The following is a 233,426-nucleotide window of genomic DNA, read 5'->3' as shown; positions in this document are numbered from 1 at the left end:
TTTTTTTTTTTTTTTTTTTTTTTTTTAGTAGAGACGGGGTCTCACTCTTGCTCAGGCTGTTTTTTTTTTTTTTTTTTTTTTTGCGACAGAGTCTCACTTTGTTGTCCAGGCTAGAGTGAGTGCCGTGGCGTCAGCCTAGCTCACAGCAACCTCAAACTCCTGGGCTTGAGTGATCCTTCTGCCTCAGCCTCCCGAGTAGCTGGGACTACAGGCATGCGCCACCATGCCCGGCTAATTTTTTATATATATATCAGTTGGCCAATTAATTTCTTTCTATTTATAGTAGAGACGGGGTCTCGCTCTTGCTCAGGCTGGTTTTGAACTCCTGACCTTGAGCAATCCGCCCGCCTCGGCCTCCCAAGAGCTAGGATTACAGGCGTGAGCCACAGCGCCCGGCCCTCAGGCTGGTTTTGAACTCCTGCCTGACCTTAAGTGATCCGCCTGCCTTGGCCTCCCAGAGTGCTAGGATTACAGGTGTGAGACACTGGGCCCGGCCAGCTCTATATCTTCTAGATGTTGTTAACATATGCTGCTAGTATCTTCATCTACTTTGTGATTTGTCTTTTCCCTTTTTTATTTTTTTGAGACAGGGTCTTGCTATGTTGCCCAGGCTGGTCTTAAACTTCTGACCTCAAGCGATCCTCTCTTCTCGGCCTCCCTAAGTGCTGGGATTATAGGCGTGAGCCCCATGCTCAGCCCCTTTTCTCTTTCTTTATGATGTGTTTATTGAATGAAAATTTTAATTTTAATGAAGCCACATTTGTCTATCTTTTATGGAGGTTTTTGTCTTTCATATTTATATCTTTAATCAATATTCTGCTGGGTAATTGAGGGGCCCCGCTACAGTGCTCTGGAGTTCATGTTCTCTGTTGCTCTCTGCTTTCTGGTATTCTGTCCTGCAACCGTTAGCTGCTTTGGTCTCCCTAAACTCACCCCATATTTTATTTATTTATTTATTTTTTGAGGCTAGGTCTCACTATGTTGCCCAGGCTGGTCTCGAATTCCGGGGCTCAAGTGATCCTCTGTCCTCAGCCTCCAGAGTAGCTGGGATTACAGGCGCACACCACCACACATGGCTTCAGCTCATCTTTTTTTGTTGTTGTTGAGATGGGGTCTTGCTATGTGGCCACCCAGCAGTCAGTTCATCTTTACAACTCAGGGAATCCTCTGGGCTCCAAGTGGTTCCCTGCTCCATGGTCTGGAAACTCTCAAGGCAGTAATCTGGGCAAGAGAGAACTCGTCTCAATTTGTTCCTTGTTTCTCAGGGATTACTCTTTCATTTCCTCATGCCCATTGTCTTGAAAACTTGTTTCTTATATTTTGTCCAGGGTTCCTTTTTGTTGTTTCAGGCAGGAGGCTAGATTTAATAGTCTCTATTATTCTGTCCTGCCAGAAGCAGAAGCCTTTCCACATCTTTTTTATTTATTCCTAGATATTTTATATATTTTGTTGCTATAGGTAATATTTTTGAAATTATGTTTTATAACTTTCTGGCCTATGAAAGTCCAATTTGTTTTTGTTAATCTTATATTCATTTACTTTGCTATATACTTTGTGTTATTCTAATAACTTATCTGTAGATTCTTCTGAGTTTTCTCTGTAGGCAATCACATCATTTGCAAATAATGACAGTGTTGTTTCTTCCTAATTCTTAGATGGTTATCCTATTGCATTGTGTAGATCCCCTGATGAAGTGTTGGACAATGGCAGCCTGAGCAAGAGCGAGACCTCTCTACTATAAATAGAAAAAAATTAATTGGCCAACTAATATATATAGAAAAAATTAGCCAGGCATGGTGGTGCATGCCTGTAGTTCCAGCTACTCAGGAGGCTGAGGCAGGAGGATCGCTTGAGCCCAGGAGTTTGAGGTTGCTGTGAGCTAGGCTGACGCCACGGCACTCATTCTAGCCTGGGCAACAAAGCGAGACTCTGTCTCAAAAATAAAAAGAAAACCCGAATTTGTTCCAACATCATTACTGTATAAAGGAATGGTTAGAGCATAATGTGAATTTCCTGTAACTTATACACCAGTTGTGTCCTTAAGAAACAGTAGGGGGGGTGGGCAAAGTAGCTCTGCCTATAATCCTAATGCTTTGGGAGGCAGAGGCAGAATGATCACTTGAGGCCAGGAGTTCAAGGTTGCAGTGACCTATGTTTGTGCCACTGCATTCTAGCCTGGGCAACAAAGTGAGACTCTAACTCATAAAAAAAAAAAAAAAAAGGCCTGGTGCGGGGTGGCTCACACCTGTAATCCTAGCACTTAAAGCAGAAGGATCTCTTGAGGTCAGGAATTCAACACCAACCTGTGCAATACAGCGAGACCCCATTTCTACAAAAAATTTTTCTATAGAAAAATTGCCTGGGTGTGGTGCTGTGTACTTGTAGTCCCAGTTACTGAGGAGGCTGAGGCAGGAGAGTCACTTGAGCACAGGAGTTTGAGGTTGCAGTGAGCTATGACCATGCCTCTGGACTCTAGCTGAAGCAACAGAGCAAGACTCTTTCAAAAAAGAAAAAAAAAAAGGAAAAGAAAAACAATAGGTGAACACAGAAAACTGTACCCAGCTGAACTGAGTCCTGTAGGAATACACAGATGTACACACAGACTCATCTCAGACATATAGCAGGCAGCTCTGTCAATTTACCATGTGTTATGAGCCAAGCCTGCCCATATCTGGGGTTACAACTTTCTGTCCAGTTTCAAATAACTTCCACCATTTTTGATATCCACACACTACAAACTCTTGTTTTCCCTTGCTCAGCCCACACCTGGTGGATATGGGGATGGGGTGGTGGAGTAAATGGGGATGAAAGGAATCTAAGAAGACACGAAGATTTTTGTTTTGGGTGACTGGATAGATGCTTATGTAACTTATCAAAAATGCACCTTGCTGGGTGCGGTGGCTCACACCTGTAATCCTAGCACTCTGGGAGGCCGAGGCGGGCGGATTGCTCGAGGTCAGGGGTTTGAAACCAGCCTGAGCAAGAGCGAGACCCCGTCTCTACTATAAATAGAAAGAAATTAATTGGCCAACTAATATATATAGAAAAAATTAGCCGGGCATGATGGCGCATGCTTGTAGTCCCAGCTACTCAGGAGGCTGAGGCAGCAGGATTGCTTGAGCCCAGGAGTTTGAGGTTGCTGTGAGCTAGGCTGACGCCATGGCATTCACTCTAGCCTGGGCAGCAAACAAGACTCTGTCTCAAAAAAAAAAAAAAAAAAATGCAGAAAGCAGTGGCTCACACCTTTAATCCCAGCACTTTGGGAGGTTGAGGCAGAAGGATCACTTGAGGCCAGGAGTTTAAGACCAGTCTGTGCAACATAGCAAGACCCCATCTCTACACAAAATTTAAAAATTAGCTGGATGTGGTGGCACGTGCCCGTAGTCCAGCATTACTCGGGAGGCTGAGATGGGAGGATCTCTTGAGCCCTGGAGGTTGCAGTGAAATATGATGATGCCACTTCATTCTAGCCTGGGCAAGAGCGACACCATCTCAAAAAAAAAAAAATCGAGGAAGCCAAACAAGGAGAGAAGGTGATGTGTCTGCTTTGGATGCAAATACTCAGATAGGCAGCTGGATCTGGGGATCCGAGGCTCAGCAGAGAGCTCAGAGTTAGAAACAGTCTCCAGTAGTGTGTGGGTGGTGGCAGTGAATGAGCTCACACTGACCCGGGAAGCCCAACATGATCAAGGAACATCAAAGGAGAAAGAAGCAAAGGAAAAGACAGCGAGTAGTCAGAGGTAGTGGAGGAGAGCCACGAGGGCCGTGTTGTGCAAGCAAAGGGAAGACAGAGTTTTGAAAAGGAGTGGTCAGCATTACTTGACCAGTCATTAGGGGTTTCCTTTGGAACTTGGTCGGGTATTATCTCATTTAATCCTCATAGCCATCCTGAGGTGTACGCATAGTATACACGTGTTCAAAAAAGAAACTGAGGCCGGGCACAGTGGCTCGCGCCTGTAATCCTAGCACTCTGGGAGGCCGAGGCAGGTGGATTGCTCGAGGTCAGGAGTTTGAAACCAGCCTGAGCAAGAACGAGACCCTGTCTCTACTATAAATAGAAAGAAATTAATTGGCCAACTAATATATATAGAAAAAATTAGCCGGGCATGGTAGCACATGCTTGTAGTCCCAGCTACTCGGGAGGCTGAGGCAGCAGGATTGCTTTAGCCCAGGAGTTTGAGATGGTTGTGAGCTAGGCTAATGCCACGGCACTCAATCTAGCCTGAGCAACAAAGCGAGACTCTGTCTCAAAAAAAAAAGAAAAAAAGAAACTGAGGCTCAGATTTGTTAAGTTGTCCAGTTGCACATGGTAAAAGATGGAAGCAACATACAAAGCCCTGTCCCCCCTCTCTATGCTGGGGTTCCTCTTGTCAGGCGTGCTGTCTCCTCCATGGAGGAGGCTGAGGCCAAGTTTAATGGGTTAAGGAGTGAATAGTAGGGTTGGGGGAGAATATTAAGAAATAAAGCAGATTACTTGGAGAGGAGAAAGCTAAAGGAAGCAGTGAAGGCTTTTTTATTTTAGGATGAGGGTGATATGACAGTTGGCTCATTCATTTCGGCAAGCATTCATTCATACAGAACACTTACTTCTAGGCACTGAGGATTTAGCAATAAATAAGCCAAAGTTCCCGCGCTTGTGAAGTTCACATTTTAATGGGGGTATCAAGCAAATAAGCAAACCATCACTAAATATATCATTGTACATGGAGGTAGGTACTACTAAGTACAAGCAAAGCAGGGAGAAGCTCAGTGTGCTGGGGTTGGGGAGGGCCATGGTGGGTGGGCAGGGAGCAGGAAAGGCTTCTGAAGAGGTGACATGGGACTGAGAGGGTCTTGAGCAAGGGAATGGCTCGATCTCCTGGGTTTAAGTGGAGATGGAGAAGGCAGTGGGCAGGGAAGGGGCAAGGGGAGGTGCCTGTTCTTTGCCAGGGACAGACTCTTGGTGGCAAGGAGCGATCCCTCCTCTTGAGGCAGTGTGGAAATGTGGGAGGCTCCGAGGGCACGCAAACTGGAGGCAAGAAAGTAGGAAGGAGCAACGGGAATTACAGAGGGGTCACAGCATGCCATCAGGGAGGGATGCTGGCATTGGCCTCAGAGGAACAGCCCTGGTGATACCAAAGCCTGGGGCATGGCCTCTACTCCAATAAAATTCTTAAAGCACTGCCTGTCTCCACAAGCTTTGGAGATCGCCCTCACCACCAGCTGACCTTGGGCAAGTAGCTTAATCTCTCTAAGCCTGTTTCCTCATCTGAGAATAATAATAATATTAATAATACCCACATCCTAGGGCTGCTATGAGGAAGAAACAGAATAAATGTGGGGCATATACCCAGCCCATGAGCAAACTCTGTCTCTGAGATCTAACCGCTGACCCCTGGAGGGCCTCCTGCTGCTGTCTTTGTACTGTATGACTGCTTCCTGCAGCTGCACTCCCAGGAAATGCAGGGAACAGAGAATTCGCCATAAGCTTCTGATCCTGCCTGCATTGCCTTGGTTTCCAAAGCATGACATTTCGTGATAACATGGTAGAAACTATCTGGCTTTCTGTCTCACCAGGTACGGTCTCCATGCGGCCAGTGATATCCCAGTGGCAAGAAAATGTTCTCTCCTGTTTCCAGGAGCATGTGTGTGAGAGAGAGAGTATGTGTGCATGTGTGTCTTCTTGTGCACTTAGTGGGGTGGGCAGAGCTTCCTGTCAGTCGCTTCCTGAATCAGACAGGCAATTCCAAGAAGCTGAGCCTATGGTCAGGCGTGGTGGCTCACGCCTGTAACCCTAGCACTCTGGGAGACCGAAGCAGGTGGATCATTCAAGGTCAGGAGTTCAAGACCATCCAGGTCTCAAGAGTGAGACCCTGTCTCTACTAAAAATAGAAATTAATTGGCCAACTAAAAATATATAGAAAAAATTAACTGGGCCTGGTGGCACATGCCTGTAGTCCCAGCTACTTGGGAGGCTGAGGCAGAAGGACTGCTTGAGCCCAGAAGTTTGAGGTTGCTGTGAGTTAGGCTGATGCCATGGCACTCTAGCCTGGGCAACAGAGTGAGACTCTGTTTCAAAAAAAAAAGAAACTGAGTCCAGCTGTTTGTCTGGTGCCCTATGACCTGGAGCAGATCCTCATGTCAGCATCACAAGGGCCAGAGTTGAGGCAGCAGGCAGCCCAGGCCAGGCCCCGCTGGGTTCCTTCTCCTGCTGCAGTGTTCGTGGGGAAATCCAGACGCTTTGAGCTCTGAGGAGTACATCATGTCTGAGTGTGAGTCTGAGCTCTGGGCCTCGGGGGTCTTGGCCCTAAGGGCCAGCTAAAGGCTAAAGAGGATGGGTGGGGGCCTATGGAGAGCTGAACCCAAGGAGGGGGCAGAGCTGGGGGCTGGGGACAAATGTAGGGGCAAGTCTGGACCTCAGGCCCTGTGTAGGTGTGGGCTTCTCTAGGCAGGAGTTTCTGGGGCATCAGGGTTCCCCCACAGGTTCCCCAACCCCTCCCCAGACCCCAAGCCACATGACCCACGACAGCCTGCTGCCTTGGGCCACTCTGGAGTCTCAACTTTGTGTCTCTTCCAAAGGGAAGAAGGAACCTGCCTCCCACACCGTGTCCTGGTCTAAGGAAATGCATGCTAGGGGCATATGGCTGGGGGGCATGGTCAGCTCCAGTGACATTGGGCTCCCTCCCCTTTCCCTCCCGAGGGGATTCCAGGAGTTGGGATGAGAGTGCTGTCCACGGTCACATTTCACAGACTAATAACCTTCAGTGGATCTTCCTTCCCTAAAAATATGGCCTCTAGAAAACTGTAGTTCCTGTGTGCTTTCATAAGATGAAATCTAAGAAAAGTATTTCCACACAAATAATTATTTGCAAAAGTGATTGACCCTGGGTGGCCCAATCTCAGTCTCTGTCCACTGACAGAAGCTGAGTGGCATCACCGAGCATGAACGGGGCCCGGCTCTGCTCAGTCCTCCTTCTCCCTGGGTGTGTTGGCCTCACGGTTCTGCCTGTGTCTTTCTAACTGTACATCCCGGCATGTCCCTGTGTCCTCACTCTGCCCATTCGTGTGGGGTCTCTCAGCCTCTCTGTCTTCAGCAGATGTCCACGAGGCCTCAGGACAAACAAGGGGCCTGTGTGTCTGTCCTTATGTCAGGAGAGCTTTGCTATCTACACAGGTTATGGGGTCTGGGGCTCCCACAGGGGTCTGAGAGCCAGGCTGGGGAGGGGCTGCCTTTTTCCAGAAGGAGGTGCTGCTGGGCTAGTCAGGGGCACGGGCCTATCCGAGCTGGCCTGAGGTCAACAGGCAAGGGATGCGGGATGGGGGTCCCGGGGCACAGGCCAGTCCCTTCAGGAGGCATCACTGAAGACCCCACACCCCAGGAGAAAAGGCCGTGTGTGAAACTGCCGTGGCGGGTGCTCAGGTGCTGAGAGGAAGCGACTGACGACTGACGTCAGGCCCAGAGGACGCTGGCTCCTGCTGCTTCCGCTCACAGCAGCCTTCTCAGACTTCAGGCGAGGCTGTAGCTGGTCCTCCTGCAGGAAGGGAAAGAAGCAGGGTCTGTCCTGCCACAGAGCCCCATGGAAGGTTCTGTGGCTTCTCCTCATCTTCCCAGCAACTCCCCTTCGACGCCTCCCTTCGCAAGCCCGTTCCTCCAAGTGCCGTCAAGCAGCTCCCCACCCGCTTGCCACGCCCCGATGGGAAAGCACAATCTCCGGCATTATGCAGAGAAGAGTCTGAGCCATCGCCATGGAGCAGGGGGGCTGGCGATGCCTCCCTGCCTGTCCTCGCGGGCCTGTGCGTGAGCACGTGTCCACGGCTCTGTAAGTGTGTGCACGCAGCGTGCTCATGAATGCAACAGGCCAGGGGAGCCGACACTGCAGCAGGCCTCAGCTCTGCCTTGATACGAGGATCTGGAACTTAAAGGGCGTCCAGGGCAGAGGGGCAGCTTTAGGAGTCACCAGGCCCAAGAGGTGCTTGAGGTCAGGCAAGTAGATGAGGTCCCCAGGGGACTGCAGAGAGCAAAAGGAACAGGGCAGCAAGGAGGGGCCCATTGCCTGGTAGAGGGATTATCCACCAGGTAATCCAAGGAAGAAGACTGAGAAGGGGTGGCCAGAGTAGCAGAAGAACATCCAGGAGAAAAGGGAGTCACCGAGCTAAGGACAGAATGTCCCAAAGGCAGGAGTGTTCAGCTATCTGTGTGATACCGCAGGGCGATCTGCTGGCCGGCATTAGTCCCATGTCAGTGCACGTCCCTGTGCCCGCCTGTGTGTGCCCGTGTGTGCGGGGGCCCACCTCCTAAGGCTCGGCTGGCGGGAGGTGTCCTGGCTTGGTCCCTTTGGAGTGGGGCCGGCCATGAGGATGCACAGCCCGGCGAGGATCATGCAGGTGGGCACAGCACCGATGAGGACCTTGAGGGTAACCACCACCTCCTCCGCCTGCTGGCAGGCTCCTGCCTTATACCCCGCGAACCTGGAGAAACACGCCGCACCCAGCCCGTCACGTCCTGCAAGCTGGGATCCCTGGCTGGTGGGATCCCCGACACCCCACCCCACCCCACCCTCGCCTGAAGCTCGTACTTCATTTCCTGCTCAGATCAGCCCAGTTACAGTGCAGGGGAGTGTCGAGGGTGTGGGCTGGCCAGGGAATTCAGGGAGAATCTCTAATGTGGAGAGCTGGGGCTTCGGCCCCCAAGAAAGCCCCTCTTGGCCGGTCACAGGCACAGAGGAGCTGGGGGAGGAGGCGCCCCACACTCTCCACAGGGCACAGCTGAGGTCCTGGCTCATGGGTGGCCCCTAGCTGGGCAGGGTGAGACCTTGCCCTCTTCTTCCCTCCCCATTGGTCCTTTGTGCCTCTGGCACCTGCCCACCCTGCGACTCACTCCAGACTGAGGGTGGAGATGCCCAGGGCGCCTGCGCCTGACAGCTTCGTGAAGAAGACGTAGGAGGAATAGAAGATGGTCTCCACGCCTGGCCCGTGCTGGTGCTGCAGCTGAAAGTCATCCACCACGTCGGGCAGCATGGACCTGTGGGCAAGGAGGCGCAGAGTTGTCCCTTTTATACCCTGGACAGTCAGCAGCCTGTGAGTCCTCCTGCTGTCCAGGACCAGCCTGGTCCCAGAGAGCCAGGCAGTATGCGTGCCTGCACCCCACCCCCACCCCCAAATTCCTGCTGCTTGGTGCCCTAATAGGAGGGCCCCATCGTCTGCACAGGCTGGGCACAGGGGACCTATGGCTACAGCAGGGTGACGTGAAGGAGGAAACACCCTCATGAAAGTATATGAGGCTCCCACACCCCTGTACCCCCCCCCAGCCTACCAGGGTAGCAGCAAGGACACAGCAATGCTCACGCCAGATACAAAGGCCACGACATATGCCACAGGGGCTGTGGGCACAGCAGCCAGCAAGATTGCAAAAGGCACCATCATCTGGGGAGACAGACACACCAGCTGGCCCCCACCTGCTCCCGGGGCTTTCTCATTCACACACAGCTCTTTACCATGACCCCCGCGCCTGGCCCCATGCCAGGCTCTGAATACCCAAAGGGACGCAGATCCAGCCCTGCTGACCCCAGAAGGCTCATCACCACGGTCACCTCCCCTGCCTTGTCCCCCAATCGCCACCCCCCACCTTGCTCCCTGCCTCACGCACACAGATCCCGAAGGCCGTGGTCCTCTTCCCAAACCGTTGGAGCACCCACTCCCACAGCGGGGTGCTCAGCACGGCCGAGACCTGTGAGAGAGCAGCGTTTCTGCCCGGGCTCTAGCGCCCTGGCTTGCGGATGGGAGCCCGGGCTCAACTGTGTCCCTGGTTTGAACCAGTGGCTATTAACTTCGTGACCCTGGCCCCAGTCCCACCCTCTGCTGGAATGCATGTGACCAAGATCAAAGCAACATCCAAAATGTTGACCACCTGAACTCCAGACACGCGTGTCACATGAAGGAACACACACATCCCCAACTTAGGCCCCCAAGGGTCCCGGCCTCTGCCACCCCAAGTCCCCTCACCAGGATGGTGAGCACCAGGCTCTGGACGTGGTCATGCAGCCGGGAGGCGTGCGTACAGAAGAGGACCAGGTAGTTCTGCTCCACCTGAGGGGGTGGATAGGAATGCGTGTGTGCTGGGAATAGCAGAAGCCCAGAAGGTGAGGGCAGGGACAGGGCCTCTCCTTTGGGACTTTGAACTTGCCTAGCTGCCACCATCATGCAGTCCCTTCCCCCACAAAGAACACTTATCCCCAACACAGGGGGTCCCTGGGCCACCCTCACCACTCGCACAGCTAAGATCAGGTGGACTTCACTACATTTTAGGTAACATGCAAGGAAGCCACTCCAGACACTGTCAACCTCCTAGTACCTAAGCCCTGTCCTCAGTCCCACATGCCCTACCCAGGTCTCCATCCTAGCACCAGCCTCTCTGGGCCACGTGCCAGCTGCAGATTTCTCCCTATGAAACTCAAGCCCTGCTCTAATGCGGGGGGCCGAGACACTGAACCCTGAACCTACACAAGGTCAGCACGGCTGGAGCCGAGGGAGTGGGGACCAGCTAGCCAGAGGTACCTGAACGGCAGCTGAGATGAACAGGAAGGAGAGCACCAGCTTCAGGAAGGGTGGGTGGCAGGCGGTGAGCCCCAGCCCAGCCAGGAAGCTCAGGCCTTGGCCTGAGGCTGGGTCAGCAGCGTCTATACAGGAAGGTGACACTTGAGTTTGGCAGAGCTCAAAAACAACATAGACCCCCAAGAGGAGCCCTATCCCCAGCTTCTGCTCCCCCAGCCCTCACTGCACTCCATACCTGGCCGCTCCTTCACCCCTAGGCAGAGCAGACCACTGCACACGGGGTAAATCACGACCACCACGGCGGCTGCAATGGAGTAGAGACAAGCCTGTGGGACAGGACAGAGCTGGGGTGGGGGCAATGTCTCCCGCTCTCGGAGGTAGTAACACCCAGGGCCAGGGCAGGAGTACCTCCAGATAGGAGCAGAGGGACCCCAGGCCCAAGCCCAAGGTTGCCAGGTCCCCCTCCCACCAATCACCCCAGCAGGAGAGAGACCTAAGGGCCAGGATGGTCCTTCCATACGTCCCCTCTGCTGACCTGCGCCTCCCCCATGGGAAGGAGGCCTCGATGCCACCAGGGGTCAGCACGCTCTCTCTCATTTTGTGAAGCAAACGTTTATTGTAGCTGACATCTGCATGCCAGGCCCCCAGGTTACAGTGATGAGTGAGTGACCCATCGACCCCTGATAACGGGCTTGTGGTTGGAGAGGGTGACAGATCACAAGCAGGCAATTACAGCACCGTGAGATGCACAATGACCCCGACAACATAGAAAACAGGACAGTGCTACCTGCCACTCAGCGAAGAATATGCATGTAATAAAATGCATATAAAGACATGCAAGTGAGCGACAGTCAGTCAAATCAGGACAGAGGCTGCCTCTGGGGAGGGGAAGAAAGAGAGGGCAGGATGGGGCACTGCGCTTGGGGTTTAATGCTCTGCTGTTGCTGTCTTGAAATTCTTGATAATGTTATCCGTGAATTTGTATTTTGTAAGTGGAGTCCAGTGGTGGCACGGGCTGCCCAGGGCCTCCAGTGTCAGTTCACATGTGGCTCTGTACCAAGGGAGGGATTCTCAGCCTCTTGCTCCCCACTCCTTGGCACCTTCCCCTCCCCAACCCTTAGCTACTGGCACCCTCGTTCTACCCACAGCCTGTCAGCGACTGGGCAGCACTGGGGAGGGGCATGGAGAGGTCTGAGTGGTGGCCTGTGTGTGGTGCAGGGAGGGCTGGCCCAGGAGGGGCAAGGCCACAGCCCTAGGCTGGTAGTGCCAGGGCAGAGTTGGAGAGCCAGGGGCTCTCACCCATCCCAACCCAGGCGCCTAGCAGACACCTAGCGGGCCCAGCGCTGGAGGCTGCAATCCCTTGGAGCAGTGGGCCGAGTGGGAGAGGGAGACTGGTTTCCCACACTCCCTGAGGCCCCCACACTTTCATTTTGACTGTATACAGGCCAGGTGTGTAGCTGGCCCGCAGACAGGCTTGGGGACAGGTGTACAAGGGCTCCATTGTAATGTTTTCTTTTTCTGTGAAACAGAGTCTCACTTTGTTGCCCAGACTAGAGTGCCATGGCGTCAGCCTAGCTCACAGCAACCTCAAACTCCTGAGCTCAAGCAATCCTCCTGCCTCAGCCTCCTGCGTAGCCGGGATACAGGCATGCGCCACCATGCCCAGCTAATATTTTCTATATATATTAGTCAGCCACTTAATTTCTTTCTGTTTATAGTAGCGACGGGGGTCTTGCTCTTGCTCGGGCTGGTTTCGAACTCTTGACCTCGAGCAATTCGCCCGCCAAACCTGGGGAGGGCCGGCCCGGGCCAAGTCCCGAAGTCCAGGGCGCGCTTGCCCAGACTGCTTTCAGAGGCCACCTGCCGTGCTGGGGGAGTGGCTGGAGGGGGCTGCTGCGGTGGGCGGCGACGCGGGCCGGGGCCAGCAGTGGGGCGCAGAGTAGCTGAGCACATCCAGAAGATGTTGTTCTAGAAAACGGGCATGCCTCGGGAATAGGCTGGAGGGTGAGCGGGAGGAGGCAAGGGGGATGCCCGGGGTTCTGGACACCGGTGCCACCGGCTGAAGGAGAAAGGGCGAACGGAGAAGCGGAAGACAAGCTCGGGGTGGAGAGGGCGCGTATCCGCTGCTCGCTGCCCGCGGCAGTGGGCTGCTCGGCTTCCCCCTTCCACCTCACCACGTCCCGGGGGGCGGCGGTCGCCCGGCAGGAGGGCTTTACCCAGAGCCAGGGACACCGAGCCCTTCCGCCGCCCTGGCAGTCCCCGCCTGCGCCTGCCGCCCCGTCTCGCCGGCCCCGCCCCTCCGGCCGCCGCGCGCATGCGCAGGAAGGAGCCGCGAGGGGCAGAATTGGCGAGGCTTGCGGGGCTTGGGGGACCGGACTCAGCTGGGGGGCGGGAAGGAAGGAGAGGGCAGGGAGCCCAGCAGACAGGGGGAGCAGCGGACCTAGAGGAAGCGGGCGGCGCGAGCGTCCCGCCCGCGTCGGGCACTCACGGCGTCAGGGGAGACGGCGGCCGGCCCGGGGAGCACAGCGTCCTCGCAGCTGTGGGGCCCGTGGGCCCCCGACACGATGAGCCCGTGCACGGTGGCCCCCATCAGCGTCCCCGCCATCTCCAGGGTCATCCCTGAAGACAGGGCGCAGCCAGGTGACTGGACGGCCCGGCGCGGGGTCGGGGCGCCCGCCCGCGCTCCCCACGCCCGCGCTCCCCACGCCCGCACTCACGGTAGGCGGTGGCCGAGTCCCGCTCCCTCGGGCTGGACGTCAGGAGCATGGTGAGCGCCGTGTAGGGCACCTGGAAGAACTGGGGCGCCGGCAGGGCTTAGGATGGCCCCCGCTTTGCCAGGCTAAGGCCGGCACCCGCCCCGTCGCACCCTGGCCCCCCCCCGGGCTGGAATGACACATCCCAACTGCTCCCCGGGAGCCGGAGCCCGAGCTGGAGTTAGGGGCTCAAAGGCAGGAGGGGACTTCCAGCGCAGCTAATGGTAGATTTCCAGGCACAGAGGGGAAGGTGAGGGCAGTGAGTCCCCCAGAACACTTCAGCGTGGCCACTGGCCAGCATTGGGGTTCCCCAGAGTCCAGGCCCAGGGAAGGGGGCCCTGCTTACCGTGGCCAGGGCCTGGAACAGGCAGTAGAAGATTGTGTACCAGAGCCCGCGCAGGCTGGTGAACGGGGGCAGGAACCACAGGAAGAAGTAGGCCAAGGCGACAAAGGGGGTGCAGCCCAGCACCCTGCAGAAGCACAGCTGAAGTGGAGCGGCCCCCAGCACCAGGACAGGAAGATGTGAAGGGCCCACCCAGCCCGGAACAACCTTGCCCCTTCTCTGCCCCTTGAGAAGCCCTGGGCTTGGGCTCTCAGGAGAAGCCGTTGAGAGGGGAGGAGTGGCCAACGGGATGTGGGGGCGCTTGGGGGTTGCGCGGTGCCATTCCCTGTATTAAGGACACTGGTGCACAGGAAAGGTGTGCTTCCTCCGTGAGACTCGCGTGGCCTCCAGCCCAGCCTGACTACACGTAGAGCCACAGGCCAAGCCTGGGAGTCTTGGAGGCTTTCTCTATCCTTGTGCCATCTGGTGAGGCAGGGTCCCCCAAAATGTCGCTCAGCTACTGCATGACTCACAGTGTGACCCAGTCCAGTCCCCAGTGCACCTACTACACTGTTCGGTCTTGTTCTCTAGCTGTCCAGAGGGTTTCCACTAAGAAACAGGCTGTGACAAACACAGTGAGCTCAGGGCCAGGGGTGGGCGCCTGGATCCTGGGAAGGGGCTGCTCACCAGGGCATGAGTCGTCCTGACATGGACCTCCTGCTCCTGTTGATGAGGAACCCAGCCACTGGGTCGGCAGCTGCCCCAGACACTTTCCCTCCAAACAGGACAAATGACACCTGGGCAGCAGGGATCTGAAATGGACAGGGGAGGGATAGACAGCCAAGGCCCGGCAGAGTCAGAGGATACCCAGGCCCACCCAGCCTCCCCCACAAGGACACCGATGACAAGGGTTGGGGGTGAGTCTGCGCTAGAGAAGAAAGGGGCCCCAGAGGGAGCTGACAGTACCATTATTACTCATGTCAGCCACTGCTAGAGAGGACTCCAGGGGCTCTCATGTAGGGGTGGCTCAGAGCAAGGAGGGCACACCTGAGCTGACAGTCAGAGGTAGACATTGTGTTTCACAAGGAAAATGGTTTATTGGTTTTTCTGACTACATAAATGATACACTCAGTAGAAAAACATTCAAACAATACAGGAAAACATTAAGTGAAGCTCATCTGCAATCCCACCATGCTGAGACAACTGCCAGAACAATTCTGATGATCATCCTTTCATGCATTTTTGTTTGAAATTTATAATTTTACATAAAGGGGGTCAGAGTGTTATTTTAAAAATCATGGATACTTTATTTTAGAAATTTGATTTTACTTACCCTCTATCCTACACCATTCCTTCCTATAACTAACATTAACAACTTGGTGTATATCCTTTTAGAATTTTCTCCATACTCAATTTTAATCATGTATAGATGCATACATACATATGCCCATATAAATACACGTATGGAACATGTTTTTGTTTTGCTAAAACGGGATCATTTTATATACTCTTCTCTAAAACTAGCTTTTCTTTTTTTTTTTTTTTTATTTTTTTATTTATTTTTTTTTTTTTATTTTTTTTTTATTAATGGACGAGGTTCTGGGGCCCCAAGAGAGGGGGGCCCCCAGAAGTCGCCTAAAACTAGCTTTTCTTATCTGACAGATCATGGATATCCTTCCAAAAGAATGGTACAGATCATTCTTTTGAATGGTTGTCCAAGAGTCCATCATGTGGACTACCTTACTTACTCAACTGCTTCTATAATGTTGGGTTATCACATTGTTTCTCATTTTCCTACTATGAATAGGCTGCAGTAGACATCCTCCAGGAGACTGCCCTTGGTAGCTTCAGGCTGGGGTCAGAAGTGCTATCTACTGAGGATGGCGGGAGTGGAAGAACAGGTGCGGGTGGGAGGCCCCGAAACCAAGGAAGATGCCATTGGGAGACCCTGGGTGGCTGCCCACACTCACCTGTGCCACATCAAGCAGGAAGAGCTGTAGGTAAAAGGCTGTGGCACTGGAAGCCACCTGGTTGGGGACCCCACCAATGCCATAGCACACCTTCGTACAGAAAGAGAGGCGACCAGCTCTGCTGTCCTGGAGGAGACAGAGGTATTAAGCCCCTACCCCCACAGACACAAAACAGCTCCCCACACTGCTTTCAGAAGCATCCTGAGGTCCCTATGATGTCTTGAAGGCTTTTACAGCAACCCTTCAGCACCATTTTGCCCCGAAATCATCCTAAGGGGAAGTGAGACAGAAAAAAAAAAAAAAAAAAGAATCCCAAACCATGACCTCTAAACATTTCCAGGGGGAAGTTCTTCCTTACATTTCCCCCTATGCTTCCTGCTGTGGGCAGCTTTAACCTGCTGAGTCAGCAGGCCAGAGCTGGGAGACCTGGGCTTGAGCCCTTTCTTTGCCACCTACTCCCTGTGTGACCTTTCTTTCTCTAAGTCTAAGCCTTGTTTTCCTTATCTGTCAAATGCAGTGGATATCCCTGTCAACCTCACAAGGTTGTTTTGATGAGTAAATGAGGCAATGGCTCTGAGAGCAGTTGTTAAATGTTCAAGACCTTTGTGAGTTTGTGAGCCAACTGTTGAACCACTGGCAGCCTGAAATCAGTTATAGTGAGTATTTAAAACACAGAAAGCCAGTACACATAACAAATCAGAACTTCCTCCCTCACCACTGTTTATCAGCTTACTACTGAAAGAAAGTAATGTTTATGAGCCATATATATATGGCATATATATATATATATATATATATATATCACGAGCCCTAACCATCCTGCGCACTCCACACTATGAACTCCAGACTTGAATATTTGAATATTCAACTGCCTACTTACAGCCCCACATGGATGCCTGACAGGCATCAGCTTAGCATAGTCAAAGCACAGATTCTGATTTCCATCCAGTTTTCTAAACCAGCTCCTAACCCTGTAGTCCCCATCGCATCAATGACACCAATGTCCGCATAGTGGCTCAGGCCACAAACCTAGGATTCATCCTCACTTCCTCTTCCCAATTCCCCATCTCTTCTGTCAGCACCTCCTAAGTGGATTCTCTGCTTCTGCTCTTGTTCCCTGTGATCCACTCTCAACCCAGCAGCCAGTGATCCTGTAATGATATAAATCAAACCCTGTCTCCTTGCTGCTTGAAACCTTCTAACAGCTTGCCATTACAGTTTGAATAAAACTCCAAGTCCTCACCATAGCCTAATGAGCCCACCCCATCGGCTCTCACTGCCTTGCCCACCTCACTTCAAATAGCTCTCCTTCAGCCATGGTGGCTTCCTTCCTAATGCCCACGCCTGTTGCTGCCTCAGGGCCTTTGCACTGCCTGTGAGGCTCCTCTGTCTTCAAAAAGCTGACTCATTGTCATTCAGGCCTGAGCCTAAATGTCACCTCACACTCCCTGACCACCTAAGTCTCTCTCTCAATTGTATTTTACTGCCTGGTACACTATTAATATTTCCTGCCTCTCCCCACTGAGAGCAAGAACTATAACTTTTATTTGCTATGGTATCTCCAGTACCTGGAACAATGCTTGGTATACAGTAAGTGCTCAATATATATTCACTGAAGCAATAAATGGCCACAGAAACACTGTGTAAACTGACATTTCTTCAAAAGACGATGAGGACGCTTCTTTCTTATTTTATGAGGGTGTGGGGAGGACTCCGGCTTCACCCATTTCGGTATCTAACAGGACACCACAAGCAGGCTCTTCTGAAGGCAGGTCTGCCCAGATAAGGGCTTATCGCATCCTTTGCACCCTCTTCCTACCCACAGGAGAAAACCACACTCAAGGCAGGATGTCTTCTCCTTTTCTGATAATTGTGTGAACATTATTTCAACTTCCAGAAAACTTAAAAAATAGGCAGAATCCACATGACAGTCTTCCCCTCGCCCACAATGGGACTCCTGTTTCCCCCTAAATGGGCCTAGCAAGTTCGTAGAACACAGAAGGCACTCAAAAGAAACCCCAGCTGAAACTAGGGACACGGTAAGGCCTTGGAGTCTTGAGGACGACAGTTTTGCCTACTTACGTCATAGCCCCTCACAGTTTTATAGTCGGAGAAACTCGGATTCAAATTCTGGGGTCTGCCGTTTCTCGCTGTGTGACCTAAAGAAGGTACTGCACCTTGCAGAGCTTCAGTGTCCTCCCAGGTAAAATGGGACAGTACACCTCCCAGGGTCGTAAGGAGAACTGAATGCTGGCACTTCACTGCCAATGGCAGTTTTCCCTCTTGCTGTTGTTAGTCTCACCCTGAATTTCGTCCCCAGAGAGCCTCCTTATCTCACTTTCTTTCTTGGGGGACCCAGTCCCTTGCTCTGAAGCGCCTGGGAGGAAGCGCTGAGCCACGACGGCGGGCTGCGGTGGTCCGGCGAGGCCACAGATGCCGCGACCACAGACGCCGCGACCGTGGAGCGGGGCGTGGGTGTCGGGTCAGCCGGGCCCGCGAGCCCAGGGGCCCTGAGTCCGCTCCGGCACAGCCGCCCTGGCCGCCCGCGCCCAGCCCGTCGCGAGGGCGTGCGGAGGCACTGAGGACACCTCCGGCTGCCACCTGCCAGGAAGGCCGTGCCTGGGGTCGGTCCCCGCCAGGAGGGCCTGGTGCCTGGGCGACGCCAGGCTTCAGAGGTGACGGGGAAGGGAGGCAGCCTCCTCCACGCGCAGCTGAAACCCCACCTGCCCAGGGCTGAGGACCCCGGAGAGGACCTGCAGGGGGTGGCCTGGCCAGGAGCCCTCGTCTGGGAATCAGGAGACCAGAGAGTTACCTCGCTTGTCCAGGACCCACTGTATTCTCTGTGGGGCGCCCCAACATCCTCAGCCTCTTTGCTACCAACTGCCGAAGCCCGCAATGGGCGGCCAGTCCCGCAGCGCCGCCCTCCAGCCCCTGGGGACGCCGGCCGCGGGGTCTCCGCTCGCACCGCCCCTACCCCGCGCCCTCCCAGCCCGGCGCCCTCGCGTTGCTCTCACCGGGCCGGGCTCCGAGGTGAGCGCTTCCCGCTGGGGCGGCGGCGCCTCCGCGGTCGGGGCCGGTCCAGGCGGCTCGGCCATCGCGCACTGCTGCTCCGACCGGCGTCGCCTCGCTGCTACCGCCCCGCGGAGGGCGGCTCCGCGCCAAGTGGGCGCGGCGAGGGGCGGCCTGGCCCAGCCGCCAGCCACGCGCGGGAAACCCGGGAACTGCGAAGTGCAGGGCTCAGTTTCCCCGAACACTCCATGGGCCAAAATCGCGGGGTCCGGGAGACGCCAGCACGTCCGCCAGGATTGCTTTTCCTGGGCGCAGGTCCCCGAGGGAGTAAGCGCCTGCACACCCAGGCGGGGGTAGCTCGCGAGGGATCGCGCTAAACCCTCCTGCTAAATTCCCATGGGTAAAAGTCAGCAAAAAGTTTAAAGATGAAGCAATAGGCCAAGCGCGATGCTCACGCCTGCTAGCACTCTGGGAGGCCGAGGTGGGTAGATCGCTTAAGGTCAAGAGTTTGAGACCAGCCTGAGCAAGAGTGAGACCCTTGTCTCTACTAAAAATAGAAATAAATTAATTGGTCAACTAAAAATATATAGAAAAAATTAGTCGGGCATGGTGGCGCATGCCTGTAGTCCCAGCTGCTCGGGAGGCTGAGGCAGGAGGATTGCTTGAGCCCAGGAGTTTGAGGTTGCTGTGAGCTAGGCTGACGCCATGGCACTCACTCTAGCCTGGGCAACAGAGTGAGACTCTGTCTCAAAAAAAAAAAAAAAAAAAAAAAGCAAAAAAAGCAATAAATTATTGCTAACTTGTTCAAACTTATATTATGGCTGAACAGTCTTTCAACCTGCTAAACTTGATATTGGATGCACAAAATACACATTTTCCAACTTCTCATACAGAAGATGGGATTGTCCACCTAACTAAGTTATTGCTTCAATCAAGGAAACAAAAGGTATCCAGTGTGTAGACTAAGGAATTGAAACATAAAATGCAATGACTTGCTATAAACTGGGTAGTGTATCCTTTAGGATTAGATTTAGCCATGACAAAAAATCCAAAGTAATAGTTGCTTACAAGATCAAATTTTGTTTCCTATGTAAACGTCTAGAGGGAAGAAGTTCAGGGTTGGTAAATCAACTTCATTGAAACCATCAGATTCCTGTATATTTGATCTACCAATCCTAGCACTCAGGGTCTCAAGATAGCTGCACTAGTACCAGGCATCACATTTGCATTTCAATCAATAGGAAGAAACACAGACCCCAATGGCTTTATCAGGTTGTAATTCACATACCATGCAATTTATTCATTTAAAGTTTATAATTCAGTAGGTTTTTGTATGTTCACTGGGTTGTGCAACTATGACAATCTAACTTTAGAAAATTTTCATCCCCTCTAAAAGACACCCCCTCCCCAATAGCAGTCACTCCCTACCGCCAGACTTAGACTACAAATCTACATTCTGTCTCTGTATGTTTGCCAATTCTGGACATTTCATATAAACGGAATTATACAATGTTTTTTGTGTGTCTGACTGGCTTCTTTTACTTAGCATAATGTCTTCTATGTTGTGTTCATTCACTTATTGCCCAATAGTCCATTATATTTATCCATATTATGTCCACATTACATTCATCCATTCTTAACCTGTTGAACATTTGGTTTGTTTCCACTTTTTGGCTCTTATAGATAATTAATAATGCTAATGAATGTTTGTGTTCAAGTTTTCATGTGAACATGTTTTCATTTCTCTAGGGTGTGAAATACTTAGGAGTGAAATAGCTGGGTCATGTGGTAATTCCGTGTTTAACTTTTTGAGGAACTGCCAAACTTTTTTCTAAGAGGCCTGCCTTCACTAGTTTCCATTCCTATCTGCAATGTATGTGTTCTGATTTCTTCACATCTTCCCCCACATTTGTCTGTTTTTTTCATCATAGCCATCCTAAGAGATAGTATCTCTTTATAGTTTTGTATTACCGTGTGCTTATTGTTCGTTTGCATATCTTTAGAGAAATATCTACTCAAATCCTTTAGCCATTTTAAAATTGGGTTGTCTTTTAATTGTTGAGTTGTGAGAGTTCTTTATCAATATAAATCCCTATGTTTTGCAACTATTTTCTCCCATTCTATGGGTTGTCTTTTCACCTACTCATTTATAGCACATAGTTTTTCTTAGTTTTTAATTTTGATGTGGTCCACCTTGTACTTGCCATACCCTCAGAAACAATGGTCTAACCCAATATTATGAAGATTCGCCCGTTTGCTTATGAGTTTCGTAGTTTCAGCCTTTATATTTTAGGTCTGTGATGCATTTTCAGTTAATGTTTACCTTCTCTTCTAAGGTCCTTTCTGGGATATTGCATACACCACTCTGCCTAAACCACGCCTGTAATCCTAGTACTCTAGGAGGCCGAGGCGGGTGGATTGCTCAAGGTTGGGAGTTCAAAACCAGCCTGAGCGAGACCCCGTCTCTACTAAAAATAGAAAGAAATTAATTGACCAACTAAACATATATATATATATATATATACAAAAAAAAATTAGCCGGGCAGGGTGGCGCATGCCTGTAGTCCCAGCTACTCGGGAGGCTGAGGCAGTAGGATTGCTTGAGCCCAGGAGATTAGGTTGCTGTGAGCTAGGATGCCACGGCACTCACTCTAGCCTGAGCAACAAAGTGAGACTCTGTCTCAAAAAAAAAACCAAAAAAAAACCCTTAGCCAGGCATGGTGGCACATGCCTATAGTCCCAGATACTCGGGAGGCTGAGGCAATCGGATTGCTTGAGCCCAGGAGATTGAGGTTGCTGTGAGGTAGGCTGATGCCATGGCACTCACTCTACCCTGGTCAACAAAGCGAGACTCTGTCTCAAAAAAAAAAAAAAAAAAAAAAACAGCCAGGCATGGTGGCGCATGCCTATAGTCCCAGATACTCGGGAGGCTGAGGCAGCAGGATTGCTTGAGCCCAGGAGATTGAGGTTGCTGTGAGGTAGGCTGATGCCAAGGCACTCACTCTACCCTGGGCAACAAAGTGAGATTCTGTCTCAAAATAAATAAATAAAAATAAAGTAAAACAAATGACAAAGAGCTAAATACTAGTCTAAGAAATAAACCACTTCTGGCTGGGCGTGGTGGCTCACGCCTGTAATCCTAGCACTTTGGGAGGCCGAGGCGGGCGGATTGCTCAAGGTCAGGAGTTCAAAACCAGCCTGAGCGAGACCCCGTCTCCACCAAAAATAGAAATAAAATTAATTGATCAACTAAAAAATATATATACAAAAAATTAGCTGGGCATGGTGGCGCATGCCTGTAGTCCCAGCTACTTGGGAGGCTGAGGCAGTAGGATCGCTGAGCCCCGGAGATTGAGGTTGCTGTGAGCCAGGCTGACGCCACGGCACTCACTCTAGCCTGGGCAACAAAGTGAGACTCTGTCTCAAAAAAAAAAAAAAAGAAATAAACCACTTCTATTTGAGGATTTAGTGTGATTAGTAATTTTTTAATTAGATGGTTTGTACTTAGGAAGATAAAGAACAAAGGAATAAACCCTAAAGAGTCTTCATGCTAGTTCACTTCATGACACACAAAATGGTAAAAAAAAAACCATAATCATTGAGTTAGTATTTTAAATATCACATTTTTACATTTCTGAGTATTAAATGAAAGTAATGCTGGTTGAAGTGAAGGCACCTAATAAATGTTTGTTGATTCTCAAACTGAAAGACTTTGACAAAAATAACAAATGCATCCACATGTAACTATTTTATAACAAGTGTAAATTATTTCACAGATCCTTTTAACAAACAGTATTTCATCCTTCAGAGAACAGTTCTTTAACCATTAGCAAAAGATTGCCTTCCATAAAGAGTTTAAGGCACTGAAATAGATGCATACATATTATCAACACAATGAAACACAATGAAGTTATACTGAATGAGAGAAGTATTTAAGAGTATTTTTTAACCTGGAAAACACATAGTAATTTCATCAATACATCAGAATCTGTAAAATTAGAAACATATTTCCATATGTCAGCTCTAGCAATTATTTTCAAGAAACTGACTGAAGACAGTTTTGGAACAACTGCTCAGGTCAAATTGCATTCCATACCTAACATGCTTATTTTTTCTAGCTTTCCTTCCCTTAGCAATTCGTTTTCCAAAGTCAACCTGTTTTGAGAATTTCACACATTTAACTAACAACTTTACAACTTTTAAACTTTCAGGTAAAAAAGCTTTATCAATGATTCTCATTTAGAAAACCTTTGAGAATATTATTCACATTAACAAAAATTTTCAGAGTTACAAAAATGAAGGCTATTGCTGCTGACAGGCCTGTCTCTATAGGAACCTGTCACTGGGGTGCGTTTTACATGTATGCACAGGAGATCCTCCAACGGTTAAATAATAAAAACTGGAAAATCTATCAAGGAGGCTTTTGTTTTCCTTTTTTTTTTTTTGATACACGGTCTCCCTCTGTTGCCCAGATGGAGTGCAACCTCTGGAGTAGCTGGGACTACAGGTGCATGCCACCACACTCAGTTGATTAAAAAAATTTTTTTGTAGAGATCTCACTATGTTGCCTAAGCTGGTCTCAAACTCATGGCCTCAAGTGATCCTCTGGCTTTGTCCTCCCCAAATGCTGGAATTACAAGTATTAGCTACTGCACTCGGGGTGGAGGTTTCTCTGTAGGTATACAAGAAACATTCCCAGTGAGAGGTCCCTTATTGAAATACATAGAAAATCATGTATTGATTATAATTATGTAAATGAAAATGCTACATGAAAATCATATATTGATTATAATTATGTAAATGAAAATGCCTATATGAAACATTTTCTTAAAGATTCTTGAACATATTAACAATGATAAGTTACTTTTTATATCTGAAAGGTAAGTTCATTGATTTTACCATCTTATTTGTAAACATTACCGACAATAAATATTTATTTTCAAATTATATACCTGTTTATTTTTGAGAAAGAACAAAAGGAAAAGGCTCCCCTGTGTCTTGCCTCTGTAATAAAAACACAGACCTCTGCTGCATGGATGGCTGGGAGCTAGGAAAATAGACCACCAACAAAAGATAGGTCATCTAGTTACGTGCATATTTCCCTTGTTATTCCTGAGCCTTTAATAAAAACCTTAATTAAATGTTCCAGCCTTGTCTCAGCTGTGCTATAAAGTATAGGTTTGTCACATTAGTTCAGCATTAATAGGCAGAAGCCTCTCTAGGAGCAAACTGGGGGGGACATGGATAAGAGCTTCAGGATTTCCTGAAGAATGGTACTTCTACCCCATTCATAAGAATCACGCAAGATTACAAATGCAGATCCAGCACCCATCCCAGATACAATGAATGTTTGTGGTAGGTGGCAGGAATAGGCATTTATTTAAAGCTTCCCAAGTGATTCTTACACTAAGGCTTGAGAAACATTGTGAACCATTGTTTTTTGTTTTTTTTTTGAGACAGAGTCTCACTCTTTGCCCAGGATAGTGTCATGGCGTCAGCCTAGCTCACAGCAACCTCAAACTCCTGGGCTCAAGCAATCCTCCTGCCTCAGCCTCCCAAGTAGCTGGGACTACAGGCATGCGCCACCACGCCCAGCTACTTTTTGTATATATTTTTAGTTGGCCAATTAATTTCTTTCTATTTATAGTAGAGATGGGGTCTCGCTCTTGCTCAGGCTGGTTTTGAATTCCTGACCTTGAGCAATCCTCTGGCCTCGGCCTCCCAGAGTGCTACGATTATAGGCATGAGCCACCATGCCCAGTCTGCTTTTTAAGACTGGTTATCAAAGTGTGGGCAAGAGACCCCTGGGGCTGGGTTCCTAACATCCCTTCAGGGAATCTTAAAAGTCAAACCTTTTCTCATAATCACACTAAGGTGTTATTTGCTTCTTTTTCATTCTCTCATGAGTATACAGTAGTATTTTCCAGAGGCTACATGATGTATAAATTGTAATAGTAAATGTAGAAGCAGACATGAGAATCCATCTGTTTTCAAGTCAGAAAGTAAGATATTAAAAAAAATGGAAAACAATGCCATTCTTCTCACTAAATCGGTTTTGGAAGTTATATTTAAATAAATATTTTAAACTTTAATATATATTGAAGTATATATATATACATCCCACATAAACAAAAGGTCTTGAGACCAAAAAGTTTGAGAACTGCTGCTTTATAGCATATAACTAGCACCCTATGAACATTACTGCTGTTGTGGGACTTGGCACACTCAATGTACACTTTACTTTAAATCTGATTGAATAGATCCTTTACAAAAAAGCTTCTTAAACTTATTTTCAGATAAGGAGATTTACTTTGACAGTGAAATATTAAAGTCTAACTTGTTTTAGTTAGAAGTCTAAGATACAAAGCATGTTTTCCTTGATGACAACAAAATGTAATAAATAATCCTTTAATGCAGTGGTCCCCAACCCCTGGGCTATGGCTCATTAGGAAACAGGCTACACATCACTGCCTGAGGCCACACCCCATTCTACCCATTCCTGTCCATGGAGAAACTGTCTTCCATGAAACCTTCCCATGAAACCCTTCCTGGTGCCAAAAAGGCTTCCGATAGCTGCTCTAATGTATACACAGGTTGACTGATGTTTTAAATACAAAACCATACTTCATGTGATGCATTTAAAAAAATATTTGTTAATTAGTAATGTAAAGAACAGGCAATAGATTCTAAGTAAGTGGTAGCAAATGAATGGCTAATCCCAAATGTTAGCTAAAGACAAATCCCCAACTTTTCAAAGAAAATAAAAGGGAATGGACTAGGGTTTGTAGTAGAGAAAATGTAATTTTTAAAAAATTTACATTTTTAGGAAGTATAGAAATTTGAGTAGGCAGATTAATATTGCCATTGTACTAAACACACAATTTTATTCTTAAATGAAAATACATCTTAGATACTGTTGCCAAATTAATATTTGGGTGTATCTTGCCAATACAGAATGAAAACCAAGAACACTGTGAAAATTAGGCATAGATGTGGTAAAACCAGGTCTCTCTAAACTTTTGATCATATCTGAGTTTTAAAATAATTACATTGATGTTTTTTAACCTGCCACTTATAATTTTTTAATGTACTGTGTTATTTAAAAATGCTGAGGCAGCAAACATTTAAATAAATCCCTGCTGTTTGGGAATGATGTTTGAATGACAGATGCTGTGAACATATTTGCTAATTTATATGATATTTAGATTCTAAATGATACAGCTATTTAATATATCTTATGTTGATTACTTGGTATTTGAAAATAAGTATATTTTTCTTTTGAGTAGCCTTTGGAAAAAGTACACTGAATATATTTTCCAGTCATATGTTACTTTCTTAACCTGTACTTACTTAAAAATCTTCTTATCTGGAAAGTTAAACAGTAGGCAAACCAAAAGTCCAGCAAATTTGACTTTTCCTGTCCCCCCATTTTGGTTTGCCCACTTACAACCATCATTTCTCTGCAAATTTTCCAATTAATCTATCAAAAATCAATGCTCTGAAAGTTTGCTAAAAGGTTCAGCAGTCTTTTGGAGTCTCTGGATGATTACAGCATTCTGTAAATCTGCTTCTTCCAGTGTGAGTGTTTCATCTAGCAATTTGAGGAAAGGAAGAGCTGTTGCCAGGGAAAAGGGAGGACTTCTTTGAGATCCTTGGTATTGTTCAATGAAGTCTTTGATGTGGCTTACCCTGTAAAACAGCAGAAACTATTAATATAATTTTATGGAAAAATGAATTAGCCAATTTAAGGTAGTAAGAACATGTGAAGGTATCTGGATATGTTAATACACAGAATAAACAAATTATGATATAACTGATCATTTGGGCTATCTTTTGAAGACTGACCCCTAGATATTTGATGATAGTAAGGAATTACTGTTAATTATTGTAGGTATGACGAAGGTATCATGCTGTTTTTAAAGAATTCTCATTCATATATATATATTTGTTTGTTTGAGACAGAGTCTCACTCTATTGCCTGGGCTAGAGTGCCATGGCATCAGCCTAGCTCACAGCAACTTCCCTGGGCTCAAGCGATCCTCCTGCCTCAGCCTCCCAAGTAGCTGGGATTACAAGCATGCACGACCGTGCCATGCCTGGCTAATTTTTTCTATGTTTAGATGTTTGGCTAATTTTCTTTCTATTTTTAGAAGAGATGGGGTCTCACTCTTACTCAGGATGGTCTCAAACTCCTGAGCTCAAGTAATCCTCCCACCTCGACCTCCCAGAGTGCTAGGATTACAGGTGTGAGCCACCTCACCCAGCCTCATCTTTTATATTTTAAAGAGATGAAGTTTCATTATGTTACTTGGATTGCAATGCAGTGGCTACACAGGCGCAATCATGGTTTACTACAGTCTAATATTCCTGGGCTCAAGTGATCCTCCTGCCTCAGCCTCTCAAATAGCTAGGACTATAGGCACAAGCTGCCTTGTCTAGCCTGTTCTCATCTTTTAGAGACATATTCTGAAATATTAACATATGAAAATATATGAAGTCTAGGATTTGCATAAAGATAGTTCAGTGGAAGCTGATCATTATATCCTGTTTGCTTTTGCTGTATCTGAAATTTTCTATAATATGAAGTTTATAAATCTATATAACTAGCTCTGAATAGAACAGAAATGGCCCAACCAATGATCCTACACAGACACAGATTTTACCACTTAAATATCAGGTCAAGATGTGCTTCAAAAATCCAATTAGGAAAAATTTAACTCAGTGCAGGTGGGATTTCAGCTAGTATAATGAAAATAGTGCTGTTACTCACTATATTATAATCATTATCATCTTGAATGTAGCTCAAACTTATGCTTACCTGTGTGTGCATGCACATGTATATAAAGAGAGAGTGCACATACAGTTGATCACAACTAAGATGCCACTGATTTTAAAATACATCACTATTTTGTTTTACTAAAATTTTTTAAAATTGACTATGACAAACCATTTTCTTAAAACTTCCAATTTTATTTTATGTTCACTGTTAGAGCACTTTTAGACTTTAATTTCATGTAAACACTTAACAAATCATTCATGTGCTTCCATAAAATGGAAAATGTAAGTAAAATAAAATATTAAGTGGACTATTCCAAACACCTGAATATTATTCAGACTTGGATCCTCTGAATCATTTTTGATTCAGTCATCAAGGTACATGTTTTTCCACATAATACCTACCCTCTGTATCAACAGATATGTTGGTGATATAGAAATTCTTTTAAAAGTGCTCCATTACTGTCTCTGGAATGGTCTTTCGTTCAGCTGACACTGGTTCTGCATAGTTTGAGGCAGATACTAAGGCAAAGACAATTGTGTCATGATTGCCACATGGCCAACCATGGATTATTGGATGCATCCCCATTGCAGAGATGCTAAAATGTGAAAAAAGGTGGAACTCAGAATTAATGAAATACAGCATAGCATTTAAGACAGAATTCTCCCAATCCAATGAATTCACTCATATTCACCATGGCCACTCACTGACAGGACATGATAATGTATAAGTATTTCGATAACAAAAATTGGATAATTAAAGGCTAAAGCTTATATCAATGAATATAAATACAAAAAGCAAGAAAACAAAGATTATAGGAATTAGAGAAATATTTCTGGAGGTAGAAAGATTTGAGTGTGATCTTAAAAGACAGGTAAGATGTGGAAACGTTAGACAAATGAAGCTCTTATAGGTGACAAAGAATGATGGGGGCCGGGCACGGTGGCTCATGCCTGTAATCCTAGCAACGCTGGGAGGCCGAGGCTGGTGGATCGCTCAAGGTCGGGAGTTCGAAACCAGCCTGAGCAAGAGTGAGACCCCATCTCTACTAAAAATAGAAAGAAAATTAATTAGCCAACTAAAAATATATCTAGAAAAAATTAGCTGGGCATGGTGATGCATGCCTGTAGTGCCAGCTACTCGAGAGGCTGAGGCAGGAGGATTGCTTGAGCTCAGGAGTTGGAGGTTGCTGTGAGGTAGGCTGAAGCCATGACTCTAGCCTGGACAACAGAGTGAGACTCTATCTCAAAAAAAAAAAAAAAAAAAACTTAAGTCTTGAAGATATACTATTAAAAAACAAAGTCTGATTGATCATCACTCAATAAATACTGTCGGGCAGCTTCAATCATATAGGAGAAAAAAGCCCAAGTGATTCACCGTTATTGAAAACGTTATAAGTACAAAAAATACTTAGATAAAGAAGCTGAGATTAAAATGTATTTCCCTAAAAAGAAATAAATAAGCTTAGGCTAGAAAAATAAATCCCCACTCCCATTTTTTTTATAACTTTAGTTTGCCCTTCTTTTCATTTGAAAGGAATCTAGGTCACAGAAAAACATTCCAGGACACCAATTCAAACATATGCTGCTTCTATTGTTATGATAATCACTTCCCTGATTCTAGTTGTCTAAAGTGGTTTTGACATTTATAAATAATGTAAGTGAAATGCCTTCATGAGAGTCAAGCACATAGAAAGTGTTCAGAAAATAGTAGCTAGGCCGGGCCCAGTGGCTCACGCCTGTAATCCTAGCACTCTGGGGAGGCCGAGGTGGGCGGATTGCTCGAGGTCAGGAGTTCGAAACCAGCCTGAGCAAGAGCGAGACCCCGTCTCTACTATATAAAAATAGAAAGAAATTAATTGGCCAACTAATATATATAGAAAAAAAAAATTAGCCGGGCATGGTGGTGCATGCCTGTAGCCCCAGCTACTTGGGAGGCTGAGGCAGGAGGATTGCCTGAGCCCAGGAGTTTGAGGTTGCTGTGAGCTAGGCTGATGCCATGGCACTCACTCTAGCCTGGGCAACAAAGCAAGACTCTGTCTCAAAAAAAAAAAAAAAGAAAAAAAAAAAAAAGAAAATAGTACCTAAAAACCAAACCAAACCATAATAAGATAAATATAAAAACAAAACTCAAGTATAAGGGATACCTTTAAATATACAGAGAAATAAACAGATAAACTCAAATTAAAAGGAAGGAGAAAGATATACCATGCATACACTAAGGAAGGTGGTGTAGCTATACTAGTATCAAACAAAGTAAATTTCAACACAAAAAGCATTATCAGTGATTAAGAGGGACATGTCATTGTGCTAAAATGGTTGATGAGGTTAGGACATGCTACGATATAATATGGCACCTTGACATTTGAGCAAACACTAGAAGCAGGAAAGTTACTCTCACCTTCCCCCCTGAAAGTAGGCCATAAAATAATTCTGTCCTTCCTTTTAAAGTAGGTCATAAAACCTTCATTCTAGAGATACAGAGATACAGAGGTGCCCAAAGGAATCTGAACACACAAGACTTGCTAAGTATGCCCCAGATCATAGCCCCTTTACCCTCCAATCATACTTCTCCAAAACTATCGATTTCTTCATCAAACATAATATAAAATACACAGGTCTCCCTGTTTCTTTGGGTCTTCATTTTTGAAGGCACCTGTGTCATGTAAAATGTATATTAAATAGGCTGGGCACGGTGGCTCATGCCTGTAATCCTAGCACTCTGGGAGGCCGAGGCAGGCGGATTGTTTGAGCTCAGGAGTTCAAGACCAGCCTGAGCAAGAGTGAGACCCCATCTCTACTAAAAAATATAGAAAGAAATTAATTGGCCAAATAAAATATACAGAAAAAATGAGCTGGGCATGGTGGTGCATGCCTGTAGTCCCAGCTTCTTGGGAGGCTGAGGCAGGAGGATCGCTTGAGCCCAGGAGTTTGAGGTTGCTGTGAGCTAGGCTGGCGCCATGGCACTCTAGCCGGGGCAACAAGAGTGAGACTCTGTCTCAAAAAAATAAATAAATAAAAAAGTAAAAGTATGTTAAATAAATTTATATACTTTTCTTTTGTTAATCTGTCTTTTGTTATAAGGAGTCTCCTCAGCCATGAACCTAGTAATAGGTGAGGAAAGAATTCTTTTCTCCCCTAGAACTTCAATTAATCAGAAAAATACAATTTTATCTCTGCTGGACCTAACTAATTATATAGTTTTAAAATATATAAAGCAAATGTTAACAGAATAGAAGAAATAGACAAATCCATAATCATAGTTGGAGTTTTTAGCACACTTTTTTTGGTAACAAATACAATAAGCAGAAAAAAACCAATAAATTATAAAGCAATAATTATTAAGACAGTGTAGCCTGGCACAATGACTCATGCCTGTAATCCCAGCACTTTGGGAGGGCAAGGCTAGAGGATCACTTGAGGCCAGGAGTTTGAGACTAGCTTGGGCAACATAACAAGACTCTGTCTCCTCAATAGAAAAACTAGCCAGGTGTAGTGGCTTGCAACTGTAGTCCCAGCTACTTGGGAGGCTGAGGCTGGAGGATAGCTTGAGACCAGGAGTTTGATGTTGCAGTGAGCTATTATGATGTCACCGCACTCTAGCCTGGGAAAGACAGCCAGACCCTGTCTCAAACAAACAAACCCCCCCACCCCCGCAAAAATAAACATACAAAAAATAAAAACAAAAATAACTTGAGCCAGGCATTTTACTGCGGGAGAAGTTAGTTACAGATATGCAAAGGAGAAAACTAGAACAAACCCTGTGGACTGAAACTGGAGGTATCTATGTGAACTCATGGTTTTCCATACATAAAGATACAGAGTTAGATGTAAATGTATGTACATATGTATGTCTGTATGTGCATATGCATATGCGTATGTACAATTTCCTTTATGTTGTGTCTTTGGTTTTGGTATCAGGGTAATGCTGGCCTTACAGAATGAGTCTGGAAGTATTCCCTCCTTTTCAATTTCTTAAAATAGTTTAAATAGGGTTTTCTTTTCTGCGTGTTATGTGTGTACATACAATGGTACCACTATCCACACAAAGGGTCTAGGAATAGTGGTACCCTGATAAGCAAAAAGTATTTAACATATCTACTTCTGAGATCCTGGCTTCTCAATACCACTGTCCAGTAAAAAGAACCAGGGCTTTTGGAAAAGTATAGAAAGAACCTGAAAATTTTTTTGTGCCAGAAAAGAAGAAAATGCTCAAAGAATTACATGAACATATCAAAAGAAAATAGGAATTAGTTTAAAGGAGGTCTCACTAACTGTACCTGAGACAATCTGAGTACCAAAATAATGAAGTGTACATACAAGTAAACTGCACTAGACTGTAAATTTGGAACAGACCTCTTTCTTAATGTCTAATTCCTTTGTCTTAAGATTTGGTATAGGCTGGGCGCGGCGGCTCACGCCTGTAATCCTAGCACTCTGGGAGGCCGAGGTCAGGAGTTCGAACCAGCCTGAGCAAAAGTGAGACCCCGTCTTTACTATAAATAGAAAAAAATTAATTGGCCAACTAATAATTAGCCGGGCATGGTGGCACATGCCTGTAGTCCCAGCTATTCGGGAGGCTGAGGCAGAAGGATTACTTGAGCCCAGGAGTTTGAGGTTGCTTCTATTGTTATGATAATCACTTCCCTGATTCTAGTTGTCTAAAGTGATTTCGACATTTATAAATAATGTAAGTGAAATGCCTTCATGAGAGTCAAGCACATAGAAAGTGTTCAGAAAATAGTAGCTAGGCTGATGCCACAGCACTCACTCTAGCCTGGGCAATAAAGCGAGACTCTGTCTCAAAAAAAAAAAAAAAAAAAAAAAAAAAAGATTTGGTGTAATATATCTTTAGAAAAATAAAAAATAAATAAATAATGATGGCAAGGGCTCATAATCTATTAATTTTTTTCTTATAGAGATTGGAGTCTTGCTATTTTGCCCAGGCTGGTCTCTAACTCTTGTGCTTAAGCAATCATCCCACCTCAGTCTCCCAAAGTGCTGAGATTACAGGCATGAGCCACCATTCCTGGCAGATAACCTATTGAATAAACTTGGAAACTATGAGTAGATACAGATGTAAATAAATAAATAAATGTGAGGTCTTGTGAGAACATGATATTATGCAATTTCAAAGTTCTTCTCCATAAAATATATCTTACTTACAAAAGGAAAAAGAATAACTTTACTAAAAAAGAGCCTGGTAGATACTGCTTTTTCCTCCTACAGCCTGGGTCTTGCTCTGTTGCCCAGGCTGGAAGGCAGTGGTGCAATCATAGCTCATTATAACCTCAAACTCCTGGGCTCAAGTGATCCTTCCTTCTCAACTTCCCTAGTTGCTGGGACTACAGGTGGGTGCCACCATGCCTGGCTAATTTTTTTTTCCCCCCCGAGTTAGGGTCTCATTATATTGCCCCAGCTGGTCTTGAATTCCTGGCTTTAAGCAAGATCCTCCCACCTCATCCTGGGAAAGCACTGGGATTATAGGCAGAAGACACCATGTCTGGCCAGGAAAAACTTTTATGAATAAAAGACTGGACTAATGTATCAAACTGATGATATTGATTATGTCTAAGGCTGGAATTTACATTAAACTTTAACTTCAATTTCTTTCAATATGTTTCTGTATTTTCATTTATTTTTCACCTTTGGAGACAGAGTCTCCTGGGCTAGAGTACTATGGCATCAGCCTAGCTCAGAGCAACCTCCAACTTCTGGGCTCAAGTGATCCTCCTGCCTCAGCCTCCCAAGTAGCTGGGACTACAGGCGCATGCTACCAGGCTAATTTTTTCTATTTTTAGTAGAGACAGGGTCTTGCTCTTGTTCAGGCTGGTTGCTGGTCTCAAACTTCTGACCTCAAGCGATCCTCCCGCCTGAGCCTCTCAGAGTGCTAGGATTACAGGCATGGCCACTGTGCTGGGCCTATATTTTCATTCTTTTGCTATACTTAACAGATGCATATGACAATGACTAATTTTAAAACATATTTTAAATAATTCTTTTAATATTGTATATCTAGTTGAACAGGAAGATGAATCAAATGACCAGAATGAAAACCTCTAAAACAGACTGAAAATACTACATTAATGTCCAAGAATTTCCATTGTCTTGACATATTATGTTTAGAGAATTATTAATTAAATTCCTTGGGGCCGGGCACGGTGGCTCACGCCTGTAATCCTAGCACTCTGGGAGGCCAAGGTGGGAGGATTGCTCGAGGTCAGGAGTTCAAAACCAGCCTGAGCAAGAGTGAGACCCCGTCTCTACTATAAATAAAGAAATTAATTGGCTAATATATATAGAAAAAAATTAGCCGGGCATGGTGGTGCATGCCTGTAGTCCCAGCTACTCGGGAGGCTGAGGCAGGAGGATTGCTTGAGCCCAGGAGTTTGAGGTTGCTGTGAGCTAGGCTGATGCTACGGCACTCACTCTAGCCTGTGCAACAAAGCGAGACTCTGTCTGAAAAAAAAAAAATTCCTTGGTTAGCGCTTTTTTTTACTTTTTCCCAACCCCAGTAGAAGAGCACTTGGTTAGTTCTTAAAAATAGTTCTGCTGACTGAACTGAAAAAAGAAATGAAATTTAAACTAGAAAAAAAAAAAATCAGACAAATACTGAAATGAAGACTCACCTATGAGAAACGTTAAATTTCTGGACAATCCTTTTGCCATTGGCTAACCAGATCTGTATATTAGTTATGGGTTCCAAGTTATTCAGTGGAACAGCAGACAAATTATTTTTATTGTCAACTTCAGTACTCTTTGCTTTAGAAACAATTTTTGGTGTAGCACTAAGAAAATTCAGACAACAAGGTTAGATACTTGTTTTTCCACTGTGCAGAACTTTATTATTAAATAATTACTATTAAAAAACTTATATTAAAAATAGCCTTTATGAAGATTTTTGTAAGTCACAGCTGTTTCTTCAATAGCATAAAGATATTATATATTAGTTATATCCACAATAAATGATGGTTCTAAGAATCTAATGAAATTTACATATCCAAATAATTTTTAAGTTAGCATAGTGCTGCATAAATATGTTATTACTTGTATTATTTGAGTAGTGCTTTATACAATAGATTATTTTAGATGATTCATGGATCTATGGACTTTAGACTGCTCAGGTTAAATTTCTGAAGAAATTATAAGTTCTCTATAGAGAGCAGTCCTTGGGCTATGAAGGAAAAGAAATGAAGTATTTCCTGATCATTCTGGAAAGACACATCCAGATATTTTTGTATATGTGGATGAATATATATTATCAATATTATCTTGATAATTAAACTATGAGAATTTATAAAAATCAAAGTTTTCCCATATCTAATTTCTGTCATAAGGCATGGTTAGAGATGATAAAAACTGCAAAACTTGGCCGAGTGTGGTGGTTCATGCCTGTAATCCTAGCACTCTGGGAGGCTGAGGCCAGAGGATTGCTCAAGGTCAGGAGTTTGAGACCCCCTGAGCAAGAATGACACCCCCCGGTCTCTACTAAAAATAGAAAGAAATTATCTGGACAAATAAAAAATATATAGAAAAAATGGTGGCGCATGCCTGTAGTGTCAGCTATTTAGGAGCCTGAGGCAGGAGGATTGCTTGAGCCCAGGAGTTTGAGGTTGCTGTGAGCTAGGCTGATGCCACAGCAGTCTAGCCTAGGCAACAGAGCGAGATTCTGTCTCAAAAAAAAAAAACAAACAAAAAAAAACCAACAACCGCAAAACATGAAAATAACTAAAGGCTTTGATATTGGGGTTTTTTTGTTTTATTTTGTTTTGTTTTGTTTTTTGAGACAGAGTCTCACTCTGGTGCCCGGGCTAAAGTGCCATGGCATCAGCCTAGCTCACAGCATCTCCAGCTCTTGGGCTCAAGCAATCCTTCTGCCTCAGCCTCCCAAGTAGCTGGGACTATAGGTGCTCACCACCATGCCTGGATAATTTTTTCTTTTCTATTTTTAGTAGAGATGGGGGTCTCACTCTTGCTCAGGCTGGTCTCGAATTCCTGAGCTCAAGCAATCCTTTTGCCTCACCGTCTCAGAGTACTGGGATTACAGGGTGAGCTACCATGCTCAACCCAAGGCTTTGATATTGCTAATTGTATCAGGCATATTTTCATTTTCATTACCTCAAAATTCATATACTGATCACAGAACACAAAGAGTTGCAGGTACTGGTAACTATAAAATGAACCATGATATTCAAAAGCTATAAAAACCATAAATAATTTTAAAAAGCTAGCATATATACTTTGTAGCATCATGGCAAAGCTCAAGTGGTGGGCACAAGGGAGGGAAGAGGATTTATTCACTGAATTCTGTCCTTAATAAGCCAGGCCCCTCCTTTTTTTGAGACAGAGTCTTACTTTGTTGCCCAGGCTAGAGTGAATGCTGTAGCATCAGCCTACCTCACAGCAACCTTAAACTCCTGGGCTTAAGCACTCCTTCTGCCTCAGCCTCCCGAGTAGCTGGGACTACAAGCATGCGCCACCATGCCTGGCTAATTTTTTCTATGTATATATTAGTTGGCCAATTAATTTCTTTCTATTTTTAGTAGAGACGGGGTCTCGCTCTTGCTCAGGCTGGTTTTGAACTTCTGACCTCGAGCAATCCTCCTGCCTTGGCCTCCCATAGAGCTAGGAGTACAGGCATGAGTCACCGTGGCTGGCCAGCCAGGCCCTTTTGATTTGATAAAGCTAAAAAGCCTCCATGATTTTTCAGTGTAACACCAAAGAGATGTTAATATACACTAGGGTAAATATGACTTAGAAGTCCTCATAAAAATTAACATTGAAAAATCTCATTTCCAGTGGGAAAAATAAAGCTCCATACATGTGGTCTACATGTGTAGAATAACACACTGAATTAATATTCAGCCTCTGCTCATGGAAAATACAGATAATAAGCACACTCACCTTCCCAGTCTGTGACCTTGTCCCGAAAAGGGCTGAAACACAGGCTTTGTAGAGACACACACTTCATTTTTCTTATCTTCAACTTTAACATCCACCTCCTCTTTATTAAAAATTCCCTGTAATTCTGAAGGTAATTCCCTTAAAAGCAAAGAAACAAAATGATAAAGCTCCCAAAACATATTTCTCTGAAAAACATATTTTATATGCAAAAAGAACTGGATTATAAGGCCGGGCGCGGTGGCTCTTGACTGTAATCCTAGCTCTCTGGGAGGCCGAGGCGGGCGGATTGCTCGAGGTCAGGAATTCGAAACCAGCCTGAGCAAGAGCGAGACCCCATCTCTACTATAAATAGAAAGAAATTAATTGGCCAACTAATATATACAAAAAAATTAGCCGGGCATGGTGGCGAATGCCTGTAGTCCCAGCTACTTGGGAGGCTGAGGCAGGAGGATTGCTTGAGCCCAGGAGCTTGAGGTTGCTGTGAGCTAGGCTGACGCCACGGCACTCACTCTAGCCTGGGCAACAAAGCGAGACTCTTGTCTCAAAAAAAAAAAAAAAAAAAAAGAACTGGATTATAAAATATAAAAATAAGCAAATAAGGCCAGGCGCGGTGGCTCACGCCTGTAATCCTAGCACTCTGGGAGGCTGAGGCGGGCGGATTGCTCGAGGTCAGGAGTTCGAAACCAGCCTGAGCAAGAGCGGGACCCCGTCTCTACTATAAATAGAAAGAAATTAATTGGCCAACTAATATATATATATAAAAATTAGTCGGGCATGGTGGCACATGCCTGTAGTCCCAGCTACTCGGGAGGTTGAGGCAGAAGGATCGCTGGAGCCCAGGAGTCTGAGGTTGCTGTGAGCTAGGCTGACGCCATGGCACTCACTCTAGCCTGGGCAACAAAGTGAGACTCTGTCTCAAAAAAAATAAATAAATAAAAAAAGTAAATAGCATAGTTACATCTTGAATAGTTCCTGATACACAGCAGGACTTGGATAAATATTTATTGAATGTTATGATCTTTTAAAGGTCTTTTCTGAGGAGCATATGAAAGTTTCAGTGTTATAGAATATACTCAATATATTGGCAATGAACTTCCACAGGGAAGTTTTATCAGTGAACAAATTTTAATAAATTCTTATACATAATTTTATCTGATAACACTAATAGAAATTCATTTACTATTTACTCATAAAAAATTATCTGTAAACTTTTCTATATATATCGTACTTCAATAACAAAGTTTAAAACTTTTTTTATTGAATAAAGGATGCTCTTTCTGAAAAACTAAGAATTTAAAAAATGTAAACACATGTGAACTTAGAAGTTGACAGTCCTTGTAATTCCACTCTCACTTTACAAACTTTGGTGTAGCCTCTTCTAGATTTTCTCTATACATATATAGTAACCCACTATGATTATTATTATTTTTTTGCCATTTGGGTTGAAAGGCACTCAAAGAATGGGAGATAATATTTGCAAATCATATATCTGATAAGGAATTTGTATTCAGAGTATGTAAAGAACTCTTATAACTGAACAAAAATGCCTCTGACAACACTCAATAAACAGCACTAACAAAGCAAAAAAAAGTGAACAAAAAGGCAACTACCCCAATTTAAGAAAAAGGAAGGAAAAAAATGGATAAAGGATTTGAACATACATTTATTTCTCCAAAGAAGATATGCAACTGGCCAATAAGCACATGAAAAGACACTCGATATCATTGGTCATCAGAGAAATTCAAATCAAAACCATAATGACATATCCCTTCACACCCACTAAGATGACTATAATAATAATAATAATTAAAAAAACCCCTAACATGTTTTAGTGAGGATACAGAAAAACTGGAACCCTCATACACTGCCGGTGGGAATGTTAAACGGTGCAGCCACTTTGGTATATGGCTTGGTAATTCTTCATAAAGGTAAACATAGAGTTAACCATTCCGCTGCTAGATATATACTTGAGAAAACTAAAAACATATGACCATACAAAAACTTACACGTTTTTCACAGTAGTATTACTCATTAATAGCCCCAAATGTGGAAATGATCCAAATGTCTATCGACTGACAAATGCATAAATAAAATGTGGCGTCCAATGGAATACTATTTGGCAATAAAAAGGAATGAAGAACTAATACAACCTATAACATGATTGAACCCTGAAAATATGCTAAATCAAAGAGGTCAGACACAAAGGCTATACAGTATTAGGTTATTAAGAACAAAATATTCGATTTCCTTAAGTACTAAGTTTGGTTTGACAGTAGGTACCTCTGACACTTCGCTTTGACACCGCTTGTTTTATTTTTATTGTGAAGGTACCTCTTTAACCTTTCAAATGCATGCTTTGGCTTATGATGTATCTTTCAAATATTTTTTAGAGCAATTTTTGTGAAACTGTGGATGAGTCATAAATTCATGTTATTTTGAGACAGAGTCTCACTTTGTTGCCCAGGCTAGAGTGAGTGCCGTGGCGTCAGCCTAGCTCACAGCAACCTCACACTCCTGGGCTCAAGCGATCCTCCTGCTTCAGCCTCCCGAGTAGCTGGGACTACAGGCATGCACCACCATGCCCAGCTAATTTTTTTTTTGTATATATTTTTAGTTGGCCAATTAATTTCTTTCCAATTGTAGTAGAGACAGGGTCTCGCTCTTGCTCAGGCTGGTTTTGAACTCCTGAACTCTAGCAATCCGCCCACCTCGGCCTCCCAGAGTGCTAGGATTACAGGCGTGAGCCACCGTGCCCGGCCTCATGTTATTTTTGAACATGAGTTCTGTCGTGGAACCAACACAGCACAGACAGCTTGAAGGATCAACCAAGTTGGGAAGGACGTGGTTAATGAATGCACCGTACACGGATGGTTTAAGAAGTTCTGTTCTGCTGATTTTAATACTGAAAACGAGACATGGGGATGATCTGAGACCAAGGCAGATAATGATGAGCTGAAAGCTGTAGTGGAAGCAAATCCATCTCAACCTGCACATTAATTAGCAGCAAGGTTTGCTGTTACTACTCCAACAATATTGGATCATTTGAAACAAAGCAGCAAGGTAAAGAAGCTGGATAGATGGGTTCTGTATGAATTAAGCGAGCATCAGAAATCATCTTGAAGCTTGCCTTTGTTTTCATGACATAAAGGTGAACTATTTCTACACCATGTTGTTACATGTGATGAAAAATGGTTTCTTTTTGACAATTGCAAGAGTTCGGGCCGGGCGCGGTGGCTCACGCCTGTAATCCTAGCACTTTGGGAGGCCGAGGCGGGCGGATCGCTCAAGGTCAGGAGTTCGAAACCAGCCTGAGCGAGACCCAGTCTCTACCAAAAATAGAAAGAAATTAATTGACCAACTAAAAATATATATACAAAAAATTAGCCGGGCATGGTGGTACATGCCTGTAGTCCCAGCTACTCGGGAGGCTGAGGCAGTAGGATCGCTGAGCCCAGGAGATTGAGGTTGCTGTGAGCCAGGCTGACGCCACGGCACTCACTCTAGCCTGGGCAACAAAGTGAGACTCTGTCTCCAAAAAAAAAAAAAAAAAAAAAAAAAAAAGAGTTCGGCACAATGACTGGATAAAGATGAAGTGCCAAAACATAGTCCAAAACCAAATATTCATCAATAAAAGCTAATGGTGTCTGTTTGGTGGCCCAGGACTGGTATTATCCACTACAGCTTCATGAAACCTGGTCATTTGATCACAGCAGATGTCTACTGCAACCAACCTGGATGATATGACAAGGATGCTTGCAATTAAGGAGCTGAGATTGGTCATTAGACACAGGTCAATCCTCTTGCAAGACAATGTTTGACCACATGTCGTAGAAACAATGCTGCTCAAACTATAGAGGCTGGACTTGGAAACCCTCTGTCAGTCCACTGTATTCACCAGAACTTGCACCAACTGACTACCACTTTTTCTAGGCTTTGGACCACTTCTTGCAAGGAAAAATATTCAATTCTAAACAAGTTGTGGAAAATACTTTTCATGATTTCATTACCACTTGCTCTCTAGACTTCTTCAGTGCTGGCATAAACAAGGTATCGTTAAGATGGCTAAACTGTGTTGATAGTTTATTAATACTTTGATTAATTGTACTGCTTCTTGTTTGAGATATAATAAACTGCCCTTCTGACTCGAACTCAGACATTTCACATTTAATGACCTAATATATTTCCATTTGTATGCCTAAATTCCATTTGTCTAGAACAGGCAAATGCACAGAGATAGAAAGTAGATTAGTGGTTATGTAGGGATGTAGGAAGGGGAAATGGAGAGTCATTGCCAGTATCAAATTTCATTTAAGGGTGTTGAAGATGTTCTGAAATTAGTGCTGATGGCTGTACAACTCTGTGAATACACTAAAAAATACTGAATTTGTACCCTTTAAAGGGATGAATTTTATAGATTCATTATATCTCAACAAAGCTGCCATATCAAAAAATACTTAAATACAAGAATAGTCATATTTTTTATAGTGGTAAAATTAAAATAACCAAAATTACCAAGAACTATGAACTATATATATTAACATAAAAATTATGGGTCATCACTGTAATAAAATAGGCAGATATATTCTAATATTTCATAATGAAAAAATTCAAAATTGTTTTAAAAATATACATGAGCAAATTATATATGAATCTATGCACAGAAAATGCCAGAATGAGCTAGTGTGGTACTACATGCTGTAGTCTTGGCTCCTCAGGAGGCTGAGATGGGAGGATAACTTGAGTCCAGAAGTTCGAGGCCAGCCTGAGTAATATAGTGAGAGATGGTCTCTTAAAAAAAAAAAAAAGCCAGAATAAAATTTAACAAAAATGTTAATAGTAGTTACTTCCACATGGTTAAATTATAAGTGACTTTTAAGTTCTTTTTTTTTTTTTTTTCATTTTAAACAAGAAGTTTATTTAAATAACAAGACGCTTGACTTGAAGAGAAAACTATCTAGGATTCATTTTCTTTTTAGAGTAATTTATCCCTACTTAAAGACAGATTGCCCTACATGTAACAGCTATGTACAAAAAAGTTATAAAATTGTCCTTGGTTTTACAATGATAAATGAAAAACATTAAAATTCTCCAATTGAACAAGGCATGCAAGGATTTTTTGGTTTTTTTTTTTTTTTTTTTTTTTGAGACAGAGTCTCACTTTGTTGTCCAGGCTAGAGTGAGTGCCGTGGCGTCAGCCTAGCTCACAGCAACCTCAATCTCCTGGGCTCAAGCGATCCTCCTGCCTCAGCCTCCCGAGTAGCTGGGACTACAGGCATGCGCCACCATGCCCGGCTAATTTTTTATATATATATCAGTTGGCCAATTAATTTCTTTCTATTTATAGTAGAGACGGGGTCTCGCTCTTGCTCAGGCTGGTATTGAACTCCTGACCTTGAGCAATCCGCCCGCCTCGGCCTCCCAAGAGCTAGGATTACAGGCGTGAGCCACAGCGCCCGGCCGCAAGGATTTTTATGTTGTTGTTTTTTGTTAAAACAATGAGAGCAAAATAACTTACTGGAATATAAAGATAAGAGCTGAATGAGCATGCCACTAATGGAGAAAGGGGGTATTTTCACAGAACCAGTATTTTTCCCCATCCCATCTCCACTTGATGTCAATCAAAACATACCATTGGCTATTTAGTTAAAAATAAAATGCAACATGCTTGTGCACATACACCAGTTACTTTATGTACAATAAAGGAATGGGGAAGGGGAAAATGAAAGAATAGAGAAAACTATACTGTAGTAGTCAGGATGTGGTGGAACCAAATTGCAGTTTTCTAATTGAGAATGTAATCTTGGTCTGTAACAACAGAGTTCTGGAGTATAGTAGCAGGTTCCCTTTTTAGTAGACACCTCCTGTCTGCTGTTGGAACAGATCAATTGTATCTTTGTCCTCCATTTCCAACTGTGCAGGTGTGTCTGTTTCATTGATTGGCTGCTCATCAAATCAGAATCTGATCTGCCTCATTGACAAACCCTGTCATTCACAATAAGCTTTCATTAGTTTACTAAGTGGTGTATGCCTCTTAATCTTAAACTGCACCACAGAGCCATCCTGTCCCGCCATCTTCAAATTAATGTGATCGTTGTTCTCAGTCCTGACTCCTTCCTTAGGCTTTTCGTTGGCCATGCCGAGTGCCGGAGTCTCCTCAGCTGCCGCTTCAAAAAAGAGGTACCAGGTCCGCACCAAACGAGCACACAAGCACCACCAGGAGCGGCAGAAGAAGGACTTTTAAATTCTTCTTAATATTTAAAAACATTTTCTAGACCAAGTATGTATAATATTTAGAATCATAAATATAATAAATATCACAACTTTAAAGATATATTATAAACATCTAAACATAAATATTAAATAAGAAAGATGTGCTACAAGGGAATTCTTGGCAAAGCGAATTAGTTTGAGATTTTGGTTTATCAGAATTCATGTTATGCCAGGCATGGTGGCTCACGCCTGTAATCCTAGCACTCTGGGAGGCTGAGGTGGGAGGATCACTCAAGGTCAGGACTTCGAAACCAGCCTGAGCAACAGTGAGACCCCATCTCTACTAAAAAAAATAGAAAGAAATTAATTGGTCAACTAAAAATATATAGAAAAAATTAGGTGGGCATGGTGGCGCATGCCTGTAGTTCCAGTTACTCGAGAGGCTGAGGCAGTAGGATCGCCTGAGCCCAGGAGTTTGAGTCTGCCGTGCCTAGGCTGACGCCAAGGCACTCTAGCCTGGGCAACAGAGTGAGACTCTGTCTCAAAAAAAAAAAAAAAAAAAAAAAATAGAATTCAAGTTCCTAAACTTTCTTCAAAATTACTGTTGTGATTATCTTAAGAAAACCCATCTTATGAAAATGTGAATTTACAAAAGAAAAAGTATATCTGTGAATGTGTAAGGGTGTGAAAACATTAAAATGGGTTCTTTCATATGAAACATGCCTAAAATACCCTTGTATTACAAAGACTCCTTACCCCTTTTCTTTTAATTTTTATTTTTTGTTTATATAAAAATATTTTTTATAATTAAAAAAAAATTTTTTTTAAGTTTTTTCCCCAGCAGAGGTGACTTTGAAATCCTTACCCCTTTTTGATAGAGTTCAGGAACTGCTGACTTGCGCCATCAGAATAACTTCTGAAATCATCATTGACTGTGAATCCATTTTTCCATAATTTTATACTTACATCTACCTGCAACACAGTAACAAAATGTATCATGTTAATAAGATAAGTCCTTTGAAAATTTCTTCTATCACTATATATTTTATGTATCCTTACAAGCAAACTTCAAATGTAAAATATTTTTTAAAGTACATATATTATGATTCATTATGGGTAATATTTTAAAATAAATCTTTAATAATTTTAAGAGAACCCATTTGGAGAAATGCTCTGTATCCTGTCTGTCTCAGAGGTCAACTGAGGTAGAGCCTTCTGTCTATAACAGACTTCTCAACAGTTGGGGAAGGACTTTATTTGAAATGACTTTGAATACTAAACAATAATGTACAGAGGAGAAAAAAACTATGACCAATTAATGGTTATACCTTCAAATATAAAATATCAGTGTTAGGCTGTTATTATCAATATCTCATCCTTCAATGCTTTCAGCTTATAAGGATATTTATTCACTCATTCAATCAAAGAAACAAGGTAAGTCACTATAGAAATCTTCAAAGGTTCAGAAATACAGCAGAATGCAGGGATGCTTCAGACTGAACATAAGAGGACTGAGTGAAAAACTGTTTAAGAAGTTATGACTCTGGGAGGCCCAAGCGAGCGGATCATTTGAGCTCAGAAGTTCGAAACCAGCCTGAGCAAGAGCAAGACCCTGTCTCTACTAAAAAAAAAAATAGAAAGAAATTAATTGGCCAACTAGAAATATATAGAAAAAATCAGCCAGGCATGGTGGCACATGCCTGTAGTGCCAGCTACTCAGGAGGCTGAGGCGAAGGATTGCTTGAGCCCAGGAGTTTGAGGTTGCTGTGAGCTAGGCTGACGTCATAGCACTCTGGCTCTGGCAACAGAGTGAGACTCTGTCTCAAAAAAATAAATAAAGCACTTTCCCTACATAAACTTATTCACTCCTCCCAACATCTCCATAAGGTAGGCATTATCATTTTTACAGATGGTGAGACAGAAACACAGAAGATTACTTATATCACCCAAAGTCACATAGTAAGGGGTGGAGCTGAAGCTTGAAACCAAGGAGTCTGCATCCAGAACCCATACTCTTAACCACTATACTGTACTGTCCCTTTTATATCTATAACCAAATTGCCAAGTCTCTCTCTGTTCTTATGGTATTCACACAAAAGACAACGAACAAAACAAATAGAAAAAGAGCGTATTAAAAATGATACTGAGGAAGAGAAGAAACTTAAAAACAACATCCTGCTGTTTTCCAACTTGGGCCCAACAGGATGGCTACTGCAAAGAAGGATGGCGAGAATGGAGATTGTGCTATCAATGAGGTAGTGACCCCAGGATACACCATCAACATTCACAAGCACATCATGGCATGTGCTTTAAGATGCCCACCCCTTGAACACTCAAAGAGATCCTCGGACACTCAAAGGTATCCAGAAATTTGCCATTCATGGAGATGGGAACTCCAGATGTGCACATTGATAACAATGCCGGAAAAAGCCACAGTGGTGGTCTGCCCTTTCCCTTCTCATTTGCCCGAATCTCAGGAATGAGGCTGGGTAAAAGCCCAGGGGGGAACTGAACTGCCATTTCCAATAAAGGAGTACAAGGTGAGCACTGGGGTAAGGGCCTAAAAATTCTGTGAAGGCACTGGCCTAGCTAAAAATAATGATGATAATTATTCAGTGTCCCCTTGTTTGCTTCTCTGTAATTGCTACTCTGGAGACACATAGTGTCTGGTGGCCATGAAGATTCTTTGATCCTCCTGCCTCAGCCTCCTGAGTAGCTGGGATTACAGGCAATGTGCCATCATGCCCGGCTCATTTTTTCTCTATATATTTTTAGTTGTCCCTCTAATTTCTTTCTATTTTTAGTACAGACGGGGTCTTATTCTTGTTCAGGCTGGTTTCGAACTCCTGACCTTGAGCAATCAACCTGCCTCAGCCTTCCAGAGTGCTAGGATTACAGGCATGAGCAACCAACCATCCTGGCCTAAATCCCCATTTTCTATAATAAAAAGTCAACGTGTTATTTGGACATCTGAAAAATCAAGAGCTATCATTCCCTTCTCATTATTGCACTTTGACGAGTCAAAAAAAAAAGAGCTGTCATTATTAGTATATTATCAGAAACACAAAACTCATACCAGAAGAAATAGCTAGGTGGTTGTCTTTTGGAAGTTAGACATCAGGGCCAAGGACAAATACCGTTCCTGTTTTTCAACATAAGCTTTTCCAAACTATTAGGCTTCAAATTTTTATAACTAAAACTTGGGAAAATTTTAAACTAATTTAAAAACCAAATCACAGTGAAGGGATTTTTCACAAACCCTTTTTTTTTTTTTTAGACAGAGTCTCGCTTTGTTGCCCAGGCTAGAGTGAGTGCCGTGGCATCAGCCTAGCTCACAGCAACCTCAAACTCCTGGGCTCAAGCAATCCTTTCTGCCTCAGCCTCCCGGGTAGCTGGGACTACAGGCATGCGCCACCATGCCCGGCTAATTTTTTTTTTTATATATATATCAGTTGGCCAATTAATTTCTTTCTATTTATAGTAGAGACGGGGTCTCGCTCAGGCTGGTTTTGAACTCCTGACCTTGAGCAATCCGCCCGCCTCGGCCTCCCAAGAGCTAGGATTACAGGCGTGAGCCACAGCGCCCGGCCTCACAAACCCTTTTGACATCTGACTTCAAAATGTCAGCTGGATTCTCATAATGGTTACTACTTTCAGTCTGCTATGGTATGTAATTTTGATTATATATATTTTTAAATCAACTCTCATACAGATATATAGTTAGAAAAAATATTTATTATTAACTAGCTTTCCCAGGATATTCTTCTTTGACATGTCATCAAATTTTAATAAGTAGTATCTCAAAAGTTAGTTCAGACCCAAATTTGGAATCTGAAACTTAAAGTTTTGTTTCATATACTTTTTACATTAAAATCCTTTAGTGTATGTGACACTTTGGCTCTTTTATTTATGCATCATTTTATAACATCATATATTTGTTACTGAAATCTTGGCCACTTGTCCACAAGGCCAAAATAGAAGAACAAAGACAAGTAGTTTAAGGAGGAAGGAAAAATGGTAAATATCTCGTCAAAATCCAAATTTCCTGATTGTTCTCAGAGACAGAACTTTTTTTTTTTGAGACAGAGTATCACTCTGCCCAGGCTAGAGTGCCATGGCATCAGCCTAGCTCACAGCAACCTCAAACTCCTAGGCTCAAGCAATCCTTCTGCCTCAGCCTCCCGAGTAGCTGGGCCTACAGGCATGCCCCACCATACCCAGCTCATTTTCTTTTCTATATATTTTTAGTTGGTGAATTAATTTCTTTCAATTTATAGTAGAGACGGGATCTCACACTTGCTCAGGCTGGTTTTGAACTCCTGACCTGGAGGGATGCTCCCACTTAGACCTCCCAGAGTGCTAGGATTATAGGCGTTAGCCAGAGACAGCACTTTTTTTTTTTAGACAGAGTCTCGCTTTGTTGCCCAGGCTAGAGTGAGTGCCCTGGCGTCAGCCTAGACAAGAGATCCTCCTGCCTCAGGCTCCTGAGTAGCTGGGACTACAGGCATGTGCCACCATGCCCGGCTATTTTTTCTATATATGTATTAGTTGGCCAATTAATTTCTTTCTATTTATAGTGGAGACGGGGTCTCACTCTTGCTCAGGCTGGTTTCAAACTCCTGACCTTGAGCTATCCGGCCGTTCGGCCTCCCAGAGTGCTAGGATTACAGGCGTGAGTCACCGTGCCAGGCCCAGAGACAGCACTTTAAGGATGGGTTCTCAGCTTCAGGCAATTACTGTTCAACTACAGTTGAGGACTCTGGTCCCATCTTCTCCCAGAAGACAATCTCATAACCACCGCCCAGGACCTCCCCCTACAAGGTCCCGAATGAGCCATATCCTGTTGCACAAAGAAACAAAAGACTTACCCTGCCCCTCCCAACCACTGGCCTGAGGCAGGGAGACAGGCGTTAGTTCACAAAAAGGAGTGGAGGATTTTTAAGGAGAAAGAAACTATTTTTGCCATTTTTTCCAGGCCATTCCCTCTGTTACATATTGGTCATTTGGAAAAAACTGGTTCTCTGCATTGTGCAAATCTTCCAACTGCTAATATACCTCATTATATGATAAAAAAAATTATACTCATTAAAATGACACTGATCTTATCTGGAAATTCTCTAAGTTTTGAGAAGCTGATAAGTCCATGGTTGCAGTTTTCCAAAATTCTTATTTTTAGTAAAAAAGTTGGTTAAATAAAAGTTCTCTCGTTTGCAACAAATACAATAACTTGTTTTCCTTGCAGCACCAGGTTCACTTCATTCATGATTAGAAAATGGTGCCGGGCGCTGTGGCTCACGCCTGTAATTCTAGCTCTTGGGAGGCCGAGGCGGGCGGATTGCTCAAGGTCGGGAGTTCAAAACCAGCCTGAGCAAGAGCGAGACCCCGTCTCTACTATAAACAGAAAGAAATTAATTGGCCAACTGATATATATATATAAAAAATTAGCCAGGCATAGTGGCACATGCCTGTGGTCCCAGCTACTCGGGAGGCTGAGGCAGAAGGATCACTCGAGCCCAGGAGTTTGAGGTTGCTGTGAGCTGGGCTGATGCCACGGCACTCACTCTAGCCTGGACAACAAAGTGAGACTCTGTCTCAAAAAAAAAAAAAAAAAAAAAAAGAAAATGGTGACTATCCAAGTAGGAATAACCATAGTCTATGTGTAATTCATGTTTTCATACAAGAACAATATGCCATGAAAAAGCAAACAGTTCAGCTTACATCTCAAACAATTGCAGTTTTCCTCAAGACACTTCTGTATGTTGTGGAAATGCTTTATGGGTGTGGTGGCTCACGCCTGTAATCCTAGCACTCGGGAGGCCGAGGCAGGTGTATTGCATGAGGTCAGGAGTTCCAAACCAGCCTGAGCATGAGCAAGACCCCGTCTCTACTATAAATAGAAAGAAATTAATTGGCCAACTAAAAACACATAGAAAAAATTAGCTGGGTATGGTGGCACATGACTATGGAGGCTGAGGCAGAAGGATCGCTTGAGCCCAGGAGTTTGAGGTTGCTATGATCTAGGCTGACGCCATGGTACTCTAGCCAGGGCAACAAGACTCTGCCTCAAAAAAAAAAAAAAAGTTTTATATTTTGGAGCATTTTAGGGTTTGAGATGCTCAACCTATAATCATCCTGTAACTAGTATTATTGCCACTGCCTTGATTCCTATAAGGTGTCATTCCTACTGAAGTTTTATCCACCACTGGTTTTGCAATATTGGTGCAAAGTGAATACAGTGAAAAAAGTTAATAATATCTTACTATTATGAAAATAGTTTTCATCTTAGGGACCTTCTTAAAGTCCTATATATTTTGAGAAATTCTGGAAGAGAAAAAATGTAATGGACAAATATTTACCTGTTTCTTCTGTTCAGTGGGGGACAAACACTTGGCACCAACCTTCTGAGCTTCCTCAAAAAGGCTGTCAACAAAATATTCACAGTTTGTTTGATTATCACTAAGAGGTTGATTGTCAGATCCTGTTTCACAAGCCCTAAACAAAAAAAAGAAAAATAAGCAACATTGACTATCAGTTCTCTAAAAATTTTCATAAGTTGTTCTAGTTAAAGGATGCTGAACTGAGATGCTACCTCCATGACTATAGCTCAGGCATTTTTTTTTTTTTTTGAGACAAGGTCTTGCTCTGTTTTCCTGGTTAGAGTGCTGTGGGGTCAGTCCAGCTCATAGCAATCTCAAACTCCTGGGTTCAAGCAATCCTTCTGCCTCAGCCTCCCGAGTAGCTGGGACTACAGGCATGCGCCACGATGCCCGGCTAATTTTTTCTATATATATTTTTAGTTGTCTGGCTAATTTCTTTCTATTTTTAGTAGAGATCGGGGTGGGGGGGTGGGTCTCATTCTTCCTCAGGCTGGTCTCGAACTCCTGACCTCAAGCGATCCTCCTGCCTCAGCCTCCCAGAGTGCTAGGATTACAGGCATGAGCCACCGCATGTGGTCCAGGCCCTTTTTAAGTTAATATAATAGATATATGATCTTGGGGAAGTCATAAACCCCTTTTTAGTCCACAGCAGTGTTTTCTCAACCTCCGGTCTATTGACATTTAAAGAGGGATAATGCTTTGTGTGTGAGCTTTCCTATGCAGAATATTTATACAGGATAGCCTTTACCCACTAGATGCCAGCAGTATGCACATCCTATCCTCTCCATCCCCTCTCTCCAGTGTTATAACAACCAAAAATGTCTCTACACATTGCCAAATTGTCCGGGGGCAAAATCTCTCCAGGTCAAGAACCATTGGTACAGGGTAAATAATGTATTCTTTTTCTTTTTGAGGCAGAGTCTCACTTTGTTGCCCAGGCTAGAGTGAGTGCCGTGGCATCAGCCTAGCTCACAGCAACCTCAAACTCCTGGGCTCAAGCAATCCTTCTGCCTCAGCCTCCCAAGTAGCTGGGACTACAGGCTTGAGCCACCATGCCCGGCTAATTGTTTCTATATTTATTAGTTGGCCAATTAATTTCTTTATATTTATAGTAGAGACGGGGTCTTGCTCTTGCTCAGGCTGGTTTCGAACTCCTGACCTCGAGCAATCCACCTGCCTCAGCCTCCAAGAGTGCTAGGATTACACCTCACCCGGCCAATAATGTATTCTTTTCAAAGAGCTCAAAATCACCTTAAAAGAGGTTACTATGTGTTTTTTGGTAAAAGAAAATACACCTTGAAACTAAAGGTGACAATGCATCAGGAAAAACCATAATTTTGCTCCTGTGCACACTTCGGAATGAGATTTCCCACTCAAGACTTTATTTATAGTAGTTCAATACTGGTATATATATATATATATACACACATTAGTGCACACATACATACATACATATTTATTTATTTAGACTGGGTCTTGCCCTGTTGCCTAGGCTGGAGCAGAGTGGCACGATCATAGCTCCCCGCAGCCTTTAATGCTTGGGCTCAAGTGATCTTCCTGCCTTAGCTTCCCACGTTTGCTGGGAGTATAGGCAAGAGCTACCACACATTTTTTATTTACATTTCATCATACAAGAAATACCACCTATGATGTTGTATGCTACAAAAAGAAGGGTCTGGCTAAGACTGAGACTGTGCAAGAAATTTTAAAAAGTATTGAAATATACTTTCTCAGATTCTATAAATAAAAACTACTACTGATACTTTTATAGCTCTTATATTGTGCCACGAACTACAATGTAAATAAATACTCCACACAAACCCTGCTGCTAATCTGTCTCCCAAGACTATGCTACTAACCTTGATATTCTACTGTTAGGGTGGAAAGGCATAGCAGGTGCTCAGCATGTGGGTGGAGAAAGATTTCTCATCAGGAATTAAGATATAAAAGTAAAATTTATTTTATCTTTTAGAAAGACAGAATGAGAAAGAGAGAGATAGAGGAAAAGGGGAGGGGACAACAGAGAGATGGCCTTGTATCCTAAAGAAAGAAAAGGGAGATGCCAGCAGCTAGCCAAGTGGCTAACAGTTTTTCTGGGGACAGAAAGAAAAAATAGTTAATTGTTGTGAATTGCTGAATCCCCTCCTTCCCTTCTTCTTAACTCCAAGCAGATAATGGAATCTGTTGTGTGCAACTACTGCATTCCTTCCCTTTGTTTAAGGGATAAAAGGACCATGCCCTCAAGATATGATTTTTGTGTTGGGTTTGAAGCCTGGAGATTGTCCCCCATGCAGTCATCCAAGAACTTTTCAGGAACTGCTCCAGGTGTAGAAACAGATGCTAAAAGGCAGTGTTAGTCAATAGGTCTAGCACAGAAAAAAAAAGAAAAAAAAAAAAAATTACATTTCCCTTTGTGTGGCAGGGCTCCTTTGAGATGGTCAGAGTTCAGCAGGGCACCAGTTACCTAGGTGGAGAAGGAGCAAAGCTGATTTGTTTTGCTCACAAGACCCACTGTCCTTTCATCTATAAAGAACTATTCTAAGGGCCTGCACAGTGGCTCATGCCTGTAATAGCGCGCCAGGAGGCTGAGGCAGGAGGTTCACTTGAGGTCGGGAGTTGAAGAACAGCCTGAACAAGAGCAAGACCTGGTCTCTACTAAAAATAGAAAAAATTAGCCGGGCAACTAAAAAAATAGAAACAAAAAATTAGCCAGACATGGTGGTGAGTACTAGCTACATGGGAAACTGAGGCAGGAAGATCGCTTGAGCCTAGGAGTTTGAGGTTGCTGTGACCTAGGCTGATGCCAGAGCACTCTAGCCCAGGCAACAGAGCAAGACTCTCTAAAAAACAAAAACAAAAATTAAAAAACGATTCTAAGTACCTTACATGTGTCAACTCATTCAATCCTTACAATAGCCCTAAAAGGCAAGTATTATTTTTATCCCCATTTAACAGACAAAGTTTTAATGTAATTCGCCAAAGATCAAAAAGCTATTTAGGAGGCAGAGCTAGGAAACTGAACCCAAGCTACCAATGCTTGTGCACTTAATCATTATGCTAGACTGTCTCTCAAAATAGCCATCAGTGAGCTGGGTGTGGTGACATGAGCACATACACCGAGCTACCCAGCAGCATCACTTGAGGCCAGGAGTCGGAGGCTGTAGTGTACTATTATTGTACCTTGGAATAGCCAGCTTCTACCTGAGTAAAATAGGGAAACTCCACCTCAAAAAAAAATAACATAAATAAAAATTTTAAAAAACAGCCATCACTATATTGTTATTAAAATGCTGGTACTTGGGGCAATGTTTCAGTTCTCTTTATACTTTTAAAACAATCCATATTACTACAAAGTATTAATTATGCTGTTTCTAAAGCAATGACATGATACCTCTTATACAGAAACAGTCACACACTAAGATGATTTCTTACAATACTAATGATTTTTCCCTTCACTTTAACTGGTATAATGGTGTAGCAGTATAGCATATTGTCTAAAAGTCCAGGTTTTGGTGTTTGTGTTTAGCTATCTTCACTTACCACACCAACTCTGGACAAGAAACTTAACTTCTATGTGATTTGGTTTCCTCACCTATCAAATGCAGATACCACCACTTATCTCACATGCTTGTTGTGAAGATTAAACAAAAATACATATATAAAAGTCTACACATGGTATATAGTAAGCACCAGTACATATACTGGTATGCAGTAAGTTCTCAAATATTAGATAATAATATCATTATAACCATTTTATGCTTTCTGGTATTTGTTTCTTCTGTTCAGAAAGCAGTTGGTGTTTAATTATTAATTACTAAGTACAAAGCCAATAAAGCTGAGCAACCAGAGCAGCTGATTTTATTCCTTTGTATTATCTATTTGGTGTATACAGTCTATTAAATTTCACCATGTGAATTCGAGTCATTTAAACATTTATTATCTGCTATGTGCTAGGTGGTAAGGAAATATAAAGAAAGAATGCCCTACATTTCCATATCTTAAAAAAATATATATAAGTAAGAAATAGTTGCAATAGAAAATATAACTGCGGCCGGGCGCGGTGGCTCACCCCTGTAATCCTAGCTCTCTGGGAGGCCGAGGCGGGCGGATTGCTCGAGGTCAGAAGTTTGAAACCAGCCTGAGCAAGAGCGGGACCCCGTCTCTACTATAAATAGAAATAAACTAATTAGCCAACTAATATATATAGAAAAAATTAGCCGGGCATGGTGGCACATGCCTGTAGTCCCAGCTACTTGGGAGGCTGAGACAGAAGGATCGCTTGAGCCCAGGAGTTTGAGGTTGCTGTGAGCTAGGCTGACGCCACGGCACTCACTCTAGCCTGGGCAACAAAGCGAGACTCTGTCTCAGAAAAAAAAAAAAAAAAAAAGAAAATATAACTGGGTCAGGCACAGTGGCTCACACCCATAATCCTAGCACTTGGGGAGGCTGAGATGGGAGGTCAGGAGTTTCTACTAAAAATAGCAAAAAATAGCCGGGCATGGTAGCATAAGCCTGTAGTCCCAGCAACTTGGGAGGCTGAGGTAGGAGGACTGCTTGAGTCCAGGAGTTTGAGGTTGCTGTGAGCTGGACTGAGGCATCAAGATGCTCTAGCCCGGGTGAGAGAATGAGACTCAGCCTCAAAAAAAAGAGAAAGGAAATAACCATACTGAGACACTTATAAAACATAGTTCAGAAAACTAGAACTCTGGCTTCATTGAATAGGTGAAAATCAGTTTCACTTTTGATGAGTGTAGAGGAGTCTCTAGCAGTACACACACAAAAAAAAGAGTAGGAAAGGCATTAAAAACAGCTCTATGCCCCTAAAATTGACAGGTAAAATGGACCAATTCTTTGAAAAGTATAATAATCTATCAAAACTCACACAAGTAGGAACAGATAATCTGAATAGGACTACAACTGTTAAGGAAATTATATCAATAGTAAATAAATTTTAAAAACAGAAGCACCAGGCATAGATAATTTCACTGGTGAATTCTACCAAACATTTAAGGAAGAAGTGGTAACAATTCTCTGCAATCTCTTCCAGAAAAGAGAAGGAAAGGCAACATTTCGAACAGCATTACCCTAACACTAAAACTATACAAAGACATTACCAGATGGGGAAACTACAGAAAATATTTCTCTGGAACATAAATGCACAAAATCCTCAACAAAATATTAGCAAGTCAAATCCAGCAAAGTGTAAAAAGAATTGTACACCACGACCAAGTAGGATTCATTCTAGGTATGCAAGGCTGGTTTAACATTCAAAGATCAATTAATGTAATTCATCACATCAACAGGCTAAAGAAAAAAATAATGTGCTCTCATCAACATATGGAGAAAAAGCATTTGACAATATCCAACAATCATTCATGATAAAAACCTCTATAAACTAGGCCGGGCATGGTGGCTCACGCCTATAATCCTAGCACTCTGGGAGGACAAGGCGGGAGGGGCGGGAGGATCACTCAAGGTCAGTAGTTAGAAACCAGCCTGAGCAAGAGTGAAACCGTCTCTACTAAAAATAGACAGAAATTAATTGGCCAACTAATATATATAGAAAAAATTAGCCAGGTATGGTGGTGCATGCCTGTAGTACCAGCTATTTGGGAGGCTGAAGCAGGAGGATTGCTTGAGCCCAGGAGTTTGAGGTTGCTGTGAGCTAGGCTGACACTACGGTTCTCTAGCTGGGGCAAAAGAGTGAGACTCTGTCTCAAGAAAAAAAAAAGAAAGAAAGAAACAGAGAGGGAACTTCCTCAATAAAAAATGTCTACAAAAAACCTATAACTAACATGGTATTTAATAGTGAGAAACTAGGTGCTTTCCCACTAAGATCAGAAACAAGACCAGGATGTCCCCTCTCACTACTCCTTGTCAATATTGTACTGGAAGTCCTAGTTAATACAGTAAGATAAGAAAAGGATGTAAAAAGTATGCAGATTGCCTGACTTGTAGAATTGCTCTTAAAGTTTATTAATAAAATAAGGAGGAAGGCTAGGTGGGGTGGTTCATGCCTCTAATCCTAGTGCTCTAGGAGGCCAGGGTGAGAGGATTGCTTGAGGCCAGGAGTTTCAGACCAGCTTAGGCAACACAGTGAGATTCTGTCTCTATAAAAATAAAAACTAAAAAGTTAGCCAGGCATGGTGATGTGTGCCTGTAGTTCCAGCTACTGGAGAAGCTGAGGCAGGAGGATCACTTAAGTCCACTAGTTTGAGCCTGTAGTGACTATATGATGAAGCCACTGCATTCCAGCCCAAGCAATAGAGCAAGAAGACTCTGTTTCAAAACAAACAAACAAACAAACAAACAAACAAAAAAGAATGAGAAAGACATTCCTAGAAAGACAGGACAAGACTGGGAAAGTATACCGTATTTAACTTTATTTCTTGATAATTCAGAGAATCCCCTTTTTAAAAATTTTATTTATTTATTTTTGAGACAAAGTCTCACTCTGTTGCCCAGGCTAGAGTGCCATGGCATCAGCCTAGCTCATAGCAACCTCAAACTCCTAGGCTGAAGCAATCTGCCTGCCTCAGCATCCCGGGTAGCTGAGACTACAGGTATGTGCCACCATGCCCGGCTAATTTTTTCTATATATTTTTAGTTGGCCAATTAATTTCTTACTACTTTTAGTTGCGATGGGGTCTTGCTCTTGCTCAGGCTGATTTCCAACTCTTGACCTTGAGCAATCCGTCTGCCTCGTGAGCCACCATGCCTGGCCCAGAGAATCCCTTAATCTTTTACCGTATTAAGGTATGATATAGGCCGGGCGCGGTGGCTCACGCCTGTAATCTTAGCACTCTGGGAGGCCGAGGTGGCCGGATTGTCTGAGCTCAGGAGTTCGAGACCAGTCTGAGCAAGAGCGAGACCCTGTCTCTACCATAAATAGAAGGAAACTAATTGGCCAACTAATACATATAGAAAAAAATTAGCCGGGCATGGTGGCGCATGCTTGCAGTCCCAGCTACTTGGGAGGCCAAGGCAGGAGGATCGCTTAAGCCCAGGAGTCTGAGGTTGCTATGAGCTAGGCTGACGCCACGGCACTCACTCTAGCCTGGGCAACAAGTGAGACTCTGTCTCAAAAAAAAAAAAGGTATAGCAAAATCTTAGGGGTTTTCTGAAGTTATAAAGACTTATTTTAACATGAGATCTAACTTCTTATCAAATTTTTAAGTTAATCATTAATATAACGTTGTTCAGCACATCTCTAGAATTTATTCATCTTGCTTAACTGTAATATTATGCCCACTGATTAGCACTACTCATTTTCACTTTCTCCCAGCCCCCGGCAAGCACTAGTCCACTCTTTAATTTTATGAACATGCCTATTTTAAATACCTCACATAAGTGGAATCGTGCAGTATTTGTCCTTCTGAGACTGGCTTATTTGACTTAGCGTTACATCCTTGAGGTCTATGCTGTGTGCATACTACAGACATTCCTTCTTTTTCCAGACTGAATAATATTCCATTGTATATAAACATCATGTATTCTTTACCCATTTATGTGTCAATAGACATTTAGGTTGTTTCCACATATTGGCTATTGGTGAACATGAGAGTGCTAATACCTCTTCAAGATTATGATTTCAATTCCTTTGAATACCCAGAAGTGGGACTGCTGATTCTATTCAGCAATCCATTCACTGATCTATTCAATGGTAGCTCTATTTTTAAATTTTTTTTTTTTTGAGACAGAGTCTCGCTTTGTTGCCCAGGCTAGAGTGAGTGCTGTGGTGTCAGCCTAGCTCATAGCAACCTCAATCTCCTGGGCTCAAGCAGTCCTCCTGCCTCAGCCTCCTGAGTAGCTGGGACTATAGGCATGCACCACCATGCCCGGATAATTTTTTCTGTATGTATTAGTTGGCCAATTAATTTCTTTCTGTTTATAGTAGAACTGGGGTCTCGCTCTTGCTCAGGCTGGTTTTGAACTCCTGACCTTGAGCTATCCGCTCGCCTTAGCCTCCCAGAGTTCTAGGATTACAGGCATGAGCCACCACGCCAGGCCTATTTTTAAAGGAATGCTTATACTATTTTTCCATAGCAGCTGAACCATTTTGCATTCCCACCAACAGTGTATAAAGGTTCCCTTTTCTCCACATCCTCACTAACACTTGTCTTTTGTTTTACTGATAATAGCCGTTCTGATAGGTGTGAGGTGATTATCCTAGTTTTGATTTGCATTTCCCTGATGATTAGTGACACTGAGCATTTTTTCATATACCAGCTGGCCTTGATATACCTTCCTTGAAAAAATACCTATTCAAGTCTTCAGTCCATTTTTCAATCAGGTTATTAGTTTCGTTTGTTTGTTTTTGCTATTAAATTATAGGATTACCTTATATATTCTAGAAATTGACACCCTGTAAGATATATGGTTTGCAAATATTTTTTCCCTTTCTGTAGGCTGTCTTTTCATTCTGTTGCTTCCTTTGATTCAGGTAAGGGACTTTGAAACAACTGTTTTGGCTGCAGAACAACTCTTTTGCTTACTTTCTCATCCTCTACTGTGTTCTGCATAAATAAGGTTATCTATCAGTTACCTGCTGTCCAAATACGTGAAGGATTTGCATGTGTGTATGCTTTAGTAGCACATATGGTTAACATGGAACTTCAACATTTATGATCTTTGAATAACTGATACACTTAGGAAATCAATCTTCATTTTTTACTGGGCAACTTTGTTTGACAAAACATTTTCATAAAAAAATTATAAACTGTATTACCAACATTTTCGTATTTTCTGATTTTCAAATCAGTCATTGAATCTATCTCTGTACAGAAAAGAATTAACATAGCAGGCCTGACTGCTATCCTTTTTTTTTTTTGAGACAGAGTCTTACTCGGTTGCCCGGGCTAGAGTGAGTGCTGTGGCGTCAGCCTAGCTCATAGCAACCTCAAACTCCTGGGCTCAAGCAAACCTTCTACCTCAGCCTCCTGAATAGCTGGGATTACAGGCACGTGCCACCATGCCCAGCTAATTTTTTCTATATATATATTTTTTTAGTTGGCCAATTAATTTGTTTCTATTTTTAGTAGAGATGGGGTCTAGGTCCTGCTCTGGCTGGTTTCCAACTCCTGACCTTGAGTGATCCACTTGCCTTGGCCTCCAAGAGTGCTAGGATTACAGGTGTGAGCCACTGCGCCTGTCCCTGACTGCTATCCTTTGAAAGACTTGCTTACAAGGTTGGCCCTGGGCTTCCATCTTGGATTTTGGAAAGGTTTCTACCATGCTAATTTATAAGAATGGCTCACTGTACATAAACTGCTCATATAAACAACGTGGTTTGTATTGAACTCCAACTTTCCTTACGAAAATTTGAAATTTTTGTAGGCGACGAATTCCCAATAAACTCTAGGTTCATCTCCAATGAGCTTCCCTGGTAGAAAACACTTCACATGTATTGTGACAACTTTTTACTGGGGAAATTAAGTACATCCTGGGCGAGTACACTGGGTGAAGACCCTTGAAAGCTTGTGTCTGGTTTCCCTTAGGCTATGCCCTATGCACTTTTTCCGTGTTGATTTTGCTTTGTAACTCATTGCTATGATAAATTATAGCTATGGGTATGACTATATGCTAAATCCTGTGAATCTTCCTAGCAAACCATCAAACCTGGGAGGGGTCTTGGAGACTTTTGACATAATCCCACAAATATATAATTAGTGTTAAATTCTTATATAAAACAAAAAATGCCTGAGGAAAAAAATAACAAATAATATTTGTTTGGTATAGAAGTAGGGGAGGAGGAGGAAAAGAAAAAAGAACTGTTTATAAGGCATCTGTAAGTATGAAGTATATACTCCTCTGTCTCCTTAAATGGGATATGAATGAAAGAAACTGACCTCTGGAAGTAGTTAAAACAATGAGTACAATATAAAAATATTTCATCTCACATAAATGAGAATAAAATATATGGATAAGAATCATAGACTTTGTATCTAACACTTATTTTTTTTGGGGGGGGGGAAGAGAAGTTCTATTACTTTGCCAGCAAAGGTAGAAAAATGGTAGACCTTCTTGTCTTAATATCCAGATTTCCCTGAACATTTGCAGAAATACAGAGCTTTAAAAGGATGGGTTCTTAGGCCAGGTGCAGTGGCTCATGCCTGTAATCCTAGCACTCTGGGAAGCCAAGGCAGGTGGATGGCTTGAGGTCAGGAGTTTGAAACCAGCCTGAGTGAGACCCTGTCTCTACCAAAAATAGAAAGAAATTAATCAACCAACTAAAAGTATATATACAAAAAAAAAAAAAGGATGAGTTCTTGGCCGGGCGCGGTGGCGCATGCCTATAGTCCTAGCTACTCAGAAGGCTGAGGCAGTAGGATAGCTTGAGCTCAGGAGTTTGAGGTTGCCGTGAGCTAGGCTGACGCCACTACACTCACTTTAGCCTGGGCAACAAAGTGAGACTCTGTCTCAAAAAAAAAAAAAAAAAAAAAAAAAAAAAAAGGATGGGTTCTTGGCTTCAGACAATTATTGTTCAACTGACCCAACACTTACTGAGTGCCCAATATGTACTAATACTATGCTAAGTGCTTTCTGTTTGCTATGCAATTCTCACAAAAATCTTTCGTGCAGGGGTATTTATATCCCCATTTTATAGATGACATATTCAAGCTCAAAGAATCTACCTAAGTTGCTCAAAGGCCAGAGAGAATACAAGGCATACATGGGATTCAAGCCTATATATATATATATATATGTACATTTTTTTTTTTTTTTGAGACAGAGTCTCACTTGTTGCCCAGGCTAGAGTGAGTGCCATGGCGTCAGCCTAGTTCACAGCAACCTCAAACTCCTGGGCTCAAGTAATCCTTCTGCCTCAGCCTCCCGAGTAGCTGGGACTACAGGCATGTGCCACCATGCCCGGCTAATTTTATATATATGTATTAGTTGGCCAATTAATTTCTTTCTATTTATAGTAGAGATGGGGTCTCGCTCTTGTTCAGGCTGGTTTCAAACTCCTGATCTCGAGCAATCCGCCCGCCTCGGCCTCCCAGGGTGCTAGGATTACAGGCGAGCCACCACGCCAGGCCATCAAGCTTATATTTATCTGACTCCAAAGGCATTATACTTCTACGACGACTCCAAAATAGTACAAAATAAGAAGACAGAGAGGTAGTGACATAAAGTTCTCACTTAAATAACAGAAGTAATGTATTAACAGAGAGAAATTTAACATTGCATTTTTGGTTTATGTTTTGGAGTTTTGTGTGTGTGTGGTCTTTTTTGTTTTTAAGAGACAGGGTTCTTGCTACATTGCCTAGGCCTGGCTTGAACTCTTGGGCTTAAGTGATCTTCCTACCTCAGATTCCTGAGTAGCTAGGTCTACAGGCATGCACCATTGTACTTTGTAAGCACCGTTTTTTATTAATAACCAAAAAGATTCATTACTTCACTAAAATCTGTTCAATGCAACTATGGTGAGGAAAAAAAACTCGACATATATTACTACCAGGTATTTACTGAGTTTATAGTAAACTTACTTTACTATAGAGAAAGATACTAACAAAGAAATGCAGAGTTTGAATTAACTTACCATTCTTCTTTTATACTTTCAAGATTATCTACTTCTTTCATTCTCTTTTGCCTTCCTGTAAAAGGAAACAAAAGCTAAAGTTCTCAATTTAGTATTTTAAACAAATTCCTATGTATGAATATTTTTTAATATATAAATGTTTCCCTAAAGTAGCACTAAAAGGGTCTTAGAAACAAGTGACCAAACTCAAAGCTGTCATTTTCATCTATAAAATAAAGCAATAATAAAAATAAGTTGTGTCGCCCCATAATCTAACAAAACAAAGTTCTTTAAAAACTTATGATGAAAATAATCATAATGTACCCTATGATTTAATAGCAAACAAAACTGAATGAAATAGTCCATTCAATCTCCAACAAGTAACAATATATCAACTGAATATATGCAACATTCTTTTGATTCCTTTGGAAAGCAAACTGCCAAGAAGTATCTACATACTGTAGAGTTAATTCGCATCTTTGACCCTGACTTCTCACCTTTCTGGGAATTTAAAAGAAAAACAAAGAGAGATACATACACAAAATTTGTCCACTACAGCTATTATTTGTTAGGAAAAACTGAAAGTAAACTAAATGCCCAATAAGTAGCTGCTTGATGAAAGAAAATGTATGCCTTAAAAATAATTATGAAGCAATTTATACGGCCAAATGTAAAATGATATCACATAAATGAAAAACAAAGAAAACAAAAACCATTCATATACTAGCATTGCAACTGAATGCATATGAATAGTAGGGAGGAAGAAGAAAAAATGAAAATAGTTACAGTTGGGGCAATAAAATTATGGATTATTTTCGCTTTCTCTAAAACTTCCTGTAATACCATTTTGTCTTTATAACAAAGATACCAACAGAAACAAGTAAATCACTGTTTAAAAAACACAGCCAAGGCCAGGCCGGTGGCTCACGCCTGTAATCCTAGCTCTCTGAGAGGCTGAGGTGGGAGGATTGCTCAAGGTCAGGAGTTCAAAACCAGCTGAGCAAGAGCAAGACCCCCGTCTCTACTATAAATAGAAAGAAATTAATTGGCCAACTAATAGATATAGAAAAAATTAGCCAGGCATGGTGGCGCATGCCTGTAGTCCCGGCTACTCGGGAGGGTGAGGCAGTAGGATTGCTTGAGCCCAGGAGTTTGAGGTTGCTGTGAACTAGGCTGACGCCATGGCACTTACTCTAGCTTGGGCAACAAAGTGAGACTCTGACTCAAAAAATAAAATAAAATAAAATAAAATAAAATAAAATAAAATAAAATAAAATAAAAAACACAGCCAGCCCTCTGCATCTGCATATTTAACCCAATCACAGATTGAAAATATTTGGAAAATAATAATTAAAAATAACAAAAGTAATATAAATAAAAAACTGTATAACAACTATTTACATGGCATTTATATAGTATTATGTATTATAAGTACTCTAGAGATGAATTAAAGTATACAGGAAAAAGTACATAGGTTATCTGTAAATACTACATCATTTTATAAAAAGGACTTCAGCATCCTTAGATTTTGGTATCTGATAGGGTTATGGAACCTATTTCTTGGGGATACCAAGGGACAGCTATAGTTCAAACCATCTGTCCACTGAGAAGGCCTGGAAGCAGTGACACACCAAAAGCAACAAGCACATCAAGTGCCCACATGTTGGTTTCTAAATATCAATTCCTATAAAAGGAGAATGGTTTTCCTAAATGGCTCCTTAGAGAAAAGGCTGATTCCAGCGCTAGAATAGAGAAACAAGATGAGCCTGAAACACCCTCTTGCTCCAGAGAGTCAGAAGGTGTTCAACGAATGATGAGGATATGGCAAAAGAACTCCAAAGCCACCCTGAAAGGGTACTGGGAAATTGAACATCCAAATAAGTAATGATACTAGTGGATTACAATCCACTGGATAAAACAAAAAACCATGAGTCCATACTGTTTTTTTTTTAATGGGGAAAGACAAACCATTCAGTAAACTCAATATTCACAAAACAAATTCCAAATACAATAATGTACTGGATAATGATGGTTTTGTGTACAATGAACTGCATATACAACAGTGGTCCTGTAAGATTCTAATACTGAATTTTTGGTTTCGCTTTGTTGCCCAGGCTACGGTTCAGTGGCACTATCACAACTCACTAAAACCTTAAACTCCTGGGAGCTCAAGTTATCCTCCTGCCTCAGGCTCCAGGGTAGCTGTGACTACAGGTGTGCACCACCATGTCTGGCTAATTTTTCTATTTACTTATTTATTTTTTGGAGCTGGAGTCTCATTCTGTCACTTGGGGTAGAGTGCTATAGCAACCTCCAACTCCTGGGCTCAAGCAATTCTCCTGCCTCAGCCTCCCAAATAGCTGGGATTACATGCACACACCACAATGCCAGGCTAATTTTTCTGTTTTTAGTAGAGACGGAGTCTCACTCTTGCTCAGGCTGGTCTTAAACTCCTGACCTCAAGTGATCCTCCAGCCTCAGCCTCCCAGAGTGCTAGAATTACAGGCATTAGCCACAGTGCTCGGCCTATAATTTTTATAATATCAAAAAAGTAGTAAAAGGATTATGATTAACTGAACTATATTTTTTAAATGCAGCCATTAAAAAAGATCATTAGATACAAGATTCAACACTTTCAATGTTCTTTTGAGTTTGCAAGTGCTTATTACATTTATTAAATAAATATAATTATACCATCCCTGGACCAAGGATGAACCTGAGGTCCAAAGGGGTTAAAAAATGGTGGTGTATACTTTTACTATTATGGGAAAAGCAAAAACAAAAACCTAAATCCATTAAAAGGGTTTGAGAAGCAAAAGAATAAGAAAGCTAAAAGCCTTATCTATTCTAACACCAATATAAAAGGCACTGTCCAAAATTAGACACTAACAATATATACAATGCTTAGAAATATGGCAGTAAATAATGGAAGAGGCAGTCATGAGTTCCAAGTAATTGTATCCAGAGAACGAGAGTGGGAGGATTTTTTAATTTTAAGACTTCTAACACTATTTGCCCTTTAAACTGTGTATATGTATTATTTTCATTAAAAAACTTTTTAAAACCACAAAAGAATTTAAAAATATATTCAGAGGCCAGGTGCAGTGGCTCACGCCTGTAATCTTAGCTCTCTGGGAGGCCAAGGCGGGCGGATTGCTTGAGGTCAGGAGTTCAAAACCAGCCTGAGCAAGAACAAGACCCCGTCTCTATTATAAATAGAAAGAAATTAATTGGCCAACTAATAGATATAGAAAAAATTAGCCGGGCATAGTGGCATATGCCTGTAGTCCCAGCTACTTGGGAGGCTGAGGCAGAAGGTTTGCTTGAGCCCAGGAGTTTGAGGTTGCTGTGAGCTAGGCTGACGCCACAGCACTCACTCTAGCCTGGGCAACAAAGCGAGACTCTGTCTCAAAAACAAAAAAAAAACATAAAAATATATTCAGAAAACCAGAATTCCATCCCCACTAATGTTTTCTCCTAAGACTCCTTCATTCAAGCCTCATATTTCTAAAACTATTGCTCCCCTTTAAAAATGTCTAAGCATTTCAAACACATATAAAGCATAGGGAAATATATAAACACCCCAACCATTCAGATTTTTTTTTTTTTTTTTGGAGACAGAGTCTTGCTTTGTTGCCCAGGCTAGAGTCAGTGCCATGGTGACAGCCTAGCTCATAGCAACCTCAAACTCCTGGACTCAAGCAATCCTGCTGCCTCAGCCTCCCAAGTAGCTGGGACTACAGGCATGTGGCACCATGCCCGGCTAATTTTTTCTATATATATATTAGTTGGCCAATTAATTTCTGTCTATTTTTAGTAGAGACGGGGTCTCACTCTTGCTCAGGTTGGTTTTGAACTCCTGAACTCGAGCAATCCGCCCACCCAGAGTGCTAGGATTACAAGCCTGAGCCACCGGCCCAGCCCCAACCATTCAGATTTAAGAAATGTTTAGATTTTTGACTCACTTGCTTCTTTTTTGTTTATTTAAGAAATAAAGCATTACAGATACAGTTGAATACTATCTCATTTAAAAATATTCAATGGCTGGGTCTAGTGGTGCATGCCTGTAGTCCCAACTATTTGGAAGGCTGAGGCAGGAGTATTTCTTAAGCCCAGGAGTTGAAGTCCAGCCTGGGCAACATAGCAAGGCCCTATTTCCAAAAAAATAAAGAATAAAAATTAAAATGTTAAATGGCATGCTTTAAATATGTACCTCTTATTATATAACAATTATACCTAAATAAGTTTAAAATATTTAAAAAGTAGGCTGGGCACAGTGGCTCATGCCTGTAATCCTAGCATTCTGGGAGGCCAAGGTGGGAGGATTGCTGGAACTCAGGAGTTCGAGACCAGCCTGAGCGAGAGTGAGACCCTGTCTCTGCCAAAAATAGAAAAAATTAGCTGGGCGTGGTGGAGTGTACAGGTAGTCCCAGCTACTTAGGAGGCTGAAGGAGGAGGATGGCTTAAGCCTAGGAATTTGAGGTTGTAGTGAGGTATGACGACACCACTACACTTTAGCTGGGGAAACAGAGCAAGACTCTGTATGAAAACCAAAAAATTATTTAAAGTGTACATTTATTCAGTATCTACCATATATCAAGCATGAATGATTCTAGATACTTTGGATATATACTCAGCAAAATGGACAAAGATTCCAGCCCTTGTGGATATTATAATCTGGTGGGGCTGTTTGTTTCTCACTTGACACTTTTGCAACATTATTTCCGACTAATTCAAAATAACCTCCTATAGGTAATAGTAATGTATATTTCAAAATAACAAAAAGAATGGATTTTAAATGTTCTTACCCACCACAAATAAATTATATTTGAGGTGATGGATATGTTAATTGGCATGATTTGATGGTTCTACAATGTATACAAGTATGGAAACATCACAATGTACCCTATAAATATATATATAATTATTGTCAATTAAAAATAAAATAATCCCACAGTTTAGATATGATCTTTATTATCTCACAAACAGAAGTTTATTCTACTTCTTTGTTCACACTGTAACCATTCTTCTAGGCACTCAAATCCTAACTATCTTTCAAGTCCTAGCTGAAGATCTTTTTCTACTATATTTTCACCTTTATAAGGTGAAATATTAAATCCTTAGTATTAATATTCTTCTCCTAAGGCCGGGCGTGGTGGCTCAGCCTGTAATCCTAGCACTCTGGAAGGCAGAGGTGGGTGGATTGCTGGAGGTCACAAATTTGAAACCAGCCTGAGCAAGAGTGAGACCCCGTCTCTACTATAAATAGAAAGAAATTAATTGGCCAACTAATATATATATACAAAAAATTAGCCGGGCATGGTGGCATGCCTGTAGTCCCAGCCACTTGGGAGGCTGAGGCAGACGGATTGCTTGAGCCCAGGAGTTTGAGGTTGCTGTGAGCTAGTCTGACACCACAGCACTCATTCTAGCCTAGGCAACAAAGGGAGACTCTGTCTCAAAAAAAAAAAAAAGATTCTAAGTTTCCCATTATTGGTCATTAGGAAATTACTAACAGTTTTTTTCCCGATCATTTTAATAATTATAAGCTATTGATAAATTGCTTTTACCTGTTTCATGACAGCCAAAGAGAATAAAGATAAAATGGACTCTGAATTCAAATAGACTTGTACTAGAATACTGGTTACACCATTGGAGCTGGGTGACTTTATACAAATGATTTAACTTCTGAGTCCCAGCTGCGCAACATGTAACATGGAGATAATTATCCTTCTCACAAGGTTGTTTTGAGGACTAAAGGAGATACTGAGAATACAAGTGTTTTATGCTCCTTTGTCATTTCTCATCCCTCCATCATAATCTGTTACATTGATCAGTAAGAAACATCTTCAGACTTAATCTCAAAAATTGTGATTTTGGCCGGGCGTGGTGGCTCACGCCTGTAATCCTAGCACTTTGGGAGGCCGAGGCGGGTGGACTGCTTGAGGCCAGGAGTTCGAAACCAGCCTGAACAAGATCGAGACCCCCCTCTCTACTGTAAATACAAAGAAATTAATTGGCCAAGTAATATAAATTAGCTGGGCATGGTGGCACATGCCTGTAGTCCCAGCTACTCAGGAGGCTGAGGCAGGAGCATTGCTTGAGCCCAGGAGTTTGAGGTTGCTGTGAGCTAGACTGATGCCACGGCACTCACTCTAGCCTGGGCAACAAAGTGAGACTCTGTCTCAAAAAAATGAAAAAAAAAAAACATTGCATATTACCAATTTTATTTATGTTTATAAACATATACTCTAGGCCAGCAGTTCCCAACTATTTTGGCTTGAGGGACCCGTTTCACGGAAGATAATTTTTCCATGGAAGGTGGGGGGAGATGGTTTCGGGATCATTCAAGGGCATTACAATTATTGTGCAGTCAAATCTCTCTGCTGATGATAATTTGTATTTGCAGCCACTCCCCAGCACTAGCATCACCTCCTCAGCCCCACCTCAGTTCATCAGGCCGTGGATTCTTATAAGGAGCGTACAACCTATCCCTTACATGCACAGTTTACAGTAGGGTTCACTCCTATGAGAAACTAATGCTGCTGCAGATCTGACAGGAGGTGTGTGGTGATGTGATGGGGATCCCCTGTAATACAGATGAAGCTTTGCTTACTCACCTGCCAGTCACCTCCTGCTGTGCTGCCTGGTTCCTAACAGGCCAGGGACCACAGCTCCAGGTGACTTTTTTTAAGATTATGAATTTGCATCAAGACATTATACAACTGGGCATGCTATCGTTACACAGAAACTAAAGTTTCTCTCTAAAGATAAAGCCATTTCTAGTATTAAACATGAGGGAAAAGAAACCAATGGCTGGCCAGGCCAGGTGGTTCACACCTTTAATCCTAGCATTCTGGGAGGCTGAGACAGAAGGATCGCTCAAGGTCAGGAGTTCCAAACCAGCCTGAGCAAGAGTGAGACCCTGTCTCTACTAAAAATAGAAAGAAATTAATTGGCCAATTAAAAGTATACAAAAAAAAAAAAAATTAGCCGGGCATGGTGGCACTTACCTGTAGTCCCAGCTACTCACTCAGGAGGCTGAGGCAGGAGGATCGCCTGAGCCCAGGAGTTTGAGGTTGCTGTGAGCTAGGCTGACGCATGGCACTCTAGCCCTGGCAACAGAGTGAGAGAAAGAGAAGAGGAAGAGGAAGAGGAAAAGAGAAGAGAGAAGAGAAGAGAAGAGAAGAGAAGAGAAGAGAAGAGAAGAGAAGAGAAGAGAAGAGAAGAGAAGAGAAGAGAAGAGAAGAGAAGAGGAGAGGAGAGGAGAGACCAATGGTTCACATTTCCAAGTGGGGTTCCTTTTACTTAGATCTTCCACGGAATGTGATTAAGCCTCTAAGAGCAACCTAATCATGACAGCATCAGAATGAAATAATTAATTCATTAATTTTAAGAAGCAGGGTCTCATTCTGTCACCAAGGCTAGAGTACAGTGCCTTGATCACAGCCCACTGCAATCTCCAACTCCTGGGATCAAGCAATCCTCCTATCTCAGCCTCCCAAGTTGCTAGAACTACAGGCGCATACCAGCATTCCCAGCTAGTTTTTAAAAATTTTTTGTAGAAAAAAAAAAAAAAAAGAAAAATTTTTTGTAGAGATGGAGTCTCGCTATACTGCCCAGAATGGTCTACAACTCCTGACCTAAAGTGATCCTTCTGCCTCAGCATCCCAAAGTACCATGATTACAAGCATAAGTTGCCATGACCAGCGGAAGCAAACACTTTAAAAGACAGTTTATTTACATATTTTATGAATTCCAGTTTACCAAATACTAAGTTATAGAAAATGAAATCTTTTTTTTTTTTTTTTTCCATTTGGTTTGGTTTTTTTTGAGACAGAGTCTCACTTTTTTTTTTTTTTTTTTTTGAGACAGAGTCTCGCTTTGTTGCCCAGGCTAGAGTGAGTGCCATGGCATCAGCCTAGCTCACAGCAACCTCAAACTCCTGGGCTCAAGCAATCTTTCTGCCTCAGCCTCCCAAGTAGCTGGGACTACAGGCATGTGGCACCATGCCCGGCTAATTTTTTCTATATATATATTAGTTGGCCAATTAATTTCTTTCTATTTATAGTAGAGACAGGGTCTTGCTCTTGGTTAGGCTGGTTTCGAACTCCTGACCTTGAGCAATCTGCCCGCCTCGGCCTCCCAGAGTGCTAAGATTACATGCGTGAGCCACTCCACCTCGCCTGGCCAGAAAATGAAATCTTTTGGAAAGTTTTGGCTTATCTTAGCTATAATCACAGTAATCAAGAAAATATATTTTTGTCCTTTCATAAAAAAAATTGTTAATGGTAGAGTTATTTTTGTCCAAGAACCAAAGTGATAGTGATAACAGTAATTTAAATGAGAAAATTAGGGAAAAGGTGAAATTTATGCAGATTGGCAAGGTCACTGAATCATCCTTTTTTTTTTTTTTTTTTGAGACAGAGTCTCACTTTGTTGCCCAGGCTAGAGTTGAGTGCCATGGTGTCAGTGTAGCTCACAGCAACCTCAAACTCCTGGGCTCAAGCGATCCTCCTGCCTCAGCCTACTGAGTAGCTGGGACTAAAGGCATGCACCACCATGCCCGGCTAATTTTTTCTATGTATATTAGTTGGCCAATTAATTTCTTTTTTATATATAGTAGAGACGGGGTTTCGAACTCCTGACCTTAAGCAATCCGCCCGCCTCAGCCTCCCAGAGTGCTAGGATTACAGGCGTGAGCCACCACGCCCGGCCACTGAATCATCCTTTGACATCAAGACATTCTCATTCCAGGGGTAATACAGAAACGTTATCCTACCTTGCAAAGTCCATCTCAAATACAATCTCCTTTAGAAAACTTTCCATGAGGCCAGGTGCAGTGGCTCTCACCTGTAATCTTAGCACTCTGGGAGGCCGAGGCAGGTGGATGCTTTGAGCTCAGGAGTTTGAGAGCAGCCTGAGCAACAGCGAGACCATGTCTCTACTAAAATAATCTAAAGAAATTAGCTGGACAATTAAAAATATATAGAGAAAATTAGCCGGGCATGGTGGTACATGCCTATAGTCTCAGCTATTTGGGAGGCTGAGGCAGGAGGATCGCCTAAGCCCAGGAGTCTGAGGTTGCTGTGTGCTAGGCTGAAGCCACAGTACTCTAGTCCAGGAAACAGAGTGAGACTCTGTTTTGAAAAAAAAAAAGAAAAAAAGAAAAGAAAAGAAAACTTTACATGATTACTCCAATAGATGTGAATACAGAATCACTAATGTGAGAGGAGATCAGTTAGGTATTCATAAATTTGCCTCATTTTCACTGAGACAACTCCAGTCCCAACCACCATCACCTCCAGGTGGTTTCCTCACATCCATTCTTATCCCTATCCAATCCAGTTTCTACACAGCAGTCAGGATGACCTTGTTAGCAAACCCAAAATGAGTCTACCATAAGTCTGGTTACTTGCTGCACAGAAATCCAATTATTGGGACAAGGATTGCCAAGGAAGAAAGGAACTTTTAACATGAAAAAGTAAGGAGAATGGGGAAGCAGCGTCAAATCCATCTTCCCAACTGAGAGTAAAGGCTTTTTAACAAGGGGCTTCATGCACCAGGGCATGTTATGAGGGATGGGGAATATTGCCTTAGGAAGTCTGCGGGAGGGGCCTTCAGAATCTCAACACCTTTCTCTTGCAGAAATTCTATCATTTCTGGGAAACAACTCAAAAGGTCAAGTAGTTGAAGTTCCAGGGTTCTGGTCACCAACCCCTAATGGCATGAGAATCTAAAACATGAGAGGGAGAGGATTATAAAAAAACATAAGGGTTGGCCGGGCGTGGTGGCTCACGCCTGTAATCCTAGCTCTCTGGGAGGCCGAGACGGGCGGATTGCTCAAGGTCAGGAGTTCGAAACCAGCCTGAGCAAGAGCGAGACCTCGTCTCTACTATAAATAGAAAGAAATTAATTGGCCAACTAATATATATAGAAAAAAATTAGCCGGGCATGGTGGCGCATGCCTGTAGTCCCAGCTACTCGGGAGGCTGAGGCAGGAGGATCGCTTGAGCCCAGGAGTTTGAGGTTGCTGTGAGCTAGGCTGACGCCATGGCACTCACTCTAGCCTGGGCAACAAGTGAGACTCTGTCTCAAAAAAAAAAAACAAAAACAAAAACATAAGGGTCATTGAAATTTGTTCATAGAGCCAGTTACAACCTTTTTTTTTTTTTTTTAGACAGAGTCTTGCTTTGTTGCCCAGGCTAGAGTGAGTGCCATGGTGTCAGCCTAACTCACAAGAACCTCAAACTCCTGGGCTCAAGGGATCCTTGCTGCCTCAGCCTCCCCGAGTAGCTGGGACTACAGGCATGCGCCCCCATGCCCGGCTAATCTTTTATCTGTATATATTAGTTGGCCAATTAATTTCTTTCTATTTTTAGTAGAGATGGGGTTGGGGTCTCACTCAGGCTGGTTTTGAACTGAACTCCTGACCTCGCGCAATCCTCCCGCCTCGGCCTCCCAGAGTGCTAGGATTATAGGCGTGAGCCACCTGTGCCGGCCATACAACCTTTTTGAAATACAAATCTGATGGCAGGACTTCCCTTCTTAAAACCTTTCAATGGCATGGGGGAGTAGGGATGGGTATGTTCACACCTAATGGGTGCAGTGTGCACTATTGGGGGGATGGATATGCTTGAAGCTCTGACTCAGGTGGGGCAAAAGCAATATATGTAAACATTAGTACCTAAACATTTGTACCCCCAGAATATGCTGAAATTAAAAAAAAACAAAAACCTTTCAATGACTTCCCATTGTTCTTAGAATAAAGTACAAATCCTTTGGGGACTATTACTGGAGAGTTCATTGTACTGTTCTCTCTATTTGAGTGGGTTTTAAGAGTTTAAAAAAAAAAAAGATTAAGGCCAGGCAAGGTGGCTCCTGCCTGTAATCCTAGCACTCTCAGACGCCTAGGTGGGAGGATGGCTTGAGGTCAGGTGTTTGAGGTTGCTGTGAGCTAGGCTGATGACATCCATGGCACTCTAGCCGGGGCAACAGAGCAAGACTTGGTCTCAAAAAAAGAAAAAAGGATTAAAAAAGAAAAAGCTGATTCCAAATCCTTGACATTGCTTAAAAGACACCGCATTATCTCTCTGGCCCTAACCTACTTTACCACAGCTCCTTTTTGTTTTCCACACTCCAACTGCTGAAATGACCATCTTCCCTAGCCTCCGTGCAATCTATTGTCTTTGCCTGGGCCTTTCTCCTCTCCTTTGGGAGTCAACTTCACCTAATTCCTCCTTACCCATAATGTCTCAGAGCTCCAAGACTTCCTACAAAAACCTTACCTAATTTCCCTAGCTGGGATAAGTCCCCATGTTACATTCTCTCCCAAACACTGTACATTCTTTCTTCTAAGTGTCTGTCTTGGTTTACTGGCATTTATTTGTGTGATTATTTGTTTAATGTGTTTTGCCCAATCACACCATATAATCTAATTGTTACCATATCCTTAGCACGCAGGACATAGTAAGTACTAAAAAAGTTTGAATGATAAAATATTAAATAATTAAAGTGTATATTAAGTATGCAAATACCTAACAGCGCCCATCTGAGAATAAGTGCTCAATGAGTAGCAGCTCTGTTAAGACTGTACTGTATTCTATCTTGTATCATTAGTGGGTGCTTTACCACTCCACTCTTTCCTTCCTGCACACAATTCTTACTCATTTTTGGATTTCACCAGTGCCTATTATCAACATTAGTATTATATATAAAGATGCTCAATATTCATTGCATTTAACTGTCTTTTAAATAAATACGACTTTCAGAATATTTAGAGAAAACACATCATTAACTTTTAAAATTTTCCCCCTAAAACCAAACTACAGTCACATTTTATAGTACCACATCGTTCTTTTCTGCATTAACATCAACACAAATCGGCAGTTTTCTGTTTTATTTTTAATTACCTCAAATTACGTACAAAGCAACCAACGCTGGACACCACATTAACGTCCATCACTGCTGACAAGCAAACGGTTTTATTACTGGGAGTGAAAAGAAAAAAGGACGCAAAAAAGAAAGGAAATATGAAAACAGCGAACATTAGACCTTCAAAACATCAAAGGATGTTGTGAGACACTGAAGAACTCAACTTCGAAATGTCCACCTAAAACAGACACACTTTGTGTTTCTAGATAGTGCGTTTGCAGCGTTCGTCCTTGGAAATGGAAACATTTTGGTAGCAGGTAGGTGCAAGTTTCCGAACGCCCGAGAGGATCACCAAACGACGTGCTTTCACTGAGTACTCGAGTAAAGCTGCGAGCCGAGTCAGGAGCCAAGACCTGCGGCTCACCTAGGCTGGCCAGGAGCCCCGCCGCCAGCGCCCTTTCCCGGGTCGCAGACGCACGGTCCGAAACCCTCCGGATCCGGGATTCACCGGACACAGACGGGCCGTGACAGCTCGGCCCGAGACAACGAGCCCTCGGCCCCGCCGGGGAAGCGCCGGCCCAAGCCCGGCGGCGAGCGGACGCCCAGTCCCTCAGCCGGGCGAACGCGGCGCGGCCGCAGGAAACTCACCTCCGGGCGCGGCCTCGCGGCCTCGCGGCTTCGGCCTCACTTCGCTCAGGGACCGCGGGCACAGCCGCAGCCGCTTGGCTAGAGCCCCTCAGACTCCAAGCGCCGCCACCCCTAGAGCCGTCTAGGCTCCGCAGCCGCGCCGCTGGTACCCAGCCCGCCTTGTTCGGTCTCCGCTGGGCGCCGGCGTCGGGCGCCCAGCGCGCCGAGGCCGGCTCCGCGCAGACCTGGAGAGCGCGCGCGCCCGCGAGGGAGCGCGCAGAGGGGCGGGGCTTGCCGCCGCAGCTCCCTCAGACCCCGGCGTTACCCGAACTAATGGCGGCTTCCTACTCCCTAACGACCGCGCCGCAGCCTGTTGCCTCTCCACTGGGCGCGGAAAATGCCAGGAGCTAGATGTGGGCTCACCTGAAAACCAAGCGCTTCAGCCTCTGAGTAAATTTGTGGAGAGATTGTTCTGCGTTCTGACAATGTTGAACTTTACCTGAGCCCAGAGATCCTGGAAAGCCAGCGACGCTTCAAGACATTCCCCCACCCTTTTGTGTTCCTGAAAGGGCCTACTACCTGGAGTCACCCTTCCCCATAGGATTTAGACACGACATACGGATGCTCCCTTGTTTATAACAAGGTCAGACGCGAAACCCTCCAAATTCCAATTCGTTGCCACATGAATGATTAGCTGAAATGCTTGTACTCACTCACTGACTATTCTGGACGAAATACTGCCTGCGTTGATTTAACCAAACTTTAGCTAAGCATTTTTCCTCCAAACCTCTAAACTTTCATTTTGTTTTTTGAATACATTTCCACTGTGTTGCCCATCCCCTAACAGGACCCTCTCAGCCCTCCCACTCTCAGTAGCTGAGATTACATTGCCCCAGGCCCAGGCCTCTAAACTTTGACCCACACTCAGACTGAACCAGCAAACCACCCCTCCTTGCCACCACTCCCTGGAAAACAGGCCGACCTCTGTAATACATTCTTTGACACTCTGATTTCTGCCATCTCCACCTTTTTTCCTCTGCTTCCCCACACCCAGGTTTTTCTAGCTTTTATTCACTCCTCCCTATAAAAGAAAAGCCCTTTTCAGTCTGACTTAGGAGATAGTTGCAGATCTCATGGTCGGAGAGTTCTCCCTGTTGCCGTGGTCTCCCCTGCTCAACTGTCCATTGCAATAGTCTCTTTCTCTCTCCTTGGAATAATCTCTTCCACTAAAGTCTCCTTACTTAAATCCAAATTTGTTTTTTAATCTTATACTCCAGCATCCTCCCTGTTGCAATTGTCCTCCTCCCTTTATCACCTGTTGCAATAATCCTTTCAAATAAAGTCTTGATTTGCCTAAATTGAGATTTGTTTTTTACTTGACAGTTTTTAGTGCCTGCCAGGACTCAGTGTGAGTTTGGGCTTCACCTACAGACCCCTGCCATACCTACCAAGGAGAAAGCAACTTGTGAGTCTTTTGAAACTCGTCTCCTGTTCATTGATTCAGGGATGCCATGGTAAGTTCAACTCTCAAATCAGGGCTCCTGACATCTTGTCTGTTGAAGCATAGTAAAGAGTTACTTTTATTCCTTTGGGCAAGGAGACTTTTCTTTGACCCTTCAGTGAGAGCTCTTCTGGTTTTTTTGTCCTCCCACTATTTGATGAAGAGAGGATTCTTTCTCTTGTTGAAAATCAATTGACCATTGATGTATAGCTTTGTTTCTGTGCTCTCAATTCGATTCCATTGATTATTTGGCTATCATTAGGCCAGTACCATACTGTTTTGACTACTATAGCTTTGTAGTAGGTTTTGAAATTAGGAAGTGTGAGTCCTTCAACTTTGTTCCTCTTTTTCAAGATTGTTTAGGCTAGTCAGGGTCCCTTGCAATTCTGTATGAATTTTATGATCAGCTTTTTCATTTCTGTAAGAAAAAAAAGCCATTGGGCCAGGCAAAGTGACTGATACCTGTAGTCCCAGCTACTCCAGAGGATGAGGCCAGAGGATTGCTTGAGGCCAGGAGTTGGAGGCCGCTGTGAGCTGTGAGCTGTGAGCTGCTGCACTTGAGCCTGGGCTACAGAATGAGACCTCTCTCTCTAAAAAAAAAAAAAAGAAGAAGAAGAAGCAGCCACTGGGATTTCGATAGGGATTTATTGAATTGGTAGATCAATTTGAGGAATATTGACATCTTAACAAAATTGTCTTCCAATTCATAAACATCAATGTCTTTCCATTTAGAGTCACATGCTACATAAGGATATTTTGGTCAATGACTTACAGCATATATTAATTTTATACAATGATGGTCCCATAAAATTATAAAACCTTATTTTTACTGTACTTTTCTATGTTTAGATACACAAATAATTATTGTGTTACAATTGCCTATAATATTCAGTTATAGTAACATGCTGTCCTGGTTTGTAACCTGTATACCATATAGCCTAGGTATGCAGTAGGCTATACCAGTGGTCCCCAACATTTTTGGCACCAGGGATCGATTTCATAGAAGACAATTTTTCCATGGATGACAGGCAGGGGGGATGGTTTTGGGATCAGTCAAGCACTGAATTTCTTTAATTTCCTTTTTGGATTTTTTATTGCCAGTATTTAGAAATACCACTGATTTTTGTGTGTTGATCTTGTATCCAACAATTTTACTGAGTTCATTTATAAGTTCTAATCACTTATTATTATTATTTAATTCTTTTTCATTTTTTCTCTTTTTTTTGTCCTCATAACAAGTAGAAATACAGAGAGTTCTAATCACTTTTTAAATAGATTCTATAGGATTTTGTACACATGAGATCATGTCATCTGCTAATATAGTTTTAAATTCTTTCTGATTTGCATGCCTTTTATTTCTTTTTCTTGCGTACTTGCTTTACATAGACCTTCCAGCCAAAGGTGAATAGAAATGGTGAAAGTGGGCTTCCTTGTCTTGTTCCTAATTTTAGGGGAAAAGCTTTCAGTTTTTCACCATTGAGTATAATATTACTCGTGTGTTTTTCATAAATGCTCTTTATCATGTTGAGGAAACTCCCATCTATTCCTAGTTTGCTGAGTGTTTTATTTTATTTTAGTTTTTTATTTCAGCATATTATGGGAGTACAAATGTTAGGGTTACATACATTGCCTTTGCCCCACCCAAGTCAGAGCTTCAAGCACGTCCATCTCCCAGACGGTGCACACCACACCCATTAAGTGTGTTTATACCCATCCCTTCCTCCTCTCTCCCATCTGCCGACATCTGATGAATGTTATTACTATATGCACACTTAAGTGTTGATCTGTTAATACCAGTTTGATGGTGAGTACATGTAGTGCTTCTTTTTCCATTCTTGGGATATTTCACTTAGTAGAATGGGTTCCAGCTCTATCCAGGATAATACAAGAGGTACTATAGCACCATTGCTTGTTGAATGTTTTTTATCATGAAAGGGTGTTGGATTTTGTCAAATGCTTTTTTTGTTTCAATTGAGATGCTCATGTGATCTTTTCTCTTCATTCTATTAATGTGATGTATTGATTGATTATTCTGTAAAAATGCAAATACTATTTATTGGTTTCCTAGTGATCTTTTTTTTTGAGACAGAGTCTCGCTTTGTTGCCCAGGCTAGAGTGAGTGCCATGGCATCAGCCTAGCTCACAGCAACCTCAAACTCCTGGGCTCAAGCAATCCTTCTGCCTCAGCCTCCCAAGTAGCTGGGACTACAGGCATGTACCACCATGCCCGGCTAATTTTTTCTATATATTTTTATTTGGCCAATTAATTTCTTTCTATTTTTAGGAGAGACGGGGTCTCGCTCTTGGTCGGGCTGGTTTCGAACTCCTGACCTCCAGCAATCTGCCCGCCTTGGCCTCCCAGAGTGCTAGGATTACAGGCGTGACCTGGCCTGGTTTCCTAGTGATCTTTTAACTGAGGATCTGGGAAGGAGGCAGCAGTACATTTATATTAAACCTTCCATCTTAACCTGCCCAGCTATATTTGGAGAATGATCTATTTTAATACCTTCACTCTTGCTTAATGAGAAAAACAAATTGACATCTTGGATTTAGATCTAGGTATATTTATATAGTATAATATCTAACAGATAAAGCCAGTGGTTCCAATGCCATTTATTGAACAGTACATTTTTCTTACAGATTTGTAATGATACCTCATATATCAAATCCTCATCAATGCTGAGGTCTGTTTTCTGTGCCCTGTATTCTGTTCTGCTGATCTATTTGTTTATATAAAATTTTAAAAAATATTCATTTGTTCTTATTTATCTTTTTTATACACTTTAAAAAAAACATTTTAACCATTTTTAAGAGTGCAATTCAGTGGCATTAAGTACATTCACAATGTTGTATAGTTGGCAGGGTGTGGTGGCTCACACCTGTAATCCTAGCATTCTGAGAGGCCAAGAACGGAAGATCTTTTGAGCTCAGGAATTCAAGACAAGCCTGAGCAAGAGTGAGACCCCGTCTCTATTTAAAAAATAGAAATATTTCCTGCATTTGCAAGGATGAAAAAAAAAAAAAAAGAAATAAATTAGCTGGAAAACTAAATATATATATATATATATATATATATATATATATATATATATATATAAATTAGCTGGACATGGTGGCCATGCCTGTAGTCGCAGCTACTCAGGAGGCTGAAGCAGGAGGATTGCTGGAGCCCAGGAGTTTGAGGTTGCTATGAGCTAGGCTGATGCCATGGCATTCTAGCCCGGACAACAGAGTGAGACTCTGTCTCAAAAAAAAAAAAAAAGTTGCACAGCCATCAGCATTATCTATTTACAGAACTTTTATCATCCCAAACAGAAAGTCTGTACCTATTAAACAATAACTCCCCTGCCCTCCCTCCCTTCAGTCCCTGGCAACCTCTATTCTGCTTTTATTATGAATTTGCCTATTCTAGTAGCCTCAAATAATTGGAATCCTACAATATTTGTCCTTTTGTGTCTTGCTTATTTCACTCAGCATAATTGTTTTGAAGGTTCATCTATTTTGTATTAATAGTATGTATCAATTAGTATTTCATTTCTTAACTATGGTTGAATAATATTCCATTGTATGTGCATACTACATTTTGTTATTTATTTCTTGATGGCCATTTGAGTTGCTTCCACCTTCTGGTTATCATGAATATTGCTGCTATGAACATTGGTGTGCAAGTATTTGATTGAGTCCCTACTTTCAATTCTTTTGAGTATATACTTGGAAGTAGAATATGGTATTTCTACATTTAACTTTTTGAGGAATATCCAAACTGTTTTCCAAATGTCTGCACCTCTTTACCTTCCCACCAACAATGTAGCAGGGTTTCAATTTCTCCACATTCTCCCAACATTTGTTATTTTCTCTGTGCGTGTGTGCATGTTCGCATTTATACTAGCCATCCTAACTGGTATTATGTGGTATCTCATTGTGGTTTTGATTTGTATTCCCTAATGACTAGTGATGTTGAGCATCTTTACATATGTCTATTAACTATTTGTATATCTTCTTTGGAGAAATGTCTATTTAAGTTCTTTGTAAATTTTCAAATAGTTTTATTTTTTGTTCTTGAGTTATAGGAGTTTTGGAGTTTTTTGTATATATTACGGACATTAATCCTTTACCAGATATGTGATTTGCAAATCTTTTCTCTCATTCTGTAGATTGTCTTTTCACTCTGTTGATAGTATCCTTTGATACATAACAATTAAAAATTTAAACAAATGTTTTTAATTCAGAGATAGGGTCTCCCTCTGTCATCCATATTGGTCTCAGACTCCTGGCCTCAAGTGATCCTCCCATCTCAGCCTCCCAAACTGTTGGGATTATAGGCGTGAGCCACTGTGTCCAGTCAAAAGTTTTAAATTTCAATCCAATTTGTTTTGGCTATACTTTTGATGTCATATTCAAGAAACCATTGCCAAACCCAATGTCATGAAGAACTCCCCCTGTGTTTTCTTTTTTTGAGACAGAGTCTCACTTTGTTGCCCAGGCTAGAGTGAGTGCCGCGGCATCTGCCTAGTTCACAGCAACCTCAAACTCCTGGGCTCAAGCGATCCTTCTGCCTCAGCCTCCCGAGTGGCTGGGACTACAGGCAAGTGCCACCATGCCTGGCTAATTTTTTCTCTATATATATTAGTTGGCCAATTAATTTCTTTCTATTTTTAGTAGAGATGGGGTCTTGCTCTTGCCCAGGCTGGTTTCAAACTCCTGACCTTGAGTGATCCACTGGCCTCTGCATCCCAGAGTGCTAGGCATGAGCCACCTCGCCCGGCCCTCCCCCTGTGTTTTCTTCTAAGCATTTTATAGTCTTTGCTCTGACATTTAGGTATTTGATCCATTTTGATTTGTTTTTGTATATAGTGTAAGATAAGGGTCCAACTTTATCCTTTTGCATATGAGTTTCCAGTTTTCCCAGCACCATTTGCTAAAGAGACTGTCCTTTCCCCAATAAATGGTATTGGGATAAATCCCACTTGGTCATGATATATAATCCTTTCATTATGCTGGTGGATTTAGTTTGTTAGTATGTTGTTGAGGATTTTTGCATTTATATTCACAAGGGACATTGTCCTATAGTTTTCTTGGGATGTTTTTGGTTGGCTTTGGGATCAAGGTAATGTTAGCCTTATAGAATGAGTTAGAAAATGTTTCTCCCTCTTCTACTTTTCAGAAGATTTTAAGAATTGGTGTTAATTCTTCTTTAAATGAATCAGTAAAGTCATCTGGTCTGGGGCTTTTCTTTGTTGGAGGGGTTTGAATATTGATTGTATCTCTTGTTATAGATCTGTTCAGAATTTTTGTTATTTCTTTCTTTTTCCCCAAAATATTAAGGGGATGCTTTTCTATTCTCTATTTTATTTTCACTCTCATCTTTATTTCCTTCCTTCTGCTAGCTTTGTGTTTAAGTTTGCCCTTTTTCTAATTCCTTTCTCTGTTGGTTTTTCAGTTACAAGTCTAAAGACTCAAACAGGATTTTAAATTTCTTAAGGGTGTAGACTGAATTATATATTTATTAGATATTTTCCAGAGTTCTTTACAAAGTAGCTATTGCACAAGTACACAATAGGGGTCAAACTCTCAGGCAATCTCCCTCCCTCAGCCACCTGAGTAGCTGGGACTACAGGCACTCACGGCCATGTCGGCTAATTTTTTCTATTTTTAGTTGTTTGGCTAATTTCTTTCTGTTTATAGTAGAGACGGGGTCTCACTCTTGCTTATGCTGGTCTCAAACTCCTGAGCTCAAGCAATCCTCCTGCCTCGGCCTCCCGGAGTGCTAGGATTACAAGCGTGAGCCACCATGCCTGGCCAAGATTCAGTTTCTTTTTTTTTTGAGACAAGAGTCTCACTTTGTTGCCCTGGCTAGAGTGCCCTGGCGTCAGCCTAGTTCACAGCAACCTCTAACTCCTGGGCTTAAGCAATCCTTCTGCCTCAGCCTCCTGAGTAGCTGGGACTACAGGCACGTGCCACCATGCCCGGCTAATGTTTTCTATTTTTGTAGAGACAGGGTCTCACTCTTTCTCAGGATGGTCTAGAATTCCTGAGCTCAAACATCCGCCTGCCTCAGCCTCCCAGAGTGCTCGGATTACAGGCGTAAACCACCACGCTTGGCTAAAATTTAGTTTCTTAATCTCTACAAAATGTCTGTTGGGATTTTGGCTGGGATTGGCCTGAATCTACTGGTCAATTTCAGAATACTTTTCATCTAATAGTATTAAGTTATCTGGTCATCTCTCTGCTTATTTAGGTGTTCCTTCTTTTTTCTCGGCAATATATTTTTTTAATTTCTTAAATCATTTTCTTAATCTATTTTTTTTTTTTTTGAGACACAGCCTCACTTTGTTGCCCAGGCTAGAGTGAGTGCCGCGGCATCTGCCTAGTTCACAGCAACCTCAAACTCCAGGGCTCAAGCCATCCTGCTGTCTCAGCCTCTCAAGTAGCTGGGACTACAGGCATGTGCCACCATGCCTGGCTAATTTTTTCTATGTATATTGAGGACTGAACTCTGATTTTTTTCTTTTGCTAAAAACTCCTTCCTAAGGAGGCCAGCTGGGTCAGGCTGACAAAAGGTAAATTCCCACTAAGCGGCTTTTGTTAACCAAATGAAGCAGTGGCTTACTTCCCGACCTGATTCTGGTATGGCATTAACATCGCCTAAAAGATAAGAAGCCCCAGTCTTAATTCAAGCATCCTAGCAGATGCCTATCATAAATTTAAAATGTCTTAACTCAAGCATCCTAGCAGATGCCTATTCTTAAATTTAAAGCATCTTAAAACATCCTAGCAGGCGCCTATTGTAAATTTAAAATGTCCTCCTGTCTGGACTTCCCAGAGCCCACAACCTTATCTTAAAATAAGCATGTCCTTTCTGGTCTTCTGGATAAAGTCTAACTCTCTCAGCCAATAACCTGTAAGCCCCCTCTTCGAGATGTCTCACCTTTTTGGGCCAAACCAATGTATGCCTCTCATGTACTGAGTTGTGACTTTGCCTGTAACCCTTGTCTCTCTGAAAATGTATAAAACTGAACTGTAACTCAGCCACAGTGAGCCCATTTGCTCAAGGCTTCTTGAGAGTGGCTCTGGGTCATGGTCCTCAAATTTGGCTCAGAATAAACTTCTTTCAAATATTTCAGGGCTTGGATTTTTTCCATCCACAATATTAGTTGGCCAATTAATTTCTATTTATAGTAGAGATGGGGTCTCGTTCTTGCTCAGGCTGGTTTTGAACTCCTGACCTCAAGCAATCCACCCACCTTGGCCTCCCAGAGTGCTAGTATTACAGGCGTGAGCCACTGCGCCGGACCTTAATCTATTTTTTAAAAATAAAAATCTTAACTTTCTCTTGTTTTGCTTTTTCCTCTTAGAAGAGCATCTCGGCAATATTTTTTTTTTATCAGTGTATAGGTTTTCCATATATTTCATTAAATTTATCACTGTGGATTTCAATCAATGTCCTCTTGTTTGTTGCTATTATATAGAAATAAATTGGTTCTAGTTTTGTCCCCCCTTAGAGTTAAGATTTTCTCTAAGACTATCATGTTGTTTGCTAATAAAGACAGTTCCTTCTTCTCCAAACTATAACTTTTAGTTATTTTTCCTTCCTATTTATTTTCCTATACTACCTAGGAGTTCAGAATAATGTTGAATAGAAATGATTAGAGCAGACATCCTTGCCTTGTTCCTGAAATTAGGGGGAAAGAATTTGGCTTTCATCATTTATTATGATGTTAGCTATAGGCGTTTTTTGTTTTTTTTGTTTTTTTTGAGACAGAGTCTCGCTTTCTTGCCTAGGCTAGAGTGAGTGCCGTGGCGTCAGCCTAGCTCACAGCAACCTCAAACTCCTGGGCTCAAGCGATCCTCCTGCCTCAGCCTCCCAGGTAGCTGGGACTACAGGCATGAGCCACCATGCCCGGCTAATTTTTTTATATATATATATTAGTTGGCCAATTAATTTCTTTCTATTTTTATAGTAGAGACGGGGTCTCGCTCAGGCTGGTTTTGAACTCCTGACCTTGAGCAATCCGCCCGCCTCGGCCTCCCAGAGTGCTAGGATTACAGGCGTGAGCCACCGCGCCCGGCCTATAGGCGTTTTCTTAGGTGCTCTTTATAAGTTACCTTCTAGTCCTACTTTATGGAGATTTTAAAAATCATAAATGCTGAATTTGTCAAATGCTTTTTCTGAATCTACTGAGATGGCTTTTCTCCTTTATTATGTTTTTCTTTTTCCTTTTCTTTGAGACAGAGTCTCACTCTGTTGCCCAGGCTAGCGTCCCAGGGCGTCAGCCTAGCTTACAGCAACCTCAAACTCCTGGGCTCAAGCAATCCTTTTACCTTCAGCCTCCCGAGTAGCTGGGACTATAGGCATGCGCCACCATGCCCGCCTAATTTTTTTCTCTATTTTTAGTTGGGCAGTTAATTTTTTCTATTTTTTAGTAGAGATGGGGGTCTCGCTCTTGCTCAGGCTGGTTTCAAACTCCTGACCTTGAGTGATCTGCCTCTTTCTTTCTTATCACCTTGCAATTGCAGCTTACTGGTTTCTTGCCTATGTTTTTCATTGCCTCCCAGGCTGTGAGCTCTTTGAGGGCCAGAACTATCTTTTTTTTTTAAACATCTATCTATTCCCTGGGCTGGCAGAGTGCCTAACACCAGTTGGACTTAGGTAAACATTTATTGATAGTAAATGGTATGGGATACGGTAACCCAATTGGTAACCTGGCCTTCACAATTTAGGACTACAGAAACAAACGAGGAAGGCACGCACAAATCCTTTATATGCTAATTTGCATACCACACACCTTCCCTGGACACTTCATAGACTATTTAACATTAGCCTCTTTCTGCAGGAAATGAAAGTGGTTATTCCGTTCAATGATGTCATAGCTAAGTGACCCAGGAAAATCCAGGTCTTGTTCCTTGATGAGGTATCCACACCCATTACGAAGCAGCAGTAAGTGGTGAATGTCAAGGGTTGGGTGTGGTATGCAAATTAGTGTAAGAAGGATTTGTTTCCTTCTCTGGAACCCATAATGCTTCTGAAATAGAGAAACTGTTCTTATTACCAGCGTTATAGGAAGTTTTCTTGAATGATGAGTTTGGATGGTTAGAATACTCTAATTTTGATGCCAGTTGATTTTTATAGGGCTTGTCTAGAGTTTTCAATATTTCTTAGTTTAATAAACAGGGAGAACTTCTGCCCAATAAATAGGCTATCTTTAATGTACGGTGAATTTTTAAAAAGAACATAATTTTTGCTTAACAGCGGAGCCTTTCATATATTGTGTAGCTTAATTTTTTTCTTTTGGAGTTAAATTACAAATTTTAAATCTTGGAGTTCAGCGTTTTGCATTCTTAATTTTTCCGCGGGGGTGGTGGTGGTGGTGGGTGGGGCTGAAGGGGAAGGGACCGTGATAAACTAGACTCTGAAGGAATTCATTGTGACTCCGCCTTACATCTGGCTAAAGCCATAGGAAACGACCCTGGCTCGCTTTGTTTAAAGACGTAGGGTTCTAGCTGGCTTTTTCTTTTTTTCTTAAGCTTACTGTGTTCCAGACACTGCACAGATCTATTTTATCACACTTGTCATTCTCCTTTTTACAGCTATGCAAAGTGCGACTCAACTTCAGTGCCTCGCCTTGGGTATTCGACTCAGCTCACCGCGCCCTCAACAGCCTTCCCAGTCCCCGCCGCGCCTTTGCCGGCGGGCTCGCTACTTCCAGGCCAACTGGGGTGATGCTGGGGGTGTCTGCGGTATTCCAGCCCGGCTGGGAGTCAGGGCCCCAGAACCAAGTCCCACGCCCGAACTCGTCCAGTTCCGGGTCTGGTTTTTCCCATCTCTCCAGCCTAACCGGTTGGGCAACCGAGAAACCATAGAGCTGACACAGCCCAGAGCGTCACTCCCCTGGCCGCCAAGCGCTGACGCCGCGCCCGGGGCGGGGCCACTGGAGGCCGTGGGGGAGGAGGGAGAAGCCGGGAAGGGGAGGGCTTGTCGGCCCTGCAGCGCCCCGCCGCGGCCGCGGCTGGAAGCGGTCTCGTCGGCCCTGCGGCGCTGGAACCCTGACGCACGGAGCGAGAGCGAGAACGAGAGAGAAAGGGGTAGAAATGGCGGCTCCGCTCGGCTCCCGCTGAGGAGGGCGAAGCCGGCGGAGGGTCTGTGCTGTCAGCTTGCAGTATTGCTCCCGCCTCTCGCTGCCTGCCTTCTCGCGCCGACTTCCCTTCCTCTGCCCTGCTCTCCGCTGTCCCTGTCTGCGCTCCGCGGAGTCTGAGCCGGCTCGTCTCTCTCCGCCGGGCTCGGCTCCCCTGGCCCTGACTGCCCGGCCGGCGGGCCGGCCTTACTCGGCTCTCCCGGGAGCGGCGGGCGCGGCGTGGCCCCCGTCCTCCTGGCTGGACCATGGTGAACACCCGGAAGAGCTCTCTGCGCCTTCTCGGGTCCAAGTCTCCTGGGCCCGGGCCTGGGCCTGGGGCCGGAGCTGAGCCTGGGGCGACTGGAGGCAGCAGCCATTTCATCTCCTCTCGGACCCGCTCCTCCAAGACCCGCGCTGCCAGCTGCCCCGCCGCCAAGGCCGGGGGAAGCGGTGGCACCGGCGTCGCTCTGGATGAGGCCCGGGTAAGAGCGCGGCGGCCCGAGTCCAGAGGCTTGGAAGTGCCGGCCCGGCCGCTGGGGCTTTGTCTGGCCGGGTTGAGGGCAGGAAGCCTCTAGTGGAGACCGCTTGGGCGGCTGGAGACAGGGTCTGCGGGTGCGGTGGAGGGTGGCACTCCGTTGAAGGGCTTCCATTCTAACCCTTTTGCTTTTCTGGCCTGGCTCTTTTGTGTAAATAACAGCACTTGAGTCCAGAGGAGAGGAATTTGGGGTCCCTTTCGGGGGCATTCGAACGATCTGCTTTCCGTGTCCTTGTCCTGTTTCAGAGGGGAATTCTAGGGGAAGCAAGAGCTAGGGTCCCAGGGTGGAAGGGTTGGAGAAGTGAAAGTTTTCGGAGGTGTCAAACCCTTCTTGAAAGTGTGTCAGTTCCTGCCGCTGTCTAACTCTGGCTTACTCTCAGTTTGGGGGTGGTTCAAGTTCGTGAGGAAGTGAACAGAGAGCTCCAGTTGGCAGTCAGGCAGGGATGCTGCAAAAAGTTTGTAGCTGCTCTGACACCAACTTTAAAAACAAAATCAACGCTATCGCCTCTCTAGGCAGAAGAGATCAAACATAATGTTGTAGCTGAAGAACCGGCCAGCCCGCTAACCAAGGTTCTAGCAAGGTCCAGAGCTTACAGGTCACAAAAGGAACATGTTCAAAGAAACAAGTTGAATGTTTTGGATAGTTGACACTTACGTCTCAAAATTGTGTGGTTTCTTGGATGATTCCGTTTTTGTTATGGTAATATCACAGAAGACGAATTAACACTGTTGGTGTCATACAATTGTAAATGTGACATTTGAAGAAGCCGGTGATTAGTTTTTTTACAAAAGTGGTTGAAAGATCTTGAAATTCTATTTTCTACTTGGTAAAACTAAGCTAGCGCAGGTATTTATGGCTTTAAAGGAATTGACACATTTGTGCTATTATGAGATTGCTTGTGAATGCAGAGAAGAGTGTTTGCTTCTGTCTAGAAAGAGGTTAACTTGCTAAGTAACTTGGCTAAAAAATGCTGTTCATTTAAAATGCTCCTTTAAATTTACACCGTTTTGTTTTTATGGGAGAGAAAGCAGTATTTTAAGTTCTATAGGGGTCTACAAGATTGCGGTTTGTGTGTGCTTTCTCTGTGTTTCGTACTGTTTTGACACAAATCAAAATGGATCTAGGCAAATACAACAGAAAAACTTTATTACGCTGAAATATATGTATTATGTCTTTGAAAATTTTTTGTCTTTTATATGCTAAAAATCTGGAGGTTGTGTTCAGAACTGTCCTATTTAATAGACTATTTGGGGGGCTTACAGACCTCTAAATCTGAAAGTTGAGCCAAACTATTTGGTATAAGTATTCTGAAGTCTAGGCCTTTTGTACAAACTATTCCAAGCATGTACAAGCTTCTTGACTTACTGATGCTATCATATATTTTAGAATAAAAGCAAATTTAAGAAAAAGATCTGTCCTCTACACTTAAGGACAAATAAAATATTTAGAGTGTAAGCATTTAATTGTGTCATGCTATGAATGCCTACTCTATTAGAGCAGTGTCTAACTCATCTGAAGCAATTAGCTCATGTATCAATGATCAGTTTATGGTCCCATTTTTGAATTCATGGCTAGCACACTGTCCTTACCCCCAGAGGAATAAGGTGAGGTAATTTGTCAAGCAGCTGTTATGGAGATGTTGAAAGGCAAGGAATCAATAAGCTAATGCAGAAATGAACATTTAGTAGCTTTTAAATTGCTAGAAGAATAAAAGATACTAGAGCTCTTTCTAGAAGGATACTAATGAAACTTTGTTTTAAGGACCCTTAAATGTTTTAAAGACAATAAATAACAGGCTACTGATGACTTACTTTGAAATGTTTTTCAGTTTTAAAAAGATTTATGGTTTTAGTAACTGATAGTTATCTGATTGCTTTTCCTGATAGATTTTAGAGACATCTTATATAGTGATTAGACCTTTAGAAGATGTTATAATTCTGAATTTACTAAGTTTATGGATTATATATTTATGAAGCAGGTTGTATATTTCTTTGCTGTATATTTCTGAAGTGGATTGATTTGAGTCTGGTTAACTCTTCCTCTCCAGTTGGTTTTATAGAAACTTAGCACTCCTGTTTCATCCTTTCTGTTGTACTTAAAGGCATGGTCTTTGTCTGTGGGGTCTGTAATAGACATTTGTTAGTGTCTGTAAAGTCTTATTTGATGGAAAATGGGGTTACCCATATTGTTGCTTTAGAATACTCTTATTTTTGTGGGAAGAAGTGTATTTATCTTCGTAAGATAGGTAATTGAAGAGTTTCCCCTTTTTCTGTTTTTGTGCTATGTTCTTCACTTAACTATGCTTGATGCTGATTTTTCCCTCTTTCCTCTATGTTTTTAGATTATTTCATTCATTGTGTTTAGAGAGATTTCATTTGCTTTAGAAAGTCAGAGCACCAAAGAGCTTTTCCTATGGTTTGCCTTTTTGACAAGAGGTGTATCTGTAGAATAGGGGAATAAGTATAGGATACGTTCTGTGGGCTACTGGAATGATTTTTTTTTCCAGTGTTAAGGCTTATATCTTTATTTTAGTTAGTTAGTTTTTTTTTTTTTTGAGACAGAGTCTCACTTTGTTGCCACGCTAGAGTGAGTGCCGTGGCATCAGCGTAGCTCACAGCAACCTCAAACTCCTGGGCTCAAGTGATCCTCCTGCCTCAGCCTCCCAAGTAGCTGGGACTAAAGGCATGCACCACCATGCCCGGCTAATTTTTTCTATGTATAGTAGTTGGCCAATTAATTTCTTTATATTTATAGTAGAGACGGGGTCTTGCTCTTGCTCAGGCTGGTTTCGAACTCCTGACCTCGAGCAATCCGCCCGCCTGGGCCTCCCAGAGTGCTAGGATTACAGGCGTGAGCCACCACACCCGGCCAGTTTGTTTATTTTTGAGACAGAGTCTCACTCTGTTGCCTGGGCTAGAGTGCTGTGGCGTCAGCCTAGCTCACAGCAACCTCAAACTCCTGGGCTCAAGCAATCTTTCTTCCTCAGCCTCCTGAGTAGCTGAGACAACAGGCATGTGCCATCATGCCTGGCTAATTTTTTCTATATATTTTTAGTTTGCCAATTAATTTGTTTTTATTTTTAGTAGAGATGGGTCTTGCTGTTGCTCAGGTTGGTCTCGAACTCCTGAGCTCAAGCTATCCTCCCGCCTTGGCCTCCCAGAGTGCTAGGATTACAGGCGTGAGCCACCGTGCCTGGCCGGATTATACAGTATTTATCTTTCTGTGACTGGCTTATTTCACCCAGCATAATGTCCTTCAGATCTACCCATGTTATCACAAATGGCAGGATTTCCTGCTTTTTTAAGGCTGAATAATATTCCGCTGCACATACACACATGTAAAAATATATTCACCTATCAGACATTTAGATTGTCTCCATATCTTGGCTATTATGAACAGTGCTACAGTGAACATAGGAGTGCAGAAGTCTCCTTGAAATTCTGTTTTCAATTTGTTTGGGTAAATACCAAGAAGCAGGATTGCTGGATCATATGCCAGTTCTATTTTTAATTTTTTTGAGGAACCTTCATACGATTTTCCATAGTGATTGTACCATTTTACTTTTCCACTGACATGTACCAGGGTTCCCTTTTCTCCACATCCCCCCAGCATTTATTGTCTTTTGTCTTGGTAAGAGCCATCCTGACATGTGTGAGGTGATAGCTCCTTATGGTTTTGATTTGCATTCCCCTGATTAGTCATGTTGAGCGCCTTTTCATATCCCTGTTGATCATTTATATTTCTCCTTTGGAGAAATGTCTATTCAGGACTCATTGCCTATTTTTTAATTTTGATTTTATTTTTTTGCTATGGAGTTACCTTATATATTTTGGAATTTAACTTATATATTTTGGAGTATTTTATATATTTGGGAATTTAACTCATTATTAGATATATGATTTGCAAGTATTTTCTCCCAGTCCGTAGTTTGCCTTTGTGTCCACACATTTATTTTTTTTTTTTGAGATGGGGCCTTGCTCTGTCACCCAGGCTGGAGTACAATGGCACCATCATATCTCACTGCAACCTTGAACTCTGTGGTTCAACGATCCTTCTGCCTCACCCTCCCCAGTAGCTGGGACTCCAGGCATGCCACCACACCCAGCTAATGTGCCCATACTTATTAAATGTCAAGTTGACTTTTAGTGCTATGTAGTTAGGGATCATTACTCCTGTATATGGTGGCTTTTTTTTTTAAGCATGCATAAAGCTTGACTTCTTTAGGTCAGCTAATCTGGCTATCAGTTATTAGCATTTATTTGTTCCACCTAAGTATCATTTCCAGCAAACAGTCTAATACTGTATTCACAGAACTGGATAGCAGTCTTTGAAAGGTATTTTAAGTCTTTTTCTACCTCTTTGTTAGGCTTGTTTGTTGGTACTTCTGGCTTTGCACTAGCTGTTTGGGCTTTTTGAGTTGGTCATTGATTCTGAGTCCCCATCTTGTAAGGATCAAAATATATTTATTTTGAGTGATTTTTATAGGTAAAATGCTATGTTACTTTTATTTAATTTTTAAAAAATCCCTGGGGTCCTTCTTTAATATGCTCTTTTGTTACCCTAAACTATTTTTTTTATTTTTTATTTTAATTTTTTGATCACTCTGTACTTCTTTTCCAACACTCATACATTTGCTAACATAACAAAGTGGAGTAGTCAAAGTTGAGGGTTAAAAATATGGAAAGCTGTGTGAGAGGGGATTGTAATAATGTATATAACTCTCAGGTGAGTAGGGAAAAATACAAGTTCCTCAGAGTTAGAACAAGTTTACTCTTACACTGTATCAAATTCAGGAGGAGCACAATTTAGGTGATATTGAGCAACTTGACAATGTCTCCTGCTACAATTTTGAACTAAACCAGCAGTGAAGTTCATAGGATTATCTCTGGTAGCCAACTGAAAATACGACTTTAAAGAATTCATTTACTGGCTATTTCTGTAGTTCAGTAGTTGTTTGGGTCATGGATGAAACTTATAACACTTATGGAAGTGAATACATATTAATTTCTTAAATCATTTCCCAGCAAGTAGTCTTTTTTTTTTTTTTTTTTTTTTTGCAAATAGTCTTTTAACCATTCTTTGATAGGCCATTTATTGCATATTGCCTAAATACCTAATTATAGATAAACCTGTATCCTTTGGAAACCAGCTGGACAGGTGATAAGGTGATAGAAATATCACTTGTGAGTACTAAGGAGGCCAACTAGTGTTTGCACCTGAATGGAGAGTAATCCTATCTGTTGAAGGATCTAAATGCTATATTACTTTGGATTGTATGTCTGGCATTTCTTTAGAACATACATAATGAAGTTTTATTTGTGTGCATTATCAATTTCATTTGTGTACATAATCGACTTGAATTAATTTCTTGATATTTAGGTTTTTGGTCTTTGTACTACTTTTTTTGTCTCCCAGTGGGGGAGGATTTTGTGAAAAATGACTTACTGAGTAAAAAGCATTTGGGATTTTTGGACAAAATATTATATAGAAATAAAAAGGAGGAAAATCATATATGATATGTGTTAACTTTAATTAAATATAAGCGAGATATTTTTGGGGAAGTAAGCATATTATGTGGTTTACATCGAATGATAGAAAAGACATGTACATTACAGTTAAAAGGCTATAATTTGTATGAGCTTTTAGATACTTTAAGTATATGTTGCTGTCAGATGCTAAACTTCAGATGCTTTTGAATTATAACTATTTGGTATTAGATAATCTTTTTTTTTTTTTTTTTTTTGAGACAGAGTCTCGCTTTCTTGCCTAGGCTAGAGTGAGTGCCGTGGCGTCAGCCTAGCTCACAGCAACCTCAAACTCCTGGGCTCAAGCTATCCTCCTGCCTCAGCCTCCCGAGTAGCTGGGACTACAGGCACAAGCCACCATGCCCGGCTGATTTTATATATATATTAGTTGGCCAATTAATTTCTTTCTATTTTTATGGTAGAGACGGGGTCTCACTCAGGCTGGTTTTGAACTCCTGACCTTGAGCAATCCGCCCGCCTCGGCCTCCCAGAGTGCTAGGATTACAGGCGTGAGCCACAGCGCCCGGCCTGGTATTAGATAATCTTTTGAAAAAATTTTTCAGGTTATTGTAGTTTTATGTGGAGGTAGGATATATATCTTTGGTTAAAGTCTTTCTCTCCTAGACTCCTCCATTAGCTCCATAAGAGTATACACTATATCCTATTTTCTCCCTAACTGCTGTATTCCCAGGGCCTAGCCCAGCATCTGACACAATGAAGATGCTCAGTAAATACCTGTTAAATGAATGAATGAACAACATATTGTTGGGGAGCTGACCCATTTTGAGAAAATCATGATGGTAGGGCTTTGAGAAGAGAGGATAAATAAAACACATTCTCTACCTTTAGTACTGTAACTGTGCATGTGGTATGCATATGAGAAATTATTAACGATGTAAATTTGTTCATGGTAGGTGCCAGATGAATAATGTGGATAGTGTGTTAAGAATTCTAGTCCTTTACTCACTGAATATTTTGCTGAAACTCTTTTTTTCCATGTTCTTTAAGGACAGAGACTATTACGTTGACAGCTGTATCCTGAGTGCCTACAACAGTGCCTGCCAGATATAGTGTTCAATACTTTTTTTTCTTTTCTTTTCTTTTTTTTTTTTTTAGAGACAGGGTCTTCCTATGATGCCCAGGTTGGACTAAAACTCCTGGGCCCAAGATATCCTTCTACCTCAGCCTCTTGAGTAGCTGGCATTACAGACATGAGCTACCATGCCCAGCTAATTAATATTTTTTGAATGAATGAATGGAAAGTATGCCTCATTTTAAATTATTTTCACATTGGAAATCTTTCTTTTTTGCTATATTTACTTGTTGCATTTTGCCCTTCTGCCTTTTTGGTGGTAGCCTAATAAGAAGAGGAAGGACTAAACTAAGGTTTATTTAGCATCTCATACATGCTAGGTGTTGTTTAATGTTCTCTTATTTAATCCTTATAACAACCCTATAAAGCAAGTGATGGTATCCCCATTTTATATCTGAGGAAATTGAGTTGCCTAAGAGGTTAAATGGCCTGTGGAAGGCTAAAAATAGGTGGTAAGTAGTAGTAATATTTTAAACCTAGTGCTTTCATGTCCGCTAGTATATCTTGTCTTATCTGTATTTCTTTACCTCTTCTATCACTACTCTTTAATGCTGTTCATTTAGTAGTTTCTACCAACATCTGAAAAAGTGAAGAAGGTAGCTGTTACACAGCCAGAGAATGCCACAACTATACATACCATGTATCTTCCTACGTTACGGAGAATAGTGGTTAATAGGTAGGGTGCCCACATATCCCAGTTAGCCCTGTATGGTTCTGATTTGCCTGGAAGAATCAGAATTTATACTTGTCCCAGAAGAATTAAGAATGCCCCCAACACTCTGTTTAACATGTTTGGATGATAGATTACCTGGCCACTATATTGGTTTATGTACTCTCAGCTGACAGGTACCTAGATTGCTCCCTACTCCCTGCAGCTGCAAATACTGCTGCAGTTAATACCCTGATACAATGTTCCTTGTGGACCTGATGTGGGAATTTCTTTGAGATAGTTACCTAGCAGTGAAATAGAGTACATGTGTACTTCAAATAAATATTACTTCCAAATTTGCTGCTCTAGTCTCTTCTCCTTGGAGTAGTGTTATGAAAGTTCTTTTTTTTTTTTTGAGACAGAGTCTCACTCTGTTGCCCAGGCTAGAGTGAGTGCCTTGGCGTCAGTGTAGCTCACAGCAACTTCAAACTCCTGGGCTCAGGCAATCCTACTGCCTCAGCTTCCCGAGTAGCTGGGACTACAGGCATGCACCACCATGCCTGGCTAATTTTTTCTATATATATTAGTTGGCCAATTAATTTCTTTCTATTTATAGTAGAGACGGGGTCTTGTTCTTGCTCAGGCTGGTTTCAAACTCCTGACCTCGAGCAATCTGCCTGCCTCGGCCTCCCAGAGTGCTAGGATTACAGGCATGAGCCACTGTGCCCGGCCTGGCTAATTTCATATATATATATATATATATATATATATTTTTAGTTGTCCAGCTAATTTTTTTAGTATAGATGGGGTCTTGCTCTTGCTCAGGCTGGTCTCGAACTCCTGAGCTCAAGTGATCCTCCTGCCTTGGCCTCCCAGAGTGCTAGGATTACAGGTGTGAGCCACCGGGCCCGGCCTACATTGTTTTTTGATTGTGGTAAATTTATCTTCATTATTTCTTCAAGTATACTTCTCTATTTCATTCCTTCTACAATTATTATTATTTAGACGTTGGCACTTAAAAAATTTCCCCCCTAAACTGATAATTAAGCAAACTGTTTTTAGCACCTTTGATGGCATACTGGAGAAATATACTCACAGTTACTGGAGTAAACTAAGACTTGGTGCTTCTAGCAGACTTCTGTTAACCCTTTTGGTGCCCATATGCTAAGTGGCCCACTTTTCAGGGGCTAAAATCTTGAAGTTGCTTGATACAAAGTTCATTTCCTTTTGCAACTTACTGAATACTCTAGCCAGTGGTCCCCAACGTTTTTGGCACCAGGAACTGGTTTCATGGAAGACATTTTTCCATGGGGAGGGGGGTGGAAGTGGAGCTCAGGTGGTGATGCCAGCAATGGGGAGCATCTGTAAATATGCACCTTACCTGCACTCCCTTGCCCCACCTGCCACTCACCTTCTGATGCATGCCTCCCCCCCAAAACAGTTTTTCCACAAATGGGAGGAGGTGGGGGGCCCTGCAGCTGGGGATTGGGGACCGCAGCTAGAGCCTACTTTATTGCTCACACTTAGGGTGACTGAGTGTTATAGTTGTGAACTTGATTGTGCAAGTTAAAAGTTAAGGGAATCTGCTTTTAAAAAACAAAACCAAATCCTAGTATACCTTTCTTAATCAATGACACAACCCATTTATAAGAAGTCTAAATGTATGCAAAGAAACAGTAAGAGAAACTTCATTAAGACATTTATTGATATTTGCACAAATGAGAGAAACTGGCAGTACAAATTCATGAGCTGGTGGGTGTTTTTTATGTGAAAATTTTTATTTTAAATTTTTGGTTTTCAATATCCCAATTCAATCTCTAAATTTATTGCTGGGAGAAATGAGAGGAAGTGGTATTTGCCCAAGGCTATTCAGTTATTTAGAAGTTAACAGTTCATTTGGAAGTCAGGCATGGTGGCCCCTGTCCAGATTCCCAGCTCCTGGGGAGGGAGTAGAGGGGAGGATTGCTTGAGCCCAAGAGTTTGAGTCCAGCCTGGGCAATTTAGTGAGACCCCTGTCTGTTAAAAAAAAAAAATAGTAGTTATCAGTTCAACTGGAAATGGAAGTGTCTTTCTTAATTGCTGTAATTGAATGACCATTATGTATCAGACACTGAAGAGTATGCAAGATTATTAACTTCAGCTCTTTGGAAAATATTTTATTTTTATTTAAAAATTATAAAAAAAGTATTTCAAACAATATGGAAGTACACAGGAAAAAAAGGCCTTTCTTTGCTCCCTTAATTTCTTTCTCTCATTTGTTCTTCCTAGGGATGATCACTTTTAAAGATGGTTTGTATCTTTCCAGACCATTGCACATGTACTATAGGTTGTTTATATATATATATATATATATTTTTTTTTTTTTATTTTTATTTTTTTGAGACAGAGTCTCACTCTATTGCCCAGGCTAGAGTGAATGCCATGGAGTCAGCCTAGCTCACAGCAACCTCAAACTCCTGGGCTCCAGCAATCCTACTGCCTCAGCCTCCTGAGTAGCTGGGACTACAGGGATGCCCCACCCTGCCTGGCTAATTTTTTTTTTTTTTTTTTTTTTTTTTTTGAGACAGAGTCTCGCTTTGTTGCCCAGGCTAGAGTGAGTGCCGTGGCGTCAGCCTAGCTCACAGCAACCTCAAACTCCTGGGCTTGAGTGATCCTTCTGCCTCAGCCTCCCGAGTAGCTGGGACTACAGGCATGCGCCACCATGCCCGGCTAATTTTTTATATATATATCAGTTGGCCAATTAATTTCTTTCTATTTTTATAGTAGAGACGGGGTCTCGCTCAGGCTGGTTTTGAACTCCTGACCTTGAGCAATCCGCCCGCCTCGGCCTCCCAAGAGCTAGGATTACAGGCGTGAGCCACAGCACCCGGCCTAATTTTTTCTATATATATTAGTTGGCCAGTTAATTTCTTTCTATTTATAGTAGAGATGGGGTCTCCCTCTTGCTCAGGCTGAATTCCTGACCTCGAGCAATCCACCCACCTTGGCCTCAGTGTATATATATATTTTTTGTTTGTTTCAACTTTTATTAAAAAGTTTGTCCCTCTCTTGGCCGGGCGCGGTGGCTCACGCCTGTAATCCTAGCACTCTGGGAGGCCGAGGCGGGCGGATTACTCAATGTCAGGAGTTCAAAACCAGCCTGAGCAAGAGCGAGACCCCGTCTCTACTATAAATAGAAATTAATTGGCCAACTAATATCTATAGAAAAAATCAGCTGAGCATGGTGGTGCATGCCTGTAGTCCCAGCTACTAGGGAGGCTGAGGCAGCAGGATCACTTGAGCCCAGGAGTTTGAGGTTGCTGTGAGCTAAGCTGATGCCACGGCACTCATTCTAGCCTGGGCAACAAAGCGAGACTCTGACTCAAAACAAAACAAAACAAAAACAAAAACAAAACAAAAATGTTTGTCCCTCTCTTAACATAAACATTTTACTCTATTATTCAAATAGTTTATTTCGACTTTTATTAAAAACAACCAAATCCAGTAATGTTTCCAATGCCTTACTAGAGGGTTGCCTCACAACTGAACCATTGTTTCTAGAGGGGTATAGGTGTATATTTTTAAACAGATGTAGAATCATACTATACTATATACTATTTATGGTAGTTGATTTTCTTTCTTTTTGTTTTTTTTTGTTTCTTTTCTTTCTTTCTTTCTGACAGGGTCTTGCCATATTGCCCAGACTGGAGTACAGTGACTATATATAGGCACTATCATAGTGTGCTGCAGCCTCAAAGTCTGGCCTCAAGTGATCCTCCTGCCTCAGCTGCCTGAATAGTTGCTTTTCTACTTATGTATCATGTATATTCTTTCATATAATTCTTCTTGATGATTTTCTAGTATTTCTTTGTATCATTATATATCACTTATTTAACCTTTCCTTATTGGTATACAGGTTGTCTCCATGTTTTTAACATTATAAATAGGTGAAATGGAATTACTGGGTCAAATGGTTATGTGTATTTTAAATTTTAAAAATTTCTCTACAAAGACGCTAAATCAATTTGTATCTCACTCCCCTTTGTACCTAATGCTCTCAGCACTTTTTTTTTCCAGCACTTTATATACATTTACCAGCTGATTTAAGGAGTTAGGTTTTAACTTCCATGAAGGGCAGGGGCTGCCTTATCACTAATTATCTTCAGTATCTAACACAAAAATGGGGCTTAATAAATTTTGTTTGTGGAGGGAATGAATCACGGAAGATAATAAATTAGCTTATGAAGTTATGTTAATCCTACAAAGCCAAACAAGTGTTCTTACTTGAAATTATGTCCACTGTCAGACTAGGTATAATATTTGTTACTTATACTACCTCATCTGATTCTTCTGAAAATCTTATGAGGTAAATAGTAGTTTCTGAGTTACAGTGGTAGTGCTGCAACATAATATTGGTTTTGTCTATACAACTTCTATGTCTGTGGCATTCATTTTTCAGTACCTACATTGTATCTTTCTAATTTTGAGTAGTGTAATATTAGCACATGAAAAATTACCTTCAAGAAATTTTTATCTGGAAGAAAAGTGCATTTTAAATTATTATAGAGTGTGAATCTGTAGTCAACTGCTCAATTTTTTTTCACTTTTTTCCTCTTTCTATATTCTTTCATGGTGATTGTTTAGAAATACTAAACTATTAAGCCATTGCTCTTGGGACATTTGAGGAGAATTTAGGACACTTTGTGTGCCTGGAGTTTCAGAACTTTGTAGAATGGTGTTGGCCCTAAGTAAGTAAATAGCAGTGCAGAGTTTTGTTTTTTGCAGTCATGGTAACCACTGCCTCTGTGCATTTTTTTTAACAAATGAAAAAAAAAAATCTGCACTTCTAAGCTTTCTCATGAAAACAGGAGTACTTGTTTTTTTTTTTTAAAAAAAAGGTATACAAAAGGCTGTTCTACAAAGGAAATTGGAAAAGATTGATTGTACCCATACACTTTCTTATCCTAACTTCAGGGAAAATGTTCTCATTCTGTTTTCTTTTTCTTGTCTCTTTGAGACTCTATCATCACTTACCTTAATCTTTAAAAAGTTTATTTTATTATCTTTTATAGTTCCTTTTCTTTTATTTTAAGAAACCAAGTTGACTTATCTTTTTAAAAAAGAAAATTCTTTCCTCACTTCCCTGATTTTGTAACTTCTTAAAACTATTGTTTTATTTTTTTTGAGACAGAGTCTCGCTTTTTTGCCCAGGCTAGAGTGAGTGCCGTGGCGTCAGCCTAGCTCACAGCAACCTCAAACTCCTGGGCTCAAGCAATCCTCCTGCCTCAGCCTCCCGAGTAGCTGGGACTACAGGCATGTGCCACCATGCCCGGCTAATTTTTTCTATATATATTAGTTGGCCAATTAATTTCTATTTATAGTAGAGACGGCGTCTTGCTCTTGCTCAGGCTGGTTTCGAACTCCTGACCTCGAGCAATCCGCCCGCCTCGGCCTCCCAGAGTGCTAGGATTACAGGCGTGAGCCACCGCGCCCAGCCTGTTTTATTTCTTAATTCTCACACTTTTTATAAGACTAGCTCTATAGTCATTGCCTGTACTTTCTCATTAATCAGCTATTCACCTAGTGATTTCCACCCAATGGTTTACAGAACTTGACCTCTAAGATGTTATAAGGACCTCCTAATTACAAATCCTCAGGCTTATCAGCTTTCCTCTGGTAAGTCTTTTTGGAACAAAGTTCAGCCCCCTGCCTTGTTTTAACAGGACACTATTTTTTCTCTTTTTTCTATGGCATCCCTTTTTTTCATCCCTTTAATGTAGGCAGTTTTTAAGGTATTGATTTCTGCTATCTTGTTTTTTTATTCTGTATAATAATTTTCTTTTATTACTGTTTCATATCTATCTCTACTCTCTACCTCATTTTATCTCAGAGCTACATTTCCCACAGCCTGATAGACATCTCTCTTTCTGGCTAGAATTCCAAACCTAACTTTCCAATTATAATTCAGCATTATACTTCTCCCTTTAACACCTGTTCCCCAGCTTCCCTCACCACGACCACCACCAACCAACTCTTTTTATCAACTGCCTTTATTATATTTATTTTGAATACAGTACTGGTATGTATATCACTGATTGCCTAGTTATTTTGCTTTCTGGACTTGATTTCTTAATTTTTATTTTTCCAATTCTAGATGAAGCCATCATCTGTTAATAGTTTTGAGTTAATCTAGTGGTCTGCTAATTCACTTATTTCTATGAATCTCTCATTTTTAAATGCTATACTTGAATCAGTTCTCTCTTTAGATTAAAATCCAGGTTCTAGATTTTTGACAAATTTGGGTCTGGACATGAAGGCTTCTGCAAAAACCATAGCAGCATAAATTCATCTCTTTCATTATCCTCAAGTTTTTTTTTTTTTTTGCCTAGTTTTACAAGATTTATGGCAGAATAGTGGTCATTATTTGTGGTAGCTGATGGGTATGGTTTAAGAGACTCTTAAGACTCAAAGAGAAAATGATTTTTGCAAATTGAGAAAAAATTATCTATTTCGGAAGGTTGGAGTTTAGAGAAAAAAGTCACATAAGTGGGGATGACTGTGTTTTCATTGTACTTTTACGTTCTAAAGCGTTTGACATTATTACTATTATACTTCTCTTGGAAGTTATCTCATCCTTGAATTATGTTTCTCTATTTTTGTGCTCCACTATTAAGTTGCAAAATATCTTTCCATTTCTATAGAAAACTTCATCCTTTAAAGTCCATATCATTTATATCTTCCTTCACCTGTAGTAGCAGTTGCCATTTTTTGTTTTTTGCTTTCAGACAATTGTACATTATCATAGTACTTAAACATATGACATGCGTCATTATTGTGACTGGTTTTCAACCCAGTAGATTGTGTGTTGAGTTCAAGTAGTTCTTACCTAGTAGGTCCTCAATAAATGTTTGTTAAATGAAATTATTTCCTTAGTCTGAGATACTTTTTCTACTCAGGGATTGTAATCATTGTGACACAGATTGCTAAATGGCTGTGGGTAGATTGCATAATCTCCCTTAAGTATCTTTGTCATGAAACTGGTAACGCCTTCCCTCTAAGGGTTAGGTTATAATTAGCTAGTAAAGTGCTTTGAAGATGAAAAAGTAAAGGTTGAGTATTATGATTATCCTATTAAAGGTGAATTGTTGGTATCAGGTTTGTAGGTAAAAGCTTTCCCAAAGCTTGAAGTTAATTAAATGGTGCCAAAGTAATTATTTTGTATCTATTTATAAATCTGAGTTGTTTGATTTACTTCAATTCCTAGATTTCTTTGGAGGGAAGGAATCTTTTGTAATGCTATTTATTCTGAGGTCTCTGTCATAGAGCCAAGTTGAGTTTGAAATCCTCCCATGACAAGAGAATTAACTCCAAGTACACTGCAGCATTTAGGATGATGTGCCTCATATCATACTTGAACTATGTTAAATGCCAGAGGTCCTGAAACTTTGTGTATTAAGAATCATTTGGAGGCTCTCCTTAAAAATGTTCCTCCTCCAGAGATTCCAGTCTAGTCCAGCAGGTTATATTTTTGTAATGAGTAATCCAGGTGATTTCCAATTTAGGCAGTATGTGGACCCTGGTTTGAGAGATACTTTTGAGTGGAACTGAAGAAACCCAGTAGAATATGAGAATGGCCAACGAATAGATATACAAATTTACTTAACTTGATTGATATTCAAAGAATTAGATACTCAGATTATTATTATTATTTTTTGAGACACAGTTTCCCCATGTTGCCCAGGCTGGTCTCTAACTCGTGGGCTGAAGTGATCCTTCCACCTCAGCCTCCTGAGTTGCTGGGATTGCGGGAATGAACCACCACTCCTGGTTTCAGATTATTTTAAAAGTTGCTAGATTTCAAATACTTTACTGTTTTTTTCTTCAGTTCAGTAGTACATAGTACTTTTTTCCAGAGTATGTTTGGGAAACTTTAGTACTTGCAGATCTCCATAGAAAAAAAGAGAGCTTGATCAAATAAGTCTGTGAAATGCTATAGACTATATTCCATACTTAGAAATTTATACTGCATATTATCTTAATAAAGTCTATTAGAAGGTTTGTAGTTAAAAACCTTGGATTTCATTGTTTCCCAAACTTTATATTCATGTGTCCTCCTTTATTCTCCCTAATAATTCCTACTAATAATTTATGAACAAACTTGGGACAATCTTGTTATTGTGTGGAATTAAAAAGAAATAGGGGTTGGGCATGGTGGCTTACACTCGCATTTGTAATCTCAGTGCTTTAGGAGGCTGCAATGGGAGGATCACTTGAAGCCAGGAGTTTAAGACCAGGCTGGACAACATAGTGAGACCCTCTTCTACAAAAAATATTTAAAAAATTAACTGAGTGTGGTGGTGTGTGTGCCTGTAGTCCCAGCTACTGGAGAGGTTGAGGTAGGAGGACTGCTTAAGCCCAGGAGTTGGAGGTTGCAGTGAGCTGTGATTGTGCCATTGTATTCCAGTCTGGTGGACAGAGTGAGACCCTGTCTCTAAAACAACAACAACAACAACAACAACAAACCCCAAACAGAAATAGGGTACGCTTTTGTAATTCAGGAGCTTAAAATCTTGCTAGAATTTCAAGATTTGTACATGATACTTTAAAGATGGTAAATGTATAATGCTAAGTTGAGTATAATTAAGAGCCAAAAATGTACTTTAGTGTTACAGCTAGGAGGGGGAAAGTGTTCATTTAGGTTAGATTCTTTAGGAAGATTTCATAGCAAAAATGTGTCTTGAGAGAGGTCTTGAAGGGTGAGTGATCAGATTTGAAGGAGTAATACTGGCTTGGGCTATCTAAATTGCTGAAGTAGTTTATAGGTATCACTTTCTATATTCACAAATACACCTTAGTTTAGAACACATGATATTGCTTCCTCAGTAACTAGTTCTTGAATATATTATATAATAATGCTTTTCAAATTTTAATGTGCATGAATCACCTGGTGCTCTTTTTAAAAATGGTTGCTGAGGCCTGGCACGGTGGCTCACGCCTGTAATCCCAGCACTCTGGGAGGCCAATGCGGGAGGATTGCTTGAGCTCAGGAGTTCCAGACCAGCCTGAGCAAGAGTGAGACTCCCGTCTCTTATAAAAATAGAAATAAATTAATTGGCCAACTTAAAAAAAATATATATATATATAAATAAAATTAGCCAGGCATGGTGGCGCATGCCTGTAGTCCCAGCTACTTGGGAGGCTGAGGCAGTTAGAAAGATTGCTTGAGCTCAGGAGTTTGAGGTTGCTGTGAGCTAGGCTGACGCCAGGGCACTCACTCTAACCTGGGCAACAAAGTGAGACTCTGTCTCAAAAAAATAACAAAACAAAAAACAGTTTTAGGGTGGATATCTGAGATAGTACAAAGAAAACTATATTATAAATGAAAGGACCAAAATTCTAGGTTTTTTTTTTTTTTTTTGGCTCTAATTCTGTCATTCATTTGTTAGCCATGTAATCTTGGGCTAGTTAGGTAGTTTATCGTTTAGAGCTTTAGTATTAATATTTACTCTGTTAAAAAGCAGGATTCCAGACCAGGCGAGGTGATTCTCGACTGTAATAGTAGCACTCTGGGAGGCAGAGACGGACAGATCATTTGAGTTCAGGAGTTCAAGACCAGCCTGAGCAAGGAGACCCTGTCTCTACTATAAACATAGAAATTAGCTGGACAACTAAAAAAAAAAAAAAAAAAAAAAAATATATATATATATATATATATATATGCCAGGCATGGTGGCGCAAGCCTATAGTCCCAGCTACTCAGGAGGCTGAGACAGGAGGATCGCTTGAGCCCAGGAGTTTGAGGTTGCTGTGAGCTAGGCTGACGCCACGGCACTCTATCCTGGGCAACCGAGTGAGACTGTCTCAAAAAAAAAAAAAAAAGCGGGATTTGAGAAGGCAAGGACTTAGGGAATTGAAATGATACAATTTTTAAAAACACTCATTTGTTTAAGTATAGTAAGTATGTTTATTGATAAAGGATTATTACATGATTGAATGGCATCTTAAATGGTTTCCCGCCCTCTACTCAGTTTGGAAGTAGCTAACCAGCTTTTCTTAGGAACTTAACCTAACAAGTGCTTGTGTGTGTTACTAACATGTTTGTTATCCTTAATTATAGACACTCTCATGTTTTAATTTCTTTATTTTTTATTTAAAAATTTTTTTTTGCATCTTCTGGCATCATGTTTTAATTTCTAATTTTTTTACCTGTTGTGTCCTTTAGTAACAGTGTGGTCTTGTGGCTTTAAAACTAGTTCATGGTAAATTATAGTACAGAACAAAATTAGAAATTGTTGTTCTTGGGAAAAAATTTTTAGTGAGTGCTGTTTCTATAGAATATACTTGGACACCTTTAATCATTATAAATATTTCTTATGCTTGCTTGCTAGTAGTTAACATTTTGACTAATTACTTGTGTAATATAGTTGTCTTGCTTTGAAAGCATAGAAATGTGTAGTTATGAAATGGATAGTTTTCATATATTTTTCTTAAAAGAAATTTAAAAGAAAGAAATCTTAAAAAGAAATTTGTAGCATAAAAGGAAACTAGATTGTCTCAAATATTTTTACATGGTAGCGCACTGAAGATAATCCTATATACCTTTGAAATTCTGATCTAGAATGTCAGGTGATACTTTATAAAGCATTAGCATATGAATTAAATAATCTGTAAAGAAAAGGTTAATCTTTCCTTACCTCTCTTCCCCATCCCTCCTAGCATCCAAGGAATTGGGAGGTGGAAAGGAGGGTGCTGTGCAGAGTCAGTGACCTTCCTATAGTCTGAGGACATGGGGCTGGGGAGGGGGCATGATAAAAGTATGATGGTGGAAGAGGACTCTGGTTGAGAGTTGGTTACATTGAATAAATAAATTAATTGAAAGAGCAAATGAATGTACTGAAGATGATGGAAGCTGGGTTTCTCACCTAAAAGGTTTTATAGACATAGAAGGGGAAAGGATAGAAATTAAAGATGTGGGATTGGAATTAGAAGTATTGGTGTAAGCCTTTTTCTTTTTCATTATTTATGCTCATATACAGGAATAGGTATAGATGTGTATCTTTACATGTATATGTATGTATGTATGTGTGTGTGTGTATATATATATATATATATATATATATATATATATATATATATATTTCTTAGCTCTGTCTGCTTAGAGGGCTTAATAGCAGTGAAACCTCAGTAACAGTGAACACACCTGGTAGTGCCCATAACCAGGGCTCCTTGGAGAAATGGCTAATCCTAGGTCCAGAGAGGGAAAAGTACAAAATGAGCCTAGGGAATTCTGTTGTTCCAGAATGTAAGGAAGTACTCAGAATGATGGGGATGTGTCAGAAGATACAACAATCACCTTGAAGGGTCTCCCACTAGCCAAATCTCACGGGATTTGAGTGACAAAATAAATAAGGAGAGTAAGGGATAATAACCTATGGAGTAAAATAAGAATCCATGAGTCCATACTGATACAAATATAAATGAATACATGAGTTGGGGGGACAGGGAAAGCTCTTCTTTAAAGTAAAAAATATAAAAAGGACAGATGGACTTAGATAATCACCATCATAGTGATATATTTTTATTTATTTATTTATTTATTTATTTATTTATTTATTTTTAAATTTTTTTAAAGGGCTGGAGAGCGCCCGCGGGTGGGTATCGAACCGCTCTGACTACACAGAGAAGTTGTTGAAATGCGATCGAAGGAACCGCTGAGCTAAGGCCAGCCCCATCATAGTGATATTTGATTATGGTGAGAGTAGTCAATGAATGCTAAGGCTGGTGGGTGGAGATTTGATGAGGAACAGGATATTGGTGAATTATCAGAATAATTCCTGACAATATATAATCAGATACAAAGGGAAAAATAATGACTTTATAGTGGAGAAACCTGGCAGACATCAACTTGACCAGTTGATCAGTGTTAACATCTCCAGGGATGGGAAGGATAGGTGTAGTGTGTACATAGCATCATTTTTCTATATTCCTTCCAGGAATGTATGGCCTGAATCTTATTATGAGAAACATCAACTAGACCCAGATTGAGAAGTCATCCTAGAGAATGAAAGGCCTATACACTTTATAACCAATGGCATGAAAGAAAGATAGGGAAAAGACTGAAGTACTGTTTTAGATTGAATGATACTGAGGAGGTCTGATAACTAAAAGCAATATGTATTCATGGATAAGATCCTGGACCTGAAAGAGAGACATTGTTGGGACATTTGGTAAAATTTGAATGTGTTTGTGGATTGGCTTTGTGTTATACCAATGTTGATTTCCTGATTGGGAGGATTGTATGGCGGTAATGTAGCAAAGTGTCCTTGTTTTGGGAGGTACATGTACTGGAGTATTTAGGAGGAGATCTTGAGGCATCATGTCTTAGAAAGATATATATATATATATATATATATATATATACACATATATATATATGTGTGTGTGTGTGTGTGTGTGTGTACCTACACATACACCAAATTACCCACCTTTTCAAAGTAAAAACAAGAAACTAAACATACTTTTCTGATTATAAATTTAATATTTCTAACTTTCTTATTTCTATATTCACAGATTATTACATTTTACTATATTTGTAGTGTGATTTATTCAGTAAATATTTATTGCTTGAAAAAATACTGTGCTTGATTAGTTAAGAATATTAGGAATTCTATTTGTCTTAATAGGAATAATAAATACATTTTTAATGTTGTCTTTCAGAAAGCTGAAGTTGATGGTAGTTTAAGTGATAGCCACGTATCTCCTCCAGCCAAACGCACTTTGAAACAACCTGATTCTGTTTGCAAAGACAAATCAAAATCACGAAGTACTGGTCAGCGAGAGGAATGGAACATATCAGCTGGACAGGCCAGGTGAGAAAGGAGAACTTGTTGATTGTTTTTTCATAAATTATTTGATGTGATTCAGGGCTGATATTAGTGTTAATTTTCTAACTGGTAAAATAACTAGTTGTATAAATACTTATAAATAAATTGTATTAAACTTTATAATTTTTGTATGTAATTTTATATTCTCCAAATATGCTATATTTTTGTTTTATAAAGATATATGGTATGTAATAGAAAATATGATTATTAAAATAAGGATTTTGATAGGTCTTGAATGTGCATACAAATTTATAGTCATGAAAGTTTAAATAAAACAGAATTATAGTTTTTATTTGAAAATAAAATCTCTCTCTAAGGTATTGAATATTTCACTTGAATTGATATACTAATGAAATAATGAAATTTTGATTACTTTTTAAAGAAATCTTTTAATCTGTTTTCAACTTAAATTTGCTTTTTGTTTGGTTCAATGTGTAAAACTTAATTTTAGTCAGTTTCAAAGTAAATGGCAATAATTTAATGTAGCTAGGATAGGCACACACAAACATAGAAAAGATTTAAACATTGAAATCAGAATGTTTAGCTTCTGTTTTCTTTAAAGTCTTTGATATAGAAGTACTGATGATGGATGACTGCAAACAGAAGTAAGAAGGTGGTCTTTTGTTTTCTTCCCTTCTTTAAGTATGTAAAATGTTTTGATTTTTTATGTGTTGGTAAATTCTGGATACTGTTACTCTTTTTTTTTTTTTTTTTTTTTGAGACAGAGTCTCTCTGTTGCCCTAGGTAGAGTACAGTGGTGTCATTACAGGTCACCCAACCTCAAACTCCTGGGCTTAAGCCATCCTCCTGTCTCAGCCTCCTGAGTAGCTGGGACTACAGGCTTGTGCCACCATACCTGGCTAATTTTTTCTATTTTTGGTAGAAACAGTGTCTTGTTCTTGCTTAGGCTGTTCTGGAAGTCTTGACCTCAAGTGATCCTCTTACCTCAGCCTCCCAGTGCTAAGATTACAGGCATGAGCCATGGCCTGCCGGCCTGGATACTGTTACTCTTTTTTTTTTTTTTTTTTTGAGACAGAGTCTCCTTTTGTTGCCCAGGTTAGAGTGAGTGCCATGGCGTCAGCCTAGCTCACAGCAACCTCAAACTCCTGGGCTCAAGTGATCCTCTTGCCTCATCCTCCCAAGTAGCGGGGACTACAGGCATGTGCCACTATGCCCAGCTAATTTTTTTTCTCTATATATTAGTTGGCCAATTAATTTCTTTCTATTTATAGTAGAGACAGGGTCTCGCTCTTGCTCAGGCTGGTTTCGAACTCCTGACCTCAAGCAATCCGCCGCCTTGGCCTCCCAGAGTGCTAGGATTACAGGCGTGAGCCACCACGCCCGGCTACTGTTACTCTTTAATGAAAAAAAATCTTTGGAGTACTAGCTGTACAGCTTCATACATTTACTTAAGGAGTCTGTACTTATTAAGAATATGTTCCATAAGAGGTACCACTTCCTTTTACATTTTTTTTAATGTTTTTTATTTTGCATTGTCTGGGAGCTAAGTAGCAAAATACATGAATGCATATATACTATGAGATAGTCTGTTGATTTTTTTTTTTTCTCCTTTCCACACTCATACATCTGTGAGATGAAACAGGTCTGGATCATTATAATGACATTACTTAAAATAAGTGCTATCATTTAATTACACTTTTAAACTTGATCTACCTGTTGTAATCTGTATCTTGCATTTATTAAATGAGTAAATCAGACTTCTTTTTCTGTATAAATGTTCCTGAAAAAATATTTGTTAAAATTTGACCTTTAAGGTGATTAGAATAGTTTATTCAAGTGTGAATATGTCATACACTAGATTGCCCATATCTTATCCACCCAGAAGGCCTTTATGTAAATTGATATATATATATTTTTTTAAAGAGTCTCACTCTGTTGCCTGGGCTAGAGTGCCGTGGGGTCAGCCTAGCTCACAACAACCTCAAACTCCTGAGCTCAAGCAATTCTTCTGTCTCAGCCTCCTGACTAGCTGGGACTACAGGCATGCGCCACCATGCCCGGCTAATTTTTTCTATGTAATTTTAGTTGTCCAGCTAATTTCTTTCTATTTATAGTAGTGATGGGGTCTTGCTCTTGCTCAGGTTGGTCTTGAACTCCTGAGCTCAAACAATCTGCCCGCCTCAGCCTCCCAGAGTGCTAGGATAACAGGCGTGAGCCGCCACTGCTCCCGGCTCCAGGGTGTTGTTCTATTGCCTGGGCTAGAGTGCAGTGGCATCTTTGTAGCTCACTGCGGCTTCAAACTCCTGGGCTCAAGTGATCCTCCTGTTTCATCCTCTCGAGTAGCAGGGACTATAGGTGTGTGCCACCACACTTGGCTAACTTTTTAAAAATTTTTTGTAGAGATAGGGTCTCACTATGTTATGCAGGCTGGTCTGGAACTTTTGACCTCAAGTGATCCTTCTCCCGCAGCCTCCCAAAGTGCTAGGATTTCAGGCATGATCCACTGCTTCTGGACTGAAAAAGTAGTGAAAATTGTAAAGAACTTTGCGAAGACCCTTAATGTTTTAAAGAAATTGCTGTTGATTGGTGAAATACTTTTTCATTTTAGAGACAGGTATTTGGATGAAGATAGAGGTAAAAGTGGACCTAGAACTTCTGAGTCTTCATAAGTAATTGGAGATTATGAGTTATTTTTTGAGGAGAAATCTAGGTTTATATCTTTGAATGCCTGCGTTTATCAACATTTTTATGATTGATATTGTTTGTCAGATGAGGATTTTTTTGATCAAAAACCTTTTAAAATATATTCTTGTTTATCTTTTAGGTAGGAATTCACAAATACGCATCCTGACATCCTTTGAGTATAGAATCCCATTTCATTGACTTTTGTCAGCTGAAACTTATTTAGCCACTAGACTGTAGTCTGTTTAGTCATTTATTTCACCTGGGTGCTGTGTGTGGGCGTGGATGTGAGTGTGATTTTGAGGGAGGCGGCCTGGACAATGTGGCATGATTTGATGTCTCTAGAATAATAGACAGGCATTCTCTAAGATACAGATAAATTAAATCTTTGATATGACTAATTTTACACTAAAATATAGCATGCTTGAAAATTTCCTTTTGTGGTCAGGTGATGAGGAAGCAGTGAGGTAAGGCAGAAGTATAACCACCTGTGTCAAACTGCTGAGGCACATTAGAATTGCTGGGTGGTAGTGGTTGCGTAAGGTCTGTCAGAATGGGGCTTTTTCTGAATTGGGATTTAGAACCCGAATAAATCACTAAATGCCTTGGATTTATATGGGAAATGGAGAATAAGTAATGAATTTTAAATCTGGTATTGTATTGGTGTGTGCCCCAGATAATTAAAGCTGTAGAAAATTCTAATATAATAATCATCTAATGCAAGTGAAACTGTCTCCATTTAAAAAATTCAGGAAACAAAAATACAGAGAGAAATCCCCCAACCACCTCCTTTTTAAAAAATAAATAAAGGAGCTTTCTTTTCATAAGGGATTTATTGGAGGATTCCCTTAAGCAGTGAACATTTTAAGGGATTAACTTTTGGGAACAATGATACACAGGAACTTTTTTTTTTTTAAACTCAGGAAGTAAAGGCCTGGCGCAGTGGCTCACGCGTGTAATCCTAGCACTCTGGGAGGCCGAGGTGGGCGGATTGCTCCACGTCAGGAGTTCAAAACAGCTTGAGCAAGAGCAACACCCTGTCTCTACTAATAAATAGAAAGAAATTAATTGGACAACTAAATATATATATATATAAAAATTAGCCGGGCATGGTGGTACATGCCTGTAGTCCCAGCTACTCGGGAGGCTGAGGCAGGAGGATCACTTGAGCCCAGGAGTTTGAGGTTGCTGTGAACTAGGCTGACACCACAGCACTCTAGCCTGGGCAACAGAGTAAAACTCTTGTCTCAAAAAATAAATAAATAAATAAATACAAAAATATAAGAAACTCATGAAGTAAAAATAGCAGGGACTTTTAGGCTCCTATGTTACAGTTTAGGTTGGCCAACCTTTAAAATCTCCTTTTTTTAAAATTTAAATATTTATTCATTCATTCATTCATTCATTCATTCATTCATTCATTCATTCGAGACAGTGTCTCATTCTGTTCCCCAGGCTAGAGTGCCGTGGTGTCAGCCTAGCTCACAGCAACCTCCCAACTCCTGGGCTCAAGCAATCCTCCTGCCTCAGCCTCCTGAGTAGCTGGGACTATAGGCATGCACCACCATGCCCGGCTAATTTTCTTTTTTTTTTTTTGAGACAGAGTCTTGCTTTGTTGCCCAGGCTAGAGTGAGTGCCATGGCGTCAGCCTAGCTCACAGCAACCTCAAACTCCTGGGCTCAAGCAATCGTCCTGCCTCAGCCTCCCGAGTAGCTAGGACTACAGGCATGCACAACCATGCCCGGCTAATTTTTTCTATATATATTAGTTGGCCAATTAATTTGTTTCTATTTATAGTAGAGACGGGGTCTCACTCTTGCTCAGGGTGGTTTCGAACTCCTGACCTTGAGCAATCCGCCCGCTTCGGCCTCCCAGAGTGCTTTACAGGCGTGAGCCACTGCGCCCGGCCTAATTTTCTTTTAATATATATTTTTTAGTTGTTCAGCTAATTTCTATTTTTTAGTAGAGATGAGGTCTCACTCTTGCTCAGGCTGGTCTTGAACTCCTGAGCTCAAATGATCTTCCCACCTCGGCCTCCCAGAGTGCTTGGGATTATAGGTGTGAGCCACCACACCCGGCCTAAAATCTCAATATTCTCTCCTTATATATGAAAATATTTCATGTTCTGTCTCCTTTTCATAAAGAGAAGTGATAATGGTGAAAGGTGACAGTGATCTATGACTGTAAGGTAATTGGAACAATTGAACAAGTTTTTTTTCCCTTAGAACAGATCTTCCATTAGCAACAAAGTATAATAAAAGCTAAGTAAACATTATCTTCATCAGAGCACACAAAAAGCTTACTGTGCTTGATGTTCCCACTGTTCAGAAAAGTTGTCTTGTTTTCTTTTTTTAAGAGACAAAGTCTTGCTCTGTTGCCCAGGCTGGAGTGCAGTGGCACAATCACAGCTCACTGTAACCTCCAACTCCTAAACTCAAGTGATCCTCCTGCCTCAGCCTCCCAAATAACTGGAACTACAGGCATGCACCACCATGCCTGGCTAATTTTTTTGTAGAGATGGGGTCTCACTGTATTGTCCAGGCTGATCAGGAACTCCTGTCCTCAAGGAGTCCTCCCACCTTGGCCTCCCAAAATGCTGGGTTTGCAGGTGTGAGCAACTGCACCCAGACCATTGTGGAATGATTTTAGGGTCCACATCTTATTCCTTTGAATAGTTTAAGTGATGATATAAAATTTCAACCATTTGACTTTGTGTACAGCCAGAATTCATTTTGCATCAGGACTTGCGAATAAACTGATCAAACCCAGTTAATGCTATTTTGGATCCTAGGCCAAAGTATATTTATGAAGTAATAAAACTGATTTTTGTAAGTGATTTTTTTTTCTTTTTTTTTTTTGAGACAGAGTCTCACTCTGTTGCCCAGGCTGGAGTGCCGTGTGGTGTCAGCCTAGCTCACAGCAACCTCAAACTCCTGGGCTCAAACAATCTTTCTGCCTCAGCCTCCTGAGTAGCTGGGACTACAGGCATGTGGCACCATGCCTGTCTAATTTATATATATGTGTGTGTGTGTGTGTGTGTGTGTGTGTATTTATTTTAGTTGTCCAGCTAATTTCTTTCTATTTTTATAGTAGAGACGAGGTCTCGCTCTTGCTCAGGCTGGTCTGGAACTCCTGACCTCGAGTGATCCTCCCGCCTCCACCTCCAGAGTGCTAGGATTGCAGGCGTGAGCCACCGCACCCAGCCTCTATGTGGTTTTAAACAGATTTTGAGAGTTATTCTAGAGACTTTCAGAAATGCATTGTACAGTGAGAACATTGTTAGAATAAATGTATTACATCAATTTTGTTACTTTATAATCACACTCATATGCCTGAAGAATCATGCACATTGTATACAAAGGCACTAAAAATGAAATGTTCTCCAAGAGAGTAAATTAGGATAAGATTTTTTTTTTTGTTTTCTGTGGGAAAGGAGGACTGGAATTTTTTGTTTTTTGACAGTCAGAAGATACATAATAGTTTGAATTTTTTGTTCATATCTTTTAGTCATCCTTAACTGTGACCTTTACTGGGTATGGGCATTGTGATATACAGTATATTATAATTTAACATGAAGAGTGCTGTAATAGCCAAAAATGTTAGAGTATTTTAATTAAAAATTTATGTAAACCACATAGATAGAAGACAATCATATATATTTGCTGTCTTTGGAATGTCCTTTCCCTAGTTTTTTTTTAATCTTTGAAAATAATTGTTTGGTATTTCAAAAATAGTTTATGTTGACAGCTCTTTTATTAGGTAGCAATTTAGTTTTGTTTTTGAACTTTCTGATTATATTAAGAAGTACTATGACTTTTTCTTAAGTTCTCATTTTTTTTTTTTCTTTTTTTTGAGACAGAGTCTCACTTTGTTGCCCAGGCTAGAGTGAGTGCCGTGGCATTAGCCTGGCTCACAGCAACCTCAAACTCCGGGGCTCAGCGATCCTCCTGCCTCAGCCTCCCGAGTAGCTGGGACTACAGGCATGCGCCACCATGCCCGGCTAATTTTTTGTATATATATTTTTAGTTGGTCAATTAATTTATTTCTATTTTTGGTAGAGATGGGGTCTCGCTCAGGCTGGTTTCGAACTCCTGACCTTGAGCAATCTGCCCACCTCGGCCTCCCAAAGTGCTAGGATTACAGGCGTGAGCCACCACGCCCGGCCCTCAAGTTCTCATTTTTGATGACCTTTTTAGTATCTCTCTAGTGGCTTACATTTCTTTTTCTCCACTCAAAAGGGAAAATTGTAAATTGACTATTTTGAGAAATTAGCTAAGTTTTTAATTTGTCAGTTTAAGTATAATAAAATATTTTGAAGAAATTATTAATGATATTGGTGTTCAAGTACAATTTATTGTGTTAATAAATTTGTCATTGTTTGAATTTTGTTTTATCAACCAAAACCAGTAGTTAATGTCTCCTATTTAAGGCCTCAGTTAATTTTATGTACATGTTAAGCTTAATCTTTTCATTGGGATTTTCATTTATAGAGTTGGGGATAGAGTAAGTTCACTTTGCAATCTTAATATTATTAAAACTTTTCTTGAAGTAAAGAAATGACTCTTAACTAGCTAGTATATTTTATTAATTGATATGTTACCAATCTTAGGAAAAAAATGTTATCTGTACTCTTAAGAAAGTAGTATTACATTTTAAAGATTAAAATAATTCCAGCAGTATTGCATTTATTGCTTATCTAAACAAATGTTGATGTGTTTGCATATTAAATATAATTGTGTTCTAGGTTAACTTCTCAGCCTGGTGCTACATTACCAAACGGACATAGTAGCTTATGTGAGTATTCTATTATGAAACTGGTTAGTACTGAAATTCTTTTAATGGTGTTGGAAAAAGCATTAAAGTGGGGAAAAATAGTGTGGTTTAATAGCATACTCAGCATGCAGTCGGAAATGGCTGAATTTCAGCCACTGTAAAAGTGTATGTAATCATTAACCTCTGAGAAATCAGTATAACTGAAATAATTGAAATTATTATGACAGACTATAAAACAGTTACAGAAATTTTAAAATATTGAATGTTAAAGCCATTTAAGATGTTATATTCAACTTTTTGTAGTCTTTTAGAAAAGTAAACTTTTAATTTTTTTTCTTTTCTTTCTTTTTGTACTCCAAAATGTAAAATAATCTCTGTTCTTTTAGCCCTTCGAAATCATCCCCTTCGAGGGGAAAAGAAGGGAGATGGGGACCTTTCTTGTATGAATGGTGACATGGAAGTCAGAAAAAGTTGTCGATCCAGGAAAAACAGATTTGAAAGTGTGAACCAGAGTTTGTTATTTGATCAACTAGTAAATAGGTATGAATGCTTATGCATTAAGCAGTTTCATTTAATTATTTGAGTTTTAAGCCATGTTTTAAAAATTAATGTGAGAACTGACTTAGCAATATAGTTCTTTTAAAACTTAATTTGAATTAAGAATGGTTAGTAGTGGTTGTCAGTTTTTCAGTCATTGTGATAGATTTAATATAATTTGTATAATAGCTAATTTTCTTATGTCTTTTAAGCTTTTCTTTTTTGAGATGGAGTCTCACTCTGTTGCCCAGGGAAGAGTGCCATGGCATCAGCCATCAGCTTAGCTAACAGCAACCTCAAACTCCTGGGCTCATGCAATCCTCCTGCCTCAGTCTCCCAGTAGCTGGGACTACAGGCATGCGCCACCATGCCCGGCTAATTTTTTTTTATATATATATTTTTAGTTGGCCAATTAATTTCTTTCTATTTTTAGTAGAGATGGGATCTTGCTCTTGCTCAGGCTGATTTTGAACTCCTGAGCTCAAACGATCCCCCTGCCTCGGCCTCCCAGAGTGCTAGGATTACAGGCGTGAGCCACCACGCCTGGCCTGAGCTCTTCTTCATAGTCAGACAACATAAAAAGTAATTTTTTTGTGTCTTCACAACTATAGTCCTTTGATATTTGCTCATTTAAGTTGCATTTTTGACAATTGTCAAACATTATATCCCATTATCGAAACATAGTAAATAATAGTTTTGCTTAGTTAAGAGTTTGAATTGAAGGTATTTTGATACCGGATATGTGGGAGTAAGTCTCTTAGCTAGTGAGTGAAACTAACGGACTATCAGGTCAACATCTACATTCATAAAACTTCATCTTCTCAAATAGTACATCATCCCACTTAGTCTTTAAAATGGCCTGGTCAGTATAATCCCTATTTGACAGGAGAGGAAATTATATCCTCTAGCAGTTACATCAAATTTGGTCTGTTATTTGTTAAATATTTAGATCAGTATCTGGATACATAGTACATGTTATATAAATGTTTATTAAAAAGATAAAATAAAAATTGCTAAGATATTAGAATATATGGTTTGAATGTCAAATATTCTCTAACTTCTAAAAATGTCTGTACGTTAACCTTATATTGGCTTTAAGCTTTATAAATTCTTTTATTTAAACAATATTATTTTTAACATCATCTTCAAATAAAAATATTGAATTAGTTTTTTTTTCAGTGTCATAGATCTGGTAATCAGTTATTTGTAGTGGCATTATGTATTTTGCCTTATATTTCTAAAGCTTTATCTAAATATATTAAGGTAGAAGATGTTCTGGTTTCATTTTTTTATTGGGCCTTGTTTTCTGATGGATGCTGGTTATGATAGATATTTAATTGAAATAAGATGTAAAAGATATGTAACTGTACATATCAGAGATGATTTAATTGTGCTTTTATGAAAAGCTCTTTTACATTTATGACACAGTGTGTGGTCTTACCATTGTCTAAACCCTGCTTGTATTATATGATTGTAGTACTGCTGAAGCTGTATTACAGGAAATGGACAACATTAACATCCGGCGGAATCGTCGATCAGGAGAAGTAGAACGACTTCGAATGTGGACAGATACAGAATTTGTGAGTATATTAACTAATAGCAGTTTTAGCAAATATTTTTTAATTTGATTAAGGAATTTAAAGGGAGAATGAGCAACAGTTGGATTTTTTTGAATTAGCACAATTGTTCTTTCCTCTTCATTTCCAACTTTGGGATTTTATTTTATATATATTTTATTCATATATATATATAAATACACACATATATATATATATGTGAATGAGAATCTAGCTCAGAGTAGAGTGCAGTGGCATGATCATAGCTCACTGCAGCAGTGTTGAACTCCTGGACTTAAACAATCTTCATGCCTCAGCCTCCTAAGTAGCTAGGACTACAGGTGTGTGCCACCACACCCTGCTAATAAAGAAAAATATTTTTTTGTATGTTTCTATGAGAACATAGAAAATGTCTCGCTATGTTGTCCAGGCGGGTCTTGAACTGCTGTTCTCAAGATTTCTTCCCTCAGCCTCCTAAAGCACTGAGATTTAAGTGTGAGCCACCAAACCTAGCCTAGTTTGGGATTTTATTGCTTGCTTGCTTGCTTTTTTTTTTTTTTTTGTAATTATCAACACCTTGACCTTTATGATCTGGGTTTAACTTTATCTTTTCACACACCATTGCCCAAATATAAACAAATCATTCATGTTCCCATACCTTTTACTGCTGTTAATACTTCTGGTTAGCAGCTGCTATAATCTTACCTTTGTTTCAAGGTTCATTTCAAATGCTTTCTCCTTTCCCCTCACTCTATAATAAGAGGGGGGTCTTCTCTTTGAATTCTAGAGTACTTTGTACCTCTTTTTGTGGCATTTAACTTCTTTTCTTTTATAATTACCTGTGACTTGTCTATATTCCTCCTACTAGGCTGTAATTTGCTTGAGGGAGAAAGTATGTTGATGGCATTATATGCTTTTTTTTTTTTTTTTTTTTTTTTGAGACAGAGTCTTGCTTTGTTGCCCAGGCTAGAGTGAGTGCCATGGCGTCAGCCTAGCTCACAGCAACCTCAAACTCCTGGGCTCAAGCAATCCTCCTGCCTCAGCCTCCCACGTAGCTGGGACTACAGGCATGGGCCACCATGCCCAGCTAATTTTTTTCTATATATATTAGTTGGCCAATTAATTTCTTTCTACGGGGTCTCACTCTTGCTCAGGCTGGTTTTGAACGCCTGACCTTGAGCAATCTGCCTGCCTCGGCCTCCTAGAGTGCTAGGATTACAGGCGTGAGCCACCGCACCCGGCCTATTATATGCTTTTAATTATTGAATATTTTATAAGTTTTATTTTTTTTGTTTTGTTCTTTACATTTATTGAATTCAGGATGATCCATTTTCATGAATCTGTGATCATAAATTTTATTGAGCAGTCATGTGCCATTGTGCTAACATTATTTATAGTGGAGAGTGAATACCATGTTAGTATTTTGACGGATTTCTCTCTTTAAAAGGAAAACATGGATATGTATTCAAGAGTGAAAAGACGAAGAAAGTCACTGAGAAGAAATAGTTATGGGATACAAAATCATCATGAAGTTTCTACTGAGGGTGAAGAAGAAGGTTTGTAAAGCACTTTATAAAATAAATACTACAAAGTTCAGGTGGGAGGGAAGAAAAATAATATATACAAGTAATAATATGTATAATAATTGCCAAGTGAGTTATTTTTGGATTTTGAGGACTATAATGTATATTTGAAATAATTTAAATTCAGTTGGCATTCTGAGTTTTTATTTCCTTCATTTGGAAAATGCTTATAACTGTTCATTATACATTTTGTAATGTATTTCATGAATAGCCATTGATAATCCTTAAGTGATCTGGTGTGGCATTTGTCATGGGCTTCTTTGCTTGTTAAGTGAGGCCTCTCTTGTACTGAGGCACCATCTAACTGGAAGATTATTTTGTTATCCATAGCTAAATCTCTGATTATTTGGATCTCAAATTTAGCTATGGACTGAGGAATAAATGGTAAAGTTTAGTGAAAGGACTGTTAGTACTAGTGGAGGAGATTGTACTGTTCTTTTTTGAGGCTTGAGTTCTGAACTGAAAAGCCCAGACTGAATTTGTAGGGCTTAAGCCAGGAACATGATGAACGCACATCGGCCCCATGGATTATAAATTGATGACCAGTACACCTAAAGGATTTAAATGTGTAGGCATTAATCTTTATTGAGATGGATTTTCAGATGATTGGTATATTATAAATGCAGATTAGTAGTGCTTTACAAGGGAATCTTACTACTTCCCACCCCTGTGTAACTTAAATGAAGAGTGCATTTATTTCTCAGATTCTCTGGTTAGTATTTTATTAGCCAGATTTGAAGAGCTGATATTTCTAATGAAGGTATTTTATTGAGCAAATATTATTATTGTTACAGCTAGAACCTCTATATTGCTTCCTTTGGAGAAAATCAGTATAGGTGAGACAGATTTATAATGTGATTTTTGCCTTTTCATTAACTGAACACTTTTGTAGAGATTCCAAAGTAGATATGCTATATATAGAATTTTTGTTCATAATAAACTATGATTGTACATTTTTCAAAAATTAATATTTTGAAGGTTTAGAAAACTTATTTGAAGGTACAAGAATTTTATGGTATTATTTAGATAAATAATATCATATTTGTTGATTTTTCAAAAGTTAAAATAAGCTTTCATATGTCATGAGTAAAATGTAAACTCCTTTGCAGTCTTACATCTTCTACTTTCCCAAGCATCACTGGCAACTTTAAATTTTTCCTATGCCTTAATATGATTATGTTATATTGACAATTCTTGTAGTTAAAAGTTATATTCGTAAAAAGTATATTGCATTTGAAGATCATATGCCTATAAATTTTCATCAGACTTTTAACTATAAATAGATAGCACATCATAGCTATAGCCAATCTATTAACAAAATCTTTTAGGATTTATGTACATTATAACTTCTTAAGTGTATAGCTAGATGAATTATCATAAAGTGATCACTCATGTTAAGAAATAAACTACCAGCACCCCAAAAGTCTGTTTCATGATCCCTCCCAATTCCTATCTGCATTTTCCTACCAAAATGTAACTATCTATGCTTCACTGTAACAAATCATAATGCCAACAAAAATTGCTCTTGTAACATTAGTAATTATGCCTATAAGCATATTTTTTTGAATTACCAAGTTGTATTTGAATTCTACCCTCATTTAGTGGTTAATTGAGCATTGATTGAGGTCTGCTGTAGTTTGGTAAACTTTTTTTTTTTTTTGAGACAGGGTCTCGCTTTGTTGCTCAGGCTAGAGTGAGTGCCATGGCGTCAGTCTAGCTCACAGCAACCTCAATCTCCTGGGCTCAAGCAATCCTCCTGCCTCAGCCTCCCAAGTAGCTGGGACTACAGGCATGTGCCACCATGCCCAGCTAATTTTTTCTATATATATTAGTTGGCCAATTAATTTCTTTCTATTTATTTCTATATATAGGTCTCGCTCTTGCTCAGGCTGGTTTCGAACTCCTGACCTCGAGCAATCCGCCCACCACGGCCTCCCAGAGTGCTAGGATTATAGGCGTGAGCCACTGTGCCCGGCCAGTAAACTTTTAAGTCTATCTTGATTATTGCTTTGTATCACCAAAGAGATTACAAATTCCTAAGTAAATCAAGAGACCAAATAGGATCACATTGATTTATTTAGCAGAGTATTGGTCATTGGTAGGAGAAGCATTTTATTTTATATTTATCTAGGTTAATTTTTACTAAAATGTTGACACTTAAATGTCACTTGTGCAGAAAGAGTAATGAGTAAAATGTAAATATTCAGTTCTAGAGTAGACCCCTCCTTTTGGACTAAAAAAATGCTTGCTTTTTTCTTTTTGTATGTGGCAAACTAGAATCTCAAGAGGAGGATGGAGATATAGAAGTTGAAGAGGCAGAAGGAGAAGAAAATGATAGACCATATAATTTGAGACAGAGGAAAACAGTGGATCGATATCAAGCTCCTCCAATAGGTGGGTGACTCCAAATAACTTTTTTCCTTTTTGTAGTTATGTAGATCTGTTCCTTTTAAAACATTAAGATGCTGAGTTCAACAGAATGAAGTCTCTTATAGGTTCCATATACTGTTATCTTTTCCTATGTATATACTTATGTGAATACACACAATTAAAAGAATTTTAAAGGCCATAGCAACATTGTTTTACATAGAGCATGTACATTTTATTTATAGAAGTTTATATTTAAATAATACTGTTTATATTTTTATTGAGCACTTTCATTTACAGCAGTTCTTTAGGGCAAGGGGTGGGGAACCTACAGCTTTCTATTTTAATAAAATCCTTTTATTTATATTTTATTTTAGCGTATTATGGGGGTACATGTGTTAAGGTTACGTATATTGCCCATGCCCCCCCCAGTCAGAGCTTCAAGCGTGTCCATCCCCCAAACATTGCACATCTCACTCATTGTGTTTGTATATACCCATTCCTCCTTCCCCCTCCCACCTGCCTGACATCCGATAAATGTTATTCGTATATGTCCACTGAGGTGTTGATCCATTAATACCAATTTGCTGGTGAGTACATGTGGTACTTGTTTTTCCATTCTTGTTTTTCTTTTTTCTTTTGAGACAGAGTCTCACTTTGTTGCCCAGGCTAGAGTGAGTGCCATGGCGTCAGCCTGGCTCACAGCAACCTTACACTCCTGGGCTCCCCGCTGCCTCAGCCTCGTGAGTAGCTGGGATTACAGGCATGCACCACCATGCCCGGCTAATTTTTTCTATATATATTAGTTGGCCAATTAATTTCTTTCTATTTATAGTAGAGACGGGGTCTCGCTCTTGCTCAGGCTGGTTTTGAACTCCTGACCTTGAGCAATCCGCCCGCCTCAGCCTCCCAGAGTGCTAGGATTACTGGCGTGAGCCACCGCGCCCGGCCTCCATTCTTGAGATACTTCACTTAGTAGAATGGATTCCAGCTCTATCCAGGAAAATATAAGAGGTACTGTATCACCATTGTTTCTTAAAACTGAGTAGTGCTCCATGGTATACATATACCACATTTTATTAATCCACTCATGAATTGATGGGCATTTGAGTTTTAATTAATACATTTTTGTTCATATTTTATATTTTTATTTTATTTTTAAAACAAATCTAGGATTTGTTCTATAAAATTTGGGTTCAGTCAAAAAGGCCACACTTAAGGACCTAGAAATCCACATGTGGCCTTAAGGCCACAGCATCCCCACCTCTTCAAAAGTGGTACATGGCTGCAGTTTGGCCAGTAACTTAGTTTTTTGGGGCCCGTCAGGGAAAAAGGAAAAAGTTAAAAGTTTATCTTTTTTTCTTAGACAGAGTTTTCCTATGTTGCCCAGCCTGGAATGCAGTGGCTATTCACAAGTGTGATGATAGCTTGCTACAGGCTTGAACTCCTGGCCTCAAGCAGTCCTTTGTCAGCCTCCCTAGTAGCTGGGATTACAGGTGCCCATCCTACCCACCCAGCTCATAGTTTATCTTAAGGCTGCCAAATTTAATGACAATTAACTAGTTGCTCAGGCAGTGCTTTTGGTGACCTTCTTCCAGCTTTTGGAAAATTCCATCATTATTGACCTCCTCTAACTTTTTAAACTGAGGTATAACTCACATACCATGAAATTCATGATATTAATATGTACTATTCAGTGGTTTTTAGGGTATTTACCATGTTGTGCCATCATCACCACTATCTAATTCCGAAACATTTATAACTGTCCCTGGTATACTCTGGGTAGACCTCTCACGTATATGTGTCAAAATCCACACATGCTCAGGTCCCACATTTGGTCCTTTGGAATCCCATGTATACAAAGAGTCAACCCTCCATAATCATGGATTTTGCCTCCTGTGAATACTGATCTGTGTTTGATTGAAAAAAAGCCATGTATGAGTGGACCCATGTGGTTCAAACTTATATTGTTCAAGGTTCAACTGTAATTACTTACACTCCCTCCTCCTAGCCCTGGCACCACTGATCTACTTTCTGTCTCTCTAGATTTGCCTGTCTGTGACTTTTTGTCTGGCTTCTTTCACTTAGCATAATATTTTCAAGTAAAAACCTAGGCCCTACTCAAAACCTAAACTTTAGAACTCAAAATTGTTCTAAAGCAGTGATTAATTCTCTGGAAGAGGTGTATCAGAACTATCTATCTAGAAGCTTGCCCAAGTATGCAGACATTCTTCTACTCCAATTAGGAGTCTGTTACAAATAGACCTGTGACAAATGGAGGAGGTGTGTTAAGGCAGAAAAAAGATTGAGAACGATTGTTCTAGATTTTTTTTCTTAAGAAAGCTCTTTTAAGGTATAATTGAAAGAGTCCATTGTACTTATTTATGTATTTCAAATATCTGAGAAGAGATTTTATTTCTCTCTGTACATATTTATAGTCTACAATTTGGCAAGTTTTGAAATATACCTTTGAAACTATCACCACAATTAAGATAAACATATTCATCAATCCTCCCCCAGATTTCCCTGTGCCTGTTTGTAATCTACTCCCACGCCTTCTTGTACCTACTCCCTTCCAATCTCCAGACAGCCACTAGTCTGATTTGCTTCCTGTTACCATAAATTAGTTTATATTTTCTTTGTATTTCTATAAATGGAATCAGATAGCAAATATTCCTTTTTTTTGTCTGACTCTTTGGCTCAGTATTATTATTGTAAGACTCATCTATGTTGTTGCATATAACAATAGTGTGTTCCTTTTTATTGCTGAGTAGCATTTCCATGGATATATCACAATTTTGTATCCATTCATTTGTTGATGGACATTAGGAGTGTTTCCAGTTTTTGGCTATTAACAAAATTGTTATGAACATTCATGTGCAGGTCTTTGTATGCACATATGTTTTCATATTTCTACTAAATACCTGGGTTTCGAATGGCTGAGTGCTATGAGGAGGTATATGTTTAACTTTTTAAGAAGTTGCCAAACTCTTTTCTAAACATTTTCAGATGTTGTTATAACATTTTGTTATAACCATTCAATGTGGTTTTAACATTTTCACTAAGAGTGGATGAGAGTTCCAGTCACTACATATGCTTGCCAACACTTGATATGGTCAGTCCATTAATTTTAATAGGTATTGTAATTTTAGTTTGCATTTCCTTAATGGTGTTGAGCAACTTTTCATGTGGTTATTTGCCAACAGTATATCTTTGGTAAAGTATCTGTTCAAATCTCTAGCCCATTTTTTCAGTTGGGTTGTTTGTTTTCTTGCTGAGTTTTGAGATTTCTCATATATTCTGGATTTCAGACCTTTAACAGATATATGATTTGCAAATATTTTCTCCCGATGTGTGGCTTGTTTTTTTTTTATTCTATTAAAAGTATATTTTGAAGAGCAGAAGATTGTAGTTTGATGAACTACATTTATAAAAAAATTTTTAATTGTATTGTGCTTTTAGTATTGTATCTAAGAAATCTTTGTCTAACCCATAGTCACAAAGATTTAAGTTAATATCTGTTTAGGGTGTTTATTTGCAACTTCATAGTATTACAAAACTTTTATTTTTGTTGTGCTTTTAGATAGCATTTAGAACTTGAAGACATGTGATTATTTTTTATTCAGAGAGTTAACAGAAGCAAATTCTCTCCTTTAATACATTAATTATTTCTCTGTCATTCTTTTTTTTTCCTTTTAGTACCAGCTCATCAAAAAAAGAGGGAAAACACATTGTTTGATATTCATAGATCTCCAGCAAGAAGAAGCCATATTAGGTAAGTTTTGTTTGCTTTTGAAAGGAGGACATATTTGCATTTATCAGTGAGAGATTAATTGCATCTTTCTTTCTTTAATTAGTGACTAATAGTTATTATCCTACATGTGACTGTTATCTTACTGGAATATTTATAGTTGTAACAGTTATGTTCCCTAAACCTACATAGCTTTCCGATCTTGTAGTAGAGTTGAATCTAAGTGACCCATATTGCTTTGATTTGAGGCATTGATTCAGTTAGTCTTGATATTTTTCCCCCCCAATTGTCCTTTCTTTTACATAAATACAAAGGAAGTTTTAAAACTTTATCTTATTTTATTTCCTTAAAAGGTAATTCTGAGAAACAACTTTTTCTACTCATGTAACATTCTGACTCTAAATGTGTGGGATTTTCCCATGCCAGGCAATTCTTCAATTCTTCTGGACACCAGCTACGTGTCCAGTGATTTAACTCAATTTAATTATGACACTTTTTAACTGAAGTTGCATCAGATCCTACGAATTAAGGGCTCAGTCACATAAGGCTGCCCTCAATTCTGATGCCAATTACAAGTCTGGGCTTTCTGTACTACTGATGTACTTATAAATCGGGGGTTCTTACAACCCCCTCTTCAGGTGTGATATTTGCTAGAATGGCTCACAAAACTCTGGGAGACACTATGCTGTTTTACTTTACTGGTTTATTTATTATAAAGGCTACAACTCAGGAATAGCGAGATGGGAGAGCATAAGGCAAGATAATCAGGGAGAGACTGAGGGTGTGCAGAGCTTCCATACCCTTTCTGGGCATTCTCCCTTCCAGCATCTCAGGATGTTCACCAACCCAGAAGTTTAACATATTTCATTGTTCTAGATCTTTTATAGAGCTTAATCTCTAGCTCAGGCTCCCTCAAACCCTCCATCCCCCTTGATGAGTGTAGCTGAAAGTTCCAACCCTCTAATCACTTGGTCTTTCTGGTGACTGGTCTAATTCTGAGGCTATCCTAAATCATCTCATTAGCATAAACTCTGGTGTGATCAAAAGGGGTTCCTTATCACCAACAACAGCCACTATGGCTCAGGAAATTTCAAGGATTTTAAGAGCTCTGTGCCAAGAATAGGGGACAAAACCCACATATATTTCTTATTATACCATGGCTCTAAAACAAAAATTAAAAAATGAACATGAAAAGCTTTGTTCTACACTTAGTAGTCTCTCACTCTCACAGTAACGTTCTTAGTTTGTGTAACTTCAAAGAATGCGTGGGCATATGTGCACATGTAAATGCATATGCAAATACGAATTTGTGTTAGTACCCCTTCTTTTTACACAAAATATACCATATACATTGTTCACGTTTTTTCCACTTAATTCATTTCAACTATTTTTTCAGCTTGTAAATTTCACTTGTGTGTTTAACTTGCATAATAAATACTACATTTATGGATATGCTATAATTTTTTTAACTAAGACTTTATTTGCAGAAGTTCTTTATATAATAGATTAGTTCTTTGTTGTATAATTTGCCAGTCCCCTCCCTTCTCCCAGTTTGTATTTTGTCTTTATATTTGATTGTCTTTATTTTTTTGAGACAAGAGTCTTGCTGTTGTCAGGTCTAGAGTGCTGTGGTGTCAGCTTAGTTTACATCAACCTAAAACTCCTGGGCTCAAGTGATCATCCTGCCTCAGCCTCCCAAATAGTTGGAACTACAGGCGTGCCCCACAACACCTGGCTAATTTTTTCTATTTTTAGTTTGCCGGCTAATTTCTTTCTATTTTTAGTAGAGATGGGGTCTCGCTCTTGCTCAGGCTGGTCTCGAGCTCCTGAGCTCAAGTGATCCTCTCGCCTCAGCCTCCCAGAGTGCTAGGATTACAGGCGTGAGCCACCATGCCCCTGCCATGGTTGTCTTTATTATACAAAAAAATTTTTTTTATGTAGTCAAATTTATCAGCCTTGTCTTTTCTGGCTTTTAGATTTAGATTTTAGATTTTAGCTTTTAGCTTTTAGAGTCTTAGTTAGATAAACCTTCCCCAAACCAATGCTTTAAAGGAGTCTACCCTTGTTTATTTCTGTACTTTTATTATTTTATTTTATTTTTATTTATTTATTTATTTTTTTGAGACAGAGTCTCGCTTTGTTGTCCAGGCTAGAGTGAGTGCCGTGGCGTCAGCCTAGCTCACAGCAACCTCAAACTCCTGGGCTCAAGCAATCCTTCTGCCTCAGCCTCCCGAGTAGCTGGGACTACAGGCATGCACCACCATGCCTGGCTAATATTTTTTTTTATATATATATATCTTAGTTGGCCAATTAATTTCTTTCTATTTATAGTAGAGACGGGGTCTTGCTCTTGCTCAGGCTGGTTTCGAACTCCTGACCTCGAGCAATCCGCCCGCCTCGGCCTCCCAGAGTGCTAGGATTACAGGCTTGAGCCACCACGCCTGGCCTACAATGTTTTTTTAAAAGCCGTTTGCTACTATAATAGTTTTAAGTATTTTATTCTCTTTAAATAGGAGAAAGAAGCATGCTATTCACAGTAGTGACACAACTTCTTCTGATGAAGAACGCTTTGAAAGAAGGAAATCAAAGAGCATGGCAAGAGCAAGAAATAGGTTAGTAAATGTTTTATTATTATTTCCATGATAGAAAAAAGGAAGAATAATTTTTGTTTTTGTATGAGTTTCTTATCTCTACTGGCACTTTGCTAACATTAGTATTCAACATACATTTTAGACTAAAGTAATGCAGAATAGACTTTTTTTTTTGAGACAGTCTCACTTTGTTGCCCAGGCTAGAGTGAGTGCCGTGGCGTCAGCCTAGCTCACAGCAACTTCAAACTCCTGGGCTCAAGTGATCCTGCTGCCTCAGCCTCCTGAGTAGTTGGAACTACAGGCATGTGCCACCATGCCCGGCTAATTTTTTCTATATATATATTTATTAGTTGGCCAATTAATTTCTTTCTATTTTTATACTAGAGATGGGGTCTTGCTCTTGCTCAGGCTGGTTTCGAACTCCTGACCTCGAGCAATCGGCCTGCCTCGGCCTCCTAGAGTGCTAGGATTACAGGCGTGAGCCACCACGCCTGGCCATACTTAGTAATTCTTAAAATAGAAATCTAACCTTGGCCAGTGCGGTGGCTCATGCCTGTAATCCTAGCACTCTGGGAGGCCGAGGCAGGCCGATTGCTCGAGGTCAGAAGTTCAAAACCAGCCTGAGCAAGAGCAAGACCCCATCTCTAGTATAAAAATAGAAAGAAATTAATTGGCCAACTAAAATATATAGAAAAAATTAGCCGGGCATGGTGGCACATGCCTGTAGTCCCAGCTACTTGGGAGGCTGAGGCAGGAGGATTGATTTAGCCCAGGAGTTTGAGGTTGCTGTGAGCTAGGCTGACACCATGGCACTCACCTTAGCTTGGGCAACAAAAGCGAGACTCTGTCTCAAAAAAAAAAGAAATCTAACCTTGGGAAATTTTACCAAAATTACTTATTCTGTAAGTACTTATAATAAAATAACGTGGAGAGGTAAAAAGAGCCAAGGGGAAGAGAGAGGCTAACCTATATGGGAGCATCTGTCTTTTCTTCCGTATTTCCTCTGTAATCCAAATTCATGTAATGAGGCTGATTTTAGATATTTATGATGATTACAATATAGCACTCAGAGTAACATATGATTTTTTTTTTTTTTTTTTTTTTTTTGAGACAGAGTCTCATTCTGTTGTCTGGGCTAGAGTGCCGTGGCATCAGCCTAGCTCATAGCAACCTCAAACTCCTGGGCTCAAGTGATCCTCCTGCCTTGGCCTCCCGAGTAGCTGGGACTACAGGCATGCACTACCATGCCCGGCTAATTTTATATATGTATATATATATATATATATATATATATATATATATATATATATATATTATTTTTTTTTTTTTTGTCCAGCTAATTTCTATTTTTTTTTTTTTTTTATTAGAGACTGGGTCTCACTCATGCTCAGGCTGGTCTGGAACTTCTGAGCACAAATGATCCATCCTCCGCCTGCCTTGACCTCCCAGAGTGCTAGGATTATAGGCATGAGCCACCACATCTGGCCAAGATATAGTTTCTAATAGAATTATCTCAAGAGCTCTTGGATTTTTGTTGGAAAAATTTGTTTTAATATTGGTTAAATGAATGCCTCTGGTAATCTTTGCCTAACTAGAGTTAATGACTGGTTACTATGTGGCTCACTAAAACCTCCAAGAATTTTCACCAGAGGAGAGATTCTGTATTTGTCTAGTAAATAATCGGTGTTGAATATATCTGTTGTAGAAATACTAAGTTTTCAGTTAGCAAGTCTTGGAAATAAGTTTGGATTGGTGTATACTATATGCTAAAAAGGAATTCCTTTGGCCAGGTATGATGGCTCACACCTGTAATCCTAGCTCTTTGGGAGGTTGAGGCAGGAGCATTGCTTGAAGCCACAAGTTGAGACCAGCCAGAGCAAGAGCAATACCTCATCTCTACAAAAATAGAAAAATGAGCTGGGCATGGTGGCATGCACCTATAGTTCCAGCCACTTGGGAGGCTGAGGCAGCCCAGGAGTTTAAGATTGCAGTGAGCTCTGATAGTGCCACTGCACTCTAGTCCAGGCAGCAGATCTAGACCCAGTCTCAAAAAAAAAGAAAGAAAGAATTCCTCTTGTGAATTATGGAAAGAAAATGTAAGAGAAAAATCTAAGTTTAAATAAAATAATTTAATGCATGTTTAATCTGAACTATTTTGGTAACCTACTTTGGTGATATATATACATCTTTTTTTTTTTTTGAGACAGAGTCTCTCTCTGTTGCCCGGGCTAGAGTGCCGTGGCATCAGGTTAGCTCACAGCAGCCTCACACTCCTGGGCTCAAGCAATCCTTCTGCCTCAGCCTTCCAAGTAGGTGGGACTGCAGGCACACGCCACCATGCCTGGCTAATTTTTTTCTATATATTTTTAGTTGGCCAATTAATTTGTTTCTATTTATGGTAGAGATGGGGTCTTGCTCTTGCTCAGGGGGTCTCGCTCTTGCTCAGGCTGGTTTCGAACTCCTGACCTTTAGCAATCTACCTGCCTCGGCCCTCAGAGTGCTAGAATTACAGGCGTGAGCCACTGCGCCCGGCCTTTGGCGATATATTTTTAAGGTAAGTTAAGATTCAGGAATGTCAGCGAAGTTACAGTCTATCCTGGTGACAGAGCAAGACTCTCTCAAAAAGAATAAAAGAGGAAGTAGATTATATTTACTTAGGGGATAATAAAATTAAGTAATGTAGTATATAGTATTTTAGGTAGCTGGAGATCTCTCTTGAGGTAATTACACAAAAGATAAAGCTTAATTCTCAAAATGTGATCTAAAATTGGTTTCCTTTGATCAAAAGGGAGAGAAGGCCGGGCGCTGTGGCTCACGCCTGTAATCCTAGCTCTTGGGAGGCCGAGGCAGGCGGATTGCTCAAGGTCAGGAGTTCAAAACCAGCCTGAGCAAGAGCGAGACCCCGTCTCTACTATAAATAGAAAGAAATTAATTGGCCAACTGATATATATATAAAAAAAAAAATTAGCCGGGCATAGTGGCGCATGCCTGTAGTCCCAGCTACTCGGGAGGCTGAGGCAGAAGGATCACTGGAGCCCAGGAGTTTGAGGTTGCTGTGAGCTAGGCTGACGCCACGACATTCACTCTAGCCTGGACAACAAAACGAGACTCTGTCTCAAAAAAAAAAAAAAAAAAGGGAGAGAAAATTTTTTTCAGTCATATAAACTGCCTAGATATATTCATGTAATGAAATTAAATTTAAGTAAAATGAAGCTTGATTTTATTGTAATGCCATTATTATAGTATCTGTATATCTATTTTTATTTTATAGTTGTATAATGTAGGATATCAGGTATAAGATTTCCTAAATTGGAATAGATTGGGCTGTTTGGACAAACATATTAATGATCTTGTTTGTTTTATTTAGTGAATAACTTTAGTTTTGGTCAGTTGAAAACAATTTAGGAAAAATAGTTTAAAATATGAAATCCGTTGATGTTATTTTCTGGGTTATGAGAAAAATAAAAAGATTAAAATGTGTCTAAGATTTAAACTTATTTTGACTTTAAAAATGTGAAAGTTTTAATGCTCTTTTACTTGCATTTTTTATATATTTCAGATGTTTGCCTATGAACTTAAGAGCAGAAGACTTAGCTAGTGGTATTCTCCGAGAACGGGTGAAAGTGGGTGCAAGCTTGGCCGATGTTGATCCGATGAACATTGATAAATCAGTAAGTTTATTTTTTTCTTTTCTTTTTTTTTTCTTCACAAACCTTGAGGTGCATCTTAAATCAGTAAGTTTAGTAAATGTTTTAAGTTTTTCCTTGTTTCTTTTTATTTTCTTTTTTTCTTTATGTTTTTTATTTTTACTTCTTCATTTTTTCTTTCATACTTCACTGGAATTTTATCATGAAGATTTCCTTGTTTCTAAAGCAGCCCATGGTAAAAGAATAAAATTCAGATATGAACAGTATGAATGTTTTGATGTATATATTTTGGAACCTAAGAACCCTGGTTACACATGGTTCTTAGGTTTTTTTCATTTCAGTGTTACAGGAATATGTAACAGTTAGGAAATGAAGCTTATAAGATTATGAAGGACAAGGCCTTATAAACCATGATACGTAAGGGGCTACTGTTGAAACTTCTTATTTAATAGTTTCATGATCAGATTTGTATTTGGTATAGATCACTCAGGCTATAATGTAGTTAATGAATTTGGGATAAGCAAGGCTAGCATTAGGGAGACTGGTTTAGATGTCATTGCAATCTAATTATCTGGAACAGTGGTCATGAGAGAAAGTAGGATAATGATGAAAAGAAGTAGATGAATTTGAGAGAATTGAGGATTGAATTCAGATGTGACAGAATTTGGTGAATTAATTGATTTTGGGGAATGAGAGTGAAAACTTTGAGGGTATGACCCAAGTTTCTAGCTTAAATGATTAGGTAGATAATGGATGAAGTAGATGGAAAATGGATGGCCCTATTCTCTGAGTAGGGAACATAAGAAGAGTATAAGTGTTTGAGGTGGGAAGATAATTTACTTAGTTGTAGACATGTTTTATGTGTCTGTGGTATATCACACATGTAAGTAACTTGTAGGCAGTTGTTTAGGCTAGGCATTAAGGAGAATATCAGATGTGGTCATCAAGATAAAGATTGTTGTCACTACAGAAAATGAATAATCATATCCAGGGAAGGTATCTATTAAATAGCATGAAAAGAGACATAGGATTCAGCAGACATGGTAGACTCTTTTTCACTGTTTAGTATCTTAATGATACTTTGGAATAAGGTTACTGTAAAACCAAGAACTTATTTGATATATTTTTTCTTTGTTCCCATAAATCTCTCAATACTACATAATTTAACTAATCCTCATATGATGTTTAAAGGAAGTTGTTGTTATTATTATTTTTTGAGACAGAGTCTCGCTTTGTTGTTTAGGCTAGAGTGAGTGCCGTGGCGTCAGCCTAGCTCACAGCAACCTCAAACTCCTGGGCTCGAGTGATCCTTCTGCCTCAGCCTCCCGAGTAGCTGGAACTACAGGCATGTGCCACCATGCCCGGCTAATTTTTTTTATATATATATCAGTTGGCCAATTAATTTCTTTCTATTTATGGTAGAGACGGGGTCTAGCTCTTGCTCAGGCTGGTTTTGAACTCCTGACCTTGAGCAATCCGCCCGCCTCGGCCTCCCAGAGAGCTAGGATTACAGGCGTGAGCCACTGCACTCGGCCAGGAAGTTATTATTAATAAACAGAGTTACATACATATTTGAAGATGAAATTTTAACTATCTCTAATCTGAAGTAATAGAGGAAATTATCTTATTAAGGAAAGAAATGTCAAAGCATTGAATATGCCCAGAATCCCATTTCTAATAGTACATTTTTTCTCAGAGGACCTTGCCCAATGATCATTGCTTATTTGTCTTACCAGCACTTTATTCAATCTAGTTAACATTAGACATCTTAGCTTAGTCAATTAGAGTAACTTATTTATTTAAAAATTGATATAATATATAAGAAAATTTAGCTTTTCTTAGAATGTTTCTGTTATTTAACCTGTGTTATTTTTCTAGTTTACTTAAGCTTTTCCTGGTATGTTGACATACTTCACTGTAAAACATTTTCAAGTACCATAGCAGAGTGAAGAAGCAGGAAAAGAGATCCCCTATAAACCAGTAATAGAGACAATCATGTTAACATTTTGGCAAAATTTCTTTCAAGCAGTTTTTACTTTACACTTTTTTTCTTTACAAAATGTTTTAGCTATTTAAATTATTATGGGTAGAAGAAACAATCTTTGTTGCCTCTTGTGATAGATCAGTGTTTCTTAAACCATTTTTTCATTGCTGTCTTGTAAGAAGAAAGATTAAAATTCTCGCTAATTAGAGAAATAAATACTAAAAATGAAATTTCATCAGGTAAGGTTGAGCTTCGGAGGGCCACAAACCATTATAATAGCTAAGATTTTCTTACCCTACCCCTGAATCAAATTTTGCCTCGTGGGGATGATACTGCCTGTTCTGAGAATCCATATACAAAAAAGTATATATTTTGAAAATCATTTAAACTGTTAAGAGTATGAATATAATATAACATCTCCTGTAGATACCGATTAAAGTTTTAGTTTGGGCATTGATGCTGGTCCTGAGTTACTGTATTAAAGAATGATAGCTTAATTAGGCCGAACTGAAATGTAAACTTGAATTTTACTGTTGACTTTATTGTTTTATATTTATTTGTAGTTCAGAAGCTCCTGCTGAAGGCATGTGTTTCTTCTAAATCATAAGACTATTTCATAAATACTTTAAAACTCTATAAAACATATAAAATTATTTTGTTTATTTATTTTTGTGTTCTACAGCTGAGGATCTCTAATAAACAATAAAATTATTTTAAATGAAACTTTCCTGCTTCTTTCCAAGGTGCGGTTTGATAGCATAGGTGGATTGAGTCATCATATTCATGCACTAAAGGAAATGGTAGTATTCCCACTTTTATACCCAGAAATTTTTGAAAAATTTAAAATTCAGCCTCCAAGGTAAGTAATGTCTCAGTTATTTATTATTACTATTTATCAAATTTTAATTGAGTAAATTATTACACATATAAATATTTCATATGTATTTATTTGATGTGTCCTAGCAATGACAATTAGGAATGAAATTTTTTTTTTTTTTTTTTGAATATGTCTATAATACCAGTAAGGAATGAAATTTTATTATTTAGGGCTCAGAGGCTTTGGAACCAAGTGTACTCTAGAAGTTTACATTTTAGGATATAGGAGTCAGGCATAAGATGAGATTCTTTATGTAGTCCCTGAATGTACAACTGGATTGCCAAAATGGATTTTCCTGAGTTAGGCTTCCTAATAGTATGGAGTTTGATGCTATATGTTGTTTAGTTTTAGAAGCACAATTTCATTGGAGTGTTTGTTTGACTTGATGATGGGTATTTTTGAAATAGGGTGAGCATGATAATTTTATTTTTATGAATATGTCTGATCATGAGGTGGCTAGCCATTGAACTGTTAGAAAAGGCTAAGAAATTATGTTAAAGGAGATTGGGCAGAATAAAATATTCTGAAGGTATACCTGATAAATGTCTGTATTCATTGAGGAGGCACTTTTTTTTTCTTACCTTTTTTTAAAATTCATCCCTAGAAGCAAGAGGAGGCACTTTTTATTTAGATTTGGTTCTAATTTATTTTCCATGTGCTTAAGGATATGGAAAAATCTTATCTTTATACATTTTTGTTTCTTTCTTTCTTTTCCTTTTTTTTTTTTTTTTAAGAGACAGGGTGTTGCTCTGTCACCCAGGCTGGAGTGCAGTGGTGCTCAATGTAACCCCAAACTCCTAGGTTCAAGCCATCCTTCTGCCTCAGCCTACCAAATAGCTAGGACTACAGGCACGTACCACAATGCCCAGCTAATTTTTTAAATTTTTTGTAGAGATAGGATGTTTTTGTTTGTTTTGTTTTTGAGACAGAGTCTTGCTCTGTTCCCTGGGCTAGAGTGCCTTGGCATCAGGCTAGCTCACAGCAACCTCAAACTCCTGGGCTCAAGGAATCCTTCTCCCTCAGCCACCTGAGTAGCTGGGACTACAGGCATGTGCCACCATGCCTGGCTAATTTTTTCTATATATTTTTAGTTGTGCTAATTTCTATTTTTAGTAGAGATGGGGGTCTCACTCTTGCTCAGGCTGGTCTTGAACTCCTGACCTTGAGTGATCCTCCCGCCTTGACCTAGAGTGCTATGCTAGGAGTACAGGTGTGAGCAACCACACCGGGCCTAGAGACAGGATCTTATTGTGTTGCCCAGGCCGGTCATAACTCTTGGCCTCAAGTGATCTTTCCGCCTTGATCTCTCGAAGCACTGGTGTTACAGGCGTGAGCCAACATGCCTGACTCTCTTTATATATTCTTTTAATTATTTCTATATGGTATATTCTAAGATGTGACATTTTTGGGTCATAGGGAAACACCTTTAAAATTTTGGTATATCTTGCCAAATTACTGTGTATTTTAACTATTTCTTGTCTACCAAAGCTTGATGCTTTGAGGACTTAGCAAGTGACACTTTGTCTATATGCTGGAAAAAGCTTTATCTCAGTGTCTAAGAATATAGTAAGACAAAATTATGTGGGAAGGAGGGATATCCTTTTAAATTAGTTATCAGTGGTGGTGATAACATTAATTTACTTCACTTTTTTGATTCTTTATTCCTCTAGGGGCTGTTTGTTTTATGGCCCTCCTGGCACTGGTAAAACCTTGGTTGCCAGAGCATTAGCTAATGAATGCAGTCAAGGAGACAAAAAAGTGGCTTTTTTTATGCGAAAAGGAGCAGATTGTTTGAGCAAATGGGTTGGTGAATCTGAAAGGCAACTGAGGCTTCTTTTTGACCAGGTAAGAATAATCAGCTAATTGGAGAATATCTTCTTTACCATATTTAATATGTTTAATCTGAAAGTACAAATTGTTTTTGAGGAGGCATATTGTCCAATCAGTATATTAAATTTAGGCTCAGTAATCTGAAATTGTATGCCTTATAGTTGTTTAATAGCAGTTTTACTAGTACTTTTGAATATTTATGATCATTCATAAAACATTTATTGAGATGCCTACCAGGGGTATAATGCTGTTAGGTGCTTTTGAGAACCCCAGATACTGCACATATATTGTTAGATTGTAATTCAGTTGAAGAGCAGAACTTGCTTAAATATGTTATATATCTGTGCCAGAAATCTCACAAAGCAATGTTATTCATTTTCACAAGTTGTAAATACAGTACAAGAATTCAGAAATAAGTGAATGCTTTTAAAAGGCAGAGTGAATATCATGTAGGCTATGTCTATTATTTATATGTAATAGTAACTTTAAAGATATTATTTCAGTGGCTGGGTGTGGCTTATACCTGTAATCCCAGCACTTTGGGAGGGTGAGGCAAGAGGATTGCTTGAGGCCAGTTGAGACCAGCCTGGACAACACAGTGAAACCCTGTCTCTATCAAAAAAATATATTTCCTATGTCTTATATTTTTTCTGATATAAATTCACTTTTGATTGAGCTAGTAAAGGAAGCTATTCATATTTGGCAATGTAATTTTTATTTGATTATGTCTGAGGAAATTCACATGAAATAGAAAATGCTTTCAACAAGCATTTATTGAACACCCATTACTGAGTTGGTGTGTAGGAAAGTCCTTTGCAATTGGTGAAGCACATCAATTAATATTTTAAAGTTATTATTAGTATCAAAAACTGCTTTGTTCTAGATAATGCATTTAGAGGAATAGATAAGAATTTTATCTTGAAGTTCAATGTCTAATGGCAAGTCAAAGATAATGCATTTAGAGGAATAGATAAGAATTTTATCTTGAAGTTCAATGTCTAATGGCAAGTCAAACATACGCAGTCTGAGTGCTTCAAGAGAATTTAAAAACAATTCAAAAATATAAATATAAAATAACATTGGTAGATGAGGGAAGAATTGGCTTGGGAATGCTGGCGTGTTGTTCAGTGACTTTGTTTTACATTTTTTAAACAATTTTTAGCCAATTCATACTGGGGTTAGGCATGTCTCTTGGTTTCATTTAAAACCATGGCGTAAACTATATTGTTTCTTTTATCTAAATTTATTTCTCTTTCATAGTTTTTTTGGTGAGTAGGAATAGTTAAAATGTATGCTTTCTTTTTTGAAAAAATTGCTGATGGTCATGATTTTTTATTTTTTATTTTTTTGAGACAGAGTCTCACTTTGTTGTCCAGGCTAGAGTGCCGTGGCGTCAGCCTAGCTCACAGCAACCTCAAACTCCTGGGCTTGAGTGATCCTTCTGCCTCAGCCTCCCGAGTAGCTGGGACTACAGGCATGCGCCACCATGCCCGGCTAATTTTTTATATATATATCAGTTGGCCAATTAATTTCTTTCTATTTATAGTAGAGACAGGGTCTCGCTCTTGCTCAGGCTGGTTTTGAACTCCTGACCTTGAGCAATCCGCCCGCCTCGGCCTCCCAAGAGCTAGGATTACAGGCGTGAGCCACAGCGCCCGGCCCATGATTTTTTAAATGAAAGATTCTACATTCCTAAATTAAAGACATGGCCTGTGCACTAAATGAAATGAAGATGATACAATGTATTTGCTAAGAGTGTGGGCTTTCGTGTCAGGAAAATGTTTGTTTATATCTGGCTTTAACATTAAGTATGTAACTTTAAGTAAATCAAAGTCTTTTTAGGAGCCTCTTCTGTGTAGTGGGGAAAATAATACCTGTCTCACTAAACTATTGTGAGATTTCACTGAGAGGAAATAAATAAAGTGCTTATCACAGTGACTGGCACATAATAAACTCTACTTCCTTTTTGCTGTTCTATGAGGTCATAGTTGTAAAAGATAGCTATTTGTTTAATGTATATAAAAATAATTATCAAATCTAATCTCTAATTTTGCAATTCTAGTTCTTTTATTTTTTTTTTCTAAGTCCACATTTTGTAGTGGCTCAGGCCTGTAATCCTAGCACCCTGGGAGGCCGAGGCGGGCAGATCGTTTGAGCTCAGGAGTTTGAGACCAGCCTGAGCAAGAGTGAGACCCTGTCTTTACTAAAAAAATAGAAAGAAATTAGCTGGACAGCTAAAAATATATAGAAAAAATTAGCCAGGCATGGTGGTTCATGCGTTGTAGTCCCAGCTACTCAGGAGGCTAAGGCAGGAGTATTGCTTCAGCTTAGGAGTTTGAGGTTGCTGTGAGCGAGGCTGATGCCATGGCATTCTAGCCTGGACAATGGAGTGTGACTCTGTTTCAAAAAAAAAGAAAACACTGGAAGTTTAATACGTATTGTATCAGGGAGAAATGGAAAATTCATATCTATTCCTTAGCAAGCTGACCTTCCTGTAAACCAAGAATTTGCTTTATAGTAATTTTGAACATAAATTATGTTAATTTGAGTAAATTATATGATAAAAAACTTTTCATTTATAATCTAATAGTCATTCACTTTAAATTGTTCCTGCTAGATTTAATATATACACGAGAAAAATGACTCTCTGAAAGTACGAGAAGAAAACGGGAGAATTTTGTTTATAACCACACAGTAGAAAGGGTCTAACTGGGAAAGATAAGAGGTGGTACATGTTTTTTTTTTTTTTTTTTTTGGTTTTTTTTTTTTAAAGAGACAAGGTCTCACTCTGTCGACCAGGGTAGAGTACAGTGGTGTCATCATAGCTCATGACATCCATGAATTCCTGGGCTCAAGCAATCCTCCTGTCTTAGTCTCTTGAGTAGCTGGGACTACAGCCACATGGCACCATGGCTGGCTAATTTTTTCATTTTTGTTAGAGACAGGATCTTGCTATTTTGCCCAGGCTGGTTTGAGATCCTGGCCTCAAGTGATACTCCTGTCTTGGTCCCACAGAACTAGGATTATAGGGGCGGGCCACTATGCCTGGCCAAATTTTTTTTTTAAGATTCTACATGGCAACAACATACCATGTTTCCCTGAAAATAAGACAGGGTTTTATATTTATTTTTCTTCAAGAAGACACCCTAGGGCTTATTTTCAGGGGATGTGTTATTTTCCCCTCAGAGCCTCAGCTTGCAGCATGCACAGGATGGCCGGGACCTGACAGAGGGAGCTGACCTTGTTGGTGGGGCTGCTCGCACCTTTCGGGTCACCTTTGGGATAGTACCTGTCACAATGGGGCAGATGAGAAGGGCTGCTCGTCGTCTTTACCGCTCTGCAATGAAATGCATGGGTTGTGTAGATATGCTGTGTAGGCACGCCCATCACTAGGTCTTATTTTGGGGGTAGGGCTTATATTGCGCAAATGCTTAGAAATCCTGCTAGGGCTTATTTTATGTGTAGGTCTTATTTTCAGGGAAACATGGTATCTATCTTAGTCTATTTTGTGCTGTAATAATAGACTACCACAGTCTGGGTAATTTATGATGAACAGAAATTTATTGGCTCACAGTTCTGGAGGCTAAGAAGTCCAGTATCAAGGTGCTGGCATCTGGTTAGTGTCTTCTTGCTCTGTCATAACATAATAAACACATCACATAACCAAAGGGCAGAGAGAGACAGGGAGAGAATGCACGAAATGGAGGTTAACCTACTAGCCACAATAAAGAATTTACCCCCTTGATAACAGCATCAGTCCTTTAATGAGGGTGGAGCCTTCATGACCTAAACACCTCTTAAAGGTCCCACCTCCCAATGTCATCTCAATGGCAATTAAATTTCAACATTTCAGTGTGAGTTTTAGAGGGGACAGACATTCAAACCATAGCAACACCAAGCCAAATGATAAGGGATACTCCTTGAGAAAAATATTTGCGTTTCCTTTCACTTACAAAGGGCTAATCTATGAAATAAATAGCTCCCAGAACTCAGTAAGCAAAAGACCAGTGACATAGTGAAGTATTAGGCAAATTATATGAATAGAAAGAACTTTCATGGAAAAAGCAATATAAATGATTCTTAAACATGTAAAACATGCTTGTCTTCACTGGTAAGAGAAATAAGAATTAACACTAAAATGAGATAATATTCTTCATTGAAAAAATTTAGCAAAGACCAATCAGTTTGATAATACATTGTTGATGAGCACCCTTAAATATTGCTGGTTGGAGGGTAAATTGGTACATCAGTGGAAGGTAGTTTGCAAATATCTAACTAGATCAGAAATGACACGTGCCTTTTGAACCAGTAGTTTAACTTTTAGAATTTACTATATTGATATGTTTATACTCATATGAAATGATAAATACAATTATCTATAATTATTTATTATAGCATTGTTGGTAATAGGAAAATATTGAAAACAGCCTAAATATCCGTAAAAAGGTGACTGGTTTAATTATGGCATGTCTGTATCATAGGACATGATATAGCTGTTAAAAAACAATGAGGCAGATCTTTATGTCCTTATGTGGAAGCTAATTAAGATATTGTGTTATGTAAAAAAGACTGTTATATGGTGAAAAGAATGTGTATAATGTGCTATCATTTGTGTTTAAAACACACTTTGCTTTGTGTGTGTAAATATATTTGGAAGAATAAACAGTTGCTTAATGGGTGAAGACCTTGTTGGAGACTGGGGTTATGGGATTTCCTTTTTATAATACTACGTGCTCTTTCATACCTGCTGCATGTTGTCTGATTTACTTGTATATACTATTAAGAAAATACAATACATTTTAAAAATGAAAACTAATATCATAACATTTGTTTTCTTTTTACTAGGCATATTTGATGAGACCTTCTATAATATTTTTTGATGAAATAGATGGATTAGCTCCAGTTCGCTCTAGCAGACAAGATCAGATCCATAGGTAATTTTTCCTAATCTGATTATGTTGGGTTCTTTTTACTCATTGACATAGTATTTAGCCTTATCCCTTGGCTAAGTGTTAAGAGGCTTACAAAGAATTTTAAAATGCAATCTGTGCCTGTGAGGAATATTTCTTTCACTTAGCACAGGGGTCAGCAAACCATAGCATGTGGGTCAAATCTCAGCCTATGCTTGTTTTTTTTTTTGAGACAGAGTCTCACTTTGTTGCCCAGGCTAGAGTGAGTGCCGTGGCGTCAGCCTAGTTCACAGCAACCTCAAACTCCTGGGCTTAAGCGATCCTCCTGCCTCAGCCTCCCGAGTAGCTGGGACTACAGGCATGCACCACCATGCCCGGCTAATTTTTGTATATATTTTTAGTTGGCCAATTAATTTCTTTCTATTTATAGTAGAGACGGGGTCTTGCTCTTGCTCAGGCTGGTTTCGAACTCCTGGCCTCGAGCAATCCGCCCGCCTCGGCCTCCCAGAGTGCTAGGATTATAGGCGTGAGCCACAGCGCCCGGCCCTCTGCCTGTTTTTATAAGAAGTTATATTGGACCACAGACATGTTCATTCTTTAAGCATTGTCTGTGGTTGCTTTTGTGCTACAAGAGCTGAGTTGAGTAGTTGTGACAGAGTGCTAGGATTACAGGTGTGAGCCACCACTCCTGACCTGCTAAAATTTCTAGATGATATAATTATGTATATGGAAATTCCAAAGCAATCTGTAGGTAGATGCTAGCAAGTTTGGACCAATCAGTATAAATCTAAATTTTGTGTTTCTTTGTACCAGTAATTGTGTAAAAATGGAAGTTAACCATTTATAATTTCATTCAAAAAGAGAAGTTACCAAGAGTAAGGGTAACAAAAGTCCCACATTACATCTATGGTAGAAAATAATAAAGTGTATTGAAAAACATTAATGAAAGATTAAATAAATGAGAAATACCAGTTCTTGATTTGGAAGACTATTTTTAAATTGTCTTTTCTCCCACATTAATGAATAGATTCAGCATAATCCCATTCAGAATCACAACTTTTTTGGGGGTGAACTTGACAAAATGACTCTGAAATTTATATAGAAATACAGAGGGTTAAGAATAGTGAAGACTCTGTTCTGTTGTGGGCTTTTAAAATAAAAAAAGGAAAAGAGAAGAGTAGTGAAGACTTTTGTGGAAAGAACAAGGTAGGAGGACTTGCTTTATTGGATATTAAGGCCTCTTAGAGTTAAGAACATTTTTTTTTTTTTTTTTTTTGTTTTTTTTTTTTTGAGACAGAGTCTCGCTTTGTTGCCCAGGCTAGAGTGAGTGCCGTGGCGTCAGCCTAGCTCACAGCAACCTCAAACTCCTGGGCTCCAGCGATCCTTCTGCCTCAGCCTCCCAAGTAGCTGGGACTACAGGCATGTGCCACCATGCCCGGCTAATTTTTTATATATATATCAGTTGGCCAATTAATTTCTTTCTCTTTATAGTAGAGACGGGGTCTCGCTCTTGCTCAGGCTGGTTTTGAACTCCTGACCTTGAGCAATCCGCCCGCCTCGGCCTCCCAGAGAGCTAGGATTACAGGCGTGAGCCACCGCGCCCGGCCAAGTTAAGAACATTTGATATTGGTGGAATAGTAGACTAATGGAACAAAGCCTAGAGCCATAAATAAATCCACACATATATAGATTCTTGATTTATGATAAAAGATGCTGTTGGGAAAGGATGACCTTTTCTATAAATAATGCTAGAAAAATTGGATATCTTTTTGGTGAAAAAAAAAAAGAAAAACCAGACCTCTTTTTATACTATATAAAACAATTTCATTTGGATTTTAGCTTTTTATTTGAAAGGTAAAACAACACTTTTAGAAGATAATGTTAGGAGAGTGAGTTTGGGCAAGTAGGCCTTGAATATCATGTCAAGTAGTTTGGGCTTTATTTTTAGCATAGTAGGGGTTACTAAAGGATTTTGATTCAGGGGCTGGTCATTCAGATTTTTTTTAAAGACAACTTTCAGTAGAATTTAAGTTAGATTGTAATTGTGTTTATGGTCATGTTTGAAACTATCATCTGAAAACTCTTCTACTGCAAAACCCTTAAATATGCTGATAAATTCCAACAAACACTTGAAATGTCTATTTGTGATTAGAAGATACTAAGGAAAATTTTGAGATTAAATATGAACTTCTACTTAAGGATTCTTATTCTCCCCACGCCCTTTATATCTTTTTTTTTTTTGAGACACAGTCTCTCTCTGTTACCTGGGCTAGAGTGCTGTGGCATCGGCCTCGCTCACAGCAACCTCAAGCTCCTGGGCTCAGGTGATCCTCCTGCCTCAGCCTCCCAAGTAGCTGGGACTACAGGCATGCGCCACTGTGCCCAGCTAATTTTTTTTTTCTATTTTTAGTTGTTTGGTCAATTTCTTTCTATTTATAGTAGAGATGGGGTGTCGCTCTTGCTCAGGCTGGTCTCGAACTCCTGAGCTTAAGCAATCCTCCCAGAGTGCTCCCTCCTACTCTGCCTCCCAGAGTGCTAGGATTACAGGTGTGAGCCACTGTGCCCAGCCCCTTTATATCTCGAGTGAGATACTTAGGTCATTAATTTTCAATTTAGAAAAGAAGAATTAGAAATCTTCCCTTCACACATATATTGGGTATCTAGCATTTTGGTTCCATTTATAGATTTTGGAAACATAGCTAGAATAGTGTGTTTGGGAGGAAGAATGATTTCTTTAACATGTTGAGCATATTGGAGAAGTTATTTCAGGCAGGTGTTAGCAGTAAGAGTAAAGGAATAGAAATGAGAGCAGTTGGAAAACACTAGAAGGGACATTGTTACTAGAACTGTGGTTTCTGTTATAATTAGATATGAAACATTTTAATTCAGAAATGTTTAAGTTATATTTTTAGAAACCCACTCTAAAATATGCACACACAATAATTTTGAGTTGAACCTAAAAGGTAGCCATTCTAAAGAAATTGTCTAAAAGTATAACAATAATGCAAATGTGATAGAGTAGAAATTAAAGATCATATAAATTTCCAGACATAAAACAACTCCCAACATTGCTATCTATTAAAAAGATTATTATAGTTTTTCTTTGATAAAAAACATCTTTATTGAGATACATCTCACAGCTGTACAGTTCACTCATTTAAACTCTATAGTTCAGTGACTTTCAGTTTATTCACAGAATTGTGTTACCATCACTCTAGTTAATTTTAAAATATTTTCATCACCCCAAAAACCTTGTACCCTTTCTTTAGCTGCTACTCCCAACATTCTCCTCGTATTCCCAAGCTTTATGCAACCTTTTATCTCCTTTCTGTTTCTGCAGATTTGCCTATTGTGGTATCTCATTTGGTTTGATTTGCATATGCCTAATGACTATTAATATGGTTTTTGGAGAAATGGCTATATACAGTTTTTGCATATTTTAAAATTTGATTATTTGTGTAGTTTAGTTGTAATAGTTTATTATATATTCTGGACCCTTAGACCCTTATCAAATATATGATTTATAAATATTTTGTCCTTTTTTAGGTTCTCTTTTTCCTTTTTTATGAGACAGAGTCTCACTTTGTTGCCTAGGCTAGAGTGAGTGCCGTGGCATCAGCCTAGCTCATAGCAACCTCAAACTCCTGGGCTCAAGCGATCCTCTGCCTCAGCCTCCCAAGTAGCTGGGACACAGGCATGTGCTACCATGCCTGGCTAATTTTTTCTATATATATTAGTTGGCCAATTAATTTCTTTATATTTATAGTAGAGACGGGGTCTTGCTCAGGCTGGTTTCGAACTCCTGACCTCGAGCAATCCGCCCGCCTGGGCCTCTCAGAGTGCTAGGATTACAGGCGTGAGCCACCGCGCCCGGCCCTTTTTTTTTTTTTTTTTTTTTTTTTTTTAAAAGAAGTGAGGTCTTGCTCTTTCACCCAGGCTGGAATGTAGTGGCACGATCTCAACTTACTACAGCCTTGAAATCCTGGGCTCAAGCCATCCTGCTGCCCTCAGCCTCCTCAATAGCTGGGATTATAGGTGCAAGCCACCCTTGCCTACCTGTCTTTTTACTTTTTTAATAGTGCTCTTTTGAAACAGGAAAGTTTTTGATTTTGATGGCCTATTTTGTCATTTATTTATTTATTTATTGGTTGTTATGCTAGTATATTTTTTTGGTACTTTTGAAAATAATTTTTGTAAATCACTTGATCTTGCATTAAGATGTAATCATGCTATAATTTATTAGCATTTAAGACTGATAAAAAGCTATTATAAGCAGCAATGTTTACAATGTTTTCTTTCTTTTTTCAACTTTTAATTTTTCCTAAAAATTTTTTTTACAGTTCTATAGTATCAACCCTTCTTGCTCTTATGGATGGATTAGATAATAGGGGTGAAATAGTTGTTATTGGTGCTACAAATAGACTTGATTCTATAGATCCTGCACTCAGGAGACCTGGTCGTTTTGACAGAGAATTCCTTTTCAACCTGCCTGATCAAAAGGTAAGAGTTGTTGTTTTCAATAATACTAAATTTATATGTAATTCAATTTTAAGGCTTATATACTCCGAGCATGATATTTTATGAATTTTCATTGTTCTAATTTTGTGCTTATGGAATATCTTAGTTAATTCTTAAAAAACTTTATGTAATGAATACTTTTTTTCTATTAACAATGATAAGAAAGTTTATGATTGTTAGCAAGTAAAAGGAAAGTTCTTGATTAGGTTACTATAGATGTTTACTTGCTTCAATTCTCCACATGTGGTAATTACCTTGTATCACCAGTTATGTGCTCTAATTACCCAAAGTAGCTTTGTTCCCATAAACATAATATTTTTGTTGACTATTGGTGGGTTTATGAAGAAAGACTCAGTACCTACATTTTCATATAAATAACTATAATATCATATTTAATTAAAAGTAGCAAACGTTATTCAGTATGGTATAAAGTTTTAAAAAGAATGTATTATTCCAGCCTAAGCAAGAATAAGACCCTGTCCCTATAGAAAATAGGAAAATTAGCTGGGCATGGTGGCACGTACCTATAATCCCAGCTATACTCAGGAGGCTGGGGCAGGAAGATTGATGAGCCCAGGAGTTTGAGGTTGCCGTGAGCCATGATGAGGCTACTGCACTCCAGCCTGGGCCACAGAGTAAGACTCTGATTCCAAAAAAATATATGTATATTATTAAGATAGGGCAAAGTATAGTTATTGATTGTGTAAAATGTTATTTAATATGATATACAAAGTCCTTTTATCCTAATTCTGCTTGATATTTTTATTGTTTTTCTTGGTTTGACCCAGGAGTTTGAGGTTGAGCCCAGGAGTTTGAGGTTGAGCCCTTGGTTTGAGCCCAGGAGTTTGAGGATGCAGTGAGCCATGATGAGGCCACTGCACTCTAGCCTGGGCCATAGAGTAAGACCCTGATTCAAAAAAAAAAAAAAAAAAAATATATATATATATATATATATATATATATATTATTAAGACAGGGTAAAATGTAGTTATTGATTGTGTAAAATGTTATTTAATATGCTATACAAAGTCCTTTTATCCTAATTCTGCTTGATATTTTTATTGTTTTTCTTGGTTTGACCAGTTTAATTTTTGGTTCTTCATTGGAAACTCAAGTTTAAGAGGTAGAGAAGTGTGCAGAAGAGATACTGTGTATGAGTATATATTGTTATATGGCTTTGATCTTAGATCTCTATGTGAAATGCCTGGTTTATATGCACAGATGTGAAAAGGCTTAGCGATTAGGACCAAAGGGAATGGCTCCTCTGTGTAGAACAATTAATACTTCAATTTGACGTCAGTCTGCATAGCCACCAGTAGTTGACTCAAATGTGACAATCCAGTGTATAGGCTTTAAATTGGCACTAGGTTTACATAGCTTTGTCAGGACAGGAGACATAACACATACACCACCATTTGCACTGCCCACATGCAGCTTCCAGGAATGTATCATTGCATAGAGGTGTGTTTAGTTGTAGGAGACAGGGCTGAAGTGTACAGTCTCATTCAGCATGGAGAAGCATCAGCTTTCTTGTTTAGAACATCTAACAATGGTTCACAGCTTTTAGACTCTTTCAGTACACGAGGGGTGGTGGAGAATGTGCTTAGTTCTAAGCACAGGAAAGCCATTTCCTTGATTTCCCAATTGTCTTCTGTATTGTCCTAGTCAAGTATGCCTCAGGGTCTGTATGCCACCTAGAGCCTTCACAGTCCAGGCTCAGTCCACATAAATCAGGGGTTTAACATTAAACAAGGTTCAGAACAGCACCGTTTAATAGAATTTTCTGTGATGATGGAAATGTTCTCCATTTGCATTATCCACTGAGCAATGACTAGTATGATAACCACTAGCCACAGGTGGCTCTCGAGCACTTAAAATGTGGCTAGTACAACTAAGGAACTGCATTTAAAATTTTATTTTGCCTTAGTTAATTTAAAATGAAATAAAATGGAATTATGTGACTAGTGGCTTACTATGTTGTATAGTGTGGATCTGAAACATAGTTTTCCACATGAATTTTACCTTTACTGTATGTATATATGTATGTATGGATGGACAGAGTCTCACTCTGTTGCCCGGGCTAGAGTACCTTGGCGTCAGCCTAGCTCGCAGCAACTTCAAACTCCTGTGCTTAAGTGATCCTCCTGCCTCAGCTTCCCGAGTATCTAGGACTATAGGCATGCACCACCATGCCTGGCTAATCTATCTATCTATCTGTCTGTCTGTCTGTCTATCTATCTATCTTTCTTAGTTGTCCAGCTAATTTCTTTCTATTTTTTTTCTTTAGTAGAGATGGGGTCTCCCTCTTGCTCAGGCAGGTCTCGGACTTCTGAGTTCAAATGATCCTCTCGCCTCGGCCTCCCAGAGTGCTAGGATTATAGGCATGAGCCACCATGGCTGAAATTTATCTTTCTAACATTTCAAGGAAACTGTGCTGTGAGATTGAAATGTAAGATCATTTTTTCAGGCCTGGGCTTCTGTAAAAAGACCTATGCTGGCAGACTGCTTTCCCTTTAATTAGTATTTAAGGTCATGAGACTAAATGAGATTACTAAGCCTTCTGTTTTACAGAGTACTCACTAAGGTAAAAGGAGAAAACTAAGAGAGTAGGGTGTTTTGGAAGCCAAGTAAAGAAAGTGTATCAGTGAAGAGTGTGATTAACTATATCACATGTTGCTAAGTCATGCCAGATAAGGACAGAAAATTGGCCATTATATTTAGCATTACATAGGTCATCAGTAAACTTGATGAGAACAGTTTCAGTTAGTGGTGGGTACAAAAGCTTGACTGGAGTAGGGTTAGTTCGAGAAAGAGGCCGAACGTGATGGCTCACAAGAGCGAGACCCCATCTCTACTATAAAGAGAAAGAAATTAATTGGCCAACTAATATATGTAGAAAAAATTAGCCGAGCATGGTGGCACATGCCTGTAGTCCCAGCTACTCGGGAGGCTGAGGCAGCGGGATTGCTTGAGCTCCCCAGGAGTTTGAGGTTGCTGTGAGCTAGGCTGATGCCACGGCATTCACTCTGTTGCCTGGGCAACAAAGCGAGACTCTGTCTCAAAAAAACCACAAAAAACAAAAAACCTTGCTGCTAATTCACATGTAGGTTGAGATGGATTCGCTTCCACTATAGCTTTCAGTTCCTCATTATCCATCCACTTGGTCTCTGGTCACCCACGTAGCTCATTTTCAAGATTACAGTCACCAGAACAGAACTTTCAAACCATTGACTTACTGAGCCTTCATTGGCCACATCCTTCCCAAACACTTCACTGATATTTCAGACTGTCTGTGCTATACTGGTTCTACGACAGAGCTCATACTCAAAAATAACATGAATTTATGATTTATCCATGGTTTCATAAACATTTCTGTAAAAAAAATTTGAAAGATAATCACAAGCCAAACCATGTGTTTGAAAGACTGAGGATGTACCTTCACAATAAAAAGAAAACAAGAAGTGTCAGAGATATCAACTGTCAAACTTAATGCTTAAGGAAATCAAACATTTCATATGACCTAATGTTTCTTTTGGAAACTAACTTCATACTTTTTAAGAATCTGTTCAGGCAGATACTTCTCGTTAGAAGAAAATAAATATCTTATCATTGCTTTGATTTTTGCAGCTAAAAGCCTGAGAACTTTCAATTGAAATTCTAGGTATTAATTCCATATTTTGTCAACTTTGAACAAAAATTATCTTGAAGACTTTGAAAATTTTTTTGTTGTGTTGTTATTGGACCCCAAATTTCTTATCAAACCAGTAAGATATTACTATCTTGGTTATAATTTGCTTTTTCATGGTTTAAGAAGCTCAGGTAGCTTGTTTTGGGGGGAACAAACCATATTCGGTTTTTTAAAAGTCTTGCATTTTCCCTCAAAAGAAGGTAAATGTGAAAAAAAATTCCAATCTGTCTCTGTGGTGATAACAACAGCTGATTATGTATTCTTATACCTCAGTGCTTTTTTTTTTTTTTTTTTTTTAAATACTGTTTTAGAAAAAGAATTTGTTTGTTTTAGAACCAAGATGTTAAAATTTTGATTATGCTGTCTAGTCAGCTTTAAGCTAGAGAATGGTATTGTGAAAAAAAGTCAATGTAAAAAAAATTGTTTAAACCTTTGATTTTTCAATGAATTTGATTAATATTTATTCTTATATATTAATATTATAGATTAATAATTTGTTATATATTAAATGCAAAAGCATCAGTAACTTACAAGGTAATAATGTGCATGGTATTTCTCAATTGAAATTCAAACAATTTTTTCAAGTTTAAATTACTTGTCATTTTGCTCATTGTCAATAATAATACCGTATACATCTGAAACAACTAAAAATTCTAGGAAATTTAAATATAAATTTGTTTAAAAGTTATAACATATTAAGGTTTTTTGTTCATATGTCTGCAAACGGTAAGAATGATATGGTGGAAAAGTGAAACTTAGTTTTGAATTCTAGTCCCAGATAAGTGCTACTATTCAGGTTCCTTCATCTCTTAGAACATTAAATGTCTTAGCTGTGTAACAGAGAGAAGATGACTACTGGGTATCTCCAGGCTTATTGTTGGAATCAGAGTTGATGTAGATACTAAGATGTTTACATTTCATTTAAATAATTGTTTTTCTGGGATATGGTTAGTTAAAATTTGTTCCAGCTAATACATTTGAGGCATTGATAATATTTATCTGTACTTTTCTTCTTAAGCAAGATTTTGTATATATCTGTATTTTTCTTTTTAGGCAAGAAAACACATCTTACAGATCCATACCAGGGACTGGAATCCAAAATTGTCAGATGCTTTTTTAGGTGAATTGGCTGAAAAATGTGTTGGTAAGTACTACTCATTGAATTCTTTGATTGTTGTTGTTTGTTCTGCTCAGCCTCCCTTTTCCCTTATGTGTGGAATGTGAATGAATATAGTTATGTCTTTGTATGATAGATGACTCTCCCTTTATTTTTAAAATTTGTTTTTAATATTTCACTTAAAGTTTGAACACTTAAATTAGAATTTTAACTGCCATTAGGTGTTTGATTAACAAAGCTTAGTGGTAATACGCCTTTCATTAAGTGTTGGATATCTATGATATTAATACAGTATCTCCTTTTAGGAATCGTTCCCTCTTAGAAATTTTGCTAAGAAAAATAAGCTTAAACTTGAGAAAGAAAGGTCCACATCAAATGTAAGACTGCAGTCTTTTACTTTGCAGATCACACAGTGGGCTCATCTTCATTCCTTTTTTAGACCTAAAAAAGATTGAGTGGGAGGGGTCTTGAAAGAAAATACTTGCATGATATTTAGTAATATTTCCCAAAATATAAAACTTTCCAATTTAATTTTAAATTCTTCACAGAGTGGAAGATCTCCTCGCGGAGTTAATGACCACTACTGTCCTAAAAAGATGTGGTGAGAACAATTAGATACACAGATGATCACACATGGAAGATAGAATTCAGGGTTTTGGTTCTAAATTAGGTCTGAAATAAAAAGGGATACAATATGAAGTAACTAAATATATATACAAGTATTTTTCCTTCAGTCTTTTTCCCTTTTTTGTCTCTTTTCCTCTCATTCTCTCAAAAATACAAATAAAAAAACCCTATCTTCATGAACCTTTTTAGGCATTATGAAGAAATCCCCCAAGTAAGTCGACACACAGCAGCCCTCTTGGGAAAACTTTAAAGTTACCAAAACCAAAAACAACATCTTAGTTAAAAAATAATCATTGTGATCCACCATCCAATAATTAAAACTTAAATAGAACATTAGTCCATTCAGTTAGCTACATCCGAATTATCCTCTTCATCCACAGGGACCTCCATCTCTGAAGCAGCATCCCTCAGCTTTTGAACCACAAAGACCTCGACATCTTCTGGTGAGGAGAAAACGTAAATCTCTCTAGCACTATTCCAGTTTAAGCTTTGCCTGGTATAAGAGAGCATGCGCCAAACACATTTCATGTAAATTTGGCTTGACCTTTGCAAAGCCCTGTGCTGCTTTATGGGAGAGGGTGGTATTTGGTATAAAATCTAATCTTTTCCCTTTTTGAAATTTGACCCCTTTTATTTTTGATAATGTATTAGAGTTCAGATTAGACTGGAAAATCTTTGTAGATTCTTCTGTGAGCTTGTCACAGAACAATCCTTAGCTGAAATAAGCAGAAGTCTTCAAATAATTTTGGAAATTCCCTAACAGATAGGTATTTTAAATTACTCTATATTACCCTAGCTGTCATCTGAAATATTATACACTCCAGTTTAATTCTTTATCCCAAATATTATAATCTTAGTTTTCTTTTGCATTTCCAAAGGTCAGTACTTTCATTTTTCTACATGATACATATTAGTTTTTAGGTAATTTCTTAAGTTTTAAAATTTTAGTGATATAATTTTTTACAGGCCTGAACAATTTCTCTTGCCTCTTTTTCCCTGGTGGGGTAGCAGTTATGTGTGTAGAATCTGCTTATATACCATTTTCTTCCTGGATAATGACATAAAAAGCCATTATAATTAAATGTCTTCTATTTTTGGTTGTGACATTTATTCCATCTGAGAAACTAGTAACGTAAACTAGAAACGTAGCTTACGTTTACGTTTAAGGAAAAATCAAATGCAGGTCTTCAAACAGGAATGAAATAGTAAAAAATTTTAAATCCATTATGAACTCACCAATTTATGTATCCCAAACATGTTTTAACATGTATGGGTTCATTTCAGTGAAATGTATGCCTAATTCTACAGTATCAAGTCTTGAACAACTGCAAAGATAGCTGACCTTTTGTTAGAGGTTATGGATTTGGTAACTTTCACCTTGAAATAAATTCCCAAGCACTTGGAGGTTTTTGCATGCATACGGGGTGTGATTTTTAAGTAATGAAAAACTCAGCATACATTGGTATTAAGAACATTTGCACAAATGGTAAGAACTTATGATTAATGAAGAGCTCAACCCTAATAGTATTTCTCTATTCCATTTTCAATGAGAGGGCTAGAACAATGAAAGTGTATCAATGAAATGTCTATCTTTTAGGACTTCATGATATTTGATGCTGTACTTTAAAAATTAATTTCATAAAGTTTTGTTATGACATCGTTTCTAGTCTAACCTCTATAATAGCTGTATTTTCAGTCAGAAAAACTTCTCTTAACAATATTCAAGAATGCTCTTTCTTTGATATCAAGATATTTGTGTTCAGCAGTTATTAAAATTGTAATGATAGAATTAGTGTCATTATAAAAGGGATGTTTATAATTTCTTTAATATTAACTTTTAACTCTTAAAAGGATATTTTAATATTACTAGAATGATCATATTTATTTTCAAAACCAGGACCCTTTTGAGAATGAAAAGGTATGCTATCAATTATGACAGGAATAGAAACCTAACTAGGACATGTGGTCTCCCTAAGTATAACCCATTTAGCCATGGTTATGGGACACTTTTAGTTCCTTCTTAGAGTCTAGTAAAGGAAGTATATTAAGTTTGTAGTTCTCAATATTTTTTGTGTATCAAAATACCTTCTAAAGCTTTTTCAAATTTAAAATCCCCAGAAATTATGATTCTCTAAGTTTGTTGTGGGTCTTAGGAATTTTTTTTTTTGTTTCGGTTTCATGGTTTATTCAGATGGATGTTCAAGTTGAGAACCATAGTAATTCTTAGTTTCAAGCCAATGTAAAGAATATATTTCCTTTCTTTTATAGTCTGTTGGTTATGATAATTCATGTGAAAATCTTCATTAAATGGGGTATATTGTTGATAAACTAAAGTAAATGAGGAAAAAATGAATAATACATTGCTGTTATGTATGTAGCATGTTATCATGCTATTTATCAGGCAAATAGAAATGTTGTAACATTTACTATAATACCTAAAATGTCTTTTATTGGCTATTAATTTTTGTTTTGCCTTAATTGGTTCTGAGCTTTCTTTTGTTTTTTTAAACGTAGGCGTTTGTGTTTAATAGGACCGTATTAGTATGTTCATTAACTGTATATATACTTTTATAAAAAGGAAAGGTGGTTATTTTGTTTGAAGATGGTAGTTTATTCTGTATTTCTTCTGATATGGAGGGCAGAATTCACATGCTTTTTAATCATATCTTCAGATTATTTTGTTAACTATAATGTGGAGCTTGTGTTCTATACAATGTTGAACTAAGGTAACAAACAGATCTCTATGCTAAAGGAAAAGATTCTTTTTCAGGTTTATTCTTTGAGAAATAGAAAATAAAACGAAGGATTAGTGATAAATCTGGTTATTCTGAAGAATTATTTGGCAGATAGATTCTTGTCATGGGATGGTGTTATTGCTTAATCTGTTTATAGTTTTCTGAATTAAGTTCTTCCAGGTCATATTAAGTTTTTTCCTGACTTTGAATAAATTCTCCTTTGTAATCATTTTTATTTCAGTATTTAACTGTTCCATAAGGTGGTTGTGAGGTATAAAAAGATAAATAAGCCTAATATTGTTCCTTGAGGGGCTTAGGGTCTAATGTTCTATAAGTAGTTCAAATGGTTCCCCCTGCTTGCATAACTAATAAAGATGGCCAAATATAAGTTTAATTGCTGATATAAGAGATAGCATATGGCTGTTTTGAGTTTTTCTTCCTTTTTGTGACAGAGACCCAATAATTCATACATTTTTCTATGTACTTGATACTCAGATGAATGAAATGACTTAAAAGCACTGGGGGATTGATCTGTTGTTTAACTGCATAATCCATTAAATGTGGGTAATGGATAATATGCCATGTTGGTATAACCCTTGCAACTAGATTATCAGTCATTTAAAGTTAGACAAAGAACATTAGTGTGGAAAACCAATGGAAATATTTTTTAACATTCTTATTTCCTTTAATACCTTTAGAACTATCAGAAATGAATTAAAATTTTAAATTTTGGAGGTAATTGGATATTAATTTGGTAGTGGATTACTCTCAGAGTTGGTAGAATAGCTCTCTTTTTGAAGTTTCTGCTTCTGCCGACTTGGTACTATTTTATATGTGTTTAGAAGTTAATAATAGTGGAAACAATAATTTATAGTTGAGTGTAATGTCATGAGGACTAACCTAATAATTGGGAATATTGATGAAGTATTGAAACAAAACTATTGTTTTAAAATCTTTTCTGCCGGGTGTGGTGGCTCATGCCTGTAATCCTAGCACTTTGGGAGGAGTCTGAGGAGGGAGGATTGCTTGCTGGCCTGGAGTTTGAGACCAGCCTGAGCAACATAGTGAGAACCCCATCTCTATAAAAAAAAGAAAAATTAGCTGGGCATGATAGCACGTGTCTATAGTCACAGCTACTCAGGAGGCTGAGGCAGAAGGATTGCTTGAGCCCAGGAGTTTGAGGTTGCATGCAGTGAGCTGTGATGGTGCTACTTCACTCTAGCCTGGGCAACAGAGTGAGACCCTGTCTCAGGGATTAAAACAAAAAACAAACAAACAAAAAAGTCTCCTGAAGAAAGTTGCACATTGTAATCAGTGATTTTGACACATAAAACTTGGCTTGTTTTGTTTTAATATTGTTAGTTCATATTTTATTAATTTAAAATACTCAAAACATTTTTAATTTTAATAAGTATTTAGCCCTTAATTCAACCATTTTGTTAGGTTATTTTAAATTGTCACTTTTCATTTTGCTGATAAAATTACACATAATTACTGCGTTAGTATTGATTATTACTTTGAATAAATATGTTTATATTCACAAACGTAGTTGGTACATGGAAAAATGCACTCACATCTGTTATTCTTCTCCTTTTTTGTATTAGGCTACTGTGGAGCTGACATCAAGGCCCTGTGCACTGAAGCTGCCCTGATTGCCCTGCGGAGGCGTTATCCCCAGATCTATGCGAGTAGTCACAAATTGCAGCTGGATGTTTCCTCAATAGTGCTCAGTGCCCAGGATTTTTACCATGCAATGCAGAATATTGTCCCTGCTTCCCAACGTGCTGTGATGTCTTCAGGACATGCACTATCCCCCATCATAAGGCCACTGCTGGAAAGAAGCTTCAACAACATCCTAGCCGTCTTGCAAAAAGTGTTTCCTCATGCTGAAATTAGTCAGAGTGACAAGAAAGAAGGTACTACTATAAACTACTTTTTCATATTGTTAAAATGAAACAAATACAGGCATAATCTTCCTTTTAATGTTATTTGTATTTGCCACAAATATATAAAATATATCTATTTCACTTACTACTATATATTCCAGGCTTGGCATTTTGCCTGGCATATGGTAATTGCCTGGTGAATGTTTATAAAATGAATGAATGTTTGTTTACTCTTGGGACATTCGGACTATCTTAATGTAAGGCCATTATTATTTTTAGAATGTTGACTATAATAATAATAGCTTACATTTACTATTATAAAGCCCTTCCATAAATTGTCATTTATTAATCCTCATAACAGTACCTGTGGGTAGGTACTCTAATTATATAAAAGAGGAGACTGGAAGACATAGGCTGTTAATTTAGTTTATATTAATACAAAGTTACTCAGTAAGTTCTGGGGCTTGCCCCAACCCAGGGAGTCTGACTCCAGAACTCATGCTCTTACCTGTGTTGCTATATTGGTTTTCTGGATTCAACTCATCAGATATTTTGTTGTTAATGACAGGGCACTCTGTAGTGTGCTGTGCTGATTGGAGTATAAGCTGTTGGTAGGGGAGTGAATACGAACCTAGTGTAGAGGGTCTTAAATTATGTTAGGCCTCAAGATTGTACTTTGGACCAGAACTAAAAGCAGAAAACTGCCTTTAAAAACATTACTTACAGGAAAAACTTTAAGGTGACATGCTAATCAAACTAAAGCCTATGAACTTTGAAGGGAAAGTAATGTTTTTTTTTTGTTTTTTTTTTCTGAGACAGGGTCTCTGTCACCTGGGCTAGAGTGCAGTGGCGTCATTATAGTTCACTGCAACCCAAAACTACTGGGCCCATGCGATCCTCCTATCTCACCCTCCTGAGTAATTGACACTACAGGCGTGTGCCACCACACCCAGCCAATTTTTCTCCTTTTTGTAGAGATGGGATCTCACTCTTGCTCAGGCTGGTCTCAGACTCCTGACCTCAAGCAATCCTGCCTTGGTCTCCGAAAGTGCTGGGATTACAGGCATGAGCCACCATGCCTGGCCAGTGTCTTTTGATTATTTTAATTTGCCTAGTACCTCGTTTGTATGTAGTTTATACCAAATAGAAAACTATTCAGAGAATTATACTAACATTAAAAATATTTATAGTAAAAATCATGAATATTGTTTATGAATTTTGCTGTCATTATAAATATATTTTTCAGAAACTTTAATTTTTTAGTGACAGACTCACATGACAATACTACTTAATTTCTTAAATTTGACAGATAAGGGAAAGAAACAAATATTTCACTGAGTATGAGCCAGGCATTATGCTGTGAATGGTATACTTCTTTTTTTTTTTTTTTTTTTTTTTTGGAGACAGAGTCTCACTTGTTGCCCAGGCTAGAGTGAGTGCCGTGGCGTCATCCTAGCTCACAGCAACCTCAAACTCCTGGGCTCAAGCGATCCTCCTGCCTCAGCCTCCCGAGTAGCTGGGACTACAGGCATGCGCCACCATGCCCGGCTAATTTTTTCTATATATATTAGTTGGCCAATTAATTTCTTTCTATTTATAGTAGAGACGGGGTCTTGCTCTTGCTCAGGCTGGTTTCGAACTCCTGACCTTGAGCAATCCGCCCGTCTCGGCCTCCCAGAGAGCTAGGATTACAGGCCTGAATGGTATACTTCTTATTCCTGATTTTCATAACTAGGAAATGTATCTTTTCCCAAAATTTCCCCCCAAATTTACTTTAGAAAATCATAAAAGCCTCATCTTCTCTTCTGGGACATTATAATAGCCCTTTATCTCCATTTGTGAATCACAATTTTATGTCATTGTTATTAATATCTATGTTGTCTTATAACTTTATTCCATAAGTATAAAGTATGGTTTAGTTCCAAGTAGTGGAACTAGATAAGAACAAGTGTGAGAAGAGGAACCGAATTTAATTTGATTATTAATAATTGCTTTTTAGTTATTTAGTCATTCTGGCTTATTTTGGTCTGTAATATTTTTCTTAGACAACTATCCTTGTATATGAAATTATCACTCAAAAAGTCCTCAGTTATTTTCCAGGTTAACTATTTTATTTCATTTTATTTTTATTTCATAGATTTCGGGGGTAAGAGTGTTTTTTGTTACATGGATGAATTGTATAATGCTGAAATGTCAGGGCTTTTAGTGTACCTGTCATCAGAATAGCATACATTGTACCTTCTAGCAGGTTAATTTTTTTTTTTTTTTTTTTTTTTGAGACTGAGTCTCACTCTGTTGCCCCAGCTAGAGTACTGTGGCATTAGCCTAGCCCACAGCAACCTCAAACTCCTGGGCTCAAGGAATCCTTCTACCTCAGCCTCTGGAGTAGCTGGGACTCCAGGCATGCACCACTATGCCTGGCTAATTTTTTCTATTTTTGGTAGAGAGTGGGAGTCTCACTCTTGCTCGGGCTGGTCTCGAACTCCTGAGCTCAAGTTCCAGCCGCCTGCATCGGCCTCCCAGAGTGCTAGGATTATAGGCGTGAGCCACCACGCCCGGCCTAGCAGGTTAAGTTTTAAACTATTAGTTGTATAAAATATTTGACTTTTAAAAGCTACTGAGATCTTTGTCTGCTAGCACAATTCAGTGTCTCATTTTAGAAAGCATCCCTCTATTTTTTCTCATGGTTTGTTTTGGAAGATTTCTGTTAATCTTAATACTCTTCTGTGGTCCCTAAAACTTATAGCATTGCTTTTTATCAAATGGATTGTCACTTTTAATAGACATGTGTGAAGTTTAGTTGTTTATACTTCAGGTAAGGTTTTAAGTGTTGTACTCTCAAGTAGGTATTTTAGTTCCAGTTAGTCCACTGAGGCTCATAGAACAATGCTACTTGAGTGACTGAGTTTTTAAGGTGAGCTATGACTCAATTCCTGACTCCATCTTAACTAGACTAAGTTTTCTTTGAAAAGGTGTATGTCATTTAAAATATAAGGGTCAGTTTGTTCCTTGTTGCTTTTGTAAGAACTGGTCTTGGACTCAGCTACTCTATAAATTAAACCAAATATGAATTGGATAGGTTTTGGTCAAAGGGTTTTGGTCAGAGATTTTTAGCGAGTAGAGATTTAATGAGAGTGCCTCTTCTTTTCCAGACTTATGTTGGTTAGTTAGTAAAGTCTTCTAAATTATATCTCATAACACTTAGCAGAAATGGTCTGTAAAGGTGAGAAAATTGTATTAATTTCTTTCTTTTTTGGGGGGACAAGATCTCACTTTGTTGCCCAGGCTGGAGTGCAGTAGTGTAATCACAGCTCACTGCAACCTCCAACTCCTGGGCTCAGGTGATTCTCCTGGCTCAGCACACATCCCCCTTCCCACCCTCTGTCAGTAGCTGGGACTACAGGTGTGCACCATTGCACCCAACTAATTTTTTTTAAGAGATAGGGTCTCACTCTGCTGCCCATTCTGGTCTTGAACCCCTGGCGTGAAGTGATTCTCCCACCTTGGCCTCCCAAATGTGAGCCACCACACCTTGCCTAATTTTATTTATAAATTATTCAAAGTGCTATAGTTTGTCAGCTTACCTGGTCAATCTATATTATTTGATAGATAACTTAATAGTTAATGTCACTTGATTTTTAACCCAATTTTCCTTCACTTGGTAGGAAACTAATATTAAATGACTTTATAAGCCTCATAACCTTTGTGATTTTTTTTTTGAACAGACATAGAAACTCTAATTTTAGATGATAGTGAAGATGAAAATGCTTTATCAATTTTTGAAACCAGTTGTCACTCAGGATCACCAAAGAAACAGTCATCAGCTGCTGCTATACATAAACCTTACCTTCATTTTACAATGTGAGTAATTTATCTTGAATTTCTTTCAATTTAGTGTGATTATTTGATGCTTTTTAGTTAGAATTATAGTATATTTTTACTTATGGTTATAATCTTGAGGACTTTGTTTTTCTGTTTAAACACAACCCTGGAAAACTTTTACTGTGTATACATTTTTGTGTGGTAATTTGGTCAACTAATTAAGTTCCGTTTCCCCAAGTGAAGAATCTTGTCTACTTACTTACTTTTTAAAAAGTGATTGTGTGAGTGTGTGTGTTTGTGTGTGTAAGCAGGGAAAGGATTACCTTTAGAAAGTCAACCAATGGGCCCTAAGTTCATTGCTTTTTATTTAAAGTAAAATGGACAGAGATGAATATTTAATGTGATCTCGAGTACTTTAATGTATAATAATTTTCAGATGATAATTTATGAGTAGTCTTTAGGACTACTAAAGAGATTGAATTAGAAATTGTTCAGTAATTGAACAAATAACTTTTTTTTTTTTTATTTTGGAGACAAGAGTCTCGCTTTGTTGCCCAGGCTAGAGTGAGTGCTGTGGTGTCAACCTAGCTCACAGCAACCTCACACTCCTGGGCTCAAGCTATCCTTCTGCCTCACCCTCCCGAGTAGCTGGGACTATAGGCATGCGCCACCATGCCTGGCTAATTTTATATATATATATAGTAGTTGGCCAATTAATTTCTTTTCTTTTCTTTCTTTCTTTTTTTTTTTTTTTGAGGCAGAGTCTCACTTTGTTGTCCAGGCTAGAGTGAGTGCCGTGGCGTCAGCCTAGCTCACAGCAACCTCAAACTCCTGGACTCAAGTAATCCTCCTGCCTCAGCCTCCCAAGTAGCTGGGACTACAGGCATGCACCACCATGCCCGGCTGATTTTTTTCTATATGTATTAGTTGGCCTATTAATTTATTTCTATTTATAGTAGAGACGGGGTCTCGCTCTTGCTCAGGCTGGTTTCGAACTCCTGACCTCCAGCAATCCGCCTGCCTCGGCCTCCCAGAGTGCTAGGATTACAGGGGTGAGCCCCCTCGCCTGGCCACAAAAAAATTTTTGATTCTCTAAAACCTCATTAGTGGCCGGGCGCGGTGGCTTACACCAGTAATACTAGCACTCTGGGAGGCCGAGGTGGGTGGATTGCTCGAGGTCAGGAGTTCGAAACTAGCCTGAGCAAGAGCTAGACCCCGTCTCTACTATAAATACCAAGAAATTAATTGGCCAACTAATATATATAGAAAAAAATTAGCCGGGCATGGTGGCACATGCCTGTAGTCCCAGCTACTTGGGAGGCTGAGGCAGCAGGATTGCTTAAGCCCAGGAGTTTGAGGTTGCTGTGAGCTAGGCTGACACCACAGCACTCACTCTAGCCTGGGGAACAAAGCAAGACTCTGTCTCAAAAAAAAAAAAAACTTCATTAGTTTACACTTTTGCAATTTGGATTTTTATGATTTTTCTATTTACATTTACCTTTTAGTAAAAAGGTAAATGTAAATAGTTATCTGTTAAAGCAGTTTTTTCTGCGTACTATAATGGGTAAAAACTTTTAGTGTAAATGTAATTTTAAATTAAGAGACCAAATAGTTTTCAAATACTAATAGCATCTTTACTTGCATTTACATAATTAGCACCATAGTTGAAGGACCATAAAGTTCCAGTTAGGTAGGTCTAATAACATTTCTATTAGAAGTACTATATTATATGCACTTTTTTTTTTTTTTTTTTTTTTTTGAGACAGAGTCTCACTTTGTTGTCCAGGCTAGAGTGAGTGCCGTGGCGTCAGCCTAGCTCACAGCAACCTCAAACTCCTGGGCTCGAGTGATCCTTCTGCCTCAGCCTCCCGAGTAGCTGGGACTACAGGCATGCGCCACTATGCCCGGCTAATTTTTTTTATACATATATATCAGTTGGCCAATTAATTTCTTTCTGTTTATAGTAGAGACGGGGTCTCGCTCTTGCTCAGGCTGGTTTTGAACTCCTGACCTTGAGCAATCCGCCCGCCTCGGCCTCCCAAGAGCTAGGATTACAGGCGTGAGCCACAGCGCCCGGCCTTTATATGCACTTTTAAGTAATTTTTTAAAGAGGTATTTTGAGAAATTTAAATCATCAACTTGAAGTCTTCCCATGTAGATTTTGGTGAAATGTTGGCTTGATTATTTGCATTGATAGCCCTTTCTTGTTTTTCATTTTTTACAAATGAGGTTACATTACTTTCTTCTTTTTTCTTCATGTGTTTTTTAACAGCAAGCTTTTCTGTTAGGAAGGTTTTTCTTCTTCTCCAGATCCTTTCTTTTATGCTCTGAGGGAAGTGTTTTATAGACTGTCCTAGCATTTTACAGATCTGTTTTATTGATAGTTATGAGAAAGCCAATTTTTTTTTTTTTTTTTTTTTTTTTACCTTTCACCTGGCTAGCTTGTCTGTGTATGTAGTAATATGTTTGTGTGTATGTGTGTGTTGTTGGACATTTTTAGTTATTTTGATTGGAATTATGTAATTGTTTTTATTGAGAACATTCCCTGCCATTCTCTTTAATGTGTGAGACTGGTCTGGCTCATTTTGTTTTAGCTCTTCTGAAAGCATTGGTTTAATTTTAGCTTCCTTTATGTAAGCTTTTCTAGTTCATTGATTTCACTTTGACTTAATAGTGAGGCACCTATAATTTAGAATAATCTGTTTTTCTTTTTGAATGCTTCAATAATATTCATTTATCTCTTTGTTCACTCCCACTCATTTATCTGATTTTTGTTTACTGTATGCCAGGCATTGTAGTAGGTGCTGAAAACACAACCACGAATAAGATATAACAGTTCTTTCTTTGGAGAAGTTCTTGTTATTGGGGATAACAAACATTGTTATATATCTAAAGTTCTATAAAAGCAGAACTAATTCTGTTGAAAAGTCAGGAAGTATTCACAGAAGAAATAATGAAATTTGCTATCCTTTTGAGTATGAAGGTATTAGAGTTAGCATCTGAGTGTTTATTACAAAGTAGATGTGTGCTATATATGTATAGATCCATGCTTCATATACAGTAATATGTATAGGTCACTCAATAATCATATAGCATTTGTGGTATCATCATTTTGTAGATGAGGAAACTAAAGCACACAGAAATTAAGTAGGTTCCCCTGATCATGAACTAACAGGTGGCAGAACAGGCTCTCTGCTGTTTGTTTCTTGGGATTATATTTTTTCCCAATTGATTTCTGAGCTTTAATAGGTAGATAAGGAATTATATTGCTTCTTTAGGTAAGTCAGACAATGATTTTTCACATTCTTTAAGAAGCATACACTTTAGGTCAGGCGCAGTGGCTCACGCCTGTGATCCTAGCACTCTGGGAGGCCGAGGTGGGCGGATTGCTCAAGGTCAGGAGTTTGAAACCAGCCTGAGCAAGAGTGAGACCCTGTCTCTACTAAAAAAATAGAAAGAAATTAATTGGCCAACTAAAAATATATAGAAAAAATTAGCCGAGCATGGTGGCACATGCCTGTAGTCCCAGCTACTCGGGAGGCTGAGGCAGGATTGCTTGAGCCCAGGAGTTTGAGATTGCTGTGAGCTAGGCTGGCACCAGGGCACTCTAGCCTGGGCATCAGAGTGAGACTCTGTCTCAAAAAAAAAAAAAAAAAAGCATACACTTTAAACAATTTCAGTGAGGGCTGCACATAGTCTTTTTTGTTTGGTTGGTTTAGTTTCTGCCTATGCAACATGTGTTAACATGCCAGTTCAATGCAGAAAAAGGTACTAGGCAAGAAGAAATCATGACTTTAGTGTTGGTCATGCTAGCCTGGGCATTGCTGGTAGGTTTCTGGGAATTGTCTGCTGAAATGACATTGAAACGATTTTTTTTTTTAAAGATTTAAGATAAAGTAGAAATCAAGATAGTTAAGTTCTGCCAATCTGGTAGAGAAGTCTTATGATGGAAAATAAGTTTTCTTTCTTAATTTATATTACCATAAAGAGATTAGAAACAGAGCTTTCTGAGGTTTTTCCAAATGAAAATAGCTTTGTTTTTTCTGAATAGAAAGGTGGTATACTCTGTAGAAAATTCAAGTAATAAAGAAGAACATAAGAAAGTAAAAATTAAAGCCTCAGAACCTGAAGGTAATATTTGTTAAAGTTTTGGTGACCACACTTCCATGTTCTCTTTATGCATATAGGTAGACTCACACATTATTTTATATACATTATATCTTCCTATAAGTTGTTAATGTAATTTGCTTTTTTATCTGATATTTTAGGAATGTTATTTCATGTTAGCATATGTTTAATATCATTCTTTTAAGATAGCTGCATAGTTTCTCATATTTTGGATGTTCCATACTTTATAGAATCTTACTGATAAAAATTGAAGTTTTTAAGTTTCCTCTTTTATAAACAGTGCGGTGATAGACATCTTTCTAAATATACATTTTTATACTATTACCTGATCTAGAACTTAAGGTAAATTTTCACAACTGTGGTTGTGGTGTCAAGGGTATATACGTTTAAAACCTTGATACTGGTTGTTAAGTTGCCTTCCAAAAGGCTTGTGCCAGTTTATATTTCCAACTCTAATGTATGAGAGTGCTATTTTTTCTATACCTTTGTCAATTCTGAGCACTGTTTGTCTTTTTAAATCTTTACCAACCAGATAGAAGAAAATAATATCTTCTTGTTTGTTAAAATCATTTATTTGTTCTTTCATATATTTATTTACTCATTCAGATACTTTGTGAAAGTGCCCAGCATGCTCTAGACATCATCCTAGGTTGTTGAGACATGTCAGTGAACAAAATGGACTAAGATCCTAGCTCTCATTGAACTTACATTTTAGACAGAAGAGAAAAGACAATAAAATAATTATTGTAGTAGCTAGTTAGCTACATAAAGTGTCAGAAGGTAAGTACTATAGAAGAAAATGTAGAGAATGGTAAGAGGTCAGGGAATCCTTAGGAGTGAGGTAACTTATAAGAGTATATTTTTGAGCATATATTTGGCATATTTAGATCTACCAAATACAATTTCAGAAAAGTTGTGCTTTTTTCCCCCACTTCCACTAGTTGTGAGAATACCAATTTTCCAACCCTTTCATTAATAGCGGGTATTAAAATTAATTTTAAGTTTATAAGTCTAACAGATAAAAGATATTTGTCATTATTTTAATTTATATTTTCTTGGCCGGGCGTGGTGGCTCACGCCTGTAATCCTAACACTCTGGGAGGCTGAGGCGGGTGGATTGCTTGAGGTCAGGAGTTTGAAACCAGCCTGAGCAAGAGCGAGACCCCGTCTCTACTATATAAATAGAAAGAAATTAATTGGCCAACTAATATATATAGAAAAAAATTAGCTGGGCATGGTGGCACATGCCTGTAGTCCCAGCTACTCGGGAGGCTGAGGCAGGAGGATTGCCTGAGCCCAGGAGTTTGAGGTTGCTGTGAGCTAGGCTGATGCCACGGCACTCACTCTAGCCTGGGCAACAAAGTGAGACTCTGTCTCAAAATAATTAATTAATTAATTAATTTATATTTTCTTAATTTTTCATCTCTGTGTTAATGACCACTGTATTATTCTCAAGTCCAGATCACTCTTGAGCTTCAGGCCCTGTCCGGCTGCCCATCTCCGCTGTGTTGTGCCACAGATCTTTCTGTATATAACTGGACTATCTCCCCTTCTCTTCCTGTGAGCCACCATCCTTTCAGTTGTCCCAGCTAGAATTTGACATTATTCTCAACTCCTTTCTTTTTCTTCCTTTCTGTGTCTAGTTAATGACTAAGTCCTGTTGATTTTTCTTACTAAATAAGTCTCATTTTAGGTTATTCCTTCTTATTTGCTCTGACACTATTCTTATTTAGATTATCATTAACATCTCATGCCTAGGATGGTATAGCAGACCCCTAATTGGTCATCTTTCCTCCTGTTTCACCTTCTTTCAAACCCTTTCCTATAACTGACATACTGAGACAGAGTTGTCTTCCCAAAGCATTCGTATGATTATGTTGTTCCTCTGAAGTATCTTAATGTTTCCCCATTGTCTTCAATACACATTCCAAACTTTTAATATGGCTTACAAAACCCTTCATACCCCATTCATAGTTTAACTGTCCTTCCTCTTTGTCTCCCTAAACCCTACTATCTTTACCCCTACATTGTCCCAATACTTAAAAAAGAAAAAGCTGGCATATGAGCTATATCAGTTACCCAAAAAAGCCATGTTCTTTTTAGCCTCCGGTCGTTTGCACATCTGTTATGCTTTCTTGGAATTCTTCCCTTCTACCTCCAATCTCTTTGGTTTCTGCTTTTGGATCATTTTTTTCTGGGAAGCCTTTTATAAGTTTCTAATCAGGGTCCCCCATAGCACTGTGTACTTTTAAATACAGTACCGCTTATTAATCACACTGAATTATAGTAATTTGAATATTAACTGTTCCACTAAATACCACTCAGGGATAAACTCTATGATAATACTGGTATTGTTGGGCAAAAGCATTGAGAATAGGAAGCATTCTACAATTATTAAATGAAAAACATTAAAAAATGTCATCTCTTTCTGTTTTCCCTTTGAATTGTCTATTTTACATCCTTTCTTCATGGAGGTGGTTTTTAGAAAAAAAAAAACTATGCACATAAGCTTTAAGAAAGATTTTATTTTTAGAGACAGAGTCTTGCTGTGTTACCCAGGCTAGTCTCAAACCCTGGCCTCAAGTATCCTCCCCATCAGCTTCTTGAGTCACTGAGATTACACATAGGAGCCCAACAGTGCTACTCATGGAACACCATAATAAAAACTCACGAATATAAAAACAACTAAAACCCAAAGGCCAGATTATTACAATGGCTCAAGAGAGAAATCAAAGCAACAACATACAACCCAACAGAATGAACAGTAATCTACCTTGCCTATCAGTTCTCTCAATAAATGTGAATGGCTTAAACTCTCCACTCAAGAGACATAGGCTGGCTGAATGGATAAGAAAATACAGGCCAAGTATATGCTGTCTTCAGGAAACACATCTAACCTGCAAGGATGCATATAGACTAAAAGTAAAAGGGTGGAGATCAGTATTCCAAGCAAGTGGAAGCCAAAAGAAGGCTGGCGTGGCTGTTCTAATTTCAGATGATTTAGTTTTTAAACCAATAAGAGTAGTGAAAGACAAAGAGGGTCATTATATAATGGTGAAGGGCACAGTTCAACAAGAAGAGATAACATTTTATATATATATGCACCCAACTTAGGGGCACCCAGATTCATAAAGCAAACCTTACTGGATCTAAGCAAATTGATTAATAGCAACTCCATAATCACCGGAGATTTCAACACCTCACTGACGGCACAAGACAGATCCTCCAAACAGAAAATTAATAAAGAAATAATGGACTTAAACAAAACTCTAGAACAATTGGGTCTGACTGACATTTACAGGACATTCTACCCCAAATCCACTGAATATACGTTCTTCTCATCAGCTCACGGGACATTCTCTAAGATTGACCATATCCTAGGACACAAAGTAAATCTCAAGAAATTAAAAAAAATAGAAATCATACCATGTATCTTCTCAGATCACAGTGGAATAAAAGTAGAAATCAACCCTAACAGAAACTCACATTTCTACACAAAAACATGGAAATTAAACAACCTCCTACTAAATGATTACTTCATAAATGAAGAAATCAAGATGGAAATAAAATTCTATGAACAAAATGACAATGGAGAGACAAGTTATCAAATCCTCTGGGACACAGCTAAAGCAGTTCTGAGAGGAAAGTTTATCTCCATAAATGCCTATAACCAAAAGTCAAAAAGATCACAAATAGACAATCTATCAAAACGACTCAAAGAGCTGGAAAAAGAAGAACAGACCAACCCCAAACCCAGCAGAAGAAGTGAAATCAACAAGATCAAACCAGAACTAAACGAAATTGAGAACAGGGAAGCTATTTAGGAGATTAATAAAACAAAATGTTGGTTGGTTCCTTGAGAAAATAAGCAAAATTGACATGCCATTGGGTAAGCTAACGAAAAGCAGAAAAGAGAAATCTCTAATAAGCTCCATCAGGAACAAAAAAGGAGATATCACAACTGATCCCAAAGAGATACAAGATATAATTTATGAATACTACAAAAATCTTTATGCACACAAACTGGAAAATGTGGAGGAAATGGACAAATTTCTGGAAACACACAGCCTCCCTAGGCTCAACCAGGAAGAAATAGATTTCCTGAACAGACCAATCTCAAGAGCTGAAATAGAAACAGCAATTAAAAATCTCCCTAAAAAGAAAAGTCCCAGTCCAGATGGTTTCACACCCGAATTTTACCACACATACAAAGAAGAACTAGTACCTGTCTTGCAGAAACTATTCCACAACATCGAGAGGAACGGAAACCTCCCCGACACCTTTTATGAAGCGAATATTACTCTGATACCAAAACCAGGAAAGGATGCAACAAAAAAAGAAAACTACAGACCAATATCCCTAATGAACATAGATGCAAAAATTTTCAACAGAATCTTAGCTAACCAAATCCAGACGCTTATCAAAAATTAATCCATCACAACCAAGTGGACTTCATCCCAGGGATGCAGGGATGATTCAACATACGTAAATCTATAAATGCAATTCACCACATAAACAGAAGCAAAACCAAAGACCACATGATTCTTTCAATAGATGCAGAAAAAGCTTTTGACAAAATTCAACATAAACTATTTGTATGTTAAGATCTGTTCTTGTTTATGGCAAAGTCTTTATCCCATTTGGTTGTTTGCCATTTGGCTCAATTATAATTTTTGAGTTACAAAAGTTTTTAGATTTTTATGGATTAAAAATATATGAATCTTTTGTCTTTTCTTTGTTTCTGTGTTAGAATTCATTTTGGTTATGCTGTGAAATGAGGGTCTGAATCCCCCTTATTTTTAAACAGTATTTATTTTATCATCCATTTGTGTTCCATTCCTTCTTATATGAAATTCTTTCAATTACTATGATTTGTTCCCTAGGGTGCGTATTATGGTTCATTGTTCTGTGTTTCTTTTCTTTGGTGTATTCTACATTCTATTAATTGTTATTCTGTAATATGTTTTAAAATAAAATAGGGCACATCTTAATATAGTGGTTCAGAACCTGGGCTTTGCAATTATATGGGCCTCAATGAGATTTTGAACTCTATTACCAGTTGTACAATGTTATACCTAACTTCCCTTAGCCTTGGTTTCCTCATCTGTTTTATAAAATGAAACTATGTATTATACAGAATTGTTAAGAAAATTGAATAAGAAATCTGTATGAAGTATTTGTTAATAAAACATGTTTATTCTAAAATTGGTAGCATATTTTTCCAAAATATTCTTGATGTTCTTACTTGATTAATCTTTCAGATAAAGTTGAGAATAAGTTTAAACTCCTCTCCCCTGAAAAATTCTTTTTGAATTGAAAATTTTAATGTATAAAATAAAATATAAATGGGTTAGGAAGAATTGACACTTTTTTTTTTTTTGACACAGAGTCTTGTTTTGTTGCCCAGGCTAGAGTGAGTGCCATGGCATCAGCCTAGCTCACGGCAACCTCAAACTCTCGGGCTGAAGCAATCCTGCTGCCTCAGCCTCCCGAGTAGCTGGGACTACAAGCATGCACCACCATGTCCGGCTAATTTTTTCCATATATATTAGTTGGCCAATTAATTTCTTTCTATTTATAATAGAGACGGGGTCTGCTCTTGCTCAGGCTGGTTTTGAACTCCTGACCTCGAGCTATCCACCTGCCTTGGCCTCCCAGAGTGCTAGGATTATAGGTGTGAGGCACCACGCCTGGCCAAGAATTGACATCTTTATATATTAATATTTAGTCTTTGTGTTCAAGCTCAGTTTTATACTTTTCTTGCTGAGATGATTATTTGATATTTGCTTTACCTTTTGTATTATTTTTGCAGTTATGAATGGGACTTCCTTTTCTTTTTTAGATTGGGTTTTTTTTTTTTAGAGACAGGGTCTCGCTATTGCCCAGGTTGGTTTTGAATTCCTTCACAAGGCTCAGGAGGCTCAAGTGATCCTCTTTCCTCAGCCTCCCAAAGTGTTAGGATTACAGGCGTGAACCACTGTGCCCAGCCCACATTGGTTATTGATAATGTTTAAGAAATCTATTAAATACTCTGGGTTTTTTCCTCATCCGACTTGCTATTACTTTGCTGGTAGTTATTAGTTGATACTTTTGAATTTTCTAATGCATAATTCTATCCTTTACAAGTATCAGTTTTTCCTTTTTTCTATTAGTTCCATTTTTAATTTGCTTTATTCTTATTGCATTGCCTTAGAATTTCTAGCATTACCTACAGTGAGAGTATATGAACTTATTTCATTTATTTTAATGGTGCTGTATAATCTTGAGAATACAAGTTAAGTTTGGTTTAATAATATTTTCCATCTCTGGGTTTAGGGCTTTAGAGATCTTATGTTAGGGTAAGAACAATTAGTTTTTATTGTTACAGAAATAAAATTTGTCTCTGAAAAAGTTCTAATTTTCTTTTTCTATTTTAAAAATTGTGATCATCTGTGTCTATTCCTGTTACTATAATGATATACCTTAGACTGGATAATCTCTGAACAGCATAAATTTATTGCTCACAGTTATGGAGCTGGGAAGTCCAAGATCAAGGTGCTCGCAGGTTTGGTATCTGGTTAGGGCTCTGTTTCTGCTTCCATGATAGCACCTTGACTGCTGCTTTCTCTGAAGGGGATGAATATTTTATCCTCACATGGTGGAAAAGACTGAAGGGACTAGCTAGTTCCCTCAACCCCTTTTATAAGGTCAATAATTTATTCATGAGGGCAGAGCCCACATGACTTATTAAATAATTACTTCCTGAAATCCTCACCTATAAGTCCTCACTTTGGAATAAGCTCCAGAACCACCTCTTCATTGGAGAAGTGGGATTCTTAACATTTGATTTTGGATAATTTAAAACTAAATGACACTTAGAGTTTTATTCATTCTCTAAGGTAATATATGTGGTATGATAGGTTGAATGCCGAGGTAATTTTCTTTTCTTTTAGGATGGATTTTAATAGTTTTATATCTTGGTTATTAATATGGTCAGACTTATCAACATTTTAAAACCACGATTAATGAAAAAATAAATCACTGTATTTTGAAAATAAGAAAGTTTTATTAATTTGGAAGTACATTCTTTTAATATAAATATTTTGCCTTATATTTCATAGTGATCTTCAGAATGTATAGTTTTCAAGTCATTATGTCTTAACATGTATTACAGGTCACCATATCATCAGCCAACCTCATACAGGCCTCGATTATTGCTGTCTGGAGAACGAGGCTCAGGTCAGACTTCTCACCTTGCTCCAGCAGTTTTGCACACTCTTGAGAGATTCTCTGTGCATAGACTAGATCTCCCAGCACTTTATTCAGTTAGTGCCAAAACACCTGAAGAATCATGTGCACAGGTAGGTTTATACTATATCAGTATCAGAGTACTTCCAACTTTCTTAACTGCTTATACCTTGGTAGTGTTTATAGTGATTTGTGTTTATAGATAAGATTTTTTCAAGGAACAATAACATAAATATTTATCTTTTGTTGGTTACTCATTAGCATTCTAATATTAGTACAAAATAACCTTTTGATGTGTAATATTTGTTAAAATGAGATCATTGTTTTTGTTGTGATCCTTCCTTACTGAAATTTTAATACCCTGTTTTGTTAAACATTGAAGAAAAGAGGTTTCTTTTGCCTTTTCCTGACCCTCTTTTCAAAGTGTTCTAGATGTCTCAGAGCAGTTCTAGAGTTCTCTTTACTTACAGCCTTATCATAGAAAGGAAGATAAATCTAATTTGAGATGTCAGGATTTAGTATTAATATAGAATAGTGATAACAATTTAAAAATTATGGATATTTGTATTAATAGTTTTGTGTTTGATTTTCAACTCTTTTGTATTTGCTGGTTTGTGAAGCAAAGTTCTAGTGGGGATGTTTGTATTTCTTCAAGTTTGTGTATATAACCATTATAAGTGTGTCATGTTGGAAATAGGGATGAGGGGAATAAGGTTTTTGAGCCAAGGGACCATGTCTGAACCATTTCTGTAATTGACACAGTGTCTGGCTCATAGTGCTTATTAAATGTTTGAATAATAATGTTTCTAATAAATAAATTAGATGAATACCACTTTGTACTTCAGTATTTACTTGTAGTTTAGATAACTGGAGTAGATAACTGGAGTATAAAGACATTTTATACAATTTTGTTGTTTTATTTTCAGTTACATTTTTAAAATAATACATATACTGCAATTATCTAATTGAAAACCATTTTCTATCATGTAGCAAGAAATATGTTATTTCTGAACAGTTCATAGTAGCATCTATTTAATTTCTCTCTTATAGTTCTCTGGATACGAATATCCTACCAGCATTTCAATACTTTTTTTTTTTTTTTTTTTTTTGAGACAGAGTCTCGCTTTCTTGCCCAGGCTAGAGTGAGTGCCATGGCGTCAGCCTCGCTCACAGCAACCTCAGACTCCTGGGCTCAAGCAATCCTCCTGCCTCAGCCTCCCGAGTAGCTGGGACTACAGGCACGAGCCACCATGCCCGGCTGATTTTATATTATATATATTAGTTGGCCAATTAATTTCTTTCTATTTTTATGGTAGAGACGGGGTCTCACTCAGGCTGGTTTTGAACTCCTGACCTTGAGCAATCCGCCTGCCTCGGCCTCCCAGAGTGCTAGGATTACAGGCGTGAGCCACCGCGCCCGGCCCATTTCAATACTTTTAAAGCCCTATTTAAAGGTTTCTTTCTAAAATCCTTGAACAAAAAGCAGTATACCAGTATTTTGTCCCTAGTTCGATACATTTAACTTATCCTGTCTATGTTTTCAATAATGTTGATTTATATGTTTGCTCATATTTTTCCTTTGTAGTGAGATGAAATTATTGCAGGTTGTATGCAGGTGAGAGAATTATGTAGTATCACTTAAAATAAATCCAAATAATTTACTAGGAAAATATAAATTAACAAAATTGCCTCAGAGAAGAGAGAATCCAAACAGACACTAACCGTGAAAGAAGAAATTGAGCAAGTATCTTAAAAGCACTAAACATAGATGGTTTCACAGGTGAATTATTTCAGTCTTAAAAGATAAGATCATTTTGATGGTAGTGAAACCGTTTCAAAGCATAGGAAAGGATAAAAAGCTGCAGAATTGGCAAAAATAGCGATATCAAACCTTTCAAAGAGATACAAAGCAAATTATAGATTAATCTCACTTAGGCAGTGATCATAAAGAAAATATTACAAATGGAATCTAGCAACACATCAAAAGAGTAATATAACATTATTAAGGCATGCAAGATTGATTTGGTTAGACATTGAGAAGTATAAATATTGGAAAGGATGTATTTAAGTTATGAGTATTTGCCTATGATATGATTGATTATGTAGAAAACTTACAATGTCAATTAGAAAATTATTAGAGACAGTAAAAGAATTCCTTAAGGTAGACATTTTCAAAGTTAATCTTCTAAAGTCTAAAGTCAATAGTTTTCTTTTATACAAAATATAACAATTTAGAAATAAATGTAATGGAAGAGGTCCTATTTAAAATAGCTAAGTTTACCCAGGAATTAAATGAAAAAATTATATGTAGGGCTTATAAGAAGAAAACTAAAATTCATGTGGGAGGAATAGTTGAATAAATGAAAGACATTCCTTGTTTGTTTGTTTCCCAGCTAAGAGCCAGTGAGGTCTCCCACCAGGAATGATCCTTGTCGAAGCCTGGACCCAAGGCCCTCTACCTTTTGTAATATCCCAATCTTCTCCCTAGGAGGAAGAAGGCATCTTTATTATAGGAAGGCAGAATGGGACTGTTCCTCCCATAGTCCCAATGTAAATATATCTTTAGGAATTTGGCATTTGTGTCTCAAACTGAGCTTGTAGACTTGAAAACTGTTGTTTCAAATTAAAACCTCTGCCTTAAGATCTCAGAAGCCTATTTCATAAACCAAAAGCCCAAGAATCTTGTTATCTTCAGTCTTCTCATCAGCCCTCTTTGAGGCAGGAGGGTTAGAATGTTCTACATAGATGAATTCCAAATGTGATTAAGCAGATAAAAATCTGTTCCCTGTATGTGAATGTACTTCGTGTGTGTGTTTGTGTACATATATATACACATACACACTACTGTTAATCTATGTATGAATAGATGGCAAAGCTTGGGTGGTTTCTCTGCCTTAGGTATCAGTTAAATTTAATATGTCAACATTCTCATCACCTCTTCCTCTCAATTCACATGATTTAGAAATGATTACTGCAGATCCCTGGGTTGGGAGTGAACTACTGCAGGAACAAGGAAGTTTAGGGATTCAGAATGGGAATACATCAGTTAATACTTTATAGTGCCATCTGCATAGAGGGAGGAGCCTTGCCTTGCTGTAGTACTTGTGGCAACTATGTACTAATGATTATGTTGTGTTAACTAGAGGTGGAGCCTTAGAGGAAGAAGCATACCTTGTTTTTAGTATTGTGCCCCAACTTCTTCAATTCAGAGTATATGGTCAAGTCAAATTACACAGATTAAAATCTCAGCTACTTTGCTTTTTAGCTGTCATCTTGGACAAGTTGCTTAACTTCTTTGAGCCTTGATTTCCTCATCTATGAAATGGAGACAATAGCACCATGAGGTTGTTATGTGTATTAAAATAAGCTCATCAAATAGACTTGACATACAGTGCTCACCAAATACTTGGTCTTAAGCAGTCTTCTGCCTCAGCCTTTCAAAAGTGCTGGGATCACAGGTGTGAGCCATCACATGCAGCCTTGGACCCAGGAATTCTAGGTTTAGGAATTCTTCCTAAAGATATGTTAGATACAAATATTCAATACTAAATGTACAAAGATATTTATTATAGCATTTATATAATTGACAAAACATGAAAACAAAAAGACTGAGTGTCCTTTAATGTGGGACTGGCTAAAATAAATTATGGCATATCTTGACATACAAAAGAATACTATGAAGCCACTAATAAGAATGGGGTAGATTTGCATGGGCTGATAGGGAAAGATGAAGGAAATATTAGTAAAAGAAGCAAGTATCCCAAAAAACTTTTAATAATGGTTGCTTTGGCATGGGGCAAAGGAATTTGGAGGATTGGGGAATGTGTAAATTTTGTCTTTAGTTTACACTCTACTGTACTGTCTGGAATTTTTTATCTTCTTTTTACAACATGTATGTTTGATTATATCAAGCACACCAAAGATCACTTTGAAAAGGAAACATTTTAAAAGTGAGAAGGGTCTTACTGTCTATTGTTCCTTATTTATTGCTAATATGTGTATATATTCACAAACATGTTACTGGTTTAATGTTAGTCCAATATAGGTAAAGAAACACTTAGATAGCATTACAGTGAATATATGTTGATGTTAGAATTCTAGGCTTTTTTTCTGATTTTTGCTTGGCATGATTCTGAATCCTCCTTGGCTACATTTGAATTCCAGCTTCATACTCGAATCTTTTTTACACTTCTTGGCTTTTACTACTTTTTTGTCTTGGTGGGGAGAATGGAGAGAGATGTTGGCTCAGTAGTGGAAAACAACAAAATCACTATTTATTGTTTTGATTATATTCTGCTTTCTGTAATACATTAAGACATCTTATTTTCTCAGTTCATGCCTAAGAGCTTCTGGGCTAGAAGTAGAGCTTATTCTTGAGTGACCACCACTTAGATTTCCAATCTGCCAGGACCCGAGTGAGGATCATGCATCAATGATAGTTGAAACCCACACTCCTGTCAACATTGACTGGAGACCAGATAAACTGTCTTGGTTAATCCCTGATTATTTGTATTTTAAGTGCATATTTTAAATTATTTTAAATCCATAAGTATAACACTATCTTTTCCAATAAATTTTCCAAAAAGAGGCTGTTGTATAAGGAAACTGAGGTATTTTTAAATAATCAGTAGAGTGTGGCAAGCCTGGTTATAAGTAGGTATGAAAGTCTTAGGGAAGAAAGTGCATAAGTCAGGTGCTATAATGCTGGAAAAGCTTAAAAAGCCCTTCTCTCTTTTCTTCTATATTCCCTTACTTTTCTTCCCCTTTGTCTTAACCTGACTTGGGAGCTAGTCCTCCTATAGTGTGGGTTATCTCTAAATAGATGTGAAATATAAGTGTTCATTCTGTGGCAAGTTTTTCTTGCATGCTTTTCTCTTTTCTCCAGGCTGTAAGATACTTAATACAAATTAAGTTGGGTATTTAATAGTGTAACATGAACACAAAAGGCAGTCTTAAAGGGAAAAAGTCTTAAGTCACTTTAAAAGGGCTGTATTGATATGTGTGATAAGGTGGAAAAGGGGAAGAGCCCTACTTGATATTCTTTATACCATGGGGATCATGTCTAAATTTATGTCTATCCTGTAAAACATATACATGCACAAAAATGTGTGTGACAGAACTTCCTTTTCTCCTTCTGACTGCCTCAGTTATTGATTAATATTACCAGTTGGAGTGAAAAATAGCAGAGGAGTTGGTGTTTACTATAGTGTGTTCTTGTTGTTTCTTAAAATTTAGCATGCATGAGAATCATCTGGGGGTGCTTATTGAAATTTCTGATTCCCTGACTCCACACCCAGAGATTCTGATTCATTAAATTGGAGATGAGCCCCAGGAATCTGTACTTTAACCATGCATCCCAGGTATTACTGCACTAGGTCTTTAATAGATCACACTTTGAGATAACAGAACAGGCATTCCCCCGGTTATGGATGACTCAACTTATGGCATTCAGTATTAACTAACAGGCTCCCACGGCTCCCCATAAGAATAATTTATAATTAAATAAATTAATAATTGGAAACTAGTTTCTTCCGCACATGTAAACAAATCTGCACGGTGTAAGCAGTTTGTAGTCACAGTGTCTTTATGCTAGCGGCTAGTCTCATTGTTTATATGATCACTTATGCACACAATTGCTTTTGTGTTAACTTTTTAATTCAATTTTGTGAAACTGTGTTTATTCTTATGACCATGCCTCCAAAGTGAAAGTCCATTGCAAGTCCTGGTGAGCCTGCAGCAAAGAGAAAGGTGATTACAATGGAAACAAAAGTAGAGATAATAAAGAGAAAGGCCAGACACCATCATTCATTGAGAAAGCATTAGGCTTCCATTAGTCAACTATCAAAACAATTATTAGGTGATTAAGTATGAAATGTCTGATTTCCTTAAGTACTAAGTTTGGCAGTTGATATCTCTGACATTTCACTCGGACATTTCTTGTTTTATTTTTATTGTGAAAGGTATTTCCTTGGTCTTTCAGACACATGGTTTGGCTTATGATTATCTTTCAAAGTTTTTTTAGAGCAATTTTTGTGAAACCATCGATAAGTAAAAAATTCATGTTATTTTCAAATATAAGTTCTGTCATGGAACCAATGCTGCACAGACAGCTTGAATATCAATGAAGTGTTTGGGAAGGATGTGGCTAATGAAGGCTCAGTAAGTCGATGGTTTGAGAAGTTCTGTTCTGGTGATTGTAATCTTGAAAATGAGCTATGTGGGTGACCAGAGACCAGGTGGATGGATAATGATGATCTGAAAGCTATAGTGGAAGTGAATCCATCTCAACCTACATGTGAATTAGCAAGGTTTGACGTTACTATTCCAACAATATTGGACCATTTGAAACAAATCGGCAAGGTAAAGAAGCTGGGCATTATATGGGTTCCGCACGAATTAAATGAGCCTCAGAAAAGAAATCATTTTGAAGCTTGCCTTTCTTTGCTGTCATAACATAAAGGTGAACCATTTCAATACTGTACTGTTATATGTGACAAAAAATGGATTCTTTTTGACAATTGTAAACATTCGGCACAATGGTTGTATAAAGATGAAGTGTCCACAACACAGTCCAAAATCAAATATTCATCAAGAAAAGCTGATGGTGTCTGTTTGGTGATCCAACACTGGTATTACCCACTACGGCCTCATGAAACCTGGTCCAAAGATTACAGTGGATGTCTACAGCAACCAATTGTAGGAAATGATGAGGATGCTTGGAATTAAGGAGCCGAGATTGGTCAACAGAGACAGGCCAATCCTCTTGCAAGACAATGCTCGACCAAATGTCTCACTAACAACCCTGCTCAAATTATAGAGGCTGGACTTGGAAATTCTCTGTCATCCACGGAATTCTCTGTATTTACCAGACCTTGTACCAACTGACTACCACTTCTTCTTGCAAGGAAAAATGTTCAATTCTCCTCAAGCTGTGGAAAAAGCCTTTCGTGATTTCATAGCCACTCACTCTCCAGGCTTCGATGCTGGTGTGATCAAGTTACCGTTAAGATGGCAAAACTGTATCAATAGTTTAGGTGCATACTTTAATTGTACTGCTTTTTTGAAATAAAATAAACTACACTTTTGATTTGAAATAAGATATTTCATATTTAATGACCTAAATATAAAGGTTAAAGAGAGAATAATGGAACATGTGAAAGACAGTGCTCCAGTGAAAGTGTCAGTTATTACTTAAGCAGTATAGTGGATTAATTATTTAAATGAAAGGTTATTATTGATTTGGTTAGAAGATCAAAATAAGTGTAACATTCCTATTAGCCTAGCATTGATGCAGCATTAGGTGAGTCTTAAAATTCTGTTATCTCCTATCTAAACTTTTTGTATGAATTTACTTTTATTTTCTGTTTCTTTGAATTAAAGAGCACAATGTTCTCTGTAACTTATTATTACATTACAGGGGTGGTGTTATTATTATAGTATTATACCATATTGTTATTACCACATATGTACCATTATAGTATTGTTGTTATTACTACCACTGTATATACACTATTCATCAGGCATCTAAGTTACATATAAATCCAACGTACAGATATTCTCAGGAATATATCTCATCTGTAACCCGGGGAATGCCTGTACGTTAGCTGGTCACTACACAGTATTTGGATATTTATTACTGAAACAAATGCCAGGGTTTATAACATAGCTGTGTGTGTGTATGTATATACATGTATGTTACTTAGTATTTCATTGTCTTCCAAAAGCTCTGGGAGGAGAATGGAAAACCTTGACATAGCCTGGAAGATTTATGGCTGCCCCTTAAGTTCTAGTAGTTATTAAGCCTCATAACAAGGCAGGAGATATTAATATCTATAGTAAAAGACTTACTGGTGTTAACACTCTTAAAAAAAGCAACAACTATGATTATTCTGACATCCTGACAAAAATGTTTTCACCTCTTACATTATTTCTACTGTTAATTTAGAAAAAAGGGACTGATAAGTGCTCCCTTTTATATATATATATATAAATATATATATATATATATTTTTTTGAGACAGAGTCTCGCATTGTTCAGGCTAGAGTGAGTGCTGTGGCGTCAGCCTAGCTCACAGGAACCTCAAACTCCTGGGCTCAAGCAATCCTGCTGCCTCAGCCTCCCGAGTAGCTGGGACTACAGGCATGTGCCACCATGCCCAGCTAATTTTTTCTATATATATTAGTTGGCCAATTAATTTCTTGGTATTTTATAGTAGAGACGGGGTCTCGCTCTTGCTCGGGCTGGTTTTGAACTCCTGACCTCCAGCAATCTGCCTGCCTCGACCTCCCAGAGTGCTAGGATTACAGGCGTGAGCCACCACGCCCGGCCTGAATTTTATATTTTTAATAGAAAGTCATGATTGAATTAACTTATACATGGTCTGTCGAAAGCTTTGGAGTATAGGTATCTAGGCGGTGGTATGAATAATTTCAAAAGGTGAATAAGGTCTTTTTTTGGTAAAAGTTTTAATATTTTTCTTTCCATAGAAAGAAATTTTATCTGAAAATTCTCGGGAAATTTTTTGGTTGAGTAGCATTAGGGATTTAATATACTCACCTATATGTATACTTTAGTTGCTCTTGTATTGGTGCTTATGGGCTTCTGGGTTTCTCTGTAGCAGTCAGAGTATACTTTGGATGCTTTTATGTTTGCTTACATGACTGGGTTTTTCCATAGCAACACCTTTTTTGTTTTTTGAGTGGTAAGCAAATTAAATTAATCCGATCTAGAGTATATAACTCTTACTGCAACTCTTAAAGTCCTAGGGAATGAAAATATCAAGAAAAGAATTTGAGTGATTTAGTTTTCATAAAATATTAATTTGTGTTACTGCCATAGTTCAGAAACTAGTATAGATGTGTTTTATGACAGGCTGATATTCTATGCATGTAAAGAAATTTGCACCTTATTTCTTGATTACTGAATTTTTAGAATCTAGACAGTGCCTTCTTTTCACAGAAAATGCTCAGTAAATCTTAGGTAAATGGAATAAAGTGATATAAATGGAATAAAGTAATCAGTAATACAGTTATTATTTATTTTAATAATTAGGTTATTTTAATAGATAGGTTAACACAAGGATTTAAAGTTATTAGTGCTTTTTATTTTTTTATTTAGAAAAATTTTTTTAGAGACAGGGTCTTGCTCTGTTGTCCAGGCTGGAGTGCAGTGGCACAATCACAGCTCACTACAACCTTGAACTCCTGGGCTTAAGTGATCCTCCCACCTCATCTCCCTAGAGTGCTGGGATGATAGGTGTTAGCCATCATGCCAGCCAGCTTTTTACTTTTTGTAAAAATTGAGAATGTTTTAGCTCTCAAGATTTTTCTTTTACCTGTGTTTTGTAATTTTAGTACATTTATATATAATACTGTTAAATGACTGAGATAAGTTCTGGAAGTTTCTTTGATAGCATAAAGTTGTTTTCCCTCTTTCTTGTATATCCCCTTTTTGGCAAGTGAAAGCTATGCTGGCTATGAGATTTCTGCTTCATTCACATTTGTATTTAAAATTTTTCTAATTTTCAGTTTCTGAAGGAATTAACTTGTTATGGGGCCATAAATTCTTAATTTTAAAAAATACTCTAAATTTTCATGCACTGAACCCTTCAATTTAGTTGCTGAAAGCTTAAAGAGTTTAGCTTTTGAGATGCTTAGAACTCTTATAACTAATATAAGTACAGTTTATATCATTAGTGCTTCCTTGTATGGTTGCAGTGGCCTTATTTTTGCCTTACTATCATTAATATTCAGAGGAAGTAGCTTGTGATTTTTTTTTTTTTAGGCAAAGAATGTTTTAAAAAGTTATTTATCTAAGGGGCTGTGACATCTGTGGCAAGAAGGAGGCCAGAGGAAATGGAGTACATTGTTTTAATAAAGAATCAAAATGAACAGTTCACATATACTGGTGTTTGTTCATTTTACTTGTGCAAGAGTGCTGGTCATGTCAGAATTATTTTGAAACGGTTGGTTCAGTAATTTGGCCTACTGTCTTTTTTTCTCTATAACAGTTTTTCTGTTTTCTACTACACCTTGCACATCCACCAATCCAAGACACCCTATAGGTGAGTATTTTTCTAGTTCTCAAATGGCATCACTTATTCCCAAGACAATTGACGCTTCATTAAATTAGGCTTTATTTTTCTACTCTGAAATAACTGGTTGCTTGATTTCGCAGAATGTATTTTACTACACAACTTTAAAAGTTACCAGCAAGCTGCTGAAGAGCTGTTTTTATATTACACACACAAAAGAAGATCACAATAAGATTGAACTTTCCCCCTGATATTAATACTGTAAGAATTTTTAAATGCAATTCTCAAACTCAACTTTTTTTGAATTATCATTATAAAAATAGGAATTAGAATATGTTGGTTATAAGTTTAAAGAAAATATAGAAGTTTATTTTAATATTCTGAGATAACGTGGAGTAAGGAATTACAAAGAAAACTTGTTTTAGTAGTTAAGCATGATTTTCCCCTAAATGCTTAGGAGAAAAATTATAAAACTATTCCCTGGATATTTGTATCTCATATACTTAGGTTAATTCTCAATTTAGGTAATTATACACTCATGAATCAGAAAGCCTTTTTATTTTTCCATATTCATCTTAGACTTGTCTGATTTTTTTCCTACTCTAGGTTTTCATAGTTTAAAGAATTCTGCCAAGAAGGATATTGTCCTAAAGGATGTGGAAATAAACAGTGTCTAAATTTTTTATAGGGTCAATAGGATATCATGTTTAATTTGTTAATTTTGAAGGGATTGGATGAAAGGAAGAAAAAAGACATAAGGAAAAAAACCCATCTCTTTTATAGCTGGTGATGCTTGTTCAGCCTAGTTCAGCCTTGCAAATACAGTTAAATCACCGGTAGTATTTAACTTCTGGATCTGTGAAATTCTTGTTATCACTTAACCTTTTGTTGCTTTGCCCATTCTCTCTGTCACTTAACTGCTAGATGTTCTCAACTCACAGTCCTGGAAAACCTAACCTAGAAGTAGTAGAATGAAAGGCAAATTTTTATTTTTTTTTAAAGGTATGTTTTCACATCTCTTTTATCCCCTGGGCTTGTGGTAACTTGCATGGCTGAATTAGGTGGTTAGTTTTTTGAGGTTTCTTAGTGAGCTATAGCTCATTAGTCTTTTTCATATGATTCTCTTTCTCTCCCTGCTTATTCTTCCTAGTTTTACCAGCATGGAGTGGGGAATTGGAAAGCAACAAAAGGAGTCAGCCACTGTCTTCCACATACCATGCCTGAGTAGGGTGGCATGTAATTTTTTAAAAAAATAAATGCCTCAGTTGCCTTTGTGCTTCTGTGTGGTTCCTTCCTTTTGCCAATATTTATGCTTGTTTTTCTCTTATGAATTTCCTACAAGAACTTTGGAAAAAAATAATCCTTGGATTTCCAAGATCCAGGATAGGAGGGTGCGTGTTTGCAGAAAAGGTCAAAATTTGAGAGTCCTGAAGGAGTTGTACTGTACAACTGTTCTGGATTGGTGGATATGCAAATATTAAGGAAGGGAAGGAGCAAATATTACTTTCGATGTGAGTGATCATAATATCTACATTTTTTCCAATTTTGGGGAAAATTTATTTGAGCCTCTTTCATCTGGTTTATTATTAATGTGGCAGTACACTTTATTTTACACAGGGAATTTAAAGCTGTATAAAATGTATTATTTTAAAAACTCACGCAAGTGGTAAGCTTACTCATTAAAGAAAAATAATCCTTTTGATTCTGAGGAATGTTTCTGATAATCATTTTTAATGTTAGATTTTTTTTTTTTTTTTTTGAGACAGAGTCTCACATTGTTGCCCAGGCTAGAGTGAGTGCCATGGCATCAGCCTAGCTCATAGCAACCTCAAACTCCTGGGCTCAAGCAATCTGCCTCAGCCTCCTGAGTAGCTGGGACTACAGGCATGTGCCACCATGCCCGGCTAATTTTTTCTATATATATTAGTTGGCCAATTAATTTCTATTTATAGTAGAGACGAGGTCTTGCTCTTGCTCAGGTTGATTTCGAACTCCTGACCTCGAGCAATCTGCCTGCCTTGGCCTCCTAGAGTGCTAGGATTACAGGCGTGAGCCACTGTGTCTGGCCTAATGTTAGATTCTTAATTCTGTATTTTGTACGTTACATAGACTCAGTAATTAAAATGTGTTTGAAATAAGGGAAAATAAGTATAGCATTTTAGGAATAGAATTCTCAAGTTAGATTGAAGAAATACAGTCAGATCTTTACATTTATACCTAAACTTCTTAAAAATAATGAAGTGATGTCATAATATGTGAGAATTTATTGGTGGGCTATTAAGCTACTGACCTATATGTAAAGGACAGTAGTTCTGCTTGGCAGCTTACTAGTAGCCAACCTGGTTCTTATTGGCAGAGCGTGACTGAAACTATGGTGAGGACTCTTTTTAACCACTGAGGAAAACTTCATTTTGTATTTTCTGACAATAGAAGTGTCTCAGAGCTCTTTGCTAATTTATTACTCTTTAGAGAAGTAAGAGTATTTTGTGACTATTTTATGAAAGACTGAACTAAGGTAATGGGAGAAGGTGAACAAGTGGTTCAGCAGGAAGTTTATTAATTTTAACCTTTAGGATGGTGCATCTTGGTTAAAATGTTTAATTCATGTGTTAAGTGATTTTAGGTAGTGTGCTGAAACATATACTATGTTGTCATTTTCTTCTTTGTATAAAGCTTACTGATAGCATTCTAACTTGGGTGACATAGGTGCATGTTTATCTCTTTATTTGCAGCATATTTTATAGTGGTATTTTGCTTTATTGTCTTTACATAGTAAGTGGAACAATTTGATACCTTTATTCTATTAACATATACTGAATAGGAATAATTAAATGGCAAAAATACCCCTTTTTGGTGGGGTAAGGGTAGATAGAAGCTATATGTAAAGCTTGTGCAGCATATCTTAAAGAACTTAAATTTGGGGGCTGAAACAAATGACAGTAACAGGCCTGACACATCTCATATATTTGGAGGTCACTGGGTAGATTTTAGAATAATCAGTTTGAGTTGTAATTGCTGATTCTTTCCCTAATTAGATTTTTCGTGAAGCTCGAAGAACAGTACCTAGTATTGTTTACATGCCTCACATTGGTGATTGGTGGGAAGCTGTCAGTGAAACTGTGAGAGCAACTTTTCTGACATTGCTACAAGATATACCATCGTTTTCACCTATTTTTTTATTGTCTACCTCTGAAACCATGTACAGTGAACTGCCTGAAGAGGTAAGAATTGATTAAATATTTATCTTTCCTTATTATAGTGTTCTAATATAGTTGGCTTTGTAAATTGGACATTTTTAAATTACTATAAAATCAATACTGTCAGCAATCATATCCTGGTTGTAATTGTTTATTAGCCATGTGAGGGAAGCAAGTTATTTAACATTTTAAGTTTTGGTTTCTTTTTTTGGTATAATAATGATATCTTCCATAGTGTTGTTGTGAAGATTGAGATAACTCATGCTTAGAACAGAACTGGCCATATATATATGTAGGTTGAGCATCCCTAATCCAAAAATCCAAAATCTGAAATGCTCCAAAATCTAAAACCTGAGTGCCACTAAGAAGTCACAAGTGGGAAATTCCACACCTGACCTCATGTGATAGATTTCAGTCAAAATACTGTCAGTACTCTGTTTTATACATAAATTTATTAAAAATATTGTATAAAATTACTTTTAGGTTATGTATATAAGGTGTATATGAAACATAAATGAATTTTGTTTTTAGATTTGGGTCTCATTCCCATCCCTAAGATAATCTCATTATGTGTATGCAGATATTCCAAAATAAAATTTAAAAAATCCAAAATCCTAACCATGTGTGGTCCCAAGCATTTCAGATGAGGGATACTCAACCGATAGTACCTTCTAAGAAAATTGTAGCTGTATCATTGTCAATTCCATTGTAATTATTCTTTTCATCCTTATCATCCCTGAGATCATTTGGTGGGATTTGACCTTTCAACTCTTCTCATTGGTAGCATCATGTTAAGTTGAATATTATTACTAATAGTATATTTTTCAAATCTGAAATTTGAATTCAAATCAAAGGCAAAAATCACAGTTGATACAGAAAAAAAATGGTATATTAACTCATGTGAATAAAATTGATTTTTAAAAAATTGTCCTAGGCTGGGCGAGGTGGCTCACGCCTGTTATCCTAGCTCTCTGGGAGGCCGAGGCCGGTGGATCACTCAAGGTCAGGAGTTCGAAACCAGCCTGAGCAAGAGTGAGACCTCGTCTCTACTAAAAATAGAAAGAAATTAATTGGCCAACTAAAAAATATATAGAAAAGATTAGCTGGGCATAGTGGCGCATGCCTGTAGTCCTAGCTACTCAGGAGGCTGAGGCAAGAGGATCACTTGAGCTCAGGAGTTTGAGGTTGCTGTGATCTAGGCTGACACCACAGCACTCTAGCCTGGGCAACAGAGTGAGACTGTCTCAAAAAAAAAAAAAAAAAAAAAAATTGTCCTATTACCCTGAGCTCACTAGGTCTTGAAATTGTCTTCTATAGGAATGTTTAGAAATATTTTGTGCAGGACCTTGTTAGCCCCTCCCTGTGTTGTCGGTCCCTTGTGTTTCCTCTCAGCCTTCTACCCCACTCACCTGCTGCAGCTCCTGGTGCCCACCAGCCCACGGTTGTAGTATGGGTAGGCAGCAGGGGTGTGTCGTGATTCTTGAGTGCAGATAGTGCTGATGGTGGATGTGTGAGAGGTGGTCACCGTCACATTTCCTCAGACTCTTTCTGCTCCTGTTTTACTAGCTCTAGGATGGACGCTTCATTAAATTAAAGGTGGTTAAAAACTGGGAGAAGGGGAGATATATTTTGCCCAGGAGACACAGTAGGAATGATGTTCATATAATAGATTTCCTACCTGGGAGGCTAAGATGGGTGGATCTCTTGAGCCCAGGAATCCAAGTTGAGCCAGGCAACATAACGAGACTCTATCTCTTAAAAAAAACAACAGGCTAGGTGTGGTTGCTCATATGGTGGCCTATAACCCAAGCACTTTGGGAGACTGAGGCATGAGGATCGCTTGAGGCCAGGAATTTGAGACCAGCCTCAGCAACACAGCGAGAGCCTGTATCCTCAGAAAAATAGAAAAATTAGTTGGGCCTGGTGGTGCGTGACTGTAGTCCTTGCTACTCAGGAGGCTGAGGCAGGATTGCTTGAGCCTGGGAGTTTAAGGTTGCAGTGAGTTATGATGATGCCGCTGCACTCTAGCCCTGGCAACAGAATGGGACCCTGTCTCAAAAAACCCCAAACCAAACCAAAAGCAACAACAACAAAAACCCCCAAACCACCAGCAAAACAGTTGAGTAAACTAGGCAATCCATAGAAATAGTAAATATGTATATACATTTTCACTCAGCAATACTACTTGTAGGTAATTACCTGAAGAATTTTTCATGGGAAAACACAAAGATACATGTGGTACAGACAATACAAAAAATACAAAGGTTTTGTCATAGCCTTTTTCATAGATTAGAAGCTATCTAAATGTTCTATCATAGGGAATTCGTTAGGTTATAGTAGATTCATTTCATGAAACACGAGACTGTTAAAAATATTGATGTAGAAAATATTTAATATAAAAAGATATTTAAATGTATTGTTTGAAAAATGCAGGTAATATGGTAGATTCCAGTTTATAGAGAAATAACGGTAAGCATATACACAGAAATGTTATTAGTAATTATCTCTGAGTATTAAGATTATAGTAAGGCCGTGTGCTGTGGCTCACGCCTGTAATCCTAGCTCTCTGGGAGGCCGAGGCGGGCTGATTGCTCAAGGTCAAGAGTTCAAAACCAGCCTGAGCAAGAGCAAGACCCCGTCTCTACCTTAAATAGAAAGAAATTAATTGGCCAACTAATATATATAGAAAAAATTAGCTGGGCATGGTGGTGCATGCCTGTAGTCCCAGCTACTTGGGAGGCTGAGGCAGTAGGATTGCTTGAGCCCAGGAGTTTGAGGTTGCTGTGAGCTAGGCTGATGCCATAGCACTCGCTCTAGCCTGGGCAACAAAGTAGAACTCTGTCTCGAAAAGAAAAAAAAAAGATTATAGTAATATATTTTATTGTCTTATTTTCTAAATCTGTAATAAATACTACTCTTCTTTTTTTTTTTTTTTTTTAATTGAGACAGAGTCTCACCCTGGGTAGAGTGCAGTGGCCTCATCATAGCTCACTGCAACCTCCAGCTTCTGAGCTCAAGCAATCCTCTTGCTTCAACCTCCCAAGTAGCTGGGACTACGGATGCTAACTACCACACCCAGCTAATTCTTTCTATTTTTTGTAGTGACAGGATCTTGCTCTTGCTCAGGCTGGGCTTGAACTCCTGATGTCAAGCCATTCTGCTCCCAGAGTGCTAAGATTACAGACATGAACCACTGCGCCCAGCCAATACTGTTCTAACTGGAAAATAAACCCATTAATCTGAGATGAAAGGAAAAGATTCTCTATTTTTAAAAATTGAAGAAAACCCAAAAAGAATTAGTCCCTATGGGGCTAGTGTTTTATTAGTGGGACAAAATGACAATCTCATCTTTTTAGAGCCTGTTTGACATTATCTTGTTTCTTTGTATATCTATATCTCTCTCTATATATATCGTAGTCCAGCAGTCTCCAAAATAAGTTTATACTCAGTGTATTGGGATACTGAGAGGAACATTAGAACTTCTAGTTATTTTTATTTTTCATATTATCTTAAATATCCTCTATATATGTTTTATAATAGAAATAATATGTTAGCAGAATAATATATTTAAATGAATACGCATATGCTGGTGGGCACATTTCAGATTTTTTACTGATGAAGTATTTGATAAAAAACATTTGGAAATCATTGCTTCAACCAGTTGTTATCAAAGTGTGGTTGAAGGACCCTTAGGGAGACCCCAAGACTTTTTCAGGAGATTGTCAGGTTCCACCCTTTTCTAATTATATATCTGCTTGAGTCTGTTTTTTTTTCATACACATCAGTCAAAACAACATATCGTGACAGATTGAATGCTGAAGCAGAAATGTGATTCCAGTTGTCTTCCATTAAGCCAGATATTAAAAATATTTGAAAAAAATTTAAACAGTGCTACTTTTCTTACTAAATTTTATTTTATATTTAATGTGTTCTCTATATTTAATATTTTAGAAAAATGTATTTTTCAAAAGAATACACTTTTTTTTTTTTTTTTTTTGAGACAGAGTCTCGCTTTGTTGTCCAGGCTAGAGTGAGTGCCGTGGCATCAGCCTAGCTCACAGCAACCTCAAACTCCTGGGCTTGAGTGATCCTTCTGCCTCAGCCTCCCGAGTAGCTGGGACTACAGGCATGCGCCACCATGCCCGGCTAATTTTTTTTTTTTATATTTATATATCAGTTGGCCAATTAATTTCTTTCTATTTATAGTAGAGACGGGGTCTCGCTCTTGCTCAGGCTGGTTTTGAACTCCTGACCTTGAGCAATCCGCCCGCCTTGGCCTCCCAAGAGCTAGGATTACATGCGTGAGCCACAGCGCCCGGCCGGAATACACTTTTTAATGTTAATATGTGATGGGCTTATTTAAAAAAATGTTCTCAGTTTTAATTTTAAATGCATGAATATTGACAGATAGAACTCACAGAAACAAAAGCTCTTTTGGGGTCCTCAGTAATTTTTAGGAGTTTAAACAGGTCCTGAGTCTAAAACAGTTGTGAACCTGTGACCTAGACCACAAGCTCTTTGAGGGGAGGGGACTGTGTTACTGGCTGTCACGTCTCCAGTTCTTAACACAGTGCTGGCACATGGGAATTAATTCAGTAAAAGTCTGCTGTATCAGAAAAGAACAATTGAATCGCCACATAGGCTTTAAGTAATCCTGGTCTAGCCTCATTCCCTTTCTGCAGAAGTCTAGTGTAAGTAAATTTATTTCTGTAGACCCTTTCTGAGGATAGTTGTAGGATTTTAGTTGAGATATATGGGAATTGCAAGTTACTTCTGTTGAGGAGAATTAGAGAAAAGAGTTAATTGCAGGTTGAGCCAGCAAAAAGACTTCTAAGGGAGGAAGCAGGATAGGAGTAGAGGTATTTGCAGGAAGGAAAGCAAGCTTCAGCCAGAATTGCACTTCGTTTCTAAAGATATTCACGTTATCTACTTTGTTAAATCACTGTGGACAGGCTCAAGATGATATAATTCAGTATATTGGAGACAAATTTTAAAGAAATACTTTCTCAGCTATGCTGTTGAAAGTAAGATTATATAACATTTTGTCATCTCAAGTGATTCATGTCATTCTGTGTCCTTGGGTTTATGGTACAATCTGGGAGGTAAAAATCAGTAACTTCAAGTAGAAAAGTCAGGTAAGGGCATTAAAAACTCAGATGAATGATCATATATACAAAGGAATTTTTTTGTAGTAAAACAATGATGTGATTCTTAAAATTTTAGAGGAAGGAGAGATCTGCACAAGCTTTTTTTCCCTTTTAAACCAAAAAAGAGTCGTAAGTGACATTAATTGTTACTATTTTAAGGTATGTAAAATATTAATTTTTATTTTATTGATTATTTACCTATTTTGTTTTGAGGATTTTATTTATGAAAGCTTTTTTAGGTTTATTTCTGACCTTATTTTCCACAACTTTTTTTTTTTTTTTGAGACCTTAGGTTCTTTTTTTTTTTTTTTTTTTTTTTTTTGAGACAGAGTCTTGCTTTGTTGCCCAGGCTAGAGTGAGTGCCGTGGCGTCAGCCTAGCTCACAGCAACCTCAAACTCCTGGGCTCAAGCGATCCTCCTGCCTCAGCCTCCCGAGTAGCTGGGACTACAGGCATGCGCCACCATGCCCAGCTAATTTTTTCTATATATATTAGTTGGCCAATTAATTTCTTTCTATTTATAGTAGAGACGAGGTCTCGCTCTTGCTCAGGCTGGTTTCGAACTCCTGACCTTGAGCAATCCGCCCGTCTCGGCCTCCCAGAGTGCTAGGATTACAGGCGTGAGCCACCGCGCCCGGCCCCTTAGGTTCTTTTTTTCTGAGACAGAGTCTCACTCTGTTGCCCAGGCTAGAGTGCTGTGGTGTCAGCCTAGCTCACAGCAACCTCAAACTCCTGGGCTCAAGCGATCCTCCTGCCTCAGCCTCCTGGGTAGCTGGGACTACAGGCACACGCCACTGTGCCCGGCTAACTTTTTCTATTTTTATTTGTTTAACTGTCCAGTTAGGTATTATTTTCCTGTTTGACTGATGGAGAAACTGAGGCTACCAGGAGTAAAGTAACTTGCCTAGGGTCTCACAGCTAGTATGGCAGAGCAAGGATTTGAACCTAGGTTTGTCTGATTCTGAAGGTCATGTACTAACAATGCTCTTTTTTTTCCCTAAGACTTCAGAGGAACCATTTCTGGATATCGCAATGTTAGGCTTGATGAATGGTCAGGGAAAAGGAGAGTTTTATATTCACCAAGTTAAGACCATTGCTCATTCAGCAAAAATTTATTAAGTGCCTATACTATGCAATGCAATGTACTAGTAAGTTTGAATTTGTTTAAAGCAGGTCAGTGTCTGTTTTCTTTACTCTTCTAGCTATAATGCTTAACTACCTAATAGTTTCTGGTCACACACATACACGCAGAGAAATATATATATAAACATATTTTTAGGACAGTAAATCTTTGTTGAATAAATAAAATAGGTGAAAAACATGAATAACACAAAAACAGTCATTGATTTCTATGAATTTAAACTTTAGAGAGAAGTGAGATATGGAAAATGTCATATAGTATGAGAAATGGTATGATATATATATAAAAGCATGATCCATAAAGAAAAAAATTGATAAAGCGAACTTTATGAACATTTAAAAAGTTTTACTCTTCAAAAGATACCATTAAGAGGCCGGGCGCGGTGGCTCACGCCTGTAATCCTAGCTCTCTAGGAGGCCGAGGCGGGCGGATTGCTCAAGGTCAAGAGTTCAAAACCAGCCTGAGCAAGAGCGAGACCCCGTCTCTACTATAAATAGAAAGAAACTAATTGGCCAACTGATATATATATAAAAAATTAGCCGGGCATGGTGACGTATGCCTGTAGTCCCAGCTACTCGGGAGGCTGAGACAGAAGGATCGCTCGAGCCCAGGAGTTTGAGGTTGCTGTGAGCTAGGCTGACGCCACGGCACTTACACTAGCCTGGGCAACAAAGCAAGACTCTGTCTCAAAAAAAAAAAAAAAAAAAAAGATACCATTAAGAGAATGAAAAAGCATGCCACAGACTAGGAGAAAATGTTTCAAAGATATCAAATCACTTATCTGATAAATGACTTACATCAGTATATAAAGAAATCTAGCAACTTAATGATAAGACTCCATCGAATGATCTTTGACAAGGGTTCCCAGGCCATTCAGAAGGGAAAGGACAATCTTTTTCAAGAATTGGTGCTGGGAAAACTGGATAACCACATGCAAAAAAAATGAAGTTGGATCCTTACCTTACACCATATATAAAAATTAACTCAAAATGGATTAAAAACCTAAAAAAACTATATAAAATATATGAAACATATTAAAAAAAGACCAATAAAGCATAGGGAAAAGCTTCCTGATGTTGAATTTTGTAGTGATTTCTAGGATATGACACCAAAAGTACAAGAAACAAAAGAAAAAATAGGACCTCATAAAATTAATGGACCTCATAAAATTAATCATAAAAGTGGACCTCATAAAAATTAAAACTTTTGTATATCAGAGGGCACTATCAGCAAAGTGAAAGCGAACCCACAGAATTAGAGAAGATATTTGCAAATCATATATCTGATAAGGGATTGATATTGGAACTCCTACAACTCAACAGTGAAACAAACCTAATTCTAAAATGGGAAAAGGATTTGAACAGACTTTTCTCTAAAGAACATATACAAATAGACAATAAAAGATGCTCACCATCGCTAATCATTAGGGAAATGTAAATTAAAACCACAATGAGATATCACTTCATACCCATTAGGATAGTTGTTATTAAAAAAACAGAAAACAGTGTTGGTGAAGATGTGGAGAAATTAGACCCTTTATGCATTGCCATTGGGCATATAAAATTATGTAGTGGCTGTGAAAAGCAGTATGGCATTTCTTTAAAAGGTAAACATACAGTTGCCATATGATCTAGCAGTTCAACTGCTGGGTATATGCCCAGCATACTCAAAAGAATTGAAAGCAGGGACTGGAACAGGTATTTGTACACCCATGTTCATAGCATCATTCACAATAGCCAAAAGGTAGGAACAGCCCCAGTGTTGTTCATTCATTGACAGATGAATGGGTAAATAAAATGTGACATATACATACAATGGAACATTATTTAGCCTTGAAAAGGAAGGAAATGTTGATGCATGTGGAAGCATGGATGAACCTTAAAGACCTTATACTAAGTAAAATAAGCCAGTCACTTTAAAAGGACAGTATTGTATTATTTCCTTTATATGAGGTTCCTAAAAGTATATATAAATGGCTAATAAGCACATGCAAAGATGCCCAATATCATTAGTCATTCAGGAATAAGATACCACTGCAACCCACTAGAATAACTATAATCAAAAAGACAGATAATACCAAGTGTTGGCAAGGATGTAGAGAAACTGGAGTCTTTATATGTTGCTGATGGGACTGTAAAATGTCCAGAGTTAACCATAAATTTGTGGTATGACTCAGCAGTTCCACTCCTAGGTATCCACAAAGGAGAAATGAAAACATATGTTTACACAAAGACTTTTATATGGGAATGTTTCTAGTATTACTTATAATAATCAAAAAGTGGAAACAACCCAAATGTTCATTAATTGGTGAATGGCTAAACAAAATGTGGTATAAACATACAGTGAAATACTATTCAGCAGTAAATGGAATGAAATACTAATATGTACTACAACATGGGTGAACCTGAAGATATGCTAAGAGAGGACAAACACCAAAGACTACCAGTTGTATGATATGAAATTTCTAAAAGAGGCAAATATCTAGAAATAGCAAATCAGTTGTTGTTGGGCTGGGACTTGTGAGTGGGAGTGGGGATTGACCGTAAATAGGCATGAGGGAAACTTTTAGAGTAATGAAAAAGTTCTAAAACTGGCTTGTGATGGGTGTACAACTGTCAAAATTTACTGCACACTATTTAACTGTTCTAAAAATGCTTAATGAAAAGTCTTGGAAGGTGTGCCCAAGTGTATATGAGGTATTCTGGGAAAGCATCAGCTTGGGTGGTGTGTTACAGAAGGGTTCAAGAAAGAGAATAGTATGTGAGATGACTTGTGTGAACCAATGGGAAAGAGAGCATGATTTGTTCAGGGAATCATAAAAGCCTTGTGTTTGATGCAACATGAAGTTTGAGGCTGGGACTGTCCAAAGAAAAGGTTAGGAGTGAATTTAAAGAAATACAATTCAGGCCGGGCGCGGTGGCTCACGCCTGTAATCCTAGCTCTCTGGGAGGCCGAGACGGGCGGATTGCTCAAGGTCAGGAGTTCGAAACCAGCCTGAGCAAGAGCGAGACCTCGTCTCTACTATAAATAGAAATAAATTAATTGGCCAACTAATATATATATAGAAAAAATTAGCCGGGCATGGTGGCTCATGCCTGTAGTCCCAGCTACTCGGGAGGCTGAGGCAGGAGGATTGCTTGAGCCCAGGAGTTTGAGGTTGCTGTGAGCTAGGCTGACGCCACGGCACTCACTCTAGCCTGGGCAACAAGTGAGACTCTGTCTCAAAAAAAAAAAAAAAAAAAAAAAAAAAAGAAATACAATTCAGTCTACTTATTTTATACTTCTAAGTATATGGATTCTAAGCTATTGGTAATAACCTGGCAGGATCAATGGATTATTGTAGGCTCACTCTTGGTATGCTTTTGTATTCACAAAGTTTAACACAATGTTGAAAATTATCAGAAGGAAGAATATTTAAAACTAAAACTAAATGTTTTGCTGTCCTTGAATAAAATTATGGTATTTCTAGAGTATTAAGTTCTATTTATTTTTCAAGACCTAGTTGCTGTAGGCTATTTCTGCTATATCTTATCTAATGCTTCTTCACCCCTACCCCTTGCAGGGTTTCTCCTCTGTGTCTTGCTACCTCTGTTATAGCACTTCCAGCATAATATAATCCTTTTTTCTGAAACTATAAGATCTTTACGTAAGAACTTATTTTCTTCAATTTTATAACTATAGTGTCTAGCATGATCTTTGGCACACAATGCATTGTTCACTAGTAAATTTGCTTCCAGAACTTTCAAAGAAGGACAAGCAAAGCATAGATCAAAGGGTTGGAGGGAACTGTGCAAGAGGATAGTGTACAAAACCACTGGAAAGACACAAGGTGAAAGTTATAAACTCTTAAACCAATTTGACTTTGGATTGAGATAAATAATTCCCCATCTAATTTTTGAATTCTTATGTCTACCTCACATGTCTTTCTTTCTGTTTTAGAATTTCAGAGCTGGAAAAGACCTTTAGAATTCATATAATCTAGTCTTTATTTATTTTGTGATTTTAAGCCAATTACTTAACCCTTTCTACGCCTAAATTTCCTTATCTGTAAAATGAGGAAATAATATGTACTTCATTGTTATCAAGATTAAATAATGTAATATTTATGCATTCCTCAAGTGTTCATAAAATTAATCCAGTAAGTGGCTAGAAATGACAAATTGAATGAATTATCCAAAGTTTACCACAAATGTATCGCTAAATTTGGGCTAGAATCGATGTCCTCAGTCCTAATCCAATATTTCCACGCTGGCATGGTTGGTACTTCTTTACATCCTAGTGATCATATCCCTTTTTTAGCTGCATTTCCAATTTGATGTGGGCAGGGTAACAAAATTCACAAGCTTTACTCATGCAGAACATGCTTATTAAGCATTGCACATTGCTATGCATCATGCAGTATGATAAGTGTAGGAAAACAGATGAATAATAAATGGTTTGTGTTCTGAGGGAGTTTGGTGTCTAGAAGGTAGAAGATAGACCTTCTAGAAAAATATATACATTAAATGAAATGTTAAGTGCCATGATAGACAAATGGAGATGATGTAAAGAAGATTTGAACAGCATATTATGGAAGGGGGATATCTAGGTGAGTAGGTAAACAGGTAATCACCAGGTGAAAGGAGCTGAGGGATATAAGAGTGACTGGCTTATTTTTGCCTTGGAGTTTGTTGTGGAAGATGATGTCATGGAGCATTCTGTGAAGAGACTGAAGGTATAGTTTATTAGCAGTGGAGCCAGGATGCCAGAGACTACAGTGAGATAGACTTGGTAGGGAATGAGCACAGGAAGGGAAGTGCCAGTGGATAAGAAGTATAAGAGAAGGCAATATTAATGTCTTTCCAGCTCCTTATTGTAGAGTCTAGGTAATTACATTTCAGCTCTTATGTAAAAGCCCTTTGAGATTGTTGCCATTTGACTATTATTACAATCAACTATCCATTTTGCTATAATCTGATGACTCTCCTAGATACAGTATCATTTATTAATGATTTGGGCAGTTAGACATTCTCCCATTCTTGTTTAGTCCATGAGGTTAAACTCCTCAACATCATATCCCCGAACTGGTTAACCCTAACCCTATGTGAATGTTGTATGAATATAGAAAATGATACTGGAAGATGAAGAAATTGTAATTTGGTAGTAATATGTATGCTTTTAATTTTTCTTATATTTAATGTCTTTGTGTGTGTATATGTGTAGGTTAAATGTATCTTTAGAATACAGTATGAAGAGGTCTTGTATATTCAAAGGCCTATTGAAGAAGACAGAAGAAGATTTTTCCAAGAATTGATTCTCAATCAGGCATCAATGGCTCCACCACGAAGGAAACACACTGGTAAAGTTCCTAAAGCCTTTAGGAAAATGGGGAGGGGGATGGAGTTAAGCAATGACGTTTCTTGGAGTCATTATTTTTAACCCTTTAAGACAGTTATCAGGTTTTGTTTATCTTTAGATGGACACATGTGGAAATGGCCACTGTGTTCACGTAACTTGAGGAGATTGGGAAGTATAGTCTTGTTAAAGCTTTATTAAACAGGACTTTTCCTTATCGCTACAGTCCAGATCATCTGGTAGATTTCACTTTCTATGGCTAAAAAAAGTCAAAGAAAAAAGTCTTCCGTTATGCTCTCTTTTAGTTACTTTAATCACCCAGGACTTGACCTGGCAGGTTGTCAACACCAGATGTTGTGCTGATTACTTTGTGGTCCAGGGTAGATTTGAGGAGCTAAGAGCTGGTTAGAACATTTGCCATTTCTAGGTTATTTATTGATTAATTTTTCAAATATTTATTTAGGATCCATTATGTTTGATGTTTTATGTGAGATATTTGAAAAATTATCCTGGCTTTGTTGTAAGGGTTAGGTTTTCTTGTTTGTACTCATAGATTTAAGAAGGGCCTCAAGAATTTGTCAGATTTCAGTTCCCCAATATAAGTAAGGGCTGCATTCTAAATCATTCAAAAGAGAGCTTCTTTTCCTAATCTTAAAGATGTATAAAGGATAAGATCTGCTTGCTTAATCTTTCAACCTCTTGTAGGAAGTAGCAGTCCTGTTTGGTAAAAATGTTTAAGTCTCTTTACTCTTGTTCCATCTTTTATTTTTCTCAAAGCTGTTCTTGTAGGATATTAGATACATTCCCGATCCCTACCAAGCACTTACTTTTCCATATTATTTCTCTATTTCTTTGTTTTTCATTAGTTATATTATCCAACATTTTACTAATTTTATTGTTCTTTAGTGGCTCCTTTCTAAATTTTCTTTATGATTTAAAAATGAACACCTATCAGATTGTTATAGTTATGGGTTTTTTCCTCCAAAAACTTTGGGAAATTCAGTATGTAAGTTATACTTTCTAATTATTTTGTTGCTTTCTGTCAATCTAAGTAAGTATTTCAAATATTTTTTTATGAAAGTGATTCATAAATTATATATAAATATTTTAAAATCAAATTACTTAAAATCATATTGTTTGTTTTTTAAAGGGGTCCTATTGTGAGTTATTTTATAAAGTGAAGCTATTCTAAAACTTTTGATTTCCATGCAAATTTTTACTTGTTGAATTTGCATGGTTCACATATATAGTTAGGCACTGCATACATTTCTCAGTCAATGACAGACCTAATATATGAAAGTGGTCCCTTAAGATATAATACTGTAATTTTACTGTACCTTTTCTATGTTCAAATATACAATTACTTACCATTGTGTTACAGTTGCCTACAGTATTTGGTACAAGTAATCTACTGTCTAGGTTTGTAGCCTAGGAGTAATAAACCATGCCATATAGCCTAGGTGTCTAGTAGGCCATACCTGATAGGTTTGTATTCATACAATGATGAAATTGCCTAATGATGCATTTTTCATAATACCTCCATGTCATTAACTGACACATGAATGTATTTATAATTCTTTTCTTTAAAGAACATTTTGAGAGAATGCCAGAAAAGTCACTGAGGTACTGGCCAACCATGCTGGAATCTTAACATTTTCTTCTATTTTTCTTTAGCTCTTTGTGCTATGGAAGTGCTTCCTCTTGCACTACCTTCTCCACCTCGTCAGTTATCAGAATCAGAAAAAAATCGGATGGAGGACCAGGAGGAAAATACTTTAAGAGAGTTGCGGTTGTTTCTCAGGGATGTAACCAAGAGGCTGGCCACAGATAAACGCTTTAACATCTTCAGCAAACCGGTGGATATTGAAGAGGTCTTGTTTCAGTAGTGTGCAAACAGTGAAGTTGAACTGGCTAAAAGAAAAAAATATTGACATCTTTTTTTGGAAGGAAAAAAAGCAAAGGCATGGATGAATATTACCCCTAGCCTGTAAAATTTTAATCCACGTGATAACTACCAGTGTCATCAGCAAACATCTGGTGACTTTTGGATGAAATTAGTAACCAATTTGTATATGTCCTGATCTTTGTGATCTCTTACTCTTCAATTTGAGAAGAGAATTAAAAGTTCCTTTAGTAAAATGTCCATACTAGACTATTTTTATTCCAGGATAAATCCTACACTTAAGCATATTTGTATTAACTAATCAATAGCAATTAATATTGGCATTTCCCAAATTATGTATACCTTATCAAAAGAGGTGGCTAAGAAACCTGAAATTTCTTTGTCTTTCATATTTTGGAAATGCCGGTGGTTAGGATGCTGTTTGATATCAAGCACATCCTATACAGCTAAAATTATTTTTCTCTCTAAAGATTTTCTCTGCTCCCAGTGGAAAATTTCTCACTTTCTATGTGTATTGTTTTGTGTGCTTGTGGGAGCATGGTTTGTGATCATGAAAAAAGAAATTTTCCATTTGGAATCTACTATAGTACTGTCAATTGTAGTTTTTGTTTTTGTGTCTTATCCTGGGATAATATAGTGTGTGGATGAGCACAATATGATCTTTACTGGCCTTTTTATAGTTCAGACTCCATGTTTGAACATCTTTGGTGTTTTTAGCTTTGATTTTTTTTTTTTTTTATTTCTTTAAAAAATTTGAATTATGAAATGATTCAAAGTTTCATGTCGTGTCCTAATTGTGAAATCTGTGCTTTTGGACCTGAGCAGATTCCTTTGGACCCATTACCTCATCTATGACTGAGAAGAATGAGCTAGCATTACATTTTCCCCCCTGGCAAGTCTGAAAATATCTATTCCTCCCCCACCTTTTTTTGTTGTTTGTTTGGGGATTTTTTGATTCTTTTTGATTCTTTTTTTTCCTTTTCCCCTTTTTTGGAATAAAGGGACTATCTATAATTTTATTTGTATATTTGTCCACAATATATAGTTTTTTCCATTTGATCCTCTCAGCAACTTTGCAAGGATCATTATTTTTCTTATTTTGCAGCTGAGGAAACAGAGGCTTACTGGAAAATAACACAGCCAAGACTTGAAAGTTTTTTTTTATATTCAAAGCCCACCTTCTTTACATCATAACTACCTCATATCTTTTCTTACTGGGATAACAAGATATGTCTAATTTGCTTTTCTAATTAATAAATATCACTTTTTATTTGTGGAGCATTTTTCCCATTCATAGTACTTTTAGATAATTTTAAAACTGTCAGCCAATTTAAGAAACAGTTTTAAGTGTGTGTACGTATGTGTGTGTGTCTTAATGTCCCATTTGATACGTTTGGATTATGACACTTAAAGGATAAGTACTTGCCCCCAACTCAACTTCTCATTGCTGGGAGTAAACCAATTGTGCTTTTGCTCAGGAATAACTCTTTTTCTTTCTAACCAGAAAAGATTGTCAGATTTCAAATGCCATCTGTAATACAATATAAGTCTTATAAATGATGGTAAGGCGGTGGAAGGGATAGAGAATGTTGGTCACATAAAAATTTTAGGCTGAGCACAGTGGATCATGCCTGTAATCCTATCACTTCGAGAGACAGGAGGATCATTTGAGGCCAGGAGTTTGAGACCAGCCTGAGCAACTTAGTGAGACCCTATCTCTACAAAAAATAGAAAAATTGGCCAAGTGTGGTGGCACACACCTGCAGTTCCAGATACTCAGAAGGCAGAGACAGGAGGATTGCTTGACCCCAGGAATTTGAGGTTACAGTGAGCTTTGAACATACCACTGCCTTCTAGCCTGAGTGTCAGAGCAAGACCCTGTCTCAATCAAAAAAAAAATTTTTTTTTTTTAAATTTAAGGCTTATATTTCTCTTGTTTTCTCCTTTGTCCATTCTTTTCAGGTTAATTCTGCTGCTGGTGTTGTCTGCTCTTAAAGCTGAAAACATGGGAGTCTCTGGGAAGGATAGAGGAGGAAAACAAGATAAATTTGGATAACATAAAGCATAGAAGTTTTTATTCAGATAATGAATTCAAAGTATCTAAAAATTTTATCAAATTCCAAAGCATACTGCAGAGAAAACAAAATTTCAGAAAATTGGCTAGTTGTGGTGGTTCATGCCTGTAACCAGCCTGAGCAAGAGCCAGATCCCATCTCTACCAAAAATAGAAAAAGTTAGCCAGACGTGGTGGTGTGTGCCTGTAGTCCCAGCTACTTTGGAGGCTGAGGCAGGAAGATCACTTCAGTTCACAAGTTTGAGGTTGTGTTGATGTGATGATGCCACTGTACTCTATCCGAAACAACAGAGGAAGACTTTTGTCTCCAAAGAAAAAAGAAATTCAGAAAAATAAACATTGAATTTAAAATTAAGCATAGGTGCTAAAATTGTAATCTTTACTAATATAAATTTTTATAGTGCTTTGTAGTTTACAAAACCATTTCCACTTGTACACTGGGCATGGCAAATGCCAGACCCAATAATCCAGCTAATATCTTCTAACTATGGCTTGTTTCTATGAAGCTCCATTACCTCCCCTATATGGAAATTAATTGGCTTTTGAGCTCTTAGAGGCTGAAAAACAGATTAAAGCTCACATACACCCCTACCTAATATTTTTATAAGTAATATTAAAATTTTAAAAACATACATATAAATTACATATTTGCACATGTGTGTGTGTATATATAAATTTTGAAATCATGGCATCGATGTCATCTGGAACTACAAGAAAACTAACCTGACTTTCATGGAGCAGAAATTACCCTACCCCCAGGAAATCATTCCTGGACTAATTTTAGACATTACTGCTAAAACTGCTTTTATATCAAACTTGATTACTTGATTTGAGATTTGCATTGGGGAAGACAATAGATAAATAGGTTGTTTGCTCTTTCTTATTGGTCAGTGATATACAATTTATTGGTCAAATCATGACTTAATATCTCCTCTTTTGAGTTATTGCCCATAAAAATCAGCACATAGAGCAGTATGTTTTTTGTTTGTTTGTATGTATATTTGTTTATATTTAATGACAATCCAGCAAATCTTTTATTAGTTCTAAAGTGGAACTTAGTTTCATTATATAATTGACTCAAAATGTTTGTAATGACTCCAAAGGAGTGGAAAATACTTTCCATGAAATAATTCACCCTAGCAAACTGAAAAAGAAAGAATTTTTTTGTTGAAAATTTTAGAGATTTACCAGAAGCTCTCTAATATAAAGCCTATGCTTTCTATTTTCCTTTTTTTCTCTTTCTCTTTCTTTTCTTGAAGTAACATTTATTGATGCTTATTGGGTGCTTTTGCCTATACATCCTTTTCTCAGATATGCCCGAAGGATTATTTTAAAAAAAGGTGACCTGGTTTCAAATTTCAAGAATAGATTTAGATACAACTTGGAAACTGAAACTTTTCATGGAAAGTATGATAGTAACTTTAGTAGCATAAATAGCTCTGTAATTTTATCCTTATCTATAATTATTTCTTAAATATCTAGATTTAGTTTTTAAAGAACTCTGTTTTTATTTTGTGTTTTTATGAACTGAGTAGATCATATAAAAAATGAGAAGTAATTTTTATTAAAATATCCTGTTTGTTTTAGGTTTCAGATTATCTTGAAGTTATCAAGGAACCAATGGATTTATCAACAGTAATAACTAAAATTGATAAACACAATTACCTGACTGCTAAGGATTTCCTGAGAGATATTGACCTCATCTGTAGCAATGCATTAGAGTACAATCCAGATAAGGACCCAGGAGGTAAGGATGCATAGGGCAAGGTTCACTTCGATAATCAAAGAGAAAATAGGTTACAGTTTAAATACTAAATCTTGGCTGTGTTTTAGATAAATTAATTTTCATGACCTATTATTCTTTTTAGGAACTTCTTGATGAGGAACTAATAGTCTACTTAAAAATAATGTGCTTAAATTAGAGGATTCTGTAGTTGTTGGTATTAAGTTCAGAGTTTAGTTTCTTCATTTACTTTCTACTTTTTATACTTAGGTTATGATTTTATTCAGATTGATGGAAAACTGAGTCATTGAGAATTTAACTTAAAATTTATTTAGTCAACAATAGCAGTGCTGATAAACATGGGGAGTTTTGAATTTGTGGGAATCCATGAAGGGTATTTCTACATATCAAAAGACCTCTTTATGTAGAATGTGATCTTTCTGTTGATTGTATTTTTATGTGTTATTTTACTCTTAATCTACCCTGTACTTAAATGTGTAGTTCCATTTCTTGTCACCACCCTCCAGGGAAGACAACTAGGAACATAATCTTAGTAAAACGAGATGAGTTTATTGATTTATTATACTGAGGGCAGAATGTTCATCATAGGGAACTATATAGGATTTGGGGGTTGTGTTAAGTGATTTTGGGTAGAGTGTAAGGAAGTGGGGCTTTGAGTGGATTGGATGCTGTTTAGAGAGTGGTACTAACTTTGAGATTAGGCATTTTAAGAACCTAGAGGCAAGGCCGGGCGCGGTGGCTCACGCCTGTAATCCTAGCTCTTGGGAGGCCGAGGCGGGCGGATTGCTCAAGGTCAGGAGTTCAAAACCAGCCTGAGCAAGAGTGAGACCCCGTCTCTACTATAAATAGAAATAAATTAATTGGCCAACTGATATATATATAAAAAATTAGCCGGGCATGGTGGCTCATGCCTGTAGTCCCAGCTGCTCAGGAGGCTGAGGCAGAAGGATCCCTCGAGCCTAGGAGTTTGAGGTTGCTGTGAGCTAGGCTGACGCCACGGCACTCACTCTAGCCTGGACAACAAAGTGAGACTCTGTCTCAAAAAAAAAAAAAAAAAAAAAAAAAAAAGAACCTAGAGGCAAGAAGAATGGAGCAAAGCTTAAAGCTGTGATTGGTAAAGAAACAGTAGTTATTCATATTAGCTAGGATAGGATTATGTTTGGTTATTTTTGTTGTTAGGATAATGTTCATTTTTTTGTTTGTGTTTAGACATGATTTCAGAGTGGTCTTGTTTTTCTCTTGACTCATCATGGACACAGAGTGACCTTGGTTAATGTTGGTGTTCTGTGAAATTGCTTATGTTTAACGTAGCATACCGGGGCCTAGCCAATAGTGCTGGGCCAGCTCCCAGCTGTCAGGAGCCATTTTTCTCTTTCTCACTCTATTGAGAATTCTATTTCTTTAGTAGGTACTACTCAAAATAAAAAATGCTTCTTGTTTTTAAAACATTTGTTCAAGTTTCTGTTACTTAAAGATATTTAGAGTATAGTTTGTGCTTTGTATCTGTATTTTTTGGACAGTGGCTCTCAACCCAGACTACATGGTAAAATGACCTGGATTTCTCCATTACACATGAAATGATGTATTTCTTTCCTGAATTTAGACTGTAGTAAATCTACAGTATAAAATTTTTGCATAGCTGTGCTTGGTATCTAACAGTTCTTCAGCTTTGTGTTAGGATATTTGCCTTTTATAGTTTTTGTTGTTTGTTTACTTCTTTTTGAGTTTTTATTATATATGTTTTATAGAAAAATCTATGAAAATAGAACAAAGAATATTAAAATAATCTGTAATCCCATTGCTGTTATCTCTCTCCCCAACATAGTTGTCTTGTATGTAGAATATATACATGCATCTTATTTTTACTAAATTAAATATGACTTTTGTAAATTTTGTCATTCCTGTAATATTTTTTGCAAAGCTTATTAATTAGTGAATATATTTCTGCCATATTATTTCAATCATATATAGAAATAATAGCTAATACCTTATTGTTGGACATATTCTATTTTTTAGTTTTTTTCCTCTGTTATAAATACTGATAAATATCTTTATGATGCAAATTTTATGTAGATCTTTAATTATTTCCTTAGAATAAATTCTTTAAAGTGAAATTTCTGGATCAAAGAATGTGTATTTTTTAAGGCTTTTAATCTGTATTATTAAAATTTTGTGTTAAATACGCCAGCAGCATCAGGGCCACTGTTAAGTCAGTATAGCACTTTTGTGTGAGTGAGAGAATCTCCTTCTTTAATTGGTTGCTATCCTGCAACAGGATGAGTAGTGAAGTATGAGCTGGATATCAGCTTTGTTTCACTCGCTTTCCTTTCCTACACCCTTAGCCTATTTTTCAAGGCACAGAGACCAATGATATTGTATAGTATGTAATGAGAACATGGGCTTTGCTTTTAGACCTAGGCTTTAGTCTCTGTTCTGCCATTTCCTAGTTCTTTCACTTTGATCAAGTTAAGCCTTCTAAATTTTAGTTTCCTCATCTGTAAAACATGGATAATGATAGTATTCTTTAATTGGGGTGGTTGTAAGGATTAAATGATAAAGTGTATTAAGTTGAATCTTACGAAATCGCCATTTGGATATTGTTCAACCTAAATACGTTAATCTCGGGGACTGGGGTGGCTGGGCGGCTAAAACAACAGAAATTTATTCTGGAAGCTATCAGTTCAAGATGAAGGTGTCATCAGCTTTGGTTTCTTCTGAAACCTTTTTTCTTGGTTTGTAGATGGCTCTTTCTCCCTATGTCCTTTCGCAGCCTTTTCTCTATGCTTGTATGCCCCTAGTTTCTCTTGATGTGTCCAGATTTTCTCTTCTTATATATAAGGACATCACATATGATTATGGAAGCTTAGAGGTAAAAGAGAATATATGTATATATTAAAAAAATAAGGATGTCACTTATAAGTGGAACATGATAAGTGTTCCATAAAGGTTAGATGTTGATATTTTTATTTTTGTTATCATTATTTAAATGCTTTAATTTTTCATAAATTGGTTCCTTTGTGGGTTCCTGTCACTTTACACTTTGTGTTTATTATATTCCCTGGACCATACTTTAATCCTATTTTGAAACAAATATAGGAACATTTTTTTTTTTTTTTGAGACAGAGTCTCATTCTGTTGCCCAGCTAGAATGCTGTGGTGTCAGCCTAGTTCACAGCAACCTCAAACTCCTGGGCTTAAGCAATCCTCCTGCCTCAGACTACCAACTAGCTGGGACTATAGGCATGTGCCACCATGTCTGGCTAATTACATATATGTGTGTGTGTATATATGTATGTATGTGTGTGTGTGAGTGTGTGTATATATATATATATATATATTTATTTTAGTTGTTCAGCTGATTTCTTTCTATTTTTTTAGTAAAGACAGGGTCTGGAACTTCTGAGCTCAAACAATCCTCCTGCTTTGGCCTCCCAGAGTGCTGTGATTATAGGTGTGAGCTACCACACCTGGCCAAATATAGGGACTTATAGTGAAAATGAATTTAAGTGCTAAGAGAAAGCCTTTTGAGAAGATCAATTCATATTTCTTCCCCATTAAGTAATTAATTATAAGCACCTTGATATCAATATTACTTTTAAGGAGCAGTGTTTTCTGGTGTATAATAACCATTTATTACAAAATGCAATTTAATAATCAAAGAATATGGCTCTATCTCACAGCTGAAGTTAACATGGTACACTTGTAACTTTCCTCTTTCTTTTTTTTTTTTTTTTGAGACAGAGTCTCACTTTGTTGTCCAGGCTAGAGTGAGTGCCGTGGCGTCAGCCTAGCTCACAGCAACCTCAAACTCCTGGACTTGAGTGATCCTTCTGCCTCAGCCTCCCGAGTAGCTGGGACTACAGGCATGCGCCACCATGCCCGGCTAATTTTTTATATATATATCAGTTGGCCAATTAATTTCTTTCTATTTATAGTAGAGACGGGGTCTCGCTCTTGCTCAGGCTGGTTTTGAACTCCTGACCTTGAGCAATCCGCCCGCCTCGGCCTCCCAAGAGCTAGGATTACAGGTGTGAGCCACAGCGCCCGGCCCTCTTTCTTTTTTTTGAGACAAAGTCTTGCTCTGCCAGGCTAAAGAGATCCTCCTCCCTCAGCCTCCTGAGTAGCTGGGACTACAGGCATGCACCACTACACCAGGCTAATTTTTGGATTTTTTGTAGATACAGATTCTCAGTCAGGCTGGTCTAGAACTTCTGGCTTCAAGGTATTCTCCTACCTCTGCCTCTCTAAGTGCTAGGATTACAGGCCTGAGCCACTGCCCGGCCCACTCTTTTAGATATACAAAAAGTGATACAATTCAAAGGTATTATTTTGATTGTGTTTAGATTTTTTTCTTTATCAAGCAGTCTGTTTTTTTCTTAGCAACAGAACCACTTGTTATAATATGTTCCAGAAAAACAACCTGAGGGTGTATAGTGTAGCAAGTGGAATGTTGTATGAATGTTGTATTACTTTTACAAGCTCCCATGAGTATTTGAAAGCTTACAGTGTTATGTTTTTCAGAGCACTTGGCCATTTGGAATAAAAACTAACATATACAAAGGAGATGGAAGCCAACATTTTGAGAGCTATACATGTTGCCTAAGTGTTTATCCAGATTCTCTTTTTTAAGGATGTTGTGGACACAAATAAAATATGGAATAAGAACATATTTAATTCCTAGGTTCTAAATGTGACCAGTATCAGATATTTGGCCATAATTATTTTATAGATATATGTTATATTGACAGTCCCTCATTTTTGGTCTTGCCATATATCCCTCCCATATCTCTCATGCCTATTTGTATACATACCATCATTTGACTAATTTTGCTGAAATTTCAACCCAAATCTTCTAGTCTTCTTAAAATCTTCTATTTTGTACTGATTGTGTAGAATCGATTGATCCTAGCTTTTGGAGCCCTCTGTGTTTTGCTCTTAATACCCTTCTAACTTAATTTGCATGGTTGTATTTCAAAAGTTCTGTGAGTAAACCATACTTATTCATATTTTTATTAGTACCATGTGCTGATTAGTGAGCTGGGTACCTAGACTATAAAAATAATTATGATGATAGTCCTTGAATTTTAAGACTGAGATATATGTCAGTATTATGATAGATCAGTAATGTATACTGGATAACTACTATGTTGCAAACATTATTCTGTATGTAATTGTATTAGATTACTAGGACTGCTGTAATAAAATATGACACACTGGGTGGCTGAAACAACTGAAATTTATTCTGGAAGCTATCAGTTCAAGATGAAGGTGTCATCAGTTTTGGTTTCTCCTGAAACCCTTTTTCTTGGTTTGTAGATGGCTCTTTCTCCCTATGTCCTTTCGCAGCCTTTTCTCTATGCTTGTATGCCCCTAGTTTCTCTTGATGTGTCCAGATTTTCTCTTCTTATAAGGATATCAGTCAGATTGGATTAAAGCCCAATCATATGACCTCATTTTATCTTAATTATCTTTTTAAAGGCACCATCTCCAAATACAGTCACATTCTGAGGTACTGGGGCTTAGGGCTTTGACATGTGAATTTTGAGTGACACAATTCAACCCATAGCAGTTACATATAAAACACAATCCCTACTATCTAGATAGTCAGTGATTTTTTTTTAAGAGATGACAGGTATACCTATCAATTAATTATTGGTGATTATAAAAACAAAGAGATGATTATGATAAAGGGATATAGAGGTGGCAATAAGGAATAATGCCTTGATGTGGCAGCAGGTAATTATAATGCAGTATCTTAAGGTCTGTTTTAGAAATATGTATACAGGGTCAGTGGAACACAGAGGAGAAGACACTATCTGGAGATGAGCAAGATTTGGAAGGACATTCATTTCAGATTGAAGGAAGTAGTAGGGTATAAAGGTATGAGAAAAGCATGTCTGGAGAATAGAGTGTCTCTGTTGAGGGGTAGGGAAAAATAAGTTTGCTTCCCTACTCATTGACTCACCGTTTACTGAGCATCCATTTATTAAATATTCTCTGTGTGTACAATCATCCTGTTCAAGGCTAGAGAATACAGATGATTAAGATACAGCCCTGACCTTTTAGTATGAAGTTTTAGGTAGCAGTCAAGGGAGTGGTGGGATGGATGTTGTGAGACCAGTTAAGATTTAGTTGCAATGTGGTCAGACGCAGTGGCTCACACCTGTAATCCCAACACTCTGGGAGGCTGAGATGGGAGGATTGCTTGAGGTCAAGAGTTCAAGACCAGCCTGAGCAAGAGTGAGACCCTGTCTCTGCTAAAAATAGAAAAAAAAAGTCAGCCAGGAATGGTGGCAAGTGCCTGTAGTCCCATCTAGTTGGGAGGCTGAGGCAGGAGGATCACTTGAACCCAGGAGTTTGAGGTTTCTGTTAGCTGGGCTGATGCCATGGCACTCTATCTAGCCAGGGCAACAGAGCAAGACTTGGTCTCAAGGGAAAATAAGAAAGATGCAGTGGCTGCAGAGATTGAATATACAGGTCTTAGTGACATCATATTGTCTAGGTAGAAATCCTATGGAATCTACAAAGATGCTATTAGAACATGTAAGTGATTTAGCATGGTTGCAGGAGACAATAGAAACACACAAAACTCAATTGTATTTCTATATACTAGCAACAAACAGGAAATTGAAATAAAAATACTATTTACAGTAGCATCAAAAAACATAAATTTGACAAAAGATATATAAGACTTGTACATTGAAAACTGTAAAACATTGGTAAGAAAAATTAAAGACCTAAAAAATGAAGACATACTGTGTTTATGGTTTGGAAGACTCAACATTGTGAAGATGTCATTTCTCTCCAAATCAGACCATAGATTCAACACCAAACAATCAAAATTCCAGTAGGCATTTGATAGAAATTGACATGCTGATTCTGAAATTCATGTGAAAATAAGATAACCTAGAATAATCCAAACAACTTTGAAAAATAATAAACCGAAAACTTCGGGAGGAATTAATACCACCTTATTTCAAGACTTAAAAAGTTACAGTAATCTAGACAGTATAGTATTGGCATAAAGATTGACAGATAGGTCAGTGGAATAGAAGGGAGTCCTGAGGTTGGGTGTGGTGTCTCACACCTGTAATCCTAGTATTTTGGGAGGCTGAGGTGGGAGGATTGCTTGAGGCCAGGAGTTCAAGACCAGGCTGAGTAAGAGAGATGGCATATCTACAAAAAATAGATAAATTAGCCAGGCATGGTAGCTCATGCCTGTAGTCCTAGCTACATGGGAGGCTGAGGCAGGAGGATCACTTGAGCCCAGCAGTTTGAGGTTGTAGCAAGCTATGATGAGGCCACTGCACTCCAACCTAGATGACAGAGTGAGACCCTGTATCAAAAACAAAACAAAACAAAAGAATAGAGTCCTGAAGTGGATGCACACATAGAGGGTCAAGTGTTTTTCTATGAAGGTATAAAGACAATTCACTGGAGAAAGCATAGTCTTTTCAACAGTGCTGGAACAATTGGATATCAGTATAGAAAAAAAAACCAATTTAGAGGATGGGTATAAGAGTCGAAGATACTTCACCAAAGGTGATATATGGAAGGCAAATAAGCACGAGTAAAGATACTCAGCCTCATTTATCTTTAGTGAAATGCCAATTAAAACCACAATGAGATACCACTCAACACCTATAAGAATTGTCTAAAATTAAAAAGACTGACCATATCAAATGTTTGCAAAGTTGAGAGGAACTGGAACTATGATGCATTGCTGGTAGGAATATAACATGGTACAACATGCTTTGGAAAACAGTCTGGCAGTTTCTTAAAATAATAAACATATGTACCATGTTTCCCTGAAAATAAGACAGGGTCTTATATTTATTTTTCCTCAAGAAGACACCCTAGGGCTTATTTTGAGGGGATGTGTTATTTTTTTTAAGTATGGTACAATAATCTACATTTATTTAAATATAGTTAGGTCGTCGTCTTCTGGAATATCATCATAACTCTCCAAACCCCGAATTCCATCCTGAATTTCTTGTGACTCTATTTCCTTTAGGGCCATTGGCTCCAACCTCTCATGTTGAGCAATAGAGCTCTCATGGGGCAGATGAGAAAGGCTGCTTGTCTTCTTTGCCGCTCCGCCATGAAATGCATGGGTTGTGCAGATACGCTGCATAGCCACGCCCATCACTAGGTCTTATTTTCGGGAAACACGGTAGTGTCTCTCTGTATCCATGGATGTGAACCCATGAATACAAAGGGAGGGCCCATTGTACAACTTCTTTTATATAAGGGACATGAGCATCCGAGGACTTAGTATTGAAGGGGGAATGGGGTCTGTAGTTCCAGTTGTGCAGGAGGCTTGCTTGAGCTCAGGGGTTTGAGGTTGCAGTGAGCTGCGATCATGCCACTGCTCTCCAACTTGGACAACCCTATCTCATAAATAATAAATAACTAGATAGATAGATAGTAAATGCTTGCTAGCTAGCTAGCTTTGTGATTATGTGAAGATGTAAATTTGAATCATGTTACTTTCCTGCTCATATCTTTTCAATGACTTTCATTGCTCTTAGGATAAAATCTAAAATCCTGAGATCTGGTTCCTGTTTGCCTCTGGCTTGTTATGTTCTGACCACACAGTCTACATTTCAGGTTCTTGAAATCACCAAGGTCTTTTTACTCTAGGATATTCTCACATGATATTTTCTGGACCTGCCCTGGTTTTCCCCTATTCTTTCAGTGGCTTCTTACTCCAATGCATGCTTCAGTTGTCAGCGTAAATGCCTCTTCTTCAGAGAGGCTTTTCCTGACTTGCCCAATCTAAATTCGCACCCACATCAATACCCTGTAGGTTTTCTTTATAGCTGTTGTTCAGGGTTTTTTATTGTGTTCTGTTTTATTGTTTTTAAAATATGTATGTATGAGAGATTATTTATGTAATAGCACTTTTGTATAGTAGCCTGAAAAACTCCTTGAAAATTGGGAGTATGCCTATTTTGTTTACCACTGTGTAGCCACCATCTGGCTTTTCCTGGTATAGTTAACAATCAGTATTCGTTGTATGAATTTTTAGGGAAAATATATTAGAAGCAAATATATCAGTGGTTGCCTTTGAATGGTACATGTTTGGTTTTGTAAGATTTCCACAAAGTCCCACAGAGTTTTAAATAAAAGGCCTCTGTATCTTTGTCTATACTTTGGGCCTTTACTAGAGAGGAAAAAGCAAATGTTACTTTGTGACTTTGGATTCTTGTTATTTATACTGTATAAAACAAGGTACCGTGATATATTAATATTTACTTGCCTCGTAATATCTCTGAGTTGCACAGCTCTTGGGGGCACTTTTACATTATATTACATTATGAATGGGGACTTCTGGATTAGTGTGAAGCAGAGACTTTTCTTTTAGTACCATTTTTAGGTATAGTTTATCTACAACTGTGTTTGTACTTTTCTCCTGATCCACCTACAATTTATATGCTATCTTGCGTTCATTATCTTAGAAAGTCTTTCTGTATTTCTGTGTTTTTGTCACATTTTTAAATAGGTTACTTAGGATATATATATGTATTTATTTTTTTTGTATTCTTTAGCATAGTTTCGACCAGTATTAACTTACGGAGAAGTTTAAGATTTTCTGAATTCTCAATATTCATATCTATGGCAACTCTGGGGCTGGGCATATGATGAATCCATTTTAGTTTTTTATTGAAAATCATGTTTCTGTTTTCAAAAATTTAAAATAAAACCATATATCTTCAAGGTAATGATTTAATAGGCTTATTACTTTGAGGTTCTTAAAGTAAAATTTTCAAAGAAATACTAAAGTAGCTTATTATATATTACTTATCCGAACATTTTCTCACCTAGAAATGCTTTTTATAATTTTATTTAAATGTTTCTATTCTTTTACTTCTCTTTTTAAGGTGTCCTTTGTTAATGTTATTTCTTTTGTATCTATAATAAATTTATACCAACTTTTTTAACAGATAAAATCATTAGGCACAGGGCTTGTACCCTGAAGGACACAGCGCATGCTATTATTGCAGCTGAATTGGATCCGGAATTTAATAAACTCTGTGAAGAAATTAAGGAAGCAAGAATAAAAAGAGGTAACTTGTAGCGATGAACTTGCTGCCCTCTTCAGACAGTCATTAATTGATGTTTCTTTAGGGTTGTTGGTATTATGAAAATAATGTTAATATATTTTGAGGTACAACATTTAGTTCAATTCTAATACTAATGTGTCATGTAATACTAATATGTGTCATGTAAATTCTCAAAAATATTTTAAAACTTTACCTTCTGTGAAAGGTTTAGTGTGGTAGCATATATTACAGAAATAAAGTATTTCTTAGTGAAATTTTTTTGTAGGAATATATCTTTTTTAATCATAGATTTCTATTCTTACGGATTTAGATATCTAATGTCTTTTCATATCTGAAAAGGTTTTATTTTTCATCAGTTTACGTCCAATACTGTACTTTTGAAAAGTACTTAGAAATAAAAGTACTTAGGAATCCCTTTCTTATGGAAGTTTATATGCAATTTTGGTTTTAGAAACACAGAATTAGCAAATGTGGTTTGTTGATTCAATTTATAATTCTGTCCTTGAGAAACTTACATGTTAGTAGGAAAGAGAGAACTATAAAACAAATCAGGTACAGTGTGATATATGCACTGGTTGAAGCATGCTCAGAGAACAGAAAAGAGAGACCTCTTGGTAGGGAACCCAGCATTTTGATCAGAGTTTAAGGAATGAATGTAGGAGCCTTCTCTAGTGCACTAGGAGAAGGGAGTCCATGAGTGACAGACTAAGAGGAAGTATTGCCAACAGAGCAAACAATAGCATGTATTACGGCACAGAGGTGTGAAATAGTTTGGTGATTAGAAGAACTTTGAACTGTTTGGTATTGCTAAAGATATATATATAGCATGGTGGGAAATAGGGCTCAAGAGGTGATCCCTCCTTAAAGAGCCATTCTCTGACCACCTAATCTAATATAGGTTCTTATAGGACTGGTATTATGTTGTTTGTTTCTTTGTTGTCTCTGTCGTCCTTACTTAGGATATAAGCACGTTGAATGTCTTGTTTATATTATACCTCTACTTCAGTCCTAAGAATGTGTCTGGTATACAACTGGTTTTTTAAATAATTTTTTGAGCCATAGTCTCGCTGTGTTGCCCAGGCTAGAGTGCCATGGCCTTAGCCTAGCTCACAGCAACCTCAAACTCCTGGGCTCAAGCAATCCTACTGCCTCAGCCTCCCAAGTAGCTAGGACTACAGGCATGAGCCACCATGCCCGGCTAATTTTTTCTATATATATTTTAGTTGTCCAGCTAATTTATTTCTATTTTTAGTAGAGACGGGGTCTCACTCTTGCTCAGGCTGGTTTTGAACTCCTGAGCTCAAAGGATCCTCCCGCCTCGGCCTCCCAGAGTGCTAGGATTACAGGTGTGAGCCAACTGTAATCCCAGCCTCTGACAGGTTTTCAATAAATATTTGAATGAATCAATGTCATGCTGAGGAGCTTGGACTTTACCCTGTAGGCCAGTGTTTTTCAAACTGCATGTGCCTATTACCCATATCAACTTAGACCTAGTGAATTAGATTCTCTAAGGATATTGAGGCCAAGAAATCTGCATTTTAACAAACTATTCAAATGATTTTTATGTATGCTAAGGTGTGTACACCATTGCCCTAGGCAGTTGGAATCATTAAAAGATTTTAAGTAGTGAGATGAACTTGGTCAAGTTGCTTTGGCAGCAAGAAATAGCATGGTGTCAATGTGCAGGGTAGGAAGATGAGAGATCAGTTTAAAAGTTGTTGGAGCCAATTTGGAAAACAGTTTGGCAGTTTCTAAAAAGTTAAACATAGACTTACTGCACAACTCAGTGATTCTACTCTTAGGAATCTACCCAAGAGAAATGAAAATATATGCCCACATAAAGACTTTCGCATGAATATTCATTAGAGCATTATTCATAATAACCACAAACTGGAAACAACTCAAATGTCCATCAACTGGTGAATGGGTAAGGAAAACATAGGATATCCATACAATGGTATACTACTTAGCAACAAGAAGGAACAAAGTACTGATACACAGTATAACATGGATGAACTTCATAAATATTACGCTAGGTGAAAGAAGCCAATCACAGAAAACCACACATACAATTCTTTTATGTGAAATACCCAGAAAAGGCAAGTCTATAGAGACAATAAGTGGAGTAGTGGTTGCCTGGGACAGTCATCTAAAATTACGTTGCTGTGGTGATTGCATAGCTCTGTACACTTATTAAAAATTATTTATTGTACACTTAAAACAGGTGATTTTTATGTTATATAAGTTGTATCTCAGTGAAGCTGCTGGGAACAAAAAGCTGTTGAATAGTCCAGGGATTCTAATTAATGAAGTAGGAATGGAGGTAGAAAAGATTAATGTATGTGAGATGTAGCTGCAGGCATGGTGAGCACTGTGAAGGGAAGGATGAGTTGAAGTTGGCTGCCACATTGCTGGTGAACTGACTTACGTATGCTAGCACCACCAGTCTAGATAGGGAATATGTAAGGATGAATTGTTTTGTTTTCTTGGGAAAAATAAACCAGTTATCTTTAATTTGACCTATCTTTAGGGTATCCAGTCAGAGATATCAAGGAAGCACTTAGATGTATGGGTTAGAAGGCAAGAGATGTCTGGGCTAATATACAGATTTGAGAATTATTATATAATGGTATTGGAGGCTAGACACAACACTACTTTGTGGGGGAAGGTATAGATTAGAGTAAGAAAAAAAGAGATGACAGAGGGAACTCAGAGAAACACCAACATTAAATTAAGGACCACATAGGAGAAAGAAACCTAGTGAAGAAAATTGAGATGGAATGATTACTCTTAGGAAGGTAATATAAGAAAACTAAATATACTGCAATGTGGTGTGACAGGCAGCAAATATTTTGAAATAGTTCATGGGAATAGGCCCAGTAAACACTGTACATTCTAAGATGGCAGAGATTATGACTTTTAGGCAATATATAATCTTACTGTCTCACAGTCATAATAATGTGAAGTGTGTCCGTTTGTGAATTAAAATGAATAAAAATAGGGCCCCTTTGGGGATTAAGTGTAGGCATGGACTGCCAGGAGGTTTTATTTTTATGATTTTATATCTAATTTCTTTCCCATCTTAAAACAAAAGACACTATTTCCATCAGAATTACAAACTGCCCAAGTATAATTAATGACTTTAAAACTCAGTTTTGTATTTCAGACTTTTTTTTTAACCTTATTGGTTTATGTAGCTGGGAATATTTAAATAGGTATTGCTTATCTTCTGCTTGCAGGCTTATCGGTAACAGCAGAACAAATAAATCCTCATGGTGCTGGAGCTCGGAAGACAGAAACTAGAGTTGAAGAGGCATTTCGGCACAAACAAAGAAATCCAGTGGATGTCTGGCACAACTCTGCAAATAAATGTGCATGTGAGTATTTGAGATCATGTTATCCAGTAGTGGGAACAACGGAGAATGATGCAGATATGTTAGGATTTGGGTACAAACTGAAGTGCTACTGTTTTCCCACAGTTCTTTTCATCTCTTTTCAGAGGTAAGATGCTGAATCAGAAATATATATCTTTAACCTTATTTGCTGTTTTCTATCCTTTTTCAGTACTCAGTATTGTAATTGAACTAGGTGTGAATGTTTTCAGTTTTAAACTTTGTTTTTTGGATAGAGCCAATAGGATTGTTATTTTTCCCTGTCCTCATCCGCCACCCCTTGTATGCTATATAGGATGTTCTCTTTATAGTGGGAAATGCAGACTCCAGCATATGGGAGTGGATGATATGGTGGTAGGAAGCTGATTTTTCTGAGAATATTTTGAGCTCAGTTAGAAAAGTTTGCACAGCCTTCTTTCTTTGTTTTGTAAGATGTATTTAAAGGGAAAATTCATGTCTTAGATTTTCTTAATGTCACTCACTCCTGTTGATCTATAAAATTTCTAAAAGACAAATGTTAATAAATACAACATCCTCCTAATATAGTTCTTCTGTTTCACTAAAGATAGCCTTCCTTGGAAGATAGATGCTGTTCTTCTGGTATAAAGGTGATAATACAGGTTCAGTGTCACTTATCCGAAATGCTTGGGACTCAGAAGTATTTCAGATTTTGGAATATTGGCAATATACATACTAGTTCAGTATCACAAATCCAAACTCCAAAATGCTCCAGTGAGCATTTCCTTTGAGCATCATGTCGGTGCTCAAAAAGTTTTGGATTTTGAATACTCAACCTATATTACCTTGTCAATAAAGCTGGCCTTAATATGTTCTTTCATCAATGGCATTGAATTTGAATAAAGCAGCCTTACCCACTTTTTTTCCCTAGCGTGTCCTCTTTCAATAAGTGGCATTCATATATGAGACAGTTTGAGAAAGGACTTAATAGTGTATTTGGTTGCCATGAAACTGAGTAATGCTATTTGGCCTAGTTGTATCTCAGATTATTACTTGGATTGTGTAACATAGCACTCTAGTTTAAAACTTGAAATCCTTTACATTCTCTGCACCTGTTAAAAATATTTACTAATGAAAAGACATTGAATATTCACTTTAAGAAGCTTTAAGTATCTTTAAGTATTAAAAATATTCTTTGAATCTACAATTCAATTCAATCTACAATTCTTTGAATCCACAATTGTGAGTTTTGTTTTCTCTTACCAGTAGATGGCATACATGACCCATCATTTTTCTGCTTTACATTAACTTTAATCATATATCTAAATGTCCCTAAAGGAGAGTTGCTTTCCTTAGGTTCTAGTTTTGGAAACAAGCTCGGTGATGCTATAAAAATTGACTCTAAAGATTGTGCCCATAAATGGCTTTTCACGTCAGGCACCCCTCATGAAGGAAGTGGTATATTAAGGATTAGGTCCACAAATATGTGCTCTTACCACATGCCAGGTACTCTGAATATATAGCAGTGAGTGAAACAAAAATCCCTATTCATGTGGAGCTTATAATGATCAATTTCTCTTATTTTTCCAAAATTATACTAACCTTTAGAAATAATTATATAAAGAGGGGAAAAAGAGCTCTAGTTCTACCTCCCAAAGGATAAGATTTTCTGTTACAGTATAGGCAGAATGAAAACATCAGGAGTAAACTTTCTTCGGAAGGGCTTTCTAGACTGTGTTGAATGTGCTACATGTAAAGTAATTGAGTTGGCTCTTGATTGAGCAGAGTTCAGACTCTTTTTGCTCTAGAGTTCCATAGCTTAGAAAAGAAAAGGAGAATGTCTTGTAGTTTTGTTACATGGTTAGAGAATGAGAGGTTATAATGTCAAGAGTAGCTTTCCAGGTACTAAAAAAATCTAACAGCTCCACCTTTTGGAGTCAGAGCAAGCTGAATGTTTTTCTTTCATCTTTAATATGGACTAGATTAGATTTTCAAGTTAATGAGGTGTTTACAAATGCCCATCACCTGAGCCTGTATACCAGCTTTTAACAGTAGACTGATGCAGGAATTTTTTTCTCCATGCAAATTATCCTATAACCATACATTGTAAAAATAGAAAGTAATAGGTGGGAAGAATGAAGATATAGTTCTAACAATATTACAGTTTTGAAGGAAAAATATATTTTGAGCTAAATGACTGAATAATTTGAATTTTGGAGATGATTATAGAAACCTTTAGTAGATGTATTCTCAGATAAGAAAGGAGTAATATTTATAACTAGATTTGTGTATTTCTTGTGAATACATTTGTATCTTTGCAGAGATTCAAATGGATTAAAAATGAAAGGATGAAAGAAGTTTATAAACACACTATATATATACTGTTGATAGACTGTAGGTTCACAGTAAGCAGTGTGCATGTAAGAAATAAGGCTTGTTATAAGGCCATATTCCTTTCTGTCTTTACAAAACAAACTATGGATTAAACAATCTACACTTAGTGATTTTGTTTTTTCTTTTTAAAATGTCTTTGCCCAATATATGTGCCCAGAAACATATGTAGTCTTTTTAAAAAAATTAAGCCAGACTTGACTTACTACTTTCATAGCCATAGGAAAAAAATGGGTCATAAAAATGAAATGACCCATTCACTTTCATGTTTAAGCATTCTAAAGAGCACTTAACTGTATGATGCATCACAAATTTCATTCCTGCTTTCTCGAATGGCTAAAAATAAAAAAAAAAAAAAACAAATTTCAAAATAAAAGTTAACTTTATGTTTATTTAAGGGACGAGGTAGATTTGCCTAACTACCTACCTTTGATAAATATATGGGAAATTAAAAATTGCTGGGCCCATTATCACCTAGAAGCCCTAGCTGTCTACTCATAAAGCTTAATGATGGTTACTAGCATCCAAGAGTACCTACAACTTTTGTAGGTCTCCCTTTTCACATAATTGACCAAATATTTATTTGCAATGTTTTGTTAATGTTGTTGTTGTCTTGATAGTAGAGGGCTTAGTTTTCCTACATATTCTCGAATAGCTGTAAGAAATTGATGGTACTGGCTGAACGATTTGTGCTGGAAGAGGTTAACACTTGGCTAACCAAATGTCCATATAACCTTCATAGGGCTTTTATCTACGGTCATGCTTACTGTGGGTGATTCCTTTTTCTGGAAGGAGAAGCAACAGAGATTTCTTTGTGGGAATACCTGTAACTATTCTATCACGTTATATTGGATTATGTCTTTATTTCCTTGCATGATTTAGGAGCTAATTTTTGCTTGCAAAGCATCCACCTTCCTGGTGGAAATGCAGGCCATGGCCTCAATCTTTCTGGCAGCCTGGCAATGTTGTCATTCCCTAAATATGTATATTATGTGCTTGCGCCCTGGTTTTTGGAAATTAGGAACAGCTATAAAGTAGGGTAATAGTAAAGGTTAATGCTGAGTAAACTCATATAGGAAATAAATTTTAAAAAATTTTTGTTCTGCAGTGTTCATCCCTGACTTCATGTGGATTCTACTTATAGATTGTGCAGATTAGTCAGCATGGACTTCAAGAACTAAGTAGTTTTTGTTTGTGTGTTAGAACAGTATGGGTTTGCTTTCTTTTGGGTCCTATTTAATAAACATATGTAAAACAGGTATTGCATTCCAAGTTCTACATATCTTTTTTCCTTCCTTGTAAAATAGTTCGGGTTCGGAGAAAATCAAGGCGGCGATCACAGTGGGGTAAAGGAATTATTAAGAAAAGGAAAGTCAATAATTTTAAAAAAGATGAAGAGGACACCAAATTTGCAGACTATGAGAACCATACGGAGGACAGGAAATTGCTAGAGAATGGAGAGTTTGAGGTAAGCACTGACTGCCATGAGGAAAATGGAGAAGAGACTGGAGACTTATCTATGACCAATGATGAGTCATCATGTGACATCATGGACATGGACCAGGGGCAGAGGCTTAACAGTGGAGCAGGTGCAAAAGAGAACTTTGCATCTACTGAGGAGGAAAGTTCAAATGAATCTCTACTCGTCAACAGCAGCAGTTCCCTAAATCCGGAACAGACATCTAGGAAAGAGCCTTTCCTTAAAGGAAACTGTCTAAATGGTGAGGCTTCCACTGACAGCTTTGAAGGAATATCAGTCCTGGAGTGTCAAAATGGCAAAGTTGAAGTAGTTTCTTTCTGTGATAGTGGAGATAAATGTAGTTCTGAACAAAAGACTCTTCTGGAGGACCAGTCAAAAGAAAAAACAGAAACTTCAAATGAAAATCATGGAGATGATCCTGAGAAACTAGAGGCACTGGAATGTAGCAATAATGAGAAGGTAGAACCGGGTCCCGATGTGGAGGTTAAAGATGCAGAACTGGATAAAGAAGGTAAAGCTAATATTTTAAAAAATCTTCTGAAGGCGTAAATTCCAGAGCTAATTCATTGCATATTTCATTTGGTTCCCAGTAGCAATAGTTGATGAATAATTATGCCCCTTTGAGAATCTATTAAAATTTTCATTCCTTTCCCTAGAAAAGTACACATAAACGTACTAAATTTTGCTGTAAGTTTCAGAGGGTTTATGGTCCCAAATGCATTGCTTTTCTTCCTGCTTACTCTTCTGGCTCCCACCTGATCACCCCTGTCCTCAGGGATTTATGACTGAAAGCTGAGTAAATCCCCAGGTGTTAAGAAGATGAATTCCAATGGAAGAATTATTGCAATGGACTGGGGGTGGACAGAGAAGACTTGGATATTATACCTTTGTGGCATATCAGAAAGAGTCATATACATCTAGATTAAGAGTCATATACATCTACTGCTGTTCATTATAATCATGTGACTTGAGCTAGATATTCTCTCCAAACTTATTTTTTTCATATAGGAAATTGAACTTCAGAATGGTGGTGTTTCAGGGATTAAATAACTCATGTATTTTAATTGCCTCTCTTGGTAACTGGCACATACTAAGGTATATTCATTCTAGGCAGTCATTGTTCCTTGAATCCAAGGGCTGTTGAGTCTAAGAGACTCCATTGCTTTGTAAGTCCAGTAGTAGAGGAAAGATTCAGAGCCTTCATTCTCAAGTTTACCTTGTTCTCAGAGAATGAGAGCACTCTGCCAGCTCTTCCTATGGCTCCATGATTCTTCTAAGAAGTAGCAGAAAGGGCGAGTTAAGGGTTTCAACCTGTCTTTGTTTATCACTATTCTTTAGGTCATAGTGAGATGGGGTGAGCTGATATCTACCCTGCTGAATATACATTTCCTTCATGGATAGGTACTTTTTTTATACTAGGTTATCTTGAAATTGTTTCGTCTTCTCTAAATTATGTGGAGTACACAGCTTTAGCCTGGGATTTGGACTACATGGGGAAAGTTTTTTTGCTGCCAGTTTCTTTTCTTTTTTTTTTTTTTTTTTTTTTTTTTGAGACAGAGTCTCGCTTTGTTGCTCAGGCTAGAGTGAGTGCCATGGCGTCAGCCTAGCTCACAGCAACCTCAAACTCCTGGGCTCAAGCAATCCTGCTGCCTCAGCCTCCCAATGCTGCCAGTTTCTTAAGCCCTCTAGCAAAGTTAGCAAGTAGGAAAATATTATTCAAAGTCTAAGAATTCTTTTAATGGATAAAGAGAGGTTTGCTGTTCTTAGTTGCTACCTATTGAGAATTTTTTTTATTCCTCAATATTTAATAATAGTAAGTAGTTTTTAGAGCAGTATTTATTCTGGGCTATCAGAACTTTAAAGCTAGGGTTAAGTATGAACAAGACAGTGGAACAAAAGGAGAAATCTGGTATGAAGCAGAATGGGTGGGAGTAGAGGAGTCCATTTTAATGCTATTTATCTATGAGATTTCAGTAGGCTTGCAGAAAAGGCTAAATTATTATGATCAATTGGTGATCTAAAAGCTTTAAAGATATTTGTTGTATAAAAGTATGACATGAAGTTTTTAGCTGAAATTGTCAGGACAGTATTACCTAGTGCAGTGGTCCCCAATCTGAGTTTTCAGGCCTCTAGAAGTCCACGGATATAGTAATAAGGATCAGTATGGTTTTAACAAAACTCCTAGCACATATTAATTGAACCATAGAGACTTTCACTTTAAAGGCTCCCTGAAATATAAAATTTCTCTGATATGTCACAATATGTGGTATTGAAGACAACATTTTGGTTCTTTTACTGTTTATAAAGCAGGCATTGACGAGAAGAGTTTAAAGACTGGAAAGTATGAGGACTAATGCAGGAGTATACTAATGTAGGAGTGTCCCAATGCAGGGACACTCAGTGAATAAATTCTCCTTCGTGTCTCTCATATGGGCCAGGTGCTGCATGAAATTCTGAAATAGTCTAAGGTTGTCTTTATATTCCTTCACCCTCACTCACCTCCGTCCCTTAGAGTAGTTCTACCCTGGGAGACCATAGGGCTCAACGGGCCGGCATTTTGAGGGTCTCTATCCCTCAAAGTGCCTATGAAATTATGCTTACCTACCTCAAAATTACTGGTTTTTCATTGTGGCTGGCCCCAACAAAATAGAAAAGCAATTAGATTATACTACAATAATATTTTATATTTTTTTATTTATATTTATATGTTTTATTTATATTTATATATTAATATTTTTAAGAAGAAAACATTTAAACCCAGATCAATCTGTAATAGAATTTTAGTCATTATAACAGAGAAAATAAGAAATTTCAAGCAATGTTGAGAACGTTTTAGATTGGAATGCAAATGTGTAGACAGGCCCCACTTTGTGTTAGTATCTGCCTTTTTAGATTGCTTCTTTGCTTCCAGTTCTGAAAGCTCCAAATTTTAAAATATAGCTGTCATAAAGAGAGTGAAGGCTGTTTATAAGTCAGTGTTTAGTGAAGATTGCTTTTATCTTCCTTTTAGTGGATATGTTTATTAGGTGATATTCTAATCTGACTTGACTTTTTAGTTGTGGTTTAGTTCTTTTTAATTTGGGTTATTTATTCTTAACCCACCAAAAACATCATTTACCCACATTGGGTTACTTAAATAAAAAAACATTTATCACTTAAAGAATATACCCATCCTTATTCCAAATAGGATTTGTGGTGGGTGAAAGAATACATAATTGCATAAGGCTGACTTTTCTTAACTTTTACATGCTGCAGCATATTTTTTTCCCCTCAATTTTAGGTGGTTCTAAAGTGAAGAAATACCGTAAGTTAATTTTAGAGCAGGCAAAAACGACAAGCCTGGAACTGGTTCCAGAAGAGCCATCGGAGCCTGTGCCACCTCTTGTAGTTGATCGTGAGAGATTGAAGGTAAACTTACTTATTGCCAGTCAGTTTTTAATGAACGAGGGAGATTTTAATGTGTTTGTAGGCAGTTGAATAAAACTAGTTTTAGAAATCTCCTGCTTTAACCTAGGGATATAAGTGCCTCAGGGCTTCTAGTAAAAATGAGTTACTTGTGTTTTAAGGAGTTGAAAGTTATGGGATTGGTCTTGGTAATAAATAAGCCTTTGAACCTTTTAACCTCAGGTGTCGCTGTTACATCATAGCCTTATGGTGCCTGATATATGGCCATTTGAATATAACTGTTTCAATGTCACCAGCAAAATCAAATTACATCTTTATTCTCTTCTAATTTTTCTTAGAAATTGCTTGATTTATTGGTAGATAAAAGCAACAATCTGGCAGTTGATCAACTTGAGAGATTATATTCTCTTCTTAGTCAGTGCATCTACCGTCATCGTAAAGATTATGACAAATCGCAACTTATAGAGGTAAGTGCTTAGTTTATCTATAGGATGAACAGACATGTGCTTTTACTTTTCCCAAAGAAAATAGAAAAAAAGTTAATTTGCCTAAATCTATATCTTCTACCAGGTAACTAAAGAGTGTTTTGAAGATTTAAGATTAGAAGAATAATTAAGAGTATAGTTTAAAGTTTCTGTACCCTTTTGTCTCAGGAAAGAAGTAATCTGGGGTTCCTTGTTTATCAAAACACAGAAATCCATGGTTCTGGGTTGGCATATACATAGAATAGTGTGTAACAACTCTCCTCCCTTATTACTGACATGCTGACTGAACATATCACTCAGACTTGTTAGATGTGGGAATGGCCCCACAATCGTTAACACTGCTTCCTAGGCAGCCACTGCTGATTAAAGGAGTTGGCATGGGCAGTAAGACCTATTTACCACCCATTAATACTTGGAAGAGAACTCAAAAGTCATCTAACTTAATCAAATCTGGTCTTATAAATTAGCTGCATGAAGGAGTGGTTGTCCTTTTGCTTGGATTCTTTTAGAAATGAAACAAGCATTCTCTTTCTAGCCAACATTGGACCATAGAGAAGTTTTTGCCCTATAAATATGAGTTCATGTCTCTGTTCATGTAATTTATGTCATTAAGCCAGACTTCTGCTTCTTTAAGTCATCTGAGCAAATATAATCCCTCATCTACCCACTAAATGGCTAAATGACTTAGTTAGACTCTTTGTCCATTTGCCTGTTAGTTTGTTTATCTGGTGGTTTATCTATTAAATATTTATTGAGTACCTTCAGTGCCATATACTGTACTAGGTGATTGGAATGTATAAAATGAATAAGACAAAGTTCTTGCTCTCAAGGAATATTACTAGTATATTAAAGATTTGTATGTAGAGGATATAGTTATTTTCATGTGTAATAAGGAATATGGGATTTGAATCAAAGCAAGAGAACATTTAAAAATTATTTTGCAATCACATTTTTACAAGTTACATTTTTTTTTTTTTGAGACAGAGTCTCACTCTGTTGCCCGGGCTAGAGTGCCATGGCGTCAGCCTAGCTCACCGCAACCTCAAACTCCTGGGCTCAAGCGATCCTCCTGCCTCAGCCTCCTGAGTAGCTGGGACTACAGTCATGTGCCACCATGCCCAGCTAATTTTTTCTTTTTCTTTTCTTTTTTTTTTAGTTGTTTGGCTAATTTTTTTCTATTTATAGTAGAGATGGGGCTCTCTTGCTCAGGCTGGTCTTGAACTCCTGAGCTCAAGCAATCCTCCCACCTCAGCCTCCCAGAGTGCTAGGACAAGTTACACTTTTACAAAGCTGTACTAAGTCATTATAATACATAGAAAGTACAGGAAAGCACAATGAGAAAATAAAACATCACCCATCTTCCACCATCTAGAGGAAACTAGTCAATGTTAATCTTTTGGAATGTCTTCCAATCTTTTAAAATGTCTAGATGTATATAACATATCTATAAGTGTGTGATTATATATTTAAAAGTTGGGGTCATATTGTATATTTTGTAACTTGATTTTTTCTACTCAGCAATATATGATAAAACATTTAGCAGAAGTGATTTTGATTGATCATTTAAGAACTTTGTTAGTACAGCCTATTAGTTCTATAGAGACATAGAATTTCTTTGGAGCTATTTAAAGGGAGTAAAGAAAAGCAAATGTCTTAGATGTATCTGACATTTGACCATCTGAATGAAATGTGTAGGTAGAGTTCTTTACTTTTTTATTCAAGAATTTCTTTGTTGACATGATTGTGATTTCATTAGCTTAAATGGATTGAATACTCTTCAGCTGTGAAACATCTCTTAGAATGGAACTTGAACCCTGGTAATCTAGGGGTCCAGTTTAGGGAGGGAGGGGATTGATAGCAGAATCAGCAGTAAGTGGCTTTTCTGGTGGTGGTGAAGGCAGCCACCCATTCTGGCTTTTTTTCTGGTGGAAGTGAATAGAAATGGGCACAGGGTGCATTCTGGTTTTTGGCATTAGCTTCATTACACTGAATGCATTCATTTTGCTTTGGGAATTAGTGGAATATAATGAGTAAGGAAAGGCTCAGGCTCTGGAGTGAGGCTGTGTACATTCAAATCTTGACTGCCATTTATTAGCTGTCAAATTATTTATCCTCTCTGTGCCTCAGTTTCTTTATCTGTAAAATGGGGCCACAGTAATACCCATCTTCAACTGAACTTCAGCGTTATTGTGGGAATTAATTTAAAGTATTTACTTATACATTTTATATGTATACATTTCTTAGTCCAATATCTGACATAATAAATTACTCATATTACTGACATAAATTACTCATTGAGTGTTACCATCATACTCATATTCATAGTACTCATACTCATCCATCATAGATTACTGGCATAATAAGTTACTTACTGAGTGTTACTATCATCCTCCTCCTCATTAGCCTACATTTAAAATAGGAAGTACTTGGAAGTGTCTAGGGCATATAGTCTTACAGAATAGCTATGGTATTATAATTATGAAAATATTAAAAGTTTAACCTGTATCTCAAATTATGTCCTAAAAATTTAAAGTGAATTCTTTCATAATGAGCATAATGAGGAATACCCTTGTCTTTCCCTTAATAGATAACATGCATTTTTTTTCCCCCTTATAGGAGATGGAAAGAACAGTTCATATGTTTGAGACATTCCTATGAACTTTTCAAGATGAGTGGTTTATCCTCTCCAATCTGCTCCTGACAGAGCAGCCTTCTGAGCCATTCGATTTCAAATTGCACCAATTATGCGCAGAGCCTTGGTGTAAAGTGCTCTCTCACTCATTCTTTCTCTCTGTTGAATTTGGTGCTATTGTCTCAGGTACCTGAAACCAACCAGCCTACAAGAACCAAACAGAACTTCAGAAACATGTTGTATTTTCCACAAATAAAAAATACAACCCCACAGCTTGGAGATTTTGGTGCTACAGAAACTGCTCTTGCTTCTGCTCCTCTTTTTCGTGCACTCTCTTTTGGAGACTCCTTTCTTAGGGAGCAGACCAGCAAACAGGAGGAAACTGGATTGGGGCAGTTCTAACTGTGTTGAATTGTTTAAACAGTGGGCAACCTGTCGTTATTTTTTTTCTTTCTCTTCTCTACCCTCCTATCATATTCCCCCTGCCCCTCCAATCTGGGTAATGGACTGAAACCTTTTTAGAGTTGGCCATGGAATATTCTGGTGAGAAGCTAAAGAAACTGGATGAAATTAGATTAGGCTCTTTAGAACTGCCTTTAATGTGCCTTTTTATTCATTTGAGAAAGATAAGGCTAAATGGATGGGCTTGTTTGTAGCAAATAAATTAGAATACTTTCTTTGGTCACAACCTTGAAAATAAGTTTTCATATTCTGTGTCATTAAGAGACAACAAGTGTTTTGGTATTAAATGCCTGTCTCATTCTCAAAGGTCAATCAAGACACTCAGTAAGCCACATAATATACTAAAGTTTTCCTGTAAGGTCTGTTTCAGTTTAAGAAATGTAATAAAACAACAACAAATAATACATGGCCTACAAAAAAACCCCACATACTCTTTGGTATTACTGACAATGATGACCAGAAAATAAATAGTGGCCATTTTTTCTTTTGTCAGTGGCAATTTAATAGTTATTCATGTTTGAGTTCCCAGAGAAAAATGATTTTCATATGTAGTAAATCGTTACTGTTTTATTTTAAAGCCAAAACTTGCCAAATGGACAGAAAAGAGAGGAATTTGTCAGAAGCTCCATGGAATTCATTTTTTGTATGCATAATTGCAAGTGAGCTCTGATATTGTCCTTGAATAACAGTATTAATGTTTAAATCCCTTCCCTTAAGCTTACCTTCACAACTCTTTATTTTGATTGGAGCACATTTTGGATCTTGTTGAGTGATTTCTGTGAATTGTACTTATCTGAAATTAATTATGGGTTACTAGTTTTACAAAAACTTTCTACAAATTTGGAGACACAGTCTAGGCAGTTGCAAAGAGGCAGTGGGAGTGCAGTGACATTTTTTATCAGATGATTTTTAAACAAAAAGGTAGAAAATTTTGCCAACAAGTTAGCTTAATATCTTCATTCATTATAGCCGTTAGCTGCAGGTGTGTCTTTCCAATATATGCAACACATGTAGTTTGGGTTTTAATTAGGGCAAATGGTCTTGGTCTTGGACTACTGCAGAGATACTGAGCTACCTCAGCTTTTTGTATTTTAGTTACCAACAGCGTTTACAGAGTCCTGTAATCACTTTGCCACCGTTTACATGCTGAAGCTAAGGTACTTGTCTCCTTGTCTCTGGCTATTTGTAGTGTGCAGAAAGCATACCATGGCCATAGGATACTGCAGTAATCCAAAGTGCTTCTTTGCATTTACATTTACATCTAGCGCCTTCTAATTCTAGTGTAATTTTTTTTAATGCCACTTGTTTTCTTTATACCTACTCTATGAAGTTTTCATAATATTCAGTCATGTAATTCAAGATGCTACCCATGTAGACACACTGTATTTTTAAGGTGGGCAAGTGCGATTAACGATGAACCATTTTAAAGGGGAGGTTATTTGAAACCTCTAATTTGATTATTGGGAGGATTTTCATGCTTTCTTTAGTATTTATTACCATCATACCAGTTCAAACTATTTTACTGTCTAATACATTAGCATTTTGTATTTTGATGGAAATTGTTACAGAATTTAAAGATTTGATGAAATAAGATGTAGCAGATTTTTTGTAGCAAGTTTCTGGTAAAAGGGTTTTTTGCAAGTCTCAGGTTCTTGCTGCACTATTTTTTTTTAAATATTTATTCCAGTTACTCTAATTCAGAAGCATTCTGTTCAAGTAACAGCAGCACTTGTGAAAGGAAAAAAAAAACAAAAAAACGCACATGTTCTTAGTAGGTTACTAAATTTGTACAAGTTAATTAAGATTTTAGCCATCAGTAAGTTTGACAAGGGAAATTTATTTATGTTCAGCGTTAAAATGCTTCCAAAAGATCAAGTTTCATTTGTTTTTGTTATTTTTAACTTTAATGTAGATGGAGAAATTGGAGGCAACCTCAGTATAGGAACTGCCACTTTGAACAGTTTAGGTCTTAAAGAGAAAGCCAATCTAATGCCAAGGGGAAAAAAATGAGCTGAAATTGTACCATCTCCTCTGGCCCTCTTTTCCTCAAAAAAGAAACACTATACCAGTTTTGCTTATTTTACAGATATCTGGTGGTTCTATAGTTTAAAGCAGCTTGTGAAATTATCTAAGTGGACTCAAATTTTGTTTACCTTTCTGTAAGTTCTTAATTTTTGCTGTATAGCATTGGCAAAAATTTGTACAAATTGACCTCTGTTCTTATTTCCTATTGTGAGCATTATAAATGATGAGCTCCTATGTAAAACCTTACTCTCAGATCAGTAAAATGTGTATCACAGCACAGCCCAGCAATAGTTCGTGCTCAGCTGTGGGAATCCTGGGAGCTTTTTGAAGATGATGGAACCACACTAGGGTTGAAACTGATGGCTGTGGAGTTAATTGTGTTTTCGAGCTTGAATCTCACCTGTGATTTTTTTTTAAATGTCCTTTCATGACTTGATTTTTCTCATAAGCCAATGTATTTGTAGATTTACTGGATTTTATTTTTAGGGAGTGGGGTGGTAATTTCTTCCCTTTTTTGATTAAGTTGGTTCAGCTATGGTGCTATTCAGTAGGTATCTTCAGTGTCAGGTCCCGTAGCTGAATGCCATTGTTATTATAATTATTATTTGTAATCACATTGTAAGCTTGAATTTGAGCTTGTACCTGCATCTTTTGTATTTTGTACATCTGGTTACTTAGACTTTGGGAGTCCTATTTGGTTTCAGTCATGTGTCTACTTTGTAGATTAAGTAGACTTCATCAACTATGGTCTATTTTGGGTTTGTAGTTTAATTTAGAATTGTGTTAAATTGATGTTTTGCATTTGACTTCATTTTACATTAGTTTGAAGTAAATTATTTAATTTTTGAATTCTGGAATTTGAACATTTACTGTAATTTGTAATATAACTGCTGTGAAATACTTGAATAAAGATGACAAGAAAAACATGTCTTTCTTTAGCTTAATTATGATCATTGTTGGGTACAAATGCAGTGCTAGTTTTCTAGCTGATTTTATCTATTTTACAGATAGGGCATATTGCTGTTTATTAAGCAGCCAAGAAGTCTTGTTATATGTTTGTTTTAAATTTTAAGTACACCTTAGGATTTTTTAGCTGAAAGCTTTTTCTATTGAAGTTTGGTTTTAGTTGAAGATTATCTAAAATATATTGTATAGAAGGGATGGTTACTTCTAAAATTTGTTTTTCTTACTGGAAGACTATGGCACTGTATATGATCAGGTAGTATGGCTCACTTGTTTATAATGTTTTCCCTTTTATTGAGTTGTTATGAACATACTTTATACAGTACAGTACATAATATGGAGAGAGATTTCATACCAGAATTTTGAAGGGTTTGCTTCAAGTGAATAGAATGTTACTGGCTTTAGAATGCCTATTCTGCTATCTGCCTTGAGATACCCTTTTTGTTGTTGTTTATGTTTATATTTTTTATTTTGAAATTTTTACTTTTGATTGTCTATATCAAAGGATTGGTAATAGTATACCTGCAAAATGGATTTTTAAAACTATCTGAATATTTTAGATAAAGAGCTTGTGATTGTATTTGAGGCTCAGTGAAGTTTTTAGGATCCTGAAGTTGAATTTTATTTATCCAGTTTTAGTTTCTGTAACACTCAAAACTATAGTAAAATCAAAGGCCAATCTTCAAACATCTGTTTCATGTTATTCTTACACCCTGAGATCTACTAAGTTATCTTTTGGCTATTTTTTAAAATATAAATTCCCTCTCTTTCCCCTACATTCATGTGTTTATTATGTCTCTGACATCTGCTAGGTACAGATGATACATTCCTTGTCCTTAAGTCGCTTACAGTCTGCTAGAGGAGTTTGGTGCATAAAACCAGTAGTAATGAGTCAGTGGGTTAAGTGCTTTAACAGAAGGTGCACAGTGTTGTTCAGAGTTCCGAGAAGGGAACAAATTAATTCTGTTTAGGAATAGGGGAAAGTAAGGAAGGGCTTCAGAGAGTTGGCATTATATTTGCTCTTTGCCTTTAGCAGGCTTTTCTAGAGTCTAGCCCCACTTTACCAAATTTTTTTCTTGGTTTCTTATGATCTTTCATATTACATCATATCAGTTGTATTGGTAAAGAATCTAAACCCAGCCCATATTTCAGGTTACACACATACACACGCATGCACACATGCATGCACACACACACAACTTATGCTGATCCTTCTTCAGAACTTAGTTGTATTTTGTACTGCATAACATAGTATGTTAGTGGCTGGTCCGAAGGTAGTGAGTTATCTCACGTGATTGTTCACAGTCAGTTACAGATTGAACTCCTTGTTCTACTACTTTCCCCCCTCCTCACTACTGCACTTGACTAGTCTTAAAAAAAAAAAAAAAAAAAAAAACATAGTATGTTAGTGCATAGTATGTTACTGTGTACTGTATAACATAGTATGTTACTGCATAACAGTATGTTACTAATATTATGCAAAACTTAGTAATTTATTCATATGGGAAGAGCAGATAAAGTATCATATTTCGTCTGTATTCCCTATAGAAATTTAAAACAATGCTGGGTACATAGTAGATGCTTATTTAATTATTTTTGATTTGCTTGACATGGAAAGCTCCAATTTACTTATTCTTTCATTCATTTGCCAAATATGTAATGAGTGCCTACCATGTACCAGGCACCATTGCAGGTGCTGGAACAGCAGACTACACAGAAAAATCCCTGTCTTCATGGAGCTTAAATTCTTTTAGATGTTATGTGCCAGATTTCCATTGTGGTTGATCAGAGTTCAAGTTATTTTTTCAAAAGTGTGGATGGCCAGGTGCAGTGGTTCACACCTATAATCCTAGCACTTTGAGAGACTGAGGCAAGAGAATCTTGAGGTCAGGAGTTCATGACCAGCCTGAGCAAGAATGAGACCTGATCTCTACCAAAAATAGAAAAAATTAGCTAAGCGTGTTGGGGCACACCTGTAGTCCCAGCTACTCAGGAGGCTGAGGTAGGAGGATTGCTTGAGTCTAGGAATTGGAGGTTGTAGTGAGCTACTATGACACCATGGCACTCTAGCCCAGGCGACAGGGTGAGACCTTGTCTCAAAGAAAAAAAAAAAGGGTGGTGCCTCTTAAAAGCTCTTAAAGAGCTTTTAAAGTTCTTTTAAGCAGTGAATGAAACATTTTGTTGTTAAAAATTTGCTAAGAACACTCCTTTTTCCTCCTTACTTTCCTTATATTCCTCATCTTGGTGAGAAACTTAGCTGTCATCATGAATTTTACCTTCTTTATGGCCCATCTCATTCTAATCACGCAGCATTATTCAGTTGATTTCCACCCCTGCCCAAGCATGTCTCACATCCATCACCCTTTCCCTATCTTTATTGCTGCTAACTTAGTTTGAGTACTAATCCTTTTGTTTGGACTAGTGTAATAGCTTTCAGTTCAGTGAACATTTAAACATTAAGAACATCATCAACTCTGGAGCCTACAGAGTGCTATGCATTGAGGGAATATGAAAGTGAGCAAGATGTTGTGTCTGTCTGCAAGGAGATTTTATGTTGTTGTTGAGATGGAGTTTTACTATTGCCCAGGCTGGTCTTGAACTCCTCACCTCAAGTGATCCCCCTCCCTCAGCCCCCCAAGGTGCTGGGGTTATGGGCATGAGCCACTGTGCCAGCCTCAAGGAGATTTTTATAACATAATTTAACATGTTAATGCTTATATCACATCCACCACGTGTTAGAGACTTTTCTGAGTGCTATACAGATACAAATTCTTTTCATCCTATGAGGACCTTATGATATAGGTGCTGTTATTATCCCCATTTTATAGACCAGGAAACTGAGACATGGATTAATTTGCATAAGGTCACACAGCCAGGATTCAGATGTAGGCAGTTTGGTTCCAGAGTTGATGTTCTTTTTTTGTTTTGAGACAGAATCTCACTGTTGCCTGGGCTTAGAGTGCTGTAGCGTCAGCCTAGCTCACAACAACTTCAAACTCCTGGGCTCAAGCCATCCTGCCTCAGCCGCCTGAGTAGCTGGGACTACAGGCATGTGCCACCATGCCCGGCTAATTTTATATATATTAGTTGGCCAATTAATTTCTATTTATAGTAGAGACAGGGTCTCACTCTTGCTCAGGCTGGTTTTGAACTCCTGACCTTGAGCAATCCGCCCACCTCTGCCTCCCAGAGTGCTAGGATTACAGGCGTGAGCCACCGCGCCTGGCCCAGAGTTGATGTTCTTAATCGCTGTGCTTGACTGCTTCTTGTGGGGATAGAAAGACACATGTGGATATATGTTCATATAATATGGCATGTGTTAGGATTGCGTTATGCACCAGGCACTGTGGTGCACAGAGGACATGTGGCCCACCTCAAGGAAGCCTTTATGGGAAACCTGATGCCTGAGCTGAGGCATCAAGAGGGGAAAGGCCTTCCAGGCAGACGGACCAATAAAAGCCTAGAGTGAGAAGTGAAATAGCATGACAGCTGCAGGGGAAAGTACAAGCAGTTCTCTAGCACCACAGGTCAACATTTATTTAACAAATTTATTTGAGCGATTGCCATTTGTCAAGCACAGTTCTTGGCACTGAAGTTATAGCTGAGGACAGGACAGCAAGGTCCTTGTTTTTTTGGCACAATCTAGTGGGCAAAGAGTAAACAAGATGTTATCTAATGCTTGGATGGCAATAAACACAGTAGTAGTAATAGTAGGAAATGTCTGAGTGCCAGGTACTATTTTTAACAGAAGGGGAAACTGAAGAATAGAATGGTTAAGCAGCCTGCCCAAGGTTGCACAGCTAATGTCAGCTGGGATCCTATCTTCTGGTGTGGCTTTCAGAGCTTGGATTTTGTGTGTTTTGTTTTGTTTTAGACTAGTCAAGTGCAGTAGTGAAAAGGGGGGAGGGAGAGTAGAACAAGGAGTTCAATCTGTAACTGACTGTGAACAATCAAGTGAGATAACTCACTGCCTTTGTACCAGCCTAGAGAGCTTGGATTCTTAGCTGACTTACTGTGTTTCCCCGAAAATAAGACAGGGTCTTGTATTTATTTTTCCTCAAGAAGACACCCTAGGGCTTATTTTCAGGGGATGTCTTATTTTTTTTTAAGTATGGTACTACAACAATCTACATTTTATTCAAATATAGTTAAGTCCTCTTCTTCTGGAACATCATCATCACTCTCCAAACCTCGAATTCCATCTTGAATTTCTTGCGACTCTATTTCCTTTAGAAGGAAATTGGCCCCAATCGAGCAATAGAGCTCTCATGGGGCAGATGAGAAGGGCTGCTTGTCTTCTTTACCACTCTGTGACGAAATGCATGGGTTGTGCAGACACGCTGCATAGCCACGCCCATCACTAGGTCTTATTTTCGGGGTAGGGCTTCTATTGCAAAAATGCTTAGGATTCTGCCAGGGCTTATTTTATGGGTAGGTCTTATTTTCGGGGAAACACAGTATCATGAAGGTGAATGATAAATTCTTTTGCCTTTATTCAAGGTTTTTTTTTTTCTATTAATAAACATTTTTAAATGGTAGAATACTACAGAGAATAATATAATGTGTATGTTCCCAGCATCCATTATTAAATGTTAACAGTTTGTTATATTTTAGTTCAGAAAGAAAAAAAATTATAAATAAGGTTTAAGTCCACTTTCTACGCTTTCCCAATCCCATTCCTTTTCTTTACCACTGGCAGCCACTCTGATGACTTCATGGAGTATTCTTCTGCTTTGTTTTTCATGCTTTCTCTTGAGCCAGACTTCCTGAGTTTGACTCTTAGTTATGTCCCTTCCTGGCTGTGTGACATATGGCAAGTCATCTGACCCTTCTGCGAGTCAGTTTACTTACCTGTGAGGGGGGGGTACTGATAGCACCAAGCCCACAGAGGTAATGGCATATTTGAGTGAATATGTATGAGTACCAGGCACATAAGTCAGTGTTTAACAAATTTCACTCATCACTCTAATGTTTAGAAGTATTACATTTGTATGTGTCCCTAAAAATAGTTTTGTGTGTTTTAAAAATGTACATAAATGGAATTATTCTATGTCTTTAAAATGTATATATTTTTAAAGTCAGAAATACATGTATGTAATTTAAAGAATGAAGTAATTCTAGAAAGCTTGTTATAAAAAACAGCAATCCCGATTCCCGCCAAAAGAAATATTCTCCCCAGAGCCCATTGTTTTCAACACCTGTCACTGATTATTTGATATTTCTAAATAATATTCTTATATAGCTACTTTTTAATTTTTCAGTTTTAATCATTATCTTTTGATTTCCCACCATGGAAGAATGTAGTCACACCTGGCCCCAGCACACACCGACATCTCTTGTCTTCTCATCCTCCCAGTCGGTTATAATTTCGGTTAGACCGTTATTCAGTATTGCATTGTGACTATGTAAAAACCATTGACAGGCTGGGCGTGGTGGCTCACGCCTGTAATCCTAGCACTCTGGGAGGCTGAGGCAGGCGGATTGCTCGAGGTCAGGAGTTCAAAACCAGCCTGAGCAAGAGCGAGACCCCGTCTCTACTATAAATAGAAAGAAATTAATTGGCCCACTAATATATATAGAAAACATCAGCCGGGCATCGTGGCACATGCCTGTAGTCCCAGCTACTCAGGAGACTGTCTTAAAACAAAACAAAACAAAACAAAAAACGATTGACAGCTGAGCTATTTCATATGCTCTGATAATCTTCCTGTACACCTTTTTGTTAATAGTCTTTTTTTTTTTGAGACAGAGTCTCGCTTTCTTGCCCAGGCTAGAGTGAGTGCCGTGGCGTCAGCCTAGCTCACAGCAACCTCAAACTCCTGGGCTCAAGCGATCCTCCTGCCTCAGCCTCCCGAGTAGTTGGGACTACAGGCACAAGCCACCATGCCCGGCTGATTTTTTTATATATGTGTATATATATATATATATATATATATATATATATATATATATATATATATATATATATAGTTGGCCAATTAATTTCTTTCTATTTTTATGGTAGAGACAGGGTCTCGCTCTTGCTCAGGCTGGTTTTGAACTCCTGACCTTGAGCAATCCGCCCGCCTCGGCCTCCCAGAGTGCTAGGATTACAGGCGTGAGCCACCGCGCCTGGCCTGTTAATAGTCTTTGTGGTTCTTATGTGCCTGGTTTTGTGTATATAATCACTAGTTTGTTCTTGGTTCATCCCCAGCAGTCCAATTCTCTTCTTAGTATCTTCAAACATTTAAGGCATTCTAGCATTTCATTTTCTTGAGAAAATTTCCCCTAGAGTATTCTTTTTTAACCTTTTCCAGTCTTGCTTTGGTGTACACCAAGGTCTTGCATAGCCATTGTCTTGGGATCTCCCTTCACTAATGTCCTTCACCTTTCTCTTGTGCTGAAGCCCATCTCTGGACTCTACTGTCATTTATATCCTGTGCTGCTGCTGCTGCTGCTGAGAAGTGCGGTGCTATTATGATTCCTGACTTATTTTCCTGATTTTGTTTTCCTCTTCTAAAGCCTTTGGAATCTTCAATTTTCCCCTGATACTCTGGAATTTCATCTACCTGGGTGTGTGGCTAAATGCTACACTCTCTGTGGGCTTCACTCTGGAGGCTCATAGCCTTTTGTTCTGAGAAATTTCTTTGAGTTATTTATTGATGACTTGCCTTTGTTTTTTTCACTCTCCATTTATAGAACTATTATTGTTCAAATCTTGGGCCTCCTCCACTGTTCTCTGAGTTATTAGTTCCACATTTAATTTTCAAGAGCTATTTGGAGTTCTCTTGATTTTTTTAAGTAACATTTTGTTTTTGTTTCATGTATGCAAGAATCAGCTCATCTCTTTGAGAGTATTCATAACGATTTTTTTTTTAACTTAGTTTTTCTTTTCCTTGCATAGTCTTTTTTTACTCCAGGTTGCTTTTTCTGTTTGTTTTGGTCCCTGTTTATTACAAGCTTTCTTCAAATGTTTGGCAATTCTTTTCTATCTGCTCATATTTAAGAGTGGGGGACTAAAAAGGTGCTTTCAGAACTTAAAACAAAAATCTCCAGATAAGGGAGTATCAGAGTCTTCTCCAGGAAGTATAACCAGCTCAAGAGGAAAAAGGCTAAAGAGAGTAACCCTGAGGGTTCTCCGATGAAACCATCCAGCCAGATTGCCTGACAGTTATTAGAACTGAGACACGGATTAATTTCAAAGTTGAATAAACATGGATCCTTTAAAATTATTCTCTATTTTAACAACTGACCCTAAAACTTTGTAGTTTGGTTGATTATCAGAATAGAAGTCTCTCAGTGGGAGTGCTTAGTGTTGTATTATTTTTACAAACGATTTTGAGACTTTTGAATATTTATATGTACTCCTTTTGTTCTCTCCCACCTTTGCCCTCCTACCCTAATTTTGCTTCCATTAGGCCAGTGTATTAGTTATAAGAACTCAGAGGGAATTAAAGTGTTCTTTAGAAGATGTTGCACTGATGGTTTCCCTCTCCCCCTTTAGGGGCAGCAATTATCTTCTGAGTGCTTGGAGGTGATGGAGTCAGACTTTAATCTTTCTTTGACTTAATGTCATCTGTTTTCCTGACAGTACCTCTTGTTCCAGAAACAAATGATTGGTCTGTGTAGGACCACTTGGGGCAGGGATGGGGACTGTTCATGTGGC

General features: G+C 38.8%; 3 protein-coding genes, 1 non-coding gene and 1 pseudogene across 10 annotated transcripts; 2 read left to right on the top strand and 3 right to left on the bottom strand.

Annotated features, from left to right (window-relative positions):
- Positions 1-4,634: 4,634 nt before the first annotated feature.
- On the bottom strand, positions 4,635-19,325 carry MFSD2B (MFSD2 lysolipid transporter B, sphingolipid). Of its 2 annotated transcripts, XM_012788093.2 has the most exons (14): positions 18,590-19,325; positions 15,576-15,701; positions 14,293-14,417; positions 13,630-13,753; positions 13,248-13,326; positions 13,019-13,149; positions 10,766-10,856; positions 10,534-10,655; positions 9,982-10,065; positions 9,626-9,706; positions 9,293-9,402; positions 8,858-9,001; positions 8,272-8,448; positions 4,635-7,511 (listed from the first exon to the last, which is right to left on the bottom strand). In XM_012788093.2, exons 1-14 carry the CDS (start codon positions 18,668-18,670, stop codon positions 7,487-7,489), a joined length of 1,500 nt encoding a protein of 499 aa, XP_012643547.1. In that variant the 5' UTR covers positions 18,671-19,325; the 3' UTR covers positions 4,635-7,486. The 2 variants fall into 2 exon arrangements, with proteins under 2 accessions (XP_012643547.1, XP_075856698.1); XM_076000583.1 differs by lacking the exon at positions 4,635-7,511 and having other exon boundaries at positions 7,747-8,448.
- Positions 19,326-22,048: 2,723 nt separating this feature from the next.
- On the bottom strand, positions 22,049-73,031 carry UBXN2A (UBX domain protein 2A). Of its 4 annotated transcripts, none has more exons than XM_012788080.3 (7): positions 72,894-73,031; positions 60,393-60,447; positions 48,830-48,965; positions 43,339-43,445; positions 36,264-36,401; positions 33,989-34,147; positions 22,049-26,273 (listed from the first exon to the last, which is right to left on the bottom strand). In XM_012788080.3, exons 2-7 carry the CDS (start codon positions 60,431-60,433, stop codon positions 26,075-26,077), a joined length of 780 nt encoding a protein of 259 aa, XP_012643534.1. In that variant the 5' UTR covers positions 60,434-60,447; positions 72,894-73,031; the 3' UTR covers positions 22,049-26,074. The 4 variants fall into 4 exon arrangements, with proteins under 4 accessions (XP_012643534.1, XP_075856697.1, XP_075856696.1 ...); XM_076000582.1 differs by having other exon boundaries at positions 48,830-48,893; XM_076000581.1 differs by having other exon boundaries at positions 60,393-60,466; positions 72,894-72,978.
- LOC142870413 (small nucleolar RNA SNORA81) lies at positions 31,673-31,758 on the top strand. The gene has a single exon (XR_012918812.1). It is a non-coding gene; the product is annotated as a small nucleolar RNA SNORA81 (small nucleolar RNA).
- LOC105884331 (small ubiquitin-related modifier 2-like) lies at positions 41,926-42,586 on the bottom strand (annotated as a pseudogene).
- Positions 73,032-73,190: 159 nt separating the features above from the next.
- On the top strand, positions 73,191-225,742 carry ATAD2B (ATPase family AAA domain containing 2B). 3 transcript variants are annotated; one of them, XM_076000580.1, is made up of 29 exons: positions 73,191-73,515; positions 74,256-74,386; positions 104,985-105,136; positions 112,539-112,588; positions 112,954-113,107; positions 114,582-114,684; positions 116,108-116,216; positions 118,521-118,637; positions 122,310-122,385; positions 124,875-124,973; positions 128,512-128,623; positions 131,327-131,442; positions 133,131-133,305; positions 138,136-138,224; positions 142,541-142,700; positions 147,460-147,550; positions 152,490-152,801; positions 156,497-156,632; positions 167,875-168,061; positions 181,018-181,203; positions 192,669-192,804; positions 194,475-194,671; positions 198,365-198,524; positions 208,469-208,591; positions 211,828-211,965; positions 215,637-216,320; positions 219,090-219,217; positions 219,553-219,681; positions 222,316-225,742. In XM_076000580.1, the coding sequence occupies exons 2-29, from the start codon at positions 74,384-74,386 to the stop codon at positions 222,355-222,357; spliced, it is 4,164 nt and encodes a 1,387-aa protein (XP_075856695.1). In that variant the 5' UTR covers positions 73,191-73,515; positions 74,256-74,383; the 3' UTR covers positions 222,358-225,742. The 3 variants fall into 3 exon arrangements, with proteins under 3 accessions (XP_075856695.1, XP_075856694.1, XP_075856693.1); XM_076000579.1 differs by lacking the exons at positions 73,191-73,515; positions 74,256-74,386 and adding an exon at positions 84,369-84,967 and having other exon boundaries at positions 194,475-194,656; XM_076000578.1 differs by lacking the exons at positions 73,191-73,515; positions 74,256-74,386 and adding an exon at positions 84,369-84,967.
- Positions 225,743-233,426: the final 7,684 nt, after the last annotated feature.

This window comes from Microcebus murinus, chromosome 3 (assembly GCF_040939455.1).
Source record: "Microcebus murinus isolate Inina chromosome 3, M.murinus_Inina_mat1.0, whole genome shotgun sequence".
Lineage (NCBI taxonomy): Eukaryota > Metazoa > Chordata > Mammalia > Primates > Cheirogaleidae > Microcebus > Microcebus murinus.
This window is presented reverse-complemented; position numbering and strand designations above follow the sequence as displayed.

Excerpts from the sequence above, each read along its gene's own strand:
- MFSD2B (XM_076000583.1), bottom strand. The coding sequence starts at position 18,670 with ATGGCCGAGCCGCCTGGACCGGCCCCGACCGCGGAGGCGCCGCCGCCC. Across the intron at positions 13,327-13,629 it reads TGTTCCAGGCCCTGGCCACG|TTCTTCCAGGTGCCCTACAC; the intron begins GTAAGCAGGGCC and ends CCGGCGCCCCAG. Across the intron at positions 8,449-8,857 it reads ATCTCCACCCTCAGTCTGGA|GTTCGCGGGGTATAAGGCAG; the intron begins GTGAGTCGCAGG and ends GTGTTTCTCCAG.
- UBXN2A (XM_012788080.3), bottom strand. The coding sequence starts at position 60,433 with ATGAAAGAAGTAGATAATCTTGAAAGTATAAAAGAAGAATG. Across the intron at positions 34,148-36,263 it reads CAAGGTCACAGACTGGGAAG|TGCTACACCAAAAATTGTTT; the intron begins GTGAGTGTGCTT and ends GAATTTTCTTAG. Across the intron at positions 26,274-33,988 it reads AAATTTAACGTTTCTCATAG|GGTAAGCCACATCAAAGACT; the intron begins GTGAGTCTTCAT and ends GCTGTTTTACAG.
- ATAD2B (XM_076000578.1), top strand. The coding sequence starts at position 84,752 with ATGGTGAACACCCGGAAGAGCTCTCTGCGCCTTCTCGGGTCCAAGTCT. Across the intron at positions 112,589-112,953 it reads AAACGGACATAGTAGCTTAT|CCCTTCGAAATCATCCCCTT; the intron begins GTGAGTATTCTA and ends CTGTTCTTTTAG. Across the intron at positions 194,672-198,364 it reads AACCGGTGGATATTGAAGAG|GTTTCAGATTATCTTGAAGT; the intron begins GTCTTGTTTCAG and ends TGTTTGTTTTAG.